The sequence below is a fragment of the Dunckerocampus dactyliophorus genome, chromosome 10, assembly GCF_027744805.1.
Source record: "Dunckerocampus dactyliophorus isolate RoL2022-P2 chromosome 10, RoL_Ddac_1.1, whole genome shotgun sequence".
NCBI lineage: Eukaryota > Metazoa > Chordata > Actinopteri > Syngnathiformes > Syngnathidae > Dunckerocampus > Dunckerocampus dactyliophorus.
In genome coordinates this window covers 8805001-9035767 of record NC_072828.1, presented here as the reverse complement: position 1 = coordinate 9035767, position 230767 = coordinate 8805001, and the positions used below count along the sequence as shown (strand labels likewise).

At 43.4% G+C, this 230767-nt stretch overlaps 22 protein-coding genes and 2 long non-coding RNA genes across 40 annotated transcripts; 10 read left to right on the top strand and 14 right to left on the bottom strand.

Annotated features, from left to right (window-relative positions):
* Window positions 1-837: 837 nt before the first annotated feature.
* On the top strand, window positions 838-6282 carry c10h19orf44 (chromosome 10 C19orf44 homolog). Of its 2 annotated transcripts, none has more exons than XM_054788872.1 (10): window positions 838-1276; window positions 1348-1476; window positions 1545-1648; window positions 1715-2114; window positions 2215-2461; window positions 2540-2619; window positions 2725-3112; window positions 3196-3264; window positions 3326-3492; window positions 3567-6282. In XM_054788872.1, the coding sequence occupies exons 1-10, from the start codon at window positions 1151-1153 to the stop codon at window positions 3594-3596; spliced, it is 1740 nt and encodes a 579-aa protein (XP_054644847.1). In that variant the 5' UTR covers window positions 838-1150; the 3' UTR covers window positions 3597-6282. The 2 variants fall into 2 exon arrangements, with proteins under 2 accessions (XP_054644847.1, XP_054644846.1); XM_054788871.1 differs by having other exon boundaries at window positions 2212-2461; window positions 3567-6280.
* Window positions 3806-12175, bottom strand: akr1a1b (aldo-keto reductase family 1, member A1b (aldehyde reductase)). 3 transcript variants are annotated; one of them, XM_054788877.1, is made up of 9 exons: window positions 11997-12174; window positions 10931-11026; window positions 7470-7589; window positions 7232-7383; window positions 6876-7071; window positions 5553-5752; window positions 5045-5117; window positions 4883-4969; window positions 3808-4119 (listed from the first exon to the last, which is right to left on the bottom strand). In XM_054788877.1, the coding sequence occupies exons 2-9, from the start codon at window positions 11009-11011 to the stop codon at window positions 4054-4056; spliced, it is 975 nt and encodes a 324-aa protein (XP_054644852.1). In that variant the 5' UTR covers window positions 11012-11026; window positions 11997-12174; the 3' UTR covers window positions 3808-4053. The 3 variants fall into 3 exon arrangements, with proteins under 3 accessions (XP_054644854.1, XP_054644852.1, XP_054644853.1); XM_054788879.1 differs by lacking the exon at window positions 11997-12174 and having other exon boundaries at window positions 3806-4119; window positions 10931-11023; XM_054788878.1 differs by lacking the exon at window positions 4883-4969 and having other exon boundaries at window positions 11997-12175.
* Window positions 12176-20006: 7831 nt separating this feature from the next.
* Window positions 20007-36291, bottom strand: slc5a9 (solute carrier family 5 member 9). Of its 2 annotated transcripts, XM_054790696.1 has the most exons (12): window positions 36110-36291; window positions 35908-35979; window positions 34749-34853; window positions 33819-33983; window positions 33600-33705; window positions 33149-33229; window positions 32651-33070; window positions 31893-32000; window positions 31653-31803; window positions 26966-27134; window positions 20732-20947; window positions 20007-20490 (listed from the first exon to the last, which is right to left on the bottom strand). In XM_054790696.1, exons 1-12 carry the CDS (start codon window positions 36239-36241, stop codon window positions 20200-20202), a joined length of 2016 nt encoding a protein of 671 aa, XP_054646671.1. In that variant the 5' UTR covers window positions 36242-36291; the 3' UTR covers window positions 20007-20199. The 2 variants fall into 2 exon arrangements, with proteins under 2 accessions (XP_054646671.1, XP_054646672.1); XM_054790697.1 differs by lacking the exons at window positions 35908-35979; window positions 36110-36291 and having other exon boundaries at window positions 33600-33701; window positions 34749-34843.
* A 10838-nt stretch (window positions 36292-47129) lies between these two features.
* ndufa11 (NADH:ubiquinone oxidoreductase subunit A11) lies at window positions 47130-49209 on the bottom strand. The gene is made up of 4 exons (XM_054790053.1): window positions 49077-49209; window positions 48499-48591; window positions 47466-47588; window positions 47130-47317 (listed from the first exon to the last, which is right to left on the bottom strand). The coding sequence occupies exons 1-4, from the start codon at window positions 49153-49155 to the stop codon at window positions 47205-47207; spliced, it is 408 nt and encodes a 135-aa protein (XP_054646028.1). The 5' UTR covers window positions 49156-49209; the 3' UTR covers window positions 47130-47204.
* Window positions 49210-51356: 2147 nt separating this feature from the next.
* On the bottom strand, window positions 51357-52819 carry mrpl55 (mitochondrial ribosomal protein L55). Of its 2 annotated transcripts, none has more exons than XM_054790139.1 (3): window positions 52680-52819; window positions 52383-52500; window positions 51357-51762 (listed from the first exon to the last, which is right to left on the bottom strand). In XM_054790139.1, exons 1-3 carry the CDS (start codon window positions 52712-52714, stop codon window positions 51610-51612), a joined length of 306 nt encoding a protein of 101 aa, XP_054646114.1. In that variant the 5' UTR covers window positions 52715-52819; the 3' UTR covers window positions 51357-51609. The 2 variants fall into 2 exon arrangements, with proteins under 2 accessions (XP_054646114.1, XP_054646113.1); XM_054790138.1 differs by having other exon boundaries at window positions 51361-51762; window positions 52323-52500.
* Window positions 52820-53008: 189 nt separating this feature from the next.
* On the top strand, window positions 53009-56028 carry ctns (cystinosin, lysosomal cystine transporter). Its single transcript, XM_054790105.1, has 11 exons — window positions 53009-53083; window positions 53890-53969; window positions 54044-54122; window positions 54390-54480; window positions 54547-54650; window positions 54741-54878; window positions 54952-55051; window positions 55118-55237; window positions 55330-55500; window positions 55572-55689; window positions 55754-56028. The coding sequence occupies exons 2-11, from the start codon at window positions 53903-53905 to the stop codon at window positions 55900-55902; spliced, it is 1137 nt and encodes a 378-aa protein (XP_054646080.1). The 5' UTR covers window positions 53009-53083; window positions 53890-53902; the 3' UTR covers window positions 55903-56028.
* Window positions 53145-77605, bottom strand: trappc8 (trafficking protein particle complex subunit 8). 2 transcript variants are annotated; one of them, XM_054790101.1, is made up of 30 exons: window positions 77311-77605; window positions 68998-69207; window positions 68582-68665; window positions 67650-67739; window positions 67316-67490; window positions 65705-65858; window positions 65525-65615; window positions 65171-65424; window positions 64903-65018; window positions 64664-64814; window positions 64371-64471; window positions 64086-64191; window positions 63872-64003; window positions 63569-63793; window positions 63249-63354; window positions 62971-63165; window positions 62739-62896; window positions 62584-62658; window positions 62401-62500; window positions 62175-62332; window positions 61662-62101; window positions 61435-61585; window positions 61271-61367; window positions 58778-58846; window positions 58571-58629; window positions 58284-58490; window positions 58111-58212; window positions 57867-58006; window positions 57703-57792; window positions 53145-57364 (listed from the first exon to the last, which is right to left on the bottom strand). In XM_054790101.1, exons 1-30 carry the CDS (start codon window positions 77465-77467, stop codon window positions 57130-57132), a joined length of 4428 nt encoding a protein of 1475 aa, XP_054646076.1. In that variant the 5' UTR covers window positions 77468-77605; the 3' UTR covers window positions 53145-57129. The 2 variants fall into 2 exon arrangements, with proteins under 2 accessions (XP_054646076.1, XP_054646077.1); XM_054790102.1 differs by lacking the exon at window positions 68582-68665 and having other exon boundaries at window positions 53146-57364.
* Window positions 77606-77834: 229 nt separating this feature from the next.
* Window positions 77835-81036, bottom strand: commd2 (COMM domain containing 2). Its single transcript, XM_054790106.1, has 6 exons — window positions 80870-81036; window positions 80531-80608; window positions 80296-80378; window positions 80143-80217; window positions 79946-80044; window positions 77835-79870 (listed from the first exon to the last, which is right to left on the bottom strand). Exons 1-6 carry the CDS (start codon window positions 80934-80936, stop codon window positions 79661-79663), a joined length of 612 nt encoding a protein of 203 aa, XP_054646081.1. The 5' UTR covers window positions 80937-81036; the 3' UTR covers window positions 77835-79660.
* A 710-nt stretch (window positions 81037-81746) lies between these two features.
* lmnb2 (lamin B2) lies at window positions 81747-90683 on the bottom strand. The gene is made up of 13 exons (XM_054790559.1): window positions 90257-90683; window positions 86822-86958; window positions 86582-86738; window positions 86128-86253; window positions 85855-85953; window positions 85599-85670; window positions 85401-85526; window positions 85093-85313; window positions 84639-84876; window positions 84454-84561; window positions 84162-84281; window positions 84008-84085; window positions 81747-83283 (listed from the first exon to the last, which is right to left on the bottom strand). Exons 1-13 carry the CDS (start codon window positions 90467-90469, stop codon window positions 83248-83250), a joined length of 1731 nt encoding a protein of 576 aa, XP_054646534.1. The 5' UTR covers window positions 90470-90683; the 3' UTR covers window positions 81747-83247.
* rpl36 (ribosomal protein L36) lies at window positions 89468-93323 on the top strand. 2 transcript variants are annotated; one of them, XM_054790562.1, is made up of 4 exons: window positions 89468-89593; window positions 91765-91859; window positions 92632-92766; window positions 93203-93323. In XM_054790562.1, exons 2-4 carry the CDS (start codon window positions 91767-91769, stop codon window positions 93290-93292), a joined length of 318 nt encoding a protein of 105 aa, XP_054646537.1. In that variant the 5' UTR covers window positions 89468-89593; window positions 91765-91766; the 3' UTR covers window positions 93293-93323. The 2 variants fall into 2 exon arrangements, with proteins under 2 accessions (XP_054646537.1, XP_054646536.1); XM_054790561.1 differs by lacking the exon at window positions 89468-89593 and adding an exon at window positions 91179-91251.
* A 638-nt stretch (window positions 93324-93961) lies between these two features.
* On the top strand, window positions 93962-104966 carry pde6d (phosphodiesterase 6D, cGMP-specific, rod, delta). Its single transcript, XM_054789349.1, has 5 exons — window positions 93962-94259; window positions 100061-100149; window positions 100245-100370; window positions 101547-101652; window positions 102875-104966. Exons 1-5 carry the CDS (start codon window positions 94210-94212, stop codon window positions 102954-102956), a joined length of 453 nt encoding a protein of 150 aa, XP_054645324.1. The 5' UTR covers window positions 93962-94209; the 3' UTR covers window positions 102957-104966.
* Window positions 104967-105066: 100 nt separating this feature from the next.
* Window positions 105067-112633, top strand: LOC129188590 (prohibitin-2-like). Its single transcript, XM_054789348.1, has 10 exons — window positions 105067-105155; window positions 105855-105987; window positions 106058-106142; window positions 106218-106297; window positions 106378-106562; window positions 106656-106785; window positions 107201-107304; window positions 107389-107466; window positions 107537-107616; window positions 111834-112633. The coding sequence occupies exons 1-10, from the start codon at window positions 105135-105137 to the stop codon at window positions 111856-111858; spliced, it is 921 nt and encodes a 306-aa protein (XP_054645323.1). The 5' UTR covers window positions 105067-105134; the 3' UTR covers window positions 111859-112633.
* LOC129188593 (uncharacterized) lies at window positions 111588-114037 on the bottom strand. The gene is made up of 2 exons (XR_008572674.1): window positions 113936-114037; window positions 111588-112929 (listed from the first exon to the last, which is right to left on the bottom strand). It is a non-coding gene; the product is annotated as an uncharacterized LOC129188593 (long non-coding RNA).
* Window positions 114038-114831: 794 nt separating this feature from the next.
* Window positions 114832-119704, top strand: LOC129188592 (prothymosin alpha-A-like). 2 transcript variants are annotated; one of them, XM_054789350.1, is made up of 5 exons: window positions 114832-114998; window positions 116937-117002; window positions 117080-117152; window positions 118963-119051; window positions 119198-119704. In XM_054789350.1, exons 1-5 carry the CDS (start codon window positions 114954-114956, stop codon window positions 119234-119236), a joined length of 312 nt encoding a protein of 103 aa, XP_054645325.1. In that variant the 5' UTR covers window positions 114832-114953; the 3' UTR covers window positions 119237-119704. The 2 variants fall into 2 exon arrangements, with proteins under 2 accessions (XP_054645325.1, XP_054645326.1); XM_054789351.1 differs by having other exon boundaries at window positions 114845-114998; window positions 116940-117002.
* A 416-nt stretch (window positions 119705-120120) lies between these two features.
* On the bottom strand, window positions 120121-125995 carry lrrc40 (leucine rich repeat containing 40). Its single transcript, XM_054789347.1, has 15 exons — window positions 125751-125995; window positions 124131-124312; window positions 123984-124057; window positions 123778-123907; window positions 123554-123677; window positions 123335-123474; window positions 122896-123068; window positions 122696-122786; window positions 122140-122185; window positions 121427-121529; window positions 121252-121359; window positions 121062-121166; window positions 120892-120969; window positions 120632-120817; window positions 120121-120335 (listed from the first exon to the last, which is right to left on the bottom strand). Exons 1-15 carry the CDS (start codon window positions 125893-125895, stop codon window positions 120230-120232), a joined length of 1791 nt encoding a protein of 596 aa, XP_054645322.1. The 5' UTR covers window positions 125896-125995; the 3' UTR covers window positions 120121-120229.
* A 15100-nt stretch (window positions 125996-141095) lies between these two features.
* On the top strand, window positions 141096-155963 carry nfic (nuclear factor I/C). Of its 2 annotated transcripts, none has more exons than XM_054790133.1 (13): window positions 141096-141245; window positions 146634-146804; window positions 148691-148867; window positions 148938-149121; window positions 149270-149344; window positions 149414-149488; window positions 149690-149822; window positions 149937-150058; window positions 150143-150256; window positions 150337-150491; window positions 150577-150742; window positions 151804-151892; window positions 152355-155963. In XM_054790133.1, exons 2-13 carry the CDS (start codon window positions 146748-146750, stop codon window positions 152373-152375), a joined length of 1368 nt encoding a protein of 455 aa, XP_054646108.1. In that variant the 5' UTR covers window positions 141096-141245; window positions 146634-146747; the 3' UTR covers window positions 152376-155963. The 2 variants fall into 2 exon arrangements, with proteins under 2 accessions (XP_054646108.1, XP_054646107.1); XM_054790132.1 differs by lacking the exon at window positions 141096-141245 and adding an exon at window positions 141300-141495.
* A 6339-nt stretch (window positions 155964-162302) lies between these two features.
* On the bottom strand, window positions 162303-165330 carry LOC129188934 (antihemorrhagic factor cHLP-B-like). The gene is made up of 7 exons (XM_054790082.1): window positions 165086-165330; window positions 164629-164739; window positions 163505-163589; window positions 163027-163196; window positions 162824-162940; window positions 162644-162721; window positions 162303-162565 (listed from the first exon to the last, which is right to left on the bottom strand). The coding sequence occupies exons 1-7, from the start codon at window positions 165281-165283 to the stop codon at window positions 162389-162391; spliced, it is 936 nt and encodes a 311-aa protein (XP_054646057.1). The 5' UTR covers window positions 165284-165330; the 3' UTR covers window positions 162303-162388.
* Window positions 165331-168941: 3611 nt separating this feature from the next.
* Window positions 168942-179986, top strand: sass6 (SAS-6 centriolar assembly protein). Of its 4 annotated transcripts, none has more exons than XM_054789795.1 (16): window positions 168942-169069; window positions 169978-170038; window positions 173612-173691; window positions 173777-173881; window positions 174028-174196; window positions 174420-174497; window positions 174668-174787; window positions 174867-174992; window positions 175354-175539; window positions 175614-175703; window positions 178450-178629; window positions 178921-179023; window positions 179283-179389; window positions 179479-179540; window positions 179622-179710; window positions 179794-179986. In XM_054789795.1, exons 1-16 carry the CDS (start codon window positions 169008-169010, stop codon window positions 179847-179849), a joined length of 1674 nt encoding a protein of 557 aa, XP_054645770.1. In that variant the 5' UTR covers window positions 168942-169007; the 3' UTR covers window positions 179850-179986. The 4 variants fall into 4 exon arrangements, with proteins under 4 accessions (XP_054645770.1, XP_054645769.1, XP_054645767.1 ...); XM_054789794.1 differs by having other exon boundaries at window positions 179619-179710; XM_054789792.1 differs by having other exon boundaries at window positions 179461-179540.
* A 467-nt stretch (window positions 179987-180453) lies between these two features.
* LOC129189028 (leucine-rich repeat-containing protein 24-like) lies at window positions 180454-188344 on the bottom strand. Its single transcript, XM_054790267.1, has 8 exons — window positions 187918-188344; window positions 184579-184757; window positions 184254-184340; window positions 183949-184140; window positions 183706-183874; window positions 183335-183597; window positions 182625-183182; window positions 180454-182519 (listed from the first exon to the last, which is right to left on the bottom strand). Exons 1-8 carry the CDS (start codon window positions 188000-188002, stop codon window positions 182121-182123), a joined length of 1932 nt encoding a protein of 643 aa, XP_054646242.1. The 5' UTR covers window positions 188003-188344; the 3' UTR covers window positions 180454-182120.
* LOC129189029 (uncharacterized) lies at window positions 181153-190337 on the top strand. 2 transcript variants are annotated; one of them, XR_008572726.1, is made up of 3 exons: window positions 181153-181323; window positions 182617-183188; window positions 183322-190337. It is a non-coding gene; the product is annotated as an uncharacterized LOC129189029 (long non-coding RNA). The 2 variants fall into 2 exon arrangements; XR_008572725.1 differs by having other exon boundaries at window positions 183273-190337.
* lonp1 (lon peptidase 1, mitochondrial) lies at window positions 188827-196410 on the bottom strand. Its single transcript, XM_054790265.1, has 22 exons — window positions 195840-196410; window positions 195447-195535; window positions 195249-195368; window positions 195013-195178; window positions 194834-194947; window positions 194710-194771; window positions 194485-194614; window positions 194152-194235; window positions 194009-194077; window positions 193781-193932; window positions 193503-193641; window positions 193262-193440; window positions 193105-193192; window positions 192852-192974; window positions 192666-192782; window positions 192427-192567; window positions 191737-191902; window positions 191580-191666; window positions 190176-190303; window positions 189912-190076; window positions 189686-189830; window positions 188827-189576 (listed from the first exon to the last, which is right to left on the bottom strand). The coding sequence occupies exons 1-22, from the start codon at window positions 196353-196355 to the stop codon at window positions 189527-189529; spliced, it is 3030 nt and encodes a 1009-aa protein (XP_054646240.1). The 5' UTR covers window positions 196356-196410; the 3' UTR covers window positions 188827-189526.
* A 3341-nt stretch (window positions 196411-199751) lies between these two features.
* rsph4a (radial spoke head component 4A) lies at window positions 199752-203942 on the bottom strand. Its single transcript, XM_054790638.1, has 7 exons — window positions 203671-203942; window positions 201638-201860; window positions 201263-201547; window positions 200671-201120; window positions 200463-200601; window positions 200224-200341; window positions 199752-200152 (listed from the first exon to the last, which is right to left on the bottom strand). The coding sequence occupies exons 1-7, from the start codon at window positions 203757-203759 to the stop codon at window positions 199918-199920; spliced, it is 1539 nt and encodes a 512-aa protein (XP_054646613.1). The 5' UTR covers window positions 203760-203942; the 3' UTR covers window positions 199752-199917.
* A 165-nt stretch (window positions 203943-204107) lies between these two features.
* On the bottom strand, window positions 204108-207993 carry dohh (deoxyhypusine hydroxylase/monooxygenase). Of its 2 annotated transcripts, none has more exons than XM_054790639.1 (6): window positions 207852-207993; window positions 207454-207560; window positions 207124-207303; window positions 206926-207002; window positions 206186-206441; window positions 204108-204912 (listed from the first exon to the last, which is right to left on the bottom strand). In XM_054790639.1, the coding sequence occupies exons 2-6, from the start codon at window positions 207557-207559 to the stop codon at window positions 204602-204604; spliced, it is 930 nt and encodes a 309-aa protein (XP_054646614.1). In that variant the 5' UTR covers window position 207560; window positions 207852-207993; the 3' UTR covers window positions 204108-204601. The 2 variants fall into 2 exon arrangements, with proteins under 2 accessions (XP_054646614.1, XP_054646615.1); XM_054790640.1 differs by having other exon boundaries at window positions 204111-204912; window positions 207124-207291.
* Window positions 207994-208190: 197 nt separating this feature from the next.
* Window positions 208191-218426, top strand: cherp (calcium homeostasis endoplasmic reticulum protein). Of its 3 annotated transcripts, none has more exons than XM_054790636.1 (20): window positions 208191-208363; window positions 209587-209760; window positions 211365-211403; window positions 212445-212620; window positions 212726-212863; window positions 212931-213082; window positions 213185-213296; window positions 213548-213637; window positions 213701-213881; window positions 214637-214794; window positions 214926-215180; window positions 215265-215460; window positions 215535-215782; window positions 215899-216032; window positions 216113-216199; window positions 216271-216423; window positions 216489-216596; window positions 216669-216763; window positions 216835-217020; window positions 217099-218426. In XM_054790636.1, the coding sequence occupies exons 1-20, from the start codon at window positions 208339-208341 to the stop codon at window positions 217134-217136; spliced, it is 2745 nt and encodes a 914-aa protein (XP_054646611.1). In that variant the 5' UTR covers window positions 208191-208338; the 3' UTR covers window positions 217137-218426. The 3 variants fall into 3 exon arrangements, with proteins under 3 accessions (XP_054646611.1, XP_054646610.1, XP_054646612.1); XM_054790635.1 differs by having other exon boundaries at window positions 214634-214794; window positions 217099-218424; XM_054790637.1 differs by lacking the exon at window positions 211365-211403 and having other exon boundaries at window positions 214634-214794.
* The last annotated feature ends 12341 nt before the right edge of the window (window positions 218427-230767 follow it).

Below are 230767 nucleotides of genomic sequence, written 5' to 3'. Positions count from 1 at the left end.
TTTCATCAGGCTGGGATTACACTGGATTAGACTAGCTCCCAGAAGATGACATGCGTTCATTCATTAAAAGTCCAAATGTCGCTCTCACGCCTGATTGAGACCAAATGTACAAATTAGGCCCAAAAGGATGTACGTGATGGGATGTTTTTACAGCTTTGTTTCAATGTTTTTTGAAAAGGCTGTTGTTGTGATGAGCGTTGTTATGTAACATACCAGAGATAATTCCAGCAGCAGTGTGTGCAAATTGTACTTCAAAAGGAACATAGAGGTAAACAAGTGTGAAAGCGTGGAATTAGGAATGAGAAGAACACAATGGTTTTGTGAACTGGCAGTGTACAATGTGTGGCCTGGTGGCCATTTACTGCCTGCAGCTCTTTTTTTTTTGCCCACAGCATTTTGTAAAAAAAAAAATTATTTCATTATTAAAAAGATATATTATTAGATATTACACTAATTCGTTTTGTCACCTATAACACAAAGATAAAATGTTCAGATATCTTAGCATCTCTCTGCCTACCTTGCTTTGGTTTTAGAATCTTTAATGTATGAAAGTGTTGCCTGCATTTTTTTTTGTATGCCACCCTCGCTGGAAAGTCTGGACATCCCGTTTCTAAGTGACGAAAAGCACACAAAATAAAGTGAGCATGGATTTAGTTTTTGGAATTCCGTCAGGTCAGCCTCATAGTGTACACATTTTATTTTCAGATTACTGCATAGTGTTACAGTCATGGGCATGGCCAAAAATATTGGCATCTTTGGCATTCCAATATTTTGGGCCATGTCTTTAAAGACACATCATGTAGTTCACCCTCCTAAGCAGAAGATGGCGGTAAGCGCCAATAGAAAAGGCAATAAATTGTCTCATAGCGAGAAAGAAAACTTCCATGGAGACGAAGGACGCCTGAGTGGGACCCAAAGTGGTAACGTTTGTACTTATTTGCTGTTTTAGCCTGGCTAATTGATTACCAACGACTGAAAATTTTATGAGGTCCATCAAGAGCGTGAATGGCACGTGTATGTGCTCCATTCGGTTACCTAGCTTGTTAGCTAGCGCCCATGCTAACCAGACCAGGAAGATAATCACGACTACCACATCAAGTACCGTGTTGTGATGAAGTTAGTAGTCCACTTTGTGTGAGGCTCCACAAACATGTGGAGACGAGGCGGCCGAAGCGACGCTCTGGACCGGGCACAGGCGCTGTTGTCCTCCAAGAGAAGCAGCCGAGCAGCCGCCGAGTCCACGCAAACATCCGCCACTAAAACCTCCACACATGCGGTCAGTCAGCACATAACATCTCTCAACGAAGCTGAAGACTCACATGACTTCCCCTCGTTCCTTTCTCACAGGACGTCAAAAGCCGCCATGCTCCACCAAATATAAATCAGGTGATGTCAGACATGAGTGACGTGTCCCAGGTGAGTTCCGAGCCAGAGGTCTGTGGTGCTACTCGGCCGGGGAAAAAACAGGAAGTTGAGGTAAACATCTAAAGAAAACAATGTGAAAAGACATTTGACAATCTGACCTTTTTTCTGACTGCTTGTAGGCTCAACCTCAGAGCCCCGTTGGAGGAGGCAGCAGGTACCTCAAGAAACCGCCTCATCCTCCCAGCAGCCAATCTCCCGTGAGGCAGCAGTCACACGTTGACAGGTGCGTTATATGTGGGAGGAGCCTAACAAGACATCAGTCAATCTGATCTTTTTCTTCACGCTGCAGACTGCTGTCCTCTTCCAGCTCACAAACGGCTGCTCTAAGGAGGCTCGCTCAAATCGAGAGTCGGGTCCACAGTCGTCAGCGAGCTCCGGAACCACAACCTCTGAACCAGATCCAAAGTCCAAGCTCTGATGTGGGCCTCTCCTCGCTCTCCCATGTCCCAGGAGCTCCTGTGCCCTCCTCATCCCAGCCCAGCAGTCAGGAGGGGTTGCGGTTTCTCAAGAAAAACACAACTGGATCTCCAGAGGACCTGCATAAGGGTGTTGAGTCCAAACCAGCTGTGGCCTTGCTGCAGAAAGATGTGGAAAGTGATGAAGGCGATGTGAGGAAGCTTGTGGGCGACGCTTTGGACCCACCAGACGAGAACTGGACCAGCACTTCACCCAGGAGCAGAGCAGAGCTGGTATTGTTTACTTCTGTGTTTGACACCAAACATGTAACCTCTCTCCTTCACGAGGTGAGCAGCAAAACGTCTTTTTTTTTTTTTTTTTTTTTTACAGCAGCTCACCAGAAGTAGTCTGAGGTCTGCCTCGCCTTCTCCTCCCCCCTCTGGAGGTGGTCCCTCATCATCCTGCTCTCCTTCTCAGGGAAGACCCTTGTCTGAGGCCCGCCTCCTCCCCTCCCCAAGTCTACAGTGTTCTGACTCATCCAGGTCAGCCCCAGAGGAGGTCTTCTCTCTGGAAGAACTCTTTCCTGTTGGATGCAATGCAGACGCCCCCCCCAGTGAGGCCAGCTCAGTCTCGTCCCAATGTGAGCGATACACACACACACACACACACACACACACACACACACAAAGATGCTGATGTTGCATTGTTGTTCTCACAGCTGACTTTGAGATAAATGTGATGACGTTAGATGATCTCAACCCCGCCCCCTTTGCCACCGAGGAGACAGCCAGAGCACAGGTGAAACCTCAGAACACAACCATGTGCTTTTGTTGTGAAACGTTATCGCCACTGGAATGAGGTCTCGTGTTGGTTCCGTTTCTGTGTGTCCTTCCGTCTCGCTAGGCAGATGTTGAGCACGTGGTTTCACTTCCTCTTTTGCCAAGCGACCAGTGGGTGGAGCAGGTGGCAGACTATGAAAGTGACTTTGAGAGTGCCAGCAGAAGAGAGGCGGCCAATGACGTCAGCAGCAGCCAGGTGTCAGAGCACCTGGCGGGGGGTGAGGAGGAAGAGGATGTGGGTTCAGAGGTCAAAGATCATATAGACGCGTCCCGGGTGAGGACGGAAGGAGACTACTCAAGCACTTATTCAGACTTTAAAAAATCCCACACCTTGCGGACCTCAGGTCATAGTCAGAGATCTCCCAGCAGTGACTCCATGTTCTCCGTGCCACCTAGTAACCGCTTAAAAGATGTGGCGGCACAGACGGAGGCAAACGCTCTCTGGTTCACAGGTTAGTTCCTTGAACAGGAAGTAGACCACTGTAGTGAAACAGAGTTTTCTTATCTCTTGGCTCTGCCTCCCAACCTGCTTCAGGTTCTGCAGTGGGCATGGATTACACCACCCCCTCCATGGCTCCTCCCACTGGAACTTCTGAACCAGAAGGTGAGAAGCTGAAGTACACAACTCCTGCCAGGCGACCTCATGTGTCATGACCTTTCTATAGGCCTCGCCGCTGTCCAGCCTGACATGTTGACACTCAACGACATGCTGAGACAGCAGCTCGCCATGACACGACGCTTCATCGAAAGCAGCCGGCATCAGCATGCCAGCCTGCTGCAGAGCCTTGGACCGCCCAGCTACAGATACGCCACTTTGGAGGACACCATGCAGGTAACACACACACTTTTCATTTCTGGACCAAAATGTCCTCACAAGGAATAACTTGTTTTCTTCTTTCTTCACAGTACATCCGTAAACACACACACACAAAGTGACAGTGCAAGTTCCTCAGGAGGAATTTGACTCATTGTCATGGATGTAAACTCATGTCAAGGAAAGACTTGAACGAAAGGTCACATCCAACAGAGAGAGGACAGGGTGTGGAGATGCTCCACCTAAATGGACTCATTGTCCCTCATGAGGACCTCCAAATGGGACATAGTGTGTGTGCCTGTGTGTGACAATCATCTCATTCATTTTATACAGAACTTGTGAAAGACATTCTTTTATTTTTCTTGGACCATCTTCTTTATTACAAATTGTGATCTGCATTAGAGTATTTATTTTTGACAAGCTGCCTTAAGGAAGACGTGAACAGGAAGTGACCGCCTGTTTAAAAAATAATATTCCTTACAACCAACCATGAGAGAAGTACTGTGGGTTGAGGGTAGGGATTCTTTCGGGGGCCATGAGGCTGTTTGAAGGCACAAATGCTGGTCCAGTTATGAGTTCTCAGTAGGGGTCGTTAAAAGGATAGTGAGGATGCCCCGCATCCCGAGGAACTCGCTTCCCGTCCACCTGCAATACAGAGAGCTCACATAAAACTCCATGAAATTGTTTGCCACACAGGGTGTGTGTCCTCATTGTTTACTTCCTGGGTCACAGAGGCAAGCATCATGACCAGGGATGCACCGATCCACATTTTTCACTTCCGATCCCGATACCTGAATTTGGATATCTGCCGATACTGATACAATTCTGATACCAGAGCTTTGTTTGCCTTAATATGCAACTACACTGAAAGAATATCAGCAAAGAAGTAGCTACAAAAATATCAGCGAATGTTGCTGTCTCCACACATGCAGTGCCACACATACACACACGCTCAGCCTGATGCATTCATGGCTTCACAGAAAGTAGGACAAGATAGAACTTCACACAGAACACCTGGATACAGTAGCTATCATTGTTGCTAATTTTACATTAAGCTGTAATAAACTCCTACGATGTTGTAGTGGCCGAGAAGTTTTAGTTTTGTGTGTTTTGCGTGGCCATGAGCATGTCAAGCCTGTGTCTGTGTGCGTATGCGCGCGCGAGGGGGATAGCTGCAGTGGATGTGTGGAGACAGCTACGTTTGCTGATACTCTGTTGGCCCCTTTAGCTGACAACATTAAAGCACACACGTGGATCATGGCTCGGCAATCTCCACAGGTGGTATCTGCAATTTCCAATACACAAATTACACTGGTATTGGAACCCCATAGCGACACTGGATCGGGTCATCCCTAATTGTGACAACAAGAATCCTACTACAACAGTCCCAATGGAGCAGTCCACTTACCTGGATCATAGGAACGATGTAGCGCCAGTGTTTATTCAAAGCCGTGACACTACTCATCTCCGCCGCCTCCAGTGTGAAGTCAAACACCTGACAAGCCACCACCGTGACATCATCAGCACCGCTTTTGCTGCAGCGACATTAGCATTTCATATTTATGCACACCTGAATATTCTCTCGGATTCGGGCCTCGGTCACGCTCTTGGGGATGGTCACCACGCCGCGCTGCGTCTGCCACCTCACCACACAGAAATCACGATTAGTGGGCGGGTACCATGTGTTCATCGACCAGTGAAAACTGACGAATAATTTGATTCAAATGTCTTCACTAAAAAAATGAAAATACATGAAAATGAACTGGTGTGTGAATGCAGAGTTGCTGGTCAAATACATCACAGCATATTACAGCAACCCCCAGCTAACGTAGACATATGCCCCTTAGTGGCTGTGAGCATTATAATGATGACATCTGATGGGACATAGGATGTGCTACAAGTATAATCTTCTGGTGAAGTTGTGACTTTTGATTGTCATCCAAAAAATATGCAATATTTCATTATTTTTGTTCTTCATTTTGTTTTTTATGGATAAATTAAAACTTTAGCATTCAGCATACTCTCTCTGCCTTCACAAGCTAGGCTTCTAGATGGTTCTGTGCCAGTCTGGTTTTCACCTAAGGATGATCTGAGCAGGCGATTTCTTGTATTTGTTGGCCAGCGTGGCAATGGCGAGCTCATCCAGCAGGACGGGTTCCTCTGGATGTTTCCAGGTGCGGTCCGGGGAGCCGAGGGGGCTGTACGCTGTCATCACCAGGCCCCGGGCCCTGCAGTGGGCCTGCAGTTCCACCTGGGCCAGGTAGGGGTGGCTCTCTACCTGCTCCAACCAAACACAAAGTCACAAGTTGAAGACCGGCTGCATTAATGACCTCATAAGTAGGGATGTTCCGGTCGATCGATTTCCGTGATCGGCATATGCCGATAAATGCCTTTCAACGCCAATCAAAAAAGCCGATCACCTCTGGCTTGTACTATTGCAGCATGCAGCCTGTAGTGAGCCTCCCCCGCTCAATTTCCTTCACACTGCGCAGGCATGCCAAACCCAAAAAAATCATGTCTATCACGTGGAACTTACCTGCTGTTTGTGAGAGTGATATAAAATTTGCACCCTGCAAAACATGCCACGAATAATATCTCGCTGGGGTAGCACGTTAAAAAGTTTTAATATGGCATTTGAAGAACAAACTTGACGAAGTACGGTGAGTTTGAGGCTCACGATGTGATCATCAGTCAAGTTGCAGCTAGTATGGCCATTGCTGGACAACACTCGCCCTCGTATGTGTGACAGTGAAAAGTCTAAAGCATATACTGTAAAGCCAAATAATAACTGAATTCAACAACGGGAAGACAACAGGTTTGCCCACTGCTCTCACACTTGGAGCCCTGCTGTTTGATACCTGGAGGTCCTGCTAGAACACCATCACACCATGTACTCTCACATCCAAACTCTCATTAAAGAAGGCATCTCATCTTATCCTCCAAGTTTCACGAGTGACACATTTTCTCCTGAAAAAGTAAGTCAAATATGTTTTTGTCTAAATTAAGGTGATTTTATGGTTCCCTTTTTCATACTAATTGCAGGGGTGCAACCAGGAATTCTGGGCCCCATGAAAAAAAAAAAAATTAACTTCAGGCGCCCTCCCTTTTTATTTATTAACAGCTACCTATTCTTTGGAGACCTTGGAATTGTCCTAACATTTCCCCCTTGTACGGCACCTCTGGCTAATAGCACTCATCATAAATACATTTCAAAATGTACACTTTATCGATGTGATCAATATTGGTATCGGTCAATTTCACTCATGGATAATGGGTATTGGAATCGGCAGCATAAAACCCTGATAGGAGCATCCCTACTCATAAGTGTACAGTATATAAGAGATGTGTCATCCCTTAGGGCGCTGTTAATGCTGCCTCAGCAAATAGAAAACTTGGCATACCTGCAGGACGGCGGGCTTGATGCCGGCCACAGACAGGATGTCATCCACCTGCCGGCTGTTAAAGTTGGAGAGGCCGATTGCTCGGACCAGACCTTTCCCCACCAGCTTCTCCATGGCGGCCCATGTCAGCTTGTAGTCTATGTCATCATACAGCATCGAGCCGTCCTCCTTTTTCGGGAAAGGTGTGTCCCCGCGTCTGGTGATGTGGAGCGAGTGCCGCAGCAGTGTTGGAAAAAAAGAACAAAGGCTGAAATAAGAACTCAACCAGTTGGTTTGATGTGCTTACAGGACTGGCCTGCATTCCTCAGCAAAGCAATTATGTGGGATGAGTGAGGCTACAGTACAGTGATGCTCACTGGAAGGCGTGGGGCCAGTGGATCAGGTAGAGGTCTAAATATTCCAGCCGCAGGTCTTTGAGGGTTTGTAGCAGCGCCGGCTCCACATCCTCAGGGTGATGTCGTGTGTTCCACAGCTTGGATGTGACGAACAGGTCCTCTCGCCTTAGATCCTGCACGTGACATCAGCATGTTAGCCCCACCTCCCCAAATACAAAGACCGCATCTTTGGTCGATTCAAACATTTGGTGTTATTTACATTGTTGTGGTCCAGCGTCTCCTGAAGGGCTTCTCCGATCTCAGCCTCGTTGCCGTAGATGGCAGCACAGTCGATGTGGCGATACCCGGCCTGCAGGGCCCACATGACGGCTTGTTTGACCTGTGACACAAAAAGCTTACATTTAAACGCATTGCAAGATGTACATCTTGACCTGTGACCTTGTCATCGCAGCAGAGAATGTAAACACAGCTTTGAATGTACAGAACGTCAAGACACAATACAGTAGATAGATGCTATTAGGGTTACAATCTATGAAAACATGCTGTTACCTAACATCACATCTTGTCAACGCATCTTCCTGCTGGAACATGTTAAGTGAACTGACTTGTGAGACACCGCCCTCTGCTGGATTCAAACATTTTTACCCTGTAGATAGCCACTTTCTATTTAAGTTAACATACCTGTACAGTACAAAAAGCAATTATTTACAATTGAAGGCAGAGAAAAGAAATTTGCAAATAGATATACCGTACATCCCAGGACTCTGATCCACCTTGAGCGTAACGATAACGTACATAATTGTACCTGGTGCAATACCGGACTGTTCAGTCTGCCTGCATGGGACAATACGCTCTTATGTGTGGCAGTTTTTCGGTTTTGCAATTCATTTTTTTATGTGTGTCCAGGCTGGCAATAAGCCCTCCCCGCGATGTAATGTCTCATTCCCCATACTGTAGCTATATCAAGTGAGGGACAAAAGCAGACGAAAAGCAGTGCTACAGGCTGCAACTAAATGGTCGCATTTTCAACTAAAACATGAGACACTGCGAGTGAATTTTTAATCTGCTCGCGCATGTGCGACCATATAAAAGTATGTATCCCTTATTGAGTTGACTGGGAACGTCACTTATTGCAGTGCGAATGAAAAAGTAGTCTGTGAAATGTGTAGTCAATTTACGACAGCTTGTTGCATTCTAAGCTTATAGATGCCAGCGTGTGTGATCGCTCACGTTTGACTCGCATTGAAGTTTGACTATTCTACCATCTTTGTTTACACATTTTGCCTGGCTCCACTGTTTCTCTGGCGGCAGCAGTTATCCGCCTAGTCTCTGGACTGACTTTTTTTCTTTTTTTTTAACCACAGTGACATTTTGTCTTTAAAACAAGCAAGCAATGTGGTTTGTTCGGAGTTTGATTTTGTCCCACAGGGAAACTATGGTGGCTGTCACATTCTTGGGGTACTTTTTTAAAAGCGTCACTTAACAACCTTGCTCTCGTATTACCATTATAATAATTGTTTTCAATTATCAGTCTTCAAAACACTGTTTAACATAAACACATAGTGTGTCCAGCTTTAAAATAGTGACGCTATCACGGGATCTTAACCAGTAGCTTGTGAACTACCAGTAGCTCGCCATCTGATCAGTTGAGTAGTTCACCAAAGTATATTAGCTTCAACTATTAATTAGTATTTATTATAACTGTTCAATTCAGACAAGATGCCTGTGTCTAATGACTAATGACCACAAAATAGCATAAAGACAATGAGCACATTAAGTGGAGGTGTGGTTTGTAAATAAAGTACAACTGAAATGTTGGCAGTCACATAAAACACAAGGTGCCAGCCCCCCTTTTTTTTCCAGAAGTTGGCAAACTTACCAGTTCATTTGCCAATTGCATTTTAATATTGAATATTTGTTGTTGCCGACAAACTCGTGCTCCACACTTCAGCCCAGGAGTTGACAGTAAAATGAGCGCAAATGAGCTAGTTTGACAATCCACAATAACTCCAAAAGACCAAGACAGGAGACAAAAACCAAAGAAAAAGGAAAGAGGGCGGTATTGGAGTTATAATGTACATATCATGCCACCAATGAGGCCTTCCAGATGCTAGGGATAGAAACAGGGTGGATAGAGAAGACAGTTGTTATTTACTGTTTGAGTATTTATCAGTAATACAGTGAAAATGAGAGGAAATGTGAATATTTACTTTGCAAGTCGATTTCGGTGTGCACCCCTGTATTTTCTGCTTGCGCTCCTAAAATTTTAATTTAGGGGCCACTGTGTTCTTGGTAAAAAAAAAAGGTAGTCTGGAGCCCTGAAAAGGCGAGGCATTCGAGAGCTAGGCGACAACCACCGCATGGAAGGCGTCCCACCTCTGCTGCCTGGCCTCGTGCCTCGGGAGGTGGTCTGTGTCAGCAATGTGTGAAGAGACTAGGACCCGGCGGATCTCCTCAGCTACAGTGCTCGCCGGGCTCCTCGCCTCCTTGCCCTGACTTCAAGGTGCGGTGCACTTGCTTTTGAACACTTCACATTCCATGAAATACATTAAAGGACACATATGAGTGCATAAGATGAATGCAGACTCTAAATTGTCCATAGGTATGAATGTGAGCGTGAATGATTGTCTATATGTGCCCTGCGATTGGCTGGCGACCAGTACAGGGTGTACCCCGCCTCTCAGCCAAAGTCAGCAGGGATAGCCTCCAGCATACCCCCGTGACCCTAATGAGGATAAACGGCATAGAAAACGGATGGATGGAAGATGAAAAGCAGCGTGGTGCCATTATTCAGTAAAGATACGAACGGTGCCAACTTCACTCAGGTTCAGTGCATCACGCTGCAACTATGAACACTGCACTTAAGGTAATAAGGAAAACATTAAATAATCATCACCCTGTTCAAACTCCTACTGTTGTACTTGCACCTTCCAATAAACACTGTAAACCAGGGATATTCAATATGCGGCCCAGGGGCCATACTTGGTTCACAGCTTGTTCTTGATTGTCCCATGGCTTTTCTAAAAATAAACTTGTAAGATATATTATTAGATATTGCACTAATTTGCTTTGTCACCTAAAACACAAAGCTTATATAGCTTATAGTACAATATACTGACTTACATCTTTAATGTACACATCAAAGTGGCCACCACATCCTTCAATTTGTGTATGTGATACATCAATATTTTTCTTATTTATTTGAGAGATTATTTATTGGAGAATTACCTGCCAGTAGATTGCATTTTCATAGCCTTAGTGAGGATAAGAGGCATAGAACATGGATGGACGGATGGATGGATGGATGGATGGATGGATGGATGGATGGATGGATGGATGGATGGATTTAACACAAAAGCCAAGCAGTTTTATGTTTTGCATTTTTTCCCTTACTGTACCAAAAATGAACCAACCATGACCTTAATACTGAAGAATGCCATACCGTTCCACCTCTAGTATTCCGTACACAAGTGATACTTTGTTTACTGCAAAATTCAGTTTTTGCTAAAAAGCAAAATAAAAAAAGATTTTGGGAGAAAAAAAGTTTTAAATGCAAAATACATACCAAAACCACGGCCCAAAAACCGAGATACTTTCCCGACAATTCATAATTGTACTACTTCTGGGGCGTTCCACACATGTCAATGACTAGCTGTTATTCTATATGCCACTTTGGGAATACACAAAAAAGGAATATCTTTTTAAGCTTGTCTACTGTACCTTTCCAAGCTCACTCTTCCATGTCCCCAGGCCGATGAGGGGCATCTTGCGGCCCGTGTAGAGAACAGCAAAGTCGTTCATGTCTCTCTGAGGAACCTTAGAGGAGACGCATGCGTTGTTATACAGCTTATTTATGTCTAGTTTTTGCTTCACTTGCTTCTCCAAAAAGATATTAGAGAACATAAGCAATGAGTCATTGAGTTAAGTGCTGACACTAAAACTAACCAACAATCTTAGGTTACAGCTAATGTTTAGTCCAAAACTACATTCCAACTGCAGGCGACAGGAAGGGTGATGCTGACTTGCATTGAAAAAAAAATGTCAGCAGACTGAAGGTCAATGGTAGCCTTGCATGTTTAAAATGGTACAATTTTTATGTCTTTGTTAAACACTAGCCATTCTAATGCTAACATTTCCAAAATAAATATAACATTGCAAAATAATACAGCAAAGAGATTCACAAAGACATTTAGAAAAATTTACTTTTTTCATTCCGATTGCATTCCGTGTCTTTAAAGACGGACATCCTTCTGGCTAGCCTGGTAGCCTGACAAACTTAGGTTTGGTAATGTCACTTACAGCATTTCTATCATGCTGTTGTTTTGGGGGTTTGTGTTAGTGTTTTCCCCCTGTCGGCCACCGTACAGACTTCACTTGTGAACAATAAAATTGTAATATTTTGTTTACTGAAAATTGCTCATCATATGAATATCCATATCCAAATATTCACATCACGTTACATCAATTCTTTCATTTCTGAATGTCTAATCTTGTGTGAACTTCTAAAAGCTGTTAAGTAATACTAAAAATTAAATTAAATTACTTAAAATGTCATCGTATTAAGTGTGGGCGTGCAACAAGGAGCAAATGACGCTGCGTCAGCTAGCTAACGTTAGCATAAGTTTGTGGTCAAGTCAACAATTTATAAGTTAATTTTAACTTTTAGACTGTGACGTTCTGCCTTTTTCTCTTAACCGTTCAAATCGTTCACGAAGTCGCTATGAAACAAAATTAGTGCGCATTTAATGAAGAGATTATATTTTTCCCCCGCGGGGCACCAGCTTACTGTTTAGTCTGTTCTTTTCTGATGTTTGTTGGAAAGGGCAGACCTTCTCCTCCTCCTGCTGCTACTACTACTGCTGCTGCCAGGAGTGTCTACAAAGGCTCTTGCGCCTCGGGAGCCAAACGGCCACAGACTAGCTTCTCCTGCAGCTGTTGAAAAACATCTTCCGGATAAAGATATATCTACTTCCGTCTATTGCCGCCAAAATAAGAGTCTGGTATCTCGGCGGGGACGCTAGTGTTGGAACGTACCCGTGTTCTTGCTGACTGCTTCGGTCTCTCCTCGGAGACTGCGTGTATGTGTATGTATGTGCGGGCACAATAGGCACGTGCATACAGTGCACAAGCAGTGCGTTAGTGCCAGCCATTAGCGCCATTCCCCCTTTTCGGCCGAACGACAAATGTCATTCGGTTTAACTCAAATTATGAAGACTAAAGACATTTTTCGTACCATCTGTTTTCTGAAACCAGTATTATATATGCTCTTATATTTTTTTGAATGAAAAAGGTGTAATTTGAGTAGCTCACCAAAGGGTTAAAGAATATTTGCTCCAACTCTCAGTAGTTTTTGTATTATAACTGTTGAATTCAGACTTTATACCTTTTATCTCATGACAAATAACCACAAAATAGCATAAAGACGACGGCCACACGGTTTGAGTGGAGAACTGCTTGGAAAATAAAGTCATGTAAAGTCATGAAATGTTGCCAGTCATAAATAAAGCACAAATAGTTGACATCTCGAATATAGTGATGAAAGTTGGAGACCCCTGCAACCTGGACACTGAATTTATCCTGTTTTAAGTTGAGCAGGACAGATGTTTATTTAATAAAGATATTTATTTGTATTATTTGAGTCTATGAATTTTGTTACCTTGAACTAAAAAATAAATGAATATATATTGAACAATTTATTTCCCATGTATTTATATTACAGTACTCCAAAACATGCATCAAATTAAATTCAGATTTGTGTCACATTGTACAAAAATCGTTTCACACAAATAAAGGCAAAAAAATACAATCCACCCAAATGTTTATTTTTTAATAATTACCTATTTGCCAGGGGCCCTTGTAATTGTCTAACGGCGCCCTTTGCCAACACCACATAAATGAACTGAAAAATCTACAGTTAATAAATGTGATCTGTATCGGTATCAGCCGATCTCACTCATGGATGGTATCGGAATCGACAGCATAAAACTCTGATTGGCGCATCCCTACCTTTTATCGTATAAATACGCCTATAAAATGCCACAACATGACACTGCATTTACCACATTATCCCAGTCGAAATGTGTTCAAGGTCAAGGTTTATTTATAAAGCACATTTAAAACAAACAGTTCATGCTGACCCAAAGTGCTGTACAGGTTGAGAAAATAAAATGCTGAAAATTAAATAAAAATAGCCAAAATAAGAAACATGTAGCAAGTTTTAAGTGCATTAAAACCAGCCAGTGCCAGTGCATTATAGTGTGTTTTTAGTGCTGATTTAAAACACTCCACAGAAGGATCAGTTTTAATTTGCAAAGGGAGAGATTTCTATAATGTAGGGCCTGCGACTGCAAAAGTGCTGTCCCCTCTTCTTTTCAGTCTAGTCCTGGGACAATGTAAGAGAGACTGGTTACAAGACCTCGGTTTTCTAGTAGGAGTGTGCAAAGTCAGCAAATCAGATAAATAAGAGGGGTCTAGCCCATTTAGGCATTTAAAAACAAGCAATAAAATCTTAAAATGAATCCTAAAAACAACAGGCAGCAGTAAGACCATTTCAAAGTGGTTTATGAGTAGATATGGCTTCGCCTTAGTAAGAATCCTAAAGTGAAAGAATCTTGCTTTGATTGCCAAGATTAAAAGAGCCGTCAATAAAAACACCAAGGTTTTGAACACAGGGGTGACAATAAGATCAAAGCGGGCCTACAGCACTGTTGACACAAGTGAGGGCTGTGTCCCCAAAAATCACAATCTGTTTTCTTTGCATTTAAATTCAGAAAATGTATTTGACAGCCAGGTTTTTACATTACGTAGCCATTTTTTTAAGGCCATAAAGGGATCAGTTTTGGATTTTAGGGGCAGATACAGGTGGACATCATTTTGCAAAACATGAAATGAAATGTTATGTTTTTTAAAAATTTAACCCAGTGGCAGCAAATACAATAAAAACAAGACAGGACCTAAAATAGAACTTTGGGGCACCCCATAGCCAAGAGGGGAAGTCTTTGATGTAAATGCACCCAAGACTGACAGAGAAAGACCATTCAGTTAAGTACGACTGACACTAATGGAGGATAGTGCTTTTAAGTCTTATGGGCCTCATTCACGAACATCTTCTTAAAAGTCTTCTTAAGAAGTGTACTTAAGAAGGCGCGGGTTGGAAACTGCGCCACATTCACGACACGTTCTTAAGTAGAGATAATCGTTCACACCGGTGTTCTTAGGTTGATGAATGCCAACTGCGATGCACGTGCATGTGAGCCCTAGTTTGCATAGGTCACCGCCTATTATTTCCTATATAAGGTAAAAAAAAATGTGCCGTGCGCAACAGGCAGCTGGAGGCGGAGATGGCAACGCGCAAGGGCAAGACTGAGGAGCAGCTGGACAACAAACGAAAGAAAAACTTCAATTCTGCTGAAATAGAGGTGCTTTTACAAGGAGTGACCGAACACAAGACCACCTTATTTTCACGTGTATCCACCGGTCATCAGGCCATCCAAAAAGAGGCGGCATGGAGCACCATTGCAGGAAACATAAATGCCGTTTCCACGGAGAAACGCGCCACAGCAGAGGTTAAAAAGAAGTGTTTTGACTTAAAATAGACTCAAAAAAAAGATTAGACTGCACCGCAGGGATCTGGAGGAAACGGGAGGTGGGCCATCAATCAGAAACCAAACCATTTCGGAAACTCTAGAAAATATTTACACAATCATGATGGAAAAATAAAGTCAAAATACATAGTTTGTGTGTGACAATTTATTTTTTCTGTGGTTACATTTGATTAGACGCTGCCTAATTAATACAGCAGCCCCGTGCTCTGGCTCAAGACGTGGCTGGGGGCGCATGTCGTTATCTGGGGGTGCTACGTGCGCAATAGGCACACCACGTTTCATTGCGATGTTATTCTGATGATCCTGCACACCTGCAAGAACAGAGAGGGAAGCCTGAAGCCTGAAGCAGGACATCAAATATTCGTCGCTTTCAGCAAATAAATCTAATGGTCCCTTTACATTCTCTCTCTGTGCAGCGCACGTCCAGCCAGCTACTTTTTTTTGATGAATTGGGATTTGAATATATATTTATCCATGGAGTATATTTCAGTTGTTTTGATGATAAATAATTGTTGGGATATTTTATTTGCACGACATTTTTTGGGATCAGGTTGCAAAATCCATCATGAGGGCGATTGCGCATTGAAAGTGCAAGCTTTGCTTGTGCGTAAGAGTCCTCCTGAGCGTTCGTAGAATTTGTTCTTAGATCTAAGAACTGTGAGTTAAGAACACGTTTCGTGAATGCCAAAAATCTTCGTAAGAAGGCTTTAAGAACACATTTGTGCGTAAGAACGTTTCGTGAATGAGGCCCAATGTCTCTAGGCGGGACAGAAGGATATTGTGGTCAAATGTGTCAAAAGCTGCCGTCAAATCTAAAAGCACCAGCATAGCTGAGCCACTAGACTCTGCTATTAAAAGCAAATCATTAAAATTTTTTAAAAGTGCAGTTTCTGTACTATGACAGGGTTTAAATCCAGATTGACATTTTTCAGCAATGTTGTTTGACTTGAGATGAGATTCCAGTTGGGCATAGACCACTTTTTCCAAAACGTTGTGTTTTCTTCAATTATATCAACTTGTAATATAATGCTGCTTCATGTTCTGAAAGACTGCAATTTTTTGATATGTTCACATAAATATACATTGTAAATGTCATTGTTTAATAGGTTTAAAAAGCTAAATTTAATTATATCAAGTACTGCTTCATGTTGTTCAAGATTGCAATCTTTAACGTGTTCACATACATGTATCATACATCGTAAATGTCATAGTTTAGTAGGATGTAGTGTAAAACATTTACCGGTATGTTAAATAACAAACGACAGTAATATTGGGTTATTTCATCCAAAGACTCTGCTGTCCTTCAAAAGGGATGCATTTTTTTTTGCATTTTCACTTCCTGTCCATCCCTCTTTCAGGTCCTGTAGAGAAGACAACACACATGAGCATGAGTATCATTTATGTCTTAAATGGCCCATTTACTCTTATTTTTGGGTATTATGAATGTAAATAGGTATTTACATACTATAGGTAGGGGTGCCGTAAAGGGGGGGAAAGGACAATTCCAATTAGGGCCCCTGACTGAGAGCGGCCCCACTAAATAGTAATTAGTAGTTAGTAATTAGTAGGGGTGTAACGATTCGTTTTAATAACAATTCGATTCGTGTCACGATTCATGGTTGCCAATTATTTGCCGATTATTGTATTTCACAGGTCCACTACAACTCCCATGACCACCACATACCCGGAAAACGACAGACTGAATTTCTTTTTTGTTTTTATTGAGTCTTAATCAGTAAAAGTGCTTAAAAAACATAGATCCATATAAAGCATGCCATGCTTAAATCCATTGCTTTATTTCCTAGTATCGATTCGATCGATTGATTACCTTTTTAAACGATGTTAGATCGATATATGCCGTCCAGAAGGGAAACTTGCTAAACACACATCGATGTTGGATGGTAGGAATATAAATCGATGCATTGATGTGGTGAATGAATCGTTACACCCCTTAGGTGGTAATTTTGTTATCTGGTTGTGATTGTGAGTTATTCAGGAAATTTTTCTTCATGACCTTGTAATTTGCAAATGCAAATTAAATTATCTTCAGTAGCATGTTGACACATCCAGTTATTAATCACTGCCACTCTCCAGTAGTCTGGTACTCACAGCAATGTCATCCACACCAAGGATGCTAAATGAATATGTCTGTCCATTCTCCACACACTTCCATATTATGCCCTAACGTGTTTGACCGCCATGACGGTAAGCAGAATCCAGAAACATTGCATTGTGAACATGCACTTGACACACTGTGCATCCCCCAAAAAAAGTTTGTCATTTTCAGGGTTCCCAAAGACAAAGACAGGTATGTGTCATGAAAACGTTGTAGATTTATAACACTGGTAGTTGTACACCAGGACAGTGGCCAAGCAGGTGATGATGATGATTTAGTCTATAGCCTAAGTTTAAAAAAAAAATCCATATTATAGTACTTTTATTTAAAGACAAATAAGTATTATTAAATCAAATTTCTGTTGTGCCTTATGGTTATAAAAAATAACCAGATTATTTTGTATGATGCCTGTTAAGCGTAATTTCATCAAAGTGGACGTGCACCGTATAACTTTATTTTACACTTATCTTGTACACTGTGTGCGACAAAACATTTTTTGTCTCTTATCCATTTCTTCTTTTTGCATTTTGAAGCTCAACTTAGAACAGGGGTCTCCAACTTACCATCATGTCGAACTTTCCGCTCCGTGGCGTACTACACTCTATTCCATGCATTTGCAACCTGTCACTACGCAATACGTACCCCGAACGCAATCGGTTCGACTCTATACCATGAGCACTCTGCTTATGGTTGTTTACACTGAAATATAATTCCATTTTATGTGTTTTATTGTCTTTATTTATGAATGTTACAACTAACCGGATATGACGTTTACGTCTGCGCTACATGCGTTGCGTAAGTTTTTACGTAGCTCATGTCATAAGACGATAGAAACATCCGCATGCTAACAAAGTATTTTAACAAGAGTCACTTATAAAATAACCTCCCAACATATTACATACACTCCTGATCAAAATCTTAAGACCAGTTGAAAAATTGCTAGAATTTGCGTTTTGCACATTTGGATCTTGATGAGGTTTTAAGTAGAGCTACAATATGCAAAACCAAGAAGGGAGAGTGAGACAAAAAGCATTTTGAAAAAGTAATTTATTGAAAACAACAATTAAACTGAAATAGGCTGCTTATCAGCTGATCAAAAGTTTAAGATCATTGCTCAAGAAAGAATAAAACTTTTGTCTACCTTTCAATGTCCCATGTTTGATGCAAAGTTTAAACGGGCAGTTTTGTGGCGTTAAAGAGACTAATTCCTTTTTTGTTTTTTAAAACCCTTTTCCCCCAGATGCCGTCTGATGGTTATTGCGCTGCAGTCGGCACCAGTAAGGGCCTTAATTTGGGTGGAAGACCGCCCTGCGTCTTGATGGACAGCCAACTGGATCCTCCGGCTCAGCGCAGGTGTGACTTTTTTGTTCCATAATGTTCAGGATCTTTCAAATAATTTAGAATGACTGTCTTACTGCGTCCAACCTCAGCAGCAATGGCACGCTGCGAGAGGCCTTGCTTATGCAGCTTGACAATCCGACCACGTTCAAAAAGAGAAAGCTTCTTAGCTTTACCCATCAGGAGGGCATGACAGTGTGAATGCCTGACAGAAAATGAACATTTTTAGCAGATTTTGGCTTTTATAGCCTGTGGTCTTAAACCTTTGATCAGGTGATAAACAACCTACGGTATTTCATTTTTTTTTTGTTTTGTTTAAATTACAAGTTCCAAATGTTTCTTGTGTCACTCCTCCTTCTTGCTTTTGCATATTGTCGCTCTACTTAAACATTTTTCAACTGGTCTTAAGATTTTGATCAGGAGTGTATGTGAAGTATGGTTATGGCCCATTTATGTTCAAACATTTAAAAAATAATAACTACAACAGCACAGTGATACAGCCGACTGGACAAATCCCATCCATTTAGCGTCTTTGAAACACACCCTCTTTGTTTGTTCTTAAACCTGATTGAATGTTAACTGATGCATTCAAGGACGCCAATTCTGTGGTAGAATGTGTTGTCTTGCTTGAAATTACATAATAACGGTCACATTAGTTGAATACTTTGAATGGCAACACATTTTATTCAACACGCTCACTGAAAATCTCAAGTACTGTATTTTCAAGTCGTGAAAGGCCGATTCAAGTCCCGAGTTAGTAATGTCTTAGTCCAATTCACGTTGCAGGTCTTTGATTATATACAGTCATGGAAAAAATGATTAGACCGCCCTTGCTTCTTCAGTTTATTGATCCATTTTAATGCCTGGTACAACGAAAGGCAACTTTCATGGTTTCCTTGATAACAACCAAAATGAATAGCTACTGCCTAAAAAATTAACTCTTGTGAGCTATTTTTGTTGTCATTGTTATATTTGTCCAAACAAAGGTACCTTTAGTTGTATCAGGCATCAAAATGAACAAGAAACTGAAGAAACAAAGGTGGTCTAATCATTTTTTTTTTAGACTGTACAAGTCAAGTCTGAAGTCATCAAAAATTTGACTCGTTTCATTTGAGTGCACACCTCTGGTTAGAAACCAATAAAGTCTATCCATCTGATCTAACATTTAGATTTGATTATTAAGAACTTTATTGAATATAATTTAATCCAAATATCCAACTGTCAATTCTGGGTTTATTTATGCAACCACTTAGCACGTTATCCAACAAAGACTACATTGAACCACACCTTAGTTGAACCACACCTTAGCATGTCAGTAAATTAGAATGTTTTTGAAAAGTTAATTTAAGTAGTTATGTTCTCCCCATGCGTGCGTGGGTTTTCTCCGGGTACTCCGGTTTCCTCCCACATTCCAAAAACATGCATGTTAGGTTAATTGCAGATTCTAAAAAGTCCATAGGTATGAATGTGAGTGTGAATGGTTGTCTGTCTATACTGTATGTGCCCTGGGATTAGCTGGCAACCAGTCCAGGGTGTACCCCGCCTCTTGCCCAGTCAGCTGGAATAGGCTCCAGCATACCCCCGTGACCCTAAAGAGGATAAGCGGCATGGAAAATTGATGGATAAGATTGACGGAAGGATTTCAGTAGTTCAACTATAAAACATGAGGAGTCATGAAATACAAATGATAGCATGGTGTTCTACAAAAAAGACAGTAAACAGTCCAACTGAGCTCTGCTTTTAATTTGTCATTTGAAACCTTCAAATATGGATTTCAAGCAACAGTAATGGAGTCTTAAAAGTCTTAAAACTCTTAAAACTTTTTGGCCAGTAGGTGGCCCTGTGAAAAACTGACGTTTTAAAACACACCCATCCCATTTGAAAGTGTGTGTGATGAACACCGTAAAGAAGAGGAAGCCATCTGAGCCCAGTTATGCAAAGTATCCCCAAAGAAAGACGTTGACGGCGAGCAGCACCAAAGCATTCACGTTGCACACGTTTCTCCACAGCGGCGCCTCCTTCAGGGAATTCAGCTTGGGGCTCTCGGCAGCAGGAGAACCGGAGCTGGCACCAGTCAGTCCGCAGAGCTGCATAACCGCCCTTCGCCAACAGGAGGCCGATGGGGGCACAGAGGGACTGGCAGAGTCAGAGGTCATCAAGGGATTGGTCAGGGAGACACAAGCCTCCTTGCTGTGTCTGGACCACCAGGTCAACCTGTGCAGCTGGACCCCCCCACCCCAGCAGACACAAACATATCATGTTCTTATTGCTTATTTGTTATTGCTTCTTTACGATAACAGTGCTATAGAATGTTTGCCAGTTGACTTTATTGCATTTACGGTCTATCATCCAGTCGCATCGAAGCCATGCGTGCTAGCGCCGTAGTGGCTTTCATCATCAGACAAGGATGCGTGTTTAAGAGCATCGAAATAAACCGGAAAAAGAACAAGAGATGCTGCTCACGTGCTCTGCAGGTATCGGGGGCGTGGCCAAGCTTACGGCAGCCACAATCAGGCAGGTGAGCACCATGAGAAGGATTGCAAAGTAAAGGTAATGGACCTCGGTCAAGATGGCGGGACGTTGGTCCGGTTCACCACAGAGCGGCACCTCGTAGGAGAACTCCAGAATCATCCGAATCAGTCCCACCACCAGCCCCACCATCAGGCCCCAGAATGCACCCTGACCCAAAATATATGACAAGAAAATCACTTACTCGGACTGTAATGTACAAACAAGTAAGCCAACAGGAAAGGATTGCATAACAAATATTCAACTTAAAGGTGAGTGTGTGTTCTAGTGCAGTGGTTCTCTGCTGGTTTGGCTGCGCTGCAAAAACTATATTTCAAGAAAGTAAAAAAAAGTCCCATTTTAAGCAACCATTTCTTATTTTTTTCCCTAAAAAGAGAAATATCTTGACTAGCAATTTTAACTTGAAAAATAATCTTATATTAAGAAAGTATAGCTAGCCAATTCTTATGGAGATATTTTTTGCCAGAAATTAAGTTCTTTTTACTAATAAGCTAAAAACTTAATTTTGATTATTCTTCAGCAACAGATTAATATATATTTCCCTTAAATTAAGAGCAAAAACTGCTTACTTAACTTTCAAAATTTAAGAACGCATTAACACACAGAAAATATATCTACAGTAAAGATTTGATGATTTCAGAACAACGCTGCAATTTCTATTCGAGAAAAATAATCTTATATTAAGAAAGTATAGCTAGCCAATTCTGAAAATATTTTTTGCCAGAAAGGAGTTATTTTTTCTAATAACAAGCTAAAAACTTAATGTCACAGTTCGCTCTCTGTCTGTGCCCTCTGCACTTCCCTGCCTTCTCCTGGGTGTGTTCTTTGTTGCCGGAGCCCTTTCTCCGGCTGGAGGCGGGACTAGTGGGCGCACCTGTCTCTGATGACCTCCGACCTCATTTAAAATGAGGGATTGCACCTGGGACACGCTGGATTATTCCTCATGGTTTGTGCCGCATATTCGGTGTTCTGGCCTTTTATCCCTCACACCCTCTTTGCAGTTTTGTGGAACTATTCTTCCGTTCCTGTGGACTAAACTAATCCCGGCGTCTCCCACTGCATGCGCCCAGTCCTCCTGGCTCTCCAGATGAGAACTCCAGCCCTCCTCCAAGTCTGGTCTTCATGGTGCTTTTGTGTTCAGCCTTTTCCTCACCATCGCTTTCTGTTCCATTTAAAGACACTTTTAAAGGACTTATTCACCTGCACACCTGCCTCCTGCCTCTGCATCTGGGGTCCAGTGCCTCCCCACACGTAACAGAATAATCCAGCCAGTAATGGACCTCGCGGAGGTGGACCCGAGCAGGCTTGCTCACCATAATTTGGCGCAGAACCTGCACACGCAGGAGGAGCAGTTTGACGTTCTGGGCCTCGGCATAAAGACCATGGCGGAGCGCCAGGACGCACGCTTGGAGGCCCTATAGTCTCAGATCCAAACCCTCCTCACAGCGCTACAACTTCGACCCTCTCCGCCAGACCAAACGGCCCCTCTCTCAGTAGAGGACAGCGCTTCGGCCAGAAAAATTCTCCGGAGACTTGGGTGACATGCGGTCTTTCTTCACACAGTGTGAACTACACTTCGAACTTCAGTCAGCGGCCGAGTGGCGTTGACCATCTCTCACCTGACCGGGAAGGCGGGGACGTGGGCCATGGCGGAATGGAACCGCCGCTGAGAGGTCTGCTTCTCCTACCCCGCCTTTTCCAAGGCGTTGGAGCAAATATTCCCCTGGGACGAGAGGTCGCGCGCACACTGCTGAGGCTGCGCCAAGGACAACGCAGCGTCTCAGACCAGAGAGAGCCACCTCACCGGGCCGTGCTGCATCTGCTAACTTCTACCGTCGTTTCATCCGGGATTTTAGTAGGGTAGCGGTACCTCTGACCAAGCTCACATCTACCAAGGTGCCGTTTACTTGGACTCTCGATGCTGACGCCTCTTTTACCAAACTCAAATCATTATTCACCAGCGCTCCAGTACTTATTCACCCTGACCCTTCATCTCAATTTTTTGTCGAGGTGGATGCGTCTGACAGAGGTGTGGGAGCAGTCCTTTCTTAGCGCTCCGCTGACCGGAAGCTGCACCCCTGTGCTTTCGTCTCACTCTGCCTGACTCCAGCAGAACGCAACTATGACATTGGCAACAGGAAACTATTGGCCGTGGTTCTGGCGCTGCAGGAATGGAGGCACTGGCTGGAGGGCTTGGAACTCCCCTTCGTGGTTCTCACCGACCACAGGAACCTGGATTCCCTTCGAACAGCTCAGAGGCTCAACCCGCCCAGGGTCCCAAAATGGTAAGTTGGACGCCCTTTCCCAGCTGAACTCCCCGCCGACGGAGGCCACCCACCTGGAGACCATCATTCCCCAATCCCGGATCCTGGGCTCCCTCCAGTGGGACATTGAGAAGCGGGTGGTGGATGCACTCAAAGACAGCCCCCCCGCCCAAGGACTGTCCGGCTGACCGCTTGTGTGTCGCTCCAAGTCTTCGCTCGGACGTCCTGTGTTGGGCACATAGTTCTAAAATGGTCTGTCACCCGGGGGTCTCGCACACGATTTTGCTCCTGACTCAACGATTCTGGTGGCCATTGCTACGAGCGGACACCAGGGAGTTCGGAACGGCCTGCTCCGTCTGTGCCCAAAATAAGTCGTCGCACCAGGCGCCCGCTGGACTCCTGTGACCGCTCCCCATTCCTTCCCGGCCTTGGTCACATGTCTCATTGGACTTCGTCACCGGACACCCCCCCTCCAATGGCAACACGCTCATCCTCATCATGGTGGACCGGTTTTCAAAAATGGCCCATTTCATCACCCTTCCCAAACTAACCTCTGCTCTCGAGACGGCGGGTCTACTAGTGTCCCACGTCTTTCGGTTGCACGGCATCCCATTGGACGTGGTCTCGGACAGGCGACCACAATTCACTTCTTCTGTCTGGAAGGCGTTTTGCAAGGCCCCAGCTTATCATCTGGTTACCACCCACAGACGAATGGCCAGACGGAGCGGGCCAACCAGGACGTGGAGGCCACCAACCACTGTATATGCCACCAGCAGCCCGCTTCATGGTCAATGAACCTGCCCTAGATTGAGTACGCCCACAACACCCTCACTTGCTCTGCCACTGGCACGTCCCCATTTTGTGCCGCCTACGGGTACAAACCCCCAGCCTTCCCATTTCTGGAGTCGGAGTCGGCCGTGCCTGCCTGGCTTGGCGCAATACCCGGGCCGCTCTTTCCTACACGGCCGAGCGGAACCAACGACTGGCCCCCCCACTATGAGCCCGGACAAAGGGTGTGACTGTCGTCCCGTGATCTCCCGCTCCACACCACCTCAAAGATGCTTCAACCCCGGTTCATTGGGCCATATCCCATTGAGCCAGTCATCAATCCCTCATCCGTCCGATTACGGCTTCCAGACTCTCTAAAGATACACACCACATTCCACGTCTCCCTCCTCAAACCTGTCGCCTCCAGCGCCTTGAGCCCTCCGGAAGTGCCTCCTCCTCCTCCCAGGCTAGTTGATAGTCGCCCGGCATTTACAGTCAAGGCCATCTTGGACGTGAGAAGAAGGGGCAAGGGTTACCAGTTCCTGGTTGACTTGGAGGGGTACGGCCCAGAGGACCGCTCCTGGGTCTCGCGGTCACTCATACTCGACCCCACCCTCCTGTCCTACTTTTGTGACAACAACTTCCCGGAGAAGCCAGGTAGGCCGCCAGGGGGTATCCATTGGGGGGGGGGTACTGTCAAATTTTGCTCTCTGTCTGTGCCCTCTGCACTTCCCTGCCTTCTCCTGGGTGTGTCCTTTGTTGCCGGAGCCCTTTCTCCGGCTGGAGGCGGGACTACTGGGCGCACCTGTCTCTGATTATCTCAGAACTTATTTAAGATGAGGGATTGCACCTGGGAGACGCTGGATTATTCCTCATGGTTTGTGCCGCATATTCGGTGTACTGGCCTTTTATCCCTCATACCCTCTTTGCAGTTTTGTGGAACTATTCTTCCCCTCCTGTGGACTAAACTAATCCCGGCGTCTCCCACGGTGTGTGCCCAGTTCTCCTGGCTCTCCAGACGAGAACTCCAGCCCTACTCTAAGTCTGGTCTTCATGGTGCTTTTGTGTTCAGCCTTTTCCTCACCATCGTTTTCTGTTCCATTTAAAGACACTATTAAAGGACTTACTCACCTGCCTCTGCATCTGGGGTCCAGCGCCTACCCACACGTAACACTTAATTTTGATTATTCTTCAGCAACAGATTAATATATATTTGCCTTAAATTAAAAGCAAAAACTGCTTACCTAACCTAAAGAATGGACTCACACCCAGAAAATAAATGTAAAGATTTGCTGAGTTTGGACCAATGTGACGGCTGAACTGCAAATTTCATAGAGCGTACCAAGATTTATTACATTAAACAAAAGGTGTAAAATTCTGAAACGTCATTGAAGAAAATATTACTCTCCTTTTATCTAATTTATAAATGTAAAAACTACTGAATTTACATGCAAATTATGCCAAAAAAGAATTCTGATAGTGTTTATGACAATAGATTTTCCTAAATTAAGTGAATCTTAGATACAATCACACTTTTTTAAATAAAAAAAAGTTCCATCCATATAATTTGCTTCCTGCTTGTTGAAAAAAGTACCCAGCACAACTAAAATGCCGACAGGTAAAGACACTAGCTGCGTGCTGGCCGAGTGGTGTGTTTGCGTGGTATGTTAGTGCCACAATCAGGCAACCTGCGTTCAAATCCCCGTTGGAACACATGTGCATGATAGGTTCATTGGAGACTCTAGATCAGTGGTTCTTAACCTCGTTGGAGGTACCGAACCCCATCAATTTCAGTTGCCCATTCACCGAACCCTTCTTTAGTGAAAAATAAAATAAATTTTTTTTTCAAATTCAAGACATAGTATATATTTGTTTACTGGTGCACAAAATGACGGAGACAGGACGCTGACTCCCATCACGGTTCGTGATACATGTGAATCCATGCTGTACATATTTGTCCGACCACTTTCTTTTTTTGCTCGACAGAGTTAGTATGGATTCAAATATTAAGAAGGAAATCACACGACGTGCTACCACATCAGTCACACGTTGACTACTTGATGGTGCGTTTCATTTGTACTCGGAATTGGGAAGTCTGAGTGAGAGTGACATGATCTCCGAGTTAAAAGCGTTCCAGGTGCCAAGTCAGAAAAACTTCACACTATAGCAATATTTTTTATAAATTATTTATTGATTGTTTACCGTTTACACGCAAGGCAGCAATCATTGATTGTTAACTCTGAGGTGGTGCTCTGACTTCCAAGTTGAACATTCCGACTTCGGGGGGCATTTCAGTCGGGCGTTCACACTAGGAACTCGGAAATTCCGACTTCCAAGTACAAATGGAATGCACCATGAGCGTGCTAAATTCTTTGCAACACTGATTGGCCAAGGCAAGCAATGTAATGTGATTATCTGCAGCCAGTGATGGCTAAGCGGCGATGTGTCATCACAAATTGACACGATGGGTCCGGTGTGTCTTAACCTCTGTGGTGGAGGCTCCGCCGAACCCCTGGGACCGGCTCACGGAACCCCTAGGGTTTGATTGAACCCAGGTTAAGAACCACTGCAAGAAAATAGAATAGTACTCCTACATCTACAATATGTGAAAACATTTTTGCTTAAATCTAGCCTCATAAAAGCAAATTTTGTCTCAATTTAAGGATCTTATAAGAGCATTTGGCTTACTTCTTACTTGTAATAAGAACATTTTACTTAAATCTAGCTAAGTGACTAAAAACAACTTGCTTATTTTAGGACTCATTATATTCTTAAAACTCACAAGAAAAATATTCTAGTTACAAGAATTCTAGCCAACCAACTTTTGCTTACCCCATTGGCAGAATTTTTTTGCTTGAAATAAGAAAAGTTGTTTCACTTTAATGTAATTTGGGTTTCTTTCAAGTATGGCTGTTTTTGCAGTGTGGGTCTTTACATTATTTATTTATTTATATTTTTTCCCAGGCAAAGACCCGAGACCCACTGAAAACAGTTATGTGATCTACTTTTGGGTTCCGACCCACCAGTTGAGAACCACTGTTCTAGCGAATGGCAGACCACTTTATTAGGAACACAATCATTCCACCTTTTGCTTGTGTCAGTAAGCAAATCAGAACGCTCCACACATCAGACCTACTTGCTCATTGGCACGTGACCAGAAGATGGCCATGAGGAATACACCAGTAATAGGCGGAGCCAAAAAGCTGACCACTGATTGGCCGTATTCAAATAGCTGCCCGCTGTTGGCTGACTGAATGACAGGAATCCACAAGATGCTGACACACACGAGCACCAGGATGAACACTCTGCAAGTACAAGCAGAAAGACAAGCAACTAACACACACATCCTTCATATTTACACTCTTTTCATCTAACTTTCATCTTTTACTTTGTGCACACACACACAGACACACACACACACACATACACACACACACACACACACACACACATGGAAAAAATTATTAGACCCTTGTTTCTTCAGTTTATTGATCCAATGTAACTCTTGTGAGCTATTTTTGTTGTCATTGTTATATTTGTCCAAACAAAGGTACCTTTAGTTGAAACTAAAGAAACAAGTGCCGTCTAATAATTAATGGAAATAATTATTAGACCACCCTTGTTTTGTTATATAACAATATAAGCAATATATACTTGTAATAATGATAACAAAAATAGCTCATAAGACTTACATTTTTTTTACATTTATAGTATACATACATATACATATACAGTCAAACCTGTCTTAGCGGCCACCTTTATAGAACGGCCACCTTTATAGAACGGCCACCTGCCTGTAGCGGCCACTGAAAACTCCCCCCGCAGCAAATTTACATGTTATAGACACTGTCTATAGCAGTCACCTGTCTAACGCGGCCAGCGCCCACCCATTTTGTCTCCCTTGGTCAATATCTGACCACATATAGCGGCCAAATTACCAACTCAAGTAGAAGCTTCATGCACATGAAGCCGTCGTGTGTAGACTTTAATTACTGTGTCCTAGCTCAGTCACAATCATTCACAAGATCCACACAAACTGTCAGTTGTTCGACATAAAAAAGCCGTCTTCTTTTGAGCTTGCTATTTCCTGGTCAAACATGTAACTTTAAGAGCATTTACACCAAAACATTACCGCAAATTAGGCTGGGAACAGGACGTGCTCCCAGCGACGCTACAATACAATACAATACTGCCTGCACGCTAAAACCATGCTAGCATATGTTTTTAAAAAGCAGCGGGAGCAAAACTGAGTTCGGTTGTACTTAATTGAAGTATTGTGTACACACAGTAATGTGTGTCAATACTATAATGCCGCTTGTTGTGGGGAAGGAGAGACTCACGTCGCCGATGCACTTTAATCGCTTTATTAACAGCGGAGAACACTGCAGGACTTTACATCCACGCCAACATAAACACACTTCCCAACTCTCTCGAAACTCACAGCTAGCACTGAGCCTAGCTCTCCTGCTCGAGACGCCCACCGTCACTTCCTGATGAACAAAAGCTGTAATGACACTCTGCCGTATAAAAAGTAAAATATTAAAAACAAGCGTAAGACATTACTAGCACAGCTTTGTTTTGTGGGTCGTGGATCACAACAAGCTTAGTAGTGCTGTACAACTTTTATCCGCAGTCCCACAGTGCCCTCTACTGGTCAACATTATTATTTTTTTTTTCTTCTTTTTTTTCCCTCTACTGGTCAACATTCAAACTGGAAACCAACCTGTCTATAGAGGCCACCTGTCTATAGACAAGTTTGACTGTATATATATATATATATAAATAAAAGAGGAGAAGGTTGGAAGCCAAAATCAAGGCAAAACGGATGAAAGTAAGCCAATTGTCAGAACTCCAGAAAGGTGCAACAAGAAAAGGGTTACCCAAGAGGTACAGTTAGATGCCCATACCTGAGGCTCTGGAAACTGCCAAACAAAGACTCCAAGCCTTGGCTGCAAGACTGAGGAGATACACAAGAGAAATGGAAGCCAGGAAAATAAACAGGCTGTTCTGCACTAGCCCAGTTAGTGTACTCCCAGTGGCAGGGTAATACCACAAGAACTAACCCACCAAGGCTGGAGACTGAACAATACTGGAAAGGCATATGGGAGAGGAGCAGACCACAGCACACTCCCTGACCAAGGTTCAGTAACTATCACAGTGGCAGACAACCAACAAAGAATCTCAGGAATGAAGAACTGGACAGGACCTGGCCCAGACATGATTCACACCTACTGGTTAAAGAAGCTAACTTCACTCCATGAGCACCTAGCAGCACAAATGAACCAACTGCTGAGGGATGGGACCCACCGTGAATGGCTGACCAAGGGGCAAACAGTCCTGATTCTGAAAGACCCCCAGAAGGGACCAGTCCCATCCAACTATCGGCCGATAACCTGTCTCTCCACAACATGGAAGCTCCTGTCAGGCATCATAGCAGCTAAGATAAGTGGGCACATGCATCAATACATGACAGAAACACAGAAAGGCATTGGTAAAAACACCAGAGGAGCCAAACACCAACCACTGGTTGTTAGAACTGTCGCCCAAGACTGCAAAACCAGACAGACAAACCTGTGCACTGCCAGAAAGCCTATGACTCAATGCCGCACACATGGATCCTGGAATGTCTGAAGCTGTATAAGGTCAACACCACTCTAAGAGCCTTTGTTGCAAACTCAATGAGGCTGTGGCAGACCACCATTGAGGCCAACTTCAAGCCATCAAATGTGGCATATACCAAGGAGATGCTCTGTCCCCGCTGCTGTTCTGCATAGGCCTGAACCCCCTCAGCCAATTAATCAACAAGACTGGCTTACTGACTTACCTGGCTTACCGACTTACTGTAAGAATGGGGCCACAATCAGTCACCTCCTCTACATGGATGACATCAAGCTGTACGCTAAGAGCGAGCGCGACATTGACTCACTGATTCACACCACCAGCATCTACAGCGGGAACATCGGAATGTCATTCGGACTGGAGAAATGTGGCCGAATGTTAACAAAGAGACAGAAGGTAGTCCATACAGAGGGCGTTGCACTCCCATAGGGCAGAATAGTAGATGTTGAAGAGAGCTACAAGTACCTTGAAATACCACAGGCAAATGGTAACCATGAAGAGGCCACAAGGAAAGCTGCAACGGTCAAGTATCTGCAACGTGTAAGGCAAGTCCTGAGAAGTCAGCTCAATGGGAAGAACAATGCCCTGCCAGTGATCAGATACCCTGCTGGGATAATAAGCTGGCCAAAGGAGGAAGTTCAGACTGCAGATGTTAAAACACAGAAGCTACTCACCATGCACGGAGGGTTCCACCCCAAATCCAGTATCCCGAGGCTATATGCTAATGTATGGTACATAAAAAAGGATACAATAAGTTAACATGGCTAAAAACAGTTTAAAATGCATAAATATGCTTAAAGTAGTTAAAAGTGGTAATAATTCATAAAGATGTTGGATATGTAAAATTCAGTTGTTAAAAACAGACACCCCACTATTTTAAAAATATGTTTGTCTCTAAAATAATTCAAATCCCTATTGTTGGTGTTCAGGTGTAATACCGCAAGTCCAATAGGGGGTGCTGGTAGCGATAGTGGTATAGAGTGGGTATTAAAATGACAGAGGAAGAATAAATCCTGCTGGTGAAGATACAACAACCCATTGTGGATTGTCTTCCTTATTTTATACCACAGGATTATAATTCCCACCCCTCTTCCGGCGGGACGGGCAACACTAAGCACAAAGAGGGAGGCCTAGGAGTTGTGAGCATCAGGACCACTATCCAAGACGAAACATCCAAGCTCCACGAATACATCAGGAAGATGGCCCCAAGACATGAAGCACTTAGTGAAGGTCTCAGGCAGTGGAAACTGGAAAGGAAGGAGTTGGAGGAACCATCATGGGAGGAAAAACCACTGCATGGGATGTACCACCGACAGATAGCTTAAGTGGCGGATATGAACAAGTCCTACCAATGGTTAGAGAGGGTTGGACTGAAGGACAGCACAGAGGCGCTAATCATGGCAGCACAGGAGCAGGCGTTGAGCACCAGAGCAATATAGAGGCCCAGATCTACCACACCAGGCAGGATCCCAGGTGCAGGCTCTGCAAAGAGGCCCCTGAAACAGTCCAGCACCTAATAGCAGGGTGTAAGATACTGGCAGGAAAAGAATACATGGAACGCCATAACCAAGTAGCCGGTATAGCCGGTTATATAGCCGGTTCCCCGCTGTGGGATAAATAAAGTACATACAATATAGTGTACAGAAACATCTGTGCAGAATATGGACAGGAGACCCATAGATCTCAATGGGAAACACCTCCCAAGGTGGTGGAAAATGAGAGGGCCAAGATCCTGTGGGACTTCCAAATACAGATGAGATAGTTGTGGCCAACCAAGCGGACATCATGATCATGGATAAGCAGCAGAAGACAGCCATTGTGATCGATGTAGCCATCCCCAATGATGGCAATATCAGGAAAAAGGAACACGAGAAACTAGAGAAATACCAAGGGCTCAAGGAAGAGCTGGAGAGAGCCTGGAAGATGAACGCAACAGTGGGGCCGTGCCCGTGGTCATAGGAGCACTGGGGGCCGTGTCCCCCACACTGGAGAAGTGGCTCCAGCAGATACCTGGAGAAACATCAGACATCTCCGTCCAGAAGAGCGCAGTTCTAGGAACAGTTAAGATACTGCGCAGGACCCTCAAGCTCCCAGGCCTCTGGTAGAGGACCCAAGCTTGAAATGAACAGCCAGCCACCCACCCTACCAGGGGAGATGGGAGGTGGGTGAGGGAAGAGTTTTTTTTTTTTTTTCCACAACCTCACCTGCCAACAATCATGAGCTCCATCTCAGAGGCCGTGTGCCGGGCTTGGTGGTACAGGTCCAATGTGAAGATGGTGGAGCTACTGTTGAAGATGGACGTCAGAGAAGACAACAGACTAGCGAACATCACAGCCAGCATCAGTCCACGGACACCTGCACGCACACACATAGACAACTCTGTGTGTGTGTGCATGCGTGTGTGTGTGTGTGTGCCCTCATGTGTGTGTGCGAGACCTACTCACCAACAGGCATGAGCTCCACCACCAGTTTAGGGTAGGCAATGTTGGAGCAGCCAACTGAAGCACCACACACTCTCTGACACACTTCTGGATCCACACAGGCCACCTCGTCTACACACACGCACACACACCCACACACTTAACTTATCTCAGCATATGCATAGATACTAATAGACATCTAGGACAGGCGTGTCCAAACCTTTTACTGAAAAAAATCAAAAGGATACAGTGGCCACTTTTACATTTCTTAAAACCAACCCCTGTAGACATGCTGAGACGTTTTTTTTATGTAGAAAAAAAGTGTTATCGGTGACAAAGCATATTTATTAGTATGAACTTTTTCTCCTTACATTACACATTTGCTTTTTTTTTTTTTTTTACAAATATTTAAACTTTCTTCTTTCTTCTCATAATATTATGATTGTATTCTGATAATAGTTTGACTTTATTATATTATGGTAATATAACTTTTCCCAGCCTAATTTTCCAAGAATTGCAACTTTATTCTTTGTATTGTGTTTCTCATATTACATTACATTACATTTCTTTTCCTGTATTTCAACTTTACACAATTTTTACTTTTTACTCATCTTTATTCTCGGAAAATTACTGCTATTCTTTCCCGTTTTTGCTGTTGTTTTTTTATTTTCTTGTTTAAACATATACTTAGAATGTGCTGTAAATGATCCCTGGCTGTACTTTGGACACCCCTGATCTAGAAGAACACACACACACACACACACACACACACACAGGCCTACCAGGGAATAGCGCTCGGCTGATCATGCCTGGCATGACGATGAAGAACATTGGTAGGATTTTGAGGTAACCTCCTAACACGCTACCTCCTTTGGCATGAGACAACGACTTTGCTGACAGCGACCTTTGAACTATAAACTGAACACACGCGCACACACATACACAGATTACAGAATACCCAAAACTGTGGACTAGAATAGGGCAGGGTAGCGTAACCTGGTCAGTGCACCACACCCAGGTGGCAATCACAGTGAGACCAAAGATGAGGCCTGGCCACGGTAGGTCAGCTGACAGCGGGTCTCGGAAGATGTGGAACGCGTCGCTACGAGGGAGGTGACATGTGGTATTGGCCACTGTTGCCATGGGAACAGCAGCCATGTAGTGTTCCATCAGACCCTCATACCAGCCTACTCTGCAGAAGGCTGGAGATATGACATAAAATGCATCAACACACCCATTTTGACTACCTCTGTGGGCGTGTGTGTTTGTGTTTGTCCTACCAATGAACATTAGCGTGAGGGCTCCTGCCACCATGATCACCGTCTGGACTGCATCAGTGTAGATGACTGCTGACAAACCTCCTACACAAAGTTACAGACAACATAGAACTAAAAGTAAACTGAAAACATGATTAACTGAGCAAGTGAAACTGAGCAAGAGGACTTTTATCGTGGAAAAGTAAGCGCTGGAAACATGCAGCAGTGTAGATGTGGAGATATGATGTGGCGAAGTCTAAATATGGTATTTAAAGTGTGTATTTTAGTAAAGGCTCCTATTTCATTTCTACAGTATTTATATTTAAGACATGTTTAAACATGTTCTCATGCCATGTTAAACATGCCAGGGGTGACTGGCAGTAAATTACAATGAAAACCTACTTAGTAACTTTACATTTTTATTCTTATTCTGTCCACCGTGTGGGGGTGTGTTTGTGTGTGTGTGTGTGTGTACCTGCCACAGAGTACATTGTTGTGATCAACAACAGAACACCGATAGACCAATAGAGATTCCAGCCTAAGGAAACTTTGATGAACAACACTCCTGAGAAGAGATCTGTCTGGGAGACACACACATGCACACACAATCAATGACTGTGTTCACATGTTGCAAAGAATGTATGTATGAATGTGTGTGTGTGTGTGTGTATGTGTGTGTGTGTCTCTGTCCTACAGATAGTTTCGTGAAAATGTAGAGCACCAGGGACAGGACAGACATGTACATTCGGATCCGGCGTCCTCCAAAGCGCTTGGCCAGATATTCCGGCATGGTCACCACCCCAGCTGCAATATAGACTGGGATGAAGACCCATCCCAGAGCCACCAGAACCCAAGCCGCCTACACACACAAGCACACGCACACAGTTAAGACTGGCTGGAGAATAAGGAGGTCATCCTACGGCAGGGGTCGGGAACCTTTTGGGCTAAGAAAGCCATGAAAGCCAAATATTTTAAAAATCTATTTCCGTGAGAGCCGTATAATATTTTTTTAACATTGAATACAACTAAATGTGTGCATTTTTAAGCAAGACCAACAATTTTAGAACATAATAAGTCTCTGAATTTATTCTTTTTAATAACGTTGTTATACTGAAGCCAACCAATAATAAATAAAATACTTCTTACCATGCGACTTCTGGTGCTGCATGGTTTCTCACGGTACTCTTTCTTTTTTTTTGCAACTTCTTCGCCAAAAGGTTTTGCTCTGGAGAATTAGCTATCTGACTATTTGATCAAAGGAGTGAAGTTTACTTCTTGAGCTCTCAATGACCTGGGTAGGTTACCGCATTATCCAGTAATAATCAAGTTTTGGTGTCTGACCCGGAAAATATGGGAAGGATAGCTGGAAGTGGCTCTGGCCACCTGCAGCGCGGTAGAAAATGGATGGATGGAATAAAGTGCATACGAAGGTTTTATATTTTGAACGTTATTTTTAACATTGTGATTTCCGTAATGTTTTACTTTAAAATGTCAGTGAAAAAATAAAAATTAAATAAATACATTTTATTGTGTTAAGAAATGTCTGAGAGCCAGATGTAGTCATCAAAACAGCCACATGTGGCTGCCGAGCCAAAGGTTCCCTACCCTTGTCCTACGGTCTTACATTCAACTCAAAGCCGGCCACAGCAATGCCTCCTGCCGCTCCTGTTCCCGCCAGCCCGATAAACGCTCCACTTCCAATGTTACTGGACATCAGAGAAGCTCCGATCTGAAGAGTGTTGGACACTGATCAGTAATTGACATGTCCAGTGGTGACCTATGTGTGCTTTCGAATCGTCGTGGACATGACCCCAATGAGAGCATCTTAAGGACTAGTGCACTGAACATAGGGCCCTATAAAATTAGTTTAATTTTTTCCCAAATTCCCGTTTATCCATTTTAATTTTTTAGAATTCTGTTTTTTACCTTTTACACTTATTCTACCAGCACAGAGTGTGTTTTTTGGGTTAGTGAAAAATTTTTTCATTAATTAAATGCCTTACATTTATTGATGCAATACATCACTGGCCAATTTTGCCCAGTAATTGAGAAATTTAACTTTTCTAATGGGATGTCAACCTCTGCACACATTGCTACAAAATATTCAACAAACTGTAATGCCCATGCTTGTGATTAAGGAAGATGTACTCACGGATGTAATGCCAATCGGGTTGTGAAAGTAAGATATTTTATATGACACCATTATTTTGTTTACACAATTAGAAAACATGCAGCAAACAGAGCTCTTATTCTGACAGCTGGAAGTCTGTTGTGTGTGTTGAGAATGTGTCTTGACAGATGAGCTGGGTGCAAGAATAAACGTTCCTCTTGTCTTTTTAACTCAGAACCTGCACGTCGTTAGCGGGCCTTGTAAAACGCTTGCTTACATTAAAGCGGTATAACACAACACAGTGTTTACATTCATCCAGCCCGAGTCGCACACATCCAGCCGCACTAGCATGCTCTGCTAATATAAAATAATCCCACTAGCTCTTATTCACGCTCTGTAAAAGAGGACTTTCCAAGCTTTTTTGCCGCCATTTTGACATCTGTAGTTCAGGAGAGAGCGAGTTAGTGTTTGTGATGAGATCCTGCCACGATTGAGCGGTTCCCTGAGGAAATATTTCCCACACGAACATTCCTTCTCGTTACGATGACATAATTTCATTCATTCATTTCCCTTTCAGCGAGATTCCGCGTTTAACAGTAAATTCCGTCTTTATTGACCAATTCCGCGATTCCATTAACGTAGAAATCACAGGGCCCATTGAACATGTACTTACGGGCCACCAGGTCATGGAGCGCCCTGCCAGGAAGTAACCTCCTACCGTGCTGTTACTGGCCCTCGTTGACGCCTAAGGACAAGATGGAAGTTAGCATGAGGTCACCATCCGTTAGTGCACTGCTTCACAGTTTGTAATATTTTGATTACCATGACATGAGAACTTGAAAACATGATTGTGCAGATGTGGAACGTTCACTTACCCAGATTGCGACCGCCATGACCACCAGCAGGTAGACCACCACCACAGCTATGTCAGCAGCCTCCAAGCCAATTTGACTTGGAGGTGATGCCGTGGAGACCACAGAGGTGCTGGCTGCAAGCAAACATGTCATTTGTTTGTATCTTCAGAGATCTTTCTGTGGCGTGCTTCAGGACACACAGCTTGAGGAAATCCTCTCCAACCATGGCTTCCTGGCCCTTGTTAAAGGGGACCTATTATGCTTATCCTCTTTTCTGGCCTACAGTATACTGAAAATTGTTGCAATGTTACAATGTTGTATTGTCGTGTTAAACGATGCCAACGCATCGGATAATGAGGTTTGCACATTTGGAAGTGAGCCCTGAAAGCAGTTTTGGAGTTCCATTGACGTCAATGCAACCCGGACTTCCTTACATGGGAATGCCCAGCTCCCCCACTCTGCTTCGTCCTGTGTCACAGTGTTAGCACGTCGAGCAATGGCTCCCAGGAAATGTTTGTTCGGGTGTTCCTAAAGAGGCAAGCATCAGGCAGAAGTGGTTAAAGTTGCTGATTCACAGCCAGCAAGAGAAAAATATGCTCATCTGTCAACGGCACTTCACACGGGACTGTTTTGTGAACATGGGCCAATACGAAGCTGTACTATCCACCAAACTGTTGCTGAAGTTCGGCGCCTTTCCAACGTTATTTGGTCCTGTTGAAGAGTCAGCAGAGCAAGCTGTACGTAGCAATGAGTGTCCTAACTGTGTTTATTATGTGTAAGTAATCGGACAAAAGGGTTTCGGCAGTTGTCCGGAAGTGTTCGGGAGCACTTGGGAAGAGGGCTGGGGATGGAGTAAATTACACAGACCGTTTGGGCAGGAGACAGGAAACACTGCAGGAAGAGGTGCAGAGTCTGGAAAATCTAGAAAGCTTTTTATGTGGGTTAGCGTGTGTAGCTGCTCTATAGGAGTACAGAACTCAATACAAAGGCCATAAAATTAGTATAATAATTCCCCTTTAAGGACTGGAACCAGTGGCATCCCCTAAGGATCCATCCTTGCCCATTGTTCAAGGCATACATTGTCAACTTCCTCTCTACTTGTACAAGAAGCTGCTTTACACAGGTGACTTTGCCAGACCTCACAGCACAGCAGGAAGAAGCTACAGTGAATCAGTGAGCCTCACTGAAGGCAAACTGCAAAGCAAGAGAGACTCAGAGGGACTCTGAGTCTCAGCTGGCTCAGCTGAGACCCCTGGTGGCCCCTTCCCTGGACACTTTACTTTTTGCATATGGATCTCATGTTGGTGTGGATGATGCGGTCATCTACCTGCTACATCATGCTCACTCTCACCTGGTAGGTGGGAAGGGCAGTGTTCCACTGTGACTGGTTTGGAGCTTTTTTTGGAGCAAGTTTTCAGAGCTTTAGTTTTCCATTGTGATGGTTCCACAATTGGTTCGAAGTGAAGCTGTCTTTTTTGGTTCAACTCTGGCCTCCATCCTCCATCTTTATTACAAACCTGCTTGCTCTTGTCCATGTGGACATTGAAAAAAGAACAGGAGAAATTTTAAACAGCGACAAGAACCCAGCCAATATTGGAACACGCATCAGAGGCGGGATGGCTGCTGCAGGATTTTTTTTTTCGTTCTTTTGAACAAATAAATAACAAACTTAAGAAATTAAAGAAGGGCTACAGAGACCAAAAAAAGACCTACGCAGGAGTGGCAGTGGTCGGAGGACAAAAACGCCTTATTTTTAGGAGCTTGACAAAGTTTGTTTGGGCCACAGTTTGGTGCGTTAAACACCACACTGCTGGCACATAATTCCAACAAACCCCTGGAGGCCATTACCAAAGAAGACCCAGAAGTCAGACCTGCCTGGACTCCTGCACAGCAAAAACAGCCATACTTGAAAGAAGCCTAAATTATATTCAAATTAGGCAAATTTTCTTATTTCAGGCAAAAAATTCTGCCAATGGGGTAAGCAAAAGTTGCTTGGCTAGAATTCTTATAACTAGAATATTTTTCTTGTGACTTATATATAGAATAGAATAGAATAGAATAGAATGAGTCCTAAAATGAGCAAGTTGTTTATAGTCACTGAGCTCGATTTAAGTAAAATGTTCTTATTTACAAGTAAGAAGTAAGCCAAATGCTCTTATGAGATTCTTAAAATGAGACAAAATTTGCTTTTATGAGGCTCGATTTAAGCAAAATAGTTTTCACATATTGTAGATGTAGGAGTACTATTCTATTTTCTTACAATATCTAGAGTCTCCAATGAACCTATCATGCTGTGTGTGAGTGCTACACAGATGTGTTACACACAGATGTGTCCCAACGGGGAACCCGGGTTGCCTGATTGTGGGGCTACCATGGGCTCGCCCACCACACAGCTAATGTCTTCACCTGTCAGCATGTTAGTTATGCTGGTTACTTTTTTTCAACAAGCAGGAAGCAAATTCTATGAACGGAACTTTATTTAAAAAGAGTGTGATTGTATCTAAGAATCACCTAATTTAGGAAAACCTATTGTCATAAACACTATCAGAATTCTTTTTTGTAAATTCACTAGTTTTTACATTTATAAACTAGATAAAAAGAGAGTAATATTTTCTCCAATCAAGTTGAATAATTTTACACATTTGCACAGATTTTATGAGTAGATTTAATTTAATAAATCTTGACATAAATTTATGAAATTTGCTGTGCAGCCTTCACATTGGTCCAAAATCAGCAAATCTTTACATTTATTTTCTGTGTGTGAGTCCATTCTTAAATTTAGAAAGTTAGGTAGGCAGTTTTTTCTTTTAATTTAAGGCAAATATACATTAGTCTGTTGCTGAAGAATAATCCAAATTAAGTTTTTAGCTTGTGATTAGAAAAAAAAAACAACTAATTTCTGGCAAGAAAAATATCTGCATAAGAATTGGCTAGCTATACTTTCTTAATATAAGACTATTCTTGTCAAGTGAAAATTCCTAGACAAGATATTTTTTCTTTTGAGGAAAAAATAAGAAATGGTTGCTTAAAATGAAATTCATTGCAGTGTATTTGTTTCATTTAATGTACACAACACATAGGCCTGTCCACCCACCTATCCATTTTCTATGCCGCTTATCCAATTATGGTCATGAGGGTATGCTGGAGCCTATCCCAGATGACTTCGGGCGACAGGCGGGGTACACCCTGGACTGGTCGCCAGCCAATCGCAGGGCACATATAGACAAACAATCATTCACACTCACATTTACAAATTTACAAATAGATGAAAAAGCGGTATTGAAGATATTATTTCAGACATGCAATCAGGTTTCATTAAGGAACACTCAATACACAGCAATATAAGCCTTATACTGGATTTACTTGACTACAACTACCTAACAAAAGATGATGGTTTTATTTTGTTTCCAGACTTTCTTAAAGCCTTTGACATGATTGAGCAGAAGTTTGTGTTTCGGACTTTAGAGCTATTTGGTATTGGTAAGCAATTGTTAAATCTAATTAAATTGATTTATAAAGATACTAGCAGTACAGTTGTATTACCGCATGGTACATCCCGAAGGTTTTTAATTGATAAGGGTATTAAACAGGGATGCCCAATCTCACCCATACTATTCATTGTAGCAGCAGAGATGCTCTCTATTCTCATTAAAAACTTGAAGTATGAAAAACTAACAGTATTGCGAAATGAATTAATAAGCCAGCTAGCAGATTATACAGCAATTTTTATGAAAAACTGTGATCAACTCCCTAAAATTCTTAGCGCACTAGTTTTTTTTCTCTAAAGCGTCTGGACTAAAATTTAATCTCAATAAATGTGAATTACTACCTATTCATAATTCCGATCAGTCAACTATTGACAATATTCCTGTTAAAACCACTGTCAAGTATCTAGGCATACACATAACTAAAGATATGGAACCTTCAACTAAACTTAATATCTGGAACAGCCTAGGGAAAAGCAAAAGTCATCTGAATTCTTGGTCTCAGAGAGACATTTCAAGATTCAAGAGAGTTTTATTGTCATGTGCATGGTAAAACAGCAGTTATACCATGCAATGAAAATCTTATTCTGTTCATTCTCCCAAGAAAAGAAAGAAAAACACAAGAAAGAATAAGAACATAAGAAACATAAACACATATACATAAATACCAAGAAATTAAGCAACAACAACAGAAGAGACATTAATACAAGTAAATAATACAAATAAATAAATAAATAAATAAAGTGCTATGAGTGTGTGTTGCGTGTGGCGTGTCTGAGTGCTTCATTGAGAAGCCTGATGGCCTGTGGGTAAAAGCTGTTTGCCAGCCTTGTGGTCCTGGACTTCAAACTCCTGTAGAGTCTGCCTGATGGTAGGAGTGTGAATAATGAGTGTTGTGGATGTGTGCTGTCCTTGATGAGGTTGTGTGTTCTGCGTAGGACTCTAGATGTATAAATGTCTTGCAGTGAGGGGAGGGCTGCCCCAACAATGTTCTGTGAGGTCTTGATCACCCGCTGGAGTGCCTTCCTATCACGTGTTGTACAGTTACCGTACCAAACAGTGATGGAGGCGGTAAGGACACTTTCGATGGTGCATCTGTAGAAGCAACTCAGGATTGTGGTGGACATGCCAAATTTCCTCAGTCTTCTCAGGAAGTACAGTCTCCTTTGGGACTTCTTCAGAATTTGTTGGGTGTTGTGAGACCAGGTGAGGTCCTCGCTGATGTGTGTGCCAAGGAACTTGAAGGTTTTCACCCTCTCCACCTCAGTCTCACCAATAAACAGGGGTCTATGTGGCTCCTTTTCCCTTGTTCTTGGGTCGATGATCATCTCTTTAGTCTTATCTGTATTGAGAAGGAGATTGTTATCACAACACCAAGCTATGAGGTCCGCCACCTCTCTTCTGTATGATGTTTCAACACCACCAGTGATCAGTCCGATGACTGTAGTGTCATCCGCAAATTTAATGATGCTGGTGTTGTTCTGGGAGGCCACGCAATTGTAGGTGAAGAGCGTGTAGAGGAGCGGACTCAGCACACACCCCTGTGGGGTCCCAGTGCTCACAATTCTTGAGCTGGATGTGCGGTTGTGGACTCTGACTGACTGGGGTCTGCCCGTGAGAAAGTTAAACACCCAGTTACAGAGGGAGGGAGACAGGCCAAGTGTGAGGAGCTTATTTGTGAGTTTGTGGGGGCTGACTGTATTAAAAGCGGAGCTATAGTCTATAAATAGCATTCTGACGTATGTGTCCTGGCCCTGTAGGTGAGAAAGGGCTGTGTGGATGGCAGTGTTGACTGCATCATCCGTGGACCGGTTCTGGCGATATGCAAACTGTAGAGGGTCCACAGTTGCCGCCGGGATGCTCTGTTTGATGTGGGTCGTGACTATTCTTTCAAAGCACTTCATAACAATAGGAGTGAGTGCTATAGGGCGATAGTCATTCAAGCAGGTCACGTTGCTCTTCTTGGGTACGGGCACTATGGTGGTGGACTTAAAGCAGGTCGGTACAGATGCTTGTGCAAGCGACAGGTTAAATATGTCAGCAAGCACATCAGCTAGCTCTGATGAGCAAACCCGCAGTGCACGTCCTGGGATGTTGTCTGGGCCTGCTGCTTTTCGTGGGTTTGTTTTGTTCAGAACCCTGCGCACATCAGCTGATGTCACCATGAGAGGTGAGTCCTGTGTGCTCCCCAGGTTCAGCCACCCTCTCTGCTCATCAGAAGTTTGGGTGTCAAAGCGGGCATAGAACTCGTTCAGCTCATCTGGAAGTGTGGTTTGGCTGGACGTGGCTACGCTACACTGCTGTCGATAGTCTGTGATGTGCTGGAGCCCCGCCCACATGCGCCGAGGGTCTGAGGTGGAATAGTAGCCCTCCAGCTTCTGTCTGTACTGTCTTTTGGCCTCCCGTATGGACCTCCTCAGGTCATATCTGGCCTTTTTGTAGTCATCAGCGGTGCCCATGACAAATGCAGTCGAACGAGCACGTAGCTTAGCCCTTACATCATCTTACATCTTCCATCTTAGGTAGAACTTTTCTTACATAAATTGAATGGATTTCTCATTTTATCTAACCAGCTTACTCATTATCAATACCTAAAGACGCAATTAAGGCCATTAATCAGGTAAATTTCAATTTCATCTAGAAAAGGAAAACACACTACATTAAAAAAAGGTACAATGGTTGAAGAATATAATGAAGGCGGGCCTTAAGGCTATAGACTTTGAATGTATTAATGGCCCAATCAAAATAAACTGGTTAAGACACTATATTAAACATCAACAGAAATTTTGGTTTTATATTACTAATGAAATCTTTAGGAATTTTGGATGCATCGAATTTCTCCTCAAATGTTACTATGACCTAAAAAAGCTCCCCTACAAACCTTATTACAGGTTTTGTTATATGGGAAATTATTTACAAACACAGTTTCAGTCTCCACACTACACCAATATGGAACTGCAGATATGTTTTACATAACGGCATCTTTATTTCTACAAAACTGGCTAGAAAAAGGCATATGGTATATAATTCACTTGGCATATCAATTACTGTACATACAAATGGTGTAGATCCAAATCTCCCCTTGGTTTTGGTGAATGGTAAAAACATATCAGACTTTAAACTAACCAACTTTATTATTCAACATACATTTAACACAGCATTTTACCCCTTTTCGTTCCCTCGAAATTCAATTCAAATTTTTTTTTTCTAGGAAAGAAACTGAACACCTAAGATCCAAATTCTACAAATTCCCCATTACACCAAAAGCCAAAGAGATTCTCAATGGAATATACCCATTTATTTGAATGCAATAATTGCTCATTTTGTAACCAATTTGTTGAAACTACAGAGCACATATTCTGTGACTGTATGTACACTAATGCCTTTTTGGGGGATCTACACCATTGGTTATCTAATCATATTCATATTCCAGACTTTAAAAATGTTATGTATGGTTTCATTGTAAAAAAAAAACCTGGTTTTGTATGATGTGGTAATTAACTCTATTGTTTTGGGGAAGGTTTTTTTTTTTTTTACACAAAAATAGATTCCTAAAGACTACACCAAACTTTACCTTCCACAAAGAACTCTGCCTTTTCTTTTCTTCACTGGAACAAATGAAAAGAAAAACTGCTGTGAAACTCGTCAAGATGGTAGACGAAAACCCCAAGCGTTGTGTCTAAATTGAAACTTTGAACATTTTATTTATTTTTGTTCCTCTATACTTTATGTATATTCCTCCTCTTTCTATTCCTTTGTCATTTGTTAGTCATATTTCTTTATTTTTTAAAGTAATGTTCAATAAAAATGTTAATAAAAAACAAAAAAAAAGGCAAACTGGACCGGAAGGACAACACCAACGCTATCTACAAGAAGGGCATGAGCAGACTCTACTTCCTGAGAAAGCTTAGTGCCCTTCAATGTGTGCACCTGTCTGTCATTGCCAATGCCCTGTACCTTGCTGTGGTTTGTTGCAGAGGCAGCAACAGCAAAAAGGATATAAACCAAATGGACAAACTGATCCGGAAAGCCAAACATGTTATCGTCTCTCAGTTGGAGGTGTTTGTAACAGTGAGAGACAGGCGACACTGGACAAACTGCTCTCCATCATGGACAACCCCACCCACCCACTTTCACCGGACAAGAGAGGGGCAGCGGAGCTCATTCTCCAACAGACTCCTCCACTTCCGTTCCCACATTGAACGCTACAGGACTTCATTCATTCCACATGCCATCCATCTCCACAATACCTCACCTGTCTGTAAAAGGTAATTCACAACAAGGACGCAGAAAGTTCATATACTGTTAAAAAAATATGAAAAAATTGAACTTAAAAAAACCTGCAAAACAGCGAATCTGCAAAAGGTGAACCACGATGTAGGTAGGGAACACTGTATGTTGATTCTTCCCATCATTGAAAGCGGCAAAGTCGACCATCTCTGGAGCGTCCTATCAATTTCCACCATTAATGGTTCATAATTTGCACTCGACACAAGTTCTAATTTTGGCAGGACTTCAACTCCTAAATATTCAAACTGTTCTACCACATTAAATTGCCTAATATCAGGAATTGTTTGTTTTCTTTCCATTGCGTTTAGTAGAAGGATTGATGATTTTGTTTTGCTGATTTTATATCTTGATATTTCTCCGAAGCAATTTATTAAATCTAGCAGAACAGGGATCAAATTTTTTTATTTTGAAAAGAAAAGGATTACATCATCTGCATAGAGAAATAATATTCTCTGTTGGGCCTACTCTTAGTCAACATACTGTACTGTATTAAAGGGTGTGATCGTACTGCCAGTGCCAAGGGCTTTATTGCCAGTCTAAATAATGAAGGGGAGAGTGGACAACCCTGTCGGCATCTTTTACCAATCTTAATTGGTTTTGAAATATTTCTCTTTGTTAAAAATTATATAATATCTGGACCCACATTATAAAGTTACTTCCAATTCCAAATCGTTTTAAGAGTGCTGTGTCCCTTGCTTCATTATTGAAGTGAATAACACTGAATACCCTTTGTACGTTACAAAAGCCCTGTCGGCCGATTATAAAGCCGTTCTGATCTCGGTTAACAACTTGCGATAGTGGCTGTTGTAAACGCCCAGCTGGAATTTTACATATTATCTTGAGTACAGAGTTCAGCAGGCTTATAGGTCTAGAGTTTACTCGGTTTTGGCAACAACACAGTTAGCGCATTGTTTGTATAAAGGGGATAAATTGCCATCTTGCAATGCTTCCAGGACAGCTTCCCAGATAGGTTTAGTTGTCTGCTTTTAAATGTTTTACAGAAGTCAATAGGAAGGCCATTCAGACCAGCTCTTTTCCCTAATTTCATGTCATCCATAGCTTGTTCAATTTCTTTTAGAGTAATTTCCTATTCCAAAATATGTTTGTGCTCATTTGAGATTTGTGGTAGGGTCAACCCATCCAAAAACACTTTTAGCTTATTCAGGTCACAGCTTATTCCTGTACTTTACAAGTTTTCGTATGACTCTCTAAAGGCATCGTTTACTTCCGTTTATGACCTCTTTACCCTTGTGTATAATCATGGAAATTGACGTTTTCATTTCTAATTGTTTAATGTGCTATGCCAACAATTTCCCACACTTTTCCCCTTGTTTGTACAAGGTTTGCTTTAATCTCAAAAGACTTGAGGCTGCTTTTTCTGCCAATTTTTTTTTTTTATTATATTCTGCTCTTAATATGAGTAACTCTTTTTCTGATTTGGGATCACCACCTGCGTTTACCCTGTCCTGAAGATTTTTTGTTCTAACTGGATTCTTTCTTCTCAAATGTTTTTTAGTTTTGAAACTCATAACAAATAATTTGCCCCCTAATAAATGCTCCCCATTTCATGCATGCCGTTGTTCGCGTGAAGATCATATCCATTTGTTTTTGTATATGCTTTATAAATTCCCCATCCTGGAGCCATTTATGTTGAAAATGCCACCTGGGTGGGTCCTTAGTTATTGTGTCATCTTCGTAAGCCAGACAGCATTGGGCGTGGTCAGAAATTACAATATTAACATAGTAACAATTTTGAATCTTCGATCTTAGTTCTACTGAGATTAGAAAGTAGTCAGTTAGTGAAAAAGTTTTGTAAGTGCTGGAGTAGCATGAGTAAGCTTTAACCTGTGAGTTGACCTTGCTCCATTTATCTAGTAGCTTTAGTTCATAAAATGGTTGATGGTCGCTCTACAGTGTGTTTGATCTTGTCCCACTGCTCTACAAATGCTAGGGTCTAGTGTACAGTTGAAATCTCCTGCCATTATGTGCTGTCCTGTTAGTATTGCAAGTATAAGAAATAAGTTCACAAAAAAGGTCTTGTCTGAGTGTTTGGGCCACATACATACTGTATATCAAATTTATATCTTCAGATACCAGGGAGCCCTGAATTATCAAGTACAGTATCTTCCAAATTTGTCTTTAATTATGTTCTTTACTAGGAATGGAACTGTTTTATGTACAGGAATCATCACTCCCCTGGTGCGAGAAGTAAATGGTGATGAAAAAACACTGCCCTGCCATCTCCTTTTGACCATTTTTTCATCCTCCTCCTGTAAGTGAGTTTCTTGTAGCAAAAACAATTTTGAAATATCCTTAAGCTTGTTAGGTTTTTGTAGACCTCTGCAGTTCCATGACACTAAATTAAAGTAAACTTCCTGATCTATGAGCGATACAATGTTTTGAACCGCCATTTGTTGTGCACTTAAAAATGTAGAGAAGCATAAACAGGGACGCCAGAACATACGTTTCTAGAAATTTTACATGAAACAAAACATAAACTTGAATAGTAATGCGCCTTTGCCCAGGAACAACAATCTTACGAAGTGAGACAGTGCCAGCCAAACTCAGGCCAATGCAATAAATGCCGGCATGAGAACAACACACGTCCACCAGCTCTTCCCTCACAGGTTCCCCCACACACAAGACATGAAGCATCCCTCAGAGATGTGACTGAAGACCCATCCTCCTCACCACAGTATGGCAACTTAGGTCACAGTGAGTTAACCTGTCAGAAGACAGTCTAAACCCAGTGAACAATCCAATGCTTGGTGAATTCTGCACACGAGTTGGTGTCTCAACTCAAAGACAGATGATCACCTGGTAGACTAATGTGACATGAAACGGCCTGACAATCATCACCCTTTAAGCCAAGAATGAGGCTTTGTCCTGCTGAGACCACAAGAACACAGACATTGCTCCTTCATGGTCCTCAGCAGAAACCCCTACCACTCTCTCCCCCACCAAACAACAACCTCCACAAACCTTGAGACAGCGTAGTAGACATGTCGCTCCAATCAACCAGTTCGTCCAGTCTGGGCGTAGGTGCTTACAGCTGAAATGAACTGGAGAATTGAAGATTAATCATTAGTCAGCATGATATCAAGACAGCAGTGAAGAGATTAACTGTGATGACATCACTTCATGCTACTTACGCCATCCAAGTGCAGCCTGCGGCAACACCAGGATCGTCATACACAGGCAGCAGATAGACAAGCATGTCAAGGCATTGGCTCAAATTTGCAACAAACGTCACAAAACATCAGCTGTTTTCTTTCTCATAAAGAAGTTTATTAAACAGACTCTTTATTGACATCATCAAATTACTCATGCACACATCTTCTTCATAGTTTGGGGGAGCTAAGTATTGTCCATCCTTCCTTTTTGGCCACTTTGGAAAAGTAGGCCAGCGTTCCCAGACCCAAACACGCTGATGTACCTGTCATGGCATTGTGGGCTGCACACACACACATAAAGAGTCATTACTCGATCATCAAAAAGCATTCAGTATGGAGCTAATTGAACAGAATGTAACTTCCTGAGAAACAGTGTGCAAGGGGTGTAGTGTACTCGACAGGTGGACAACGCCCCCTGCTGCTACTTACTCCTAGCGCCCAGGAAGATTCCAGAAGCACAGCCTCCGATGAAGTAGTTTACCGGGTCGTCCGGAGCCTCACGAGCCTGCGCGCTTAGGCACGTCACCATGCCAAAGATGGCCCCCAGAGCGGCTGGTGCAAAGCAGGGAAACGTCATGAGTCAGCGAACATCATCAGTCAGTGCGTTTACATGCACACGTGTGAAGATGACAACACACAGAGTGCGTACCCATGGTAACTTACTTACTAGAGATGCTCGATAATCGCTTTGATCAATATTCGATGAAGTCGTCCCTCGCCACTTTGCGGTTCAAATTTTGCAACTTCACTCTCACATGGTTTTTCAGAAATATATTAATAAATAAATCATGTTGTGTCATGGTGGAATATAGCCTATTATTAGTCAATAAATATGCATATTTATGCAGATTTTACATATTTTTGACCTGAATTAAGCATTTTCAAGCATACAAATGGCTAAATGAACTATGTAAAATGTAATATGTAAAGGTGACTAGAGGGGTGTTATTTCATATCTAAAGGGCTCTAATAATGTTAAAAACGCTATTTAGAAGGTCGTAAACAGGTTTTCTAACTACAAAAATATTCAATTTATAAATAAGGAAACAAAGTTAGCGGAAATTCACATTTCAAATTCCCAGTATGGTAACACACATGGCTAATAAAGCTGATTGTGATGATGAGACAAAGCTAGCACCTCCGTGCTAATAAAAAGTGCCTCCCGAGCTTAACGGCTGCCGTCTTTTTGTCGTGTTGAGTTTGCATAACGCCAGCAGACATCTTATTAAGACCCTCGGTTACACATATATACAATCCAAAGGCAAAATTGGAAATAATTCATCACCACCAACATGCTAACCCAGATAGCAAGCTTGTTGCTGTGTGTGGAGCGCGTCATCATCGCGCCAATATCATTATTGGCAATAAAGCCAATTCCGATATGAAACGATATGTAATTTTTGCTCCAATATAGCCCGATAATATTGCTCAGCCAATATTATCGGACATTCCTATAACTTACCCATGGTGACAGTTGTGTTGCCGGCCCGCTGTAAACCTTCCATTGCAGTGTCAGGCTGGAAAGCCACCATGTGATAGGCCGTGCCCACCAGGCCTGAAGACGCATAACACAAAATAAACACAACTAAGCCTGTGGCAGTGTAATTTTTGTACTCATAAATATGTTCCTTTCATTGTGTTTGCATCATAATAGCTATGAATATAGCTCATTAATAATGAAGTAATTTATTTTTTAGAATATGCTGAAGGCCAATAAAAAACGAGCTGCGTGGCAAAAATGGACCCTGTGCCCCATTTTGGACACCCCTGGTGTTCGCGGATGCAAATGCTGCAGGACCTATACAGTACGTCGTGCCTCATGTTAATCACTTAATCCCGTACAGTGTATCACACATACTGAAATTTCATCCAAATAAAACATATAAACACCTTGTTGGATATAATGAAGACTATTTGTTGACATTATGGCGTTGAGCTAACCAGCTAGCTCAGAGCGTTAGCTCCAAAATCAGGACGTCATTAAGCAACGCTCAGCTTCTCAAGTACTTATGACCGTTATTCACACGTGTTAATATTCACCCAAAGCCGTGGCCAGCTTGGTTGTGATCCATGTTTTTTCAACACAGTCTGTCCCCTCCGGAATGTCCCAATAGCCCATGTCCGACTTAGCAAGGACAATCGCGCAACAATTCTCGCGAGAAGAGCTGTTAGTAGTAAAAAAAACCCTTAGCTCTCTGTGTAGCTTACAGTGCATTATCGCCACCTGCCGGACGGGAGGGTGGCGCTTAAATATTTTAAAGGGTTGTTTCCACTGAGCTGTATAATATACCTGGATACACCATACGTCGCACCCGCCCGTGCAAGCCGCTGAAGCCACAGAGACGCCATCTTACCACTCACATCTCGACTACATTCCCACAGCGTACATAGTGTACAAAGCAGATGAAGAGGCTCGCAGAACATCCCATCCATCCATTTTCTATACCGCTTCTCCTCATTTGTCTATATGTGCCAGCCAATCGCAGGGCACATATAGACAAATTTAATTTTAACTGCATATCCCATCCCTTTTTTCCACTAAAATCCATGGTCATGATCCTTTACTTTTTTTTCTTACCTTGATACAATTCACTATGCTCTCATCTGTTCAAAATATGAATCATCAAAGAGAGTGACTTTGGTCAAGTTTTAAAATCATTTAACATTTTTCTGATTTTTTTTTTCCTGATTTTTTTTGTTTGTGTTATGAAATAGAAATAACCTCTTTTCTGATATAGAAATATATTTGAAGAAAAACCACAGGACTAATATGTGATAACCATAATGCGTAATAACCATAAACACATACACCCACACACACACAGAAAACAACAACAACACTGAAACAAAACCATATGCTTTGGGTAAGACAATACGTTGTTTGCAATCTCAAACATACCGGTATGCATGTTCAGTGATATTATTTTCCAGAACATATCATATGAATGAATCCCTTTACGTCAGTCATTCAGCAGAAAAAAAAAAAAATGTTGTTTATCCAAACGAAGGGTCATGCCGGGTCAATTGTATGCAAACTGGCTTGCTAACTGCACTGAATACAATGCCTGTTAAGCATCATGGAAGCACTGAGATTCTCCCATTCCTTCAAGTAACGCAACCTTCGTCCCTTAAAAAAATACATATACCATGATATAACAAAAAAGTACGTAAATTTCCTCTTAGCTATTATAGAGCTATATAAACGTATCAATTCTGGACATACATTTAATCAGAGGAATTTTACACGATCGAAAATATCTGAGAGATCGACATTGTAAAACCCTTAAATTATCAATCATAAATCTACATTTCAATCATACTTACAGGTGAAATGTTCGTCCACAGCCTTTGAACTGGCAATTTGTGCAGTTAATAGCTGCACATGCAGGCATCTTAAGGCAAAATTTGTGTCCAATCCGAATTAATAAAAGAAGTTCACCACGAATGCAAAAGCTTGTCGAGAAGTGTTTGTTGTGAGTGGCAATATGGCGGCCGTGTGGCTTCACAGGTCATCGCCAATGAGCTATCCAGATACATTATACAGATCAGTGGTTGTTTCACCTCCAAATCTGAGGCCATGGTTCTCAGTCGGAAAAGAGTGGATTGCTCCCTCCGGGTTGGGAATGAGGTCCTGCCCCGGGTAGAGGAGTTCAAGTATCTCGGGGTCTTGTTCATGAGTGAGGGAAGGTTGGAGCATAAGGTCGATAGGCGGACCGGCGCAGCGTCTGCAGTAATGCGGTCGCTGAGCTGAGCCGGAAGCAAAGTTCTCATTTTACCAGTTGATCTATGTTCCCACCCTCACCTATGATCATCAGCTTTGGGTTGTGACCGAAAGAACGAGATCATGGATACAAGTGAAATGAGTTTCCTCCGTAGGGTGGCTGGACTCACCCTAAGAGAGAGGGTGAGGAGCTCAGTCATCCGGGAGGAGGTCAGAGTAGAGCCGCTGCTCCTTCACATCTAGAAGAGCCAGTTGAAGTGGCTTGAGCATGTAGTCCGGATGCCTCCCTGGTGAGGTGTTCCGGGCATGCCCAGCCGGGAGAAGGCCCCGGGGCTGACCTAGGACACACTGAAGGGATCATGTCTCACAGCTGGCCTGGGAACGCCTTGGTGTCCTCCCGGTGGAGCTGGTGGATGTTGCCGGGGACCGGGAAGTCTGGGCTTCCCTACTAACACTGCTGCCCCCGTGACCCGGATAAGCGGACGAAAATGGATGGATGGATATTTTCATGCGTCTGGCTTTGTTTGCCACCAATAAAAAAAATTAAGAGTCTTAAGAGAACACAAGGAGTCAGCAAATATAAATTATATGTGTTTAAAAATTATTTAATATATAATATAGAGAAGATGGACAGTAAGCATTTTTACTCATTGATAAATAGATACTGGTCCATTAACACAATCACAAGGAGAATTGATGATGAAATATGCATTGTCCTGTTTTATTATCCTAACACATCCCATTTAAAAAAAAAACACCAAAGTAAGCTGTATTGAATTATTTGGAAGAATTGCCTTACAGCCATAATGATGTGCCTAAAACAAATACAGACACATGAAGAGTCTTTTTTTATTATAATTTCTTCTTCCAGAACTGACTGTACTTGTCAACTTTGAAGTCATCCTCATAGTGGACTGTTGTCTCTTTCACCTCCTTCTTCACTTCTCGCTTTTTCTGGCGACTGCGACGTTCCTCCTCAGACAAAGTGGACAGATCCACCGGCATCTTCCAAAAGGCAAATAAAAACAGATCAACACTGTTGCAAAGACTAGTCTTGTTTAGTCTAGTCTTGTGGAATTTTGGGAAGTGGGAATTTTTGGGGTGTGAACAAGTTTAGAAATGTGCTGAGATGTAGATTGAATGTAGAATTCTGAATGGTTGAATGAGTAGATACATTTGGAATTTGCAAATGTAAAAAAATTGTCCATTCATTTGCAATGGGCATTTTGTTGTGGAAAATGTGGACTTACAAAGATGTGGGATTTTTTGGGAAATGTGTTGATAGCCTGAATGAGGTTCATGTTTTGAGTTTTGTGTTACGTAAAGTGTGAAAATTTTGGAGAAGTGAGACTTTTTGGAATGTGTACAATTTATGGTCCGAGTGTCCTGAAGGAGCTGAATGTTTTCATGTTAGATTGGTTTCACTCTGTTGACGAAAGTGAGAAATGTGGGACTTGCAAGAGTCCATTCATTTTTCAATGAGAATTTTGTTGTGAGAAATGTGGAATTACAGAAAATAATGCTTTGCAGCATTCACACAATGACTGTAAGTGGCAGTCAGTCACCATGAGGATGCGTCTCGGTTCTTTGTATCTGATGTTGATGGTGGAGCCGTCTTTCCTCACCAGCATCACTGAGTACAAACGTTCATATTTGTGGCGGTTGCAACGGGCTACTGATGTCCTGTTGGAGTTGAGGCGGCGAGGGACAGTGTGCAGGGGGGACATCTGTCTCAAGAAACACCTGCCCACACACGCACAACATATTTAATTATCACAAAAGCAACATGGTGTTGTCTAAATTAAGTCATGCAGCTGCCGTGTCTTTGACGTGACCCTCGACAACAATTAAATGAGACAAAATAAAACACAATATTTAAATAAAATATAAATGTAACGTTAATATAACCGCGCAAGTCTTACCAGGACAAAAACTGCTGTGTCTTCATTAACGACATGTTCGCGATGACCTAAACACATTAATTGGGATCTAAAATGCGCAAGATGAGAACTGGAAGTCCAAGATCGAGACCGGAAAGCGCCCACAGACAAAATGTCCTCTCTCGAACACAGCTGCGCATGAAGCGTTCCGGTGTGAAATATATTGTCTATTTTGTGTTTAATGTTGTGTATTTCATTGTTACTGAAATTAAAATATAAAATATATACTAAAAAAAAAATAGAAAAAATACATTGAATACATAAGTAAATACAAATAAATGAATAAAAGTCCGGGCTATCGTCACATGTCATGTGACCTGAACGTCAATAAGGAAGCAGTCGACGCATCTTCTTTCCCGTCAGTTTGATGTTTTTTCTCAGAAAAGGTCAGATTCTTCATTTTTCAAATTACAGAACTGTGTTGTTCATATAGATGCCGTGTTTCAGTGTGTTTACGGACCGAAGATGAGTCCGCTATTGATTTATTGTTCATTTCTCAGCGTCATAGTACACTACGTGGGAATGTTACAAAATTTTAATAATGCAAAATAATTCTATCTGATAAAGCATGACTTGAACTTTAATTTGAGACCTCATTCACTTCACTACCCCAAATATGAATGACGTTAGAGGCAATTTCAAACCGGAAAATAGTGCCTTTGGTCCACGTTTAACAAATAGCTTTAACATCATATCTTTAACAGCTGTGATCGACCCACGGACCTTGGCAAATACAACCGTACTACAAAATATATAATAACTTAGGCTGTGAAAGTCTGTTTTAAAAGTCACCAGAGTATCCTGTACATTTTTTTAATCAAAAAGTCCAGGGAAGAAATTAAGTCAAGTGTCATATTTTTAATGTGCAGCAGCAGCAGCAAGCTGTGTATCCTTCATATGAGTCGATGTGGTCCAACACTCTAAATCCGCTACGAAATTAAAGAGGAAGACGTAATCTACCTAACAAACACTTATACGAATGGAAATACACTCGATATCCTATGGAAAAATGCACTTTCAAGGATGTCCCCATGGACACTCCTAATGGAGCGCGCATGCACAGTGCCTTAGATTTTTGAATCGCTAAAATATGGGTTTTGTAACATTCCTATACGTATGATAGCTTTACTATAAAATGAGCGTTAGCAGATTGACCGGCAACCAAGTTCATGTTTTTCATGGTCTCGTTCAGGTTTCTTGCAGCGATGTTGACCCTGAGGGGTCATCTGCTGGCTCAGGTGCTACTGCTATGGATACTAAGCAACCTCTCAGGTGACCACCTCACATTCCACACTATTCCACAGTACACGCTTGTGAAGCTGTGACATCATCTCTCCCTTGCGCAGAGGCACAAGTCTTCTTGAATGCCCCTGCGGCGGTAATGCTGGAAGAACATTCTAGTGCCAATGTCACCATCACTACCAGGTAAACACATCCAGATGGTGCACAAACACATGGAAATTATAAGATGCCCTTGGTCAAGGCACCAAACGGCTTGGTGCCACCATTAGTGCTTGTGTGTAGCATGATGAAACATAAACAAGGAACGTGACATCTTGTTCTCCTTCTTTGATCCACTTTGAAGACTTTGGGGAACGTTGTCTCAGGCTTGCTCAGCTCAGGAGATATTCGAAGATAAAATATGCCACCATGCCACTTGATGATGTCACAACTGCTTGTTTTTTATTCCAGTGTGCCGCTCCAACAGCCGGTGGCGATCCGGTTCAATGTGACCTACAGCTCTAAGAGCAGCTCCTCATTGATCATCAGTGTGCCAGAGCAGGTAAGACCTGAACGTAAAAATTTGTACTGCAGTGTATGCAAAGTTTCCATGATGAGTGTCATTTAGGTGTTGCTGCCAGCTGAGACGACGTCGGTCGTGTTCACAGCGACGGCCCACAGTGCGGGTCAGGTGACCACGTACCTGCTGAGCAACAACACAGAGATCCACAGGTGAGTGGCGGTCCAGAAGCGACACCATCAGAAGTCCCGCGTCACCATGAGAAATCCTGCTTCCTGACGCCTCATGTGGTGGCACTGCAGCTGGTCGTCTAGGCTGCGCTTCTTGGTGGTCCATAGCAATGTGTTGGCTGTCATCAGCGAGGTGATTGGCTGGATTTACTTCTTGTCCTGGTCCGTGTCCTTCTACCCACAAGCATGGGTTAACTGGAGACGGAAAAGGTGCGCTTTTGTTTCTTTGAGGTCACGTGTCCACAGTGTGACCTTTGGAAGTTTTTTTTTTTTTTGTTTTCAGTGTGGTGGGCCTCAACTTTGACTTCCTGGCACTCAACATGACCGGCTTCTTTGCTTACAGCGTCTTCAACGTCTGTCTTTTCTGGGTAGTTCCCATCAAGGTGACACCAACCAACGTCGATGTTTATGTGACGTATGGTGTAACAGTTTGACTTCTGGCTTCACAGGAGGAGTTTCTCCAGAAGAATCCCAATGGAATTAACCCAGTGAAAGCCAATGACGTCTTCTTCAGCCTGCATGCCTTCCTTCTGTGTTTGGTGTACGTCACCCAGGCCGCCATCTATGAGGTTGCTCCTGTTGCCTTATTATTCTAGAACCACAAGAAACATTAAGTTGAACTGGATTTTGATTGCTGATAGAATAAGAAATTTTCTTCCAGACAGGAGGTCAGCGGGTGTCGTGGACGGCACGCCTCCTGCTGCTGATTGGCTGGTCATTTGCAGGCATCAGCTTGTTTTTGGCTGTGGCCAGACGCATCAGCTGGCTGGACTACCTCTACTTCGTCTCCTACATCAAGCTGGCCATCACACTGGTCAAATATGTGCCACAGGTGAGCTTCCACTGCCGTTGCGTGTCATTGTTGTGCTCTGGTCACATGACATTGTCATGTTTCCCCCTCAGGCCCTCATGAACTACCGCAGGAAGAGCACAGTGGGCTGGAGCATCGGCAACGTGCTGCTGGACTTCAGTGGCGGCATGCTGAGCATCTTGCAGATGATTATAGACTCGTACAACAATGGTAATGTTTTACAGCAATCTTCGCAAGCTCACGCTACTTGTCTGTGACATCTTTCTGTTTTCAGACGAGTGGGGGCTTATATTCGGCGACCCCACCAAGTTCGGCCTTGGCCTCTTTTCGGTGGCCTTTGACATCATCTTCATGGCTCAGCACTACTGCCTGTACCGAACAGAGCCGCAGTACCAGGAGATCCAGTCGGCACAACCTCACTGACCACATTGACGCTGGACTCATGTCAGTGTGTGTAAAACAAAGCAACACACATACTTAAATGTTGACAACATACCTGGAATTTGGTTGTCCATCCTAATAATTTTCAAAATAAAAGTATCAAACACAGCCTGAATTGATTGCTGCAATGTTTGTCCATCCATTTTCTATACCGCTTCTCCTCATTAGGGTCACGGGGGTATCCTGGAGCCTATCCCAGCTGGCGACGGGCGGGGTACACCCTGGACTGGTCGCCAGTCAATCGCAGGGCACATATAGACAAACAACCATTCACTCACATTCATACCTATGGACAATTTAGAGTCGGCAATTAACCTAACATGCATGTTTTTGGAATGTGGGAGGAAACCGGAGTACCAGGAGAAAACCCACGCACGGGGGAGAACATGGAAACTCCACACAGAAATGCCCAACGGAGATTCGAACCCAGGTCTTCCCAATCTCCTGACTGTGCCTGTGTGGCCAAAATGCTAACCACTAGACCACCGTGCCGGCCCGCAATATTTGACACGTTCACAAATTATAACTCACATTTTCATTGTGATTTTTCACATACTAAATTTCTAACTTGCCTAAAAAGTTTGCAAACAAAATGCAAGGACGGTGTGCTGGTGAATGTTGTTGAAAACAATCATCTCTGTCACTTTACAGCGTGAAGAATTAGTAACATGTTTATTTACTATTTACATGATATTTGTTATAAATATAGTACACCTTTAACAGGAGGTGACAGTCACGCAAGTTAGTTTTAAAATTGGAGTCAACATCTTGCTAATACAAGCACGCATTCCCACAGGACAGTCCAGGGCTTGGTGGGGGAGGGCAGTTCGTTTAGGAGTGCTGTGTGGTAGTCTTTTGGTTGGGAGAGACCAGACATGCTAGTAGCTTCAGAATGATTTAGTGGTCATGATCACTTCATCTATGATGGAAGCCAGGAGCACAACCTGCTACTAGCCTCCTAAAAAGGGGTGGGGCAAAACCCTGTGCCATACAGGAAATTATTCCTCAGTAGGAGGTCCTTATTCTGAATGGTTCCGCCCCCAAACTTGTAGCGCCCCACACACACACGCGCGCACACACAGTCAGCGTCCTGATCCACAAGTATGCTGACCTCCTGATCACTGCAGCCCATTGCAAGTTGAAATCCCTGACGCGTATGCTCAAAGTCACAGCTGTGACGACATCTTCTGTAGCCATCGTCCCGTACGCTCAGACGTTGTTGATGATGATGAGGGCGGGGCCTGCGTTCTGCTGACCCGTCTCGGACGCGGTGTCCTGCTCGGCGGGCTTGGCAAAGACGCGTGGCGTGTTGATGTTGTAGACGCCAGGCTGGACAAAGCACGCTCGCAGCGTGAGGCACATCACCTGGCGAGGCTTCAGCTGCACCTTGTAGCGGCTCTGACCCACCCACGTGAATGTGCTGTGCACTTCCAATGCCTCAGAACTGGAAAAGTCAGCATAAAAACAAACAAACAAAAATGTTATGTGCACGGTAGAGCGGAACGCCGCTGAGGTGGTACAACTGCAAATTCCATCAAAATATTTGGGAAAACTATGTTACAATGTGACTAAAAACATATCCTGTACAGTTAATAAAACATAATCAACTGTAGCATCCACAGCTAACGCTAGTGTGTGTTTATGTTGGCCATGTCTCGCTGTTTATTTCCTATGGGAATTATTTTCTCAAACAGACTGGTTTGTGTTCAACCTTAAGATGTTCCAAAGCACAGACAATATTATCATGGCAACAAAGGCATGCCATTCCAACACAACACACACCTGATGGTTTTATGCCTCAAGTCAACAACCACGTCCACCTGAGTCCAGCAGCAGTTGGACAGAACCAAAGAAACTGGAACAACACAAATACTAGAGAAAGAAAACAACCATTATTACATTAATTATTAGTATTATCATTAACACTATGTGCGTGTGTGTGTCACCTGTTGTGTGTGAATGCGTGTGTGTACGTCTCAGGGTAGTGCATGTTGGTCTTCACCAGTCGGGACAGTTCTGCAGACGGCAGCACGGCTGGAGGCGGTAGATCCGACTTGAACTTGAACAGAACCATCTCCTGAGCTTCCTGCCACCACGACAAAAATCAAGGTGAGTGTGGTGAGATGTCATCACAACATTGCTATCATGGTGTGTCCCCACCAGGAGGACAAGCGAGGGGGTTTTCTGTACCTCTTTGGGTGTCAAAGAAGTGGCCTCCTTGCCGACAGCCTGCAACGCCACATGGAGCTGACCCTCCAGAATCAGCTGCTTGTTGTCCTCCACCACATATGCCTGCATGCATGCACACACACGTTTATTCTTCACGAGTCAAACCAGAGTCATTGACTTGACCATTAGTTTACCTTCCAGATTACGATGATGCTGAGGTCCAGTTCGTTGCATTTCTTCACCATGTGGGCCACATCACACCTTTTGTCCTCAGCGGTGACCAGACTGGAGTTCCTCGCCTCGGATGACATCCTGGTTGACGACGCATCAGCTTGCCGAGACTCAGACGTCCAGCGGCATCGAAAGAAGAAGTCACCGCAGGGCGTGGCCGAACTGACGATCTGCAGGGAGACAAGACAAATCGAAGAACACAGACAATGTGACCGGTCGGTAGAGTAAGCTGACAGCTGGCCCGGCATACCCGCTCGTTGCCCAGGTTTAGGTCTGCAAAGGTGAAGAGTTTGACGGCGTCTGAGGTAGCTGCAAAAAACACACACACACACACACACACACACACACACACACGCACGCACCCACAAACACATACATACATACATAAAGAGACACAGTTAGAACATGTCAGGCCATTGAAGGCAGATGGGTGAGTTTTGAGGATGTGGCGACACACCTTGTGGAGCATTGCATGGTGTGGCCCTGAAACACAGCTTGGCTCGTTCTCTGCTGCTGAGTTTGCAGTCTGGAGGACAAACATCATCATCAGCAGCAGCTAAGGTTAGGGGGGTATACTGCAAAGCGAGTTTAGTGGGTTAGCGAGGTGTGTTGAGTGGTAAGCCGGGCTTGCCTGTTTCAAGGAAGGTAGCTCTCTTTTATAGCAGCTATATCACCATGGTAACTTAGGCTATGAGTTATGAGTTCAGAGATGGCATCACCATTTATTGAGAACCCAGTGGATCTGGGAGCAACAACAATTCGAGCAGCACTATGACGGGAGTAGCTTTTTCAAGATCGCGCTGATCTGCTAGCATTCCTTGATGAAATCATCCATCTATAAGCGAGAGATTTTCAGCCAAGGGAATACACTACATATGCTCACTTTCTGAGCCAAGCGTCAGGAATGAAATGCAATGTGAAATATTCATATGGCCAAGGTTAGCAGATGTATATGTCACATCAGTCCTAGTGTGAGCACTCAGCCTGTTGGTCTTTTTATATTACAGTATTTTCCGGAGGAATAAGTTCTACGATGCTTCAATCAACTGTAATAAAACACGTATTTATTTTAACAAAAAGGGAAAAGTTGTCAAAGGAAAAGTTGCCACAAACCACATCAACACTGCCACCAGGTGGTCATTACCAGGTAAAGCATGTCTCGAGCACACTGACGCAACTAATCTGTCTGTCAACCTACTACTTATTTGTCACAGATAATGAGGATAAATTATTTCAGTTTGATATGACTATGAATAAAAGGATCAGTGAAAAAAAAACAAACAGAACATTTATAGCCTGTGCATACTCAGCCTCGCTTTCAATAAAACATATACACACACACAAATTCTATTATAGAGATCAGCAAAATATGAAAACAATATAGACATCATTCAAAAATGAAAAAAACAGTTGTCCTCTCTCGCTCACAGTGTTGCTTTTTGGAGATGACAATCTTTTTGAACTCCTCATAATGCTCCATAATAATTACTTGCTCATCTTGTGTTAAATACACTGGCTGGGATTGCTTCATTTTTGCATTGAGGTAGAATAATATGACGTCAAACGTCCCCTTTTATGTGAATGCGCACTGGGCCTAAAGTCGAGAACCGGACTTCCGAAAGTAAGTTGATAACCACTGTTGCAGCACCGTTTAATTCTGTTTGGGTAATTTAGGTTTTGCTGAGCTGCATCTTGAGCACAAAGCCTGATTTTGCTGAGCCACTTTTGCAGTATACCCCCTAGGTGAGGTGTTTTATCATGACCATATACAACTACATAACATATCTAAATCCATACACAGTGGAACCCGTTTATGTAATGACACCCGTCGGACTGGCTGACATGGACATAACCGAAATTTGCCATTTCTTGCAAAATAATGATTTTTTTTTAACCTATGACAGTATTTCCTCCATGTGTGTATTTTCTTCATTTGATTCTTCTGTTTTTATATGCCCCGCGGCCCTAATGAGGAGAAGCAGCATAGAAAATGGATGGATGGATGGATGTTTTTATATGATAAGAGTATAAATTATCATCTATCAGAGCTGCTGCAGTAATTTGGTTGACTACAATGACAATAAAGCTTTCATACATGCAAAAATCTTAACTTCAATCTCAGTAAAAAAAATGAAATGAGTGCATTTCGTTAGTTGCTGTGGTAGAATCCAGGTTAATCCTGCCATGCTTTTATTTTGAAGCTGACTTTGCATTGAACAGGAAGTTGCTGTGTGCACATTTAATGCTGCATAACCAGACAGTAGTTATGTTGCTGTTGTCATTCACACTGCTTAGTGATAATGATTAGATAGATACTTGATTATTCTCCAAGAGAAATCCACATTTCAAGCAGCTCTCCAAAAATCATATAAAGATAAAGTCATAATAATCAATCAGAGCAAGACAGGCGAGATAAGAAAAGAAAAATAAGAAAATAGAATAAGAATAAATACACCAATAAATAATACAAAACGGTCCACTTCCAATTTGTAGTGCAATAATACATAATAATAATAATAATAATAATAATGAGAATTATTCATGATAAGTTCGTAAGTCCAGTCCTGTGTGTGTTTTTATCGCTGCCCCTCTGTTGAAAAGCCGTATGGCATGGGGGAGGAATGATCTGCTAATGATGAAATTATGTCGACATAACTTCCCGGATCTGGACTTAATGAGTTGGTCGACATAGACAGGTTGTCAACATAAGCGGGACCAACTTAAGCAGGTTGCACTTTGAGAGGGCCACCAAGAACAAACTGCTAACAAAACTTTCTGGTTCATCGAAAAACACACCGGCAGTTCTATCATGATTCTGAAGGGTGGGACGCATCCATTCCTGTACTTGCACTTTTATCCAGTTTCTTACCAAAATGTAATGGATTCCTCCTTGCACCCCCCTCCCTCAAAGCTTAGAAAATAAAGTTTAGAAACATAACAGCACACATACCGTTCTCCTTGGCTGGGTTGATGCACTTGTGCAGGCGCCAGCGCTGACTGCTACTTGACACCTGAACTATGTGGAACTCGCGGACGCCAGCTTCACTCTGAGAGGTAATGATGACCGTCAGTTGACGAGCACTGTCATGACGTGCACAGTGGCGGGACTCTCACCGTGTTAATGTTCTCCACGTCAATGAACACTAGCGTCCCACTGTCCTCGCCCGGGCCGCGCTGCGGCGGTACACTGCTGCAGCAGGCCGACGCTTGCACGCTCAGAGAGCGACTTGCACAGATGAACACCGTGTGCCGCAGCACGCGGTGACTGCAGGAGGAAGTACACGTTAGCCGACGTCCATCCTTTCAGATGCCTGCTAGTGTAACATCCAGTGAGGTTCTACCTGATCTTGGTCCCTTTCTCTGGGCTCTCGTAGTAGAACAGGAAGTTGATCTCATGAACGCCTTCCTGGTCTGGGCCTCGAAGCCAGAGAGGAAGCTGCATGGACTCGCCCGGGTGCAGCATGCCACCATTTATGGGGATGTCCACCACGTTAGATAGCAGACTGAAATCTTCCGCTGAGACCAGCGTCTCAGACGCCACAGAGCCCGGCGTGGATCCAGGGGGTGTGGCTAAGGTTTTGTAGGCTGAGCAGTTTTCAGCTGAGGTTGGACTGAGGGGTGTGAGGGGCGTCGTGGCCTGACTGCCGAAGGTGAAGAAATCGGGATGTGTGGATGCTACGCGCAAGCTGCTGAGTGACACGCCACTGACGTTGCAAAACTCAACATACGCCTTTCTGATCTCGCCGCACAGCAGTGCGGTGGGAAACTGCAGGAAGAAGACCTGACACACACAGGTACGTATGCACATGTCACTTCACAATAAGAGATTGTGAATCAGAGGAGTGGACTGATACCTCCATCAGGGCCATGGGCGGAGTGATGATTGGATCCAGGCGTCGATCGGGTCCATATCGTACAAACATCTTGTCCTCTTTGGTCTGATTTAGTCGCGGGCCTCGAATCTTCAGATCCTGCTTTCCTCGAACAACCATGATATCAGACTTTTGCTGCCCTGCAAGCAAGGCCGTGGCGAGTGTCAGTTAATTGACAGCTGACAAGGCTGTGACGTGCTCACTTTACCGTCGGCAACCATGTCTCCAGAGGACGCAGCAGCCAGGTCGTACACCACGCCCACAATGTTCAGCTGGCCCGTTCTGTGCGGCAGCAGCCTCAGCCGAGCCTGAGGTAAAAGGTGACACTGACTGTTAAAGGTCATGTTCACGATGCTAACACTGCTAGCATCATGTAGGAGTGACAACTCACCATTTTGGTTTCCTCTGGACCTAAATTAAAGTCTGGTATTGTCTCAGTGGTGACAAGGTCATCTCTGTGTGACGTCTGCATGGGCAAACACAGGGAGTCAATCAATCTTTTTCTTTGAATGAACATGCAAGGAGAAACATGTGCAGGCATTGCACCTCCTGAGCCGACGTGTCCTCATTTGTGATGAACTCTCCTGAAGACTCTTGAGTTGTTTTCTTGCCATCACAGGCGAACCTCCAGAGTAGCGAGAGGCAAGACAGCGACAGAGGAACCTTAAGAGGGTTTCTGAACATCACCTCCACGATGATTGGCTCTGCAGAGAGACAGAGGGAGTAGGTGGCACCAACGTCAGCCTGGAATTGTGTGAGCGATCTGACGGGCTTGCACCTTCCACCACAGCCAGCGGGTTGTGCAGGTTATCCGTCTGGCTGTTCAGGTAGCACTGGCTGGGCTGGAAGTTCACGGGAACCACCCCTCGGTTGGCAGCCGCCGCCAGCTGCTCCTCCAGCTTGTACCACATGGCCGCCAAGTCCGGGTCGTACTCCTGGTCCAGCGACACGTGAGTAGCGGCCTGCTTTTCACCTGCACATCATGTGACTCAATCAAAACCTGACAATCAGCATGTATGAATCCATCCAGCTGGAAGTAGCGCATGAGTGCATTACCCTCAGCGAGGCGGCGCTCATGGCCGAAGTAGACCCTGGTGGCGGAGCTCTGGATGCAGGGCAGCGGCAGCTGGGGCAGAATGACTTCACTTCTGCTGATCACACTCTGAATGACAAACAAGCAACCTGATTGGTTCATTTTGTTATCCACAATGAAGGAAAGTCTTATTTATATTGCAAAAAAAAACATCCATCCAATCCAATACTGTGACCGGAGATACGTTTTTTGTCAACCATTAATGTGTTTAGGTACATTACCACTGCACTTGGTACAGTATCGATTAATTATTTTGGTACCCAACTATATTACTTCATGTCACCTTGTAAACGTAGAGGTACTCTCTAAAGAAGGCGCCCTGCTGCGTGGCCGTCTGCCTGCTGTCATTAGTCAGGATCTGCTTGAAGGCAGCCACAGCCTTTTCCGGTTGGCCGAGAGTGAAGGACTGCCGGCCGATGGTGAAGTTGATATGGTCCTCTGCCAGAGACCAGGACCTGCCCTTGTAGACCTGCATGGCCTGACAGTAGCAGCGTAGTGCGTGCCTCTTCTACATGCACAACAAAAAGGAAGTCAAACCCGCCTTCTATTCTTCTTTGGGCTCAGATGCGGTGGTCTAGAGACTAACCTGGCCTGCTTTGCTGAAGCGGTGACCCGCTAGGATCATGTGGAAGGCAAATTTGCGCAGCATGCGAGTCCGCATGTTAACAAAGCAGTGGGCCGCCTGCTCCAACAGCAGAGCACTGCGCAGGTCTGAGTCCTGGATGGAAAATGTCAGGCCAGAATTTTCACAATCTGTGGAACAACCTCAAATAGCGACAGAGTCAAGCAGGTTTCCTCACCTCACTTGTCATTTTGATTAGGAGCGTCGCAGCTTCCGAATATTTGCCTTGACTCTTGAGTATCTCTGCACTGAGGAGAGCACAGCGCTCTGCTAGCACCATGTTTCTGTGAGGGGTAAAAGAGTAGTCAGTAGAAGACGGCAATGTCCACCCTCTGAATCAGAAGACTGTCAATGATGAAACACGGTGCTCCTGCTCAATGTGCATGTGAGCTAGCAAAGGTAGCTTTAAATGTACAATGCTTTCTAAAAAGGATCTCATTCATATTTTACAGTAAGTTGATACCTGCAGACGTCTCTGTACGTCTGGATGGCCGTGTCCATGTAATGTGCAGGATACGGTCGGGGGGCTCCAGCCTGAAGAAATGCAGAGACTGCAGCCATTTCCTAAAGGGAAGGTGAAGAGGAGGAAAATAAAGGTAGTGATGACACATGATGAACATTTTATCTACTTGCGAGAAGCATAATGCGATGACTATCATTAAATATCCACAAGATTAACAATATACTCCCAGCAGGAAGTTAAGGCGTCTTTTCAATGACCATGAAAGAAAAAGTCCTTTGTGCATGTGTGCTCACCAATGCCCCCGCGGCGTAAAGCATGGCCTGGTCAGACAGGAAGTCTTTCTTGGCTGTGTGGTAACAGCTGTAAGCCAGTTCATAGTGCTGAACCAGTAAGCACAAGTCAGCCATCTTCCTGATCTGCAGTTCGGGGGCCTCTGGAGGATAGCTGACATCACAGAGGTCAAAGGTCTTTATAGAAGCCTCGGACGGAACAAAGTCAGAACGTGATGAGGGTGAGGTTGCGGTGAGCTTACAGAAGGCCAGAAGTGCTCTTGGGCTCACTGATGCTCTTCTCCGGAGCTTTCCCACCTCCAAACCACTTCTTGGTGGCCGTGAACAGAGAACGGCTCAAACCTTTTCTGGATACGAGCTGCGGATTGAGAGGATAACCTGAGGACTCGGCTGATGCTGGGAGGGGGGACAGTGTGCGAGAGTACTGCCGAGGGAGGATGCTGGCAAGAACCGTACGAGACAAGGAGGATGTAGACTACAAAAGTTGACTTTTAAGAGACGACAAAGCACCTGATCATTGAGCTGCCTGATGTTCTTCTCTATGTGAGGCAGCAGGCCCCTGGAGGTGAACTCCTGGATAAACTGGCGAATGTGGTCGTGGTCGTTCAAGGTCAGACAAGCCCCGTGTCCCACTGACGCACTCTCGGTCTCCCTCACAGGTTTTTTGGCTTCAGCGTGGGTGGTGCCAAGGGCCTGGAGGCTGCCTGAGCTGCTCACAGAGTCCAATTGTAGAGGGTGGTCTTCCAGCCGATTAGCTTCTCCACCTGAGAGAAGGAAGTCACAAGTCAATATTAGTTCTTCATTAGAGCTTTAACTCAATAAAAGTAGCGCAGCTGTCAAAGTGATGTAGGTTCTGAAAGTGACCTGTCTCTGATGAATTATGATCCTCTGTTCCACTGACGTCATTTTCATCGGTGGAAGCACTTGCAGCTGGAAGATCATCATCAAGCTGATCCTGCAGACAAAGTCAGAGTGAAAATAGACAAGAGGACATATGCGAGATGCATTTTGGACACCCATGTTCTTGAAGGAAAACGGACCCACCTGGCTCTGCAGGTCATTCTTGTGCAGATACTGACTCCATGGGTCTGGAATCTGTTCGTTCTGTTCAGCGGGGAGTGTACGAGAGTTAATTTTCAGCAGGTAGCAGCCCTGAGGTCCATACCTTTGCTTCATATCCTCATACACAGAGTCTGCCCTGCAGAACATGCAGAAACACAAATCAACCCATTGAGGCGAGTTTGGGTTTCCTGAACAAACTTCGAGTTCCAGTTGAAACAAAGACATTTGTACCACTGCTTTGGACGAAGAACTATCAACGCCAGGGGTGAACACAGTGCGGCCCGGGGGCTATTTGCGGCCCGCGGCTGTGTTTTTTTGTTTTACTGGCCTGCAGCACATTCTAAAAATATAATTTAACAAGAAATCCAAATTTTAAAAAAATAAAAAAAAAAACAGCAGTAATTTTAAAGAGAAGAATAAAGTAAAAATATTAATTAATATTAATATCTAACAAGAAAAAGTTTCAATTTTATGAGAATAACATTGTAATATAAATCGTAATATATATATACACACATACATATGCATATATATATACATCCATCTATCTATACCGCTTCTTCCTCATTAGGGTCGCAGGGGCATGCTAGAGCCTATCCCAGCTGACTTCGGGCGACAGGCGGGGTACACCCTGGACTGGTCGCCAGCCAATGGCAGGGCACATATAGACAAACAACCATTCACACTCACATTCATACCTATGGGCAATTTAGAGTCGCCAATTAACCTCACCTGCATGTTTTTGGAATGTGGGAGGAGAAAACCCATGGGGAGAACATGCAAACTCCACACAGAAATGCCCAGGGGAGAATCGAACCCAGGTCTTCCCGATCTCCAAGCTGTTACTGTGTTGGCCAACGTGCTAACCGTGCGGCCATACATATACATACACAAAAATATATAATATATTATATAATATATATTGTACAATGACATTTTAGAAGCATAAAGTTGAAATATTAAAGAAAAAAAATTTTAAGTCGTAATATTATGAAAAACAAACAAAACAAATAAAGCTATAATTTTTGTAAAATTAGGTTGCGGAAAAAGTTCTAATGTTACAAGAATAAAGTCAAAATATTATGGAAAAAACTATCAACAATTATGTCAAGAAAATTTACAAGGAGGAAGTTGAAAAAAAACACTGTAATTTTATAAGAATAAAGTCAAAATAAGTTACAATATGGGACTTTATTATGGGAATAAAGTCTAAATATGGAATAAAGTCATAATACTACTACAAGAAGTAAATCTACCAAGATTATTTAAGACGAAAATTTAAAATATTTTTGGGGGTGGTGTGGAAAAAAATGGGGAAAAAATGAGCAAGGACCAAAGTTCATCCTAATAATAAACAATTTCAGCTATATTACAAGGCTCAGACACCTTTTTTTTTCTTGTAATATATACCACTTTTAAGCATTTCTACATGTGTTAAAAATATCAAACTGACCTTTCCATTCTTTCATTTTTCAGTGTATGGCCCTCAGGGGGGAAAATGTTTTGACACCCCTGCTCTACATCAAAAGCTGTCGCTGAGAAAATGACTGTGTGAGCAGGTCATGGATGTCTGAAGTGGAAACGCTCTCATACCTTTGTCCGTCGCCCTCGCTGACATCGTGCAGGAGCACGTAGTACTTGAGCGTGTTGGGAATGAACCACTTGGGCTTGGTGTACTCCCCACTGTGCTGGATGCGGTGCTGCTCTTGGGACAGTTTGAGGAACTGCTCAACGGGGACGGCCTCATTTGATGACACAACCAGCAGGCCTGACAGGATGCGGTTGTCAAGGAAACCATGCTAAAGGAGTGTGCCCATTTATTATTCAGAGGAAAATGAAGATGGGAATGCACCTTGGAGAGGCAAAAAAAGTGAGCGAAGCACATTGGCTTGGTTGCGGCGTGTGGGCAGAGCCATCACAAGGATACAGGCAAGGTAGTGATTGAGGAACTCGTGATCAGAGGCAGGCATCGACTGTAGGAAGTTCTCCCTGTAGGCCTCGAACCAGGGCGTGGTCGCTAGGCAGACAAAAACATCAAAAATCACTCAGTTGACCTTACATTCCAGGCCGACAATGGGAGTGAAATCAGCTCCTTGTGGCTGCACGGGTAAAGCAGCAAGTCTGGCACCACAAACCCCTTCAATGCCTCACATGGCGCACACCTGGTGTGATATGCTCGTGTGTGGATGTACTAGAGAAGAACAGGATCTGGGAGAACTTTGGAGAAGAAGGTGATCTGGGAAAAATTTAAACATGGAGAAAGGTATCTTGGAAGATCTCAAAACAGCATCATAAAGAAGATGATTTCAGAAAAGAAGGTGATTTTAGAGAATAGGAGGATCATTTTGGGAACAAGAGGACGTTGGATTGTGTTGAGAGAAGATGAACCTTGGTGAAAGGAGGAAAATCTTGAACAATCTTAACAGAATCTTCGGTAGAATCGGATTTTACAGGACCTGGAAACAGTGAGGGAAGAGGAGGAGGATCATGGGGGAAAACCGTATCTTGGTATGAAGATGATGTTGGCGGAGAGTGAGTAAGGTGTGAAGCGCGTGAGTGGAAAAGAGTTTTTTTTCTGGCCTCGCAAAATAACAGAGGACAACTGCTGTGTTTAGGAAAATTGTGCAGTCGGGAGAAATTTTGTCGTTTAACTCATAACTCACGACTCAAAAACGCCACAACCTGATGGACTTGTGAGGGTCAGACAGGAATTCTACATGGGAACTAAAAGTGCAGAAGGCTCTACAGTGAGGTGACGGGAGGAGAAAGGAAAGAGCGGCTTTACAAGGATCCACCACCCAGAGGAAGCTCGGGAGCAGGTCTACATCTAGTCACACATCTAGCAGACGACGGCGGTACCTGTGAAGTGCTTGGAGGTGCAGACCTCTTCTAGAGTGTCTCTCCAGGCACTGTACCAGGGGGCGCTAGCTTTAAGAGAATGATCTGACAGGTGGAAGCAGAGAGCCGGCTGGTGTTAGGAATATCTCCTTTCCATGTATGACACCTCCGACAAGCAGCATTGTTCATGTTAGCACAACTCATGTTCATTCTACTACTTTATGATGATATGTGAGTTGTGAGATTATTTAAGTGTTGAGAGGCTGCTAGATTCACAAGTTGGCCCTCAATTGCAGCATCCTTCTTCTTGCATGAACCTTTACAAGCTATGAAAGGCTGTGTAGGATAGCATTTAAAACACCAGAATAACAACAAAGGACTTCGTCCACAAGTACACCAGTAACACTGCACATGTACAGCTACAGGTGTGTTCTTACCGTTGAAGCTGAGGTCATAGTCCCTCGATGTGATGGTGGCGGACACAGCGCCCTCCTGTGGATGGCAGGATAATACTACTTCATTGAGCCGGTGACGCTGGGCGGGGCTGAGGGTGGTGGACGCCGTGCTGGTGCTCGTCACCACGTTGTTGACACAGATGCGCAGGTTTTTGACCACCTGCAGCTGGTTGTTGGGGTCCCGGATGTGACCTACGGGAGCACGCTGAGAGTCAAACACTAAATGCTATTCCAAAACACATTTATCACGTTTATACTGTATACATTGAATTCATATTGACATGCCTGTATCAGAGTTTAACTTGTGTATCTGTACCAGGGGTGTGACAGTACATGTATTCATAAATCAGATTTTTCAATATAGAGGCATATCGAGTTTCCTCACAGTACACGTTAAGTAAGGAAAGGAAGTGAAGCCAAGCTTTGCAATATAGTCTACTCTGTAAACAAATACACCGCAGTCCAGCTTGAAAACCTTGTTTTGTTTTGCATTTTTTGCATCACAAAAATGCCTTCTCAGAAAAAAAAAAAAAATCAGACCTCACAAAACGCTCGGCGTTATATGCTGTATGTCTCCCGCCGTATCCTTGCGCACTGTCTCCTGCGCATTCATGTGTATGGGATAAACATACTCGCGGTAATACCACGGCCATCTTCTTTACATACTGTATGTGTTCCACAGCAGAAGAAGATGAGAGTGTCCTCATCACATACACATGAATGCACAGGTGACAGTGCGCCAAGCATTTTGTGAGGTCAGATTTTTTTAGAAAGTATTTTTGTGATGCAACCTATTACTCTTTTGAACACATATTGTTTTGAGAAGCCAAACTCTTTACTTAAATGTCTCCAGCAACTAAGTGGAACTACGTTCTTCATCACCAAAATCCGACCACAACTGGACTTAGGAGACCAAGTCGGGTTAAGTTGCTGTTAATGGACGACACTGTTGATGGGGATGCGATACGACATCATGTCAAAAAATCCGAAGTTCCCGAAGTATTAAAACCTAGTACCTCGCATAACGTAAACCTCCTTTTACGTAAATTCCACTGAATGTAAAGAATTTATGTAAAGTTTTTGCATCGTATCATGGAAGAAATTTCATATAACGTAAAGCGTCAAGTCGGTGCAAGTTCCCCCCCCCCCATCAACTTTATTAAAGCCTCAAGTCGGTGCAAGTTCAGACTAACACTTGGTGACGCCTTCCGACGCTTCACGCTCTCATTGGCTGATTTTCGGGGCACCGCCTCCGCTCTCATCTCATTGGCTGATTATCGGGGCACCGCCTCCGCTCTCATCTCATTGGCTGATTATCGGGGCACCGCCTCCGCTCTCATCTCATTGGCTGACTTATACAGCACGTGCGTGAGTTTGTGTGAGAGACAGGTTTCTCCCTTCAACCTCCTTCCTCTTCGCAGTCACCCTTAAACTAACTTAAACAATTAATTTTGCACACAGCATTATCGTGTAGTGTGTGTGCGTTTGTCTGTGAGACCAGCTGACTCTTTGAGTCGCGTTTCAACTCAGGCTAGTCCTCCTCCTCCTCCTGCCTCCACTTGCGCTCCTGATCAAGACATCTCGTGAATGGTAAGATTGTTTTTGATTTCAGTTTTATTCATTTACAGTAATCTTATTTATTACCTTATTTTATATTGGAATGTTACTGTACTATGTTATGACTATGTTACTATGTTACTTATTTTATATTGGAATGTTACTGTACTATGTTTATGCTAACCTTTTCTTATATTTTCCCAACATATTTGGTGGACTTTGAATATTTTGAAGTGCCAAAGGGGTGAGTTTGGGAAGATCTTGGAAAAGATTAGGCTATTTACATGTATTTTACGCTTCGTATAACATAAAATCCCTATAACATAAAGGTTCTCGGAACGGATTACTTACGTTGTAGGGGCGTCTACTGTACCAATTACCATTATGGCGTACCGTTACACCCCTAATCTTCACCTTATTATATTTATTACATCATTGAATACTTCAACATGAAACATTTTAACTGCTGCAGTGAGTTGTCTCCTTTAACACTTTTCGCTGTACTGTACTCACTGGACACTTCATAAGGTACACAATCAAATGAGATCCTTTACAAAAGCTGTATGGGCTGTATACAAAGACCATATTGCAGTGTTTCCCGCTTGTGGCAGCCTGCCACAAGAGAATAAGAAGACAGAGAGGGAGGGATCGATATTACCAACTTAGCGACGTTGTCGTTATATTTATCAAGTAATCAGACCCCTCTAGATACAATTTTTAAAGACTTTGCCGACTCGGACATTGAAAAGCACGTATCGCTCTTCTCAACAAGCAGCAAGTGCTGCCTTGGGCCCCTCCCCGATCTAAAAGCGCTCACTGACGGCTCAGTCTTGTTTGTGACATTTTAAAAAAACAACAAAAGGAAGCGACAGAAAAAAGTTTATTTGTAGTTTACCATATACAGTCAAACTTGTCTATAGCGGCCACTAAAGGGACACTGCAAAAGTGGCCACTATAGACAGGTGGCCTCTATAGACAGGTTGCCGTCTGGTTTGAATGTTGACCAGTAGAGGAAAAAAAAAGGGAAAAAATAATAATAATGTTGACCAGTAGAGGGCACTGTGGGACTGCGGATAAAAGTTGTACAGCATTAATAGGCTTGTTATTATCCACGACCCACAGAACAAAGCTGTGCTAGTAATGTCTTACGCTTGTTTTTTATATTTTACTTTTTATACGGCAGAGTGCCATTACAGTTTTAGTTCATCAGGAAGTGACAGGAAGTGACGGTGGGCGTCCCGAGCAGGAGAACTAGGCTCAGTGCTAGCTGTGAGTTTGGAGAGAGTTGGGAAGTGTGTTTATGTTGGCGTGGATGTAAAGTCCTGCAGTGTTCTCCGCTGTTAATAAAGCCATTAAAGTGCATCGGCGACGTGAGTCTCTCCTTCCCCACAACAAGCGGCATTACAGTATTGACCAGTGCACATTGTCTCACACCAGGAAATAAACGGTGTCACTTGTTACAGGCATTGGCTGGACAGCTATGTAGTGGGGCTTGTTTAACCTTTGGCTTGTGGGCAAGCAGAAAGGAGAGACGAGACGAGACGAGACGAGACGAGACGAGACACGTGTGTGTGTGTGTGTGTGTGTGTGTGTGTGTGTGTGTGTGTGTTCTGAGCTGCTGTCTGGTGGCCGCCGCGTTCAATAAATAAAGTTGGCAGAAGCAACAGGAGAAATAGCGACTAGTAACAGACTAGTAGCGAACGGAAAAGAAGACGGCTTTTTTGTGTCAAATACAGAAGATGAGGACTTTGATGGATTTGTGGATGAGGATTGATCAAAAATAACGTGAGTACATTCTAAAATACTTCAATTAAGTACAACCGAACTCAATTTGGCTCCTGCTGCCGCATGCATGCTAGCGTATGTTTTTTTTTATTGTAGCGTCGCTGGGAGCACGTCCTGTTCCCAGCCTACTTTGCGGTAATGTTTTGGTGCAAATGCTCTTAAAGTTACATGTTTGACCAGGAAATAGCAAGCTCAAAAGAAGACAGCTTTTTTATGTCGAACAACTGACAGTTTGTGTGGATCTTGTGAATGATTGTGACTGAGCTAGGACTCAGTAATTAAAGTCTACACACGACGGCTTCATTGATTGAAAAACGAAACTTTTTCGTGCATGAAGCTTCTACTTGAGTAGGTAATTTGGCCGCTATATGCAGTCAGATATTGACCAAGGGAGACAAAATGGGTGGCCGCTGGCCGCGTTAGACAGGTGACTGATATACACAGGGTCTATAACATGTAAATTTGCTGCAGGGGATTTTTCAGTGGCTGGTATAGGCAGGTGGCCGCTAAGACAGGTTTGACTGTACTTACACTAAACATATTTGTAAGGGGTTTCCCAATACAACTTTTTCACTTCTGATCCGATACCAATATTGCAGGCTTGAATATCGGCCGATACCAATAAAAATCCGATACCAGCATCAATCATTCCATTCCATTCCATTCCATTCCATTTTCCTCCGCTTATCCGGGTCCGGGTCGCGGGGGCAGCAGTCTCAGTAGGGAAGCCCAGACTTCCCGGTCCCCGACCACCTCCTCCAGCTCCACGGGGAGGACACCGAGGCGTTCCCAGGCCAGCTGTGAGACATAATCCCTCCAGCGTGTCCTAGGTCTTCCCCGGGGCCTTCTCCCGGCTGGGCATGCCCGAAACACCTCACTAGGGAGGCGTCCGGGAGGCATCCGGACTAGATGCCCGGGAGGCATCCGGACTAGATGCCCGAGCCACCTCAGCTGGCTCCTCTCGATGTGAAGGAGCAGCGGCTCTACTCTGAGCTCTTCCCGGATAACCGAGCTCCTCACCCTGTCTCTTAGGGTGAGTCCCGCTACCCTACGAAGAAAACTCATTTCAGCCGCTTGTATCCGCGATCTCGTTCTTTCGGTCATGACCCAAAGCTCATGACCATAGGTGAGGGTGGGAACATAGATCGAATGGTAAATTGAGAGCTTTGCCTTCCGGCTCAGCTCTCTCTTCACCACAACGGTCCGGTACAGCGACCGCATTACTGCAGACGCTGCGCCGATCCGCCTATCGACCTCATGCTCCAACCTTCCCTCACTCGTGAACAAGACCCCGAGATACTTGAACTCCTCCACCTGGGGCAGGACCTCATTCCCAACCCGGAAGGAGCAATCCACCCTTTTCCGACTGAGAACCATGGCCTCGGATTTGGAGGTGCTGAGTCTCATCCCAGAAGCTTCACACTCAGATGCAAACCGTCCCAGTAAACGCTGCAGGTCACAGCCTGATGAGGCCATCAGGACCACATCGTCTGCAAATAGCAGAGATGAGATTTGAGTGCCCACGAACTGGACTCCCTCGACACCTTGGCTGCGCCTAGAAATTCTGTCCATGAAAATTATAAACAGAATCGGTGACAAAGGGCAGCCTTGGCGGAGGCCAACGTTCACCGGAAACAGGCTTGACTTACTACTGGCAATGCGAACCAGGCTCCTGCTACGGTTGTACAAGGAATGAATGGCACATAGTAGCGCGCCACCAAGCCCATACTCCCGAAGCACCCCCCACAGGACACCGCGAGGGACACGGTCGAATGCCTTTTCCAGGTCCACAAAGCACATGTAGACCGGTTGGGCAAACTCCAAAGTACCCTCCGGTACCCTTGCAAGGGTGTAGAGCTAAACCAGTGTTCCGCGACCAGGACGAAAACCACATTGCACCTGCTGTAGCCGAGGTTCGATTAACGGTCGTACCCTTCTCTCCAGCACCCTGGAATAGACTTTCCCAGGGAGGCTGAGGAGTGTGATCCCCCTATAGTTGGAACACACCCTCCGGTCACACTTCTTGAAAAGGGGGACCACCACCCCAGTCTGCCAATCCAGAGGTACTGTTCCCGACTTCCACGCAATGTTGAAGAGACGTGTCAGCCAAGACAGTCCCGCAACATCCAGAGCCTTGAGGAATTCAGGGTGAAACTCGTCCACCCCCGGAGCTTTGCCACTGGGGAGCATTTTGACTACCCCAGATACCTCAGGCACAGTGATGGAACTGTCCGCGTTCGTATCCTCAGTCTCTGCTTCCTCTATGGAAGGTATGTCAGTGGGATTGAGAAGGGCCTCAAAGTATTCCTTCCACCGCCCAACTATATCCTCAGTCTAGGTCAGCAGGCCCTCATCCCCACTGTAAACAGTGTGGACTGGGCACTGCTTCCACTTTCTGAGGCGCCAGACGGTTTGCCAGAACCTCTTCGATGCCGACCCAAAGTCGTGTTCCATGGCCTCACCGAACTCCTCCCACACCCGAGTTTTTGCCTTGACCACCGCCGAAGCCACGTGCCGCTTAGCCTGCCGGTACCCGTCAGCTGCTTCAGGAGTCCCACAAGCCATCCATGCTTGATAGGACTCCTTCTTCAGCTTGACGGCAGCCCTGACCTCTGGTGTCCACCATCGGGTTCCGGGCTTGCCGCCACGACTGGCACCGACCACCTTGCGGCCGCAGCTCCGATCGGCTGCCTCAGCAATGGAGGCACGGAATACAGCCCATTCGGACTCGATATCCTCGTCCTCCCCCGGGATGCAGGAGAAGCTCTGCCGGAGGTGAGAGCTGAAGACTCGACGAACAGGAGACTCTGCCAAACATTCCCAGCACACCCTCACTACACGTTTGGGTCTCCCGGGTCTGTCCGGCATCCTCCCCCGCCATCTAATCCAACTCATCACCAGGTGGTGATCAGTTGACAGCTCAGCCCCTCTCTTTACCCGTGTGTCCAAAACATGCGGACGCAGGTCTGATGATACGACTACAAAGTCGATCATCGACCTGCGGCCTAGGGTGTCCTGGTGCCATGTGCACTTATGGACATCCTTATGTTGGAACATGGTGTTTGTGATGGACAAACTGTGGTTCGCACAGAAGTCCAACAACATCACACCGCACGGGTTCAGATCGGGGAGGTCGTTCCTCCCAATCACGCCCCTCCAGGTCACACTGTCATTGCCCACATGGGCGTTGAAGTCTCCCAGTAAAACGACAGAGTCACTAGTTGGGGTGCTCTCCAGCACCCCTCTGATGGACTCCAGGAAGGCTGGGTACTCTGAACTGCCGTTTGGCGCGTACGCACAAACGACAGTCAGGACCCTTTCCCCAACCCGAAGGCGTAGGGAAATGACCCTCTCGTTCACCGGGGATGACTCCAACACAGAGGCACCGAGCCAGGGGGGCTATTAATAAGCCCACACCAGCTCGCCGCCTCTCCACTGCAGCAACTCCAGAGTAGAACAAGGTCCAGCCCCTCTCGAGGAGTTTGGATCCAGAACCCAAACTGTGGGTCGAGGTGAGTCCGACTATATCTAGTCGGAATGTCTCAACCTCTCTCAAAAGTTCGGGCTCCTTCCCCGCCAGAGAAGTGTTGTTCCATGTCCCAAGAACCAGATTTGGCCGCCGAAGACCAGGTCGCCTAGGTGCCCGCCCTCGACCGCCACCCAAAACGCAATGCACCGGACCCTTATGCTTGCCCCCGCAGGTGGTGGGTTAACGGGGGGTCAATCATTCATACATCAATAATCATACATCATTAATCATTCACACTTATTTTGTTGTGTGGAATGTTAGAAGAGAAATTATATTAAGCAAATTATATTACTCAAGCAGAAAACATTAATCAGCAACAGTAAGTATGACAAAAACTGACCCATTTACTTCTTTATGTATCTGGAGTATAGTTTTCTCAACAATGTAGTGGCAACTCGGCATAATATAATGAGTTTCGAGGTGTTCAATGAATCTTTTAAACCCGACATTACTCACCACCCACAGGGGCTGGTTATCTTTTCTGTTATAGCTAATGACTTCTTGTCATCCCATGGGAGTTTCCCGTGTGATGCTGCTTCAAATGTGCGATGAGTTCGGTCGTATTAAACTTTCCCGGTTCTGTGCCACAATGGGAATCTTGTGCAACAAGTTTTGCACTCAGCTGTAACGTCTTTTTCGAACTTTAAAGAAAAATATACTTGACCCACATGGCCCAGGAACCATTTACGGCTCGCATATTCTACAAATAAAATTAAACACGACCCACATCGGAACATTATGAAGGAGTATTAGAACACAGAAAATCGCCACAGTCTTGTCATGATAACATGCGTACTGGATTTTGTGTCAATCAGAGCTAATATTTTCTCTTTTAGGACCCCTAAGATAAGTACATTTTGGCCAGGACACAAAGGCTCGCAAGATTTGCTTTCTATCCTAGAACACAAATCTAACATGTAAGCTATTTGTTCTAATTTTTTAATTGCTTAGCATATCCTGACCAAAATTGGATTGGTTTTAACACTTTCCTAATATTAATTTCAAAGGACGTTGAAGAGGACCGCACAACTGTCAATAGTTCTGTGTGGCTCCTGCTATACAACAAAACCATAATCGGATGCATTTACTGTAATGGAATTAAATTAAAGTCAAGCAAACACTGCTGTTTGAAGTTGTTAGGGAGGTCAGAGGTTAAATTGGTAACCTGAAAGAGGAGAACATGACGAAGTGTACTGGAGTAAATATTACAACTTCTACCAGAGTGATTCCAGTGCTAGCATGCTAGCAATCAAACAGAAGGAAAAGCGTTCAGGTAGCAGACACCTGCTGTCAAAGTTAGCTGCTTAGTCAAGCTAGCCTGGCTGCTAGCACCAAGCTAACGCCAATGTCACTCGGCCGGGGCTACAGGCGCCTCGCAGCCTACCCGTGTGACGCCGACAGCGCTGATAAAGAGTCGCGCGTACCTTCGGAAGTCAGCCGGCAGAAAGGCCGCAGCAGTTCGGCAAAATTCAGGTTGTTCTTGCGAGTCATTCTCTCCGCCTCGTCGCTGCACAGGACCGCCACCATGGGCACGAACGAGTCCTGGACGAACTCCTGTACCGACTGGACACACTGAGCCATGTCGGTCCCGCGTCAGGACAGCCAACACACCAAACAGATCCAACACAAGTGTTGCTCAGCGGGCGCCAGCAGTCACATAGCTGGGAAGAACTGCTGCTCTGTACGGTTGACGGCGGCCATGTTGCCTAGGCGGCACACTTCCGGTTTCACTGTGTGGTCATGTGACGACCAGCACGCTCGTCTGTCAGCAATTGTGCCACCACACACACACACACACACTTGGGAGGGGGGATTTCCCCTTCTACAAGAAATCAGTTAGGGTCAAGCTGTGGCAATCAAAAGCTTTATTTATTTATTTACTGTAAAGGGAATGTTTTGATTCACATTTTATGTTAAGTGTCAAGTGTCAAGTGTTATGTTAAGTGTATATATATATATATATATATATATATATACACACACACACACACACAGTTGTGGTCATGTTAACATACACATAACGAGTAATCTCATGGCTCTCGAGTTTCCAGTTATTTCTACAACTCTGATTTCTTTGATAGTGATTGGAACAGATACTTTGTTACAAAAAAATTCATGAAGTTGGGTTCTTTTATGGCTGAAAATGTGACCAAATCTTATGGTTCAGAAACATGCATACAGCAATGCTAATATTCTGTTACACGTCCCTTCCTTGGCCATTTTCTCTTCAATTAGGCGCTTTTGGTAGCCATCTACAAGCTTCTGGTTGAATCTTTGACCACTGCTCTTGGCAGAATTGGTGCAGTTCAGTTACATTTTTTGTCTTTCTGCCATGGACTTATTTCTTCAGCATTGTCCACATGTTTACAATGGAGTTTAACTCAACTTTGGGAAGGCCATTCTAAATCCTTAATTCTAGCCTGACTTAGCCATTCCATTACCACTTTTGATGCGTTCTGGCCTGTTGAAACACCCAACTGCACCTAAGACCCAACCTTCGGGCTGATGATTTCAAGTTATGTTGAAGAATTTGAAGGTAATCCTCCATTAGCTATTATCTTACTCTCTGTAAAGCAGCTGTTCCATTAGCAGCAAAACAGCATAATACTACCACCACAGTGCTTGACCTTAGGCATGGTGTTCTTGGGGGTTAAAGGCCTCACCTTTCATCCTCCACACATATTGCTAGGCATTGTTGCCAAACGGCTCGATTTTTTCTTTCGTCTGACCACAGCAATTTCCTCCAGAAGCTCCTATCTTTGTCCATGTAATCAGCAGCAAACTTCAGTTGAGCCTTATGGTGCTGCTTTTGGAGCCTCTCAGTCCATGGCGATGCAAAACACACGTGACTGTGGACACTGACACCTGTGCTCCAGCAGCTTCCAATTCTTGGCAGATCTGCTTTTTGATGGTTCTCGGTTGACTCTTCGCCCTCCTGACCAATTTTCTCTCAGCAGCAGGTGATAGCTTGCATTTTCTTCCTGATCGTGGCAGTGACAAAACAGTGCCATTCACTTTATACTTACAATTGTTTGTACTGTTGCTCTTAGGACCTGCAGCTGCTTTGAAATGGCTCCAAGTGACTTTCCTGACTTGTTCAAGCCAGTGATTCGCTTTTTCAGAGCCATGCTGACCTTCTTTGACTTTCCCATTGTAGCATTAGCCAATGAGCCCTATTTAAATGACCTCAGAGAAGTCACCAGCTGTAGTCACTCATAATCACTCAGAAGAAGTTAAGAGGCTATGCTATGAAGCTCATTTCATTTACACAACTTTCTAAGTCACCAAAATTTCAAATTTATGTTGCTGTATGTATATTTTTGACCCAGCAGATTTGGTCACATTTTCAGTTGACCCATAATAAAGTCATAAAAGAACCAAACTTCATGAATGTTTTTTGTGACAAAGAAGTATCTGATCCAATCACTCTATCAGAGAAAAATCTGAGTTGTAGAAATAACGGGAAACGCAACAGAGCCATAACATTATGTTCTTTACAAGTGTATGTAAACTTTTGATCACAACTGTAAGTGTATAAAATGTTGACTTTGCTAACAAGTGAGGATGGATACCGCAAAGCTGTAGTCGTAATGCTTTGAATTTGAGTCCACTCTATGATTTGATTCCACTGAGAAGAATGATCTCCGGTGAAAGACTTTACATTACCAATGTAAAGTAGCATATAGCGTACAAATATTACTTGCCCAAACAATGACAGCCCATCTTATACAAAGTCAGTCAAGTTGGCACTCCTTCAGCTTGTCAGTCTAGATGTTATTTTATGTTCCGCACGATACGGCGAGCGTGGGTGGTCTTCAAGGCCCCGAGAGCCGCCTCCAGCATGGAGATCAGGTGCAGGAGGGTGGTGAGGTTCATCTGGAGAACCCTGCTGCTGTGTTCAGTGCAAGAACCTTGTCTGTGCGTCAGGAGCAGCCTAGTGGTCAACATGGGCACCACCTGCTGGCGGAGGGAGCGACTCGCCAACTGGGGAGAGGCGGTGCAGAAGTATTACACTGCCCTGCATCAATGTTGCTGATTTGAGGTCATTTTTATACACACCTGTACATCCAGCCTCCACTCCATGTTGTGGTAGGTGGGCAAGTTGGAAGGAACCAGAGTCAATATGCTGCGGATCTCACTGTGATGCTGCTTGTACATCTGTGACAGCAACCAATAAATCAACACACGTGGTCTCTCAAGGTCCAACATAATGTGTGTAAGTTGACAAAAAGCCTTTTGCAAAAGAAAAAAAACACCTGCAGGAGGGCCTGGTTGAGGTCATCACCAAACTCCAAAGCCAACACTGAGTCCAAAAAATCCACCTCAGAGAGCTACAAACACAAAGACAAATAGTGTTCACTGAAGTGGTCCAGGCTACGGTAAGTACGGTGTAAGTGCTGAGGTGTCACCATGTGTTTGGAGCTCTCAGTCATGAGAAACATGAGGCCCTCCACGCTATGCTGCACCATTTCCACTGGAACAGCCAGCTTCCCTGCAAGCAGTGGAGCATTGTGCTGTAGAACAAATTCATGTGTGTAACAGAAGCATCATTATAGTCATTCCCACATATATATATATAAGAACATCTGACTATCAGGAACCACATGAGCTACATGATCAATAGTCAATTCAATCCATGCTTACTGGCAGCTCCCTCGTAGATTTTGGGACTGATTCCTTTCCTTAGGAATTCCAATGCGATGCGGCCAAACTCTCCAACCACTGGCAACAGGAGACGCCACACAAATAACATGAGGCCCAAAATCATTTAATAGAAAAGACCAGGAAGCCTAATTGACATTAAGACATAAAGAGCTTTTAAAACTTTATTTACGTGAAGCCGCAAAGAACGTTAAATGACAACCACAACACACACACAAAAAAATAACGCTATAACTATGCTACATCAGTCAGCACATCCTGTAAGCATATCCCGTAACAGTCGCAAAAGAACTGAATTTCGCTGCCTCAAGAGTTACTGACCTGCTGCGTCCACTTTGTGCAGGAAGTTGAGATGTTCTTTATGTTCTTCAGACAAAACCAGCAGCATCTTAACTCTTAAGTCCTCTCCACCAAGCTTGTCAACAATCCTTTAAAAGCCAAACCGGAAAGTCCTGTGCTTTTTTTCTTCTTCGTCTTAGATGGCTTCTGCTGCTACAACCACTGTCAATTTACTTTGTGGCTTTACTGCCACCTGCTGATCATAGTTAGAAATGTAGAGATCAACGACTGTACAGTATTTCGAATGTTTTCAGTCTAAAGAATTTATTAAACCAATAATTTAAAAGTTGTATTAAATTACATTGTATTCATAAGTTAAATTAAGAGATGGCACCTAAATACTGTGGTGTTAAGCAAACAGATTACAAACTAGATATGAGGTGGGCGGATCGATTCAAATATAGATGTTAACAATACCAGTGTAGTATCGGTATTGGGCCGCCACTACGAGAGTGATACATTTTTACCAAACCCAGGGAATAAGTCCTTGGACACCGGAGGTACTAAGTGCACTTTTTTGCTTTTGTTTAGTTATTTTGCTCAAACAAGTGTATGCAATGAAATGGAATAATCGTATTATTTTGTTTACAGTTACATTGTTTTATAGCGTTGTACTAGATATTAAGTTGTTCCCAAATAAAAGAACTGTCGTAAAGAGTAAAGCAAAAATACTGGTCCTGTATTTTGCTTTGTATCCGATACCAGCATTTGTAGTGTCACTCATCTCCACAGTAATCCCTCCAATAACCTGATGATTTGCATATTCACTCCCCAACCTGCAAATATCCAGTTGAAAGGCCTAATCCAGTTATGTCATCCCAGCAGTCCATCTTGTGTATATGTAAAACATTTATTGTGGATACAAAAGTTCACATCAGTTAAGAATGACAACTGCTACCTCCCCCCGCCCCCCTCTGCTTGACCCCAACACAAACAGGTCTCTGAGGTAGTGACTAAGACTTGGGCGCTTATGTTAAATTTTGCTCCTGGACAAGTCACATTCTAATGTCAGCTTTCTGCTTTCTTTGTAGCATCTCCACTGCTAAAAAAAAAAAAAAAGATACTTGTGCATACTAATATGCACATTCATTTTTGTTCCCATTGTCACTTTATGTCAAAGTGATTGAAGATTCTAGAAATGCACAAATATTGGCGTGCATAATCAGGCATTGGGGAGTCCAGGAAGAAATAAAATAGCATCCTATAAGGTAAATTACGCCTCAGGAATTATCAGCATTGACATGTTGCAGTTAGATTAGTCATGTCTGACTTTAGATGTTCAGATGTATGCATATTAAACTACAGCGAGGTCATAAACACCCAAACTTAATCCCCCAGAGATCATGAATACAAAATTAAGTAATATTGAATGTAAACAAACTGATTACATTTTCAAAAACTAAAACAAAAGATATCTAAAGTGTAAAGCATGACCACACATGAGAAAAACACCATGCCGCACAAGGTGTGTCGCAACACATCAAACGTCGTCTTAAACACCTTTCCTTGTTTTTTCTCCTTTAAAAAAAGGGGTCAGTTAAATATTTCTAAGTAGTGTTTTTCTTCATCTCAGCAGCCAAAGTCAGATAAATGCTGGTGACTGCTGAGCCAACACTTCAGAGTATAAATCTGCTGCTCGTCTTCAAGTGTTTGTAAGCGGGAGCGGCATACTTTTCATAAAAAATTGTTGGACACGCTTTGTTTGTAGTCTGGCTTCGGCATTGTGTGTGTCGACTCCTTACTGAGAGGTGCAAGTCAGTAATAAAAAGGTCCTGAGGTAAGGACATGTGTCTTTCCCTCTAATTTTTGCAGCCCTTTGACCATGTGCACTCCAATCAAGTCAAAGCAATGCTGTTTGTCTACTGTCTGAATTTTTACTGTTCAATAAGGAGCCCCAAGTGGCTCTCAATGTGTTGTGTTCTGATGGAAACAAGCATGAGGGAAATCACATGTTCATGTGAGATCTGTCGGCAGGTCATGTGACTAGTGGCATGGCAATGCATGGGCTTCACGCTGAGCTGAGGAACCACACTAAAATTAAGAACAATTTAAAAACATGTGAAAGAAATGTTCTTTAAAAATGAACACTTAGTGAGCTTTTTCTTTTCTTTATCTTCAGGTGGCGCAGTGAAAGCCCTTTAACATGGAAAATAAGTTCTCTCGACAGGTCTATTTTGAGTCGAGTAATGTGTGGCGATGGTAGTGGGAATGTTGGGAGCCAACAAACCAAACCTTGTCAAGGAAGATGAATGGTATGAAAGAAGTAGTCCAAAAAGTACTGCTATGGTGGCTAACAAATAATGTCATGGACAGGATCAGACTGGAGTGACTTTCGCGGTCAAGAGGACGCTGTGAGGGCTTCACATGATGGCACACTCTCTGGACGACACTTTGCCCTGGAATGCAAACAAGATCAACATTTCGTTAAACACTGCTAAAAATGGCTGTACACAACCACAATGTACACCACCAGGGTGCCTGTACAGTGAATAAAAGGTTTTATGATGGCCACAGTTTGACCCTGCAACAGATTACAGACCTGCCAACCTTGAAGAAATTTTATGAATACTCTCCTTCAGCCCCTCACTTTGGACACAGCTGCTTTTATTTGAGCACATAACGTGACGACATAACGTCAACAGTGAGCAACCCCAACTTGTGTGGATTATTTTGCTTCTTTCGTCATTAGCGAACAATGGCAATTCAAGAGAAGGACGGTGTTATCTAATCAATGTGTTACATCAGTTGTTTTTATTACAAATGTTGATTCCAAATCGGAGAAGGCGTTTGCATAGGTGAACAAGTCGTATACACACAGGAAATAATGTACCAAAAGCCAACCAATCACAGCCTGTATGGGCTGAGGCGCGAGACTGGATTCCAAATGGAAACCAACAAAAAGCAACAAAATGTGTGCCAGGAGAGCAGCAAAGCATACAAGTCTATTCAAGTGCATGCAGAGTACAAAAATGCATACATGCTGGCAGGTTCTGATGGAACACATTTTTTTGAGATACTGAGGTCAACTAGCTTCCAGGAACAGATTGTGATTGCTTTTAGCGATTCCACAGTAAACACTATTAACAATGTTAATTCAAAGTCTTAATAAGATGTGCTCACCTTCTGTGCCACTTCCTCCTCTTCCTCGCCATTCTCCACTTCCACCTGAGTCTTGCTGACGCACCGCCTGGCCACTTCCTGCAGACAAGACAGACAACATGAGACAATCCAGGATAAAAACTGGTGTAATTACATCATTAGCGGCCGCCATTACCTCGCCATCCGCGTTGACCAAGCTGGTGATGATGTCATTTCCGGTGCCCCAGGACGCCTGGCTCTTCCACAGGAGGTCAGATGGTGGACTGTGAGCCACGCCGGCGTCTGCAGACCACACCTGTACACACAACTGCCATCAGTCTTGTAGTGATGACAAGACCTACTACTGCTGCTTGAACAAGCTTTGAAGACTGGACACGTTCCTGTTGCCGGAAGCAACACTTAAAAAAAAAAAAGAAAAAGAAAAAAAAAGGGTAACACTACATGTTGCAGTAACGTAAAACTCTTACAGTGACCGTCTGTCCAGTCTTGAGAACAAACTTTGGGGAAAACTTGTAGACAATCTCCTCCCCGTCATCCACTTGTCTCTTCAGCCTCCAGTTTCCCAAAGGCTGGTCCTGAAAGAAACAAAGTCCAGAAAGTTAACTTAATCTTCTAAACACTGGTTCCAAGCCAGCTGCTTTCGAAAACATACTTGCTCCGTGTCATTGGCCAGGGTGACAGAGTTCCCGTCCATGTCGGTGGGCGAGATAGTTATGGCGCCGCTGGAAGTGGCCTCCTCAGACACCAGCAGTTGCTCCTCTCCACGTCCCATCTCTGGGAGGTCGCCGGCCTCCAGCTCTACACGCTTCCTCTTAGAAGTGCGTGAGGAGGAAGAGCCAGTCACCCTGGAAACGGTGACACGCGAAGATGGGCTGGGAGACAGTTTGAGCCTGGAAAGAGGAGCACCACGAGGAAAGTTTGATTGTGTTTAATCATCACGACACAAACATAAAATGTTAATTAACTTGTGGTTCTGTCCATTAAGCAATAATTTATTCCCCATTAACTACAAAATAAAAAAATTAGAAACTGCTCTCAGTGTGACAGTCCATCTCCAACAACGAACATTGTCATTTAATGTTGTGGCCAGTGTGGGAGTGTCCTACCTGTGCTCCTCCCCCTCCAGCAGTTTCCTGTAGGCGTTGATCTCCATGTCCAGTGTGAGCTTCACGTCCAGCAGCTCCTGGTACTCGTTCAGCTGCGCATTCATTCGCTCCCGCATGTTATTCATCTCGTGCTCTTTCGCCTCCATGATGCGTCTGTGCTTGTCTCGCTCAGACGACAGAATCTCTTCAAGTTCTCGAACACGATCCTCGGCGGCGGCCGCCTACACAGATGCACGCGCACACAAATACTGGTAAGCTAATGCTCAGTAAGGTTCAACATGTAAAGGGTGTGTGTCGTAAAGTTCTACTTGTTTCTGCAGGCTGCTCAGCTGATATCCCAGACTCTCAATTCTCATTCGGGACTCCTGCAGCTCTTCCCTGGCTGTGCACATGGCCTTGTCATTCATCTCTGAAGACATCTTGGCATTGTCCAACTACACAGAGACAGATATGAGTGTGAGAGCGGAAAGCTCCAAAGCAGAAAATCAAGCTGATTTGGACCTCACCTTGGCCTGGAAGGTCTGCTCCAGTTCCTCCTTGTACAGAGAAACCTGATCATCATGCTGTTTTCTCAGGTCCTGAATAAGAAGTACACACATTTGATGAGCGCAAAGAATTGGTACAAACATTGTGTGACAAACATGTGCTTACTCGACACATTATATGTGCAAAAGCAGCTCAAAAAAATTGTGGCAATTTAGATAAACATTTCATTATAATTGCTGTTTATTGTATACACACACACAAATTTGATGGTCATACCTGTAAAGCTTGTGCCAGTTTGAACTCATAGTCCTGTCGGACTCCCGAGTCCACCTCGACGATTCTCTGCTCTTGCCTGCGCCGAGACTCTCTGACCTCCTAAACACACACACACACACACACACACACAAATTTACATAATGTTTTTTTTTTTTTTTTACACGAGAAATGTTTTTTGTATTCTGTTGTGATGTGCCATTGTTCAGCAAAATCAACTGGAGAGGAAGAAAAAGTCAATGGTTAGAGCTAAATAATAATAATAAAAAAAATTACCTCTTCAAACATGTTTTTCCTAAATTCCAGCTCCTCATTCAGTGATTGACAACGGTTTTCCAAGTCCACACGCATCAGTGTTTCTGCTTCCAGCTGTCGCTTGGCAACAGCATGGCTGTCATCAGCCTGCAAAACATGTACAACAACAAGCAAATATTAGAAAATGTACACCATGTATTCATTAAGCAAGCTTGGGCCGTCGTGTAGATACAACTACCAGATTGTCAAATCTTCACAGAGCTGCAAAATTGAGTGTAATATGTATGTCAGGCCACCAGTTGGTGATGATACTTTGTAAAGTGATTACACAAATGCATACCAGCTGATTGTCCTCTGTGGTATTATCCTAAAACAAGTCTTTTAAAACAGCCCTCGTGACATATATTCTCCAAAAATGCTCCAAAACAAGCTGCCAAAATGAAGCAGTAGAAAAAGCTGTGATGGTAAAGTGCACCTTAGCGAGCAGGCTCCTGATGTCAGCCAATTCAGAGGTGAGAGCAGCATTCTGGCTCAAAGCTGTAGTGAGTGCAGCTTCACTCTGGTTGAGCTGACTTTCCAAGCCACTGGCCCTGGACATCGCTGCTGCAAGGTCTGCATCCTTCTTTTTGCCACTAGAACACAAAGGACAAGATTGATTATCATCTGAGCACTAATTGCAATCAGGAGCAGTCATTTAGTTGCTCTGACACGTTACCTGCGCGTTGCTTCTTCCAGGTCAGCCTGAGCTTTGCCCAAATCGATCTGCAGCCGGGCTCGCTCTCTTGCAGTTTCATCCAGAACTCGGCGAGCGTCCGCCAACTCTGCCTCGTACAGAGCCTTCAGGCCACTCACCTTGTCACAGCCAAGACAAAGTGTTCGTTTGTCAATCCACTAGGTCCCCAACTTATGAACATCCGACTTGTGAACATTCGCTGATACGAACACAAGCCGACTGGTCTATATTTAATTTTATTTTGCCTTATTGTCGCTCCAACAGCATTTATACTGCTACATGCTTGACCAGCAGAGGGCACTGTGACACTGCTAATGGGACCAACAGATACAGGAAGACGAGGAAGAGGAGAGAGGAAGGCTAAGTTGTATGATACAACCCGGACAGAGCGTGTGATTAAAGTTTATGAAGAGTTAATAGACCTGCTTAATTCTACACCACCCACAGAACACTACCTCTTTTAGAAGAGTCTAACGACGACGACGATTTGTCCTTTTTTCCCCAATATCTCCTCCTCCACCACAACCAACGACGTATGCTCGACCACTCCTCTTCAAAGGTAAATAACATTTATCATTACGTATTATTATATCATTTTTATTATTGTTTTTTTCATTAATTATCCTTGTTTAATATTACTACTGCATCCAAACTCATATTTACATACATACGCATATAATGTATATGTATACACGTACATGTAGTACCTATATCATTGGTAATATTACCTTTTGCTCGACTTAAGAACAATTCGACTTAAGAACGGTCGTCTGGAACCAATTGTGTTTGTTAGTTGGAGACTTAGTGTAATTGGTAATTTTACCTTTTCTCTGACTTAAGAACAATTCCACTTAAGAACGGTCGTCTGGAACCAATTGTGTTCGTAAGCTGAGGACCTAGTGTAATAGAGCTGAAAAAAAATATTGGAATCTCAATTCACACTGACCTGCAATATAATTTCTAAATGACATTTATTAAAAATGTACTTAATGAGTTGCATCACAATGTCATTCGGGGGACTCGCGCTTCACTGTCATTAGCATGACAGCCGGCCTTTTTTGTAGTGGTCTGAGGAGTGGTGAGCACGACGCTGACGAGCTGCGGCAGAGTCTGTGGTGAAGCTTGTCGTTAGCCGGCTAGTACAGTAGCTAGCTGGTGTGTTATGGCTATGTGTCAATACACCAGTAACGTAGTTCGATCAGTGTAACAATGTTAATAATAATAATAATGTCGCTGTGGCTTGGTTAATATGCACGTCACATTATATGCAAATGGTGGATTGCTGGCGCCTTTTGGAGTAGTTTTCAGAGGGCTTAATTTGCGGAATATGTAGGTCCCGTAGGTGCATTACTGAGCTGTCTGTTTTTATATCTTTAGAATGCACAGAAAAGAGAAAGGCATATGTCTCATGTCTCACAAGGATTGTGGATGGTGGGCAAAATTACAAAAAAAGTTTTCCTTTAAAAGGCACAGAATGCATCAAAATGGCCCCTTGCATCCTTCAATTTTTCTGTATGTGGCCCTTGAAGAAAAGGTTTAGACACCATTGAAGTCAATATGGGCACACATGAAAACAAATACGAATACTGAGCAAAAAGATTTCAATTAACCCCAAATTGTCTTCGGACTTGGTTACAGTTAGGGCTGCAACTAACAATTATTTTAATAAGCTATTTACAGGCCGATTATTTTTCCGATTAATCAATTTATCGGATTTAACAAAAAAAATAATTTCCACCTCTTTATTCATAAATAGAAGATTTGAACTGACAGAGCCAATACGTGCACAAACACCAGGTTGCCGCTTGAATATTCTATTAAAATAATGTCAAATAATAAAAAATGTACATTCTTGTCAAATAGCTTCAGTAAAGCAAATTAATCTTAGTCTATTAATCTGAAGGCTTGTTATTTCAAATAATGGAGCCATAGATGGACTAAATTAATATGAAGCAAACGCCGACAGTTAGTGGTTGGGTCCGCAACATATGAAGAGAGGCAAAAATGCCCATCACTGTTTTCCAAAGTCAAAGCTGATATGTGTGAATATCTTGTTTTAGCTAAAACAAAAAGATAATAGGTCTGCTTTCATGGATAACTAAGGAAATAAAAAAATATTCACATTTGAGAGGAATAGAATAGGATCAGAAGATATTTACATATTTAAATTTTAAAAAAGATAAATCGATTACCAAAATAGTTGATTAATTGGGTAATCGATTAACCATCGATTAATTGTTGCAGCTCTAGTCACAGTGATAGTATGCGCTCAAAGGAATGTGAGGAATTTGCTGAGCCGATATTCACATGCTTGCGTGTAACCAGAAAGTAGCAACCACATACATAGGAAAATGAAAGAGACAACTATGTAATGCGTTATTTAGTTACTGAGTGTGGCTTTTATGCACCAGCTTACAAATGCAATGAAATACTTCAAAAAATAAAAAAGTTTTCATTTGAATACTTTTTTCCTGAACGTAAAATTGAGTTCAATGTGGAAACTTTACAATGTTATCTGGTCACTTTACTCCTCAAAAAGCCTTCAGCAGATAACAGGAAGCTGTCACACCCACAAGAAAGCTTGGTAAACATTTCGAACTAAGGTGTTATTTCATGTGGACTAGCTGAGGACAATCAGTCCTCAGGACCGGATAAGCAAGTAACTTCGGCTAGTCTTGAAGGAGGAAAGAAAGCTCTGCTGGTCAATTCTCTGCAACTCCAACTGCCTCTCAACAGTCACCTTGCACCGCTAAGGTATAAATAACAAATAGGTCAGAAATGCTTATTTATATCTTCCAACCACGATGTTGTAAGTTGTATTTTATGTGTGTGTGTGTGTGTGTGGGGAGGGGGGGGGCGCTATACAGACATTACTACTAAAATGGGCAGTATGCTTATTTTACGTTTTCAAATGTCCTATCAGTTTAAAGTAAAAAATAAAACTGGTGCTTCTGAGAGGCGATAAACTGAAACCAAAAGGAAGACAAACATTTTAGTTGAAAATGGACGATAGTGCCAGTATAAAAATGGTAAATAGAAGCAGTGATGGGTGTAGTACATTTTTTAAGAGGGGGCGTTTGTATCAAATGGCGCGCACAATCAACCGCCCCTGTTGCTGTTTAAATTTTTGAACAGTCCTAGCATTGCGCCACTTTTAAATGTCATAAGAGTCCACAATTACAATATAAAATTATATTTAAAAAAAAAATATATATATATATATAGTATTAAAAAAACAATAAACAGGCCTGTTGCCACCCGCGTTTAACCTAAATTGATGTGCGGTGGTCACTTTTAATCCGTTTGTTTGCATTACACTTGCAAAGAATTAGCTAACAATCAATACAAAGCCAAAAGGGAGACTTTGGTGTGATGATAATGTGCAACCACTGTTTCCATTGTTATTGTTCGACTCACCTCCCTGGTCGTGACCTCCTCTTTTTCGGATACTTTGACCATAAGACGATCATTCTCCAGCTCCAGGGACCGGACTCGCTCGATGTAGACGGCCAACCGGTCGTTCAGGTGCTGCAGGTCCTGCTTCTCCTGTAGGCGAGAGATGCGGGTGGGTGAGAGGGGCGTCGAGGCCGCCGGCCGGCCAGATTCACGGCTTGGGGTTGCGGTTGCCATAGCGGCTTTTTTCGACCAATTCTTCGGTAGTTTCAGCTCTCGGTGGGCAAGAAAACACACGGGCGTCCGTCGTCGCCAAACAATTAAGACAAACAACGTTGTTTAGCGAGTAAAACAACGAAGAATGAGGAATCAATGGGTCGCCAAGTCATGCAGCGTCTCGGAGAGGTGCCGAAAGGATTCCAAGATGGCCGCTGCAGCTGCCGAGACCGCGCCAAAAGCACAGGGTATTTCCTGTCGCGCAATGGATGATGGGAAAAAGAGAAGCCATACGTTCACGTGTGGATTATGTCAATGTACAAAAACGCACTTTGTACTCCTACTTACCAGGACAAAACACTTGCTATACGGCTCATTTTAATGATGGCGAACCATTCACATACACAACAAGATGTCAAAGCTGCCAAGTCACACTGCCATTTTATTTACTTTTTCATTCTTAAGGTATGTATTGTGTATGCTTGCAGTTGGCCTCTGCTCTTATCACTGCATCATGCGACATTGATCATTTGTCAAGTTTGTACTTATATTCTTCTGTATATAGTTTAGTGTTTTTGTACGTTTTATAACATGCTGCTCAAATGCTATCACTGATTCCACAAGGACAATGCAGCAAATATTAAAAATAAAGATACACTGTAAAAATTAAACAACGCGTCCTCCTCCAGGCCCGTGGGGGCGCTGTCTCGCTGACAGTCAAACGTATTCCGGGTTAAAGCCTTCAATATCACGCCTCGTGCGATCAGCAGTCCTTCCGGCTTCACCGCCATTACAGACAGCAGGTATGAATTTATTGTCAATGTCTCCAGCCAAAGCCCGCTTGTAATCTTAGCCATCCTGTGAATTGTAGTTCACGAATTGAAAGCAAAACAATCCACTGCCTTTATTTAACACATTCGTTGAATATTTTGCGAACGCCACCACGTATACGAAAGATGTGTCCTGCATTTCACCGGTGCTAATATTAGCGACTGGGATAGTGTTTGGCTATGCCTTTTAAGACGCACGACACGTTTAATTTCCCGTCTCCCGGTGTTTTGCACAACCTGAGTGAAATATATAAACATAAATATTTTTTTTACTATTAACACCACCAAATAATAGCTACGTGTGTTGGAAACCACGTAGCTGTGTTTGGATAACCGCTTTGAAAAAATCATCCTTCTGTTTGCTTTTACATCAACTTGTATAATAAGCTTCAGTGGTAGAATGCAAGCCACATTACTGAAACAGAACAGCTATTCCTTGACTTAACCAATCCAGTTAATTGTGATTGTGTTTTGGTCCTTTTGCAGACATGGCTATTCGCTACCCCATGGCCGTTGGCCTTAGTAAAGGCCACCAAGTCACCAAAAACATAACTGCTCCCAAACACAGCCGCCGACGTGGGGTAAGTTTCTGCTGATGACAAAACATAACATTGTCCATGTGTGCCACATGTTTGTTATGCTTGCATGAAAGTAAGCGACATTCAGGGTGAATATATTTGGTTTTAATGCTCAGGAGCCAGTGTCAGTGAATCTGCATTCTGTCAGTGCAACATAATAGATGATGGAGCCACATAGATGCTTCGTTTAAACTTGGCGTCAAAGTTGCAGACTTCATACAATTCTTTAAATGCTGTAAAACCAGAGTTATGGTCAATAACATTCACTGTCATTGTGCACACCTGCCAGCATGTATGCAAATTCCGTAAACTGCACGCATTTTGACCATTGAATACACTTGTACGCTAAGTTGCTCTCCGGCTACGTGTTTTGTTGCATATCATATATTTTAGTCTGTACTTAGCGTGACATGCACCTCAAAAAAAAATCCCCGGGCTGTAGCGACTCAGACTGTTGAAGCTGTGATTTGTAGAACACTTTTTTTTTTCTACATATAACCGGTTCAGAGGGCAGACAGCTCACTTCCATGACAGCCTTTTCCTCCGATTTCAGATCTACTTTCGCAACAAAAATGAGACATATTGCTTTCTTGAGGTGTACATAGTAAATTATAAAGAGTATTTCATTGCAAAGCATATAAAACCGCTAAATCCTACCTCAGACTCCAAAGTGTCAAGCTAAGTGTTATTAAACAACAACAACAACAATATTCTTGTTACCCATGCTGCACTTCAGAGGAAGACTTGATGATGATGTGCTCCATTCTGTTTGCAGCGTCTGACCAAGCACAGCAAGTTTGTTCGGGACATGATCCGCGAGGTGTGCGGCTTTGCTCCATACGAGAGGCGAGCCATGGAGCTGCTGAAAGTGTCCAAGGATAAGAGAGCTCTCAAGTTCATCAAGAAAAGGGTGAGTTTCTATGACTGTCATTTGAAGTAGAGGAGGATAGAACATGGTAGCATTGCATAAAATATTCCAGGTAATAATGAAAACAAATCATCTGTTGCAGGGTCGAACTGTAGTCATTGGCAAACATTCATACTGTAACTCTTCAGTGTTACAATTATTTTTAAATGTACCATTTCTATTGAAAAGTTATTCACTATTACTAGTAAGACCTAAGACATGAATGCCTCCTGGCTAAGGAGTTAGCCCTTACGGATGTCTCCATGATTAAATTTTCCAATTTTTGTCACTTCTGAGACTTTTTTCTAATGGAAAATATGGCATGTTTTCCAAATTGTTGAGCCTAATAAATCCAAAGTAGCAGTTACTCCTGAAAGAGAGGCTGCTTCTTGAGATGGCCAATGTATTTTAGTCTAACACGAGTCTGATTCTTCCTCAGATTGGTACCCACATCCGAGCTAAGAGAAAGAGAGAGGAGCTGAGCAATGTGCTGGCTGCCATGAGGAAGGCTGCTGCAAAGAAGGATTAAGTTGTCTTCTAATAAATGTTCCACCACAAAACTGCCACTGACTGTTATAATCTTTTTTGGGGCATCCTTTAGGAATTGAAATGGTTGGTTGGGCTCTCCTGGGTGGTGTTTGTGTATTTTTAGGGGGAAACACAGTGACATGCATACAACTTGTGTAATGTGTTGTTACTGGAGTTCAGTTAGTATTTTTATGTTTACTTCAAAGTTGATGTCAGTTTAAATCTTATTAAATTCTTAGCAAAAGTTAGTGGTAGACTTTGTTCTAAGGATGCTAATTCAATATGATCAAGTCCACTCAGAAAAATTCTCACATTTCACAACTGTGAGAAACTTCTCTTAATTTTTGTATTTTAATCAATGAAATTAGTTTAATTGTCCATTTGGAAAATGAAATGTTAGTTTCACGCCAACTACAGTGAAAGTTAAATAGTACACACACACGCATGATCAATTACAATCAATGTAGTTAGGTAAAAATGGTCGTTTTACACGTATTAATAGTGCGTGTGTGAGTGGCGTTGCCCCGGGTGACGCGTCTCTTATCCTATTCAGACACGCCCGTATTTCTGCATACTGTCTTGTGATTGGCTTCAGAGAATCCCACGTTGCCTCTGATTGGATGGGATGGCTGCCAGCCAGCTAGCTACCTATATTTAGCTGATTGCATTATAGGATCAACGTTAGCTTGCAGCGCAGGCGCCACGCTATTAAGTCTGCCTTCTTTTAGGCTGTTTTCCGGAAAGCGGCTGGCAGTTAAATCAAACTTCTTCACGCTGTTTTTAGGAGCGCATCTAGCAGTTGAAACAACCTTTAGGCTGTTTTCAGGAGTGCAGCTAGCAGTTTGTCGGCTAACTTTGGGAGCTAACGTAAACAGCACCACTGTGATTTGACCGCTCGGGAGGACGACGACTGGAGACATGTCTTCAGACGAAGACAGGGCCAAGGAAATTTTGAAGGGATTCAAACTGTATCCTTTTCGTTGTATTTTAAGGCGATTCTTTAACATTGTGTGATCTGTGTTGTTCAACGGGAGATCTTTCAATGTAACACGCGCATTGCCATATTTAGTGCGTGAGTGTGTTAATTTGACTTAGCATATGTGGCTAACCTGGCGGCTTGTCCTCGTAGCTGAGCATGTTGGAGACATGGCTGATGTTTGTCCTTATTTTCCCTTTCACTTTGTCCAACGAGGCAGAAGGAAGGCTCACATTTGTTCGGCTAGCTACGATGTGCTGCTAAGTGCAAGTGGTGGTGGTGGTGGTGGTGATGATGATGGTGTTGGTGTGAGGGTTGATGTCGAGCAGGACACGTATGGTTTGTCCTTTGTAGTTGACTTGCACTTGTGTTGTCTTCGTGTGACAGCGAATCTGTCTGTCCCAGCTGTGTAGTCCTGTAGACATACGTGACGTTACCATAACGACCGCCACTCACCTGTCACTTTGTGCACTTTCATCGTCTTTGTGTTGTGTATTGAAAGTCTCGTACTTAACATTTATCTGCGACTATGCATTTAAAATCAACAAAGACGAAGAAAGCAGCAGGTAAACGGCGCAGTGTATTCAATGCATATTGTATTGACGCATGGCTGCTGACTCATCATATGAACACAGCAAGATGTGTTCACTTTTGATTGACAGTATCAGTGAGGTATAATAATGTAAAAATATGGTCATTATTGTGGCACTACATCATACCGACGGGTGTGTGGAATGTTTTTGACCGCCTCAATGTTGAAAGCATATTTATATATATTATTTGTATATGCTTGTGCAGTGCAACAATGAATTAAAAAAATACTGAGATAAGAATAACCGTATATGAGAATGAAATACTTTAAGCTGCAGAATGTTGTCAGGTCATTGGGTCAATGAAGGTAAACAGCTTCAGAACCTTGGACAGCAGACATTGGTGTGTCCCCACCATAATAATAACTGATGATTATAATATATAATAATACGCATTGACATAGTAATAATAATATATGGCTATTATATGAACACATTTTTCATCAGCTCCACGCACATCTTTTTTTTTTTTTTTCTTGTTTGTCTGTTCTGTATAAAGAGCACTAACACGGAAAACAGCCTTTGAAGGCAGCGGCGCCTGTGTGAAAGCATAGTTTGTCAAGCTGAGGCCAGGGCGTGAAGTTTTAACAGCAGACGCTTTTCTTCTTCTGCCCGGTTGTATTTAAAGCCTCATAGCAGATGAGAAAGAGGCGGCCCCTTTTAAGCTGATCTACTCGTGCTGAAGAGGGAAGGAGGAGGATGACGACACATGGTCGATCTGATCTTCCTGCAGGGTAATTAATTAACGAGTTATTGTACATGAGGCCAAGTTGCCTCCAGTCACCGCTGGAAGCTCACGGGCTGCTAGTTCTGCTAGCTGAATGCAGAAAGCCACCTTTCCACCAGGTGCTCCAGTTCATTGCCGTCATTGCAGGGCAGCACAGTCGCCAAGTGTCCCAAGTGAAAGTCTGCATCCTTCATAGGAGCCATCCTATGGCATCTATACCTCTGATCGCAGCACCAATCTTTTGCTGGATCACTTCCCTCAGTACACTTCAATAAGTATACTATGTACACTGTATACTTAGTTCCTGAGTGTGTAAATTTTGCTTAGTGCTGTCCCAAATCCATTACTGTCGTTGCACACTTACTGGAACTTACTGCAATATTTTCCAATTTCTTCTTCTTCTTCTTCTTCTTCTCTTTTTAGTGAATTGCAACCCCTAGAGTTCCTCAGCTACTGAGGGTGATATGTGTCCAGTACTGCATACTTAAGATACTTACATTTGTGGTGCCACATTGAAATATTTGCAGTGCCACACAAGCAGTCTTGGGATGTGGAAGACTACCTGCACAAAATGGCCAAAGAAGGCTGCCCGGGCGGGGGGGGCTTCAAATGGAAATGAAATCTGAAGGCTGCAGAGTCTGTGATGAAAGCTTTGCATCATCTGTTGCTCACGCAACGCTGGCTAGTGTTTGCCTTGCACATGTAGCAGCTAGTAGAAGTGTTTTTAAATGACAGTACAACCTAACTTGTGTTTGGTTGGTTGATACACTGTATAGAACAGCTGTGGATGACATCTTGATGTCTCCATGGTGCTGATTGGAACTTTTAGGTGTGACAAGAACCCAAGTTGATCATGGATCTGTTTGTTTGTGTGTGTGTGTGTGTGTGTGTGTGTGTGTGTGTGTGTGTGCGCGCCCGCGTACTTGTGAGGTCAGGCTCTGGATGTTGTGAGGTAACACTTAAATCCATGATTGAGTGGAAAAGGATTTACTTCCTTCTATCTGTGCAGCCTCGCTCAGGACTGGTGGGTTCATGTGACTTGTGTGAGGAACGTCCTCTAGAATAAAAATGTTCTCCTTTTTTGTCTGTGATTGACCTACCTCGTTGCATCTCAACTTCACACACCAACATGTTCACCTCCCTAGAGCATGCGTGCGTGTGTGAGTGAGAGCAGTGTGCTAATGAGCCCCCAGTGAAAAGTCATTGTTAAGTCTACATTAGGTTTTAAAGACTTCATCATGGCTGCAAGCACCGAGCCTCACAATCACAAATGATTGTGTGACGTCACTGTGTGCATCACCTGGCTAACTGGGTGCGGAGGCTTCTGGAATGTGTGCAGGATGACGAGTTTGATGCAGGAGATTGGATTTAGTCCGACTTGAGAGGATTAGGAGTACCTTTTCAAGTCAGCAGACTTTAGCAGGAAAAGGTGGGGGATGGGCCGGTGGCGGCCTCTTTCACACAATGGTACAGCAATGTTCATTCATTCATTCGTTCATCATTTATCCGCCTTCACCTTTTATACAGAACCCAGCATCACAGCTTCTTGCAATCAGATAATTAGACAACATCAGTGTCTGGTATAACATTAATGAAATAAAAAATTCATGGCCCACAAATTTGCAGATTTCTTATTTAAAAAAAAAAAAAAAGAAAAGAAAAGAAAAAAATTGTGGTGAAAACCCCATCCAGTTGTGGGTTTTGTCTCAGAAAATAGTCTGTTTTGTCGCAAAAAACACATCTCTTTCACTCAAATCTGTACATTTATAAAAATGTGATAATAAAGCATAACATTTACAACATAATACATCATGTATGTAACGACATGCTGTAGGTTTAAGATGGCTGTGCATGGTGTGGCGGCAGCAGCACCAGCTTTCGACAGCCAACATTGTTACTATTCGGCCTCTTGCAAGGTGAACACAAGTGAATATATGATCGTAAGTCGTTACTGGAATTACAACAGGCAACAAGTGTGGATTATCCCGACAGGGCATTGAAGGAACGCCTGCATCATCTTGGACTGCTAGCCCGGACGATCCAGGGACATGCAGAGCCGTGTACCACCGCTAGCCGCTTTAGAGGTAGATGGAGGCGGCACCACAGGAGATTGAAGCGCAGTTGTCCCAGTGCTCTGACAACCAGGCTAAAGGTTAGACTGTAGCTCAGAATCCATCTGTTCTCCATTATCATTCATTAGCGGTTAGCACTGATACATTTTAAAATTTAAAGTTTCATTTGTGTGTGAGGCATATTATAAGGCTTAGAGTGTCAAAAATTTTTGTTTTTATGGGTGTGGCCATTATCCGCAGGGCGTCTGGAAACATAACCCCAGTGAATATTTACTGGATTTAGTGTACTTTTGACACAACAGCTAAACCACTGTGCTGGCTATTGTCTTACACACAGGTGTCCTACGGCTCTCACGCCATCTCCAAGGCTGACTTTGACATTGTGTTGCTGCTGCTCAACAAGCAACATGGCAAAAAGTAGACTTGAGGTCAGGATGGAAGGGTCTGCAGAGAGAAAATATGACAATATTTTCCAGTGACATAATGGAAGGAAATGTCCCAACAGACTGTGGGACACTAGAACTGTGCATCATACAGTATGTATGTTGCAATGACAAGGTCACATCAAACACAGCGGTCAATGGGATCCCTTTATTCGTCTGTCAGAGCCAGCGGGCCAAGCCTGATTGTTCCAGAACGGTTTGTCTTTGTGTGTGTGTGTGTGTGTGTGTTTAGACAGCCAATGGAGGTGTTGAGGGTCTGTGGAGAGCCTTACAGATGGCGTGGAGTCGAGTGTGTGTGTGTGACACTAAGTGCTGTCTGAAGGTGACAGGATACCCAATGAAGAATCTTCCAGAACAGCTGAACTTATTGGAGCCCATCAGCTTCCACTATGGTCCCATTCAGGTCAGTGACCTGCGAGGTGGGGTGAGGCCAAGAAGTGAGCTTTCCACAGTAGTGCTGTTTAAGGCTACGTCCGCACCTTTTTGTAGAAACTGCAACATGGCTCCGTTATGGAAACAACATGGATCCATGAGTAGCTGTGAGTGTGACATGGCTGCTGAGGTATGTGATTGATGTGTTCACGAGCAGCTAACCTGCCGATAGATTGACGGGACAGCTAGCATCAGCAACACAAAGCAACAACACGATGACAAACCATTTTTGTCCTTAGGGGGTAGCACTACTTGAAGTACTTTTTTTGTAATACAGTTGTCCCTCGCTATATCGCTTCCTCACGCGGTTAAAAAAATAAATAAAATAAATAAATGATCACTGTTTCGTGGTTGACTATGGCCTCTCATTAGTCAAAAAATATTGAAAGACAAGTTATATGTTGTATTCTGGTCATGAGGCATCAGTAATGTTATGAGACATGACTTTAGATTACATTACCTTTCTCACACTCCTCCCTCATGTAAAAATGGCCCCTATAGTTGAATGCTTTAAGTCTCGTCTGAAAACCCATGTTTATTTTCTGGCTTTTAACTCTGCGTGAGTTGTGTGGTCTTCTGTGTCTTTTTATTTTTTTCTTTTTAATTTTGATTGGTTTTACTTATCTTAGTTTTTTACTATTTTTTTACCTATTTTTTTTTACCTATTTATTTTGTTTTAAATGTTTTTGTTTGATTTACTCCCTTTTATATTAACTTGTAGTTTTACTTTTCATTATATTTTTACTTATTTATTGTTTTACTCGCAGCACTTTGGAAACCATGTTTATAAAATGTGTTGTATAAATAAAGTGCACTGGATTCGATTGGACGCTTCATGGAGACTGGCTATTGAGCCAGCAGAGCCGAGCTGACATACCATGGCTGAGATTCAGTGGAAAAAAGGTTCTCCTCTCATTCCGTGTGGAAGTTGTAATTTTTTTGGGCTTCTTTGTCCTTCTTCCCCACTCTGTTTGAAACACTTTTTTAAGTTTAGAATAAATAAATTGGAGAGGCTAACTAGTTAGCTCGGTAGCTTACTATGCTAGTGGCAGCCGTCTTTTGTCCCTGCAGTGACCCCGGAGTCTGCGCAATGTGATGTAAACAAAGGCTAATTGAGTGTAAAAGTGACTATAGGGTGTTATTTCCTGTCTACAGGGCTCATATTTGGTTAAAATAGTATTTAGAAAGTCATAAACAGGTTTTATATGCTCTAACTCCGAAAATTAATTATTAGCATTGAATTCACTTATCACGGGCGGGTCTGGAACAAATTAACCGTGATAAACGAGGGATTACTGTATTGTTAGCTAACCAACAGTGACGAACAAACCTTCTTTGATAAAGGTAATAAGCTGGACGAGAGTCCCAAGTTTCATGTTGGAAAGACATTTTGGACAGTTGTATACTTTGTGGGAACACTTTGGCGAAGGCCCTTTTCTGTTCCCAGTGCTCAAAGCAATGTTGATCAAGGCGTGCTTGGAGGAATTCACTGTGGAACGAAGCATGTGTCCTTAACGTTCTCCTGACAGAAACTGGATGAACCTTCGAGATGCAGAGACGGGCAAAGTACTGTGGCAAGGGACCGAGGACCTTTCGGTTCCTGGGGTAGAACATGAAGGTGCGTTCACTGTCTTGATGTAGAACTCGACATCTGGACTTTGGACCATTGCTGGTCAACGGTTTTCATGGTTGCACTCCTCCCTGTGTCTCCAGCTCGCGTCCCAAAGAAGATCCTCAAGTGTAAAGCCGTTTCCAGAGAACTCAACTTTTCCTCTTCTGAGAAGCTGGAGAAGTTCCGTCTGGAGCAGAAAGTCTTCTTCAAAGGACAGTGTCTAGAAGGTGACCCTCCTCTTCAACTATGCAACATCTCTGCTAGATGAGCCACTTTGGCTATACAGTCATCCCACGCGACATTGCGGTTCGTACATCGCAACCTCACTCTATTGCAAGTTTTTCACAAATTAATTATAAAATGACCGCTGTTTTGTGGCTGAATACAGCCTATTTTATTTTATAAAAATGCATATTTACGCAAATTGTGCTTATTCTTGACCTAAATAAAGCATTTTCAAGTATAAACATGGCTAAATAAATAAAATTATATACTGTAAAAAATAAGGCAGAAGAAACATTCTAATTGTGAATGTAGCTTTCTACATTGGCCATTAGGTGTCAGTAAATATTTGGTGAGACGAGCACGAGGCGTGAACACTAGAACCGGCATTTATTTCAGGTTTATATTATCTCACAACAGGCACAATATTAACCTAATAATCATAATACTTCCTGTCTTCCACACATCTGTCAGCCTGCCGCTAAGGTGACACACAAGCAGGAGTTTTTACGTGTTAAATGTCTTATACTATATTGGGTAATACGAGTGTAAAGCCATTTCAAGCTGCCATTACAATACAGTACATTGATGAGACAATAGCCACCACAGGAATTACGCTGTGCAGAAAAAAACAGCAAGGAACAGCTGACGTGAGTCTGTTATCTTATGTCCAATATGTCTTCTTTTCTGATTATATCTACAATATTGGATAATATGAATGTAAAGGTGACTATATGGGTGTTAGTTCATAACTACGGAAATATTCAATTTATAAAAAAGGAATCCTACTTCTGCACTCACCATTTTGACCACTTTGAGTGCAACATCCGGGTACTTCTTAGTGTGAATATACATATGCACTCAAAAGTGTAAGTATGGGAGTGTGCGAATTGAGATATAGCACAGATATCGCCATATTTCACTTCATAATGACATGGTACATTCGTAATGAGATGTTTACATTTTGTCAAGCGTCAGCAGCTAAATGTTTAAAAGTTGTAATGAGAGAAGAAATCAGCATCTTCTTTGCTTGTAATTAAAGAACATTCCCCGTCCGCCTGTTCTCGAGGGTGCTCCTCTCCGGTGGAGACAGTCTCACAGCTAAATACACTGTCCACAAAAACACAGCATGTTGAAGTGTGTGTGTGTGTGTGTGTGTGTGTGTGTGTGTACATGTACAGAGTGGTTCTTTGAGTTTGGCTTTGTCATCCCCAACTCCACCAACACATGGCAGTCTCTGATAGAAGCGGCCCCCGAGTCCCAGATGATGCCTGCTAACGTCTTAACGTGAGTCACTGTTACATCATCATCATCATCATCATCATCATCATCATCATCATCATCACATCATCATCAGCACAGGGGTGTCCAAACGTTTCCCACCAAGGGCCGCATGCAGAAAAATGTACGGATGCCGGGGCCACTTTGATATTCTTTTGTTCACTGAAGGGATAGTTCTGATTTTTTTGACATGACGTTGTCTGACATCCCCATCAGCAGTGCGGTCCACCAACAGCGGCTCACCCCCCACTTGGTCTCCGAAGTCCAGTTGTGGTCTGATTTTGGTGATTAAGAACGTAGTCGCTGGGGTTTCACGAGTAAGGAGTTTGACTTCCCAAAACAATATGCGTTAAAAAGAGTAATACATTTGCATCACAAAAATGCATACTTGAAAAAAATCAGACCTCACATACTGTATCACTCGGTGTTCTATTTGTCTCCCACCATATCCCTGCGCACTGTCGCCTTTCCATTCTTGTGTATGTGACGAAGACGCTTGCATCTACTTCGCGACGGAGAGCCGCTGCCATCTTGTTTACGTGTGTGTTCCACAGCGGAAGAAGATGCAAGCATCTTCGTCACGTACACAAGAATGGGGAAGCGACAGTGCTAGACTGCTGATGGGGATGTCATACAACTTCATGTCAAAAAATCGGAACACGCAAATCCCTTTAAACACGCAAAAAACAATCCAAGGTACAGTGCTTAAAAGAATTAATTAGACCATCTACTGTATGTCAGAATGAGAAAAGAAAAATTGTATAAATCCTTCAAGTTATTTATTTAGCAAATAACCAACAAAATAGTCTCTTTTTCACACATAACAAAATTCATATTTTTACAGCCTTTATCAGCTTGCAAACACGTCTTTTCTGTTCAGGAATGCATCTTAGTCAATCAAAAGTGTATTATAATAATATAATTTTTGTATGTTTTCAGTGTGGCTCTAAACCTTCTTCGTAATGTTCTGATGTGGGCAGTCTTTTAATTTTATTTTTAGACTGTGCCGTGGGCCAATAACAAAAACAGACGGCAGTCTGCAAATGATCCCCGAGCTGCACTTTGGATACCCCTGCTCTAAGATAACTGTATTGTACAAATAAAGCCCGCTTCTCTAACGCCTTACTGCTAATAAAGGCAGTTGAGTGACCTATTAATTAAGGCCATGACCTAAGCATTGATCCATGTTGGATGCACTCATGGCGGTGTTGTTGTGTCTGTCATTCAGCGGTAACGTAATTATCGAGACCAAGTTCTACGATGACGACCTCCACGTGAGCACGTCGCGAGTACGCCTCTTCTACGTCTGACGCCTGCCTCTGTCCACCGTCCCGTCCCACCGAGATCAAACAACGCCACTTTAGGTCCAGTTGTCGGTGGCTCACTATGAACACGACGTGTGCTTCTTGTTTCCTGTTGACCCGACCAGCAAGAGGAGCGTGCACGTCTCTTTGTGACTGTAAATACACAAGCACTGATCCCAAGTCAGCCACACACTCCTTTTGTACAGTCAATTGTGTCGTCTTTCACTCCCAAGGTTGCATTTTCTCAGGAACCAAACGTCTCACTTGTAACCTTTTTCCACTCGCATTGTTTTGTCATGTGAGTGTGTCTCTCCTCTTCATCAATGTTCCACCTTAGAGATAGGTAGACGTGTTGTTCTAAGGCAGAAGAAAAGTGCTAATAGGTTGATTGTTACTCTCTTGTACACCTCCACGATGGAGGATGATGGTCTCTGTGAGGCCCAGTATGGCGGCATCAGTCTAAATCATCTAAAATAAATCACACACATGAAGTTGACCTCACATGGACAAAAGCGGGAGCATGTCCTCGGCCAATCAAACGTCTCCTGACTGACCACCAACGAAGATGCTGCTTCCTGTTAGAAGGGGCAACTTGCACTCAGTTGCCATGGCAACACATATGTTTGTGGGACGTTGGTCAGCAAGGTGAATGAATGATTGCATTCTTTTATGTATGTGCTCCTACTTTCATCTTCCTCCATGCGCGGCTGCAGACTAGTCTCACATGTTACATAGTGTTAACATGCTACTTTTTGGCTTCCAGGTATTTTTGTTTTCTTTGCTTTTTCTTAGCTGCTAACTCAACTGTAATATAGACTGGTGTTTTAATAAGATTGAACATGTGGATTAAAACCATGTTGTAATTCTTGTACATATGTTTGGTCATTATTACTTAAGCCCTGACAAGTCCTCTAATCTTTTAACATTGTTTTAAAAAATAATTTTCTTTTTATAATTGATAAACTACTATATTTAGGCTTTATCAGAATACCCAATGGAAAACTTCAAGCAGAGAGACCACATTTTGCCACTCTAAGGCCATGCGTGGGGGAGGGCCTCACAGACAAGCCTTCACCCATGGGTCCCGGCGGGGCTCAGCTCAAAAAAGCCACACCGGATCCCACCCCCATAGATCCGCTACCTGCGGGGGCAAACATAAGGGTCAGGTGCTATGCAGGTTGGGTGGCGGTCACAGGCGGGAGCCCTGGTCTTCGGCGGCCAAATCTGGTTCTAGGGACATGGAACGTCACTCTCTGGTGGGGAAGAAGTCTGGGCTTGAGCAAGAGGTTGAGATATTCCGACTACACATAGCTGGAATCACCTCGACCCACAGTTACAAACTCCTTGAGAAGGGCTGGATCTTGTTCTACTCTGGAGTTGCCATAGTGGAGAGGCAGCAAGCTGGTGTGGGCTTATTAATTATTGCCTCTGTGTTGGAGTCATCCCTGGTGAACGAGAGGGTCACTTCCCTATGCCTTTGGAGGAAAGGGTTCTGACTTTAAGACATTTATGTGTACGTAATGATATGCATTTCAGAGTACCCGGCGTGGGAAGTCGGTCCATCAGAGGTGTGCAGCATCCCTGCTGGTGATTCCGTAGTTCTACTAGGAGACAGACTTCTAGGCCCATGTGGGCAACATCAGTGTGACCTGGAGGGGCGTGATTGGGAAGATTGGCCTCCCCAATCTGAACCCATGTGGTGTGATGTTACTGGACTTGTCTGCTCGTCGCAGTTTGTCAATAACACATACCATGTTCGAACATAAGGATGTCTATAAGTGCACCTGGCACCAGGACACGCTAGGTCACAAGTCTATGATTGACTTTGTAGTTGCATCATCAAGAATAAGTACAATCATACAATATACAGTATATAATACAGGTGTGTCCAAAGTGTAACTGGCCTCCGGGCAGTGTGTTGATACAGAGCAAAAAAACATAAAAAGTTGAAATGCTGACGCCAATAACACACAGCTGACGTGTTTTCTCTTCTTTAAATATATGCAGTATAACTTTTTTGCATATTTTATTGGTTTTGGCCTTTTTTTTGCAAAATTAAAAATATATTTACACTCAACAAGTAATACTGCATGAACGACGAGTTGGACTACATGTCCCAACAGTCTTTGCGACTGTACCGGAAGTGGATGTTAACAGTGTCGACCTTGTCTGACGCGCAGCAGCATGGCGAGCAAGGAACCAAATGTAAGCTTTTGAAACGCTTAAGCCTTCAAAATGACATTTTGTGTACTGGGGGAGGTTTTAGTTGGTGGCTTTTGGCATTCAGCTCGTGTGAATGTTATAAAACGCGTGTGAAAGATAAGATTGATTTCAGGGTTAGCCGTTGCTCGCCCGCTACCATGCGACTATGCTAACTGTACAATGCTAAACTTTTATCAGTCGTTATTAGCAAGGTCAAGGTTGTTTTTCATCGTGTTAAAATGTTACACTGTAACTACTAAATGTCAATACAGACATTATTTGGCCATTTCTTGACACGTAATGTACTTCTAGTTGATCTTGAAATCTTGGTGAAATCTTAAATGTGCTCCCAGGTAATAAGCTATATTAAAAATGTTCATTTGTCTGCACGACACCTTGGTTATAATGGTAGATAATTAGCTTACGTGCTGCGTAAAAGGACTGTTATTTGTTAGAACATCTCATGCAAATTTAAACGTTTATTTTAGCGCCTAATCAGAACAAAAGGGATGTTAGATTAGATGAGGAGCTTTATATATTCTATTTATATATTATAGAAAGACAATACGTCAGTAGTATGTATGTAATGATATGCAACATTATATTATGTAGGTATGTGTACGTATTGTATGTGTATATGTACGTATTATGAATAAAAGTTTGATGAGGTGTAATGTTGAGTTAAATGATGTCATGTTGCAGCGCTTGGTGCAGCACCTAAGGGACCTGGCAGGCCGCATGTCCTCGTCTGGAGGCAGAGGCGCAGGGCTTGGACTCAAGCTGCTGCTGGGAGCTGGCGCTTTGGCCTATGGGGTTAAGGAGGCCACATACACAGGTACATACATGCGATACCAACGTGCTGGGAGATTATTATGACAATGTTGTTAACTACATTGCATCTGCAGTGGAGGGCGGTCACAGAGCAGTCGTCTTCAACAGGATCGGCGGGATGCAGATGGACACAGTCCTGGCTGAGGGGCTTCATTTCAGGTGAGAGCAGCCGATTGGCGGAGGGGTCTGTATCTTAATGGAGTGACGTCCACTGAGCTTGTATGTGTGCATTAGGATCCCATGGTTCCAGTACCCTATCATCTATGACATCAGAGCCAGACCCAGAAAGATATCCTCGCTGACGGGCAGCAAAGGTAACACACATGCACGCTTAAGGTCAGGCCTTGAGGCTGTCCCATGTCCATCTATGTGACAGCAATGTCCTGCCACATAGACCTGCAGATGGTGAACATCGCCGTGAGGGTCCTGTCCCGCCCAATGGCATCCAACCTGCCCATCATGTACCAAAGGTTGGGCAAGGACTACGACGAGAGAGTCCTGCCGTCCATCGTCAATGAGGTCCTCAAGTCGGTGGTGGCCAAGTTCAACGCCTCTCAACTCATCACGCAAAGAGCGCAGGTAATGTGCCGCCAGGCGCCCGCTCCGCCCCACACCGACCCACCCCACCACCACAGCGTCTGCCACCCAGCTAACCTTGTTGTTGTCCTCTAGGTGTCGCTGTTGGTGCGCAGGGAGCTTTTTGAGCGAGCCAAAGACTTCAACATCATCCTGGATGACGTGTCCATCACAGAGCTGAGCTTCAGCAGCCAGTACACAGCCGCCGTGGAGGCCAAGCAAGTGGGTAAGGCCGCCGTCTCCACGCCCACAAAATGACCTGCCAAGGCGCCATCATCAGCTGACCTTTTAGCTCTGTTGGAGACACGTGTCAGTACATTTCTACAGGGTGTCCCTAGAGTCTGAACAAAAAATATAATATATAATAATATGTGTGTGTGTGTGTGTGTATATATATATATACTGTATGTATATAATAATGTATATTATTATAAATGTATATAATAAATATATAATGCAAATAAAATAAATGCACTAATACTATTTTACAGTAGATGATTTATTTATGTTAAATTAAAAAAAAAAAGTATACAACTCTATAATATACATTTGGTATACACATTTTGCCTGTGTCCAGACTTTATGTAAATCCTGTAGAGGCAGAGTCTGTGCTCTAACCTTTGACCTGTCTGACTATGCAGCTCAACAAGAGGCACAGAGGGCACAGTTTTACGTGGAGAAGGCCAAACAAGACCAGAGGCAGAAGATCATCCAGGCTGAAGGAGAAGCTGAGGCTGCCAGGATGGTAGCTGACGGACATTTGATTTGGCCAATCAGTGTTTTTCGATGTGGTCACCTTGTTTATTAACCACGTGTCACTTTGTGTCAGCTGGGACAGGCCGTCACAAAGAATCCAGGTTATCTGAAGCTGAGGCGGATCAGAGCCGCTCAGACCATCGCCAAGACGGTCAGTCGCTCACTTTATCAGCTCTTCAAGACATTTGATCCAAACTGATGATGTGTTGCTGTTTCACCAGGTCTCGACGTCTCAGAACAAAGTCTACCTGAATGCAGACAGCTTGGTCCTGAACCTACAGAACCAGGCGTTGTTTGACAAGTGAGTCTACTTATTTATTTCACACTTGTATTCTTGTTATGTCTTCATGGACCACAGGACAGCTCAGTAACACTACGTTTATATGTAAAGCCCTATGAAATCAGTTTTATTTTTTTCCCAAATTCCGTTTTTTCCATTTACGTTTTTTAGAAGTGCGTTTTTTTTTACATTTTACACTTCTTTTACTAGCATAGAGTGTGGACTTTTTGGGTTAGTGGGTAAAATGTCAATTAATTAAATGCAAAAATCCTTACATTTATTGATGCAATGCATCTGTGGTTCCAAACTTTTTACAGTGACGTACCCCTTCAGACATTTGGCCTGAAGCCATGTACCCCATACACCTGCACACTTAAAAAAACATAAACCTTTTTACCTTTGATTAACTTGAAATATTGAACATAATTAATTGGTTAATTAATTTTAGATTAATTCCGGGTCAATTCTGGTTTGCATGGTTACATTTTCATGAAGTTTCACATGAGCACTGATAAATAGGTAAGTAAGCATCCTACATAACTTGTAAAAATATTGAACATAATTGGTTGATTAATTAATTTTATAGTAATTTCCTGTCGAAATTTTGTATTTTGCATGCTTACCTTTTTGGTAAAGTTTAAAGTACATAGATAAGTAATCATCCTACATGTTTTTTATTCCAGTCTGATGTTGGCATTCTTCCATTTGAATGGGTTGAATGTGAGCTTCTTTTTTTGTCCACTCACGATGGCTATGGTTTAAGTCTTTCCAAATTGAAGGGGAAAGTTTGACAATCACGAAAAAGCAGTATACGAAGTACAAAAATTTTAGGGGGAATGCCCACTCACAGTTTTCAACGCTGTGCCGTGCGGCGATTAGAACACCAAATTAAATGAAATCTTCAAAATTAAACACTTTTAATGCACAAAATAATCATCAAACTTCCTTATTTGTTCATATGCACACAGAGCAATGAGCAACTTCGTGCTCTGTCTCCTTCGTGCTCCCTACTTGTAATTTTGAGTGTTAGGCGCTAGTTGTTTTTCATTTATATTCACGTACCCTCTATTACAATTGATGTACTCCAATGAATAATACTTCATGCAGTATTAAGGTAATGTAATATCTTAATGTTTTGTGTAGGGATGCTCCTATCAGGGTTTTAATGCTGCCGATTTTGATACCAATCATCCATGAGGAAGATCGGCTGTTACCGATCACATTTTTCAATTTATTTATGATGAGTTCTATTGGTCAGGGGCGCCGTTAGATTATTCCATAATAGGTAAATATAAAAGAAATAAACATTTGGGCAAATTGTCTTTTTTTGCCTTTATTTGTGTGAAACAATTATTGTACTGTTTCACTCAAACTTGAATTTAATTTGGGGCATGCTTTGGAGTCATACAAATACATCGGAAAAAAAATGTTGAATAATAATTTTTTAGCTCAAGATAACAAAATTAACAGAATTAATAATACAAATAAATATCTTTTTATTAATTAGAAATCTGTCCTGCTCAACTTAAAACAGAATAAATTGAGTGTCCAGCTTGTAGGGGTCTCCAACTTCCATCACTATTAGAGCTGTCACCTATTTGTGTTTTATTTTTGACTGGCAACATTCAAATTTGACACTACTTTATTTACTAAAAGGATCTCGAGTCAGTGTGGCCATCGTCTTTATGCTATTTTTTGCCTATTTGTCATTATATAAAGGCATAAAGTCTGAACTCAACAGTTATTATATAAAAACTAAGAGTTGAAGCAAATATTCTTTGACCCTTTGTGAGCTACTCAAAATCACTGAGCGACATAGGAGACCTCTGATAGTATCACCATCATAAGGCTGGACACACAGTGTCCATGTTCATTAAACAACCACACACAAATAGTGTTTTGAGGACGAGACATAAGTAGTATATTGACAACAAGAGAGTAAAGTTGTTCAGTGACAAAGTTAGTACATACCCCATGAACTAGTGATCAGAATACTACATATCACTTTATTTCAATATATTTTGACTAATAATACATCATAGTCTACCATGAAACATTGATCATTTATTAATTAATTTGTGAAAAAACTTGATATTGCGAGGGAGCGATAATGAAACCACGATATTGCGAGAGACGACTGTATTCACTTCATCCATCAATCATCGGAGCGGACTCAGGGTTTCAGACAGGCTAAGACTATTGATGCCAACGTGTGTGATCGCTCACCTTACAAACGCATTCGATTGACTTTTCTACCATCTTTGCTTACACATTTTGCCTGGCTCTCACTTTCTTCTGCCTCTCTTGCGGTAGCTAGCTAGCTTGAATTAACCACCTAGCTTCTGGTCTACGGACTCCAACTGTGAATTTTTTTTTTTTTAACAACAGACACATTTTGTCTTTAAAACAAACAAGCAATGCGGTTCGTTCAGAGCTAATTTTTGTCCCACAGGGAAACTACAACGGCTGTCAATTTCATAGGGTACGTGCTAACTTAATTTTTTTAAGTGTCACTTAACAACCTTGGTCTCTGCTCTCATGCTCTCTCCACTGATTTTGAATAGCTCACCAAAGAATATTTGCTTCAACTCTTAGTATCTTTGCAACTCTTCAATTCTGACATGATGCCTGTATTTAATGACAAATGAGCACAAAATAGCAGAGAGACAATGAGCACATTGAGTGGAGATTGGCTTTGTAAATATTGTCACATAACACACAAAGCTCACCTTTCCTTTTGTTTTTGTCAAAGTAGCTTTAATAGTGCTGGAAGTTGGATACACCTGTGCTATCATAAACCTGGACACTCAATTTATATTGTTTTATCTTAACTCATTCAATCCCAGCCAATTTTCAAATGACAACTCCTTCAGTACCGGCCATTTTAGACGATTTTCAAGGACCACAGAATATTGTGTTCTCTGGCTATATAAACATGGAACCTACCAAAAGAAAGATGAGACTGTCGTGTTTCATCAGAAAAAAAGTTTGTTTCTACCTTTTTCCGTTCTTTAGTAATCAGCAGTAGAACTTCGTAAGTTTCAGGAAAATATCAGTTCCCATCAAGAACAGGGAGGAAAATCAGCTTTTTGTGAAAAGATTCATTTCAAGCATACACAAATGTTTTGCTTTTGTGACAAGTCGAATATCTAAACAACTACACCACAACATAAACGACACAAAAAAGGGTTGTTTTACATCACAATTACAGTGTATTTACAAATATAACACCACGAACTATTTACAATTTTCACATTTGGAACTAAACTGTGTGTATGCATGTGCGTGTGCATACGTTAATTTCCCTACAATGCATAACCTTCTGCACGCTACACTCCATGCTCTTCCACTTGCTCCTTGCTGTCGAGTGTGTTTTTAATATGCAAATGATCCATGCTGAGCTCTTGTCAAATCCGCTTCTGCCACCTTGTGGCCGTTTTTGTGGCTTAAAACTGCTGTAAACTGACGTCTTATTAGTGTGCAGTTGCGTCATCTCCTGTTTGCCTCTCGCGTAAAAAACGAAAGATATTTAAATTATTTTATTCTGTTATTTACTTATTATTTTATTTATTTAGTTTTTTATTATTTATTTATTTATTTATTTATATACAAAACATTTTGAACAATTACTTTCCTATTTATTGGTATTACTCTAAAGCAGGCATCAAGTTAAATTCAGGTTTGTGTCAAATAGTACAAAATTTGTTTCACACATTTAAAGACCAAAAACCCCCCAAACCAGGCAGGCTGGTTGGCCCTGCCACGTAGGCATTCCTTATTTGTTCTTGCAGAAGTTGGCAACCATACCCTTTAGTTTGCAGATTTTATTTAATTATTATTTAATCTTTTTTGTTGCTGAAAAACTGCTCCACACTTCAGCCCAGTGGATGACAGGAACGCGCAAATAAGGTAATTTGGCAACTCACATTAACTCCTAAAGATGAAGAAAGCAGACAAACACCAAAGAAGAAGGCAGGCCGATGTGTGTGAAAAGAGGGCGGTATTGGAGTTAATAGTAGTGAAAATTAGAGGAAATTTACTTTGCAAGTCGATTTTGAATTAGGGACCACATGTACACTGGGACTTCACATCGAAGTGTGAAGAATGAAGACACCTAATTATTGGGGGAATCCAACTATTTTAGTGCATGCAAACAGTCACTGAGAAAATTGTGTTGATAGACCTATGGGCCTCTGCTGGCTGGTTGCAGTATTGTTCAAGGCTGCGTTGTCTTTCAGCTTGTCTTTGGGCCTCAAGAAGTGATGAAGAGGACTGTAGCTGCCCCTGTCTTCATCATGGTCGACCCGCGCTGACTCGTAGAAACCACATTGATGACTCGGGGCGGGTGAAGTAATTTGTTTTTTTGCTCGTGAAATGTGTGAAGACTAAAACAGTGATCTTGTAGCGCCAATCATTCAGCACCATCGCATCCTGATGTGACTCACTGAATGGTGTTATTTGTCCACTTTGTCTGAAGCTGATGGGCCAAGTTAATGTATCAGTTAATAAACTTGAACTGAAAGTCCACATTCACTTCATGCATCAACTCTCTCCGTAATCATGACGTCATGGTTTATTAATCCTATACCACTGAGTTGCTGTGCGCTTCATTAACGCGGCAGTTCCATGTGCTGCCGCTAGAGGGTGCCAAATATGTGCTATTTATGTGTCGGCTGCCGTGTTTCTATGGCAACGTACACGAGGTTCAGCGATGATGTCACAACCTCACATATACACGCATATACATTCTCTCTCTGAAGTAATCACTTTTCGTTTCCCCGTAGAAACAATGGCAGTTATACATGTTAACATGTTTACTAATGAGCTTGTTGGCATGCCATTTAATGTTTCTAATTATACCATAAATAAGGTGCGCAATAAAATAAAAGGAACGGCCGGATCAAATCATGTCCAGCGGCGCCCCCATCAGGTCAAATTTTGTAATTTCAGCTGCGGCTCATGTACAAAAGTTGAAAGCTTGTTTCCTTTCTCTTTTATAAACAAGAATTGAAATTCAAATAAACATCTGTTGACTTTTCTTTACTTTTTTTTTGGTAACTGGCAAGTTGCCACATGGATCCATTTCTTCAGAAGTAACCAGAACATGACGGGCTTCACAGGATTGTGCTCTGCAGACGAAGGCGCCGCCCCTCATTGGGGCCCCGCCCCTCACTGTGGCATGCAGGCCGCTGCAGGTCCCAGACGCGCCTTGCAGGAATTCGCTCAACTTGTCGAAACACGCACGCTCGTCTGCGAGCGCGCTGTAGAACCAGAGGATCACGTGTATGATGTGCTGGTTGACCTTGATTGCTGCCTGCGACCTTTGACTAGTCACTGTAATGAATTACATTTGTTTTTGAGAGTCATCCTTACACGTTTCAACATTTTAAGTGGAATGAAGTTTATTGTACTGCTTTTGTCCTAAGAGGTGGTGGTTTTGGCTTTTGAAAGTTACGAGCAGAAACAATGAGCTACAGTCACCATCGGAGTTGAACTTTTAAATAATCCTCAAATATTCAACAACTTAGTATTCATTGTAGCATTTTACACTTGCACATTTTCTTCACAAAGTTAAGCAAAGCTGTTTTTTTAAGTGAAAGGTCCACATGGTTCTGTATGAATGAACACATGACTCAGTCCAGGTCCACTTTGTATTGATAATCCAGTCCGGGCTTTCTATGTTCTAGCTCTGCAGTACTTTGTTTCCCCTCCTCCTCTCCTTTTTTCCTCACTTTGCTCTAATTTTCCATTTTATCATTCTAACAGAGAAAAAAAGCCACCATTTCCACACACTGACCTATTTAAGTAAATAAGCCCAACTGACCAAAGATGAACCTCAACGCCAACGTGTGATGTAGGCCCATCAATGACCTATATGAATTAATAATGGAGATGTCCTCATTGGATGTCAAGATGGATGAAGCTTCCAGCGGGCACTCTGACGTCATTTGTCTATCCTCACATCATCATCATCATCATCATCATCATCTCAATGTCGTGTTTTTATAAGATGTGCTGCCCCCTGTTGGAGCACATGACAGGCACAGTCACGCCGACAGCATTTAGACGCCTAGTCCACTGGACGCGTGGCCGAAACTACAGCACGTCTCCATTACGATTCCGTAGCGACCGGGACTAATATATTATATTGAAAATATACGCGGGCTTGATGTAAGTCTTGTTCTTTAATTCCCAATGTTTTATTTTAACGCGTAAAATCAAGCAAAGTTCGAAAAGAGCATGTACATCAGCGTTGCTTCCGGTCTTTCCTTGCAACCGCGGGCTCTGCCCACTTCAACGTGACTTTTGTGGGTGATTGACAGCTTCATCGGCCACTCACCGGGCGCAAAGCGTCAGCTTTACGTTCGCCTCAGTTGACCCGCCAATCAGCGGAGAGCTTGAAGCATCAAACGCCACACGGCCTCCCCGCGCCGCCATCTTGGTGAGGGACAAAGCGGCATCAGTCAGGTTTGTTAATGCAATTTGAAAACGCAAATGATTGTTGTTAGTGCTTCATTAGCTCTTTTCGGTGACAAACACACTTTCTGCTCAGTCAGTCACATGATCGAGATACGTTGACAATTAAATATCAACTCACCTTGTTCTCTGTTGCCCCCCCTCCTCCTGTCCTACTTTGCCCCCTCCCATAATCACCTCCTGTCACTCGTACACGCACACACAATTTCCCTCCTTTCACCCAGACACATTTGCAAATTAACTAACATTAGAAAGTCAGAGGAATACACTGGTTGTGCTGCAGTACACCATTGGAACTGTAACTCAGCAGTACTTGGTGAAACTACTTGCAGGGATGCGCTGTGATTTGTTGTCAGGTGGAACTTTGCACTCACTGGGGGTGACCAACAAGTTGTGACAACACGCTGTTCTTTTACAAAGCAGCCACAGTTGAAACAAATTAGGTCATTTTGCATAAAGGCTTCATGCAAACAAGACAAACCTGCTCAATGAAGTCGTCAAGCAGTGTGTGTGTGCAATAAGAGCATGATAGTGTGAACAAGTCATACTGGGATTAGTGCAAGTTGTGCAGAAAAAGCGCGTGCATGTGTGTGTCACACATTAAAAGATTTAAATCGTGCGTGGGCATATTTGGCTTGATGTGCACAACAAGGGAGGCGCGTCCATTGTCTCCTTGCGGCCAATCACAGGCCAAGCAGTCTCAAAGCCCTCTCGACCAATCAGAGCGAGCCTTGAGACACCTAGCCCCTCCCACCTGGCTATAAAAGCTTGGCAGCGCGCAGGGAGTATTCACAGCTTCCTTCTAGCTGCTCACCTCCATAAGAAAGAAACTAATCGTCTTCTGGGACGTTCATCTGTGGAGCAGCAGTAGCAGCAGTAACATGGCGGACAGCAAAGTGGAGTGCAGCGCGGAGCTGAGCGCCAAGGTGAGACGCACTTTCATGCCCTAAAAGAACAGAGTAACGTGCTTGGAGCTGGAGGACACCGCCGTGCACACGCACGCATCAACGTGCAGCATCTTCTTTTTCGGCACGCGTGTTTTGGTTTGAAGGATTTCTTGAAGGTTTTCATGTCCTGCCTGCAACGCGCGTGGGATTACCCTTTATTCCCAATAGTAATGACGATGATGATGAAGAGTGTGGTCATCGTGAGGAGGTCAGTGTCTTAACACTGTGCTCTTACGTGTGAATCGAGAGCGGATTTGGCGCTCAGAGCTACTTAAAGTGGGATCGAAGAAGGCTTTGTCTCTTCCCGCTTGTTGGCGGACAGACAAATGTCTCCTCCGATGTCTCATGTGTCCATTAAACATGAATTTGAATACTCGTCGGAAGGATGGTGGTGTTATGTCATGTAAAGGCCATCGTCGCGACCGGCTCTGCCCCCCCGGCCGTCTGGCAGGAGCGTGGCCACCGGAACGAGGGCCCCTGGGGGCGGGGGGACGTGTTGGCGCCACCACGGAGCTCGACGAAGCGGGAGCAGAGCCGTCACCCGGGAGACGAGTGCCGTGTGGGGAGTGTGTGTGTGTGTGTGTGTGTGTGTGTGTGTGAAAGATGCATCAGACAGGAAGCAGCATCCTGTCTGTTGGGGGGGGGGGGGGTCGCAGGAGATTTGATTGGGGTCGCTAAATACATTGAATGAATTTCTGCCATCTCACCTCTGGGCCACGCGGGGGCGCTCTGCATGCTGCACTACAACGTAAGAGCAGCAGCAAGACATCCAACACGTTAATAATAATCGTAATATTAATAATAATGGTAATTCAAATTGTGTTTACTGTGACTGCACTATAAGGTGACGTCAAATTAAATCGGTTTGGCCATTATTAATTTTTAATAATTCCCCAGGCTGAAGCCAAATGAGAAATGAGTGACAGAAAAATGTGAATTTCTAGGTGGTTTTGTTTGTGTTCAAACACAGTAACTCCCTTTTCTACAACTGAAATTAGAAACGCACTGGTCAAACAACGCCATCCGGTGGACAAAAGTGTGCACTGCCGCGACTCTCAAACATACAAGACAGGAGACAAATGTGGTTATATATATAAAAAAAAAAAAGTATTCTAAAATGTTTAAAAAAAAATTACAGTTAAAAGTGAGTGCTAAAATTCCACCTGAAGTGCAAATACACATTAAGGTAACATTTACATGTCTATCTTCCAGGGATGTTTGCTACTTTAAGGTACAAGTTGTGGTGAGATACAACACTAACAATATTCATTAGTTTCAAACGAGTGACTTCTAATTACATGTATATGGGGGGGTTGCTCGAAGGTGTAGTCTGGGTGTGTCTGTATTTTTTCCTCCCTCGTCTGCTCTGACAACATGGTGTCAGCTTTCAGCAGCCAGGGCCTGGTGGGCGGAGCTTAGGATGATGTGGCCAATGGGAGGCCGGGGATTCCAAGCCCAACCTGTCCCCTAAAAAGGAAGTGTCCTCTCCTCCTAATCCAGGAAGCACTTTGATCAAAATTGGATGAGGAACTAACACCGCCCAAACATGTACATTAGTCAGGCCCAGGCTGTGTAAAAGACAACATGCATTAATATTTCACACAGCATTAGACAACATATGCTCTGCTATTGAAATACATCACGCATGCACTTAATGACTACTGATGCTAGCTGACTAATGCTACATTTATCATGTTAATTTAAAAAAGGCTCCACAGCTAAGATGATTTTAGCATACAGCAACACTTTCTTTTTAAACTTCAGCTTTACAGCAGGAAGCGTCTACCCAAGAGGTGTTTACTGGGCAACGTGAGCAGTTTTTCATTGGGGCAAACGGTCTATTAGAGCGACAGTGCACGTAAAGATGTTGGACTCTTTCCCCGTGCAAATGTCCTCAGTGTGTGTGTCTTCTTTAAGGAGCTGAAGGAGAAGAAACTGGAGGAGGAGAAGAACGGAGAAGACGCCACCGCCAACGGCAAGACTGTGAGAGCACCTCCTCTTCCTTGTGCCGTTCATGGTCTCTGTCAGCATGTGTGTTAATGTGTGTGTTGCACTGTTAGGACGAGGAGAACGGTGAGCAGGACAACGAGGAAGAGGATGAAGTGGGAGAGGAGGAAGAGGAAGATGGAGAAGGTAGGCGGCAAGAGGAGGAAACACCCACAAACGGATCCAGAGCCTGATGTCTTCAGTCCTAATGACTACAACAACTCATTTTATGACAACATTTCAGATATTCTTAGTTCTGAGTTCACTCCTCGAGAAACATTCAACTGTCTGCATATCGGCTCCATTTACAATTCAAATATTAACTTATTATTAACCAGCAACTCCCTTTTTCAACACAAGATTAACAGAAATGAATGCGTCAAACAACGACCTCTGGTGGACAATGGTGCGCACTGCTGTTGTAAATGTGGTCAGATGTATAAAATATACTAGCTTAGACGAACAAATTAAATAACAAAAAATGTTTAAATGTCTAAAACATTTGCCTCCTCAGTAAAAAAAATAACAAACAAATAGCACCAAAAATTACAGTCAACCTCAACCTCATTGGGTTAGCAACTAAATAGAAGTCCAGCTACAACTGGCCACTTCATTAGGTACACATTCTATGTATGAAAAGTCCTGCCTTTACAAAGAGTTCACTTTTTCATTGAGAGGTATTAACAATATGTTTACTAGTATGCAGGTTTTTGTTTTTAACATGTCCACCCTCACATAGCTAAAATATTAGGAACCTCACAACCTTGCCGCTGGCAACATAAATCCAGATAAGGCATGACTGATAGATAAGTCTTTTATTGGATCACAATGAGATCTGCCTGCTGAGTGTGAGACAGATACACACATGCACACACATGTTGCAAGAGAATTAAAAGTTATTCCCAAAGACTGTTGCTAGTCTATGATAATCTATATGGGTCACACATGTTGGGTAGTACACCTTGTGGCCACACGGGGGGCTCATGGTTTCTAGACTAGTGTGACTTGTAAGGAATGACTTATTTCTCAGGGTACTCCGATCAGGGTTTTCATCCCTGGGTGAAATCAACCGATACCGATCACATAGATGAATTTCCTATTGGCTAAATCAGGGGTCACCAACCCAAACAAAGCGAATATGCTTGTTTGACCTGAACATTAACAAAATGCTGGTATCCACAACTCAAATTTTGTATTTCAGAATGCATTTCTTTCACGTGTTCTCACATTATTAACTGAAAGCCTGAATGAAAAGCAGGCTTGTAGGCGCCTCGTGTGGTCGTGGGGGCGGCTCACGTTGGTGACCCCCGGGCTACATGATATGAAAGGGGAACCATCAAATTTAGGCAAAAACATATTTGACTTACTTTTTTAAGGTAAGTGAAACTTGGAGGATCAGGCGCTTCTTTAAGGAGAATTTGGATGTGAGATCAGCTTAATGGCGCTTCAGCAGGACCCCCAGGCAAACCCGGTTTCCTCCAGTCCAAGGAATCCAACCACTTTTCGGGCTGTCCGCCTTAGACCTACGACTGTCACGTGCACACAGGCGAGTGGCCAACGTTTTGGCTTCATTCCGCCGACCGATAATCACATCGCAGGCCTCGAAAACGCACCACACCTTGCCAAGTGCCCGCACCCCAAATGCCGCACCAAACTGAAGCTTTTTTTACCGTGCCACCCCGGCGGGGCATTTTTCATGGCATGTTTTGCACGGTGCAAAACTTACACCACTCTCACGACAGGAAAGTCCCACGCGGCAGAAATGCTTGTTTTGGCTTTGTGAAGGGAACGTGGGCGGGAGATGGCATATGCCGATACCGTGCTTTTTCCCGGAAATCGGTCGATACTGATCGGTGGCCGATCGATTGGAGCACCCCTACTTATTTTTCCTTTTTATTTATTTTAAAATGTTTATAAGTATCAAAATCTAACAGTCTCGCGTGTGTGTGTGACCCAGGTGAGGAGGAAGACGATGAAGACGATGACCTTGTTGCACCTACAGGGAAGAGGACAGCAGAGGATGATGACGACGACGACGATGACGAGGTAAGAATGAGAACAAATGCTAATAGTTAGGAGCGTCTCACTGAGACACGCTACAAAAATACAAAGTAACTGTTAATGTTAATAATATGGCAAAATGATGGCGTGTGGCGTTCATGTACGGTATGTTTGTTTATGTTGCCCTGCAGGACGAAGTGGAGACCAAGAAGCAGAAGACGGACAAGTAGACGTGACGACACTTTCTAGCAAACCTCAGTCCTCCCTTCCAAACGTCAAAAAAGAGAATTTGTTTGTATTTTTATTTACATTTTATATTTTTGTATATATTGTAAGGAGGTCGGCCATTCTGCAACAGTGATCCTTACGAGCATCAAGCGGTGCTCCGAGGACATTTTACACCCGGAATTATCAGCGTCCACTTCCTGTGTAAAACATCTAGAAACACCTAAAAACATCTAGAAGTATCCGGCCGGTCCTTCCATCCGCGCGTGCGCGCACACACACACGCCCATGCAGGGTGAACGGTGCATTTAGGTACACTGGGGCGTTGCAGCACTTTGCTGCTTGTGTTTTCGTGCTAGTTTGTCGTAGATGAGCAGGATGTAGCGTTGTGTCCGTCATGGCCTAGTGGGAATGTTTTTATGTCTGTGTTACGTTGTTGGAAAATAAAGTCATTGGATTTTGTCGCTCTGTAAGCCTGTTGAATTCTTCCACTGAGGATGAAGGTTAGTTTCACATCCAGACTGATCAATGCCCCTTGCGGTTGAGGATGGTAATACATGTGCTGGTTGACTGTAATTTGGATGAAAAATAGACTTTTAAGCACTTTTACACTACTTACGGTAAGCTAACATCAGTTAGAACGTTCTTAAAGAGACAGGGGACTGATGAGTTGTGAAGAAGCCTCGCAAGTCTCCTAGCAAGTGACGTTCTCCTCCACCAAGTCTGTTCAGGTCTTGAAACATCTCTGCCCCAGATCAACTGATATTTTTGTAAATGGGCCAATAAAAAAAAAGCCTCATGTTCACTCATTGTATGCACCTCACAGGAGGGGTGTGGTTACCAGGAAAAATAGGTTTGCCTCACCTGACAAAATAAAACCATTGCCCAATCACGATACAAAAAAAAGTATCTTTAATGACTCAAGAATGATTGTCAACATTTAAGTGAGAACAATCTGGCATGCACATCTAGGCTCCCGGAATAGGAGGGGTCAGGCATCATGTGGGAATGCGACTACGCAGGTACTCCAGCACGGCGTCGGTTCCTTTCGCCACAATGGCGGCTCGCGGGGTCCTGAAAGGATTTCCCTCCAAACTGAGACACCTGGGAGACATGCACAGGCTTCGTTGCTACATGTACAAAATGGAGTTAACTTTCTGGTTCTCATCCCACACTGGCACGCATAACACTCTAAGACAGATTGAAAAGGTAACTACAATGGCACTCACACCTCCACCAAGCCCAAACAATAATGGCTGATTTAGTCTTTAGCTTCTACTACTTTCCGAACTAGACTTCCTGTTTTGACTCTTTCTGCAGCTCGTTCAGGCGGCCAAAGATGAAGGTGTTCATATGAGAAAATGACTGCCAAATGAATGCGATTACACGTGCACGCCTACCTGAGCCCCGTGCACAGGCCCAGCTCAGGCGGCACATTGAGCAGGTCGTTGTTGGATAAGTCCAGTGTCGACAGGCGGACCAGCTTGACCAGGCGGGTGGGATCCACACCTCCCACCTGATTGTTGGAAAGCAGGACCGTTTCTAGTGAAACCATGTCATACAGGACCTCTGGGAAAGACTTGAACCTGCGATCACAAACTGCTCAATGAGTGTTCTTCTTTGAGAGATGTGTGTGAGACTTGAGAAGGCTGCTGCCTACTTGTTGTAGCTGAGGATGACGGAGTGTAGCTTCGTCACATTCTTCAGTTCAGCTGGCAAACCACTCAGCTGGTTGTTACTGGAAATCATTTTACATTCAATCCATCACGTATCATATTTGATATATTTGATCTGTGCGCAACTCTAGTGTAAGTGTGTGCGCACACATGCCTGAGGTCAAGGTGCACGAGCTGCTGCAGCATGCAGACGTAATCGCAGCAGGTGAGTCGATTGAAAGATAGATTGAGCTCCGTCAACGTCTGCATCTCAGCCAGCCTGCACACGCAAAACACAGGGGCGCAGTGCATCAGAACTCCGGTCGAAGACACGACAGACAGGACCCGCCCACTCGCTTGCCCACCTTGGCGGTATGGAGGTCAGCTGGTTCTTGCTGAAGTTGACGGACGTGATGCCGTGACCCGCGGCGGCCTCAAACAGCTCGTCTGGAATGCCGTCGACTTTCTTGTCACTGAGCGTGAACACAGGAGCCTGTTTGGTGCTGTTGGTTTGTCGGGATGCCAGCATGCCTCACTCACCTGTACACCAGCGACTTGAGAGTTTTGATGTTGTGTACGTTGATGGTGGCCTCGCTGGGCAGTGTCATTGCCGTCGTCCTGTCAGCAGCAATATCAGGCTCCTCTAAAAGCCACACACACTTAGTGGGCTAGCTGTAGCCAACATTAGCGCACACTAGTTCAGACTAGGGCTGTGTCTCAACTCGCGTACTTACACTTTACTAAGTATGCTCTGAACACTGCATACTTGCTTCCATTTTGAGTGTACTGTCAATTTGATTACTGTCATTGTGCACTTACCGGAAATGACAATCGCAATATTTACCCATTTCTTATTCTCTCCTTTTTAAATATGAATTGCAACCACTCGAGTCAGTCCCCCCCCCTTCTGCTACGTAGCCAAGATGGCGACTATTGTGGGTGCTTATGCTCCATCGCTGCACACTCATCATTTGAGGCGTGTTGAGTGTAGCATCTGGGTACTGACAGTGCACTGCATTTTGTTGTACTTGTCAGTGTGAACGCACTTGTGCACTCAAAATGCAAGTGTAAGTATGGAAGTAAGCAAATTGAAACACAGCCACCAGGTAGCTAAAGAATATGATCTTATTTCTTCAATATTTAAAAAAATGGTGCATAGCAGCGTCTGTCATTGAAGCTGCTGATTAAGCAGGCTTGAACCGAGAAAAGTATCAACTGTAGCACCCCTCCATCCATCAACAGCAAGAGTGTACCTTTAATTCTTCCTCTGAGAAATTTCAGAAGCTCATTGGTTCCTTTCTGTGGTGAACACAGACAAAGACACTTTAACAGGACAGCGTGGCTTTCATTCATTAGAAATGGATAACATCTGTTTCCATTTTTTATCAGGTTTCCTCTCACTGGCCTCCCCATGTCAAAAAAATATATAATGCATTTCCATAACATAACTGTAACACAACCAAAACAAAATTGTCGCCCCATGTGGCCAGTGAGTGCAGTGTGGCATACGTTCCGTGCCTGAGCCCACTTCACACCTAAAGTATGGGACATTTGACTAGTGTGAGCACACTGATCCGCACCTGAGCTTCCCACCCTCTCGCACAATTGGAACAAGTGAACCAGGGCACGGCACGCTTCCATGCACATGTGAGCAATGCAGCCATGTCATAAAATGACTACTGTATATTGCAATCAAAATATAGGTTGCAGGTTATTCATGATAACACACACAATTCATAATAGAAATAAAATCTGACGCTTGGTCACCCGTGACTACATTTGTGTGCGCAATGAAGACGTGTCACCTACAGTCAGCAGCTCCCTCCTGATCCCACGCAGAGGATTCCCCTCCAAGAGCAGAGTCTTCAGGTTGGGCAGCAGGCTGAGTGATGCTGGAAGGCTGACACATAAAAAAAGACAGCCATTTACTTCTTATGCTTGGAACCAAACACCGATGAATAAAACGACAATAAAGATGGGAGACGGCAGAGTGGGGTCCGTGACCTTACATGCTGATGTCGTTGTTGGTGAGGTCGAGGCGTGTGAGCGTGCTCAATGCGGCCACCTGCTCAGGCAGCACCTTGATCTTGTTGTCTCGCAGCTCCAGCAGAGAGATGACGCACAAGCTGGCCAGATGCTCCGCCTCCAGCCTGTCGATCTGGTTGTTGCCGACATAGAGCTCCTACACAGGCACACATTTAAACATACTATGTTTGTTTTTATTAGGCCAATCTGCAGGAGCAACCGATCTTTTAGTCCAAATGCAAACCAAGTAAGAGCTAATGCTAATGTTATCATTTCTAGGCAACAGTTCATAAGTTAAGGCTACAAATGGTACAGTTAAGCCACAACCCTTTAACACAGGTTGCACACAAAACACACAGTCACACACACATACACACACACAGACATACACATACAGGAATCGTGCCCTGGATTTGACCTTACCTTGAGCGCGGGAGCGGGAAGCAGTGGGAGGAAGCGGAGCTTGTTGTGTCGGAGGTAAAGCTGCTCCAGAGCCAGCATCTTGGATAGACTGGCGGGAATGTCGCTCAGCAGATTGTTGCTGCAGTCCAGAAGCTTCACATCTGTGCAATTGAGTCAGAGAATAAGAGAGCTGATCTGGTTTCCTCAAGGTCCTAATGAAGTGCCATGTAGCGGTCTTACTGGTGAGCTGTGCCAGGCTGTCGGGCAGACAGGTGAGCTTGTTGTGACACAGGTGGAGCTTCTGCAGGCAGCTGAGGCGACCCAGGCTGGAGGGGAGCTCCATCAGCTGGTTATTGGACACGTCCTGCAACCAATCACAATGTGAGTCACGTCTATGCCTGGACAGGACAAGCCAATTACATGTCACACAATGTGAAGCTGTGGAGTAAACGTGGGGTCGCTACCAGCTCAGTCAGCGCCTCCAGCTGCCCCAGCTCCTCCGGCAAGACCTCCAGCTGGTTCTGCTGGAGCGTGAGGCTTCTGAGCTTCTTCAGAGAGAAGACCTCCAGTGGCAGTGACATCAGCTTGTTGTGACTGCTCATACGCCACATCAACAAGAACACGCTTTGATTAGCACTCCATCCCAGAGTGACTTGATGTTCAATTGTACCTGAGCCGCAGCTGCTGCAGCTCCTGCAGCTCTCCCAGAACGTTTGGTAACGTCTGCAGCTGGTTGTCATGCAGCTGCGGGAGCAATGTTGCACATTTTAGTCCTATTAAACAGAAATGAGACTTGGCTAAGTCTGTATTCACGTACATCCAGAGTGGAAAGCGCGGGCAGCAGTCTGATGTCCTCAGACAAGCAGGTCAGCTGGTTGGAGGACAGCAGCAGCTTGGTGAGGTCTGTCTGCTCCCACCAGCGCTCCGAGGCTCCAAAGGAGAGGTCCTGCTTGGCTTCCTCCGGAGTGTCCACGTTGAGACGAAACACGTTAGCTGGCACTGATGGTGCAAATATCACAAACTGTATGTGGTTAGCCACACTTCACTTCAACTTTATTTACACGTGTATATATATGGTTATTTCTATTTCCTCCGGGGTTCGAGGTTGTGTTTGATCTTAGAGATCTACAAGTCCACCACTTTGTTGACAGTAGTGAATGTAAAAACTGGTGAGAAAAAAGTGATTACCAGTCAAGGGCGTCAGCGTGGGGGGAAAAGCTGGCTTGGTCCCCTTGGCTATTGTAAAGTTTTGCATAAATATTAAGATAATACAAATATTGCTGTTCAACAATAAGGTTGGTATAATGAATACTGCCTTGAGACTACCTACACTCACCTTGCAAGAATGCAAAATGTGTAATTCCACCTGGTATGACTTGCACTTTAAAGGTTGCTAAAAAAAATGCTTACTGTCATCTTCTTTACATTTCATGACTATTGAGTTGGGGCGCACCAATTGCAATTTTCTTGACGATCTTTTAGGCCATTCCGATTTTCACCAATGTTTTTTTTTTTTTGTTCCAATCTTATTTTGTTGAAAAACATTGAACAATGTAAACGTGTTGTTTTAACTGCACATGAGGTATGTCTCTCAAATATAAATGAAGTTTAAAACATTGCTGGCCAAACTACTAAATTATATAATTTTCCTTAAGTCTTTTATTTTTCACATTTTAATAACAAGCAAAACTTGCACAACAGGTTACACTGCAGACTTTGTTTGAGCCTATTACCAAAAACACACAGAGGCTGAAACTGGCTGGTCATCCAATGCCATGAACTCCATCATTTTCCTCGTAGTAACTTTGCTGTTTTCACTGCTCCCGATCAATTAGGTTGATTTTGTTGATGTTTATTGTTTAGAGACGCATTACAAATGCTGACTTGGAACATTACAACCCGCTTACAATGCCTTTAATGGTAAAATCTGACTGACTGTTGAGTCATGTGGGTGGTTGTATAGTATATTAATGTACAGTAGCCCTTGCAATGTTTCGAAGTAACCTGTAGGAAGGAAACTGTAATAGTTGGAGGTCATTACTAAACCTGCCTTTTGACAGCCAGCACAAAAAACAACACAATTCACAAACCATAGCAAAACAACTTAAGGATAGACTACAGTGTGTGTGTGTGTGTGTATGTATGGGAGGGATCACTGATTCTTATGTATGGAGGCTCAGAAGTTAGTGCCCTGGTGCCAGTATGTAATATGTAATAAGATATTCATTGGTACAATGCTCTGAAATACTGTACTGCTAGTGACAGTAGCACAGCTGACCAGTGGCGTAACTGTGGCCGCTTTGCTTCAAAGTAAAAGACCGAACGACACCCAGAGGCTTGAATTTGACCTAGAAGACAACTGGCCCATTTTATTCCACTTTTGAACGCAGCAATTGAGCCATTAGCTTTTGCACGTCAACAATGTGACTGACTGTACCTTCTGTCAGCCCTCGACCTGACAGGTTGAGTTGTCCGCTCTTGCGGGCCGTTTTGAGGAGACCATACGGGACCGTTGGCTCGCTTGTTGGCGCCCTGAAGCCCCGCAGAGAGTCAATCGGCTCCCTTCCTCTCAAACGAGACATTTTCTAGTGGTTTATCATCCAAACAGTCCTCTTATCTGGCCTGTGTTTACCGACTGCACGCAAAGAGAACATTCACTTCCGACCGCCACGAGATGCAAAATCGATCACTTCCGCATTATTTCACAATAAAAGCGTTTGGCTTGAGTATACGGTAATACTGTAGCTAACGTGTCAATGGAGGGCCGGAACACTGCAGGATTTCTCTCCAACCAGTTTCTCCAGCAGGTGGTTGAATTGATGAACTCTTTCCCTCAAACTGAAGGAGGTGTTGATTCATTAAAATTAACTGCTTTAATGATGGGCTGGCAAGAAAATTTCCAGTGTCTTGGCCCTCCATGGCACGGGTTTGACAACCCTGCTGTAGCTCCTTAAACATACCTCCTAAGAACCAGCACAGAGTGTCTGTCTACATTACAGTAGACATAGTCTTTTCATATTTGCTCACCCTCAAACCTCACTCCCATCCAGGTCATGGCACCAATGTAACCCATCCTACTTCACACTGCCCGCTCCGGGGCTACAACACAGGACCTTTGCAATGTGAGACGAGAGCTCTGACCACACGACCAAAAGTCCGGATCGCCGACTGCGTGTTCAGCGCAGCTCTCAAGGAAGAGGGAGTGAGGTTTACCAACGTACACTTGCACAGCCTCACAGGCTGGAATCCGTTACACACGTACAATGTCCACAATGCCCATGGGAAAGCAGACTACCCTCACTATTTCATGGTTGGAAACACTAACAGGAATGACATGAATAAGGTAGTTGAAATGTTCAACAATTATTTTGTAAATATTGGACCAAAACTGGAAGAAGAAATTCCAAAACAACACACAATGGACGAATGGAATGATATTCCATCCATCCATCCATCCATCCATTTTCTATAACTATTCTCCTCATTAGGGTCGCAGTGGCATGTTGGAGCCTATCCCAGCTGACTTCGGGCGACAGGCGGGGTACACCCTGGACTGGTCGCCAGCCAATCGCAAGGCACATATAGACAAACAATCATTCACACTCACATTCATACCTATGATATTATTGATAGGAATCTCAATTCTATGTTTCTCACTGTTGTAACTAAAAAGGAAATCACTGACATTGGCAAAAACATCAACTGATTGTTATGAAATCGAAATGGAAATAATTAAAAGGGTCATCAATGAGATGGTAGACCCGTTAACATATATTAGTAACTTATCATTTCAGACTGGAAAATTTCCCAGCAAAATGAAAATAGCCAAAGTGGTTCCAATTTTTAAAAAAGGAGATAAACATCAAATTACAAACTATCGACCAGTTTCCTTGTTACCTCAATTTTCTAAAATTATGGAGAAGCTATTTAATAATAGGTTGGACAAATTTATCAATGAGAATGAATTACTAGCAGGTAGTCAATATGGATACAGAGCTAACATTTCAACTTCTATGGCACTGATCAAAATCACGGAGGAAATCACTACTGCTATAGACAACAGAAGATGTGCAGCTGCAGTATTTATGGATCTGACAAAAGCCTTCGATACAATTAATCACAATATTTTAACATCAAAATTAGAAAGGTACGGAATTAGAGGATTAGTTTTGAATTGGGTTAAAAGCTACCTAGCAAACAGGAAGCAATTTGTAAAGCTAGGAGAATACACATCTCGGAGTTTAAATACTACGTGTGGAGTACCCCAGGGGTCAATACTGGGACCAAAACTATTTAATTTGTACATCAATGACATTTGTAAAGTAACAAAGGACTTAAAGTCGGTATTATTTGCGGATGATACCACTGCCTTTTGTTCTGGGGAAAGCACACAAGAACTCATTAAAAAGGTCAAGGATGAAATGGTCATTTTAAATCATGTTTGAAAGGAACAGATTATCCTTGAACCTAAGTAAAACTAAAATAATGCTATTTGGAAATAGCAGAAGGGATACGTACGATCAAATACAAATAAATGGAGTGGACATTGAAGAAGTGAAGAAGAATACAGATTCCTGGGGATCATAATAGACGAAAAAATGAGTTGGAAATGTCATATTAAATATATACAACAAAAGGTGGCGAGAAATATTTCAATATTGAATAAAGCAAAATATGTTCTTGATCAAAAATCACTCCACACTCTGTACTGTTCCTTAGTATTACCATATCTAATGTATTGTGTGGAGATATGGGGTAATAATTATAAAAGCAATCTTCACTCACTCACTGTACTGCAAAAAAGATGTGTGAGGATCATTCATAATGCCAAGTATAGAGAACATACAAACCCTTTATTTTTAAAATCACAAATATTAAAATTTGCAGATTTAGTACTCCTTCAAAACGCTAGAATAAAGCATAAAGTTAATAATAATTAGTTACCCAAAAACCTCATTAAGTATTTCTCTATCAGAGAGGAGAAATATGATCTTAGAGGAAAATTAAACTTAAAACATTTATATGCAAGAACAACGCTGAAAACCCACAGTATTACTGTATTTGGAATTAAATTATGGAATGGATTGAGCAAGGAACTCAAACAATGTACAGAGATGAGTAAATTAAAAAAACAATACAAGCAGTTGACGTTCGCTAAATACAAGGCAGAAGTGTCTTGATCATCACATTGATTGCTCTGTCATGCTCGTTTTTTTGTTTTTTTACTGTTATTGATTATTACAATGATTGTCATATAAAATTTGAGATGCAATTCAGGAAGTGAACAATATGTACTGTACTAGATGTGGAATGGATGGGGGGTAGGATTAAATAAGCTTTGCTTCTTCCTACTCCTTTTGGACATGTGGAAGTGCAAAAGAATGATCCATGAGATGTATTCCTTTGTAACCTTCATGTTCAAGTAAACTTCACCAAACCAAGCCAAAACCAAACCATATGATGTCATATGAGTAACAATGGGTCGCAACTGTGGGAATGGGTCCAGAGCTTTTTTTCAGTTGAGTTTTATGTTATTTGAGAAGGCCCTATTGAAACCGCAGTGTTTATTATTAGTTTCCGTGTTTGCAAGCACATCAGGCCCTGTGAAAATGTGATATTTCACCCCCAAAATTTACTGGTATACTAGTAATGAATAAAAACAAACTACATTTGTCGTTTATCATGACAGGACAAACAAAAGGTCTCAGCAACTCATGTTTGAAAACAAACAGGAAGTCTGCCATTTTGGTTTGGACCGGCCATTTTTGGCAAAAACAGGTGGCCGGTGATAAATGGCGAAGGATTCTAGGCTGCCCCATAAGATATGGTAAGAGCCTTTGGTGACTTGCTAAGCAACACAAAATCCAAATAATTCCACAAAGTCAGACTTCTATAATAATTGGTGTGTATGATGAAGATGACACCCTGTGTCCTGTACAGTCATTGACATTGACAACCCTTAGTTGCATGGGGATGCGAGGGTCCATTCAACACTGCTTGCAACTATTGTTATTGCTCACCGACGACAGGTTTTGTAGTTTTATCTGTTGCTTATGTCTAACATGCATGCACTTTAGTCTTTATCACGCTGATGTAGCATTAATGACAGTGACAAGCTGTTCGTTGCTAATAAGTAACACAGCTGCAAATGATACACGCCCAGATTGGCGGCAATAACATATCTGAACTTTGACCACAGCAGTCTCAGTCTGGTTGTGAGGATTCCGCTGTGAGAACAAGCTGGTCAGAGCCATTCAGAATGATTGTGGCTTTTCTTGTCTTGTGTGTGCTGCACGGTGCAGCCAAGTGCTCAGCTCACAAAGGTAAATGCTTGCATGTTGATTTTTGATTGGATTCAGAAACAACAACAAAAAATGATGCCTTGTTTGGTCAGCAACACGCCTCATTGCATTGATGGCTGATGATGATTATCTGCCATTAGACCACTGACGTCATGTTTGTGTGTCAGGTGCGCGTGCAGCCACAGGGTCTCAGTCAGTGACGCTGCAGCCATGGTTGACGGGCCTGACAGCCGTGGTGGTCTTCCTCTTCATTGTCTTCATCCTTCTAATTCTTAAAAGACTGCTCAAGAAGAACAGGTCTCTCTCACACACAGTCACTTATTAATGAACAGTTAATACGCACGTATTTTTTATTATACATCAGTAGCTAATGGCGTCCTGCTGACTAGATAGAACCTCTAATCTCACAAATTGACTCATCACAATCTTGTAGAAAGTTTTCCCTGAAGGGCAGAAGCTGTTCTAGCGCAACATTTTCTTCACTCTTTGCTTCCTGAAGCGAAGAACTAACCTGCATGTTGTTGGCTTGTGTCGCAGGCGGGAGGAAGATGAGCAGGAAGACATGTTTGGATGTGAGAACAAGGTTGTGGAGATGGACGAAGATGATGTGCAACAAACCCACTTTTAGGACCTGTTGCTGTGTCCTGACTGGTATGAACATCATCTCGTCATTGCTGGGACTTGTGACGAGCTTTCTTTCATAAACTATTCATGCTGATTAATATGTCACACACACGCTTGGCCTGTCAACTGTGATAACCTACACAACCAGTCAAAAGTTTGGACCCACTTTCTCATTCAATAGCATGAGGAAGTGTGTCCAAACTTTTGACTGGCAGTTTATACATAACAGTGCGTCCGGAAAGTATTCACAGCGCTTTACTTTTTCCACATTTTGTGATGTGACAGCCTTATTCCATCCATCCATCTTCTATGCAGCTTATCTTATTTAGGATCGCGGAGGTATGCTGGAGCCCATCCCAGCTGATTTCGGGCGAGAGGCGGGGTACACCCTGGACTGGTCGCCAGCCAATGGCAGGGCACATATAGACAAACCACCATTCACACTCACATTCATACCTATGGACAATTTAGAGTCGCCAATTAACCTAACATGCATGTTTTTGGAATGTGGGATGAAACCGGAGTACCTGGAGAAAACGAACGCACGCATGGGGAGAACATGCAAACTCCACACAGAGATGCCCAACGGAGATTCGAACCCAGATCTTCCTGATCTCCTGACTGTGTGGCCAACATGCTAACCACTCAGCCACCAGCCTCCAAAATGGATTCATTCATTTATTTCCTCAAAATTCTACACACAATACCCTGCAGTGACAACATGAAAACATTTTATTAGCTATTTTTTGCCAATGTATTAAAAATAAGGAAGTAAGAAATCACATGTTAATCAGTATTCACAAACTTTGTCATGAAGCTGAAAATTTAGCTCAGCTGCTTCCTCTTTGTACTCATCATTCTTGAGATGTTTCCACAGCGTAATAGGAGCCCACCTGGAGTAAATTCAGTTGACTGGACATGATTTGAAAAGGCATACATCTGTCAAAGGTGCATCAACCAAATATAGGAGGTCCTCGGTTTACGTTTTGTGGTTATATGTGGTTACGTTCACATGTCCTTGTTCTGTTTTCCTGCCTTCTCCTTGTGTTTCTTTTTCCTTAGATCCCCTACTCCCGGCTGGAGGCGGAGCTGTTGGACGCACCTGACTCCTATTATCACCTGCCTATTTATGCCTAGTATTGCCAGCTGTGAGACACCGGATGATTGCACCAACTACCACAAACTCTAGCGCTTCGTCTTGTGAGCTGTTCCGTCTACGCTTCTCGCATTGTGCCTCAGGCAGCTACCTGCCTCTCCCTGGTTTACTTTTAGTTTCTCATGGTGTAACTTTTTGCCATCGCCTTCTGTTAACGTCTTTTGGTTCATTAAAGACTCCTACTACCTCCACTGCCTCTCGCTTCTGCATCTGGGGTCCAGACACACACCTCAACGTAACAGTTATGACGTACTGCCAAAATTATTTAAACAAACAGCTAAAAAGAGTCTCTCCCTAAGCGCTTTGTTGACCCTCTCAAGAACTACAGTACGTAGTCACACGTACCTACACTGGGGAAGGACAACATCGCTTCTGTTCTTTTTTTGTTAACTTTTTGCCCTTCTATTATGTCTTCCGAGCATAAGGTAGACTCTTCTGATGGCCGTGCATCAAAGAAAAGGACACTGAAAAGCCAAGTAAAATTAGACATGGTAAAATGTTCAGGAAGGGGATAAATGCTGATCAACAATGGCCACATACTTGATCTAAGTCGTTCGACTGTCATGACCATCATCAAGCTGGTAACTCTGAACATGTGAAAGGATCTGCTCCTATGAAACTGACAGTGAAAATGAAGCGGCGTAGATGTCTCATTGAGATGGAAAGACTGCTAGTGCTTTGGCTGGAAAACCAGACTCTCCTGCCTCTTCTACTTCCTCCTCCTGATAAGCCCCTGTCTCTCCCTCTTTTGCTACGCCCCTTCCAGTGTGCAAGACAATTTTTTAAATTAGTCTTTCATTTAATTCTTGAATTTAATCTTTATATTAATCTTTGTATCTTATATGTCCTTTGAGTGTTCTCTGTACAGTATGAGTGACTTAGATGTTCATTTAGCTAGAACTTAAGTTTCGATCAACTTAAAATGCACCATAGGAATGTAACTTGTATGTATGTATGTTGAATGTAACCGAGGACCTCCTATATTGAGCAATGGCTGTGAATACTCTGTAGCCTACATTTGATTTCTTAGAGTTAAAAAAAAAATTAATCCATTTGCAACTATTTAAAAAAAACGTTTTTTATATTGTCATTGTGGGGTGTTATGTGTAGAATTTTGAGGGGAAAAATAAATTTGATCCATTTTGGAATAAGGCTGTAACATAACAAAATATGGAAAAAAAGTGATACTTGAGTGATGTATGTCTTGACATGACACTTAAGGACATGGAAGATAAATAAATTTACTTTTCGGACAAATGGACGACTTCAGAAGTTAATAACATATAGGACATGTAGGAGTGTGGGTGGTGGTGGTGGGGGCTGGGCGTGTTTAATATTTCTGGTAAATGACTTGTTGTGGTGGTTTGTGTCGCACATTAACTGTGTCCTCTTATTGTAACATAACTAAAACATAGTTAGCTATCCATCCATCCATTTCTATGGGGAAAGAAATACAGTAATATAAATCCCAAAATAAAACGCTCTCTCAGTGTGGTCCAGAAGGATACCACCTCAAGACTTCCTGGACACACACTAACTGTATGTACGTCGTATTGTCCCTGCTCCTGTACTGTTTAACATAATCTCTGTGATTGGCCCGTTGTTTAGACCTCTGAAGGCGGGATAAATAGCTGAGGGGGCGGGAGAATGGTGATGATTGACTGGTCTGCTTCATATCGCAACATGTTTGTTTTTTGTTTGTTGTTTTTGCTTGTACAGCAGGGGTGGACAAACTTTTTTCCATCGAGTGCCACATGCAGAAAAACAGATCAACGTGTGTCTGTGTGTGTGTGTGTGTGTGTGTCTGTCTGTGTGTGTGTGTTGATAGCGTTCTGTTTGATGATTTTGACTTTATTTATTTTTTTGTGCGGCCATAATATCCAATCCTTTGAAATGTTCCCATGTGGACCAATTATGCAGGTCACAAATGGACCACGGGGCCACATTTTGGACACCACTGTTGTATAGCAACTTTTAAGGGTCAAGATGAAGGAATTACTGAAGTTCATTCACGTGTGTGGGTGCGTGTGTGTGTATTTGTGTGTGTGAAGAGCGCTATAAGAAGCATTTGATGAAAACCCAAATCCTCCTCTTCTCAGTGACTGCCCCCTCAGTGGAATCCAGAAGAGGGTTTTTTTTTCAATGCAAACACATCAGACCTGAGCTGTTCCTTGATGGACTTGGTTGGTTCTGAGTGGGAGGAACCAGACTGGAACTCATTCAGGACTTGGGTACAGGAAATAGTCCCACAGGTGACATTTAGAGGACGAATAACTTTGATTGCATCCAGCAAAGTGCAGATTTCGGCAAGACAAATCAGAAACAAAACTTAAGGTGGACACAACAAAGAGGAAGATAGGTGCTGCTGGGTCTTCATCTTCTTGTCAGAGGTTGCTTGCTTTTTATTTGCTTGTATCATCTTACTCCTTTCGGTGACACAATGTCCCGCTAGAGAAGTGGAGGACATCCAGTGAAGCTCCGTGTTGCATCACGATCACCCAAACTTCAACCATGGCAGTCTGACCACTCGCTGCCGTCGTCATGGCAACGCCATCCGGACGCTACGGCGAGGTGGACGGCTCCTCTGTGAGGTGGCAACTCTGTTATGATGTCACGGCCAAGACTTGGTGGATGGTGAGTTGGACCTTTTAAAAGCTACTTCATGCATTTTTGGAGGTGGGGAGCGCACGTCATAATGGTCTTCATAATGAGGGGAGGGGCAGTGAGTGCTGACAGACGGAGCCAACAAAGAGTCTGCCATTACTAGCATAGAAGATCCAAACTACTTTTGTAGTTTTTTTGCACAAAGTACATATAGACATGCTTGGAGGAGTGTGGAGTGGAAGAATACCTTTGCCATGCTCTAGAACAGAGGTGGTCCAACATCAGTGACCTCTGAAAAAGGAAGGTATTCATCAGTTGTGTCCAAAGTGCGGCCTGGGGGCCATTTGTGGCTGGTAGCTTGTTTATAATTGGGCAGCGACATATTCTACAGACAAAATTAAACATGGCCCGCATTATAATTAGAACATTACAAGGAAAACAAAACTTCCCAAATGACAAAGGAATGGTCCAAATACCCATAAAAAGCACCTGCAAACCAAAATGGCCGACTACCTGTGCACCTCACAGTATCGGGTCTCTGATTTTCTTGCATCCCATCATGATGAACTACTTTCACCAGGTTAGCAGCTTTTCAAGTAAGTAAAATGTGATTTTTTTGGCCAAAAATAATAATAGTGATGAAAAAGAAGTAAATAAACAAACTTTGTCACCCATACCACAAAGCTGCAATGTAGGCTGTTTTTTCTTTACATGTATTTAATAGTTTAATCAAACATTGACCCACACTGGATTGGTATTAGCGTATTTAATTAATTAAAATGTGAAGAATTCTTCCAACACCCTTCCATTGTTCTATATGTGACCCTCAATGGAGTTTGGACACCACTGGTATACATGTTAATAAAAACACAAAAGCTAGCTCGCTTGGGGATGCAATGCCCAAATATGAACATGTTAGCATCGAGCCCGGTGCCAGGCCAAGAAGCCGTGGCCTCAACATGCTGACCCCCTACAGGGAAACTTTCATGACATTTTAACATGTTGTGAGTGTGGAATTTGCTTGCAAAGCTCAGCATGGTGGCTCACATCCAGCACATCAGATTTGGATTTAGCAGCACAACTCACGACCGCCACGATGATGCTGAACAAACATGGTTAATTCACAGAGACTCTGCCAAACCTGTAAGGCAGGGGTGTTCATCTAAGTTTTGTGTTGTAGGTGACAACGCTCATTAGCATAATATCTAATGCAGAGAGCCAATAAAACATGAGCTGCAGGCCTTGATCAGCTGTTGACCCTAAAAATTGTGTTTTGTTTGCCTTCAACACAAAATAATTTTTTTCCACCATGAGGCAGAAATGATTTATTTGAATTGCATTGTCCTAACTCTTTAAACTGGACCGCCCTGCGGATGGGGCAGGAAGAGGCTGATCTCGGTAAGCCGAGCTGATCTGTCTTAAAACGGATAATTCCCACAGCAACATCTGCATTCGTCTCCGCTTCATCACATCCACTTCAGATGAGCAGAAGTGGACAAGTTTGTCTGCTACTAGCAGAGGTATTTGTCGAGGTGCAAGTGTGAAGACACCTATTTAATTGATTTTAATTTAGCCTGGGGTATGTTGGAGATGAAATTCTCCACAACCTATTGAAGGTCAAAGGACCACTTTAGAACATTAATTAAGCCAATCTCAGCTCCCCCTTATGCATTCGTTAATCTCCAGTTATGAGAAGGAAAGAAGACTCACACACCAGATTAGGTTTAAGAAATGTATTGAGAAAAAATCTGACAAAATATCATAGCAGTTCCGAAGCTCCGTGCCCTGTCTCATCCACCGGTCCCCTGGCCCTCCACACCAGCTTGAATGAGAGAGGGTCCCGAACTATCCCCTCTTCCAACTTTTTATAATTGTATAATTTTTATAATCCTCAAACAATTGACGCCAGTCTCTCCAAAGGTAACTCTTTGACTCTTTGACGAAGTTGTGTGACACCAGCAGGTGATAGTCGCTGAGCTGTTGACACTTGCGTAGCATAAACGTCACATACTTTTCCACAGACTATCTCAAGGCTTACTGACTTGTTTGTGCTCTTATCTAGCTGCTGGTCCTGGCTGGCCTTCACTATATGTGAGCACTAACTATTAGTTTAAGCTTTGACATACTTAAACAGTTGTTCATCTACTCATCTACTCATCTAATTATTTAATAAAGCATTATTTCTCTAAAGAACTTGTAATCACTCACTAAGTTATTAGATTCATTTCTTAAAGTTATATCTATACTGTACTTATTTTAAGGCACTCACTAACAATTCAATCAATAAACATCAATGCAAACAGTTATTCTAAAATCTACTTGTATATGCTACTTAATAAAATCACTCAGTAAATCAGTTTTTGCCTGCAAGTGTCCAATAAAAAAAAAAGCAAAAAGGCATGGTGTAAAGAAAAACGTTAAAATGCTAATGCTAATAACATTAATAATAATAATACGCTTTGTCACCAGTGTAATATCTAATAATACATTTCATTAATAATGAATTAATTTAATTTTAACAATTTGCAGAGGGCCTATAAAAAAACAACTGTGGGCCGGAAATGGCCCACGAGCTGCACACCCTGCTACTGGCTAACATAGGCCTACTCTTTACCATGGTAACAGGCAGTAACAAGATTTGGACCATGCTGTGGGTCAGCCTTCACTCGGAATTCCTGGTAGCTGATCATCTGTTGTAGCTTTGCCCCCATCAGACAGGAAGCGTGTCACACAAGCTTCCTGCCTCTATGTTGACTTCACCCTTGACCTCTCGAGGCTTGCGAGAGAAATGAAAGTAAATGAAAAACACTTGACTAATGACAGACCTCGCCCTCGCACGCCTCCTTTCTTTTACCTGTTCCCGAGGCCTCCACGGATTCGTTGAAGAACGGAAGTGCTGACTCGGTAAAGCGCAAACAGCAAAAACCTTTCCTCTCTGCCCGCTGTTGCCATTTTTCATCACGTTTTTGTTGCTCCATGCTTCTGGCTGGGTGCGCGCCAGGCAACATGAACACCAGCAGGAGGAGCCACTGTGCCCACTAGAGGAGGCTGAGTCAGCAGCTGCCTCCAACACACACACACACACGGACACACACACACACACACACGGACACACAGACTGCATGCTGATCATCAAGCCTGCTGGGATGCAAACTGACGACCAGAAAGTTAATAATATACTGTAAATATGAGAGACATGTTAGAACATGTTAGAATTACATGCTTCTTCCCACATTCCCAAATATGCATGCTAGCTTTATTGGAGACTCTACCCCGCCTTTCACTCAAAAACAGCTGGGATAGGCTCCAACATACCCACTAGTGAGGACAAGTGGTACAGAAAATGGATGGATGGAGGGCGCAGTACAGGGTAGTCCAAACTTTCAACAGGGCCAAACACTACATTGATTTCATGCAACACCAATCAACCTAATTATTCTTATTTTGGCAAATAAATTACCTTTTTGAGGGCTTTAAGGCGTACCGGACACAACCCCCCACCCACACAAAAAATACCCTCCCCCTGTCTGATTGTGTACTGGTACACATCGTGACAGGATGAACAAAAATCATGAAAGAGCCCACACTGCAAATAAGATAAAAAGACTACATTTTTGGGAAAAAAACCTTAAATGTAGTGAAATTATCTGTCCATGCAACATGTACATTTTACTTGGTAAGAAATCCTAAATTAAGATTTCTATATCTAGAAATAAGCAGGACCGAAATCATAGATTTGAGATTTTTATATCTAAAAATAAGCAGGACCTTTAAGATGAAAATACTTATTTTTAGAATAAAATACTTTTTTTTTTTTTTTACCTTATTACAACGGATAAAAAGTGAAAATTTCCTAAAATAAGACATATTATTGCCCCAGGGGCACAACGACAGGCTGGAGGGAGCAAGGATCGAACTACTAACATTCCAGATTCTGGACGACCTGCTATATCCCCTGAGCCACAGCCACCCCAGTCTAGTAAAGTAATAAAGCTGTATCCTGAAACTAGATGACAGATCTTGAAAGAAGCGTAAATCCATTTTAAATGCAAAAAAGGGCTTGCCAAATATAAGAAACAGACTAGGTATTAGGAAAAAATACTTAAAACTAGTGAAATTATCTGTCTATGCAGCTAGTTAATTTTACTTGATAAAAAAATTTGTAGTTAAGATTTCGATGTCTAGAAATAAACAGGACCTTTAAGCTGAAAATACTTATTTTCACAATAAAATACTTCATACAGCCAATAAAAAGTGAAATATTATTAAAATAAGTGAAAATGAAATTACATATTAGTGCAAAATGAATAAACTGTATCCTGAAACTCACTGGTCCAAAAGAGTGATGTTATTCTCCCTGAAGAAGTCCTTGGTCAAGCGAGCATTGTGAACTGCAGCGTTGTCCTGCTGAACAACCCAGCTGTTACCACACAGACCAGGGCCCTCTGTCATGAGGGATGTCCGCTGCAACATCTGCACGTAAGCAGCCCCCATTTGACGACCCTGCACCACCTGAAGCTCCAGTGTTCCGGTGAATGAAAAAGCACCCCAGACCATGATGGACCCCCCTCCACTGTGCCGGGTAGAAAACATCTCAGGTGAGATCTCCTTGTCATGCCGGTAACGTTGGAAGCCATCAGGACCGTCAAAGTTACATTTTTTCTCATCAGAGAATACAACTTCTGTCCACATTTCAATGTCCCATTTTTGATGCTCCCTGGCAAAGTCTAAACGGGCAGTTTTGTGGCGTTGAAGGAAACGAGGTCTTTGAATTCCTTTTTTGTTTTTTTAAACCCTTTTCCCGTAGATGCCATCTGATGGTTATTGCGCTGCAGTCGGCACCAGTAAGGGCCTTAATTTGGATGGAAGACTTCCCAGTGTCTTGATGGACAGCCAATCGGATCCTCCGGCTCAGCGCAGGTGTGATTTTTTTGGGTCTACTTTTGTGACTGTTTTGTTCCATAATGCTCAGGATCTTTAAAAAAAATTAGAGTGACTGATTTACTGCACCCAACCTCAGCAGCAACGGCACGCTGCCTTGCTTATGCAGCTCAACAATCCGACCACGTTCAAAAAGAGAAAGCTTCTTAGCTTTAGCCATCAGGAGGGCATGACAGTGTGAATGCCTGACAGAAAATGAACATTTTGAGCAGATTTTGGCTTTTATAGCCTGTGGTCTTAAACTTTTGATCAGCTGATAAACAGCCTATTTCAGTTTAATTGTTGTTTTCAATAAATTACTTTTTCACAGTGCTTTTTGTCTCACTCCCCCTTCTTGTTTTTGCATATTGTAGCTCTGCTTAAAACCTCATTAAGATCCAAATGTGCAAAATGCAAATTCTAGCAATTTTTCAACTGGTCTTAAGATTTTGACCATGTGTGTATATCTTAACTCATGCTATTAAAAATCACAACCAGAAGTGCTAATTTGATAACATCAATATTTATTTTCTTTAACCAGTACACCAAGTTGCTCTACAAAATCTGTAATTTAGTCATTCATCTGTATTGGTCATCAAAAATTGTTTCCAGTATGCCATTACCTTTCAGTTTAATAAACTGTATGTTAAAACATTGTTGTTCAGCCGTTCTTAAATTAAGTATCCTGTGTATGTTGTGGAATCTTTAAACAAGATTTTATTTGTCGGGAAAACCAAAATAACTTATTTTGAGAGTTATTTGCTCAATTTTAACATTTCTGAACTAAACTAGACAAAATGTAATTCCTCACTCTAAAATGAAGGGAAATTATCTAACATGTCTTGAAATATGATTTTAAATCTTGGCAAGTGGCAAATAATTTGCAGTGTATAGTTGGCAATTTTGGTTTGCAGGTGTCATTTTTGTGGGTATTTAGGCTGTTTTTCTTTGTTTTCTGGGTAATGTACTAATGCAGGCCAAGTTGAATTTGATATGGCCCCCGGGCCGCACTACTACCTCTCGTCAACACACAAATGTAAGGTTTGCAAAAACAGGTGTTGGAGATTAAATTCTCCGCACCCTAATAAGGCCACAAGGACCACTTTTTAAAATTAATTAAACAAATTTCACCTCTCCTTACCTATTTGTTGATCTCCAATCATGAGAAGGGAAGAAGATTCACACTCCAATTGAAGATTTACAAATGTATTGAAAATAATTCAGACAGAATAATTTCAAATTCTTTTGATATCCGGGCTAACTGTCTCTCCTCATGTCCTCCTGCGGCTTCCTGACCAGAAGGAGAGAGAGTCGGCCTTACTCGCTGGTCCCCTCTGCCTTTTTGCAATTGTTTTCCTCAGAACATCGGCGCTAGGGTATCCCAAAATAGCTTGCATTCTTTGGTGATATGTGTGTGATGACAACAGCTAAGAATTGCATCTTAGCTGACGTGGTAGTACTCTCATCAGCACCTTCTTCTGTACAAAATAGCACATGCCCTCCCAGCATAGTACATCCTATCTGACTGCTGATTATATGAATGCACTTTGTCTTTATGTGTTTCTATATCCTACTTAAATAAATGTTCATCTATTCAGTTAACAAATTACTAAAGCAATATTTCTACAATCTACTTGTAATAAATATTTACTCACTCAGCTAACAAGTTAATAAAATAATATTATCCTACACCGGTAAAGCTTTTTGGCTTGTGTCATAAGAAATGTGTGACATTATCTCATGTAGTTAAACCTTATTTAACCACAGAACACGACTAATTACAAGGGATTGACTTATGGCTGCTGGTTTCATTTAAAAAAACATTCATGATGTCTCCTGGGCTCCATGTAAGTGAGTGCTGATTTTAGAAGATAAACATTCATGTCATTGTGCTAATATATCACAAATGAGCTGTTGTAACGCACGACCAAGACAGATGTGGTTGCTTTTTTAGGCTTCTGATTGGCCAAAACTCCAGTGAATGAGCTTTCATGTCGACAGGACTTTTTTAAAACTCCAGTGGTGTGGATGGAGATTTTTTGAAGTGAGGAAAATGTTTGTTTTTGAAAGTATCCAGGCTTACATTGAAGCGGTGCAGGAATGGCGGTCTATGTGTGTGCCCTGTGATTGACTTGCAACCAGACCAGGGTGGCCTCTCACCCACAATCAGCTGGATGGACTCCTGATCACCCTTGACAGGATGACAGCAGAAAACAAATGATGCTGAGCACCGGACTTCACTGTCATGCATGTCAATATTTGTATGTAATTACTGTGTAGTTTGTTGCAGTCAGGGTAGGGAAAGAAGAAGAGAGACTTCCTTGCGGTAGGTAAATAAAAGGTGAACGTCCATTCTGCTCTGCCGCAGCCTGCCAGGAGGGGGAGGGGAAGGGGGTGCTGGACGGGGCTTGACGCGGGACGGTTCTGGTCGGGGAGCGCTGTGGATTGACTTACCCCCCCACTGGCCCGGACACAACCACGCCAGTGATTATGGAATGAAACGGGAGGGCAGCTGGAGATGGGCCGGCGTTGACAACCGCTTCAACTTCCTCGACTGGCGGCTCAGTTCGGACATGGTAGGACAAAAAAAAGCTGTTTGAGTCCCGAAACGCCCCTTCCTGGTGACCCAAAAAGGCAAACAAGACGAGTTATGAGAAATATTAGCAACAGCACTCGGGCAGAAGGCGATCACAACAGCTGTCTTTCCCCTCTTGTCTCAAATGTCCCATGTTTAGTTGCTTAACTGCCTCGGTGTGACGTGTGACGTTTGCCACCCCCTCGCCAAACTTCATTGAAAATATAGCACATTAAAGAACATCTGCACATCGGTGGATCCACGCGTCTTAAAGAACATGGCCGCTAACATATTTGACACATTTGGGGTCTAAACTACAATTCGGGTTAAAAACAGCAAGCGATACACAACTCTGAGCAATTTAAAACATTCACTTTAAGAGCGGAGTCGCCGGCGAATGGCTCTGGTCACACGGTCCTCAGAGGCGGAAGTTGGCGTTTGAAACGAATGTAAAACTTGCTATTTTCTTGCTTTCAGCCTTTCACTGTTCGTCATGTTGGCGCAGAATTTGGCGAACCACGACCTAAAGGGGGAACATTAGGTGGTCAAAGCGAGGCGCTCCACAGTTTCCCCAGAAATATCGGTCAAGTGAGATGTGTTAGCTTTTCTAAGGGAGTTTGGAGTAGGGACGCCTCAGTGCGGAACTGGACCTATTGGTGCTCCCGGGACTCGATCTCACCGTAGATTCGCGTAGAAGCGAGGCAATCGCCACTTGAAGGCTTCATGTTGACTTTTGGAGCATGTGCGGATCAAGGGAGGCCAAGTTGAAGTTCCTCCAGGCTCAAAGTGTCTGCTTGTTACTCAGCAGAAAATGGCCGCACTTGGTCTGAGCGGGCTGAGGGAGAGTCTGTGGCCGACAGAGGGCCTCTTGTCCCGGCGCACAGCTGGACAAAGAGCCGCCATCATTATGTGCGGTTGCCGCATTAGTAAGAAGTAGCACACAAAGACCCAGATAACCTCTGTTTAGTGATGTTAGTTAAGACCAAGAGCTGAATGAACTAAAATTGTTTATTTGAACCTTCACATGGGCACTTCACTTGCAACACAATATCTGCTGTGCAGGATAAATACATAATAGCACCACTACTACCTACATGGACAGTTTGTACTACAAGCTGCATTCAAGATCACAACTTGTTTTCACATGTGCACCTATGCTAAAAGCGCACATTGCTCCTGAAGGTCCACATTGAAAGAGTCCTGAGTGTCTCTATTGCTCCTCAGGTTCTGCAGGCAGGTTCAAAATAAAATTAAACATTTGAAGGATTCACTGGACCTGTCTCATACCTGCAACAATGTTCTAGAAAGGCTTCTGGAGACAAATCATGGCATGTCATTTTGATAGTGATTAGTCATTAGTAATTTTGTCACCAAATGAATGTTCTGTTGATCAGATGCTGATAGCATGCACTGCCGCCCTTTAGGTACCCTAACCACTTGGCATGGCTCAGTTGTTTTGGCATCCTTCACAAATTAGCACTAAACTGGAGCAACTTTGTCTTTGGAAATGTTTTTCCGCCATATTGAAAATAGAAACAATCTGTTCCAGAGTCAAATTGATGGCCATCCTAAAAGCGTTACTAAGTGTTACTAAGTTAATATTTTTAAGTGTAAAAAGAAGTGACTCAGTGGTAACAGTATAAAGAGCACTTAACTAACAAGTGAGGACACGTATGTGGATGGTGGAGTCTTACTGCATTGAATGTGACGCAACTTCCTGTTTATAATCTTCTCTCAACACTCCTCATTGACGCGTTATCCTTTTGGAAGAAGTGTCACTAAAGAACAAACTTTTTATAGTTGCTTAACTGTGCTAACATCTGGCTTGACGTCATGCATCAAGACGGTAATGGTTTAATCTATGTGAACATGTATACAAAGTTATAATGAAATACAGTACGTGACATAGTACAATTAGCATTTTTACATGTCCAAAAGGAGTAGGAAGAAGCAAAGCTTACAGTATTTAATCCAACCCACCCGCCCATTCGTTTCACATCAATTGCAATACATTTATTCACTTCCTGTATTTCATTTGTGGTCTTTACCAGTTTATACATAGGAGAATTATAGGGTCATGTAACAATATGGTAATATAATTGTCAAGATTTTTCCACAATCATAATAAATAATAATCACTATTATAATAAATAATAATCAATACAGACATGTATAGCATTGGTAATTTCCTCTGTAATTTCGATCAGTGGAGGTTGAAATGTTTGCTCTGTATCCGTATTGGCTGTCCGCAAGTACTTCATTGTTATTGATACATTTGTCCAACCTGTTATTGAAGAGCTTCTCCATCATTTTAGAGAATTGTGGTAATAAGGAAACTGTTGGAAAATTTTAACTACTTTAGCTGTTTTCATGTTGTCTGGATATATACCAGTCTGGAATGATGAATTACTGATGTACGTCAGCGGTTCTACGATCTTGTTGATAACCCTTTTTAACGTTTCCATTTCGATTCCATTACAATCAGTTGATGTTTTTGTTTTACATTTATTGACAATATCAGTGATTTCCTTTTTGTCACATCAGTGAGGAACATCGAATTAGGATTCTTGTCTATAATTTCATTCCATTCCTCCACTGTCCAGAATTTTGGAATCCCTTCTTCCAGTTTTCGTCCAATATGTACAAAGTAATTATTAAACTTTAGAACTACATTCATATCATCATTATTGGTGTTTCCAACCATAAAACAATGAGGGTAGTCTGCTTTTTTAGTACCATTCCTTATAATACTGTTAAGATTGCTCCAAGTTGCTCTAATGTTGTTATTGTTTTTGTGTAATAATTGACTACAATATTCTTTCTTACACGCTCTCAAGATTGTAGTCAGCTTATATTTATGTCTGAAATGTTTTTTTCTGCTTCTTTAGTTGGTTGAATGATAAATTTCCTAAAAATGTCTATCTTCTTCTTCTTTTTAGTCCTTTTGCCATCCATGGCTGATTATTGTTCCTTTGCTTATTGGACATTTCTCTTAAGGGAGAGTTCTTATCATAGAGCTTCATATAAGTGTTTGGAAAGTGTTTGTATGCCTCATCCACATCATTTCCACTGTACACACTCTCCCATCTTTGTTCTTCTAGATCTTTCTTAAAAGCGTTCACGCTGTCCTCTGTACGTAGTCTTTGGAAAGTCTTTTTGTGGTCCATCTTTCTTTTTGTAGTATTCATTATAAATTGTAAAGACTGGAAGATAGTCACTGATGTTGTTGATTATTAGACCACTAGTTGTGCTGTTATCAAAGTCATTGGTGAATATGTTATCAATTAAGGTGGCCTGGTGGTCTAGTGATTTTAGGATATAGACTCAAAACTTTACATTGTGTCTATGAAGTAATCTATTACCTTGTTATTGTGATGATTCAGAAGATCAATATTAACGTCTCCACATACGAAGATTATTTTTTGACTGATATCTATGAAGGTTGTTTTAATCCAATCCTCAAACATTTCAATACTTCACTTTTGAGTTCTAAACCACTTATTAATACGTTGTTGCTTTTTTCTTTACAGATTTCAATCGTCGTGCTTTCCAAAATATTATCTATAGCAAATGACATGTTCTTTACCATTTTGTAGTTCAAGATGGTTTTGATTACCTTTAAAGGCTTATTTTTTGGAATCACATTCGACTAGGAACGTTCAAGTGCATGTAGAAGTTCCACTGTAAGCAACATGGGAGTGGTTGTTACGACTGGCTAGTTTTCACACAGGAGAGGTGCACTGCATTCTGGTGGTTGTTGAAAACACAAGTTTTGACAGGAAAAAGAAATTAAAGTGAAACCATTTTCTTGTCTTTGGACTCACTGAAAAGTATTGTAGAGGTTTACGAATTCAGCACGTGAATCTGCAGCTTTAAGTGACTTCTTTGGGATGGGCTCCATCTACGTCATCCCTCTTCTGTCTTTTTTTATATTCCTACTCGCCTCCTTCCTGCGTGGACGTGCCACGATCCTCCCCGCCATTCCTAACTTTTCCCTCACCCCTTTCCCGCCATTCCCGACCTTTCCCGGCGCGTCCCCAAATATGGCGTGGAGACGCGGAGTCATCCGAGGACTCGGGGCGGAAGTGCCCGCGGGCGAGGAGGTGATGACGCGCTAAAGCTGCTTCCGACAACATGATGATGTCTCCTCTTGCTTTGTGTCAGGTAAAAAAAAGTGCTCCTTGTTCGATGCAACGCTGCAGGCTGGTGGTTTCTTTGGACACTCGGAAGTGACGTCAGAGTCCTAGTTCTGTGATTGACGGTGCAATTTGAGGAACCAAATTGATATAATTGCGTTTACTTTGCGAAGTATTTATACTATGTACTTGTACCAAGTGACTGACGCTACTGACCCTCTTGTAAACTTTTAGCCAAAGTCTACGAGAAAACACGTATTTTTATAGCCTGAAAAACAACTACTGATATTGTCTAAATGCCCAAAATGTTATGTGTGAAAACAGCGACTATGTACAGTACATGTAAGTTGCGTGTTGTTGTAGGTGTGCGCATTTTCCACACTACTCGTGTGGCCGAAAGTCACATGACTTAATACGTCACATTTTCAACTCACAAAGAAGCTGTTCAAATAGTCGGGTATGTGTTGCGTCTCACTTTGACCAAGGAAAGGCGTGTATCTCCAGAGTTTAATGTCAAACATACAATGATGCATCTCCAAGGCGCTGTCGACCTTCAAAACACAATTTCCTAGATGAAATATACGCTACGATAACTGTCATACAAGCGTAAAATGCAGTTAGCAAGTCTAATATTGATCCATTAAAAACGGTAAAACATTAACTTTAGTGATGATTGCAGAAGGTGCAATAAGCATTTTTGTTTTTGTTAACAAAACATGTCAACCACTATGTAAAATTAATCAACCACGGTACTGACACACTTGCTAAAGCTGGACAAAAGTGCTCGGACACTTGCTTATAATGTGACAGCTCCCACTGTCAGAAAGAGCCAAAGAAAAAGTCAAAGCCGCACACAGGTGTGCGGATGCCATGCGTCATGAAGTGTTAGGCATATGATTATATTTATATTTTAATGAAAATTAAACGTTATACTGTATTTTGTGAGAGTTTGAACCTTGACACTGTGACGGATGCTGATCACGTACATGTGTGTGTCTCGCAGGATGAGTTCCATCCGTTCATCGAGGCTCTGCTGCCACAGGTCCGCGCCTTCGCCTACACGTGGTTCAACCTCCAGGCCAGGAAGAGGAAGTACTTCAAGAAGCACGAGAAGAGGATGACCAAAGAAGAAGAGAGGGCAGTCAAAGAAGAACTCCTCGGGGAGAAGTCAGAGGTATGTGGAATTTACAAAAAAAAGTCTCTTCATTAGGTACAGTATATATTGGCACAATCCAATGTGATCCAATATGTGCATTTACACGGTTTTCATGTGGTTAAATAAGGTAACCAAAATATTCCAAACAGTTGTCAGAATGGTAAAGTAGTTGTGCAACCACAATAATAAACGTATTGTGAAATGGAACATTATTATGGTAATGGTATATTGATGAATAGTTTCAAACATGCATAACCAAGATACATTGACGTGTACATCGTGTGTACACTTACACACAATTCACGTCTCAGAAAAGCAGTAGGAAGCAGTATTTAATCCTACTCTTTCTCCATGTGTCATTACATTTTTGTAAAGTTTGTAAAGTTTATATTGACATGCTAAATTTGTTAAATGTACAAAGCTGGCGTTTATCATTATGTAGTTTGTCCAGCAGAGGGCGGCCTGACCGCATTGCTCAGTTAACTAGCAGGAGGCTAATGTTGAACATTGCTCGTTTTGTTGTCATTCTGGTCAGGCACTGTAGTAGACACCTATGGATCGTAATTTAAAGCGACTGAAGTAAAATACTGAAATAAAAAACTGTAAAATAAACATACGTTTGAAAAATGCAAACCCAGTTTCATTGAAAATGTGTTGAACTTGATGAATTGTACTCACTAAGTTTATATTGAGGACATTTTGTTTGTTCTGTAAGTAGCAGTAGTTTTGGCACAGAGCCAAGGCCGCAGTTTACCTAAGGCACTAACATTTACAGCTTCCTCAAGTAGCACAGGAGGTCCGAGTTGTTGCTTCAAACGACATTTTGGCAAAACAAACCTCATCATGATTATAATGTAGTGGTTAGCATGTTTACCACGCAGTCAGAAGATAGGGAAGATTAGGGTTCAAATCTACGTTTAGACATCTCTGTGTGGAGTGTGCATGTTCAACTCCGGTTTCCTCCCACATTCCAAAAATATGCATGTTAGGTTAATTGGAGACTAAATTGCCCATAGGTATGATTGTGAGTGTGAATGGTTGCTTGTCTATATGTGCCCTGCAAGTGGCTGGCGACCAGTCCAAGGTGTTGTATCCTGCCTCTTGCCAAAAGTCAGCTCGGATAGGCTCCAGCATATCCCTGCGACGCTACTGAGGACAAGCGCCATAGAAAATGTATGGATGATTATAATCACAACAAAATATAGGACAAAGATTCTGGGCGAACAAAAAAATAGTATGTTTATATCAACAAACTTATTATTTATCAATATATAAATACAACAACATCAGACCATGTAACAATATCCACAAGTTCATCCAATTGTTCCCTTTTTTATTACATGGAAATGTTTGTGCAAAATAAAGTATGTAGAGCAAAATTACTAAACAAAAGGAAAAACTCATATTGACCCTCAAATACCTCGGAATTTTGTCCCTAAAACCCTCCTGTGTCCAATAAGTTATTCCCTGAGTTTGTAAAGAACATAACAATATAACATATGACAATATCAACAATGTAACTATATGAACAACACAATAAAAACACACATATTTATGAAAATAAACATACCTAGTAAGAGCTGGAAAAAAAATATCACACTAGTATTGATTTGATACGGATTCTACCTTTGGTATCGATTTTATGGATATTTGGATTGATCCGTCCAACCTTAGTGAGCGGTATTTTGACAATAAGTAGTAGCTGTATGTTAATATGTGACAGTTATTTGATGCATTTTGTTGAAGATTTCAGACATTTTAAGGTCAAAAGTTATCTGTAACGTTGTTACCTGTTGCGAAGCCACATAAAGAATAGAAACTGTGAGTGTCTGCTCTCTGACAGTTGTAGTACATGTGTTTGTGTGTGAGGTCAGTGCAGAGGAACCACTATGTTGCTCTTCCAGGTGAAACAGAAGTGGGCCAGTCGTCTCCTGGCCAAGCTGAGGAAGGACATCAGACCTGAATGCAGAGAAGATTTCGTCCTGTCCATCACCGGCAAGAAAGCTGCATGCTGTGTGCTGTCTAACCCGGACCAAAAAGGCAAAATGAGACGCATCGACTGCCTCAGACAAGCGGATAAGGTGGACAATAGGTGGAGCAGCAACCACAATGGTGTCCCTCAGAGCTGACATCTGTGTTGTCTTCTTGCAGGTGTGGAGGCTGGACTTGGTGATGGTGATCCTGTTTAAAGGAATCCCTTTGGAAAGCACAGATGGAGAGCGTCTGGTGAAGGGTGTCCAGTGCTCCAACCCGATCCTTTGTGTGCAGCCAAGACATATCTCGGTCTCCGTCAAGGAGCTGGACCTCTACCTGGCCTACTACGTGCATGAGAGAGGCGAGTTCTCTATTTGGAAAAATAAGAAAACCTGGAGTACCATGCAGAAGTCTTAGTTCACCAATAACGTTTATGAAATAACTATTATAAATAAATGAATAATTACTGTATTTACAAAGTCAACAAACATGATCTTTGTGTGGTGCAGAGGTGGAGAAGAGCAGCAGTCCTGGTCCAACCGGAGTATCTTCTGATCAGGAGGACAGTCGTACCGCCACCATGGGTAATGTAGCATGAAACAGCTTCATTCTGTGATGGACTTCATCTCATGTTGTTCTCGACACTGCTGCAGATGGTCCAGAGTTCCAGGACACCTTTGTGACCTCGGGAGTTTTCAGCGTTACAGAGCTCGTTCAGGTGTCCAGAAGTAAGTTTTAGCCCGCCCATACTGACAGGATGCACTTGAAGGCAGCAGGAGAGAAGGTTGATCATCTGATCAGAAACACGTTAGAGTGGAAGGAACGGCGTTAAGACAACATGGCAGATATTAACTATACATGTACAGTATGTATGTGTGGAGGTCATCACCTTGCACTTGTTTGTGTGTGTGTGTTTTCCACATGTGAAGCTCCTGTTGTCTCAGGAGTCGGGCCAAGTTTCTCCATGGGTGAGCTGCAAGGCCACCTGGCCTATGACCTCAACCAGTCGGTCCCCACACCTGTCAGCATGCGCCGTACGCTGGCCAGCACCTCATCTAGCGGGTAACCACACACACAATCGCATTCAAACTTAACAAAAAATGGATCTGACTAAATGATATGACATCAATTTCAACTGAACCTGATTTGATCAGTAACGTTCCATTGTTTGTGCAGGAGTAAGCGCCATAAGTCTGGCTCCATGGAGGATGACGTGGCCAGCCCAGGAGGTGAATATTACCACTCACCCTCGTCTCCTGCCAGCAGCTCCAGAAACTGGACTGACGACATGGAAGGAGGTAACACATCAATACAATGAAGATATATATATGTGTGTGTGTGTGTGTTGCTGGCCTCCATCAGTGTGTGTGTCTGTGTGTCAGGTGTGTCTCCTCCGGTGAAGAAGGCAGAGCTGGACAGTCCTTCAGCCCAAGACGACTCTCCTAGACTGGGCTCCTTCACTCAACACCATCGTCCCGTCATTGCCGTGCATAGTGGTCAGTACTTTACAGTTGTGCTGCTGATGTCACTAAGATGATGTCTTGTCACAAAAGTTCTCATCGTCTTGGTGGTCCAGGTCTGTCACGTCCTCACCCCTCACCATCGCTTCATTTCCCGTCCTCCTCCTACTTTCCCCATGGAGCCATCAGATATCCTCCTCACTTGGGTCAGGATCCCCTCAAAGACCTGGTGTCGCTGGCCTGTGACCCTGCCAATCAGAGCGCCGCCTCGGTGAGTGTCCAGGTCACACTTTTGGTCATTTCTTCACTGGAAACTCTTAAACATCCAATCTTTTTTTGTTTTGGATCCATTGCAGCTGAATGGCGGAAGCCAGATGAAAGTGTCCAGCCACTACATCTCCTCTCATATGTTGGCGCCATCCCTGGGCCCGGCCCCCTCACCCCTGCCCAGGACCCTGTCTGCAGACTCCAAGACCCCCAGCACCTCCTCCGAAGGCGGCACAAACTCCCCCACCTCGCCCAGTAGGTGGTACAGTCCACCTTGTGATGCACATTGTGCTGTGCAAAATGTACATGCACCTCAGCTTAACTTGTAGTCAGTACCACTATGTGGTCAGTACAACATTTAGTTAGTACTACAGACTAGTCAGTACAACATTTAGTTAGTAGTTAACACCACTGTATAGTTGGTACAGCATTAGTTAATAGTACTAAAATGTAGTCAGTACAACATTTAGGTAGCAGTTGGTATTACACTCTAGTCAGTACAACATTTAGTTAATAGTACTAATATGTAGTCAGTATAACATGTAGTTGGTAGTTCGTACCACAGTGTAGTCAGTACAGCATTTAAGTAGTAGTTAGTACCACAAAGAAGTCAGTACAACATTTAGTTAGTACAAAAATGTAGTCAGTACAACATTGAGTTAATAGTCAGTAATACAACATTGAGTTAGTAGTTAGTGCCACAGTGTAGTCACTACTACCTTTAGGTAGAAGTTAGTAGCACTGTGTGGTTAGAACAATATTTAGTTAGCAGTTAGTACCACAATAAGTAAATATAAGTAATAAGTACAACATTTAGTTAAGGGTTAGTTCTACAATGTAGTCAGTATAACATGTAGTCAGTAGTATTACAATCTAGCCAGCACAACATTTAGTTGGTAGTTGGTACCACTATGTAGACAGTACAACAATTTGTAGCACAATGTAGTCGGCACAACATTTAGGTAGTAGTTAGTATTACAGTCTAGTCAGTACAACATTTACTTAATGGTTAGTACTACTATGTAGAGAGTACAACATGTTAGTAGTTAGTAGCACTGTGTAGGCAGTACAACATATTGTTACTATCTAGTACTACAGTATAGTCAGTGCAACAATTAGTACCACAATGTAGTCAGTACAACATTGAGTTAGTAGTTAGTATCACCATGAAACTAGTCAGTACAACAGATAGATAGCACAGTAGTTGGTATTACACACTGGTCATGTTGGATCAACATCTACACACGTGTTGCTGTTATGTTTGTCACGTGTATAAAATAACTAACCATGATGTCACCGATGATGTCATCTCACAGCGTACTCTGCCCCAGGGACGCCGCCCACTAGTCGCTCCTCCTTTGTTGGGGTCACGCCTCGAGACCCCGGTGGACTCTACCAAGCCCAGGTTGGTGCTGCTCCTTTCTACTAGATGCTACTATCATAGATAGATGGCATACAGTGTGCACATAGAGCTGAACAGTATAGAGTGTGCAGTATGGACCTGCCTATAGAGCTGTAGAGTGTAGATACAGTGTGTGCTGGTATCTAGTTGATGTAGGTCAGTGTGCAGTTTGCTGCATTGCAGTTAAAGTGATCTAGAAACTTCTCAGCCAAAAATGCTGAGCCAGCAAACACACACACACACTGTAGTCATACTGCCATGGTAATCATGGGTGCTAAGAATTTTTTAATCAGATTTCAATCTTCCTAGTTGAGGTTTGAGTTTGAATGTATCCATCATGCTTTATTGTACTTATCTAGCTTTTACCAATGTGAAGCACTGTGTGTCATTTGAACGTTAGACTGATGATTGACTGTAGCGAGCCAAGGTGGACATATTTAGTCACGTTGTGTGTCTTTGTTTCAGTCTTGGTATCTGGGCAATTGAATGAGTTGTGTTAAACAATACACAACGAATGATGTCTGCACAGTGACATGCTACACAAAGAGTGATTATATACGAGTATGGGCCGCACCAGCAGTGAGCCACATTGACTCTAAATGGCTCTCAACATGGATCCTGTGCTTGGTCGGTGTGAGAGGCAGAGCTTCCCCAGGATGGACGTCAAACCTTCAACCCCGCCCCCCTGCAGGTGCTGCTTATTATATATGCAAATAAGCCTCGCTTTTCCCCCCCCCTAATGACTCCTAATGAGAGAAGATCTTTTCATCAAAAGTTTCTCTGCACTTTTTTTTTTTTTTTTTGGAAGAAAGCGAGGAGCGGAAAATTCTCTGGCTCCTCCTAAGAGGATGGGAAAGTTTGTGGTTTGGACTGACAATCATCATCAGGCTGAAAGCGTTAGGTTGCTCTTAAAGACTTTCATTTTTGTAACGCAAAGACAACACACACACACACTCCACCTGTGCAGGCCACGCCCACTTCTTCAACACCATGCATGAAAGTATTTAAAGCGACGGCCAAAGGAAAGTGAAGATGTCAAGGAGCTCTCTGGCGTCTTGGATGTTTTGTTTGAGACCTCTTCTTGGAGTCTGACCTGGCAGGTGGAGAAATCATTTAGAAAGAGGCGGAGCTAAGAAAAGCAGAATGCCTTTTTTTAAAATTCAGAAATGGTGGCTGTGTTGTTAAGACTTGTATTTTGCACGATATGTCCTAAACCACAGTATGTGCCTTGCCTTTAGTTCAACAAGAAGAGGAGTAGATTGTGGAAAAGTAAAGAGGCTTTTCATGGTACTGCTTCAAGAAAAGAGAAAAAAAAAAGCGGCATGCATGATTGCTTGATGCTAACTAGCCTAGCAGGTACTCACTTTTAAGTTGGCAGCATCTTAAGGCTCATTTATACTTGGGAAAATAGATGAGTGCGTTTAAACAATGTAAACATCACTACTCTTACAAAGGTTGTCACCCCCAATCCAAATTTAATCCAAATACGAAGAAAAGTAAACATGTTGACGATGGAGGATAGTAATTAATAGTCTTATTATGAAGAACAACATCAGAAGAAGCATTGAACACTTCAAGGCATGTCCTTGGTTAGTTATATTCATTGCTAGTACCAACTAGAGAAAATGACCACAAACACCACTTTTAGTAACCTCAACACTGCCCCCATGGTTTCCAGTGGTACTGCAAGATTTGGCGCATGCCCGTAAGCTTCCAGAAGACGAACGGCACTAAGTGGGCTAACACTATCATTGATACTTGATAAAACGTATGCTCTAAGTTAAAGCCACAATAACCTCGACCTTCATGCGGATTGTCCTTGGAAGAGACAGTGGGTCTGAGACGAGCGCTTGTAATGTATACTTCAAACAGCAGGGGGCACTGGCAAGCAAAGCAATAGTGAGGGCAACTAGATTCCTTTTACCAGAGGTGTGGACTCAAGTCACGTGACTTGGCCTTGAGTCAGGCTCGAGTCACAATTTTGCTGACTTTGGACGCGACTTGACAATATCATCAAAGACTTGCAACTGGACTTGGACTTTGACATCAATGACTCGGGACTTTAGTCTGATGACTTGAAAAGACTTTCAGGGACTGTGTCGAGTAAAACGCGTCCCTTTTTAAAGTGTTCAACTAAAATGCTTGTTGCTATCCAATTTCCCCCAACATAACATAACATAACATAATTTCTTTTTGAATCTGCCTCATTGAATGCATCTATTAATGTCCAATCAAGTTTAAGAACAAACAACTAATGTGTGGATTACATTTTTGTGCACTGATTAAATCCTGAATGCTTTGTCAGCATTCTTTTTCTGTGACTAAGTCTTGCCACACTGGTCTTATTTAAAAAATAAAACAATTCAAAATGCATTCATTATATTTGTCAAATTTATTAGATTGTTACATTGTAAAATGGCATTTTATTGGTAGACACTAAACAGTGAACACTAAACTTATGACTTGTAAGGACACGAAAATTTTAAGCCTGTGACTTAGGACTTGACCTGTCTTTACGTGAGACTTGAGATTAAAGACTTGAGACTTGCAAAACAGTGACTGGCTCCCACCTCTGCCTTTTACTGACTGGAGTCACTTATAAGTCACTCACTGAAGAGAATCGGGTATGAGTCACTCATCACAGAGCGCATGCGCAGAAGCTTGCACATGCGCAAGAAGTTCAGCAGAGGCTCGGTGAGCACCCGTGAGTCATTGAAACACCGGTCTTTGTCCGGGTACCCGTGAGTCAGTGAAACTCAAATTGTTGTTGAGTGACTGACTCGTTCATGACTCGCACATCTCTAGCAAGCAAGCAAAGCATGCTGCTGCAAGTGCTGCTAGCGAATTCAATTCATATTCAACGATGGCATCAGCCTTTGCTCTGATTGGCCATTGGCACGCTTGTCATCCAGCCTTATTTAGCCAATATGATTGATTGAAACATTGCATGTAGAATGATCGGTGAAACACAAGTGTGTGTCTAAAAGGACAATATATTTAACGTTACGTTTGACTGGTGGCCAAGCCACAGAGTGGTTGAAATTATGATGATGATGACGGTGGTGGTGGGTCGCGATACATCCACTTTAAACCAAACTCCTGGCAGGAGGATAAACCTGATGCTCTTTGCATATGCACTACAGAGAAAAGGGACAACTTGGATGAAGACATGTAAAAGACAGCACAGTAAGAGACCAAAGCCACTTAGAATAATAGTAATAATAATACACCAAATAAATATAACATTATGTTGCTTGTCCATTCAAAATGGTCATTGTTTCCCTCAAAGGGCTTTTTGTCCCCCAAACCAAAGCTGATTGTTCCTAATGCTTTGAATGTTTTTCTTTATTTTTTTTTCTTGTCATGTGTGTCTGCTATGATGCATAGTGCTGCCTCTTTAGCCCCTCCTACTAAACAGAGACCACATCCTGCTTTGATTCATTACTAAATATGTCTTTTAACAGCCTGTCAAAAGTGTGCATTTGCTGGATGGAAGTGGAGTGATTCCAAAAAACGAGTGCCAATGTGAAGTAGACTTAATGAATATCTTCATGATAACTGTATCCTCTTACCACAGGAGTACTTTATTGGTACATCTGCTATTACATTCGTTTCACTGAAAAAACAACGTGCTAGCAGTAGCATGGAAAGGCTGAATACTGATGACAAGTCAGAAGTAAGCTGGACATTCATTTTATCAAACTCACATTCTGTTATGACTAGGGATGGACATTCAGTAAATTATGCTGAAATTAGAACAATTTCAAAAATTGATGTCACCTTCTTTGGACAGCTCAACAGCGCCTCTGCTGGTTGCAGCCAAGTGGTGAACTCCAATTGCGTCATCAGTGCAACACCGTCAGCCCATAAACAATACTTTCCTAGTATAAGCTGGCTCCATACAAAGACAGGATGTATTCTTGTTTTTGTGCTCCCAAAAAATACTTTTAATATGTGACTCCTGAGTGTGTGTCGACAAACTGACTTCAGCATTGTTTCCGTGCCACTAGCATCTAATGTTTTTTCATGTGTTTTTGTGAGATTTGCTTATAGAAATAAATAACTGTCACAGCACTATTTTCCAAAAAACTATTTTAATTTGTGTTGCCCAAAAACTTCTTTATGTTTCCTGTTTTGTTTTATTTGTGTTTCCAGTCACACTGACGCCACCTGATGGCAACTTTGCTTCTGCACAGCTTTAAAGACCCTTTTCGTACGTTCTGTTTGAAGGCTTTCTTTCTTTTCAGCTGGCATAGGAAAGGGCCGCCATGCTTGCTTCCATGATCAAATCATGGTTTAGTGCATGAAGCCACAGTCCTTTTCACACGCTCGGCCCTACTAAAGCTGTGGAAAAGCAACAATGTGTGCATGCCAACACAAGACAAGGCTAGCAGAGCCACATGTACAAATTAAAAGTGGTTGAAGGTGCTGAGGGTGAAAAGGGCTGCAGCTTAGCAGCTTTTTTTGAAATGAGCAAATGTCAATAATCAACCTTTATTTGCATGATGTGTAAGAACAGGGAATGATGTCATGGTCTCTCATGTCTAGGACTTCCTGTTATTGTCTGATATGTCATTAAAACATATATACACATTCATTCAGTCATTGCTGACAAGTATGATTCCCTATGCAAAATAATTAAACCATAACAAGTTATATCAGCTGTGTCCTTTGGTTTTTGTCCATCTGAGGGCTAGAGGGCTCATTATTGAGGGGAGATGTTGGACTATTTGTTCCTCTTTAGTGTGTCTCTACAATGTGGGAGAAAATGAGTATTTGATTCTCTGCTGACTTGGAAAGGTACCCACTTACAAAGATATGAAGTCCAGAATTTTGGCTGATTGTAACAGAATGCGTTGAGCAAATACATCTACTGATGACTGTGGTCACATCTTCAGTGATGTTCCTGGACTCATTGGTGTTTTGGGTCTTTCAACATCATTCACCCTCAACCAGGTGACCCAGCCAGGGCTGCTCAGACCCCGGTCTGTGACCAGATAGCTGGCTAGCTACCAGGACTCCATGGATCTCCTCTCTTGAGCCACAGCCATCTCGAGGCCCTCTCTGCCGCTTCAGTGATATTGCGGCTGGCTCTCCTCTTCCTCGCTCCATAGATGCCTAGAATGCTGAAGGCCCTGACCAAAGAGCAGGTTGCAAACCCTCTGCATTCAGAGCGTGTTCATCCTTGACCTTTGTAAACAACTTGGTAAGCCGAGCAGATAAATGGCAAGGAGGCCGACAAGTAGGTAAATGGAGGTCATGTGACCATCCGGTCACGGTCATTTATGACACTTGCTATGGTCAAAAGTATGTCTGCTTTTTTCATCTTTCTCTGTCATCTTTGGGTCAACTGAAATACATTGTAATCATTCAACTTACGATGATTATTATTATGTACTTTATATAAATGTTGCAAGGGGACTATTTTAGTGCATTGTTCAAATGCCTTTCGCCACCCAAGCTGTGATTTTGGACAGGAAACCACTGTTGCCAACTCTATTGGCTGTCCTAGAAGTCGCTAGATTATGCCATTGGCTAATTTGCATATTATTTGTAAATGATGTTGTAAGAGATGCTGGAGGAAAAAAGCATAACCTCATAGGAGAGACAAAAAAAGTGAGTAAAAACACCTTAATTATGTTTAGAATGACAAAAAAACTTGATTCTTAGTTTGTTCATTTAAAATTGGTCATCTCTTCATAAAAATACAATAATTTTAATATTTGATCTCATCCAGACGGCGTAATAATCACATCCAGCCTTCACCTTTTATCTTGTACTTAGGACTACTCGCTTAACTTATCACACATCTTTCTCTCATTGCATGTTCTGACACACTGACTGGTATGCAATTGAGTCCGAATGAGGCTTGAGTGTAATGAGTTGTACTTGAATGAAGATGAAGAAAAATTTATGTTTTAGATCGCGCCTTTCGGATGCGTCATTCTTTTTTTTTTGTCCTGTCCAGCCATTGGGGCGGATAGTATTGTTGATCTAGATCAGGGGTCACCATGTGACCATGTGTCACTATGTATTCTTTACTTGCGTATCTTGCTTTCTGCTGTAACAAGTGAATTTCCCTGCTGTGGGATTAATAAAGTACTATACAACATGGTGCCCGCGGGCACCAGGTAGCCCCCCACAACCACATGAGGTGCCCGCAAGCCTGTTTTTCATTCAGGTTTTCAGTTAATAATGTGAGAACACTAGAAAGAAAAGTATTCTGAAACATAAAATGTGAGTTGTGTTTTGTGAATGTTTTGGTAAAACAAGCACATTTGATCTGTTTGGGTTGAAATAAGGTATGGAAATCATTTCTACAAAAATGAGTAGCTCGTGGCCATTTTCATTTTCTAAAAGTAGCTATCACAAGAAAAAACGTTGGTGAGCCCTGATCGAGATGCACTTACAGTAACGGCCACCTGCCTATAGCGGCCACTGAAAAATCCCCTGCAGAAAATTTACATGTTATAGACCCTGTGTATAGCGGTCACCTCTCTAATGCGGCCGCCCATTTTGTATCCCTTGGTCAATATCTGACCGCATATAGCGGCCAAAATACCGACTCAAGCAGAAGCTTCATGCACGAAAAAGTTTTGTTTTTTTCGTTTTTAATCAATGAAGCCATCGTGTGGAGACTTTAATTACTGAGTCCTAGCTCAGTCCAAATCATTCACAAGATCCACACAAACTATCTGAGCACAAACTGAGCCCCAGGCACCCCACAATTCAAAACCCGAGAGGATCAGACCCGGCCCTCCAAGCCGGCATTTGGGGACCAAGGGGCCCCCCCAAGGGCACCCCCCACGTCCTGCACCAGATGATCCCACGCGACAGCCGAACAGGAGGGCCCAGGGCGGACCCTGCCCTACCCCCAGAGGAGAACCAGCGTTACCGAGTGTACATGGGCCTCACCCAGCAGCAGCAGGCATCTCCTGCCCCCAGGACGCGGCATCCAGCCCACCCACCACCTTGCCCACTCCCCACCCCCAGATCCAGGCATCTCCCCACCCCCATTCACCAGATCCCCAGGGGGGCAGCCCAGCGGACAGGATCAGGGACCCAGCTCCCGCCCGCCTGCCCCCGAGGTGCCAGGACCACCCAGCAACCAGGACCATGCCCCCAGCCAGAGGAACGAGACCCCAGAAATTATTAATGGGAGCACAGGCCCACATGGAGTGTAAGTAGGAATCTACTCTATGGTCTGAGCAGTGTACACAGATGTTAGAGTCAGTTAAACCTATTTTAAACATTCTCTGACCCGTGTAGTGTACTCTATGAAGAGTTTTAAACTGATCCAACTGTAGGTTGGGATTTCTGATTAACCAAGAAGCAGTGAGACATATATGCTTCCAGAATTAAGGGTCGCAGCACGTAGATAAATCCAGGTCCATTTGGAGATTGGAATGCCGACTGTGTTGTCATTTTTTGAAAATATATAGTTTGGATAAGGTTTAAGAGGTAAGATATTTTAAAAAATTTGGCAGTGGTGGGATTGCTTCCCCGCTGACATTACTGAATTTTGCCCCAATTATAGAATTGATTTGTATGTATTGAAGACATTTGTTATGGTTTATTCCATACTGCAAGGTCATTAAATGAGATAAAGTTGTTTCCTTTTATATTTATCATGCATCTAATTCCCTTTTCGTGCCATGTAAAAAAAATCCAATGGTTTATTTTGAAACAAGATGTCAGGATTATTCAAGATGGTTGTGTATTGACAAGGAGTGAGCAAGGATCTTGTTATTTTTTAAAATTCCCACCAAGCTTTCAGAGTGCTGCTTATATTTATACTTTTGAAGCAATTATTTTGTCCGGATGATTTGGCTAATGAAGGGCAAGTTAGAAATGGGGAAAGTTTTTTGGCTAAGTGATTGGTCGATGTCTAACCATAAATAATCCAATGGGTTAGGTTTGATCCATTTTTAAATATAATGTAGCAAGGAAGTAGTTTGAGAAATTTGAGACTTGTTAATACCCAGATGCTTTGTGTTCCTTGAACACAGTGATATAGCGGAGGTGCTCTGGAAACCAAAATTAATGGTCAATACTGTGGATTTGGACCAGTTAATGGAGTAATCTGAGAAGGTGCTAAAATTGTTGATGAGTGAGATTGATTTGTAAAGTGGAGAATGTTTTCTTGGAACAGTAATCCATCATCAGCACAAAGGCTTATCTTATGATGAATTTTTTTTGTGTGGATCCCTTTTAATATTTACATGTTGTGAAATTGCAGTTGCAAGAGGTTCACTAAAGAGAGCAAACAGTGAGGGAGAGAGTGGACAACCCTGCCTAGTGCCTCTTTGCAGAGTGAATTCTGGAGAGCTCTGATTAGTGGTCTGAACAGAGGCCTTCAGTGTCCTGTATAGTGATTTGATTCATGCTCTGAATGAGTCTCTGAAACCAAATTTTTGTAGGGTTGCGAGGAAAAAATTCCCAGTTTACCCTATAAAATGCTTTTTTAGCATCTAATGAGACAATTGTGGTTTGTAAATTATGGATAATAGAGTGATCAATCAGATTGGTTAGATGGCGTACATTGCTAGATGAGTGTACCCCCTTGATAAATCCTGATTGATCAGAGTGTATTATTTGAGGGGTAACTTTTTCCAGTCTTCTAGCTAATACTTTGCCTATTATTTTAAGATTTGCGTTAATCAGTGAAATTGGACGATAACCGGAAGGGAGTGTTCAGTCCTTCTGTGGTTTCAGCAGGAGACTGATTGTAGTCGAGTTTATGTTTGGGGGAAAGCGTGAATTTTCTTTAATTTCCAAAACCATTCTAAAAAATATTGGGGCTCTTAATGACCAGAATGCTTTATAAAATTCAGCAGGTCCTGGTGCTTTCTTATTTGGCATCTGCTGTAGAGCATCATGAAGTTACTTTAATGAAATGGGTAAATCTAAGTTTGTCACCTGTTCTTTATTTAATTTGGGTAATTCTATCGTATTGAGACATGCCTCAATGTCTGGGAGAGATGTATTAATCTGAAGTGTATATAAGTTTTTTATAAAAGTCCCTAAAGACAGAATTAAATTCCTCCAGGAGGCGGCTATTACCTCCTGAGTCTCTAATGGAGGTGATAGAGCTTTTTCGTTTAAGTTTTAGTTGGTTAGCTAAGTATTTTCCCGTGCTTGAACTTCTCCAAATGTAATCTCTGCAGTTTCTTATCAGTAATTTCTTTTAAATCTAATACGTTTTCTTAGGTTGCTCAGGGTGTGCTCATCTTGTGAGTCAACACAAGCAGTTTGAAGGAATTAAAATATTTTTCTCCACCTCCAAATCAAATCATTTTTCTTTCTTTTTTTTATATGATGAATACAAAATAGTTTTCCCATGCATTACTAAGTTTGCTGTCTCCCAGAGAACGCAAGCTGAGATTAGTGATTGGTCATTGAAGTCTAAAAACATTGTCCACTCTCTGCCAAAGTATTTTAGGAAATCTGTGTCTTTAAGTAATGATGTATAAAAATCTCCAGCATTTAGTAGGTGCGCTTATATTTTCGTTAGTGAAAAAAGGAGAGACTGGGGCGGGGTCGCTAATGGTGATAAGGTGTATGTAAATGTTTGATATGTCTGATAAGATTGAGCTACTTGTTAAAAAGTACCGGTAGTCAATACGGGAGTAAGTGTGGTGCTCTGGTGAGAAATAAGTACAGTATATTCCCTGTGAGTAGGGTGAAAACGTCAAGCATCACAAAGACCAAAATCATTCATATCATTCTTGAGTATTGCTGTTGAATGAAACTCACAATGTCCCCCAGCTGGTCTGGACCTGTCTATTTCTGGATTAAATACTAAGTTGAGGTCCCCTCCAAAGATCAAGCTTAAGTCCAAGTGTGCAGAGAGAGAAGAAAGTAATTCACGTCTAAGGAAAGTAATTATTGCGTTACTTATTTGAAAACCCTTCAAATATGTAAAAGAATTGGGGTTTAGCATTGTAGTGCCATGTGTTTCATGAGGTTAAGGCTGAGGGCTGAGCTCGTGACTTGCAATTCTATACCAAAACGCCAGGGGCTAAGCAACCAGAACTCTCACTGACTATCTATCTAGCTTCCTGTGTCGCCATAGTGAACAATGGCAACTGAAGCGCCATCCAGATCGATGACATAAATATCAGTGAATAACAACACGACACATTTCACTGTCGGTAATGGTAATAGCAGTGTAACGTTTGAAATAGTAATTAGATTGCCCATTAGCACAGTTATTTTTAATGTTACTCTCAACATTGTTAGTAACACACTTTGACCAACTACAGTACAAGAAACGTCTGACTTCTGTGCTTGCCTGCTTTCTCTACCAAGTACTATACATATTTAGAACCTTGATTCCCCCTTGGGCTAGATGTCCTGTGAAATCAGTAGTGTTCTTGCTCTGACAGAACATTAACACAGAAGCTCCACGGATTCAAAACTTTGTAGGAAGTTTTATTATTTTTTCTTTTATTGACTCAATATGTGTGTGAGACAATATCAGCTTGTAGTGGCAGCGCTCAGTGATGAACCTGCTCTTGCTGCGGAAGCTGTACGGCAAGAGGGAAGGGACAAATATGATGGAGAGCTGGATCATTGTTGGTCATCTGAGTTCTGCAGGTGGTCGCTTCAGCACTTTGGTGGAAGGATGACGCACACACTGGTTCTACCTCGCCAGGCCCGAGGGGGGCAGAATTCTATGGAGGAAACGGCAAAGAGTTGGTCTTTGTGTGGATTTAATTAAAAAGAATATTTTTTTTTTAGTGTGGACTTACTTTGGCTGGGTATAATTCACACTCGGGTGATTTAACTCCATTTATGGTGGAATAAGATGTGCCGCACATGGCGTATTGCTGTAAGACAAGGTCAGAGAACATTCCATGACAAGACAAGAGATGGTTTTATCTAATCAAAATTCATCATCACTAATAAGCTTGGCAACTGCAAGCACTCACAGCTCTGTCAGGGCAGCGAGGCACGCAGGCCTCCGGGGCAATCCTGGAGCCTTTAGGACAGTTTGTCTCAACCAAAGCAAATTTGGGGTAGGTCACCATGCCGAGGGATGGGATGTACTGAGACAGGAAGGAAGCACACATTACAAGGACAGCATCTCACTGCATTTAGTGCACACAAATGGGGGGAAAAATAAGGTAATCACCGCGCTTAGTGCACGCCCCACTTCCAGCAGGGCAAAGTAATGCTGGTGGTTGGACTCCTGGTTGTATTTCTGCACAGCCTCCGCAACTACCCTCATCACATCAGGGTCGTTAAGAGACATCATCGAGGGGCAGTCAGGACACGTCAGGAACATGTCCTCGTTGGACATAGCTGCACACATGATTTTATTTATTATTTTTTTAAATTACATACTAGTCAATATCAATTCTGGAACATTAACATTAACACCATACAGTAAATAGTGTATGTAAAAAGTGGATAAAGTGCACACTATTGCTTCTTGGACACACTGTCAGAGGCAGGCATGGACAAACTCATTAGTATTAAAGGTAAACACAGAAATGGTATGTTCCCAGTAGAGATGACTAAAATCACTTTTAAACCATCTAAATTCCATCATCAAGGCTAGATTTTGGACAACACACTATTGTGGGAAGAGAATGGGAAAAGTGGATCACCTTGTTGAGTGGTGCACTGATGGCGGGTGACTGTGGCTATGCCATCCTGCACGCTCAACATGCTGGTGCAGGAGGCAGATGCACCCTGCAGCAAAACACAAATAGGTCAAAAGGGTAAGATTTTAAGATGATCAACTAGGGGCGTCATGATACACTCTCAGGAGACGAGACGATACACGATATTAGGTTCAAGAGAACAAGACAAGACGATATTTTAACATTACTTTTAAGAAAACTACAGTGACAAAATATAGGACTAGACAAACACTTTTTTATTTAACTGAGTCACAAAACAGTGCAGATACATTTTAAGAAATGTTTCATAACGTTTCATGCATGACCTACTGTAACTATGATGCTTTTAACGAGCGAACTTCTTTCCAAAAATTGAAACAAAACCCAAAAAATTCTAAAAGTTAAAATGACAGCAGTTGTAGCTGCTACTACTAGTCATTTATTTTGACGGGTAGTTATGTAAAGACACATGTAAAATAGATTGCAGATTGCAGTAGATTAGCTTTATGTTTACACTAAAACAACTACAGTTCCCATGATGCATGGTGCATTACCAGAAGTAGTGATTTTCCAAATTAGACCCTTGTAATATGATCATTATGTGATAGGAGGTTCATATACAAGGTTCGTATCACGTTTTGATAAAAGTCATATGCAGTGATCCTGTTTTGATCTGACAAATCTTCCTGTAAGTAAGTTTGATGAAATGTAGAATTACTACAGCTACTGCTTAGACATTAACACCGCCACAGTTGTTGAACTCCGATGCTGAGTACACCGAAGTAGGTAGGATTGTAAGGTTTATAGTGTGCATGAAGCACTTAATGTGTAGCTCCAATCTTGCCTCACACACTGCCACGTCCATATTACGTGTATTATCATTCACAGTAGCGATGCCATAGCTCAGAGTCTGATAGACTCCTGGAGGATCTGCAAGAGTTTTTTTTTCAAAATGAGAAATACTGTCACATTTTGATCTTGCAATATTTCATGACACCGCTATTGTCAAACTTTAAAATGATTAAGGACTGGTTGATTGATCTGCACAGTTTGAAGACCTAAAATTGACCAGAGTGTTCTTAAAACAAGCAAACAAGTGGAACATTTACCCGTTCACCCATTTCCCACATTTCACAGTCCTCAGCAGCTTTGGGGTTGGTGAAGTGACATTTGGTCTCGAAGAGCATCAGCTGCAAATCAATGTTGCAACCTTCACCCACCTGAACACAATGATAAAGTCAGTCATTTCAGCAAACATCCATTTGTTTGCTTTACCAATGGCTCTGCTTCAAAGTGTCAAAGGTCCAGACCTCCACCCAAACAGCTTTGGTGACTGGACAAGATATTAAGACATGAGCGAAAGCATTTTGTGATGGACAAGAGTAACATGAGGGCTTTAAAGCACCTGTGTAATGACTGAGAGGACCTCTAGATTCTAGCATTAACATAGCTAAAAGGACAGGAAGTATAACCCAGATCCAGAATTTGAAGGAACCACAGATGAACCCCAGACGGGAAGCTAGTGAGACACAGGTGAAACTGTACCATGATATTTTGTTTCGAAACCTTTTCATATTTATGTCCTTGGATCTCTCCAAGCTTAAACTTGTAGCCATGATGGTGGTGCTCGTTGATGTGACGGATGGCGAGGTTCACTGCCGCCCCAACGGTGGCATCGTTGCACGTGACCAAATCCAAGGGTGGTGCCGCATCGCCAGTTATCAGCGCACATGCCAGCAGAGCCACGAGCAGGTGAGCCCACATGATGAGGAGAGGAGAGGAGATGGCTGGATTGAGTAGAACTGCGCTGACTGGCAGCGTTCCTTATATAGATCTGAGTGAGGAGGCGGGGCCTGGTCGGAAGATGCGAGATAAGGACAGACAAACAGAGATTGTAAACAGCTTTTTTTTCACATGCACGCGCACACCCCTTTCCTGCCTTTTGGAGGATGTTCTTTTGGAAGTGATCACTGAGGTCAGCAAGACAGTCCACTAAGGAGGCCAAAGAACCTTGGAAGGTGTGTCCTCATTGGTCATGGGTGTCATTTGAGGAAGTCAAATGTGGTCTTGCTTTCAACAATATGATTATTAGTGTGCATAGACACATTGCTGACTAAGGTGTTCCAATATTACGAATACCCAGCAATATTGTCAAAACCACAATCATTTACATGAAAATTACAAAAAATAATACACTTATGTACACCAGGCCACTAGTTGGCGATGTTGTGGTATTCCTGTCAATGAAACATTGTGAAACAATGACCAAAACAACATTTGTTGGAAGTTGCTGGAATTTGTTATTGCTTACATCATTTCTTTAGAAGGCAGACACCTTTTTGAAATATTTCAATTTTGTTTGTCATTCACAGTTTTAAGTTGGATTAGTGTTAGGGTTAACTTATAAGTGGAACTGCTTTAACGCAAGCAAGCATACCTTAGACAGAGCACTAGAAAGTACTAGCACCATAGGTACAAAAAAACAGATCACTTCTCTTTCTTCAGTGGTACCAAGAACACTCTCCGTACTTATAACAAGATATCAAGGCTCTACATATGAGATTTGATGGGGTTTCAGGGTAGGTCTGAAAACATGTCATAGTGGGTGATGTAGATGATACTTCCTTGTTCAGTTACACATGAATGCTGTAACTGACTGGGATGGTTTGTGATGCATTGCACTCCATTTGTTTCCCATGCTCCATGGTTGAGACATTTCCTCAGCAAGGCTCGGAAGAGGACGATAGTGTTTGCAGTAAAATTTGTCTCCATTCCAATCTCCACAGACGTGGTTGCATCACTGTGTTTTTATAAAGGCACATAGGTCAGCTCGTTGTTGGCGATCATTATCAGGTGTCTTAGGGGAAATCAGGTGGAAAAAAAGAATTGTTGCTCTACATAAAGATGTCCTAAAGCTGTAAGAAGATTGCCAACACCCTGAAAGTGTGCTGGACAAGACCATACAGTGCTTTAACATGACAGCTTCCAATCAGAACACCAAACAAAGCCACCAAAGACGATTACATGGTCAGCGTCAAAATCACAGGTATTGTTTGTAAAATCGACATATGAGTGCTGCCAGCATTGCTGCAGTGGCTGAAGAAGTGGGGACTCAGTTGATCAGTACTCAGACCATATGCCGCACTTTGCATTAAATTGGTCTGCATGACTGTCATCTCAGAAGGAAGCTTCTTCTAAAGATGATGCACAAAAAGGCCTACGAACAGTTGCCAGAAGACAATTAGACTAAGGACATGGGTTAGTGGAACCATGTCCTGTGGTCTGATGAAACTAAGATAAACTTATTTGGTTCAGATAGTCTCAAGCGTGTGTGCAGTACAAAGAAGAGTGTCCTGTCTACAGTCAAGTATGGTGGCGAGGGTGTCATGGTATGGGGCTGCATGAGTGCTGCCAGCACTGGGGAGCACAGTTCATTAATGGAAACATGAATGCCAAAATGTACTGTGACATACTGAAGCAGAGCATGATGCCCTCCCTTCGTAAACTGCACAGCAGATAAGGACCCCAAACACATCTCCAAGATGACCACTCCCTTGCTAAAGAGGATGAGAGTAAATGTGTTGGACCTAAACCTTACAGAGCATCTCTGGGACATCCTCAAGTGGAAGGTGGAAGAGTGCCTGGACGTGTTAAAGAGGACTGACCTCCATGTCCAAGAGAGTTAACACAGTGTTGGAAAATAATGACAAGCACACTAAATATTGACACTTTTGGCAGAATTTCAAAATTTTCATGAGGTGTTTACTCACTTTTGTTGCCAGCTGTTCAGACATTAATTGTTGTGTGTTGGGTTATTTTGAGGGGACTGTAAATTTACTATGGATGAGCTGGATACTCGTTATAAACAAGTATCCAGTAAAAGCTTTAAACGAGTACATCTTGTCATTATCTGTAATGACGTGATGAAAGAAAATCTTCATTATATATTCACTCTTCACGCTCTGTGATTGGTCAGCCACACACAGCGGCCGCCCCTCACGAGACAGACTCTGCAGGCTGCAGGCGGCAGCCTCAGAAGAGCTGAGCGGTGCCTCAATTCACGTACATGTTTGAATTGGCAAGTTGAAAACGGCTCGTGTGGCGTTGCGCACTGCCTCCACTTTATTAGGTTTTCCTCAGCACACAGTGGTACCAGTAACCTGCATTGACTGAACACAACATTAGGTACACCTGCACAGTAGTAAGTACAAGAGCTACATCAAACATTAGCTGTACAACAGCTGTATACGGCTTGTGCATCAGTCACTGCCTGTGTGTGTTTTTTTTGCCTGCTTGCTTATAATTTGGCTGGTGATACTGTATAAAGTCAGTTGGAAAACTTTGCTCGTAGTACTGAACACGGTGCTCTTGAGAAAACTACAGTGAACAAGGCTGACAGATTATTTCCCTGTTTGCCATCACTGGATGTTTGCATGAATCACCAACTTCACACAGACCATTAAAAAATAATTAAATAAAAAAGTCTTACAGATCGCTTACAAACATACATAGTACACATAGCTGAATAATAAACAATAAATATAGCAACTTCTGATCAATCCATGTCAATTTCAGACTTAAAATAATGTACCGATTTAAGTCCCAACCATTTCCAGTTAAAGCACACCCACGTCCAGTTTATGCCCCGCTCACTCCGAGTACAGATACGGACACAGATAATTTAGATGGGTGAACAGATACAGATAGTGGTGTACTCGCTCATCCTTAAAATTTACACTGTTATCCAAGCTGCACACTGACTACTTTACATTGTATTAAAAGTGTTGTTTCTTTAGTGTTGTGCCCTGAAAAGATATTAGAAATATTTGCAGAAATGTGAGGGGCGTACTCACTTTTGTGAAATCTATAAAATATAAACATTTCAAATCCCCAAAAAATTATGTACACAAATTAAAAAAAAAGAAAGGATTGGCCTGCCCTGCCAACTATGTGTCCCTTATTTATTTTTCAGGGAGTTGGCAACCATGTCAGAGGCTACATTGGTTCTGTCCACATCCTTGACCTTTGACCTTTGGAAACACATTGGCAAATAAACAGCGAGTCGGCAGGCCATATAGGTAAATGGAGGCTATGTGACCATCCACATCTTCCGCTTTCATCTTTGGGTCATAGGCGTAGCAATCACTCAAGTTGATATGATGATTATTATTATGAACTTTATTATGAACTTTATGTTGCAAGGGACTATTTTAGTGCATTGGTCAAGGGGATTTCGCCACCAAAGCTGTGTTTTGGACAGAAAACGTTAATTTAAAAAAAATATGTAAATATAACACTTTTAACTTATAACACTACTTCACTTACAACACTAACACGGTACAGCAGCCAATTTTCACTCACACTCCATACCAGCAGATGGCGGTATTGCGCAGTAAAAGCCTGTTTTCTGCCGACACCGGAAGAAGAACAAACTCTAATAGAAGAAGAAGAAAAACTGTTTCGGTGGCGGTTTAAATCGAAGGTTGAAATGGAGACGATGTTCAGTAAAGTTGTCCAAGTCAACGTCAGGTGCAGAGACTGCGAGGAAAGGTAGGGCTGCTGACATTAAACACCGAATTAACCATAAAGTGACATATTCATCAGCCGGGCAGAGACAAGTGGTGACAACTTTAAGGTCCAAAAGAATAACGGAGGTTTGACAATATTTGCATGACAAAACTAAGTTGACGCCACTTCTGTCTGCCTGAGAAATAGAATAGAGTAGAAGACATGATGGCTTTTTAAACATGAACTGGTTCTAAAGTATGCTGGCTAAATCCAGCCCCCTGACCTTTGAAGTGAACGTCAAGGGACAAAATGTAACAATGAGACTACGGGTAGTCGGTGTACAGCTTGTATAGCAGTATAGATTTACTATCCACTGAAATTGAGTTAACACACAGCCATTACAATGACTCAACACAATGAGGACAACTCAAAGTGAATATGTCCAAAATATGAATATTTAATGTGAGCACTTCCACTCAGTGGTGGAGATGGTGGATGTTAGACACTTTGCGCTCCTCCGCCTTCCGCTCCTCCTCAGCAAGACACTTGTCATCTTGGAGGTGTGTTTGGAGATGTTATCATGTTGGAACACCTCCATGCAGGGGAATCATGCTCTGCTTCAGAATGTTACAATACATGTTGGAATTGATGTTTCCCCTTAATGAACCACAGCTTCCCAGTGGCGACTGCACTCCTGCAGCCCCAGATGACACTGCCACCACCGTGCTTGACTGTAGGCAAGACACAGTGATGCTTGTACTCACTTTTGTTGCCAGAGAAAAATGAGTGTGTAGACAAGCTCTACACTGAATACTCTGAAGTTTAATTTTGATAGTATTGTCACTTGAGAAGATATACTGTGATAAATTGGTTGCTGAAATATGAGGTTTTGTACTCACTTTTGTGAGATACTGTTTTTATCATCTCATTCTTCTTCTTCCATTACTCAGAAAAGCACATATTCGTGTCGCTGTTGAGCTTCAATCAAGCAAAAGTGCAGTTCACAAACGAGTAAGTGTGAAACCCTGTAGAAAAACAATCTTTACTGTGTGGTGAAGGTCTTGAACAACGGCCTGCATAAATGTACATTGTACCACTACTACAAGAAAAATAAACGAGCGTTTTTAAGTTATTGATTATTATTTATGTACTTGTTTATTATACATTAGATTGATGATATTTTTTGTTTAGAGAAAAGTTGTCTCGTGAGAACAGAGCAGCCAGAAGTCTATCAGACTGTGACCTATAGCACTGCTATGAGTGACTGAGTGATAATACACATAATATAGAGTGGCAGTGCACAGAATTGGAACCGCACATCAAATGCCTTACCCATATTACAAACCTTCCAATCCAACCTGCATTTGGCGCTCCCAGCATCACTCGCTCACGACGTGCGTCTGATTTTTTTCATCTGAGTTCAACTCCTGACTGTGTGACCAACATGCTCACCACTAGGTCACCGTGCAGCCGGCTGGGCGATATATTGATATTTTTGCATTTGCATTTATTATTATTTATGATTAATGTTACATAATTTATCTGTACATTACAAACCTTACCTCCTATTGTTAGGGCTGTCAAATGATAAAACATTTTAATCGTATTAATCGCAGTTTTTCAACTTACTTAATCATGATTAATCACCATTTGCAACTATGTCTGAGATATGCCTATTTTTACTGTATTTTATTGAAAGAAAGGTAAAAGACAGGACAGGATTATATACTGCTCCAAAAAATTAAAGGAACACTTCGAAAACACATCAGATCTAAACTGGGGGGAAAATGATCTTGAATATCTTTCCTGATAATAAGTGGGTAATGTATTAGTAACAAAATGATGCCACATAATTTGATAGAAATGAAAATGATCACCCTATAGAGGGGGGAAATCAAAGACACCCCAAAAATGAAAGTGAAAAAATTATGCAGCAGACTGGTCCATTTTGCCAAAATGTCATTGTAGCAACTCAAAATGATTCTCAGTAGTTTGTGTGGCCCCCACGTGCTTGTACGCATGCCTGACAACGTCGGGGCATGCTCCTAATGAGACTACTGATGGTGTCCTGGGGGATCTCCTCCCAGATCTGGACCAGGGCATCAATGAGCTCCTGGACAGTCTGAGGAGCAACCTGGTGGCGCCGGATGGACCTAAACATAATGTCCCAGAGGTGTTCTTTTGGAACATGGGGGCCAGTCAATGGTATCAATTCCTTCATCCTCCAGGAACTACCTGCATACACTAGCCACATGAGTTGTCGTGGACCAGGAGGAAACCAGGTCCCACTGCACCAGCGTAGGTTCTGACAATGAGTCCAAGGATTTCATCTCGTGCCATTATCTAACCTGTAGAGGTCTGTGCGTCCTTCCAGGGATATGCCTCCCCAGACCATCACTGACCCACCACCAAACCGGTCATGCTGAATGATGTTGCAGGCAGCATAACGTTCTCCATCGTCTCCAGACCCTTTCACGTCTGTCACATGTGCTCAGGTTGAACTTGCTCTAATCAGTGAAGAGCACAGGGCACCAGTGGTGTAGTTGCCAATTCTGGTGGTCTATGGCAAATGCCAATCGAGCTCTACGGTGCTGGGCAGTGAGCACAGGGCCCACTACAGGACGTCAGGCCTTCAGGCGACCCTCATGGAGCCTGTTTCTGATTGTTTGGTCAGAAACATTCACACCAGTGGCCTGCTGGAGGTCATTTTGTAGAGCTCTGGCAGTGCTCATCCTGTTCCTCCTTGCACAAAGGAGCAGATACCGATCCTGCTGAGGGTTGAAGGACCTTCTACGACCCTGTCCAGCTCTCCTGGAGTAACTACCTGTCTCCTGGAATCTCCTCCATGCGTCCAGGTACCGCAGTGATGCCCTGGTCCAGATCTGGGAGGAGATCCCCCAGGACACCATCCGTAGTCTCATTAGGAGCATGCCCCGACGTTGTCAGGCATGCGTACAAGCACGTGGGGGCCACACAAACTACTGAGAATCATTTTGAGTTGCTACAATGACATTTTGGCAAAATGGACCAGTGTGCTGCATCATTTTTTCACTTTCATTTTTGGGATGTCTTTGATTTCCCCCCTCTATAGGGTGATAATTTTCATTTCTATCAAATTATGTAACATCATTTTGTTACTAATACATCACCCACTTATTATCAGGAAAGATATTCAAGATCATTTCCCCCCCCAGTTTAGATCTGATGTGTTTTCAAAGTGTTCCTTTAATTTTTTTGAGCAGTGTATATATTTGTATGTATTAACAGCTCCAAATTAACAGAAAATTTAAATTAAGTTAAATGATAGCACACATGTCTGAAACTCTATTTACCTAACACTAGTTTGCATGTTCTCCCTGTGTGTGCGTGGGTTTTCTCCAGGTACTCCGGTTTCCTCCCACATTCCAAAAACATGCATGTTAGGTTAATTGGTGACTCTAAATTGTCCATAGGTATGAATGTGAGTGTGAATGGTTGTTTGTCTATAAGTGCCCTGCAATTGGCTGGCGACCAGTCCAGGGTGTACCCCGCCTGTCGCCCGAAGTCAGCTGGGATAGGCTCCAGCATACCCCCGCGACCCTAATGAGGATGAAGCGGTATAGAAAATAGATGGATGGATAGTTTAGTAGTAGCAGCACATTTGAATCACACTTTAACCATGTTATTATGAGCAATGAGGGGTTGTGTTCAAACACACCACGTAACTGAAGTTGAATTCACATGTTTATTTTATTATTCGTTTATTTTCTCGTACTTCCAAGTATACTTAAATGCAGAAAATTGTACTTCCGCATTAAGAGTTACAAAGTGAGAGATAAGAATATCCGCTTACAGTTATTCTTTTGTCTGTCTGTTTAGTTAGACCAAACATACACACATAATAAAGACATTATTGTGATGTTCGGAGTGTCCCTGAATGCATGTCGCGATCATCTAGTGACAATGAGGAAGTGTCGTCCCGAGGCTGAACGGACTAGAGACGTGTTTGTGAGTTGGAAATACATACATGGTGTTGGAATTGCACTACTGTTAATGTGTTCAGGTCAGAATAAAGTTATAAGAGAGATTCAGACTCTGTGTGACTCTGTGGGGAGCGTCATAACAGAGAGGCATCGCTTGACATGATGTTTCTGCGTTAATTACGCAAAAAAATGTAATGTAATTAATGAAATAAATTAGTTATCGATTTTAAGATGATATTTTTGACAGCCCTAATTGTAACACATTGTTATACTGCCTTATAATTTTCTTATGGTATTTCAAAATTGGTAAATGGTACATGTTTAATACAGGAAGTGAACAAACAAATATATTAGAAATTGACGTGAAACAAAGTGGGGGTAGGATTAATTAAAAAAAAAAAAAAAAAGCTTTGCTTCTTCCTACTTCTTTTTGGACATGTGAAATTGTGAATTGTAATTCCAATGTATTCCAGTGCAACCTGTATGCATGTTCAAAATAAAATGAAACCATTACCATAACTTGTTAAGCATGTCTGAAACAAATGACCCATACCATACCATACTATATGTCACTCATGTTTGTGCGATCAACTATTTTTCCTGCTCTTTGTGTTTCCATTAGGATCTTCTGGTGAGATTAACCGACGATGTGGATCCATCTTTTCTCTTCAGCCTCATTATTTCAGAGGAGGATTTTCAAAGGTTTGTGCCGGAAGACCCATAAAGCGTTCCTGCCATCCATGAACGTAGTTTCTGACTTTTTTTTTTCTTCCTTCTGTATGTGCAGTTTGAAAGTGCAGCAGGGACTTCTCATTGATTTTTCATCATTTCCCGAAAAGCTGACCGAGCTTCTTAATCTGTGTCAGTCTGAGCAGCAATCCAGCCATCCAAGGTAGGAATGTAAATAAATAAACACATACGCTATCCTCTTCCTTCTAATGGGAATTTTAAGATGCATTTTGTTAGTGTCCTTCTAATAAAAATACACAGCATGCACACTGAACACCAGAAAATGTTTGTTGTTTTTTTGGGCTGCAGGTTCCAGCTGCTCTTGTCATGTGACTCTGCCTTGCTTGAAGGCCTCGTCCACTTAAGTGTGGTGGAGACAAATTCCTTCAGAAACCTGAACCACCTATCTCTGAGGCTTACTCAGGGCTCTGACAAACACATCAAGGACTATCTGGCCGAGTGTCTGTCTTCTGTCAAGGTCAGTGCTCTCAAAAAGTGTGATGTGTGTAGTTTTGCAAGTCACAGTTGGTGGAGTTGGCGGCATATGCTCTGACAATAAGGGGGCAGCAGATGGCAAGGGTTGGCCTGTATCGGGAAGGCACACACAAAAACGTCTCAAAGCCAGTCCACAGCATCAAGTCCTGTCTAAAAAGGTGTTTTTACATTAACTAACTAAAGTGGGCACAACTTCTCTGTTTCAGGTGGAAAAACAAGCCCTGGAGGTGAAACTTCAAAAAACTGAAGAGGATCTGTCCAGACAGCTGAATTACGCTCAGCAGGTGTTTGTTTATGGTGTTTATTTTATTTAAATACAGTAAAAACGGGCATATTTCAGGCGTAGTCACAAATGTTGATTAATCATGATTAATTTATTTGAAAACGAATTAATTTGATGAAATATTTGAATCATTTGAAAGCCCTAGTATTTTATTGACATCTTGTCTGCCAGACTTTGTCAGAGAAGACCAAAGAGTTGGACAAGCTGCATTCAGAATGGACTCTTCAAACCAGCTCGTTGTCCAGCCGTCATTCAAACGAGCTGCGGACCGAGAGGGAGAAGAATGCGGAGGTAAGACTCCTCTCTCATCTGAGAACACCGTGCAGTTGTTTTGGAGGATGTGAGTGACGAGTCATGTGGCCTCCCGCAGTTACAGAGCCGACTGCAGCAGGAGATGCAGAAGCTTCGCCACGACCTGGAGAGCGCTCACCAGGAGAGCAGCCAGCAGCTTCAGACCATCAGAGACCTCAAGACAAAGCTGGCGGGTGTGGAGGAGGTAGGTGAAGCATTGTCCACTTTTTGGACTACAATATTCTTCTCTTCTTTGCGATCAGTGGAACTTACTAACTTTACAGAACATCACAAACATCAGAGTATGCTGATAGGATTTATCCTTCAAAATGACGCAGAAAAAGCTTGTGAAGGAAGCGTGCACTGAAATATAATGGCATTGGGCAGCACTGCGAAGCCAACTAAAAAAAAAAAGAAGAGAGAGACTAATTCAGGAATTAGCAAGCAAGATTGTACATCAATATTGTGTGTTATTGTTGTTGTCTATTTGTGCGACATTCTATGTCTGAGAAAACATTAGGTTACAAATGGTGACAGAAGTAGTCACGGACGTGTGTTGTGTGCAGGAGTGCCAGCGCTCTAAGCAGCAGGTTGTGTCTCTGAGGAGGGACAACAGCTCTCTCGACACAGCCCTCCACGAGAAGGAGCGTCTGTCCAACCAGCTCCAGATAAGAGTGGCTGTGTTGGAGCAGGAAGTCAAGGACAAGGATCAGCTGATGAACCACACCAGGGAGGTGCACCAGCAGCAGAAGGTGAGCACTTGCACACGTCACTATCAATAAATAATCAACAATAATAATAAATAATATATGCTTCTGTGGTCCAGGAATCTGTGAAAGAAAAGGCAGAAACAAAAGAACTTGAGGTCCGAAAACTTGAGGCAGAGGTTAAGTTTTTGTCTGACGATTTGAAAAAGGTTTGTGATTATGAATTCTTTTTTTAAAACTTGTGCATAAAGTGTACATGCTTTAGAAATTCATGAAGAGAACAAGAACTATAGGAAGTGTACAATCTTACAATCTTATATATATATATATATATATATATATATATATATATATATATATATATATATATATATATACACATACATACATACATACATACATACATACATACATACATACATACATACATACATACACACACACACACACACACACACACACACACACACACACACACACACACACACACACACACACACTGCTCCTCAGACTGTCCAGGAGCTCATTGATGCCCTGGTCCAGATCTGGGAGGTCTTATTAGGAGCATGCCCCGACGTTGTCAGGCATGCGTACAAGCACATGAGGGCCACACAAACTACTGAGAATCATTTTGAGTTGCTATAATGACATTTTAGCAAAATGGACCAGTCTGCCGCATCATTTTTTCACTTTCATTTTTGGGGTGTCTTTGATTTCCCCCCTCTATAGGGTGATCATTTTCATTTCTATCAAAGTATGTGGCATCGTTTTGTTACTAATACATAACCCACTTATTATCAGGAAAGATATTCAAGATATTCAAGATCATTTTTCCCCCAGTTTAGATCTGATGTGTTTTCGAAGTGTTCCTCTAATTTTTTTGAGCAGTATACAGTATATACTGTGTATACAGGTATATATAACCTCTGATTTGTATTACCCTGTTTTTGCACTTTATCTGCTCTATGTGCTCTTGTTGGACTAATAAAGCCTTATCTTATCTTATCTGATAGCGGGAGGGGAGGGAAAAAAATAGGAGAGCAGTAGAGAGGAGAAGGAAGTTGCTAAATATTGTGATCATCATTTACTGTAAGTATGTAACAACAGGATTGGGATAATAATGGATTTGGGACAGCACAACACTGCCAAAATTCACGCCCTCCGAAACTAAGTACACAGTGTGCATAGTATATGTACGTATTGAAGTGTAGTGATGGAAGTTTTCCATTTGAGAGACGCCATTTTTGGCAAGAGGTGTGCTGTCGATACTAGTGATTTGAATTATTATGGCGCTTTCCTGACTACACTTCGGGAACAGAAGATTAGAACAGATTGCTGACACCCTCAACTTGAACTCGGACAGGTGAAAGCTACAGATTCTTTGAAATAAACGTGTTACACGTGCTGACAGCTGCTAACAAGCCAAGCTAACCGGCTAACTGCTTTCAAAGCGGTTGCCCTACAACATTGCCAAACAAAAAGCAAAATGATACCAGTCTTGGAAATCTGGGTCCAAAATCAGAAACAGGGCCATCCTGGCTGACTGATAGGTGGATTTGACATTTGAGAGCACCTTGAAGAATCTGGGTTCAACATCACATGTACTTCTAGATGACACACATTGGAAGTTATTTCAAGCCTTGAGGGAGGAGATGACAGCGCTAAAGAGACCTGCTAAAACAGATTGGAAATGTACAATCGCAGAACAACAGCCTCAAGAAGAGCTTCTCGGAAATCCATGATACAGTCATAAACCTTAAGGAGGAAAATAGAGCACTGCGCAGGGATACCAAGATACTACAAGATGATAATGCTACCTTGCGTGCCGCTGTTAAGGAGATTAAAAACCCCACAGGGAAAAATACAGCAATACACAACGATATGAAGGTATGATATAAAAGTACTCCTGAATAATAATGCTGCCTCCACTCTTGAGGAATGGAAAACAAGAAAAGGAAAATATCAAATGAAAATTAAATGCACAAATTAACGATGTGATTCTCACAGGGCTCCGAATTCTAGACAGTCTAGAACAGAGGAGAACCAGATGAAATGGATGTTGCTTCAACAAAGCAACAAAATGCCAATTTCCTACAATCAAAGGTGGTGGATGTAGATATCGACGGCATGGATACTTGCATTCCACTGTATGCCACCCACACCCGCTATTATTGCCACGTTCACCAATAGGGAATTCAAAACCATACTGCTGAAATAGGGAAAGAAGCTGAATGGTATAAATGTTTACATGAATGAGCATCTGACAAAACGCGACGCTGACATTGCCAGGAAAGCACGAGATTTGAGGAAGCAGGGAAATATACAAAGTACTTGGAGCACCAACGGCAAAATCTACATCAAACTAAATGGAGGACCAGCAGAGGCAAGAGTGTTTGTTGCCAAAGATATCAACGATTTGAATAAATATTAAAGATAGAGAATACAACCCACAAAGAAAGAACCATGCAGTGGAAGAATTACATTCAAAAACATTTGACATCATTACTACGTTGCAAGGGCCTGCTCAACAAGAAGTATTAGGAACCCATCTATCTACGTTCAATGGCACTCACAGTATAACATGAAAGACTGAAGGACAGGAAGACCTGGAAGTGGAGACCTTAGCTATCCAGACCACAAACGATTGGATTGGAGAATGGTGTAGAGCCAGGCAACAACCGTTAGTCGCATAACCTGTTTTACTGTGCATATGACAATAAAACTGTTGAATCTTGAAACGGGAAAGAGAAAAACTTCTTAACATTTTTGTTGTTTTTGATTACAAAGAACTGCTTCCTACTCCTTTTCAGACATGTGGAATTGTGAATTGTAACATGAAGCATTTCAATGTAAACTGTATGCATATTCAAAATAAATGAAAGCATAACTTTTGTTTCAGTATGTCAGTGATGATGACTGCATCATGCTGACATGGAATTGTGAACCTCTTCTCAGGCCATTGAGATCATCAAGAAGTTTCAGGGTGAGTTGCGAGCTTGTTCGGACAAGAACAAGGCCCAGTACACGGCACTGGTGGCCCAGAAGAAGGTCGTTCAGGAGACCTCAGCCAAACTTGAGCGTGCTCATGAGGACTTCCACAAGACTCAGCAGCAGCTCTCCAACAAAGACCAGCAGGTGCGTGCTCGCCTGTCTCCTGACATTCCAGGGTAGCCCCAGCTTGGCCGCCGCTCATGTCTGTTACTGTGTCTCAAGTCATGCATTTCTGTACTTAATGTTTTGAGTGCGTAAGTGTGTTCACACTGAGTGGTACAGTATGATGCAGTGCACTGTCAGTACCTGGATGTTGCATTTACAATGGTGAAAATGGGGAGAAGAAGAAGCGACCACACTATCCCACACAGTATACATATGTAAGTGTCCTGAAGGAAGTATTACATTTGAGACTCAGGCTGTGTGTGTTGGCAGGTGGAGAAGCTGACGGGGCAGGTGGAGAAGCTGACGGAGCAGCTGGAGGACAGCCTAAAGAAGCTCAGTGAGACCAAAGACTTGTTACAAAGCAACGAGAACGGTGAGGACATTTGTCCATCCAGTCCTTGTTTTCAGTCCCATCCACAGCACCTCCATGCAGGCCACACACTTTACTTTTAGCCTTACTTTTAAACAAGTAAATGCTTCTTGTAATCTCCTTCATTGGACTGTACAGGTACATCTAATGAAGTTGCCTTTGCTCTTCATCTGGTGTCATTCACATACACATATACTGTACATGTTTAGTTGTGTAAATGTTTAGTAATTTTTTACGTTGTGTCGATGTGCTGTTTTGTCAGTCATTATTTGGCTGAACAAGCAGCTCAATGAGAAGGAGCTTTCCAAGAAGCCGCTTCTTCCACAAGCTTTGGAGAGCACATCTGTGTTGTCCTCGGCTGGACTTCGGGTAAGAGTGCCACCTTCTTCCTAACGCGAGCTACATGCACATTACTCTGAGTGGTCACCATCTTTTTCCAGACGCACTTTTATCCACAGGCCGCCAAAACGTCTCCGTCTCCTGTGGTGGCTCCTGACCTCACCCCAGTTCCCAAGCACACGTGAGTTATGTCTTCCTGCTCGCACCTCAAGTCTACAATGAATATAAATTAATACAGCTTGTGCTCTTTTGACACCAGCAGCGAATCTGTCGGTCTGGACCCCAAATACTTGGGGAGGCAAGCCGACAGCATTCCTGTCTACGGCCTTCCTGCAGGTCTGCTTCCCAGAGGTGAGGTCACATTAAAATGAGTGCTCCCAAATCTTCTTGATGGTTAGAGGCATTTCCCTGACCGGTGATTTCTTCCTTCTCAGAGATCCCACCTCCACGCAGCAAACCGCCCGTGCCCTCAGCCTATTTTCCTAATTAAAAATGTCTTTCTTGCACTCTTATTTATTATATTCTATGTTGTAAATATATGAACAGTACTGTATGTTGTGATATTTTACAGACATCTGAACCAGAGTTAAAGCTTCTTTAAATCTCATTGTTCATAGTGACAATAAAATGCATTCTATTCTATTCTGTTCTGTCTTTGCTTGTGTTGATGTGCATGTTGCAGGAGCACAGTGACTTCACTTCAGATTTAATTTAAAGGAAAACTGCACTTTTTTTTTTTTTTAATTTTGCCCATCGAATGTCAAATCTGTAGGAACTCTGCAGATGGGCATAAGAGAGCAATTTCAGAACTATTACAGAAGGTTGAGCTGAGCAAACATACTTTCAAGAAGTGGATGAACGCTCCAAACTAATCTACAGCTGCTAGTGTGGCTGCGCATGAGATCATAAGGAGGAAGACATTCACAGATGGAGAATACATGAAAGAATCATTCATAAAAATATCACTGCATATATTCTCCCCAAACATAAACAGGAAATTATTTGAAAAATTACAGATATACCTCTCTCTGCAAAGACAGTCAAGGACAGGACCAACAGAATGGCACAAACATCACCAGTAGGCAAGTTGATGACTCTAATTCAGCACAACCATATTTAAGTGCCTGTGATGAGTCAAGTGATGGGCTGCACGGTGGATGAGTGGTTAGCACTTTGGCCACACAGGAGATCGGGAAGACCTGGGTTCAAATCTCCGTTGGGCATCTCTGTGTGGATTTTGCATGTTTGCTGTTCTCTTCATGTTTTCTCCGAGTACTCCGGTTTCCTCCCACATTCCAAAAACATGCATGTTAGGTTAATTGGCGACTCTAAATTGTCCATATCTCTTGCCCGAAGTCTGAAGCTGGGATAGGCTCCAGCATACCCACGTGGGCCTAATTAGGTTAAGTGGCATAGAAAATGGATGGATGGAGTCAAGTGATGTAAACGATACTGAGGAGATATATACAGATATGTGAACTCTGATGGGCTTTTTTATGTCAAAGTTGTTTTAATTTTACACAAATATAGGAACACCTCAGAGGCCTGCATAGTTATTTCAAATTCCTACACATGAACTCAGCACTTCTGTTGTAACAGGTGTAATTTAAAAAAGATTAAAACTTTTAAAAGTTTATATGCTGTGTCATGTTTTGCAACTTTTTTTTTTTACTGGAAGAGGAGGCAAAATGGCTCTTTTGATGGTAAATGTTGCCGATCCCTGAACTATAATAACAGTAACCACAACCTAAATGACCTTTAACCCTGCTACTGCAAGCATTTTGGACATTGAACTCGCTTTGATGCCAAACATTTATCAGTATGTTCAAGGGCCTTTGACCTTGTGGAAGCAAACAGTGGCAGGCTGAGCAGATGTGTCAAGGTTTTGACTTGGACCACGAGTCTGGAAGACAAACTGTGACTCGTCCTGATTAACGATTGGAGGCGGTCGTGAGCATCAGCTGGTGAGACATTTAACTTCGTTTTTGTCTTTTGTCCAGCCACATTCTGGATTAGCCTAGTTGCTAATCTGTCAATTAAATGGTAGCCTATATGTGTTAGGACTTGTGGTTTTGACTGTGAAATGGAGTCAAAAAGCAAATGGTCTTCTGTAGTTTGTTTATTGGTAACCTCCTCACAGTGAGTGTGGATGCAAACAAACATTCACTGCTGGCTCATGTAGATTGCTAATGTTTTAGAGTAAGAAATGTTGCTATCGTTGAAGACAGACAATAAATCCCTTTAAAAAATGCCCCTACTCCACCTAGGAATGACAAAATAACATCCAGGCATCAACAAGACGCGAACCACATGAGGGCTGCTACATGCTAACGACTTTAAATTGACTCCTCTCTTCCAATAGCATTGTTAGCTGCCTGGACCCTGCTTCTTTTTGTCAAATAGTTCATCACGCACATGCGCCATGGTGGGAGAGAAGACAAAATCAAGCGCATAAGGTTGACTGACATTGTCTTTACATGGTCATTTTCACTTCAAAAGTACAGTCAAGACACTGGGGGATGGGGACGTGCACAACAAAAAGGGAATCCAGTCATGAAGAAAGTGAAAGAACGACCAAGCCACTCAAGAGAGGCCAGAGAAACAATAACTTCTGTACAAGAACATCATCCTGGCCAGAGGTTATGATAATAGCACCTCAGTCTGTGGGCATCATTTTGGCATGTAAGGTCACAGTGTCACTGGGTCAGATTTAGGCCAGTCCATTGCAGTTCTGATTGTGACCACCAGGTGTGCTATAGCCTCAGCAGTGGATCTCGTAGGCGATCTGTGAGTCCACAAACAAGCCCGTGTGGTTCACAAACATCGCCTCTCCCTCCGATGTCATCACTGGCTCCGCCTCCCCACCTTCTCCCGCCATTCTCCTCATGGTCCGAATGTCCCCGTCCACTTGCAGCTGTTTATTGAGGGTGGGGCTCGCTGGTTGGCCCGCCCCCGAGGAGGCGGTGTGACTGCTGGTGTCGGACGGTGCGGGGCAGCCCAGGCTGGTAGTGGAGACGGCGGTGGGCGGGGCAGGGGGTAACACAGGCTTGGCCCGATTCAGGACGTACATCTCGTGGCCTCGCTCGTCGCGGTACTCCTCCAGCTGGGCAAACGTGGTCGGGCCGTCTGAGTAGTCGTTGACGTACAGGATGCTCTCCTCCTGCGAGACACACGTTGCGTGATTTGACAGCACTACTGCAAGCAGCCACCATGGGGCAATGATATTTGATGCTTGTTATTAACTGTCACACACACAGGTACACACCTGGTCAGCCCCGTCAGCTTCCTTGTCTCCTTGCTGATGGCGGCTGTAGATCATGGCCAGCAGCAGCAGAGCAGTCAGAGCCAGCAGCGAGATGCCCGCTGCAATGGCCGTCTGCGTGGCGGCGCCTAGAGCGCCGAAGGCCATGCTGCCCAGAGCGTAGAGCGGCTCCCGACTCACGTCAGAGCCCGAGGCGGGGCCTGGGCTCCTCAGGCGGGGCCAGGCTGGCGAGTGTGGAGGGGACACCTGTGACCAGGTGGCCCAGATGGAGGAGGAGGAGGAGTTGATGGCGAGCTGGAAAGTGACCCTGGCCACGCCCCCTGCATTCCACGCCTCGCACTCGTAGAAGCCGGCGTGAGCCACAGTGACGTTGCTGAGGAACAGCATCCCGCTGCCCGTGTCGGGGTCAAAGTGCTCACTGTCACTCTTCTGCAGACTCACTCGGCCTCGCTCTGAAGGCTCCTCGGCTCTGCCTCCGCCTCTGCCTCCACCTCCCAGCTCCTGCACCAGTCCTCTGGGAGATGGCGCCACCTTGCCCTGGGATGCCTTCCTCCACGTGACCTGCAGGTATGTGCCATGTTGGTTACAGTACATACTGTACAGTAGTGGGCGCACTAGCTCTATTTAATAATAATAATTGTCATCCTGAAGGACACAGGTGTCAGTTGCTACAGGTCACAATGAAATATTCCTGTGACAGGAAGTGACATTACCTGAGGTCGTGGGTAGCCGGAGGCATGACAAGACACCCGTAGGCTCTCACCCAGACGTACCGCCAGCCTCCTGGGCTCCAGCTGCACCAGCGGGGGGATGCAGACTAGGCTGTTGAGCGGGACTTCCACTAGGCTCAGGTGGGACAGACGGGGCGGCTCGGAGCACGCCATTCGACGCTCGGCTGAACTGAGCAGCCGCTGGCCCTCTTCGTCAATCCAGTTCCTCAACCAGTGGAGGGCGCAGTCACAGCGCCATGGGTTGTCTGGAGAGCACAGGTCCATTTTGGACAGCGAGCACGGAAAAAAGAGAGGCTATGTGAGGGAACCCAAATGGTGACGCAAACAAGCTGCGCCAGGGCCTGACACATCACCTGTGATCCGGAGCACCTGCAGACTGACCAGCGGTCGCAGCGTGGCCGGCCCGATGGTGTGAAGATGGTTCCTGCTAAGGTCCAACAGAGCCAGCGATGTCAGACCGACCAGCGCCTGGTCGGCCAGAACCTCAATGCTGTTGTGCTGCAGGTGGAGCTCCTGGAGGCGCTGCAGAGATACCACAGGACTTTCTATGGTGTTCTGAAGTCATAAAACTGAGACCAAAAAGGGGCTGGTCTGACCTGCAAGCCACGGAAGGTGTAGTCTAGCAGCCGTGTGATATCATTTCCCGCCAGGTAAAGAATGCGCAGGTGTTCCAGTCCCTGGAACATGTCAGCCGTCACCAAGTGGATCCTGTTCCCGTTTAGGGCCAGCTCCAACAGCTTAGCCTGGTTCTGGAAAGAGCCGGGCTCCACAGCGGAAATGGTGTTGTTCTGGAAAGGACAGACGTCAGCTGCTTAGTTTGCAAACAAAGATGGCGCTCAGCCTTGCAAAAATGGGCAATGACACAAAGTACGTATGTGTGTGTGTGTGTGTGTGTGTTCACCTGCAGGTAGAGGTAGTGCAGGTGTCTGAGCAGAGCCAGGTCCTGACAGCGGATCTGACTGATCACGTTGTCCTGCAGGAAGACCGTCTGCAAGAAGACCAATAGCAGTCACTTCATTAGGTCCACACTCTGACAGTTTGCAGTTTGCTCTACCTAAAGAACGACATCATTAAGTGTTGGTGCAGATCCAGATAAAAGTGCAGTTAGAGGAATTTATTGTCTCTGGTCGGTACAGTCTGCGGTCTGTCACCCACCAGATAGAGATGTGGTTAAAAGCGTGTGCATTACCGCCTCCTACAGGACTGGAAGGGTACAATGACTGTACCTGTGTGGGTGGGGGCAAGTGTTTGGGGACGCTCTGCAGGCCGGTGGAGCCGCACTCCACCGTCAGGCTGTAGCAGCGACAGCTCGCCGGGCAGGAGGCGTAGGCAGCGGCGGCCTGGGGGAGGAGCCAGAGGAGTAGCATGGGCAGGAGGGGCGGTGCCGTGGCAACAGCTGATGAGGCTGAGAAGTAAGCAAGCGTTCAGAATAGTTTTGTCACACATGCTAACTGACATGATAGCAGACTTTAGAGGCTGCGTATGAGTACATTGCATCTAAATAACATATACATACATGTACTATACATATACAGGAATGTGACAGGAAGTGGCAGCATGTGTAAGCCTGTCAATCAGTAGGACGTGACACACGTTGTGGATTGAGACGTTGTGGTCTTCAAAGATCAAATGCTTCTTGATGGCTGACTTGGACAGATACAGTTATCAAATTGGCAATTTATATTTATTTATATGTGCACTATAGTGCTGCGCATACATACACAAATATATTTGATTATACTGGTCGCCAGCCAATGGCAGGGCACATATAGACAAACAACCATTCACACTCACATTCATACCTTTGGACAATTTAGAGTCGCCAATTAACCTAACATGCATGTTTTTGGATGTGGATGTGGCGACCAGTCCAGGGTGTACCCCGCCTGTCGCCCGAAGTCAGCTGGGATAGGCTCCAGCATGCCCCCGCGACCCTAAAGAGGAGAAGCTGTATAGAAAATGAATAGATGATAATATCCCAGTATTAAAGCGATGACACAAAATACTAAGTGAAGTGAAGTGAAAATTGATACTGCATCATTTCGTAAACAAATTGATGGGCTGTAAGAGGAAGTGGATGCCTTAAAGAAGTAAAATGATGAAAAGGATGGCATTACAGAGTGCAGAATTGATTATTTGGAACAGTCTACGTGCATGAACAATATGATTGTGACTGGGCAGCAGGTGGCCAACTTTCTACACTCCCAGGGGGTGGATGTGGTTGTCAGCAACATCAATACATGCATTCCAATGCCTGGCAGGAATAAGAACACCACACCTGTCATCTTCATAAAATTCAACAAATTCAACAAACAGAGAAGGCAGAGAAGCAAGCTAAATGGAACAAACGTCTACATCAATGAGCATCTGACAAAACGCAACACTGACAATGCAAAGAAAGCACACCGCTTACGGAAGCAGAGGGAAATTCAAGGCACTTGGAGCATCATTTGCAAACTCTACAACGACTTGAAAGACCAGAGGTTAACCCAAAGTACTTGTTGTCAAAGACATCAAGGACCTGGACAAATATTGAAGATACATTATCGACTACAAGGAAATAAAACACTAGGTTTTTTCACTAACGATCCGATATGGCAGCCTTGAATATCAGCCGATACCAATATCAGCACGAATCATACATACAAGTACTTTTATTAGTTATTTTGCAGTGTGGAATGTTAGAAACGGCTTGCTCAAGTCTTATTACTCAAACAGAAAACAATAATCAGCAACAGTTGGTATGAGAAAAACGGACCCATTTACTTCTGTTCCTGTCCAGCGTGGACCTGCACACGCACTGCTCGTACCAGATGATGCTGCCCGAGGCCATCGCCATCGTCTGCCCGCCCAAGTTCAACGAGATCGGCTACTTCAAACTGACGGATCGAGGAACCAATGAGATCTCGTCGTGTAAGCAGAAAGGCTTCCACCCTCACAGCAAAGATCCACCTCTGTTTACACACGCCGGACACGTCACCATCTCTGACGACACCATCACCGTGATGGATTTGCGGTGATTTTAGGACCCGCCCGCACCAGGAAACTTTGAAAGACTGTTGTACTGTACCATGCCGGGTATAGTTTTATCCACAATGTAGTGGCGGCTAGCCATAATATAGCGAGGTTCGAGGTGCTCAATGAAGCGTTTAAACCCAACTTTACTCAGCACTGGCAGGGGCCGGTCACCTTTTCTGTTATAGCGAATGACTTCTTGTCGCCCCGTGGGAGTTTCATGTAACGCTGCTTCACGAACACTGCTTGGTCCTATTAAACTTTCCGGTTCTGTGCCACCATGGGAAGCTTGTGAATGGCAAGTTGCACTCAGATTCTTTTTCTGATGTCACTCCTCCATGCTTAACACGTTAGCACATGCTGGTGTTGTGATCACGGGGGCTGTGTCTGACTGCTGCTGGATAGACGTGCTGGGGTGGGGTGTGGAATCGATTGCATGTATTGAAGTGCCAATATCTGAGATTTTACACGCAGGTTGATATAATCCGCTCTTTTTTTTGTGCTGATATGGCCCGATATTTCAGATCAATATCGGATTGGGACACCCCTATAAAACACACAACACGCAAAGAGTTGATGCAGCTTGAAGACATCAACAATCGACAAAAACAACTCTACAATAAAACAGCAGAGATTATGCCAAACAATATTCAACAATATTTAATTACAAAATAATTACCACATTTCTAAATATTTAATTAGTAAATAATTACTTGATTTGTATCTGGAAATTACTTATGAATTGTGCAATTTAGTGAAAATGTATATATTTATTCGCAATGCCTTGCTTTACTTATCATTATTTATTGTCCCCACTTATTCTAACTTTCTATATATGTATTTATTTTTTGAACGTTTATTTGAATTTCGAAAACATAATTTATGTCTTACGTGTTTAAATGTCAACATGTAGCCCCCCAGGTAGCCCCCCACGACTACATGAGGCGCCCACAGGCCTGCTTTTCATTCAGGTTTTCAGTTAATAATGTGAGAACACTAGAAAGAAAAGTATTCTGAAACATAAAATGTGAGTTGTGGATACCAGCATTTTGTGAATGCTTTGGTAAAACATGCATATTTGATTTGTTTGGGTTGAAATAAGGTATGAAAATCATTTCTACAAAAATGAGGAGCTCGTGGCCATTTTCATTTTCTAAAAGTAGTAAAAAGTAAAAAAAAAAAAACGTTGGTGACCCCTGATGTAATATATGGTGTGAATGAATGATCAATAATAGACATGGGGAAGGATTGTGATTAAACAAGATCCGCTTCTTGCTACTCCTTTTTGGGCATGGTGAGTTGGGCAAATGTAACCACGTGATGCTCGTTAATGTAACTTGTTAAACCATACCATAGCACTCCTACAGGAACCACAATCATGACAATAATAATCATGAAACATAATGAATATAATGAACCTATTGTTGTTGTATCAGCCAGTGTAATGATATGCCTTCACTCTCTCTCACATACAGTACACACACACACTAAGCCTCCATCAGGTGAAACACACAATGGACCACATCATTGTTGTGTTGTTGTTGTGTTACCTGGTGATGGTGATGATGATGATGGAGGACGCTGATGAGGGAGTCGACGTCTCCCCATGCCGAACCCGCTGGAATCTCTGCTCATTTTCAGCAGTCGACGTTTATTCGGGATGCGGAGGATGAAGCATCGCTGGATGTTTCCACGCTGCGCACAGCCCCGCGGGCCCGTGGCGTAGTCGGAGCGGAGGATGGATGATGGATGGGAAGATGGAGGAGGATGAAGGATGGATGGATGGAGCGTCAGATGGCGGCTGGCAGGAAAGGCTGCTGTCTTCCTACGCTGAGCTAAAGCGCTTTGTTGAGCCACTCAGCCTGAATCTATGGAGAACATGCAAGGTTTTTTTTCACGCCTTATTCCCCTTCTGCTGTCCAACAACTTCCTCACGCTGTTCACTTCCGCCTACATTGTTTCCACAATAAAAGACCTTTGTCCAAGGAACTGGTCAAACGAAATAGACATCTCGACTTCAAGGAAATGAAAGACACAAAAGCCGTGCTGCAAACTTCAAGTTTTATGACTGCTTCAAGCCATCAACAATTACATCGCTTCATCAATAACAGATTATGCTCAATTCACCAATATATTTCATTTATTATTTATATATTTACTTTCATTGCCAATAGGATATTTCATCTTTATCCATAAATTATTAATGAGTGGTGCGTTTCAGTAAAAATGTATATTGTAGTTATTACTTATTTTATTAGTATCCATTTATATTATGTATTCCTTTTATTTTTCTGACACTTTTATTTTACCTTTTCATTAACAGTAAGCAGGCAATACAGTATACACTAATTTTTAACTTGCTATCTTTCCTTTCCTTCATCACTAATCTTATATTCACCATTTATTTGTAAATTATGCATTTGCCAACATTTTTTCTCCAGTACACTATTAATTTATCCTTAACATCCTTTCATATTCTAACATATTTTATATTTAATCATAATTCTGTTTTTAATTTTCTTTTAGCTTTATTTATTATAACTAATTATTCATTTTCTTCTTTATTATATTATTTTTCTTTATTATATTTATAAATGATTAGTATTAGTTATTCTTTATTAGAATATTATTTATATAATCTTTGTTTTTCTTTCAGATTGCATAAGCTAAGGCCGACTTTTTGCTATTGACTCCCATTAGATGGTGTACTTAATGGAGTGACCAGCGATGCTGTCGGTTCGGTCCTGATGCTGCATCACCACTGAGTGCTTCCATGGTAACGTCCTCCATTCTCCTCATGTGAATGAGGTAACAATGTAGCTTGAAAGCAGAACATAATGTATGCTTTATAAACAAATGCAGTGCCTGCAGTATTCCAGTGAGCTGCTAAAAAGCATTGCAATCATATTCATTGGCAATCACTGTTTGTGTAATCCTGCTAATAGAATAGAACAGAAGATAATTCATTACATTTTTATCATAAATCCATGATCATTTATTTCAACATACACTGACACTAATATAAAATAATATTCATCTATGAGAGAGTCTGTCCACAGCAGTGCATCATGGGAGCTGTGGCTGACCAGGATGCCTGGCAACAAAGTTGCACCAATGACATCACTTCCTGTGCTCGTCACAACTTTTCATTGGCTGCTCTCAGGTCAGCAATGGCGTGTCACCTCCGACTGCGTTGTTCATGTGGAAGTCTGCAGAAGAGACAGCGTGACGCCAACGCAGTCAGAAGCTACGACCTGGACTTTGTACTCTACAGCCAGAGGCGGCGCTGCACATCCTTCTGTGGGCATTAGGACTGACTGTGCGAGAAGACCACCGGGTAGATATGACTGTAGTGGTCCACAAAATGGACCTCCAGGCCCTCAGTGATGTAGTCCGGCAGGTCCGAGAAGTCCTTTCTGTTCTCTGCAGGCAGGATGATACATGTCACTCCAGCACGACGGGCCTGGCAGGAACAAGAAAAGGACACTTAACGGACTTAACGCTTTTAATGAGAGACAAGCAAACATCTGATGGTGTTACTCACAGCGATGGTTTTCTCCTTGATTCCTCCCACAGGGAGGATTTTCCCAGTCAGCGACACCTCCCCGGTCATGGCTACATTTGGACGCACGGGCCGGCCGGTTGCCAGGGACAATAGTGCTGTGACGATGGTGCAGCCAGCGCTTGGTCCATCCTTGGGGGTAGCGCCCTGGGAGGTGACAGGAAAAGACAGACCTTCTGCCTAACTTTACTGTCCTTTGATGCAAACTAAAAGCATACTTTTGTTTGTCTGTTTGTTGTGTGTCACCTCGGGAACATGCAGGTGCAAATGAGAGTTGACCAGGAAGTCGTTGTCGGGATCTTGTTGCATCAGGAATGCTCTGGCGAAGGTGGATGCGATTTTGGCGCTTTCCTTCATGACATCACCTAGTTGACCTGCAAGGGAGATGAGAGGGAGGGGCAGATGAGAGAGGGGGGAGAGATTATTTACAGGGCATGGGGTGTTACAGCCGCCACACACAGGAAGCGCCAAACAACTGCGATTGGCTCATCGCCAACGCGTCCCAAACACTGCACACGGGAGGCGACGCCAGTGAGTGACGCATTCACATCCAGAGCGAATTGTACGAGTCTCCAGTTTTGACTGGCTGTCAGATGTGGAGAGAATTTGGAGGTATCAAAATAGTTCAGAGGAGGAAAAGTAGCCGGTGTTGATTGAGTACTCTTGCTAGTACCAGATCTTGCTAGTATTGAAGATAAATTTCCAAAAATGTTAGTGTAAATTAATGTAAACTTACCCAATACAGTATGTTTACTCTCTACCCATGCCGCTGCTTACTTCTTTATATCGCTATATTCTTTGTTTTAGAACTGCCAAATAGCTTCGGGGAAATCTGACATGGCAAGTATTACTTTTTCTCCATGTTTACCTGCGATAGCGTACCGATTAGCAACCTATCCATCCATATTTCATTGATCCATCATTCGATCAATGAAAAGTTGAACATTTTTCAACTTTTCAACTTTCTTGGATCGCGTCGCAAGCCAGAGTGTGCATGATGATATGCATGAGCACAAACTTTTACATGCACAAATTTCATGTGTCTCTTGGCTGGACGGTGGCTCACCATAATCCCCCTATCGCGTAGTAGAGGTCGCCTCCTGTGTGAGGCGCCCATTACCATTATATCCCGACCACCTCCCCCAATGAAGGTTAATTTAATTGTATTCAAATGTTATTTTATTTCTGTAGCGACAGATCACAACAGAAGTAATTTAATGATAATGTAACAGTCTGTTTTTGCTGTACATGTAGGGAGTTCCAGTGTGTGTGAATGAACCTTGGCATGAGTGTTTATGTGATAAGGAGGAAGTGTGTTTGTTGCTGGAGTTGAGTGCTCCGTGAATCTCTGTCAGGATGCTACAATACATTTCATACAGAACACGTCTCTATTTTGTTATCTTATTCATGTTACATGGCAGCATGCCGTTTCTGTCTCTACGAGGAGTAATTGCATTAATTAAATCACACGTTCTTTCTTCATTCTCCCATTTCCTTCATTCTGACTTTGTGGACTGACTTGGAGTCTTTCTATTGATTTCTATTGTGAAAGTGTGTGAAATGTTACTGTGGAATACGGTGCCAGGTGTGCTTGTGCCACCCTAAAGCCATCAACCTAGGGGAAACACTGCTGTTCACAGCCTTCCTGACCTGTGACCTCCAGCGACCCCTCCCCTTTGGCATCCCCTTTTCCAGTAGGACGACGCAGTGAAGTCTCAATGAACAGTGTTGATCCTCCTGCACAGAGAAGACTTTTTAGTGTGTGGGCGTGTGTGCATGTGTGTACTTCCATGTGCTCATGACTCACCCATGGCCGTCCATGCCAGCCCCATGACCACACCTGGCGGCGTGACGTCATACATTCTGTCCACGGTGAAGAGAGGTTTACCCACATACTCCTGCAGGTTGTCTGGGGAAACGGTGACCGTGTGCTGCTGTCCGCTCACAATGGAGAACGCCACCTTGCGGAAAACCTGATGGGAACAAATGGCATGAATGAACACAGGTTACTGACAGAGAACAGTATTTTTTTCACTTGCGATCCGACCCTGATACCTGAAGTTGAATATACTGATACAATTCCGATACCAGAGCTCTGTTTGCTTTAATATGTAACCACGGCAAAAGAATAACAGCAAATAAGCGAAAAACCTTAGCCGTCTTCACTCACACATGCAAGCTCTCGCACACATGCAAGCTCTCGGCCTCACGCAGTCATGGCTTTACAGACACAGAACTCTTAACATCGCACATAACTCCCAGGTCGCTACATTATTAGGCTGTAATAAACTCCTCTCTATGGGAAACTATGATATTGTAGCGACCCCGAAGTTTTGTGTTGTGTTAAGAGGCAATCGCCGATACATTAATTACGCTACATCGGAACCAGATACCAATACTGGATCGGATCGGCCCCATCCTGAATCGTACCTTCAACTTTTGGACTTCAGAGCCCCCCCCCCCCGGGACAATACCTCTACCAAGAACATCTGCTGACCTTTTCCACTTGCTTTTGCAGGTTTCTGACTCCAGACTCTCTGCAATACTGTCTGATGAGCAGACTGAGAGCTTCGGAGGAGATGGAAGCCTTCTCCTCGCTGAGACCACACAGCGAGCGCAGCTGAGGGACCAGGTAGCGCTGAAACACACGTTTGAGATTTTCATCACGTGTGAATGATTCATTAGTCATGTCGAGGAGGCATGTGTCCATTTATGAAAGGTTAGTATTCCTGCTACCTGAGCAATGGCCAGTTTTTCCTGCGCCACGTATCCTGACACATTAATCATCTCCATACGGTCTCTGAGAGGCTCCGGTATGGTGTCGGTCACGTTGGCCGTGCAGATAAACAGAACCTTCATGAGTCACAGCTGGTGTTAGTGAGGTGATAATAGAGATGCTTCAAGACATGTGCACGCTCCTACCTTGGAAAGGTCTACAGGAACATCCAGGTAGTGGTCCAGGAAGTTGGCATTCTGCTCCGGGTCCAGGAGTTCCAAAAGAGCTGATGACGGATCTCCTTGGTATCCTCGGCCTATCTTATCCACCTGGTAACAATGCAAATATCTCTTTGTCTCCATGGCAACAGCATCATCAAACAATAACCTCACTACTTTAACCAAGTGATGCTTAATGATTGACATATGAGGAGATCAAATCAAGATTAAGAGAGCTGACCTCATCTATCAGAACCAGGGGATTCTCTGTCTTGGTTTTCTTGAGGCACTGTATAATCTTCCCCGGCATGGCACCAACATATGTCCTCCTAAACACACACACACACACACGTTAGAGCACACACCGCATGTGACATCATCCCAAATGAGGAGCTGACCTGTGTCCTTTAATTTCTGCCACATCTGTCATCCCGCCCACACTGAACCTGAAGTACTCTCTGTTGAGGGCTCGCGCAATGGAGCGGGCGATGGAGGTCTTGCCCACCCCGGGGGGGCCATAGAAGCACAAGATCTTGCCCTGAGTGGAGCCTCGCAGCTGACTGACAGCTATGAACTCCTGCACAAACACACTTTAGTGCGACTGACAGTACTCTTCTTTTTGTGTGTGTGCGCACTAACCAGTATGCGCTTCTTAACATCATCCATCCCATAATGATCTTCTTCTAGAACCTCCTTGGCTCTATCCAGCGCCAGGTTCTCCTCACTGTTGGTGCCCCAGGGCATGCTGGTCAGCCAATCTAGGTAGTTGCGAGTGACACTGAACCACACACACACACACACACACCCACACACACACACACACACACACACACACACGCGCGCAAACACACACTGATGACACATGTCCCTGAGGGTGAGTGCACGTGCTGTCCAAAGAGGGCATAAAGGAGACCAACTTGAACTCAGAGGAGTGGTTGTCCAGCAGGGACAGCTTGTTGAGTTCTTCGTTGATGACGTCCATGATGTGCTGAGGGACCGTCCTATCTTTGAGTCTCTCTCTGAACTTTTCCTCAATGGCCTCCTTGTCCTCCTTCTCCAGACCCAACTCCTGCACATGTACACAAACCAATTAAATGGGGGCAGTCTTTCATGAGTCATTGTGAGCCATTGGCTGGCTTTCTCACCTTCTTGATGATCTTGAGTTGCTCTTGCAACAGATACTTCCTGTGCGTCTGCTTGATCTTCTCCTCCACCTGTGAGGGCATAAAAGAAGACACGTTCAAGAGGAGCGGGCAGAGGCGGCAGCATAGCTCAAAGATGTTGTCACCTCTCGACCCAGACGCTGCTGCAGTTTGCTGAGCTCAAACTCCTTCTTGAGCAGTGACAGAGCCTTGTAGAGACGCTTGGGGATCTGCAGAGACAATCACAGGTCACTAGACTACTACTAATATTGTACATTGGACCGGGACTTGATGAATTGTTCAACATAGACGAATTGGCGATATTCCTGGGATCGACTGAAGCGGGTTCCACTATACTTGTTGATCCAGACTGTGGCTGTAGTTTGGAATGATAACCATATCAAACCAAGTGTCCATCAAAGTGAACATCATTATCTTTGATACAGATCTTGCCGCTTGATGACGATGGCTGAACTCACATTGGTCTCCTCCAGGACGTCCTGCAGCTCATGTGACTCTGCCCCTGTCAGAGCTGCCCCCATGTCACTCAGGTAGATGGGGTTGTCGACCACACGCTGGCCAGCTTGCATCATCTGAAGCACAGACTCCCTGGCGCGCGCGCACACACACACACACACACACAGGTAAGTTCACATGCTTTCTAGTGGGTTGGGGCAGGAGTTGTGGGGCGAGGAGGGACAGACCTGTAGAGTGGGTTGAGAGCAATGATGTCCCGAATGGTCTTGACGATCTCGGCTGTCAGGGCCTGCGGACCATCACATGATCAGCTCTCATGCGGAGGAGCGCGTGTGCATCAAGTGCATCTACCTTGACTTCCTCGGTGACGGTGAAGTGCTCGTGCTGGACATTGTCCACTTCCACCATCAGGATGTTAGAAGAGAGAAGAGGCTCAAGTTCTGGTACCAGGTCCGCTTCTGCAATCTGATCACAAACCAAAGCGGTAAAACTCCCCCAAAAAAGAGCAAATGCTGCTGATGGATGCTTACTTTATCCTCCATCTGCTCACCAAGTGTCCCCGTTTGCTCCCGCCGGCTGCGTTTGGCTTTGCGTCTTGCCGTAGGTTTGGGTTGTGGCTCAGACTCCGACTCAGACAGTGTGGGGGGAGTGGCTGCTTCCTCGGGCTCCACCTCCAGCCGTCTTGTGATCCGGACCCTGATGGATGCAGACCAGGCAGGCTACGGCAGGGTGCTCGCTAGAAGTGGGAAAGTGTTGCTGTCTTTACCTGCGGTGTCCCATGACGATCATCCTCAGCTTGTCTCCCAGGTCCTGCATCTCGTGGATCTGAACAAATGTCCCTGTGGCGTAGACGGCGTCCAGCGACTCCACCACATCTGACTCGTTGCTGCAGCACACAGAAACATACACGGGTCAGCACCATCTAGTCACGAGACAGGTGGGAGCAGCTAGGACTGTGACGTACGTGTCATCTCTCTTGAGGAAGACGCCAGCGTAGGGCTGCGCCAGGCGGACCTTCCTCCTCAGCAGCTCCACCAGCTCTTTGTTTTTGACCTGAACAAGCAGACATTTTGTTTTTTTTACAAAAGGAAGCTACGCTTGACACTTTGAACACACAACTAGCAGCTGTGAATGTCTGCACCTGTTAGACCACGTGTTCACAGCTGTGTGCACATTACATGTGTATTTATTTTTTTCTTGTTGCCAGGTAACAAAAGTGTTTATTTAACGTAAAACAGAGCTGACAGTTTTGAATTTATAATCCCTGCCAACACTGACGGCCATGCTCCAAGCCAACAAAAATTGCATCACGTCGCCTGCTGTCCTTGAAACATTACATCATCCTCCTCATCTTCACCTCAATGATCTTGATGAAACGAGGGAAGACCGGGTTCCTGCTCACAGCGATCAGCGGCACATTGGGGAACACCTCTGGCACCATCATCGGTGTCAGAGCCGTCATCTGCGGTCCAGCGTACGCCGATCCGTCGTCACCGCCGGACTCCTCTCCTCCAGAACCGCCGCTTTCCCCGCCGTCCTCCCCGGAAAAGCCCGCACTGCTGGCCCTGTTCCCGAAAGCTCGGTCTTGGACGGTAAAGGTGCGGCAGGTCGATGTGAGGAGACTAGAATGGTTACTGCTGACTCGCATCCAGCGACGAGGCGCCGCTGTCCTCCAGCAGCCTGCTGCCATGTTTGACGTCTGAGAGGACCCACTGTTCCTGTAGAGCCGAACCGAGGGGAGCCTTCCTTGCCCATGTGTGTCGGTCCGGCTAAAGCCGAACCTGAACAGTCCGGGCGGGTTAAGTTTGACAACGTGGGCTGAATGTTTATGGAGTAGTCCTGCAACTCCGATCATCTTCATGCAAGCCGCCATGTTTATCTGGAGTTTTCTGTCACCAGCGCGTGAGCGGGGTACTTCCGTCTGAGTGTGATGACGTCAGTGTTGACATTTTGCGTCATATGTAGTGTTGCGCTGCACAATTATAGGTTTTGATGTTAAGTAATGTAGTGTTTCAGCTACTGTACTTACTTTTTTATATGTACAGTAGTAAAAACAACTGATGATTCTTTTGGGAAAAATAATTCAATGTTTGAACCTGACATAACAATGCCCATATATTTGCATGTAAGCCTGAGCACCACTTTCAGATCATATTGATCTTTAATGATTATATTTATGGCCGGATAAGAAGAAGGAGAGGAGGAAAGTGTGTCCTTAGGAAGAGAGAGAAGAGGAACACCAAGAGTATAGGACTGAGAGTAGGGACGTTGAATGTTGGAACTATGACAGGGAAAGGTAGAGAGTTGGTTGACATGATGCAGAGAAGGAGGGTAGACATACTGTGTATGAAGGAGACCAGGTGGAAAGGTAGCAAGGCTAGAAGTGTAGGAGCAGGGTTCAAGTTGTTCTATCATGGTGTAGATAGGAAGAGAAATGGAGTAGGAGTTATCTTGAAGGAGGAGTTTGTTCGGAATGTCCTGGAGGTAAAAGGAGTGTCAGATTGAGTGATGAGTCTGAAGCTAGGAACTAAAGATGTGATGGTCAATGTTGTTAGTGGGTATGCTCCACGGGTAGGATGTGAGCTGGAGGAAAAGGAGAAATTCTGGTTTGACTTGGATGAAGTGATGCAGAGCATACCTAGAAGAGAGAGAGTTGTCATTGATGCAGACTTCAATGGACATGTTGGTGCAGGAAGCAGAGGTGATGAGGAGGCGACGGGCAGGTTTGGTATCCAGGAGAGGAATGCAGAAGGACAGATGGTGGTTGGCTTTGCAAAAAGAATGGAGATGGCTATAGTGAATACTTTCTTCCAGAAGAGGCAGGAACATAGGGTAACCTATAAGAGTGGAGGTAGGAGCACACAGGTAGACTACATCTTGTGTAGACGGTGTCATCTGAAGGAGATCAGTGACTGTAAAGTGGTAGGCGATAGTGTAGCCAAACATAGGATGGTGGTGTAGTATGACTCTGGTGGTGAGGAAGATGAAGAGGACAAAGACAGAGCAGAGGACGAAATGGTGGAAGCTGAAAAGGGAAGAGTGTTGCATGACTTTTAGGAAGCAGTTAAGACAGGCTCTGAGTGGTCAGGAGGTGCTTCCAGATGACTGGACTACAGCTAATGTGATCAGGGAGACAGGTAGGAGAGTACTTCATGTGTCATCTGGAAGGAATGTAGACAAGGAGACTTGGTGGTGGAAAGAGGAGGTACAGGAGTGTATACAGAGAAAGTAAGAAGTGAAAGTGAAAGTAAACTAAGAAGTGGGACACTGAGAGGACTGAGGGGAGTAGACAGGAGTACAGGGAGATGCAGCGTAAAGTGAAAGTAGAGGTAGCAAAGGCCAAACAAGGGGCTTATGATGACTTGTATGCTAGGTTGGATAGTAAGGAGGGAGAGACTGATCTATACAGGTTGGCAAGACAGAGAGACAGAGATTGGAAGGACATGCAGCAGGTTAAGATGATTAAGGAAAGGGATGGAAGTCTATTGACAAGGGCCAGTAGTGTGATGGGAAGATGGAAAGAGTACTTTGAAGAGTTGATGAAAGTGGAAAATGAGAGAGAACAAAGACTAGAAGAGGTGACTTTTGTGGACCAGGAAGTAGCAAAGATTCGTCAGGCTGAAGTGAGGAGGGCATTGAAGAGGATGAAGAGTGGAAAGGCCGTCGGTCCTGATCATATACCTGTAGACATTTGGAAGTGTCTAGGAGATGTGGCAGTAGAGTTTCTGACTGGGTTGTTCAACAGGATCTTAGATAATGAAAAGATGCCTGAGGAATGGAGGAGACGTGTGCTGGTGCCATTTTTAAGAACAAGGGAGATGTGCAGAGCTGTGGCAACTACAGAGGAATAAAGCTGATGAGCCATACAATAAAGTTATGGGAAAGAGTAGTTGAAGCTAGACTAAGGGCAGAAGTGAGCATTTGTGAGCAGCAGTATGGTTTCATGCCAAAAAAGAGTACTACAGAGGCAGTATTTGCTTTCAGGATGTTGATAGAGAAGTACAGAGAAGGCCAGACGGAGCTACATTGTGTTTTTGTAGATCTGGAGAAAGCTTATGACAGGGTGCCCAGAGAGGAACTGTGGTATTGTATGAGGAAGTCTGGAGTGGCAGAGAAGTATGTTAGAGCGGTGCAGGACATGTATGAGGACTGTAAGACAGAGGTGAGGTGTACTGTCGGTGTGACAGAGGAGTTCAAGGTGGAGGTGGGACTGCATCAGGGATCAGCTCTGAGCCCCTTCTTGTTCGCTATGGTGATGGACAGACTGACAGACGAGGTTAGACAGGAATCTCCATGGACTATGATGTTTGCAGATGACATTATAATCTGCAGTGAGAGCAGGGAACAGAGAAGGAATGAAGAGAGGAATGAAGATTAGCCGCAGTAAGACAGAGTACATGCGTGTGAATGAGAGGGACCCAAGTGGAAGAGTGAGGTTACAGGGAGAAGAGATCAAGAAGGTGAAGGATTTTAAGTACTTGGGGTCAACAGTCCAGAGCAATGGAGAGTGTGGAAAACAGGTGAAGAAGCGTGTACAGGCAGGATCGTACGGGTGGAGAAAAGTGTCAGGTGTGATGTGTGATAGAAGAGTTTCAGCTAAAATGAAATGAAAGGTGTACAAAACTGTGGTGAGACCAGTGATGTTGTTTGGTCTAGAGACAGTGTCAATGAGGAAAAGACAGGAGACAGAGTTGGAGGTAGCAGAGATGAAGATGCTGAGGTTCTCTCTTGGAGTGACCAGGAAGGATAGGATCAGGAATGAGTACATCAGAGGGACAGCACATGTTAGAGGTTTTGGAGATAAAGTCAGAGAGGCCAGACTGAGATGGTTTGGACATGTCCAGAGGAGAGATAGGGAATATATTCTGTAGGTAGAAGGATGCTGAGTTTGGAACTGCCAAGCAGGAGGCCTAGAGGAAGACCAAAGAGGAGGTTTATGGATGTAGTGAAAGAGGATATGAAGGTAGTTGGTGTGAGAGAAGAGGATGCAGAAGACAGGGTTAGATGGAGGCAATTGATTTGCTGTGGTGACCCCTAAAGGGAAAAGCCCAAAGGAAAAGAAGAAGAAAAGAATAGATTTATGGTCGCACGGTGGCCGAGTGGTTAGCATGTTGGAGATAGGGAAGATTTGGGCTCGAACCTGGGCTCGAATCTCCATTGGGCATCTCTGTGCGGAGTTTGCATGTTCTTTCCGTGTGTGGGTTTTCCAAAAAAACATGTATGTTAGATTAAATGGCGACTCTAAATTGTCCATAGGTATGAATGTGAGTGTGAATGGTTGTTTGTCTATATGTGCCCTGTGATTGGCTGGTAACCAGTCCAGGGTGTACCCCACCTCTCGCACAAAGTCAGCTGGGATAGGCTCCAGCATACCCGCGACCCTAGTGAGGATAAGCGGCATAGAAGATGGATGGATGGATTATATTTATTTGAATTTAATCATCCTCTTCATCCTGTTCCTCATCCGAGTCTCCTTCTTCCGCCTCCTCTGCCGCCTGTTTCTCGTCCAAAGCGTCCTGCAGGGCCTGCTCCTCCTCCACAGTGGGGTCCACATCCTCAGTGATCTCAGGCGCACTGGGGTACTCGTTCTGAGGTGGCGGGGGGAGAAGAGGGCTGTAACCATCCCCTGGATACTTCAGCCCCCAGCCGACATAAATGTTCTCAAACTTCCTGCATTAAGACACCTTGTCAGTGTCTTTGTATGACAATGTTTCAAGCGCAAGAATACTAGGTAATCTTACTTTCCGTGAGCGTACGCACATGCTCCAGGCCAGCAGTTGGAGCGCATGACAGCTATGGCATGCTGGGCGGTGAGTGTGGAAGACAGGCTGGAGCTCCATGGAGGAGTGTCGAAAATTTCTGAGGCGTGAAAATGGAAAACAAGACAAATGTTTCATGTAAGTTGAATTCAAAGCTATATGAACTTCCCTCTTTTTCAAGTTAAAAAGATGCCCCCGCCTTGACTGGATTATGGACTGACCTGCATCCTGAGAGAGAGGTGTGAGCAGAGGGGGTCCGACCTCTGGCTCCGGCTCATCGGGATCTTCTTCTATCTCCTCATCTTCCTCATTTTCCTCATCCTCTGTTTTCACCGCCAGGTTCACCCAGCTGCAGCGGCCCTGAATGAGCCAAAAAACAAATGTTCACCCAAACAAACATTTCAAAGTAAAGGTTGCAAAAGGAGAGACCTGCTGCAGGATGTGCTGAGTGTGATGCACCCAGGAGGACAAAGACTCCACCAACTCGCCAACTGGAACGCCCTCGAATTCTGGATTCTCTTCAATTCCGTCCTCGGAGGCTCCTTCCTCCTCAACCCCTTCCTCCTCGATGGCCTGGTAGAAGCCCTGCGGGCTGATCTGCGTACCGGCGGAGATGCGAGCGATCTGCGCTCTTAAGTAGTTGGCTTCGTTCCCGGGGAAAGGCGGGTAGCTCACGATGGGATTGTCCAGCCTCCCGGTGAAGAATTTGCGGATTTGCCGAGCTATGGTTATCTGAGCGGGAGTGACTGAAGGCAGCTTGGACCAAGGCAGGCCGGGCTCATTACACACATAGTAGACAAACTTGTTAGCGCCCGTTCCTTTGGACTCTTTGGGAACCACAGGGGGTGGTTTGTAGGTGGACTGAGGAAGTGGATCCATCTGTGGAGGACATCATGTCAACAACACCCACTGACAGACTGCAAGATCAAGTATGATCATCATTTTCTGGCATCATTTGGGGTACTAACCACAGTGGTAGGGTACCACAAATGAGACAGTGCAGAACTTTCTGGTTCCTCACCTCATTGTCCTCTTTATCCTTGGGGTCGACCTCTCTGGACTCATCGTCGGCAGCTTCCTCTGCTTCCTCATCCTCTTCCTCTCCCTCAAACTCAGCCTCAGCGATGATGTAGTTCTTCTCCGTGCCAAGGATCTTTCCCCACAGCCGGCAGCGCTGCATGGGATTAGACGCCACCAGCTGCTTGAGGGCCAGGAAGACCCTCTGCATCTCCTCCCGGCCCAAACCTACTCCAGCCTGCTCAAGGAAGTAGGCGATCTCACTCACGTTAGGGAGAGCAGATTCCATCTGAGAAGGGAGACAAACAATAGTTCAAAAAAAGCATGTCTTACTAGTATGGAGTTAAATAGTGTGGGTAGTCTAACACCGTGCCAGTACCAGTTCGTATTCGTGTTCGGCGTCCTCGGGTCGGACAAACAGAACTCGCTGCTGCTCAGCCAGCTCCTCTGCCGCGGTGGTTTGCTGGACGTCCTGCAGGTTGCTCTGCGTATCCTCGTACATTCGCAGCTTGACGTCATGGCTCAGGTCTTCGATCACATCCACCACATCGTGCGGACGCTCTTCGATCACTCGCATCAGCAGCCGGGACAGGTGGTCGTATCTGTGTGTGTGTGACCGGCCCACTTGTGGTTAGCTTTCTTTCCAATACGGACGTAACACAGACGGACAGTGCACAGTACAGAACTACAGTTTTACATTACTTTCGTTGAGTGAGTCCCAACCACTGTGCAGTGCCCACTGTACAGTGTCGTGAAAAAGTGTTTGGCCCCTTCCTGATTTTTCATTTTTTTGCATGTCTGTCATACTTAAATGTTTCAGATCATCAAATTTAAATATTAGTCAATGACAACACAACTGAGCACAAAATGCAGTTTTTAAATGAAACATTTTATTATTAAGGGAGAAAAAAAAGTGGCCGGCCAACCAAAATTATCCCAAGAGCGCAGCAACGACTCATCCAAGAGGTCACAAAAGACCCCACAACAACATTCAAAGAACTGCAGACCTCACTTGGGTTAGTTAAGGTCGGTGTTCACGACTCCACCATAAGAAATACACTGGGCAAAAATGGCCTGCATGGCAGAGTTCCAAGACGAAAACCACTGCAGAACAAAATGAACATTAAGGCCTGTCTCAATTTTGCCAGAAAACATCTTGATGTTCCTCAAGACTTTAGGGAAAATACTCTGTGGTCTGACGAGACAAAAGTTTAACTTTTTGGAAGGTGTGTGTCCCATTACATCTGGTGTAAAAGTAACACCGCATTTCAGAAAAAGAACATCATACCAGCAGTAAAATATGGTGGTGGTAGTGTGATGGTCTGGGGCTGTGTTGCTGCTTCAGGACCTGGAAGGCTTGCTGTGGCATGACCTTAAAAAGGCGGTTCATGCTGGAAAACCCTCCAATGTGGCTGAATTACAACAATTCTGCAGTGTTGAGTTGGCCAGAATTCCTCCACAGTGCTGTAAAAGACTCATTTCACGTTATGGCATACGCTTGATTGCAGTTGTTGCTGCTAAGGGTGGTCCAAGCAGTTATTAGATTCCGGGGCAATCACTTTTTCCCACAGGGCCATGTAGGTTTGGAATTTTCTTCTCCCTTAATAATAAGTTTCATTTAAAAACTGCATTTTGTGTTCAGTTGTGTTGTCATTGATTGATATTTAAATTTGTTTGATGGTCTGAAACATTTAAGTGTGACAAACATGCAAAAAAAGAAATCAGGAAGTAGGGAAACACTTTTTCGCATCACTGTATATCATCAGGTGTGAAACTATTCGATTTCACTTCATTGGTCCAAAAATTATTTACTACAAATAATGTGTATTTATTCATTGATATACAGCGAAGTGTCGTGACAGGGAGAACAATTAAATGCTCTTCCACTAGATGACAGAAGGTACATACAGTATTTAACCTGTGTCCACCTGTTGTCATTCATACAGTAGAGCAAGTCATGGTACGCTTGATGGTGTGTGATTTTTCTAATGTAATATAAAGGTTGGGAAACACTGCTTTAGTGGCTCAAACATCTGTGATTTTTAAGAATTTTGTTATGTTTTGTTTGTTGTTTTATAATAGTGACAGCCCCTACTCCAGGGGTGTCCACGGTAATGCCCGTTGACCATGTGTGGCCCACAGCTTGTTTATTAGCATAAATTGAAGAAATGGCCACACAGATTATACTGTTGAGAATAAACCATCAATCCATGCATTTTCTATACCGCTTCTCCTCATTAGGTTCGCGGGCTATGCTGGAGCCTATCTCAGTTGACTTCAGGTGACAGGTGGGGTACACCCTGGACTGGTCGCCAGCCAATCGCAGTGTTGAGAATAAATGAATACAATTTCATGGAACAAAATAGTAGAATTACAACTCATTCCGAGGCAAATTAAGGTTACGACACTCACAGGTTTAAGTTGCTTTTGCTGCTGCTCGTCATGAGGAAAGCTTTGAAAGAAGCAGCCACCTGCTGGCTGACCTGCAGTGTTCCGTCCATCCTTCCTCCACCTGAAGCTCGTTGGAGCGGGCTTCAACAACTGGATAACTTAAGAAGTAATGAGTCTCACTGCTCGAATCGAGGCGCTGCGGAAGAACCTGACGTGAACACGTCCAGTGTTGACACGAGCCGCTATGGTTGCCATGGTTACATCAACAAAGCCGTTACCAGGAAGTGACGCATGCTAGTGCAGGACCGTTTGTTTCTAATTATCAACTGGTCGGGTTCTTTTGGCCAACAAGCAGCTCCAGGATGAGTTAGAAGTCTCGCTAACTCTACAATATTTGAAGTAAAGTACAACATGCTAGCACACATATTTATCTTACAATAATATCAAAGTACAACATATAAACATACTGGTACACATAATGATCCTGCAATAATGTCATTATTCTAATGTCACACATAGAAATACTACTACACATATATCAGTGAATTTAAGTACACCTTCAGCAAACACTGTCACAAATTTCATCAATGTTGATTACTACTGTATGTATTTTTTTTACTACTAGTCCAGGTGACATCACAGCAAATGCTAGCAGTTTTTATAATTGGCATTAAAATTTGATTTTTTTCCATGTGCCATTTTTAAATGAGGTCCCTGGCTGCTTTGTGCTCTCTTAGGGTGGCTCACTATTAGACACTTTGTTGTGTTTAAAGTATAAGTCCACACATGAGCTGACGCTCTTTCCATGACTCCTGGAGGTCATTCAAAGCACAAGTAGGTACTTACTTAAAATAAAACAGCAGATGTGTGTATCTGTACTTGTCTTTAATTTAAACACACGTGTACATCCTCTGTGACTGTATACCAACAAATTCCCTTTCTTTTGTGACCTTTAACCTGGTAGGCGTGTCAGTCCGTCTGCATACTGGAACTGCTCGCTGTTTTCGTACTCCAGCATGTCTAAGGCCACCTCGCAGCTCTCCTTTACCACACGCTCGCCATCGGCACGGTAACGCTGTAGCATGGCTAGACAGTCTTCCTTCCCAATTGAGCCCAGAGCTTCTGCGGCCTCGTGACGCACCATTGGGTTCTCGCCGCCGCACTCCAGGGCAGCACAGAGGGCTGGGACCGCCGCCGGGTGCTGTATCTGGCCCAGGACGTATCCGATCTCATGCCGGAAGAGCGCGCTGGAACACTTCAGGCCTGGAAAGCAAACACGCTGCTTCATGATGCTGCTAATGTACACACCGACACTGACACAATTTGAATCCGAAAACTTCTTGCTGTGACCCAACAGACTTTTAACAGGATTTAAGGGTCCCTGACACGATTCGTCAACATTGCTTAAATATGTTATATGATGTTTGTAATTATGTTCTACATTGTTAGATTTTTGAAAGCAATCGGTAAATTTGCAAAAATTACATTTATACTTCATGGCACCTGGCATGACGAGCTAGTTCTCGCAGTTCAGCCTCATTTGGGGGTAATATCGCTCAGGTAAACAAACATGGCGGTGTACAAGACGGAGGATGATTACAGTGATTATAGCGAAGATTGTTCGACTTCAAAACACAAAATGGTAAGTGTAAATTACTCAGGAGTTGCTTATCCTTCAATTAGTGTTTTAAAATCAGCTTCTTACTGGGTTTTTATAGCCTGTTTTATTTTATTGCACGTCGAGGATGAATGTTCACCGCTGTTGCCCCCCCACAGTGAACATATCACTGGCAAATCTTTTTTATATGACATACAGTATATGATGCTTTGCAGCCTTGTCGCTATTGTGAAAGTGTTTAAGAAGACATTGTGTAAACAAGACATGACTTACTCTCGTGTCAACTTTGCCATAGTGGTTGTTCTTCGCTGTCTTGTTTCCTGTGTACCGGCGGAATAGCATCCTTTTTCAAAATGCGTTTATACTGTACTTTCAAGCAAAATGCTTCTTCTAAAGGTGTTCCTTCGAAGAAGTCATTAGTGAAATGGTCACTGCAAAGAACAGTAGGTAGGCGTCCACCTGTCTGTCATTCTCAGCACTTGCTTTGTCAATTGTTGTCTTAAACTGTCCTCTTTTGGTCAAGAAAACAAACTTGCAGTATCACTCGGATACTGTGAACATCCAGCAGCAACAAAACATTTTGGCATGACTACTATTTTGAAGAAAAATATACTGAACCAAGTCCACGATCTACCTAGAGAAGCGTTTGTTTTCTCTGCTTTAGCTGAGAGGTGTTGCCCCGATGACGTCACTTCCAGAAATGAGGCTGAGCTGCGAGCTAGTTCGTCATGACCAGCGCTATGAACTGTAAATATAATTTTTGCGAATTTACCATTCGCTTTCAAAAATCAAACAATGTAGAACAGAAATAATTACAAACAATATATAAAACATTTAGGCAAAGTTGATGAATCATGTCAGGGACCCTTTAAGGTCTTGACTTATAATTGTGTGTCTTAAAGAATTAGATGAGCTTACCGTCTCCCAAAGCAAGCACTGCCTCCTCGCTGCCCAGATTGCGAAGTGCAAACATGGCGCGGTAGCGTTCAAAGAGCGGCAGGCTCTCATCCAATAGGGTGGTGCGCAACTCGGGCACGCTCTTCCTGGGGGCTGGAGGGGCCGGGTCCACCGAGCAGTAGGGGTTCTGATCTGTGCTGCCATCCTGCAGCTGTTTCTCTCCTCCGCTTTGCAGCCACTCCATTCGACGCACAGCCAGCTGACATGTCTCTGCTACCTGCAGGAGGACATCAGGACACTTTGCAATGTATGAAAGATCTTGTCATTCTTTAAAAAAAAAAAAAAAAAAAACTCCAGAGAACATCCATCAATTTTCAATGCCGCTTATCCTAATTAGGGTCAGGGGGATATGCTGGAGCCTATCTCAGCTGACTTCAGGCGTGAGGCGGGGTACACCCTGGACTGGTCGCCAGCCAACCGCAGGGCACATACAGACAAACCATTCACACTCACATTCATACCTTTGGACAATTTAGAGTCGCCATTTAACCTAACATGCATGTTTTTGGAATGTGGGACGAAACCGGAGTACCTGGAAAAAACCCATGCACGCACAGGGACAACATGCAAACTCCACACAGAGATACTACAGAACATGTACGTCTTATTTAAAACGTGTCTCTTTGTTGGCTACAGTTCTGCGTCACTCTATCAGCCTATGAATGATGTGCTGTAATTTTAACAGCAAAGCACATTTATACCTCAATGACGGGGTCCTGGCTGTAAGCCTTTAGCAGATCCAGAACTGAAGGATCCCCGATGGCTCCCAGGGCTTCTCCTGCAGACACACACATTCCTCTCAGAGACACAACACTGGCGCTTGCTGTACAACTCAAATGTGCTGAATGTGAGACTTGACAACGGTTACATCCTGTAGTCAGTCCATGTGACGTGTTTACCTGCTTCATGTCGCACCATAGGCTCCTGCTGCGTGTCTTTGAGCACAGCACACAGAGTGTGAATGGCTCGTCCATCCTGCATCTGGCCCAGACAGTAGGCCAACTCGTGCTTCAACAGAGCAGAGTCATCTGTGAAGGCTTTGCTGATCCACTCGATGGCTTCAGCACCTGACGCAAAAACTAAACATGTCACATTGCTATGGCTATTGGTTTCCTATATTTTACTTATTTCTGATGTGCAGCACATAAAGTTGTCATGATATGGTGGTCATAGTGCCAAGCAGAATCCAGAAATTCCTCACGTATGCGTGTGTTGATCAAAGACTTTACCTCCCAAGTTCTTCAGGGTGAACAATGCCCTGAACCGTTGGGTCAGGTCCACACTTGGGTCCACCAAGACCTTGCCCACCGCTGCCACCTGCTCCACACTGGCCATTCTGCTCCAGAGTCGTAGGACAGGACGGTCAGGTTAGGTTAAGTTAAGTTAAGTTAAGTTAGCTTCTCGATGTTCACATTGCTTCCATCTACTGTAGTTCACTATACTAAAAGTCCATTACTGTATGGCCAAAAATGCACACATGCTAAACAAGCCACGCTTCAAACAGGCTGTTACGTCACTAGCTTTGCAAACTGCTAACTTCACTAAGTAGATGGATACTTCTCACATCAGACGAGAACTTTATAACTTGAGTCACACAATGGTGACGACGTATGGAAGATATGTTTACCTTGATGTGGACGAGAAGCTTGTTCACGAGTAATTACACCTCATAGTGAAAACTCTGAAGCAACCACGCTGCTATTAGCCAGCCTCTCTTACTTCCACCTCACCAGCAGAAAGACAACACGCAGCATCCGGAACCGTCTTTCAGAATAAAAACGTTCATGCCTCACCAGCCCATAACCATCTGTAATGTGATGTAAACGAACACCGCTGCTTGTCGAGTAACCGAAATTTAAATTTATGTTGTCATTTTTAATATTATTTTAATTTGCATGAATAAAAACTTGACATTCGATGATAGCCTCACCATTGGGGGCGCTGTCAGTAGATTGGTCTAGCTTCGTGGCGCTGCTCCAGCAGTGTGGTACTTCCGCTGTACACTAGAGTGGCAATGCAAGTGTTTTTGTGTAATTTACTTACTGTGGAGTGATTTTACAGACATTGGACAATACAGTACAGGTTCCGAAGCCTTCCTGTAGCCAGAGTTGAAAATGGATGTCCCCACGCCCCCGGAAGGTGAGGAATTTGGCTACAGTATTATTTGGCTTCCATTGAGAATTGGTTAGCACGCGTGCTAATTCTGCTGCACATTACGGTTAGCGACGCCGTTGCCTTTAGCATTTCTGCTAAACTCTCCAAGATTGTCACTAGCCTAGCTTGTTTTACTGTGCTTAAATTTAATTTCGAAAATTAGGCAGTCTCTAATGTATTCTCTTGAGATGTTTCTACTTCGATGAGAGGAAGAAGACATTTTTAAATAAAACTATATAAAACAACTTATAGCTCTACTTCCCTATGTTGTATCCTATTTTTACAGTTGTATTAATATCGGACATAAAAAAAGCATTGTAAACTATCGCTTGAACTTCAGTGTCTTTGTTTTAGCATTTTGTAAATTGTATGCCACACTTTTTAGTCATGAATGTTGTGAATAACATTATTCTACACATACGCATGCATTTCTGCATCTTGGTGCATTTGTTGCATCAGCTGTCTTTTGCATTTTATATGAAAAAGTAGTAGTAGCAACTTCTCATTTCCACCATTGACGACACTGGGAAAATGTGTTGTTTTTTTGTATCTTGAAAAATATTGTATGTCACCAAAACCACCGTGAACTGTTGATTAGGCACTTGTCACCTTTGTACCATTAAAAACACAATGACTGTATACATGTAATATCTTCTCTTGCGCCCATAAAACACGCTGGTCAGTATGGCAGCCATTTTGGGGATACAGCTCTTCTATTTTATCGGACAAACCCCAACAAATAAATTTGGACCACCACAAATAGATGCTACCTGTTAGCCCTTGCTCATAAACACATTATAATGGTACTGTTTATGAATGTAGCTTGTCTTGTCTTAACTACAGTAGGTGGCATTGTAACGCTGCTTCTTAACTCACCTCACACACACCAGATCTGCCGGAGAATAAAAAGATGCTGCAGTGACTTTATTGCTATATTTAGCTAATATTCAACACCTCTATTATGACTTAAAAAAAACAAAACAATGTGCAACTTTTTCTGGTCTTATTGGACCCTTTTGGAGACTCTAACATGAGCACATGTACGGCTCTTCTCAACAAACAGCGGGTATACTTATTTGTTATACTTTTCAAGTTTTTTGCTCACTTTTTTGTCTCCCACAGCTTACATTAAATTACATGCACTTTTGTCATGGCCAGTTATGGAAATTAGACAAAGTATCTCACCAGGAATGTCCTTTTTTTTGCAGATCAAGAACTGCGGAATGTGATCGACAAGCTGGCTCAGTTTGTCGCTCGGAACGGACCGGAGTTTGAGAAGATGACTATGGACAAACAGAAGGACAACCCCAAGTTCTCCTTCCTCTTTGGAGGAGACTTCTTCAGCTACTACAAGTGCAAGCTGGCTTTGGCGCAGCAGCAGCGTATGTACTTCACCAGACTGCTTGCCCATCGTAACTAGAGCCCGACCGATATGGGATTTATGGGGTCGATACCAAAATTGGGGGGCTGAAAAAAGCCAATATATGAAATAAGAGCACAGTACTGTACATTAACATAAATTCTGATAATACCCAAAATACGATTCAACACAAAGAAGCAGAAGACTACTAAATTAAACTCAGGAGCTTTAGTTAGTAACACTGTCACCATGAAGACATGCCTCTCTGTGATTTACTTTTAGGTGTTGCCACAAATTTGTAGTGTTCTTTTCTTTGCTGGTGCTGGAGCCCTGGTTAACTTGCACACTGCAGATGTTGCATCTAACGGCTGTTGAGTCTTTTGTCAAGTGGATCCCCACTTTACTCTTCCCCTCTGCCTATGAAATGAAAATATATACATTTAGTTCATTTTGGTAATTAGTCTAGAATTTGATACAAAAGCTGACTATTTTAAAATAAAAACAGGTGGCTGCATTTGACTGAAAATGATAATACGTAGGCTAATGTGAGGTGTTCTTAAACTAATATATTATGTATTTATAAAAGGCTTATTCACCAAAATATCTTACCAATATCAGTCATATGTACTAGCTAGCTATTATATATAATAGTATTTGCAAACGGCTGAAAAACAAATGCTGAAGTAAACATTAAAAAGTGGGGAAAAAAAAGTTGACTACAAACAAAATAAGAAATAATCAAAACATGCATCTTGTCACTAGACTTAATACAAGGGACAAAACTACATTTTATGGAACAATGTAGCTGCTTTCAAAACATGCAATATGTAAAATTACAATTAAATACATTACTTGGAACATTTTCAATGATTTGAATGAAGACTGTAAATCCTGCATGGAAGTATGAAGTGAAGTGAGACTCTGGGTAATGCATATATCTTTATTTCACTTTAAAATCCTGTCTTATATAGTCTTATAATAGTTTTAGATAATAGTGGACATGTGGATTAACAGTTGCATCTATCTTTGTTTATCTCACAGAGATGGAGCTGACATAACGTTAAAACACTGTAATACACTCTAAAACGTGCATGAAAAAAAACTACAATGTTCTCCTTGACAGGCCCTGACAGCATGGCACTAAAGTGTAGTGTTACATTGTTTTACAAAGTCACAGTTTACCATGGTGTAAAAAAAGAAAATGTAGTTTGTGTTTGCCGTCCCTCTCGTGCAGCGGATTAAGTGAGGCAGACAGTGTGTGTGTGTGTGTGTGTGTGTGTGGAGACGGGGCCAGGTATTCGGGCAGGGGGCAGTAGAGAGACACACACACAGGAAGGGAGCGACAGAATCGCCGTGCAGCAAAAAAAAAAAAGGCAACATTACATATCACCAATATTGATTAATCGGTGATATGTCATAATCGGCCCACCAATAAATCGGTCGGGCTCTAATCCTCACACCACAACTTGCTCAATGGATGCCAGAATGTTCAATTAATCTTGTTGACGAGTTACCTTGCTATCAGATTGTCCATGCAGTCGTTTTTGTTGCTGTGCAGGCTCGCATGGAAGTCTCTGAACGTGTAATACCACTGAAATGCATTAAAATGTGCTTCTCTCCACTTAGATCCCTCTACCCGCGATGGGGAGGAATATAAATCTGAAGGTATTTATTTGAAAGCAAACCTGCCAGATCAATTCAGAATTCCTGTTATCCTTGCTGAACATTGCTGCATTTGTGCTTGGCAACACCTTGGTTTGTTTTCAGTTGCTTTTTTGTCATCTGGGTATTCTTTTTCTATTCTTTCTGGCATCATACCTTCTGGTTTATTGTAAGGCTGAGAAGTGGATACTTTGATGCGTGTCTCCTCCCTCTTGACTTGCAATTTGAACAAAACTATGTTGACGAGTGCAGAAAGTGTAGTGATTACGGTGTCGTGATGCTGTATGGCCTCAATGTTGACGACTAAAGTTCACACCAGCAACGACATGATTGATGTCACAGTCCAGCTTGGTCGCGTTGTGATGCTTTTATTGGCATGTGATCTGCTGGGAGATGCAGCTGTTGTTTGGAGGATAGCAGGATGCTATCGCATTCCCCATTAATGCTGGCCACTCCTCCCATTTCATTAGGTACACAATATAATGGGATACATGACTTTACAAAGATAATAGCCAGTTTTGATTGACACTGTGAGAGAGGTAGCAGTATGTCAATTATTGTATTATTGTACACGTCAGTCCTTTTTAAATTGAAGGTCTTGGTTGTTGTCATGCTAAGTGGCTACATGTCAGCATTACTAACATCTCACAGGTCGCTACCTGCTTTGGAGAAGCTCACCAAAGAGTCAAGGAATATGTGTGAAGAAGCGTGAAAACAAAGCTGCATTACAAGGACTCTTGGAATTGGGACAGCCTCCATGTGGCGTTATGACATCATTGGCCTTCAAATGCAGCCTGTCCAATAGAACATAGCTATATGTCCAACATGATTAAAAAGAAGTGTAATTTCTGCAGGTTTTAGTGGTTGCATGTTCACTGGAACGTTCTCATCATACTGCTGGAGCTTCCAGGGTCACTTTGGTCCAGTGACCACATGACACACGTCATGCTTCCTGTTAGAACCGTGACCATTGTCAACGTTGTCGTTCTTCTCAGCTCGGGTGGTCCGCTGCATCATCAGCACCTTTACTTCTTGTCCTTATAGAGCTCTACAACCCAGGCACCTCAGACATGCTTGACATCCCTCCCCCGCCTATGGCCATGATACCTCCGCCTCCCATCCCTCCGTCCTCCGCCTCGACGCCCGCCATCGATGACATCATCCAGCAGAGTCAGTGGAACTTGCAGCATCAGGAGCAGCACCTGCACACACTCAGACAGGTACTCCAGCCACACTGATTCTACACAGAAGCACAGGATACCAAAGCAGCACAGTGCTATATGGGATACCATAATGGAAGGTGACCTAGCCATTCCTCCATGCAGGAACAAGTTAGCGCAGCCATAGCTTCGGCCGCTGAACAGCAGATCCAAAAGCTGGTGGTGGAAACTCAGCTGGACGTCACCGAGTTTGATAACCTGCTGCAGCCCATCATTGACACCTGCACCAAAGATGCCATTTCTGTAAGCTACTGAAACATTATTCACACCCACTGAGGCGAACTGGAGTGAACATAAATGTTTCCGTCAGGCTGGTAAGAACTGGATGTTCAACAATGCCAAGACTCCGCAGCACTGTGAGCTGATGACATCACACCTTCGCAACCGCATCACTGCAGAAGGAGCACATTTTGAGCTCCGCCTGCATCTCATCTATTTAACCAATGACGTTCTCCATCACTGGTAGGCGCCCTCAACGTGTAAAGAAGTCATTCTTTGATCTTAAATCTCGGGAATATGACGTGATGGAGCTCACTTGATGCACTTGATGTGCTGTTTCTCTAGTCAGCGCAAACAGCAGAAGGATTTGTTGGCAGCTCTGCAGAAAGTTGTGGTTCCAATCTACTGCACCAGCTTCTTGGCTGTGGAGGAGGAGAAGCAACAGAAGATCACCAGGGTAAAGGGAAAAAAATATACTGGATATTTTAAATGCATTTATGCATTCAGCTGACCTTCAGAGAAGTGAGACTTCATTTTGAACATGACCAATATAGCCAACCACAAGTTGCCTTTGAGTTAAAATAAGTGTTATAAAGCCTACTGCCTGTTCACATAACTAATTATTATAAATTATTATTATACATTTCTAGTTTGTTTTGTTTTTTACTTTTATTTCTTTTACATTGTCCTCATCGTTCCCATCCTCAGTTGTTGCAGCTTTGGGAGAAGAATGGCTACTTTGATGAGGAGACCATTCAGCAACTCCAGAACCCAGCACTGGGCCTGGGCCAGTACCAGGTGATGTCTCACATTCCCTTGCACACCTTTTCCACAATGCCACTGAGCATGCATCTCTTACAGGCCTCTTTGATAACGGAATATGCCAGCGTGGTGCAGCCCATCCAGCTGGCCTTCCAGCAGCAGATCCAAGTCCTGAAGAGCCAGCATGAGGAGTTTGTGACCAGCCTGAAGCAGCAGCCCGCTCCTCAGCTAGCCCCGCCTACTGACTCCGAAAAGGCCCCACCCATGACTGTGCAACCTGGTGACACCTCCTTTCATTGTTGTGATGTCGTCATGTCTCATGTATTATGTGTCATGTATGTTATGTGTATGTCATGTTCATGTGCTGATGTCATGTTAAATGTGAGGATGTCATCTTACATGAGGTCATGTTTTGTATATGTCATGTTTGTGTGTATGTTGTGTCATACAGTCATGGAAAAAATGATTAGACCACCCTTGTTTCATCAGTTTCTTGTTCATTTTAATGCCTGATACAACTAAAGGTACCTATGTTTGGACAACAACAATGACAACAAAAACCGCTCGCAAGAGTTACATTTTTTGGCAGTACAATGCAATAGACGTTCATGTAAGAAAACCATGGAAGTTGCTAGATATCAGCTCTTAAATTATGAGCTATATTTGTTATCATTATATTTGTCCAAACAAATGTACCTTTAGTTGTACCAGGCATTAAAATGGATCAATAAACTGAAGAAACAAGGGTGGTCTAATCATTTTTTCCATGACTGTATATGTGTATGTGATAATGTGTATGTCTTGTTTATGTGTGGTGATGTTACGTGTGAGGATGTCATGTGATGTGTATGTTGTGTGATGTGTGTATATATATAGAGTATGTCAAGTTTGTGTGGCGATGTCATGTGATGTGTGAGGATGTTGTGATTTGTATGTTGTGTGTTATATATGTGTATGTGACATGTGTCAAGTATGTGGTGTCATGTTAAGTGTATGTCATGCGTGTAATGCTGTCACATCTGTGCTCTGCAGCAGAGGTGAAGCCGCCCATGTCAGGTCCTTCACCAGGAGACTTTGACGAAGCTCCAGCTGGACCTCAGGACCCAAGCAACACCAGTGGACCCTCGGAGCTCCCCCCCAAGCCTGCGTGGTACGACCCCCAGCACATGGGCCCTTGGAACCCCAACCAGCCGGTAAAAGGCACCGTCTTGTGCTTTCTAGATCTCCATCAATCAACAGTCTGAAGCTTGAACTGATCAAGTAGATCAGGTCCGCGGTGGTCCAGGTCCTTTCTCATGTTGTCTTTTTTTTGTCCCTCGCCAAGCCTCCCTTTGACCCAAACCTGCCCCCACCTCCGTGTCCGCCGTGGAACAGCCATGAGGGAATGTGGAACGATCAGAGGGAGCCGGGGAACTGGAGCGGGGGTCCGCCTAGAGAGGGGGGGCCGTGGAGCAGTCCTGGTGGGCCTGATCCAGGTCCCCCTTCTTGGAACTCCTACGACCAGCAGCCTCCGTGGGGGAACCAGCCTGAGCAGCCCCCCTGGGGCCAACGGGAGCCACCCTTTCCCCCTCGCATGCAGGCATGTAATGGAAGGTGCCCACTTCTGTCCCCATGAGCATGTTTTATTTTCCACTCAACGTTCTTGTTCTTTTGTTTTTTACAGAGGCCACCTCACTTCAGAGGCTCCTTCCCCCCCCATCAGCAGCCGCCTCCCTTCAACCAGCCACCGCCGCCGCCACACTCTTTCGGACGCTTTCCATCACGCTTCATGCAGGATGACTTTCCTCCCAGGCATCACTACGACCGGCCGCCATACACGCCGCATCGCTTCGACTACGCTCAAGGGGACTTTCCCAGAGGTCAGAGGTTGACTTCATTGTCATTGTCGTCGTCATCATCATCATCATTATCATCTCATTTGTTTCCTGACCAGACATGCCGGGTCCGGGTCCACCCCCACCCCACCATGCGAACCAGAGGCTCCCTCCCTCCGGCATGGGGGGTGATCATCCGCCATGGGGGGGAGCCCAGCACCCAGACTTTGGGCCACCCCCACACGGCTTCAACGGCCATTCGCCGCACGTACGCCACCGGCAACCTCCGGCGCCGGACGACCCAAGCCTGGTGCCCAATGTTCCATATTTCGACCTTCCTGCCGGTCTCATGGCGCCGCTGGTCAAGGTGAGTCAACTTTTTGTTTAAGAAGAAAGGACACAGGAACAGAACCAGAACCACACTAGACTAGAAACCTGAGTGGGAATGAATGGTTTGAAACGATGCACATCTTCTCTGTTCAGCTGGAGGACACGGAGTATAAAGCTCTGGATCCTAAAGACATCCGCCTGCCACCCCCTATGCCTCCCAGCGAACGCCTGCTTGCCGCAGTGGAAGCCTTCTACAGCCCCCCGTCCCACGACCGGCCCCGCAATAGGTATGTGTGACTTTAGTTTCGGGCATGATGGCGCACATGTAATGTCCAAAGTGACACGTGTGATGATTGTGGTCCCCCAGTGAAGGTTGGGAGCAGAACGGACTGTACGAGTTCTTCCGGGCTAAGATGAGAGCACGCAGGAAAAAAGGCCAAGAGAAGCGCAACAGGTGAGATTGACTTCCTGTTCTGGGAGAAAGTTGATGGCTTCAATGTGACATCACACTTCCTCCCTCCTCAGTGGGCGGGGCACCAGCCGCTCCAGGAGCCGCTCGGGCAGCCGCGGCAGGTCCTCCTCCCACTCTAGCTCGCGCTCTTCCAAGTCCAGGTCCAGGTCACGATCCCGCAGTCGCTCGCGGTCCCGCAGTCGCTCACGCTCCTATTCACGTTCCAGGTCAGTGTGTGCATGTGTTTGTTTGTGTGTTTGAGGGTGTGACTGGACACCTGCCTCTCCTCCAGGTCCAGGAGTCGATCCAGGTCGTCAAGGAGTCGCTCGCGCTCCAGGTCGCGTTCACGCTCCCCCACCAGGAGGCGCCATGGCCATAAATCCCGCAGCTCTTCACCTCCGTGAGTCCCCACCCCCTGGCTGATCTCACAGGCCTTAACCTAATTAGTAACCATAGGAACCACCTCTCTCAGCTCCACGTCAGCAGCGGGCAGTGCCCCCTCCAAAGGGCCGCCAGACTCCCGCTTGGGCGAGGAGAATAAAGGCCATCAGCTGCTCATGAAGATGGGTAAGATGTTTGTGCTCGTGGGCATGCACGTCCCGGTCCCGGATGTTGACATGTTCACGTGTTTGCTGGAGGCTGGAGCGGGTCAGGCGGTCTTGGCGCCAAGGAGCAAGGGATCCAGGACCCCATCAAAGGAGGCGACATCCGCGACAAGTGGGACCAGTACAAGGGAGTGGGCGTGTCTCTGGACGACCCCTACGAGAACTATCGCAGGAACAAGAGCTACAACTTTGTGGCTCGCATGAAGGCGCGGGAGGAAGGTACACACGCACAAACACACTGACTTTAGTGTTTGTGTGACAATGAAGTCTAATCATTATCATCCTTTTGTGCGGCAGTGAACAGAGAACCTCAGGAGGCCCCACCCACTGAGTGATGTCATCAAAGATTGTTAAGTGTAGTGATGGATGTTGCTGGTCCACATCATTCTCCTCATGTTTAACCGCCTTTTACTTTTCACAACTTTTAAATCTGCAAACCACATCTCACTAACATTTGTTTGTCTTCTGCTATGCGGCAAAAACTACTTTCATTGTGTGTGTGTTGTTTTTTTTTTTTTTTAATGTTACCCGCATTTAGTGTTAGTATTGGAGTAAATTCCACAGGCATAAAATAAGGTCATGCTGTGGCAACAGAAGTAAAATAAACTGAACTCACATTCATAAACGTGTATTTTCTCTTCAACAACATTGTTGCACTTTATTGGTTTCTAATGTTTTGGTTTCCTTGTTCAGTTGCAATTTGCTCAACAGTGTATTTTTCAATAAATATTCAATTGAGATCAATTCAAAAAGAGACGGCTGAGGGAAGTTGAAAAGCGGCAGTTTGCACATAAAAACACAGAAAACGTGTTAAAGTGGATTTTGTGCAGAAGAAAGTGTTAACAAAACTAAAAGAAATGCATGTAAACCCTGACAGAATCAATGTGTCAAAATTGCATCTAAGTTTAATTTTAGTCTTCTGACGCAGTACCTTATGTAGCCACCAGGGGGCAGTGTAGTCAAATATAAACATCACCTTAGCTATGTCGTCAAGACCAAGGACTCTGTAGGTAAAACAACCGTCGATGGGTATGCACTTCCGTAGTATGCCTTGAGCGGGTTTGGCCCCCATGATGGTGAGCCGAATCCAAAAAACATTGCATTGTAAACATGTCCTCTGCACACTGCTCAGCCATTAATTGCGCTCATAGACGGTCCAAAAGACCAGATTTGTCATTTTTCAAGTTCCCCAAAAACAAAGACAGGTATGTGTCATAAAAATGTTGTAGATTTATAACACTGGTTGTGAATAAACAGGAGAGTGGACAAGACTTAAAGTGTATATTGTGTGGGACTCCCACACAATATAGATTAAAGCTAATAGGATTCTCTGGGTGATTAGTTGATAATTTAGATTATACTATCAAATGAATTACCAATGCCATTACTGAAATAAATGTTGTATGGTGTAAATACCTCCAGTTAAATATCCATATAATATAGTTCTTTTTAATCAAATTTTTGTTGTTTCTCATGGATAAGAAAAAATAACCAGATTTAAAAAAATGAATTTACTGGAATGGTAATTAATGGATTAGTGGAATGGTAATGAATGTGTGGTCCTGCCTGCACTTGCAGGCTATTTTGTTATATTGTTATTGTTTAATTATGTACATAGTGAATAATATAATATATAGAAACACTGTAAGGAAGGATTTTTAAAATTTATTTTTAATAATTGTATTAATTATAATTATTTTTTATTTATTTTGTATTGTGATTGTTAAAAAAAGTTTCTTTCATACTGCTGCTCAGGTTTTTATTGACATCTACGTGTAGGTCATATTTCTGCAATATATACACACACACACACACACACATATACATATATATGTATATAAATTAATTGTGTTCAGTAAATAACATTCATCCATTTTATCAAAGTGTACGCACAGCATATACAGTATTCCCTCGTTTATTGTGAGGATAGGTTCCCAAAATAGCCCGCAATAAGTGAAGTAGCAGTAGGCAACCTTATTTGTTTACAGTTATATATGTTTTAATGCTGTAAAACCCCTCACAATACACTTTTCAGTGACGGGCATTAACATTTTCTCACATTTTAAACACTGTCAAAGTTCAAATTTCGTTTGAATTTTAATAATCAATCTACTAGGTTGGACACGATAAATTATTAAGTTGACTCATGCTTATTCACTCCCCTGACCGTGCTGGTGCCGTTCAACTGTAGCGTTTTTGTATCCTTGTTAAAACATATTGCTCCTTCCGTCGTCCTCCTTCTCGTCCTACATTGGCCGTTAGCAAGCAGCTCACGCAGTTAGCTAGTTTGTTAATGACGGCACAAAGGAGATTGATTGATAATGGTCTACAGCCAATCAGGATGCAGAACACAATGAGCGGGTTCTCCCTTTAGCCTGCTATTGTCTACTGTGGGTTCCTAATATGCTTGTACAGCCACGTAAACGCACTGAGAGGAGTGTTTACATACAACACCCTCTACTGGTAGGAGTAGTAAATACAATAACAGACACATATAACAGAGCACCGATAGATCGCTCTAATATATAATAATGGTACCCGCTTTCACACCCCAACTCCTGATGAGCAGAGAGGGTGGCTGGACTTTGGGAGCACACAGGACTCACCTCTCATGGTGACATCAGCTGATGTGCGCAGGGTCCTCAGCTGATGTGCGCAGGGTCCTCAGTTGCTTCTACAGATGCACTATCGAACGTGTCCTTACCGCCTCTATAATTGTTTGGTACGGTAACTGCACAACACGCGATAGGAAAGGACTCCAGCGGGTGATTAAGACCTCACAGAACATTGTTGAGGCAGCCCTCCCCTCACTGCAAGACATTTATAAATCTAGAGTCCTGCAAAGAACACACAACCTCATCAAGGACAGCACACATCCACAACACTCATTATTCACACTCCTACCGTCAGACAGACGCTACAGGAGTTTGAAGTCCAGGACCACAAGGCTGGCAAACAGCTTTTACCCACAGGCCATCAGGCTTCTCAACAAAGCACTCACACACGCCACACGCAACACACGCACACACTCATAACACTTTATTTATTTATTTATTTGCATTAATGTATCTTCTGTTGTTGCTTAATTTATTGATATTAATGTTTCTTCTGTTCTTATTAATTTTCTTGTGTTTTCTTTCTTTTCTTGGGAGAATGAACAGAATAAGAATTTCACTGCATAGTATAACTGCTTGTTTTACTATGCATATGACAATAAAACTCTTGAATCTTGAATCTAATACACCACAAGGACGCAGAACACCATGTGTTAAAAAATGTAAAAACTTTAAAAAATCAGCAAATCCACAAAAGGTGAACCGTGATGTAGCGAGGGAACACTGTAACTTTATTTTATACTCAGCTCAGAGCTAGTGACTACATTGCACACTATTGTCCACATAGCCCCGCCCACCTCTCTTGCTCACCAGCATGCCGGACTTTCTCCGCCATAGCGTATTACAGTCTGTTCCATTCATCTGCGGAAAAAGGAAATGGACACCTTATATCAAGGTGTGGACTATTAACAGGCAGCTTCTTTTCCTCACACTAAATAGGACAAAAAAGAGTACGTGACTGACCCAGCAAAGGTTTTTTTGGGAGGGGGGCGCGAGTGGCCAGAAATAGCACACAGGATCAATGGCGGCGTCATCATCGGGACGCCACCGTTAACTTCTACAAGGCCTACTATTACTGCTAGCTCACATGTGGCCTGAGGCGAGACCCCCAAGGACCCTACACACACACACATGTGGTGAGGGGGGCAGCACGTCTGCAGGCTGTTCTTATTACAGGGAGCGTGCGTGGGGGGATTTTCGAAGCGTCTCTGCCTTCTATAAAATGAAACCACATCGTCGGCACAACAATATCAGTGTACCACACACACACACACACACACACACACACAGGTCACATGTCCATACAATATAGAGTATACAGTACATATAATCACTATTGTAAAAGCACATTGGATTATTATTGTTCAGTGCTGCCATCTGTTGGTGAAGTTCCTGTGAAAAGATGATGTCATCACGTTTTCATGACTAATGGTGTAAAAGAGGTCAGAGGCCGGCGCGTGACGCAGGTAGAGAAGCCCAATGGGAGCCTCGTGCGCCGCCTCGCTCTGCTCCTGGACCGCTGCCTTCGCTGGACGGCCAAGGAATGATTTAGGAATGCTGTCGCTCCAGAAGGGGAATTCTGGCCGGGGGGACTTGCGCGAGCCAGAGCCCACATTTCCAAATAATTCCTCCCTCGTGCGTCTCCGTCCAGATGGATCGCAACCGTTCCAACTGTGGCGTCCATTGATGGCAGAGGCGGGATCCTGACAGTGACTGACGTTTGCTGGTCCAATCAGCATGCGCTCGGGGGGGGTCGCAAGGTGTCAAAACTTCTTTGGGTGCAACACATTTTTTTGTATGTGTATCTTTGAACTGACACCAAATTGGAGGCGCACAATGCTCCACACACACACACACACACACACACACCCACAGTGTGAGGGGTATGTTTAGTGTCCTAAATGAAAGACCTCCTGTGAGGTTTTCCAGTTGAAGGAGTCTCTTTAAACAGCTAGCTAGCAATTACCTCAGCTGTGTTCCTCTTCCTCCTTTTATGCTTCCTCAGTCCAAAGCGTTTGGTGGTCTCTCTCTGCGAGTGGGTGTGTGTGTGTGTGTGTGTGTTGTGGAGGCAGTGGGGGATCCTTCGCCACTGTCTGTCGCAGTGACAGTGAGTTGTGTCCTCCCTGATGCTGACTGCTGAACTTTGACCTTGTGATCCTTAGACTTGTGTCCTCTTTGGATGTTATGTGTTAGTGTTCGCACTTCATCCTCTCTCTCACACACACACACACACACACACACGCGCGCACACACACACACACTAAGGTCCAACACGATTAGTTCTCTAACTACACCGTGGATGGGTTTGTTATCAGGCATCATCAAATCACGTTTATCACATTGTTTATACTGTATAGTGCCCCAAAGTGCCCCAAAGTGTATGTGTGTGTGTGTGTGTGTGTGTCCCAACCCCTACCCACTTTTGTGCAGATTTAGGCTAGGGTTAGTGTCTGTCCTAGCTTTTGGGTTTATAATAGGGTTAGAGTTACTGTTACGGTTAGATTTTGGGTTTATGTTAGAGTTAGGGTTTAGTGTAATTACAGTTACAAGAGTTACATTACAGAACATCAAATGTTTACACTTGCGTAATTCAACATGTCCAAAAAGCAGTAGAGGAAGCTGATCTTATTTCATCCTAACCCTAAATTCCATTTGCTTTGGCTGCTCGCCTCAGCTTGTTACATAATTAGCTTCAGGTTATTAATTGTCTTTTCAAGCCCTGTTAGTGCCGACTCATGTCGACGCCTTTTGATATTGTTGACATTCAAATTAAAAATTAAAGTACATCGTGAACAAACAAACACCATGCGTCTACACGTGAGTCATCACCCAGGAGCGCACACATCCACGGTGTGTGTGTGTTTGTGTGTGTCTGATACTCCTGCGCAGGCTGGTGATTGGCTGCGAGGTCACCGATGAAGTCAAGCCTACTCTACCGCTCACGTCGGCACCTTAACTAGAAATCTGTTGCAGGAGATACATGCAGGAACCAGCCAGCCCGCTGCAAGAAGTGAAGCCTGCGGTGTCCTGAAATGACCTGCTTCTGATCATGACTAATTCAGTCTTTCATTCATCCAGCAACTAAGAGATGTAGAGCAATGCCTCGCAAAAGCAAACAAGCAACATGTCCCAACTTGTGTACTTGTGCATTTTTTTTAGTCCTGTTCTTCAAGCAGCTGTCGGACAAAATGAACAAGCACCTAAACGACGCTAATGTTGAACCAGCGCGTTCACCAGAATGTTAGCGTTGTTCACCCGTGTGCAGTGGAAGCTCTCTGTCCACTGTCCAATTTGAAATAAATGGGGAAAACTAACTGCTAATGATTTCGCAGCACAGCTGGCAATGCATTGCATTTGTTAGCATGTGGTTTGCAGTTCACGGCATGGTGACCTGAGATGCTCCCTGCAAGTTCACCTGAGAACACCGTGCCTTGTCTGTCAGTGACATAGGCGTATCAAAGCTAATGAAGGATGAGTCACGTCGGCTTATTAGAGCCCTGACATTATGTTGTTCATGTCAAACGCCATCATTATATTGGTGCTGGAATGTTCTGATACACTTTAGTGGTCAAAAGTTTTGCCATGGAATGTGCTTGACATTTACGCTTCCAAAGCCCTCGCACACGCACACGCATGCGCACTCCGGCGTGTTGCACGCCACCAGTAGATACGGTCACAGCACAACAGCAAAGGCCGTATAGCTTCCTCACAGGGAGCGAGGGGTAAGGAGGTAAGGATAGGAGGGGAAACAAAATCGCCTGCTTCCGCTCAGTCGGTAGTGGATTAGAAGCATGGCATGAGGGTTGGGGGAGAGTGCTGGGGTGTTTTGTGATCTTTAACCACATCACGGTGGCGGGGGTGGTGGTCTGATGATGAGGCACAAGCCATACATGAAATAAGAGGGTAGGCCTGCTGCGGAATACGAGAAAAGTAAAAATAGAGCAATACCCCCCCCAAGACCCTCCTTACCACCACCAAATAATCACTTCAACAAAGTGACAAAAATAGTCCTGGAAAGACGGGGGGCAAGCCTTAAATAGATAGCTAGAAAATAGATTGCTAGGATTATTCTTATTATAGAACTTCCATAATTACTCTTCACAGTTTGTACCTGGATGGTGCACTCAACATTCAAAAATACTTCATAACATGACTTATACCTGGATAGATCACTTTTTAAACTGTTGCATGTATGTGCGGTGTTGCTTTACAAGGGCGCCAACTAGTGGCCTAGCATGCACATTACACTCTTTTCACTCCTTTTTGCTGCTCTGTGTGAACATTTGAACTCTCTGTACATTGAGAATGTGCAAACTTTTCTCACTGGGGGCCTCATTCTGAAAAATCAAAGGCTGCACGGACCACCTTGGTATCTTTTGCTGATGGGTATGGTATGACAGGGTATGGTTCATTTGTTTGAATAAGTTACATTAGGAACATCGCGTGGTTAAAGTTGCCCAATTCAACACGTCAGAAAGAAAACATGAGCAAAAATAAAGGATCTTTTTTATCATCTGTTGTTTTAATTGCTATGTGCTTAATAGGAACCCAGGACAAAGGTTTCACTTTTCACTGCAAATCAAGGCACTGATTTACCAGATTTTTTTATTTTCCAAAAAGGTTGATCCATCTTAGATATGCTAAGATGTTAAAAAAACAGCCTGCATGTCAGCCTTGTGTTCTACAAACCAGCTTAATTTATGAATTTGTACAAAACATGCAGGCAACAAAGAGTATTATTGTTATTATTAGTGTTCAACATCCATCCATCCATTTTTATATGCCGCTTGTCCTCATTCGGGTCGCAGGGGTATGCTGGAGCCTATCCCAGCTGACTTCGTGCGAGAGGAGGGCGTACGCCCTGGACTGGTCGCCAACCAATCGCAGGGCACATATCGACAAACAATGTTTTTTTCATACTTTTCTTGCTAATTTGTATCTTTAGACAGTGCTGCAGGCCGAAGGAAAAAAAAAAACAAGACACCCCTGCTGTACAGGAAACTCTGCAACATCAATTAGTTTTACTACTTTGACAGACACACACACACAACACACACCAGTGTTGTCATGTTCCAAGAATCCTCTTATAGCCGTCACTGTATGCAAATGAAGCGCACCTGTCGGCGTCACATGACACCGTGCGAGCTGTTTGTACCAGCCAGAAGCTAACAATAGCGCCGCTGCTTCCTCTTCTTCATTTTCGCTGATAATTACAACTTTTACATCACAATTACAAGAAGTGCATTCATAATTAGCACTTTCACGCACAGCAGCGTATGGTTCATGCTGGATTAAAGCATTTCTGCTGATTTATGCTATAGTTTTATGTGACAAAGCAAATGATTGTAATATCTAATAATAAACTATACTGTATGTAATTAATAATGAATTCATTACATTTGATATATGTATATAAATATATATATATATATATATATATATATATATATATTTAATATGCCCCGGGTCAATAAAAAATGAGCCGTGGGCCACAAATGGCCCCCTTGTCACATTTAACACATCCCTGCACTAGTCAAACACTAAAGTGGATTTTGATTGTCATGTTGGTCAAACATGGCACAGACTGCAGAGACGCCATTTTGTTCTTTCCAGTGTGACTACTAGCTTAGTTCGCACATAACGTTTGATGCCTGTTTGCCTTCACCACACAAAGTGTCGCAACACAAGGTGGGTGGCGAGACACACAAACACACAAAAGCATTTGTGTCAGTAGTTACAAAGATGTGTGTGTGTGTGTGTGTGTGTGTGTCGTGAAGCCACAGCTATGCAGACAACCTGTAAGGTGTAACACAGTGGCCTTATGGCTCCTCCCCCATGGGAATCTGCTTCTGCAGACGCTGTCGGAATTCCAAACATGCACCCGAGACCAGAAGTCGGGAGAAGCGCTACACGGGACGTGTGTTTGACGTCCCGCTGCTTCCGGGGAGCGGGCCAGCATTCCTGCCTCCTGATTGGACGTCAGCTTGAGCGTGTTGCCGTGAGAGGACATAGTAATAATATTATGCGTGCACACTTCAAAGACTCTGCTTACAGCAGGCGTCCTTTTGGGTGGGGGGGGGGTTGCAAAGTGGGAACTGGACTAGAACTTTATGGATACCAGAAGTATGATGCTCCGAGAGGTCACAGGTCAAAACACAAACACTTGAAAATGTTTGTGTGTGTGTGTGTGTGTGTGTGTGTGTGGGACTAGCCATGGCTCAGTTTATTGAACAAACACGATGAGGCTCCTCCCCCCTCCTGCTGTCTCGGAATGTTCTCCGACACACACTTACCTACCCACACGCACACACGCCAATGTCAGGTAGCAACTAAACCGTTGTTGCTGTTGCTGTTCCCGCGACAACACAAGTGGCTAATGACTTTATGGTTAAAAACAAGGCAGCGAACGTGAACGCGCGGAGTGCGAGCGTGCACGTGAGGGCGCCGGGAAAAACAAGCACATTCCAGTGCGGTTGTCTCAGGTGTGCGGCTACTGGCCGAGCAGGCCTCAGAACCACAAACATCAGTCGCCGCCGCCACGTTTGATCGCAGCGCCGTCCCGCCGCTCGGCGTTTCGGGACGCTGTTGACCTGAGCGGCTCGTTCTTGGCGGGGGCCCGTGGAGATCCAGAGCCGGGATCACACTCGTGTTTGTTTAGTGAGCCCGGAGCAGTTTGTGTGTCAAACAGAAGCAGAGCACTGTGTGTGTATATGAGAGTGTGTGTGTGTGTGTGTGTGTGTATATGACTGTATATAGTGTACTAGTACTGTATGTGTGTGTGTATATATATGAAGGTGTATATACTGTATATATGTGTGTGTTTGGTTATGTGTGCGTGTGTGTATATGTGTGTGTGTGTGTGTGTATATATGAGGGTGTACATACAGCATGTGTGTGTGTGTGTATGTTTGAATGTGCACGTATATGTATGCGTAAATTAAAATGTGTGTGCGTGTATATATATGCGTGTGTATATGTGTGTGTGTATGTGGCATACAGTATACGGTATTTATACAATATGCTGTATGCGAGTGCCCATGTTTGTGTATATATGAGTGTGTATGTATGTGTATGTATGCGTGTGTTAATATGCCGGCGTGTTTGTGTGTATATATGAGTGTGTGTATGTATGTAAATGTGCATGTATGTGTATGAATACGCATGTGAGTGTGTTTGTGTGCGTGTGCATCAGTATGTGTGTATATATAAGGAGTGCATGTGCGGTATGTGTGTGTATGTGTGAGTGTGTATATGTGTGTGTTTATGTGTGTGTATGAATATGCATTTGTATGCGTGTGTGCATATATATGAGGGTGTGTGTGCAGTATGTGTGAGTGTGTATAAATATGTATGTGAGTGGATATAAGGGTATAAGAGTATACAGTATGTGTGTGTGTGTGTGCGTGTTATGAGAGTATGTAAACAGTATGTGTATATATTTATGTGTGTGTATAAATATATGAGTGTGTATGTATGATATGGTTTTGTATTTGTGCGTGTGTGTGTGTGTGTAGATGATGCAAAGGTGCGGCAACATGTAAAACAAGTATCAGACGTCAGTGATGGATGTGATTGTGGACTTCCATCAGTCCATCAGCAATCATCAAAGAGACAGGAAGTTAAATGTGAGTCACTGAGACGCACGACAACCAAGGAAAGGAGAAAGTGAGAAGAAAAATGTGTCCAGATTCCTTACGAGAGGAACGTCAGAGAAACGGCGACGACTGCCAAACATGTGGAAGTCATCAGAGGGCTGCTCGGGATCGGGGGAACCCCGCTGGATCAACCACGCCGTGTGTGTGTGCGTGTGTGTGCATGACCACAGTGTAGCTGCACGCTCACACACACACGCAGACACTGTGTGTGTGATGACATTACACTGAAGTCGGCTGCAATGTAACCCAGCACGCGGTTGTACACACTATATTTGTATTGATGCTACTAAGTTGTTGTTATGTTGCGCAATCAGGAACAATGAAACACAAGAACATTCTATTCAGGCCAAAGTTCGCTGTTAAAACAAAGAGCAGATCATTTAGTGCTCAACTCCATCAAGCTTAAAGCAGCAAAGTCGTAAAAGATCTTGTTTAGTAAACATCAGCGTCATGGAAATCTTCCCTACGGAGATGACAACACTTTGGCTGTTTGCTGCAAACTCAAACAACGTCAGAGTGAGACCTCCTGTTTTTACTTAAGTAGGTGTAGATCATGGGTGTCTAGATAGATAAACAGACTGATAGGTAGGAAACTACTCTGTTGCCGCAGCCACCCAGGAATACAAATTAAGAGTACTAAAAATAGTCACCTCCTATTACTGTATATGATCTTATATTATTGCAGCCACTTGAGTTAGCCTTTCCCCTTCCGCTTCAAAGCTAAGATTGAGGGTACTTAGGGTCCATTTGGGGTGTTTTGAGTGCATACATTCAGGGACAGTGCACTGTAATTTGCCATACTTATTATTCGAACGTACTTATTCACTCAAAAGGCTGTGTAAGTACAGAAGGGCGGCAACTGAAAGTGCAGCAAAACAATGGAGACTTTTCTATCGTTTGGTCAAATGTATTTTGAGAGGTGACGCCGCAATTCATTCACTAATGCAACAAAACACTAGCGAAACACTGTCGCCGGCCATGTTTTTTGTTTACGTTCGACTGGCCCAAGTGGAATGTTTCCTACTGGCCCTTTCCAACAAGCCTGGAAAATACCTTCTCGGACACGCCTGCCACTCTCCAGAGAGCCAACATGGCGCCCGGCCCGGACCGGCCCGGCCCGGCCTGTGCGCGAGTAAGAGTGAGAGGAAGCACGTCGTTTATGTAATGTGTTTGGGTTGCGTTGCCACGGGCGACAGTGAAAACACGCATAATGGTTTGACGAGCTCACGTGCGAGCCTATGCGGACATGTGGCATTGATTCAAGTATTCCCACTGGAATGATGATGATGATGATGATGATGATGATGAGGAACAGGACACGGTCTGTGACGTCATCAGGGTTGAAGCTTCATGAAGTCTTCTTTTCCAGCAGTGACTCAAATGACACTCAAAGACACTCAAATGACAGTTTGGGTGATTGACAATTTTGTGGCCTCTATCGCGTCCCGATGCTTTACTTCTTCATTTCGATGGTGCTTGCTTCATTTTTATGTGTCATGTTGACTCTTGACTTCACACATCACCTCCTCATCATCGTCATCATCATGATGTTGTTAATGAAGCGTCTTCCTGGGCCAAACAGAAGAAAGCTGAGATGTTCTTCAAAGCTACCAACACAAACACCACGCTTGTGGCTTCGTGTTTTTAGCCTCTCTGGGTGATCCGGGCATCAGAACAGCATACATTTGGCAGGAAGTGCTCCTGGCACGTCTTTCTTCAACCTGGGAAGTCTCTGAGATGACGTGCCGCCACATCTCCTGTGTGGAATGTCCTCCTCATGTAGTTTGGACCGCCGCTTGACAACATGATGTAGGAGGCGGCGACGCTGCCAGAAATCAGATGTTAGAAAGGAGAGCAGCTCTTTAGGTTTCTCCTCACGTCATGTTGACTCTTGAGGAACATGGCTTTCTTTACTCACGTCCACACTAGAATGTCCCCACACTGTGATGAGACAAACATACAGACTTATGGACACATATCTTCATCAAGCAGCAGTCCTTAGTCGTCCTCAAGCTTCATTCCTCATCTTAGCAAAACATTTTGGACACTTGCATGCTTCCAACTTTGTGCAAACACTTTGGGGAAGATCCTTTTATGTTCCCACTGCACAAAGCAAGCTCCATCCGTAAAGGCATGCTTGGAGGAGTTTGGTGTGGAAGAATGTTAGAACAGGTCCAACATCAGTGACCACTGGCCTTACAAATGGACACACTCCAAAATCTTGTAGAGAAGAAGGGAAGCTCTTTCTAGAGGCAAAGGCTGTGTGTGTGCAGGTATGTCTTTATGTGTGTGCATGCCTGTATATATATATATATATATATATATATATATATATCATAACCAGAAAATCATAACCATTTTGAGCTAAAATGTCAGGAACCTTTGCCTCATTGGACATAAAGATAATAATCCCGCGACCGTAGAAAAACGCCAAATTTTGCCGTTTTTTCACCCAAAACCTTTGATACAATAGGGATAGAACAACAGAATGGGTATGAAATTGAATCATTTTTTATGTTCTGTTTGCAGAAACAATTCAAGTATACATTTGGGAAAAAAAACAAAAAACAGATTATGTCCACAAAAATATCCAAATTACAAAAATATTGTGGTCATGTCGCAATTAGACATCACAGTCACTTGTTCAGAGTTTGCTTCTTGAAGCTGTCAAATTGCTCACGGTTGTATTCCACAGCTCGAAGCAGGTCCCCTCTCTGTTGACAATCTGTAGTAATGATGTTTGCAAAATCGCTCATCATCTTGACTCCCCGCTCAGCAATGTCATTCACTACTTTCACATTGCGGACATACTCCAGTGCCTTATTGTAAGCATCACTCCCTGACCATGTGGACACGGGTTGCAGGAGCCAGTCGCACTCGATGCCAAAGGTGTCAAGCAGAAGATGACTCTCTGGGCCAATCAGATCAGGTAGAGTCGTCTTGGCTGTAACCTGAGGGAACACAGGTCTCCCTCTCCTGAAACTATGTGGCTTCTCAGTGGCGTGCAGCTTAGTGGCAATGTCCTGTTTATCTCCATCACTGAGCCTGGTGCTCAAGAGAGCAAATGGCACAACCTCTGGTGTCAAGTACCACCTGTGGTTCTGAAGTTTCTGAAGCACTGCTTCTGCAATTTCTGGGTCGCTTCTCTTGAATTTGAGCATGTCCTTCCTGAATTGCAGATCATTCACGGGAGCATCAGCAGCAAACGTTGCAGTCATCCACATTGGCGTGTAGAACAGAGAGAGAAAGACATTGAGGCGTTCCAGCTTTGCCACAGTGTCATCATCATAATGCATCTGCTCTGCAAACATGTACATTTTCATAGAGTAGATATTCCTGGCATCCATCTGCCCTGATGGATGGCTCCAGGATGACTCCAGTGTATGCCACGAGGAGGGGTCCCACAAAGCAGTATGACTGTCAGCTCTGCCATCTCACGATAATCTGCTCTTGGAGGCTTCTGAGAAGTCAGCATTCCCTGGAGCAGCTCCCCACACTCCATCTTCTTCTCCTTCAGCCATCCTTGTCTGATGGACAGGTTCTTGGAGTTGTCTGTGGTAAGATCTGTCCATGCATCCTTGAATGCTTTGAACCATGGATTGTCTGGACTCTTGACCTTTCCGAACAGCTTCTCCCAGGCAGCCCCAACCACAACCTCTAGGATGTGATGTCTACATGCTAAGTAGAAGACCTTTC

Excerpts from the sequence above, each read along its gene's own strand:
- c10h19orf44 (XM_054788871.1), top strand. The coding sequence starts at position 1,151 with ATGTGGAGACGAGGCGGCCGAAGCGACGCTCTGGACCGGGCACAGGCG. Across the intron at positions 1,277-1,347 it reads CTAAAACCTCCACACATGCG|GACGTCAAAAGCCGCCATGC; the intron begins GTCAGTCAGCAC and ends CCTTTCTCACAG. Across the intron at positions 1,477-1,544 it reads GGAAAAAACAGGAAGTTGAG|GCTCAACCTCAGAGCCCCGT; the intron begins GTAAACATCTAA and ends GACTGCTTGTAG.
- akr1a1b (XM_054788877.1), bottom strand. The coding sequence starts at position 11,011 with ATGAACGACTTTGCTGTTCTCTACACGGGCCGCAAGATGCCCCTCATC. Across the intron at positions 7,072-7,231 it reads CACTGGCCCCACGCCTTCCA|ACGCGGGGACACACCTTTCC; the intron begins GTGAGCATCACT and ends CCACATCACCAG. Across the intron at positions 5,118-5,552 it reads CCTGCTCAGATCATCCTTAG|GTGGCAGACGCAGCGCGGCG; the intron begins GTGAAAACCAGA and ends CTGTGTGGTGAG.
- slc5a9 (XM_054790696.1), bottom strand. The coding sequence starts at position 36,241 with ATGACATGTTTGCTTGCAGCCAGCACCTCTGTGGTCTCCACGGCATCA. Across the intron at positions 35,980-36,109 it reads TCATGGCGGTCGCAATCTGG|GCGTCAACGAGGGCCAGTAA; the intron begins GTAAGTGAACGT and ends TCTTGTCCTTAG. Across the intron at positions 33,071-33,148 it reads CCTCACGCTAATGTTCATTG|CCTTCTGCAGAGTAGGCTGG; the intron begins GTAGGACAAACA and ends TCATATCTCCAG.
- ndufa11 (XM_054790053.1), bottom strand. The coding sequence starts at position 49,155 with ATGGGCTATTGGGACATTCCGGAGGGGACAGACTGTGTTGAAAAAACA. Across the intron at positions 47,589-48,498 it reads CAACACAACTGTCACCATGG|CCGCTCTGGGGGCCATCTTT; the intron begins GTAAGTTATAGG and ends GCTTTGCACCAG. Across the intron at positions 47,318-47,465 it reads AATCTTCCTGGGCGCTAGGA|CCCACAATGCCATGACAGGT; the intron begins GTAAGTAGCAGC and ends GTGTGTGTGCAG.
- mrpl55 (XM_054790138.1), bottom strand. The coding sequence starts at position 52,714 with ATGTCGTTAATGAAGACACAGCAGTTTTTGTCCTG. Across the intron at positions 52,501-52,679 it reads ACACAGCAGTTTTTGTCCTG|GTGTTTCTTGAGACAGATGT; the intron begins GTAAGACTTGCG and ends GTGTGTGGGCAG. Across the intron at positions 51,763-52,322 it reads AACCGAGACGCATCCTCATG|ATGCCGGTGGATCTGTCCAC; the intron begins GTGACTGACTGC and ends GCCTTTTGGAAG.
- ctns (XM_054790105.1), top strand. The coding sequence starts at position 53,903 with ATGTTGACCCTGAGGGGTCATCTGCTGGCTCAGGTGCTACTGCTATGG. Across the intron at positions 54,123-54,389 it reads AATGTCACCATCACTACCAG|TGTGCCGCTCCAACAGCCGG; the intron begins GTAAACACATCC and ends TTTTTATTCCAG. Across the intron at positions 55,052-55,117 it reads TCTGGGTAGTTCCCATCAAG|GAGGAGTTTCTCCAGAAGAA; the intron begins GTGACACCAACC and ends CTGGCTTCACAG.
- trappc8 (XM_054790101.1), bottom strand. The coding sequence starts at position 77,467 with ATGGCTCAGTGTGTCCAGTCGGTACAGGAGTTCGTCCAGGACTCGTTC. Across the intron at positions 62,333-62,400 it reads TGGAGACATGGTTGCCGACG|GGCAGCAAAAGTCTGATATC; the intron begins GTAAAGTGAGCA and ends CCTTGCTTGCAG. Across the intron at positions 58,213-58,283 it reads GCATCATCGTAATCTGGAAG|GCATATGTGGTGGAGGACAA; the intron begins GTAAACTAATGG and ends GCATGCATGCAG.
- commd2 (XM_054790106.1), bottom strand. The coding sequence starts at position 80,936 with ATGCTGCTGGTTTTGTCTGAAGAACATAAAGAACATCTCAACTTCCTG. Across the intron at positions 80,609-80,869 it reads GCACAAAGTGGACGCAGCAG|TGGTTGGAGAGTTTGGCCGC; the intron begins GTCAGTAACTCT and ends TCCTGTTGCCAG. Across the intron at positions 80,045-80,142 it reads TCAACCAGGCCCTCCTGCAG|ATGTACAAGCAGCATCACAG; the intron begins GTGTTTTTTTTC and ends TTGCTGTCACAG.
- lmnb2 (XM_054790559.1), bottom strand. The coding sequence starts at position 90,469 with ATGGCAACCGCAACCCCAAGCCGTGAATCTGGCCGGCCGGCGGCCTCG. Across the intron at positions 86,959-90,256 it reads AGGAGGTCACGACCAGGGAG|GTGAGTGGCCTGAAGGCTCT; the intron begins GTGAGTCGAACA and ends GGCTGTGACAAG. Across the intron at positions 84,086-84,161 it reads TGGTCAACGCGGATGGCGAG|GAAGTGGCCAGGCGGTGCGT; the intron begins GTAATGGCGGCC and ends TCTTGTCTGCAG.
- rpl36 (XM_054790562.1), top strand. The coding sequence starts at position 91,767 with ATGGCTATTCGCTACCCCATGGCCGTTGGCCTTAGTAAAGGCCACCAA. Across the intron at positions 91,860-92,631 it reads AACACAGCCGCCGACGTGGG|CGTCTGACCAAGCACAGCAA; the intron begins GTAAGTTTCTGC and ends TTCTGTTTGCAG. Across the intron at positions 92,767-93,202 it reads TCAAGTTCATCAAGAAAAGG|ATTGGTACCCACATCCGAGC; the intron begins GTGAGTTTCTAT and ends ATTCTTCCTCAG.
- pde6d (XM_054789349.1), top strand. The coding sequence starts at position 94,210 with ATGTCTTCAGACGAAGACAGGGCCAAGGAAATTTTGAAGGGATTCAAA. Across the intron at positions 94,260-100,060 it reads ATTTTGAAGGGATTCAAACT|AAACTGGATGAACCTTCGAG; the intron begins GTATCCTTTTCG and ends TTCTCCTGACAG. Across the intron at positions 100,150-100,244 it reads TCCTGGGGTAGAACATGAAG|CTCGCGTCCCAAAGAAGATC; the intron begins GTGCGTTCACTG and ends CTGTGTCTCCAG.
- LOC129188590 (XM_054789348.1), top strand. The coding sequence starts at position 105,135 with ATGGCGAGCAAGGAACCAAAT. Across the intron at positions 106,786-107,200 it reads CGTGGAGGCCAAGCAAGTGG|CTCAACAAGAGGCACAGAGG; the intron begins GTAAGGCCGCCG and ends CTGACTATGCAG. Across the intron at positions 107,305-107,388 it reads AAGCTGAGGCTGCCAGGATG|CTGGGACAGGCCGTCACAAA; the intron begins GTAGCTGACGGA and ends ACTTTGTGTCAG.
- LOC129188592 (XM_054789350.1), top strand. The coding sequence starts at position 114,954 with ATGGCGGACAGCAAAGTGGAGTGCAGCGCGGAGCTGAGCGCCAAG. Across the intron at positions 114,999-116,936 it reads GCGCGGAGCTGAGCGCCAAG|GAGCTGAAGGAGAAGAAACT; the intron begins GTGAGACGCACT and ends GTCTTCTTTAAG. Across the intron at positions 119,052-119,197 it reads ACGACGACGACGATGACGAG|GACGAAGTGGAGACCAAGAA; the intron begins GTAAGAATGAGA and ends GTTGCCCTGCAG.
- lrrc40 (XM_054789347.1), bottom strand. The coding sequence starts at position 125,895 with ATGTCTCGTTTGAGAGGAAGGGAGCCGATTGACTCTCTGCGGGGCTTC. Across the intron at positions 122,787-122,895 it reads ACCAACAACGACATCAGCAT|CCTTCCAGCATCACTCAGCC; the intron begins GTAAGGTCACGG and ends TTTATGTGTCAG. Across the intron at positions 122,186-122,695 it reads TCAGGAGGGAGCTGCTGACT|AAAGGAACCAATGAGCTTCT; the intron begins GTAGGTGACACG and ends TGTTCACCACAG.
- nfic (XM_054790132.1), top strand. The coding sequence starts at position 141,415 with ATGAAACGGGAGGGCAGCTGGAGATGGGCCGGCGTTGACAACCGCTTC. Across the intron at positions 141,496-146,633 it reads GGCGGCTCAGTTCGGACATG|GATGAGTTCCATCCGTTCAT; the intron begins GTAGGACAAAAA and ends TGTGTCTCGCAG. Across the intron at positions 149,122-149,269 it reads CTACTACGTGCATGAGAGAG|AGGTGGAGAAGAGCAGCAGT; the intron begins GCGAGTTCTCTA and ends TGTGTGGTGCAG.
- LOC129188934 (XM_054790082.1), bottom strand. The coding sequence starts at position 165,283 with ATGTGGGCTCACCTGCTCGTGGCTCTGCTGGCATGTGCGCTGATAACT. Across the intron at positions 163,590-164,628 it reads TGTGGGAAATGGGTGAACGG|GGTGCATCTGCCTCCTGCAC; the intron begins GTAAATGTTCCA and ends GTTTTGCTGCAG. Across the intron at positions 162,566-162,643 it reads GTGAATTATACCCAGCCAAA|AATTCTGCCCCCCTCGGGCC; the intron begins GTAAGTCCACAC and ends TTTCCTCCATAG.
- sass6 (XM_054789791.1), top strand. The coding sequence starts at position 169,008 with ATGGAGACGATGTTCAGTAAAGTTGTCCAAGTCAACGTCAGGTGCAGA. Across the intron at positions 179,024-179,282 it reads GTTACAAAGCAACGAGAACG|TCATTATTTGGCTGAACAAG; the intron begins GTGAGGACATTT and ends CTGTTTTGTCAG. Across the intron at positions 179,711-179,793 it reads TGCAGGTCTGCTTCCCAGAG|AGATCCCACCTCCACGCAGC; the intron begins GTGAGGTCACAT and ends CTTCCTTCTCAG.
- LOC129189028 (XM_054790267.1), bottom strand. The coding sequence starts at position 188,002 with ATGAGCAGAGATTCCAGCGGGTTCGGCATGGGGAGACGTCGACTCCCT. Across the intron at positions 183,183-183,334 it reads CCGGCTACCCACGACCTCAG|GTCACGTGGAGGAAGGCATC; the intron begins GTAATGTCACTT and ends ACATACCTGCAG. Across the intron at positions 182,520-182,624 it reads AAGCTGACGGGGCTGACCAG|GAGGAGAGCATCCTGTACGT; the intron begins GTGTGTACCTGT and ends TGTGTCTCGCAG.
- lonp1 (XM_054790265.1), bottom strand. The coding sequence starts at position 196,355 with ATGGCGGCTTGCATGAAGATGATCGGAGTTGCAGGACTACTCCATAAA. Across the intron at positions 195,179-195,248 it reads ATCGTCATGGGACACCGCAG|GGTCCGGATCACAAGACGGC; the intron begins GTAAAGACAGCA and ends TGCATCCATCAG. Across the intron at positions 189,577-189,685 it reads CCCGGTGGTCTTCTCGCACA|ACTTCCACATGAACAACGCA; the intron begins GTCAGTCCTAAT and ends TCTCTTCTGCAG.
- rsph4a (XM_054790638.1), bottom strand. The coding sequence starts at position 203,759 with ATGGACGGAACACTGCAGGTCAGCCAGCAGGTGGCTGCTTCTTTCAAA. Across the intron at positions 201,548-201,637 it reads CCGAACACGAATACGAACTG|ATGGAATCTGCTCTCCCTAA; the intron begins GTACTGGCACGG and ends CTCCCTTCTCAG. Across the intron at positions 200,153-200,223 it reads TGTGCGTACGCTCACGGAAA|GAAGTTTGAGAACATTTATG; the intron begins GTAAGATTACCT and ends GTCTTAATGCAG.
- dohh (XM_054790639.1), bottom strand. The coding sequence starts at position 207,559 with ATGGCCAGTGTGGAGCAGGTGGCAGCGGTGGGCAAGGTCTTGGTGGAC. Across the intron at positions 207,003-207,123 it reads TATGGTGCGACATGAAGCAG|GAGAAGCCCTGGGAGCCATC; the intron begins GTAAACACGTCA and ends GTGTGTCTGCAG. Across the intron at positions 206,442-206,925 it reads GCCAGGACCCCGTCATTGAG|GTAGCAGAGACATGTCAGCT; the intron begins GTATAAATGTGC and ends GTCCTCCTGCAG.
- cherp (XM_054790635.1), top strand. The coding sequence starts at position 208,339 with ATGGATGTCCCCACGCCCCCGGAAG. Across the intron at positions 213,882-214,633 it reads ACCCATGACTGTGCAACCTG|CAGAGGTGAAGCCGCCCATG; the intron begins GTGACACCTCCT and ends TGTGCTCTGCAG. Across the intron at positions 215,461-215,534 it reads TCAAGGGGACTTTCCCAGAG|ACATGCCGGGTCCGGGTCCA; the intron begins GTCAGAGGTTGA and ends TTTCCTGACCAG.